Genomic DNA, 288,358 nt, shown 5'->3' with positions numbered 1-288,358 from the left:
GGCGGCAGGCAGGGACGGAGCTTCCCCTGCTCCTACGGCAGCGGCGGCGGGCGGGGACGGAGCTTTCTCGCGCCCGTGGCGCCGGCGGCGGGCAGGGACAGAGTTTCCCCGCTCCTGCCGCGGCGGCGGCGGGCGGGGACAAAGCACCCCGTCGGCTCCCCGAGCCGCGGCAATGGCTGCGCGCGGCTCCCGTCGGCTCCCCGGGCCACAGCAATGGCTTGTGTGGGGCTCCTGTCGGCTCCCTGGGCCGCAGCAATGGCGGCGCGCACTTCCCCCCCCCTCCCTGAGCCGCAGCAATGGCGGCGCAGGCTTCCCCCCCCCTCCCCGGGCCGCAGCAATGGCGGCGCGCGCTTCCCCCCCCCTCCCCGAGCCGCAGCAATGGCGGCGCGGGCTTCCCCCCCCCTCCCTGGGCCGCGGTAGGGGCGGCCCGGGTCCCCCCTCTCCTCCCCGGGCCACGGCAATGGCTGCGCAGGTCCCCCCTCTCCTCCCCGGGCCGCTGCAATGGCGGCGCCGGGCCCCCCCCCGTCTCTCCCCTGGGCTGTGGCAGAGGAGGAAAGAGAGCTCTCCCGCCTCTCTCCCCGCCCCCCGTGCTGCCTACAGGGAGCCAGGCTCCACCCACGGTGCAACAAAGTAGCGATTTGTAACAATCGCAAAATGCCGACTTTGCAGCTGCTCGGCTCAGCACTCTGGCAGGCACTTCTGAGGTTGTATTAGCCGCTCCTGATTATTAGCCGCATTTCCGGTTTAGGAGCAAAATCTTAGTCAAATTGGTGCGGCTTGTATTCGTGAAATTACTGTACTTCATCCCATTGGGAGATGCTCCAGCCGGGGGGAAGAGCCAAACCTTTTTTACCAAGATAAAAAGTGAGATTTTAGGACACTAAGCTAGTCTTCTTTCCATCTGCACTCCAGAGGAAAACCAGACTTCTCCACATCCTCACTGGACCCTTGGAAGGAAATTGCAACCTTCTACAGGACCACTGCTTCAACTGAATCACATCTGTCACTGCAGGGGCACTGTAGCCACCATTTAATGGGACTGCTACCAACACCCTGCCTGACGAGGTGTCAGGTTGTACTCTGACTTTGTCAGGGTTTAGGGTTTGTTCCTTTGTAGTACTGTATTTCTATTTTAATTTTCTTAATAAAGAACTGCTATTCCTAATTCCCGTATCTTTGCCTGAGAGCTGCTTGATTTCAAAATTCTAATAATTTGGAGGGAGGGGGTTTACATTCTCCATTTCAAAGAGAAGTTCCTGCCTTTCTCAGCAGACACCTGTCCTCCAAACTAGGACAGCTGTAAAATGCAGCACGGGCAGCAGAATGAAACAATGTTCTATTCCTATTTTTTGCACTAATCAATCGATCCTGCATTTTGCCATGCAGTGCTTCTGTTTTCTTATTTATTGAATCAGGGCACTGTTTACTGCAAAACACAGTAGGTGAGCTCTTTCAAGCATGCTGATTCTTATCAGATCCACACTTTTTCATTGTTCCAAATAAGTTTCGATGTATGATTTGGCAAGGAAGAACTAAAAACCAGGAGACAAGATGGAGACAACGTTGCATGAAGGTCTGCTGTTGTTAGTGACATACAGACACGTTATCAAAACATACCATATTCCTTTGTTTTTACTTATAATTTATTTCTAATGCCTCTTTCTTTTTCTCCCTTTTTAAAAAATATTGCTTTGGATCCCCTTTTCCTTATACTCTTTCTGAACACCATGTTGTCTTTATTATCTGGAATTGTGGAAGGTTGATTTGGGGGTGGGATTTTGCTTCATTTTGTTTATTTTAATGAGTAGCACTATCTAGGTGATGTATTTTCAGCTACCACAAGGCTCTGATTTGCACAGGTCAGTCACACAGGGCTCTATATTTGTCTTTGTAATTCTTCAGCTATTTCAACTGTCAAATTGTTTATGAATGTGGGTTGGTGTTTGCAGGTGGCAGTATAAGAAGGTAGAAAGCATAATATCCAGAACAGTGGGAGTGTTCTGGAGGTACTGGGAGTAGCTGTAGGGGATTCTGCAGTCTTGTGGCATACTCAGGACTACAGTATTATATATACCATGTACTATATATTATAAGGTGTATTGGGGAAAAATATTTCCAGATCATTTTTTATACTTAGAAAGATTTCCTGAATAAGAAATTTTGTGTAATATATTGCCAGACAGTAATAGAAGACCCTGAAAATCATGGTGAAGTTTATATTCAGAAATAAGTCTTGAAGGATACTTTTGTTACTGCCAGGCAGAAAAACATAGTAGAACTATCCTAACTTTAAAAACATATTATAAAAATATTGATATCTCAGTGCTTTTATATCAGATCTGTAGCAAAGATAATATTTCACAGAATTGAAGCATTAAATAATTACAAGGCATCATAAGTAGATACCGCTTTTGCTACATGCAAAACCAGTTATTTCTCAAGTTGCCCCAGTTTTTTTACTTTACTAAGAAAAGTAACAAATTAAAACTTTTAAATTTAAATAGAAGGGTTTAATGATACGCATGCCAAAGGTTTATTACAAAGTCCTTTGAAATAACAAGAATTCAAGAAGGTCTTGTTATGTTGTGTGGCCAATCCAGTCATATTTCTAGGTGAGCTACATAGAGCACTCAGTAATAAATGTAATTCTTTCCTTGGCCATTTAGAGGTTATTCCACTTTTCCTTTTATCTAGGTATTATAGGCTCAAGTATATTTGCTGCAATAAAGTGCCTTGAAAACAATTAAGGAATGATACTTCCATGCTCTTAAATATATCCAACAGCATATGCATGCCTACATGATATAAATAAAGGTTTTAGGACCCAGTTCTCTTGAGATATATATGCAAAGGATGTCCATGGACCTCAGCAACACACTATCAGATTAATTATAAAAATTACTGTGGCATAACTTTATGATAAGAAAGTAACTCAACTGTCGTGCCATGAGATCTGAACTCAGGACTCCAATCCTGTAATTCTACACAAACATTTTCCTTAAAGCATGTGCCAGGATGGAAAATTAATGTCAGAACAGAAATGTAATAGAAAAGCGCTACATTTGGGGATTAAATAAATAGAGGTAAGGAAAGTCTTACAGGAAGCCCTTCTTTTTTTGTAAAGGCAGTGAGCCTTCTCAATTTCCACTGAAATTGCTGTGGTTGTGCTTAGGACTTTTCAGGACCAAACCTCTAAATGTATTATCACCAGCTTTCCCACAGCAGTAAGCTCTCCTCCAAATCCATAACATGTATCCAAATCACGCATTGCTACATTCTGAGAAGCAGAACTGACTTTCAGCAAATACTTCTATCCTTAGCCCAGCAGATTTCAAAGAAAGTGAATTTGAGTAGCAATAGAGCATTTCTCTCACCTATTAAAGTCAGAAGACTCCTGATGTAATGTAGTAGCATCTACCTACAGAGCAGTAGAGATCTAATAGGACTTGTTAAATTTTCCAACTGGGTTATATGAAGTGTAATTTAGTTGTGGTTTTTTAAGGCACAAACTTTTCTATCTTAGTATACACTCAAAATATAGATGCTTTTCAAGAGATACTTTTCTCTTCTTTAAATATCAGCCAAATGATTGAAGTGAGACAGAAGCTGTAGACAGCTGTGAGAACACCTACCTGGTTATAGATGATGACAGAAAGCAAATATTTCACCACTTTCACTGATTGCTCTTATGCAATAGAGTGTTGCTTATGGTAAGACTGAAATCTTTTATTGCCTTTTACTGACAAGATATAATTGCCATTTCCATGGGCTCATTTTACAAATGCATTCTTGCATATGTAGAAATTTTAATCTAGTATTCATGTTAGCATATTTTGATTGAATTTACTACATAAAGAACAATTTAAGCTATTTTTAGAAAGCAAAACCTGTTTAGGTTTCAGCAGAATGATAAGCCAAGTGTGCTTTAAATTTACTTTGCAATTATGTCTTCTACAAAAATAGAGCAGGTAAACAATAGCCTAATTACTACAGGTAATAAATGAGAAATTAGGAAGACACATGAAGCTGAATATGTCATATTTTTCATTGTGTTACCATAAAATTATGGAGCACAGGTGCTCTTAAAAAAGGTATTTGGGAAATTTTAATGTTCAGTGATCCACAAAGATGAATAGCTGGATTTTGTAGTGGTGTTATGCTGCAGTGCAATTTCAAGTAATGTTGGGGTAGTATCTATAGACAAATTTCAATATTTTTTCTTGTATTACAGAGTACTTGCACGTGTGTAGCTGCAGATCTCAGTTCTGTTATCTGCAGAAAATTACAAATGTCTTTTTAATTAAGAATATTTCTGATAACTAGTCAAAAGTGTGTAGTAGTAGAATACTACCGGAATACCCTCTATGGTAGGCTGTTAATAAATTCCAGACTTTTACAGGTTAGTTCTGTTATCAGCATATGATATCAATCCACACTTTAAATTATTTATTTTCTTTGCTAGTAAGGAGGCACACTTTCAGGTATGTGTTCTCTAAGCACTATTTAGAACAACTTGGATTTTTTAATGTTGGCCATTACTGATTTAAATATAATTTGGACTGTAAATGTTTGACCTCACTAGGCTACAAAACTGTGTGACATGTGGGGTTCTGTTTAGTGAGAATTTTGCTGAACAGTTAACCTAAATAACAGACTCCAGTAATTTCAGGTTTTCATTGTCTCATATATTTCATACCAACATATGCTATGAAACAAGAAGATGGTAATATTTTGTCCACAGTTTAATATTAATTATTTATGACTTCGACAAGGTTAGTACAAGGAACTAACTCTTTTAATTTAAGTAATTTTACCTCTTTCTCTTGTGTAATCTTACAAGAACTTTGATTTGTTTCCTTTTGTTTATTCTTCTGTAAGCATGTGACTTAGATATTCTCTCTTTTTTTTTTCAGCTTAGTAGAAGTAAATTTATCATTCTGACTCTGTTGAAAACTGAGATACAATGAATCTTCACAGAGCTGCTTTTATTGATCCAGAAAAAATGGTTGTATACATTTTTAAAAGGGCTTTCACACCCTCAGCTGCATGAAAATACAAATAAGAAACTGCAGTTGCTCCAAGGAAGCGAGGCAACTGAAAGTGTTGGTTTAAGGTTCTATTAGAAAACTGAAATGATCTCAAATATGTAATGCTTTCAAAATAAGCTGTATTAGAAAAAAACAGCAGAATTCAGTACACAATAACAAACACGTGGAATTTCTTTGTATGTGCAACTAGGCATTTTTAGAACTGCAATTCCTCTCCTGTGGGTCCTTTCTCCTTTACCAGTCCCTTACTATCCTGGAGGTCTTTGGGTGTCTTTTGGGTGTACTGGCTGCCTGAAAAGAATTAATAGACTTCCACTCCATACTGTAAATGCAAATACATTCTGTATATTACTAGTGGAAGGTGACCTATTGCTATTTTTATTTTCTGTTTCTGTGGTACTTTTTTATCTTTGAACACTTTTGTGAGTTTGCTGCATGTCATGCTGGACTACCCTGGAAAGGATGCTTTGCTCTGGTCTCTGACAGAGACTATCATCCTCCAGCTCACTGTAGTTCAGGGATAGTTCATCCTTTCTATGTGTACTAGCTCTCATATAGAAAGGATGTTCAGTTAGAGATAAGATCCTCTGGTTTGAGGTGGTTAGGAACTGGTTTATTTCCCCAAGGAGACTTGAAGTAGAAGACTTATTAAGTAGGAAATACTAAAAATAGTGTTTGAAAATTTCAGTATCTTCCCTAGCTCTTGGTAAACAAAACTTCTAAATTTTTTTTTTCTTTTAGAATATATTTTTTCCCCCCAAGAGATAAAGGACACAAGAAGATTTATAAAGCAAAAATTTAAATGAATAATGTATATAATGTCCAACATAACATACTGCTATGAGGCAGTTGCATTTATGAGGGAAAATTCTGCACTTGTAGATGAAAAGAATGATACATTGACGTCTAGCTATGTCATCTATCATCCCACATGATCTATTTGAGAGCAAAGTCCTTTCACTTTGATGGATGTTCAGCTATTTGAGATCATTGTGGATGTTCATCTTGGAGAAACTCCTTTATAACCTATACAAACGTCTGTAAAATGAAGAAAATTAAATGTGATCTTTTAGTATCCATGCTGAATATATCTTAACAATTTCCACTTCTAATCGAAGTGGGGTTCTAGATTATTTGTAAAACTTAGAGCTTTGCTCAATGCTGAGTGTTGGCATAAAATAAGCAGCTATTTTCCACATTAGAGATAGTTGAATATAGTGCAAATTGGAAAAAAAAAAAGGAAATAACTATAACAAACATGTTTGCTTTAGAAACGCTATGCAGAAGTTTAAAGATCTGGTACATTATAGGATTTACAATCCTTTAAAATAAATTGTCCTATAAAATTATATCTCTGTAGATGTGCAGCAAATAGATAAATAAAGTATGTCACTCCCACTCACTATTGAATAACAATGCAGTAAAGCTAGTTATCTCTACTGTAAAACATGACAAAATATGTCTATACATATCCAGTGACCACCACTTGTAGAAAGATGTAGTTTTATTACTGTTTTTTTGTATTGACTTCTTATTTATTTTTGCATGTGAGTTGCTGTGCAAGATTTTTAAATCAGGATATAAACAAAACAAATACAGATATATATACACATATTTATTAATTGCATATTTGTCTATGAATTCGGTTGTGGCAAGATATAATAGATACTCAATTACTTTACAATGTCTCTAATTTGGAATAAGGTGTTCTTTAAGGTCCCATCCAACCCAAGCCAGTCTAGGATTCTATGAAAATTGTAGGGCTAGGAGGATAACTCAAAAGTCTATTATACACTTCAAAATTACGTGAACTTTTGTAACTGTAAATGATGCTACTCAAAAAAGAATAGTGAAGGAAAAGGTTATAGGTTTAGCACCTTTTCCTGGGCCAAATTAATATATGAGGCATTAACATTGCAGCTGGCCTGTTGTGCGTGTGTATGTGCATTGTACAGACACGGTGTCCAGGAGCAGTCAGAACTGACTTGAATGCTGATATTTTAGCTCTTAATCTATGTACCTTGTTGAGAAAAGCTCAGAGAACTTCATCTACTTACTGTGTACAAAACTGCTCGGTTTTCTATAGTAAGTGATACAAATCATTGAGTAACTTGTGACCTCCTAGACATGACAAAAGCCACTTCCATCTCAAAAGAATAAGACATGTCCCAGGGGAATACAAAACTGAGTGCACTGAGAGGGGGGATGACCGCTGCCTAAACTATTCCCTATTTGTAGCCTCTTGGCAGACCATCTGGTTATTAATCTTGGTGGAGGTTGGTAAAGAGAAGCAGCCCCAGTCCAGGGGGATGTCTCAGACTGGCCTCACTCAACATGCCAAACAGACGTCACAAAGTGCAGACAGGCGCAGCTGACACACTAAACACAGGCTGGTAAGTCTTTGTGTAAGTAGCTTTTGAGTGTTTGTAGTTTGGGTCCATGAAACCCTGAGTAGCCAAAAATGTGCTTCTGGACAAACTCCATGATGTCAGTATTTGAAGTTCATCAAGACATTGTATATCATTAGGGGAAAGCCATCACGGCTATTATAGAACTGGGGTTTTTTTGTCCTTGTATATCATGAAGTTGCACTCTGCCACAAACTGCTTAATTTGTTTGCTTACATTGAAAATGCTGTGCAATCCTTCTGTTAGATCAGTATGAGTGCCCATAATATTTTTTTTTAATGTGGAAATTGATCATCACTGGTAAACTTTAGTGTAGAAAAGATTAATTTGTGACAGTCTAAGTAATGGAAAAAAATTGCATTTCTGTAACCCATATTGGTGTTGGCAGGTTGCCTGACAGGTTCTGTTCCTAGCACTCTGGTATCTCACAGGAAAATCTGCTGACTACAGAGCAAGGGTTGTGCATGTGGGTCATGTGAGAAGAAATAGTCAGTAAGATTGTTTATAATATAGCAAATATTTCAGCTACATATCAAAGCAAAAAAAACTTTTGAAAGATGGTTGACCTAATTTTGCAGTTTTATTTAGTAGTGAAGATGAGGGTATTATAACAGTAGTGCACCATTTCAGAAGAAAAGTTGTTTGGTATTAGAAACAAAAAATACATAAAACATAACTGAAGGAAATGTCAAAGGCATGAAGGAGAACTGGGGTCTTATTTTTTCCACTGCAAACTTTGGAAGAAAACTCAAAGAAATAAGGAGTTTGGTTTGCTTCTCTTCAAGTATTCTGCAAGTTTTGCTGCAAGCAAAGCACTCATCAGTGGAGTCTAGTTTCCTCTGCAAGCACATACCTTCAATGCATTTTAAGCTATTGTTTCAGGGATCCCAAATGCAAAGCTTGGGTTTTAGTTAAACTTGAAAGGTTTCACCAGGAAGATGCTTCTAAATTATTTAAAAGACAAACACAAGATAGAAGATTTCATGTTCCTTGAAAGAATATTTGCATTTCAAATCTTGTATTGAAAAGATTTGAGGACAGTTTAGAAAGCTTTAAGTACATAAATCAGGAAGGAATTCACAATCTTTAGCCAAACAATTTCAGTCTGGAATACTTGTTGTCATTTTTTATTACATAAGATGTCAGTCTAGTAAATAGGCCCCACTCTGATAAGTAATAGCATATTCATTTTTATATGAGAATTTATTTTTGACAATAAAACTTCCTGTTTGCAAAGTCCTCAAACATCAGCAAGTATATAAGCCTCTATTTTAAATTTTTTTTTTTTAATGTGAAATGTCAGTGTTGGTCCTAAAATTTTGTAGAATAAAACTGCCTGAATAGATGCAGTTTGCCCTCCGGTGTTTTGGCTAGAACTCAGATTTAAAGGACTGTGTTGATTTTGCACGGTTGGGTTTTTGATAGCGGCATGGGAGGAAGAGGGGGGAGGAGGGGACGGAAGTCAGGGGGAGCTTCTGTGAGGAGCTGCTGGAAGGTTCCACCAAATCCGACAGAGCCAATCTCTGCTGGCTCTGAAGACGCACATGCTGCCGGCGCAATTTAGAGAGATTGGTAACACCTCCGATGACGACAAATTTAAGAAGATCCAAACAGTGCAGGGGCAGTTTTTCCCATGGGTGGCTCAGCGCTACTGCTAGGAGACATCCCGGGTGCAGCGTGCAGTGATGCACCACGGCCACCACCATCTCGGCACGGCGTGCAGCGAACCTTGCCCATCTGGCAGCACCCAGCCAGCCATGCCACGGGCAGAAGGGCAGCGGTGGCAGCGGCGGCTTCTCCTTCATGGCTGCCTGCATGAGGGAAGAGAGGCGTTCAAGGGTGCCAGCCCTGCAGTGGCCGCCATTGCCCGCGCGGTGGCAGCGGGGCCACACGGCTGACAGTGAAAACACAGCGAGCAGCTCCTCAGCACGGAACCTGGACGAAATCAACCTCTCGGCGCTGCGGGATCCTACAGCAATCTGAATTAGTGGGACTTGTAGGCAATGGTACCTACAAGCACCACTCTTTCTTCTAGTGAGAGGAGGAAGTGAGGACATGTGAGGGAAAACACCTTGGCGGCTCCACGGTCAGTGGAAAACAAGGGGAGGAGGTGCTCCGAGCGTCAGAGCCAAGATTCCTCTGCAAGCCATAGTGAGGACTGTGGTGAAACAAACTGGCCCTTAAGATGTATGAGGTTCACAGGGAATGCAGAGATCCACTTGCAGTCCATGGGAAAAGTGCTCACGGTGGAGCAGAAGGATACCAGAGAAGACTGTGATCCAGTGGGAAACCGGAATAAAGAGAGAGCGCCACTGCTTCCAGAGGTAGAGAGGGCACTTGCTTCCAAGCTAGAGCAGCCTATCCTTAGAAGACTGCACTCCGTGGACGAGCAGCCCATGCTGCAATAGTTTTGGGAAGACTGTTTGCTCGTGGAAAGGGACACCATGACACAGCAGAGAGAAGACTCCTCTCTCCAAGTGAACAGAAGATCTCAAGGGACGAGCTGACCAAAACCCCCAGGCCACCTCCCTGCGCTGTCGTTGGGAAGGAGGGAGGGGCTGGGGAGGGGGGAAGGGTGTTTTAAAGGTTTATTTTACTTTTCGTTATCCTCCTCTGACTCTCTTAATAATAAATTTACTTTATACCTTTAAATGTGAACGTGTTTTGCCCTTAGAGTGTTTTCCTTCCAGTCCTTATCTCAGGTCATGAGCCCTTCATAAATTTTTTTTTTTTCCCTTTCCTCTGACTAGCTCTAGCAGGAGAGGAGTTTGGTAAGTGAATTACAGTAATTTCATGATTACAAGCCGCACCATTTTGACTAAATTTTTGCTCCCACCCCGGAAATTCGGCTTATACTCAGGGGCGGCTAATATGTGAATAATTTTCTGACATTTCCAACCCCGGAAGTGCAGCTGAGGTGCTACCAGTAAAACCCGGGTTTACGCGATTGTTAGAAATTGGTTACTCTGTTGCGCAGTGGGTGGAGCCAGGCTCCCTACTGGCAGTGCGGGAGGCGGAGGGAGGCAGGGGAGCTCCCTCCTTCAGGCAGCGCAGCCTGGGGGAGGCAGGGGCTCTGTGCTGCCATCCCTGTGGCTCGAGAGGGAGGCAGGGGGCTCCCTCCTGATGGCCCTGCGGCTCGGGGGGAGGCAGAGGGCTCCCGTCCCCATCTGCCGCCGCCGCGGGAGCGAGGGGGCTCCTTCCCCTCCTGCCGCCGCCGCCATGGATGCCAGCGGGCTTCCGTCCCTGCCTGCCGCCGCAGGAGCAGGGGGGCTCCTTCCCCTCCTGCCGCCACCACCCTGGGCGTGGGGGGCTCCTTCCCCTCCTACTACTGCTACCGCAGGTGCCGGCGGGCTCCGTGCCACCCTGCCACTGTGGGGCAGCGCTGGGCCAGGGTGAGCTAGCCCAGAGGCGGCAGCCAGCCCCGAGCGGCCCTGCCGAGCGGCAGCGCCAAGCTGGGCCATCCGACCCCGTCGGCAGCCCCAAGCGGGCTGAGCCCTCATAGCCGGAGCCGAACCAGTAAACCCCCCCCCCAATCCCGCGATTCTGTTACTAATTGGGAACTTTGTTGCACGCGGGTCCTCACTGCAAACGACAGAGCAACTTATAATTGGGTGCGACTTGTGTATGAACAAAGAACGAAATGTTGCCGACACCCGGAAATGCGACTTATGGTCAGTGCGACTTGTAATCGTGAAATTACTATACTTTTGTGGGTACCTGGTCTTTGGCTAGTATCAAACCACAACAGGGATCCAGCCAGGGTCTTGCCCTCTGTTCTGCTTTCCTCCTTTAGCCTTTGTGAGAAGTGTGATGGTGTTTTAAACTTGAACTTAAGACATGCAGATCAGTGTCACCTTAGGACAACAGTATGAAAAAAAACTGGGGATCATGGTTGTGTGATAGCTGAAGGGATGCAATGTCCATCAGTTAGAAAACAGGGAATGAAGCAGCCCCATTCACGGCTCCCAGGTTTGGCTGGTGTCTGAGCAGTGAAGCTCTGGTAAGTAGTTTTAAAAATTTTTTTATAGAATCTGATCCTACTGGCTAAGGCAATCATATAGCAATTGCAAAACTTCATAAAATCTTTTGTTTTGGGAGAGAAAAAAGAAGAGTTCTAGATGTAATAATGGACTTCATTCTTTTGAAATTTCCTAGAAATAGGAAATGCTGTAAACATCTGAAAATGTGACACTTGGAAAATACTTTCTTGATGACAACTTACTGAAAATCTCACACTTCCCCTTGTTCTGTAGAAATGAGTACAACATGCTGAGAAATTGTGCATCATTTGCTAAGGTACATTCTTAAGCAAGAATCAAATTCTGAAATAAGCACTATGCACAGGCATTTATTCTCCTCAGTTAGTAAAGCATAAAGCTGTCTGGTTTTGCTGGCATCCCATGGGATTTCACTGTGTCAGGTAGTCAAGAAATCAAGTGAATATATGTTTTATCATTTATTGAACATGTGCTTCATTTATTCAATGGGGAAAAATTTAGATTTGAAAAACTGTAATTTCTTTCAGTCTGAACAGACGAGTCACTCAATACAGATATTAAATGGCATTTATTATTTAACCAAACAATTATTTATATTGATGCTTTAAACTTGTTTATGTCCACATTGCTTCCTCCAGTAGTCTGTTGCTCTGTAAAACTAACAAATCCTCATCAGAGAGCTGTTAACCATAGACTATTTGAACTATTTGAACTATTTTATTTCAACTTTGAATTGAGCTATTTTTCATGGTTCAAGTTAAATTGTAAATAGAGACCTGCTTTTTCGTTTCTCCTGTTCTCCATCATTTCTGAAAACTTTGTATTCACTAGTAATTCAATGCAGTTTAAGTGACATAAGAAAGGTTTCAAAACTGGTGTCTGAAGTTTTAGTTTTCCTTTACAGAAAAGTTATTTTGCTTTGTTACCTGTCACCACCCCTATGAAGACTTTCAATATGTCTTGCAGACAATTTGGTGCTTTCAGGACAGTTTCAGTACAAGATCTTCCTTTTCTTGTCCTTCTGAATCTTAAAAGTTTCAGGAACTGCAGAAATTGATGCTTAAAACAAGCAACAATTCAATGGAAGGAAATTCACTGCTTATAAAGCAATAACAGAGTGCCTTCCCAGTACAGCAGTCTGTTTTGCATGTAAGGAGTGAAAAGCATGAAAACATGTTTTGCCAGCTTGCAGCTTGGGAGATCCCGGCAGAGAAGAGAGGCTGTGGACAGCTGAAGTAAACTAAAGCAGTTCATAAACATGTCAGCTCACTGCCTCAGTCTTTCCCAGAATCCACAAGAGTCACAGGAATAGGAGTTCTGAAAATGCTTTTTTCCCCTCCTTTGGCATTTAGATAGAATATATTGATTATGTATATGGAGGCAATAATTTACAAAGGAGTGTTCTAATGAGAATGTATATTAAGACATTCCCTGTATAAAATGTGCTGAAAAGGCAGTATATAAAGTAGTTAACAGTTGCAGTATATGACCTCTTGGTTTTTCATTGTTATCCTCAATTTTCACATGTGATTTATTTGATATTTTATCACAATTATGTGAATATTTATAAATTATTACTTTATATTTTTATCTTTCAGGTCTGGCAAAATGTCTCATTGGAGAAAGAGAATTTTCACATGGCCTTGAAAAAGGAAGAAAATCAGAGCACCCAGAAGTGTGATTCTCAAGATGTAAGATTAGCTCACCTGAAAAACAAGGCCTAATCTAGGCTGTATGAAAACATGAATGTTTTAGGTGACTCACAATGGGACTTTTCTTATTCAAGATGGTAGCTATATTTTATAAGCAAGCTATGTTCTGTATTGAAGTGCTGAGGAGAAAATGCTCTTTGCTGTCAATCTGTGCATATATATTATCCGAGCTCCTTTTAAAGACTGCTGAATAGAACTGGTAGAGCTGTTGCAGGAAGAGAAGTGGTAGAAAGTGTATAATTTCATGTTTAACCACTTCAAGAATTCGTTTGGTTGAAGTTTTGAAGTTTGGTTGAAGTGTTGCATGCATTATAGTGAGATGCAAAACCCTTGTTTACATATCTTCATATTTATTACTCATTTATTTATTTCTAATAATCAGGCACAGCCTTCACAGACGCTTCATTTAATGAAGCAAAGCCTTTGGAGAGATCTAAGACATGACAATTGAAAGGGTGAGATATCGTTCACTGCCAGTCTAGAAAAGCTGCAAAGCTGTGTTTTTCTTATAACAGCTCTGACAGAAAGCTAAATCTGTCACTTATACTGAGACAGTACACTCAGTCAAACAGCATGGTATGAGCTCTTAACAGCAATCTGAAATGTATATATTGTGGCTGTAGTTATAAAGATACAAACAGAACAGGAGAAAAACCAGAAAAAATTAGTGAGACAAATTTTGTTGAGAGTCTGCTCTGGCTGTTGAGGATTTTCTGATCAATAGTTCAAAAGTAATAGTGTTGCTCTGAGTAATTTGCAGGGAAATACAAATATCGAAAATTCAATATATATAGAATATATTGTTACAATGTGAGATAAAACAAAATCCTGTGGAGGTAACTGGGTAGCTTGCTGTTAGTGATCATGGCAGTGTGAAGAAAATTCTGGAAAGAAAATCTTAGATAATTCAGCATGCAATAAATAATTTTTTAAAATTACACAGTATCCATTTTTTACAAAGATGTTACAAGTTCATTCAGTTATAAGTTACCTCCCTTCTGCCACGTCCTCTACAGAACAAGGAGGAATTGCATATCCTTAAGAGTGCATACTTTGCTGTTGCACATTTCTTAATGTCTAAAGGTAAAGGAAACTTCATTTGTTAATAAAAATTGAAGGAGGAGAAGAAAAACATGTAAAATGATGAAGTTGGAGTGAACTCTGTTTAGATTATGACCAGAGGTTAGTTATTCCTTGGAAAAGTTATGGAAGGTTTGATGAAATGTAGAATGCTTTCAGTAGAGACTGAAGTAATTTAAGTTAAATATTTGTGTAAGGAAGTTTAAACAGCTCTCAAGAAAGTATTTAATTTCTGTATCAAGTACTACAATGAAAGACATCTAAAAGATTCACTTTTCCATAAAATCATGGTTTTACTTATTTAGATTAGCCAGTGGTTGTTTTTTTGTGCTTCTAGCAACTAGTATTTTTAGCTGATTGTCAGTCAGCAACTGTTTAGTCAGTCAGCAGACACACACACTGTCCCTCTGAACGTAGGCTAACTTGGACATAACAATAGTGCAGGGGATGACATTGGAGTAGCAACCTCTTCTTCTTCATCATCATCATCATCATCATCATCATCATCATCATCATCATCATCATTATCATCATCATCTCACATTAACATAGACAGAAAGAGAGACGCAAAGAAGAATTTGAATTATTAGCTTTGAGAACTGAACTAAAAATGTCTCTTTCCACAACTGGCCTTCATATATTGACATCGGAGATACCAGCTTAAGTTCTGAATGAACTGGAAGGAATTTATTTTCCTGAATTATCATATTACTTCAGTAATACAAAGCTGCAATTTACACCTGTGAACACTATCACTTGGAGAAAATTCAACACTTCGGAAGAGTTTTTATTGTATTTTTATCATTACTTAGTTGTGTGTAATTTTTTCTGAAGTTTTTACAGCAACTCAACTCCCAATGAAGGAAGATTAAGAACAAATGACAGGTTGTAATGCAGCATTTTTAAAGAAAAATTAGTGAAGATGTACTTAAAACTCTAGAAATCTAGTTGCTTAGAAATCTAATATTTCAGCAATCCTTTCTCAGAACTTTACAAAGATCCTTTTATTGTGTCTCTGATAAATAAAATGTGATTTATATTTTGTAAGTATTAGGGTAGTGAAAACTAACTAAAGAAGAACATGCAATCTTACAGATCTTAAGGCAAAAAATAAAGCAAAATGGTTCATTGCTGGTTCCAACTGGTATTTTGAAGTCTGTATGGCTAAGCATCTCTGTCTTAAATTTGTGATCTTTCTGCAATTTTATATTCATAGGGTTTATGCCTGTTCACACTATTTAGTAGTAAATTTGGAAATTAGACACTGCTGATATTTATTGGTAACGAAATTTTACATAGGACCAGTAGTAGCCAGAAGTAGGTAGGATATCCTGTCATACATAATCTGAAATTAGTATAAAAAACCCCCAAAAATACTAACTTCAATATTCTTGCAAAAGTTTCCATTATTTAGATTATTTGTACTTTATTAGAGGCATCTTGTCAATAATACATTTTCTTAGCCTTATCCACAGATGTTGTCCTATGTCTGGCTTGTAAAAGTCTCTGCAGAAGTTCTGCAGGGCTTTTTCCCCTGTATCCTTTCCTTTTTCTGTCTTCCCAAAAGCTTTTGGGATTTTGGTTTTTATACCAGAATTTACTTTGTTCCCTTTTCATGTCAAATAATTCTTATGCATGTAACATAGCACTTAAAACTACCTATTTGGTATTGCTAAAACATCAAAGAATTTATAAAATCTGTCTTTTTTTCTCTGTTGTCATACTAGATTTTTTGTTTTGTCCTTGTAGAATCTTCTCTGGTAAGTAGAAGTGATAGTGCTTTTACTTACTGGCCTAATTTCCTGCAGTAAACAAACACTATACATTCATTAACCATTCAATGGCAAAGGGCATTGAGTATTGGAGGCAAAATTGTACATGTTTCTAAGCAACACAGCATTTTGTTTCATTTTCTTAAATCAGTTTCAGTTGCAGAACTTTGATCACATTGCACTCTCCAATTGTTTTCCAATGGGAGTAATGAGAGGATAAAAGTAACCATTGTTATAACAAAATTTCAAACTAATAAAATCATTTAAGTAAATTTGATTCTCTAAATGAGGACTAGGAAGGTCATAAGAAATTGCATCATTTGAGTGTAACCATCCCCTTAGTACACTGTGATCTAAAACAGGAGGAGGATATGAAAAACTGCAGAGGTGTCTTCTGAACGGGTATATGCACACTTCACATAATTCTTGCTTCTGTATCTTTCTTCTAAACAGTGTTTAAAGCAGCTTCCAGTACAGATCTGTAACAAATTCATGAGCAAATATGCTAAAACATGTCTTTGAATGAACTGTAAACATAAGTTGGTTAATGACAACTGAGATGACTAGTTTGTCAGCTGACCTAACCATACCATCCTTTTCTCCTGTATCTGGTTTATTTTCTTCAGAAATAACTCAGTCTTTTCTCCCCCATCACACTCTGCAAACAACTTCCATAGCTGCTTTTTGTGCCCTCTCAAGCCAAAAGGAGTAGTGGTGCAAAGGCACACTGATACTCCAATGTCTGGTCAACTAAATCTGTATGATGCATTTTAGAAGCAGCAGAATTCTTTTCTAATTGCAAAAGCTGTTATAATACCACTTATTTAAGCTTGATTTCCTGTCCACTTGTGATTTGATTATTTGACCTTCAATTGTTATGATTTTTACCATGAAGCCAGTTCCTACTTGCCGAGTTGATGCAGAAGAAAACCCTTCTAGTTACATGTTCAGCTGTTCGCAGATAAAGTTGCATTGTTTAATAGCCAATGGACATGCTGAGTACTGTCTTATTGAAAAATTTTTAAATAAAGATGCACACTTAGTTCATCCACCTGTGTCATTTATACATCCAGCTGTGAAGCTCTCCAACTTTGCAGTGTTATTTACTAGGAGAAATGAATACCGTAACTTCTCAAATTTTGTGTATATTACTGATCAAAATGCAGATTTTATAACCAGAATTTCACACACCAATACTTTGTTAATTGGACTGCATGTTAAATTGATGAAAACAATGCAGAAAATTGTTTTTGCATTTTGATAGTTCCTGCAACATCAAACTGACATTCTGTCCTTTTTAAAGTCTTGCTCCAGCCTTGATTCCTCATGGGCTACCTCTAATCTTCACCTAAAATTCTTTGGGCTACCTCTATTCCTTCACATGCAAAAGAACTGCCATTCTCGTCCCAGAGCTCAAAAGTGAAACAACACTTTTAAGGATTGGTGCTAGACAAAAGCTACCCAGACAGATGAGTGTGGCAGCATGAGTTCTCCCCTGGACTTCCCCTCATGTGATCTTGGAAGAACTGGGGATACATGAGAGCTTGAAGAGTTGCAAGAGGAGCAGACAGAGCAGGGCAAGGCCAGAAAATGTCACTAAAAAGGGGTATTGAATTTCTGATGGGGGAGGGATGAGGAAAAGTAATGGAAGGCAAAGGATGGTTTCAAGGGCAAGGCAAGGCAAGGCAAGTGTTGGTTCTGCAAGACAAGGCAACACAAGTCCTAGAAAGAGAGGGAAAGGTAATGTCAAACCTGAACAACTGAGTAAGGAAGTCAGGTGGGGGATGAGCGAGCAAGTCAATTAAAGACAGTGGAAAAAAGCCAGTGTGTGTATCTGTTTGGAGGGCTGTGTGCTGGGGATGTGCAGGGTAGGTGTATGTGTGTGCCTTGTATGCAGGGTGCCATGCCAGTGGGAGCCACCACACTGCCAAAAAGGCGTGGGAGTGAAAGGAATAAAATGAACGTGTCTTTATAAACAGACTGTGCTATTACTTAACGTATTCCTTAATTTATTGCTTAACCATATCAATCTAACAGAGAAATAACACTTAACATAATTTAACCTAAATTATATCTATAACTTCACCTATCTCCCAAATTTTCTATAGTACACGGCACAAAGGGTATGCATAGAGGCAAAAATAATCTGTGCAAGATAAGGTACTTCAGAAAGAGCTGAGCCCAGGTGATGTTCTCAAGAACGACAACTATCAAGCATATCTCACATCACACTGCAGCCTGGAAAAGAGTATGTGGGGGGGAACATACCACCCCATGAATCTCCTCACACATTCTTCATAATGTCTTCTTAGGTTCACGCAGGTTTTTCAGTGAGTATGTAAGACAACTATTTCTGTGCCTCCCTTACCTATATTCATTCACTTTTCTGTTTCCCTTGAAGTTCTTAACAAGAACTCTGGGAAGGAGACTACTGGGCAAAGGGATGTTGTGTCAATTCTTGCTTTTCTCTTCTGCAGAGTGTGTCTAGAAAGTGTGTCTGACCAAAGATGTGGGAGGTCGTTATTGTTTGTGTGACTGTTGATGACAATGACAGATATGTAAACTAGGAACAAGGTTTGCTCAATAAATGCTCCAACAGAATATGAACAACAACCTACAGATTTTGTTGCACAACATCTGCTCAAAAAAGTTGTATCTTCATATGTATACATATTCAGCATCCGGGAGGAAATAAGCATAAGATCTCGCACTTCTCCTAGAACAGTTAATCGTAACTCATTGTATTTTTCAAAACACAAACCCAACAAGGCCTTAGCAGTGAGGACAAATTTGATTAAGGTAAACCAGAAAAAGAGCTGAGGCTTCATTGCAGTCTGGGGTAAGAACTGGGCCTTCCATGGTCTCAGGATGGAAGAAACAAGGTGTGCTAGAGAAATATTAAGACATACATTTAATGATAAGCTCCATGAAAGTCCGTCTTGTTCCTAAACATGGTTATGACAAGAGAGAATCATCATGTATCATCCATATAGTATTTTAGAGCAGTCACTGGGAATGAACACAACTCCATCCAAGCAAAGTGGTCATGAATCTTGCCTCTTCCATTACAACAATTCCTAAACACTGATGTGTTGGGCAAATAGAAAGTGATATTAAGACTTCTTGCTTGAAGTATAAGCAGTCAGTTCCCTTGTAATAAGTGAGCAAGCCTCACAAAAAAACCCCACAAAAAACAAAACTGAAAACAAGATTCTACTTTGTAATGCAAGTTGGAAAAATAATTTTGACTTATGAAGAATTACATTCTTTTTTTTTTTTTTGAGGAGAAAGTCATATGTACAATAACTAGACTGTACAAATTAATTGGTTTGGTATAATAAAAGTTGAACTGTTTAGAACAGTTACAATTTCTTATCTCTGAAAAACATTGCCAGTGGCAAATAAATGTTGAGTTACACTTCACAGCATGCAAATATTTAAATTTTGCAGGGGCAACCATATTATTTCAAAATATGGTAGATATTTAGAAGCATGATACAACTGAAGAATAACAAAACAATGTACATAAGTGTCTAATGACCAGATTTATCAAATGTAATTATTGTTTATAGAGCAGCTTTATAATAGTAAAGTAGTTTAGACAGAATTTGGAGGAATAAGTATCTTCTGGTGCTTTTGGTTAATTAAGTTTCTGTATTTGTGCCTTTAAGTATGTAAATAAAGTTCTGGAAATGACTTCTGGTTCCATAACACTTACAATATTTTTGTATTCTATTTATATGAGGTGTATTGATATCTATATTTGTAAAATGGATATTTTTTTATTGCTGAGATTTCTTGCCTAAAAAGACAAGTCTTCGACAGTGCAGGGAGGAAGAAATAGAACAATTGAAAATTACTTTACAAATAAAAAAGAATTAAAACAGCAGATACAGTAATTTCACGAATACAAGCCGCACCAATTTGACTAAGATTTTGCTACTAAACCTGAAATGCGGCTAATACTCAGGAGCGGCTAATATGTGAATAATTTTCTGACATTTACAACCTCAGAAGTGCCAGCCAGGGTGCCGAGCCGAGCAGCTGCAAAGTAGGCATTTCACGATTGTTACAAATTGTTACTCTGTTGCACCACGGGTGGAACCTGGTTGCCTGCAGGCAGCACGGGGGGCGGGGAGAGAGGAGGAAGAGCTCTTTCCTTCCCTCCTCTGCCGCAGCCCGGGGGAGAGACGGGGGGGGCCCCGTGCCGCCATTACCGTGGCTCGAAGAAAAGGGGGGGGACCCGGGCCGCCATTGCCGCGGCTCAGGGAGGGGGGGGGACCCGGGTCGCCACTTCTGCAGCTCTGGGAGGCAGTGGGGGACCCAGGCCGCCACTGCCACAGCTCTGGGAGGCGGCGGGGGCCCCGCGCCGCCATTGCCGCGGCCCGGGGAGGAGTGGCGGGACCCGGGCTGCCACTACCGCAGCTCTGGGAGGCGGCGGGGGACCCGGGCCGCCATTGCTGCGGCTCTGGGAGGCAGCGGGGGGCTCTGTCCCTGCCTGCCACCACAGGGCAGTGCCGGGCCGTGGTGACCAAGCCCAGCAGCAGCGGCGGCTGGCCCCCAGTGGCCCCGCCGAGCAGCAGCGCCAGGCTGGGCTACCTGGCCCCGTCGGCAGCCCCGAGCGGGCCGAGCCTGCTCAACCTTAGCTGAGTCAGTAAACCCTGCCCTGCCGCCGTTCTGTTACTATTTGGCAACTTTGTTGCACGTGGGTCCTCGCTGCGAACGACAGAGCGGCTTATACTCAGGTGCGGCTTATTTATGGACAAAGAACGAAATATTTACCAACACCCAGAGATGCGGCTTATACTCAGTGCGGCTTGTATTCGTGAATTTACTGTAAGTTTTTGACATCAGTTTGAGAAGAGAAAAAAGGCATAGAAAGAGAAGCAAATATGCCAGATGAAATGAGATTTCAGCTGCTGCCAGGCTAGATTAGTTATGCAAGATGAAAGTGGATGAGTAGTGTTGGTTCCTGAACTTCTAGTTTGCTTTAGTGTGAAAGATCTATAGCCTTTCAGGTCTTCTACTGACCATTAACAAAAGCATTGTTTTTATATCTCCACAAGGAAATTGAGTTCCACAGACTTGGAACTAAAAATAAATTTAAAATAATTGTTCTTCACAGTACCTAATCATCTTTGCCATTTGAAGGATACTCTGCAAGCAGAGTTGCTTGGCATTTCACAAGGTTTGCATACTTTGTATAGAAAATAGAACTTTTTGGGCCCTATCTATATTGCCAAAGGAACAGTACCCTCACTATTGTCACATGCATAAACATGTAGAATCAAAGACAAAATTAAGAAACAGTCTGTCAGAGACTGAAACAAGCGATCTGGTTTGAAACATCTTGGGAGTTTGGTTCGGGATGGGTGAGGTAGTGCCCTGTCCCGTGCCTCCCAGACCCACAGAGTCTGTCAGTCACAGTTCACTGGAGGCAGTTCCCCAGTGTCATGAACCCACTCCTGAAAGCCTGAGACACCAGATTTCCCTCTTGAAAAGAAGGCCCAGCGTAGGCTTTAAGAAACCTAGCAACGAAGCAAGCACATTTTCCTTTAACCCTAATTTCGTCTTGGAGACTTAAATCACCGGAACCCAAGAATTGATATCTGTGTCTGTTTTTCTGTATCTTTCCTGCGTTTCTCTTTTTTCCCTTTGTTTGTCTTCTAACTCTCTTCTAATGGAACATAACATCAAATGAATTTAAAGGGTTTCTGCATTCAATGGGCTAGAGTCTATGCCATGATAAGTGATGTTATGTTGTATTTACTCTTTTGCCAATATTCCTTAATTTTCTATAGTTTACCAGTAAACTTTTGCGTAGTTTTTAACCTCTTGAGGATATTTGGGTGGAATTTTCTCCTCTGCACCTATCCAGACCAAAACAACCTTGGTTTAAGTTTGAGTGACCTGGGTGTAACACAGTCATGAACTACTGAAGAGGTAACATACTCTTGACTGAGTTACATGTTCAGAGTTACACAGGAAACTTAACAGCAGCATAGTAATGAGAGAAAAAAAAATAAATCACATTGACGTTAATATCACTGGAGAAACATAAACCTTTCAGATAAGGGTTTGTACAGGAAGTGAAATTTCTTACCTCTCTAGGAAAAGTCACAAGAATCCAACAAAAGTTGAGATAAAGTTCTTGGGACAGTGAATATTGAAGAAATGATCCATCCTCTGGGCATTTGTGGTATTCTGTGTATAGAGGATTAAGCTACTTCTTTCTTTGAAATTTTTACTATATTGGACTCATTTATGCAGTAAAATATGTAAAATACATTTTAGATTTTTATAAGCAGGGAAGTGCAATTTAAGCTATGTATTTTTATTTTTATTTCGGGAACTAACTTACAGAAGACAAAGTTAGATTATGATTACTTCAGTTAGCGTAAGTGGCATAAGTAGACTATAAATATCTGTGAGGAACAGGAATAGAAGGTTATTTAAAAAGAATATGCAATATTTTTTGTCTGCTGTTTTTGCCTTTTCCCTTTCATGGTGTAAACCATGCTGGGTTTGCCTTCCAAACAACACACTTGTTTGTTTTTCCTGTTATATAACACTTTAAAAAGTTTTGTGTTGCAACACTTGCATCAAGTTTTTTCTGCCCCTGATGTGCATTAATTGAAGTGAAATGGAAGCAAAACTGTCACGCGTTTCTGGTGTCCTTGGAAAGCTTCCTCTCTTACTGATTTTTACAGTCCTATTTTCCTGTTTCTCTACTTATTAGTATTAGCTTTTACCTCACTTGGATTCCTAGTTGCAATCATATCCCCATCTAGGCATTATCCCACAGAAATTCCCTTAACCTAAATATCTGAAGAAGTATCCCACTGAAAATAGATCTATTTATTTACTTTAAATATGATGGATCCTGTTTGAGGATATGTTTATACTGCAAGCACATGAAACTGCACCTGCGTCCTGCTTGCATTGAGATTACTGAGGATACCGCCAACAGCAGCTCAGTTTAAAACCTGTCATTTATTTAAACCTGACATTTCTCTGTTTTTCTGGTTGAGTTTAGGACTTTTGATTTGTCCTGCTTTTGCAGGACAAGGGAATGTTTAGTGAAAGCTGCATAGATCTCTTGTTTTCTTTGCATTATTTTCTTCTCTTTCTCATTGTGTAAAGAGAAAATAAGAAAGGGACAGCAAATTAATAGCTGGCAAATTGCACATGTAGCTCAAGTGTAGTAATTTTTCTCGTATCACTTGTTGTAGTAACTAATCCATGCTTTATGTCCCCTGTTATTCTTAAGGAATTTGTGAGTGTGCAGTGTGCTTCCAAGCCTCTTAATGCAGCGTGTCCTCCCCTCAAGCATCTCCCTACCCCTGCCTGGCTGCTCTGGAAGCTTCCCAGCATCTCCAAGTGGGTGACTCTGTCAGCACTGTTTAGAGTGCTCATAGGTCTACCGGGACAGGTTAGAAAGAGATGGATCATTTTAATTTCTTGCATTCCATTGAAATTTAGTTGCATTTAAGGAAACAAAAATAATAATAAAGAAGCTTGAAAGATTAAACTGCTTTCCTTAATATTACTCTTACTTAATATTTTCTTAGAAAGACACATTTTTATACTCATGGCTCTAAAATAATAAGCAGAGAAAATTTGAAGCTTTTCTTGCTGATTTTCAAGGAATTACATAGCTTTTGGTTATTTATCCTCCTACACACATCCCATACAATGACTTGAGTGTTCACTATGGAAATGTAACTGTAGCACAAGTAACAGGCACAGATGCCAGGGTGGGTTGGGATGCACTCACTCCCATCGGTATTAGCCCCTCCCAGCTGGGGAACAAAATGTGAATTAGACTCTTAAAGTTAAGAAGTGCACAACTTAGCAGGCGTACAAATGTCTCAGCTTTTGTTTATCCTTGCTATTATTCTGGCAGCTATTTAAAAATGTCATAATGTGGTTGTCACTTCAAGAACAGAAGAACTTTTTTAAGTAGTAGTTTTCTATTTTAGAGATGAGCTGCGATATTTTTCAGATGCTCCAGAGATGGAAGAACAGCTGCATGAAAATAGAGTTTCTCTGTCATTTATTTAATGAGAACAACAACAACAACAACAAAACAACCCAAAAAACTCTGAATGTTCTCCACTGTTACAGTCTGTTTTTGTTTTTTTTCTTAGTTAGTGACAGGAAATTATTTTCAGACTGCAAGTTTGGGCAAGTTGAACTAAAACTTTCTTCTCCTTTTATTCGGTTTTGTTTTATTTAATGTCTACTGAAACTATTGAAATGTCAGCTGTTATAATTGAACTGGACAAGATTTCATCAGATGAGATTGAGAGCAAAAGGGATTCCAAGCCAGATTTTAAGCAAGGCAAATTCACTCAATCATGTGCTGATTATCATGATTTTCAACTTCACTGCTCACGTTCTGCACCAGCTGGTAAGCATGCATTTATTTATATAACTTACTTCCTCAAATCTCTGTCTACTTACTCATGTAACATGTGGCAATTAAACTGTAAGACCCAAAAAGGAAAACGTAGGAATTGTTGCTGTCATGCAAGCATTATAGGAATTAATTTTTAGTTCAGAAAAAGGGTAGAAATCAATAATTGTTTTAAAAGAAACTGTGTCTCCTGAACCCTCTAGCACATGTCGAGGATGGTCCAGGAGACTGTTACCTTGGCATTACAGGGAGATGAGCTTTCCATAGAAGATGATACAGTTTTTGTGTAAGTTAGAGCAGTCAGAGCCACTGCTCTGTTAAGAGAGGTTGCAAAGTGTGTCTATAAGCTGTGTTCTCTAGTGTCTTGACTGGTTTTTTCTGAGTTTTTGTCATATGTAAAGAGGGAAATGCATATTGCTTGTTTTCATATTTGGCAGGTGTTATGTAAAGATAGAACAGGTTCACAAAAATGTCTGATTTTAAAAAAAATCATAGCAATGAAAAATATAGACTGTAGCTGCCATGGATTGTCTAATGTAACCAAGGGAACACATCTGCAGTTAATTAATGGAATCTCAGTTAATTCCTACATGTCTTCTTAAGTACTGTATAGTTCTTCACCTAGAAAACACCTTCTGAGAATGACTGCTCTGATTTCTTTTGAACTACATACATATTATGACTTTCACAACTCCCAAAGAATAATTTGATTTTCAACATATTTTCACTTGTCCAGAGCAAAACACATACTTAGCAAGTGGAGAATATCTGAATGTCACTGACGCTCTATATCCTGTGATTGGCTGAAGCAGGTGAATGTATGAATCAAATTATAACATTTTTAACTTTGCAACAAATATTTGGAACATTTTCTAGTTAAAAATTCAGTTCTTACACATTAACATGGTCAAATGGTTGGGATCTTTGACAAGAAAAGCAGATGGCTTGTTCTTTCTATAATAGAAATTTTCAAATTTCTATTGCTCTAAAGCCTTCAGTAACTTTTGTAAAACAGAATTTTCATAGTCGATACACTTCTGAAATTTTCTCTTGTATGTCAGCAGACTTTGTAAGGACAGGAATTTGGTGTCCGTCTGTTCCCCTGGAATTATTAATTATGTAAACTATTACATAATTTTAAAAATACCTCTTCTACCTCATAGAAGTGTCACTAAAGAACTTGTTCATGTGCTACATGATGTGCTGAGCTATTTTCCTTAAATGACAAACTAAGTTTCTTAACATATCTTGTTGATAAAGAATGAAATCAACTTCCAGCATAAGCAACATACTGTTGTTCAGAATTCTGCACGAATGAGGTAATAAAAAAACCTCACTTCCTTGTTTGATTCTTTGACTCAGAAAAAATTGTATTCTTTTAAAAAGGATTTTGTCTTGCGAGTATTTGTTTCAAACACCATTTAATATTCCTGACACAGCAGAACAGAAACAGCACTAACAAACATCTCTGACAAATGTTTTTTCTGAGTTTGGAGATTTTCTTCGCTTATATTTTTTGCATCATGAGCAGAATCAAATAAATACTGATGCATTGTCTGACTGTTTTGGGGTGTAATGTATGATCACTTAAAGGAAATGCCATACCATTTTTCTGCCTTCTAAAATTTTCCTTATATAAAAAAAAATATAAAATATATATAAAATAAAGAAAATGTATGTATTTTACCAGTCTTTAGGCAAGCCCTTTGTAGTTTCCTATGTTGTGCTGTGTTCGTTTAAGTCTGAATGAAGAAACAAGTAAACAAATGCTATTTGGCTTCCACCTGTCTTTTCCTAAATGGAACTTCTACTTGCTCAGACATGGCTATTGATAAACAGTGCTTAGTTATACTACAATGATGGACCCTATTTCTTTGAGTAGACTATTTACCAACAATGCTGTTTGTCAGGCAGGAAATTTCAAGTTATGGTAATTAACAGAAATTTTTCCCTTAGAATTCTGGTTTGGGTTGGTTTGGTTTATTTGATTTTTATTTATTTGGTTTTTTTCCAAATGTTAATATGAAAATGTCCAGAGAAATCAACAGCTTACATCTGTGTGCTGCCCTGTGGTTTGCTAATGTTGGCTTCTCTGCCCCTGGGAACTCCACTTCCACAGTTGCAACCTTGGGAATCTTATATTTAGTGCCAATGAACTTTAGATTTTGAACTGGTTTTTTTGAAAAGAATTTTTAAAGGACTCATATAAAATTGTTCATATCACCAACAAATGACAGGCAAAAGTATGTAAGCTATGAAAACATATTACAGTAGTTTCACGAATACAAGCCGCACGGATTATAAGCCGCACTTCCGGTGCCTCGACAATGTTGCTGTCTTTGTCAATAGATAAGCCGCACCCCGAATATTAGCCGCACTTTCGTTCGTCGCTAGAATCCGTGCGCAGCTTTCACAAATTGGCCAATTAGTAACAGGATCGCGGCATAGCGGGCTTTACTGGCTCGGGGCGGGGCCAGGAAGGCTCGGCCCGCTCATGGTTGCCGACGGGGCCGGGTAGCCCAGCTCAGCGCCACGGCTCGGCGGGGTTGGCTGGGTGGTGCTGCCGCCGCCGCCGGGCTCGCTGGCCCCCCTCTCCCGTCAGCACCGCCCCGCTGTCACGTTCCCTAGCCCTGCGGGCGGGCTGCCGCCGCCGCCGCCCGGCTCGCTGGCCGCGCCGCGCCGCGTTCCCTAGCCCTGCCGGCGGGCTGCCGCCGCCCGGCTCGCCGGCCGCGCCGCGCCGCGTTCCCTAGCCCTGCCGGCGGTCTGCCGCCGCCGCCGCCCGGCTCGCCGGCCGCGCCGCGTTCGCTAGCCCTGCCGGAAGGGCTGCCGCCGCCGGGCTCGCCGGCCGCCCCCTCCCGTCTGCACCGCCACCGCGTTTCCTCGCCCTGGCCGGCACTGCAGGCCCCCGCACCACCGGGCTCCCCCACGCTGCTGGCCCCGATTCTGCTGGGCTTCCCCCGCTGCCAGGCAGCCCCACCCGCCGACCTTCCTGCTTCTGCCATGCTCCCCTGCACTGCTAGCCCCAGTTCTCCCAGGCTCCCCCGCCCTACTGACCCGGCTCTGCCGCCCCCCTGCCCCGCCCTGCTGGCTCAGGCTCTGCCGCCCGCCCCCCACACCGCTGGCCCCGCCTCTGCCAGGCTTTCCCACCTCTGCCGGGGCCGACCGGGCTCCAGCTTGGCTTGGGGCTGCCGCGGGCTCTCACTTCCGTGTTGGCAGCTTTTAGAATTTTGTTAATGTATTAGCCGCCCCGGAATATTGACCGCACTTCCGGGTTTCCACCAAAATTTTGGTCAAATTGGTGCGGCTTGTATTCGTGAAATTACTGTACTTAAATGCTCTGTGTTTACCTACAGAAATACTGTAACAGGGAACACTTCATAATATTATGTCTTTTGAGAAGTTGATTGTTTAAAATTTATTATGCAGTATTTGTCGTGTAACTCTTTTGGTACATAAAGCAGACAATTCAATATAGAGAGATTTAACTTAAGAAAAACTTTCCATGTAGTACTGATGTGTTGTTACTTTTAAACATAAGACCCAGAAAAAATGAGCACTGACAAATTTAAGTGGTACCCTGAAATACACTCTGATGTTCAAGAAATGTTGCTGGGTAGAAAAATATTAATCAGATTTTTAGTTTGTTTTATTTTCAGTTCTGATGCAATTAGCATTCCTGAGGTCAATTTTTTGGGGGATATGCACATACATCAAAATACATTGTACATACATCAAAATATACTGGAGATTAATATCACTAGAATAAGAACAGTAAAAGAAAATTATTGAAAAGTTGTAAGTATAGAGCAAAGAACTTTTTTCTATGTAGAGCCTTGTTGAAATCTTTAGGGGTTTATAACTTGCAGAAAGATGTTGAAACAATGGTTCAAGAAATGAAATGTTGGGCTGGTTTGGCACTAAAAACCCACGGAAGTGATTTTTTCTGTGAGGGGCAATTGGGCTTACTCTGTGTCTGACAAAACTCAATCAGTGATTGGTTTTTGTTGCATTTTTAGGGTTAGCGAGTGGCGCGAGGAATGCAACAGTAAGTTCCTTCCATGCAATGGAGAAGTAAAAGCCCTTTATATAAAGAAACACGCACAGTTTTTGTAGAGTGGCTCACGAAGCAAGCCCAGAGACGTCCTGATAGGTGTGTGGAAGGCAACACCCCTTGAAAACATACTTCTGTGGAAAATATCATGTCTGTCACATATCCAGCAGGTGTTTAATCATTGTTGTTAGTTGTTGTTAGGCAACTTGAGAGCAAGGCTTCTTTCTTGGTTTCCAGCCGTATCCTACAGCAGGTTTTGAGAACTGACAACCAGTTAAACCACTGAAAGAGATGGACTTGCCCCTGTGAAATTTACATTTTAAAACTCTCTTTCCTGTCTGGCCTCAGTACAGGTAAAAGCCTGGCCTGGCCCCTCCAGCAACTGCTAGGGCAGGAAGGGGAGGCCCTTTGGCTGCTGAGATTTTGGCTGCTTCCCCCTCTCCCCCAGCATGGCAGAAGTGCGGCCACTGCCAACACCCTGGGAGCGCAGCTCTGGTTAAGGGCTGCCCCCCTGCTCCCCTCTGTTTTCAAAGATAAAGAGAGTTTTTGTTTGAACTGTTATAATCCTTAAAGTGTGCCCCGTAAGTTGATATGGTCCTCAATAATGTTTGTGGGAAGACCGTTTGTCAAGGAAGGAATTTTTACACAGTGATCAAATTTCCATTCTCCCGGGCTGCAGATTCACTGTGACATTGAGGTAATGAGAAAAATGTTTCTTGTGGAGGAAATCTCCATAGACTGGAGAGAAATCTCCTCTCCCAAGTAAATCTGTGAAAGACTCTTTTCAGAGATGGTAAATTGACTGATTTGTTTGTGTACATTGTCAGTGTGAAAGAATAGAAGTTTTGGGGGGAAGACATGTGTTCCAAAATTTTATTCTGATTATTATTTTTTTCCTCGTAGTTTCTAGTAATAAAGGGGTGTTTCTGCCCAGTTGAACCAAAACCAGGGCAAATGTATAACCAAGATCAGTTGAATGTCCCAGGAACAGATCAGAGACTGTTGTTGGCTTCTATGGTGCTTGGATTACATGGACTCTGCATGAAAACTTAAATGGAGCAGTGACATTTTAGACATAGCAGATAATGTGGGATTGGTAGGGATTGACATTTGGAGATGTAAAGCAATCTTTTAAAAATTAAGCTTGATTTTTAAGATACTTACTCTGCAAAGAACAAGTTTTAATACAATATATAGCATGAATGCAAGTGTCACAGCCACAGCAGTTTGTCTTCACTAATGGAAAACAGGCTGCTCCTAATGCAAAAATAGAGAACCATTTCTTGTATTGGTGAGAGTAGAATTTCCTCCAAGACCTGTTTTATTTGCTCTTCAGTCTTCTCACAGCCAGCAAAGCTTATTTGAATATTGCAGATGTAAATATTTGTGTAGATTTAGACCTTATTATCTCTGATATTTGCTTTTCTACTTCATCTCTTTAGTCTGGAAGAGACTAAAAACATTTGACCTCCAATCTTTGTTAGCCAAGTCAGAGTACAGCCCTTGACCTGTCCTGAAATTAGAAATGCATGAAATCACATGGATTTGACTCTGTGACTTTGAACAGGATGGTACAAGGCTAGGAAAACACCTATTTATTTTTGCCTTCAGTGTGGTTCTTTCACTGATGAGTTTTTTTGGGGCATCCTCTGTGGTGAATGCAGGTGAAGAGATGTGGGGAAGAAGAGAATACTAGTTCATACAGAGATGGAGACTGGAGACTTATACAGTATGTCCTTGGTCTTCTGTGCTGGCAAGAGTCAGTCTTTCGGCTACTGAGTCTAAAGATGTACCATGAGCTATAACTTGAAGATCTATTGCTTTTTGGCACTTCCCTCTGAACTAAAATTTCATTAGTAAAACACAAAATGAGCCTATATCTAAAGAATAATTCAGCTAGCAGAGAGGCCTAATATACTGAGGCATTCACCTCTGCCCAGGAGCCATGACTTCTATCCTTACATGGCTTGGATAAATGGAAACTAAATTGAATATAAAAATCTCACTTTCCCAGAGGCATAATTTCTCTTCTATGCACTTCCTTAATTTAATGGGCTATTTACGTTCAATGGAGAATGAACTTGTTCAATGAACTCCAAGACAAGACACTAATGACTTATAATAGTGGATTTTATTTCCCAAACTATCTCAGTAGCAATAGAAATATGTCTGTGTAAAGAATATGTTGACCTCACAGATCCAACTTTCCTTGATTTAAAATGTGAGGTCAATACTTGCAAAAACAGATGAGTGCAGACTTGGTAACAACAGTGAAAAAAAGGAAGCAAGAGTGAAGTCTGAGCATTCCTCCTGTAGCACAGTGTGCCTTACACTTGCAAAGCCTGAATACAACAGTGAAATACTTGTTCCTTATCTGTTAGAAGTGGGTCTGTATGCTTGAGTCCTTTTTACTTGAATAGTGAGCATAAATTGATAAGCCGGTCTCCGGTATATTAGAAGATGCAAAATGATTCAATGTAGATGGGGAGGTCACTGAGGAATTTCAGGCTTCTTAAAAGTTAAGTCTTGAGTGATGTGTCTATATGTAATTATAACAATGTATTTTAAAAGAGCAAGTCTGAAGCATGTGAGCATTAGAAGTAGAATGGACTGATGATCATGAACCAAAAACTTTGGTAAATAAACGATGCTCCTCTGGTGATGCAGAATACAGTTGTATTTCATGTTTGAACACTGAATTAACTATAAACTCTGATCACTGTGTCTAGACAATATGGGATCAGGAAACAAATTATGTCATTTAGTACATTGTGTATATAAGTTACTTCTTGCAGTGTTAGAAACCCCAAATATGGGTTGTTTCATTGTTACACCACCAAAAATTCATAGAAACTCTGGTAGACTTTATAAACCCTTGTGATACTTGTGTCAGTATTGTAGTATTATCTACGTTAATCTGCTTTAAAAAACCAAAACAATGAAGAAAAAAGAAAAAAACTTCCTGAAAACACAAGTTTAGTAAAATTTAGAAAGGACATAATGGGAGAGAGAGAATTATATGGAGTTATCTGTGCAGGAAGCTGAATTTTACAAATAGTTCTGAGTGATTGTGGAAGACACAAGTGTCGTTTTCCAAAAGTACACAGTGAGAAAGGATTTGGCTGTCTATTAGTCTCAGTCCTAAAATGTGCTGTATTGCTGGTAAAATAATAAATTGGGAATGGTATATTGAACAGTTATGTATTTATAGATGAAAAAGTATTTGTAAGCATTCAGATCTCTCATTTAGATTTTTGTGCTCCTGCCTTTAGCGGGAAGAGGGAAGGTGTGTTGAAGTCACTTGGATCCAACTACGTCAATCTCTTGTAGCAGTACAATTATATCAAAACTATATTGGCTGCACTGGCTATATAGTTTTTGGAATCAAGTAGCCTCAGGCTTCTGTTTTGAAGATTTGACCATTTCAGATAATTATTTCCAAAATGCATATATTCTTTTGTGTATGAAGTAAAACAGCTAGGACTTCTAAACAGTACCCTAGATTACATTATGTATCATAAATCTTTTAAGGAAGCAATAGTCTTCCTTATTCTGCTGCTATACTTTTGTGCTGTAATGCAATGGGCTTTCTGTAAACTCAGATTGTAGTCAGATGCTAATGTTAATTATTTTAAAGTGTTGTTAAAAAGAAAGGTAGTAAATTGTTTAATGAATTTGATTCAAAGGCACATGATGTATGTTGATCAGTCCTACCTGAGAACTGAAATGCATGCTAATTTCTTTAGTGCCTTCTTGAATATCTTGAAAAAAAATATTTTGGTGCTTACTTTTAGAAAATAAATTCTCTTGTTAGCAAAGTCTTCTTCTGGTAGGTGCATTCACTGTTCTTTGCATTTGTCCCATTCTTTTCCTGATCTAATAATTAATAACAGGCTAGTCATAGTGGGCATGGCACTGGAACTGTGAATAGAGGTCTGAGCTGATTTTTGCTTTCCCTACCTAGACATTGGAAAAGATAAATATCAGAAATTCATGAAATCATTAAAAAACTTGAGTCAACCCACCTTTAATCTTTTTTTCTCATCTTATTTTGGTACACATTTGCTTTTTATATTATAAAGGTTTTGATTTTGACACTCAAAAAATATTCAAGAATAACACCCTTGTAGAAGTATTAGTTTGTTCAATTTTTCCTTCACCCAAAAACCACTGTGCTGAACCTGAATAAGGGAATTAATGAATTATTTAACTGAACCACCATCAAAATCTCATGTTACCATACTCTAGGTTCCTACTGTCTGATTCTATTTTGTCCAAGGATGAGACATACAAGGTCTGCAACCTTTCTCTTCCAGGATCCTGGCTAAGGCAAGGTTTGTTAGTGTAGCTTTAAGGAAAAAAATACTAAGGAATAGAGCTTAGGCAAGGAAAAATGTTGGGGTTTTTTGTTGTGGTTTTTTGTTGTTGTTTTTGTTTTTTTAACTGAATGCCATCTTGACAGAATAAAGACTGGATTTAATAAAACCAGTCTTGCAGAAAGGCAGTTTCTGAAGTATATAAATCAAAGTACAGTTATATTGACCTGTGTGCTTCTTAGAAATATCTGTCTTGAAAAATCCATGAAATCTGGAAGTTTTCTCCCATAAAATAAAAAAATATGGAAATAGAATATGAATTTGCTAGGGTGGTTGGGTTTCTTGCTCTTTGAGACTCTACAGAACACCTAATATGAGTTGCCAGTTGATACTGCTCACTTCAATTGATTAAACTTTGTAGAGAGAAAATTGGTGTAATTCAGGAATAAGTAACTCTGTGTCTGTATGTTTATGCACCCTTTTTATTTTTCTTTATAAAAACCTAAGGAGAACATAAATCTCAATTCATAGGTAGTCAGATTAGGTTGAATTAAGTTTATTCCAAATGTTAACATCTTATTCTTCTTGAGAGTGATTTTGCCTTGTCCTCTGACTAATTTAACTAAATGATGTAACAAATACTCAAGGGGTTTTATATTTTTTCCTCTTTTCTGGAAGAAGGCAGTTTGTACACAGTTTTCACACAGGATATGACTGGCTTGTTCAGTTACCTCAGGAAGGAAATAGCAATGGCCCTTCAAACAAATACAAGTAGTTATTCTTAATTTATTTCTAGACATCTTGTCATCCTCTAAATTCACAGACAATACACTTTTGGATATTCTCTTTCTGTTAATAATATTTGTTACAGTAGAATTAAATGTGATGCCTATTACTTTCATTTTTATAATTTTTTTTTTCTGCTGTTCTAATTCTGATTTCCATATGCTTTCCTTCTGAATTCTTTTGATTTGCTGGGAAAAATAAAGCATAGATAATGGGCATGTCTGGGAAGGAACTGTTATGCTTTTCTACCCTTCATAACTCAAACAAATTCCTATACCGACTTAGGTCAAAATCATTTGTTTGATATTCTGTTTTGGCAACAATCACTATCCACTATTTAAGAGGAAAAAGAAAACAGGAAAGCATGTTGTTGGTCAGGTGTCCAGGTTTCTATCTTCAGAGATGTCCTATCACTTGATTCAGCTTAGCAGTACTGAAGTACTACAAGAGTTATGGTGCTCAGTTTGAGGAAAATCAGCTAATGCAGAATTTAGTCACTTGAGGCAGTCATTCCCATATCACTGCCTTCACCTAGTTCCAGCCTGGGGTAAAGGGTGCAAAATGAGTCTGGGGGGAAAAAAAGACTCTCTACAAGTGATCATTTTATGATTAACACTGAAAATCCTAATAACTAGCACAAGGAATTTGACTCATAATCTTGTTTTCCCATTTTGTCACCAATGCTGATTCCTTTCTTTCTATATATCTCATATTTTTCAAAGTTTAGCAAGGTCTATTACTCTCATTTTTTTTTTTCACAACAAGAAAATATTCTCCTCTTCCTTTTGTTTTAGTCATTATAAAGCCCTTGAAACAATCTTTCTCTCTGCTCGAATTTCTAACTTTGATCCTGGCCTTTGCATAAAAGTAACTTTCCTCATCTGCCTATCAATACTTTTGGTTTCATTTCATTTGGGACTTTTTACTTCACCTTGCTATTTTTTTTAGCATCAGTTTTCTCATTCCTTTCCACTTTTGAAGTGATAATTATTTGTAAGTATAATGTATTTTAAACATGCATCTTTGATTTCTTTCTTAAAAGCAGTTGTTTAACTTTTAGTTGCTTTCACTGCCTTAACATTTATTACACCACTTTTTAAATACTCTGGCTTGTTTCTCATTTGAGACTGCAATTTTAGATGCGGTGCCAAATGGACAAGTTTTCACAAAAACTATAAGGCTTTGTGTTAACTTGGGTTAGAAAACAACTGGACCTTAAGTTTTAACTTCCTTGTTTACTCTTCAACCCTTCCTGTTTGGCCCTTTTCATTCTGTTTCAGGGCTACCAGTAAGCTCTATGTTTGTAACTATTTACATGTAAAAGAGAGTGAACATAATTGTGGAGACATTGTATTCAGTTTGTAATCTTTGGTCAACATTTATAATTTTGCAATTCCTTTTAGATTGTCTTGATATCTTAAGGATTTAGTTCTTGTACTTCTTGCGGTAGGTACTCATCTATTACAAGATGCCTTCTCAATGTATGTTCTTTGACATGATTTTAGTAATTAAAATCAGAGAGGCAGAGTAATTGGCAGTGTTTGAGATGGTATATAAACCTAGGATTGCTTGTAAAATTTCTACTAATCAAAAAATCAGATATGACCATTATTGAGACTGGAGTTTCCAGTATTTTCTTAACATAGAAATCATAGTCTTACAGTTGCATACAGATGAAGTTATAGAGGTGGTCTCTGTTTCTGCTTTGTTTAGAAGTAGGATTTGGAGCAAAAGTTAACTTTTTAATGTTTTCTTCTTTTTTCTTATTGCTGTGGTTTCACCTCTGCAGGCAACTAAACACCATGCAGCCATTCACTCACTCCCCCAACAGTGGGATGGGGGAGAAAATCCAAAGGATAAAAATGAGAAAATTTGAGGGTTGAGATAAAGACAATTTAAAACAGGTAAAGCAAAAGCAGTGCATGCAAGAAAAGCAAAAAAAAGGAATTAATTCCCCACTTCCCATGGGCATGAGGTCAGATTTTTCTTGGAAAGCAGGACTCCATCAAAACAATCATTACTTGGAGTAGACAAAAGGAATCGCTCCAAATGTTCCCCCTTTTTTCTTCCCCCTGTTTTATATACTGAGCAGGACATCATATGATATGGAATATCTCCTGGTCAACTGGGGTGAGCAGCCCTCACTGTGTGCCTTCCCAACTCCTTGTATGCCCCCAGCCTACTCTCTGGTGGGGCAGAGCGAGCAGCAGCAAAGTCATTTGCACTGTGTAAGCACTGCTCAACAATAATGAAAATATCTCCCCACTATCAACCCTGTTTTCAGAGCAAATCCAAAACACAGTCCCACACTAAGCAACACACTTATAAAATTCAGGAAAAATGCAGAATTTTACCCTGGCTGAGCATGGCAGCTCCATGTGGACGTTTTAGGACAAAAGCTGGAGAGTGGTGAAAAAACCTACTGCCTATCGATGGTGAGGAAACCGATCTCCAACACTGAAAACATGATTCAACAGTTTCTATGAAGAAATGAGCCTGAGATGTGCATGACACTGACTGATAGACTCTGGAATCTATCAATCAATCAAAATAAAGTGGCATCGTGTTACATAGATAATGAAATATATTCACATAAATTTTTTTTACTTGCTTCTTTAGATGTTGGTTTTTGATTTGCTTTACCAGAAATTACTATGTTAGTATGGTGGTTCTGAGAACTTCAGTTTTTGTTCTTATCATGCAATCTTTCTGCAGAACATAAAATTAATTGCTAGCCATATCTTCAGTTTTTGTCTTGGGTATTCTCCTATCAATAACCTTTCTCACTCAGTTTATACTTAATTAATATGGTGGGAGATTTGTACCTGGATGTGTGACTGTACAGATTAATAGGTAAAATGGGCTTTGGTTTTTTTGCATCTCAGCCTGTGCTTCCTTGAAGTCTTTGGACAAGTTCAGGCTACGTGATATCCAAGCCAAGTAGACTCTAATAGGGTACCTGGTATCCTCATGCTGAGAGAGACTATAAATTCTTGTATTAATGCAATAATAAAAAAAATTATTAAAGACAATAAAGATAATATTAACATCAACAACCATCAGCAGCAGCAACAACAACAACAAAAACAACACCAATAATACCAACAGCAACAACAGTAATAATAATAATAATAATAATAATAATAATAATAATAATAATAATAATAATAATAATAATAATAAATGGTGATTAGTGATCTCTGCTGTTCAGTGACTTCTCTTGAGTCCTTTGGCTTTCATACATTTATTGAAGTATATTGGACTATTTCTAGTTCGGGGGAGTTCTATCTTTCTTCTTTTTTTTTGTTTTTGTTTTTGTTTTTGTTTTCCCTTGCCTTAAACTGAACCTAGAGAAAGCTTGAGGAATGTGTCTACATGTCTCCATCAAAGAAATCCTGTAACTTTATGAATTTTTTAATGTTTTCTCTTACTAATATTATTCTTGCTACCAGTGTTCATATTCCAGGTTCTGTGTTGTAATTCTCATCTTTCTTAATGAGAATTTGAAATAAATTTTGTGATTTATGGCTCAACACATTGTCTTTAATATGAAGAATGAAAAGAAACCCATCCTTCCAAGGGGTAATGTATTTTCTTGAAAAAAAACATTTTTGGCTAAATTCTAAATTTCTGCTGTGGTTGCATAGAAGCTTTGTGTAGCATTGTCGATAAGAAAACTAAATATATACAAATATAGTCTGTTTTGAATTGAATTTAGTCTACATGACCAGTAGCATTAATCAATTAGGCTGATTTTAGTACTCAACTTAAATTCTCATAAAATGGTGTGTAGGTGCTCTTGGGCTCTTGGGTCTATGGGAGTAGTGCTACAGGGCCAATCTAGGAGGATGCTGGTGATATGGTGCCGTTAGAACTCATGGTTAGCAATCACTGACCTGTGTCAATTTCTGAATCATACAGAGGATTCATTAGGCATAACAGAGACTGTTTTAATAACTGTGTTCCACACCAGTAACATCATATCCATCCTGTGCCTGTACCCACAATTGTTTAATTTGCTGGCAGATACATGACCTGAGAAGCTCAGAATGTTGAAGCTACACAGAAAATATGCTCATTCAATCAAAATTCCATTAATAGACATTCTTGTTTGTTGAGTTCCTATTGTAAGAAAGAGTGGACAAACTATTCTAATGACTGAATTTTGCTAATGGGAATTCACATGTTTTTTTTCTCATATGTTAAACATTATTTTATAAGCATCTCAGTCTGGGGGAGAGGGAAGGGAAAGTAATTTCATGATTATAAGCCGCACTTCCTGGTGTCAGCAACTTTTTGTTCTTTGTCCATATATAAGCAGCACCGGATTATAAGCCGCACGTTACAATACAGAGCGTGATAAAAGGTGTCTATTCTATCACCATCTGTTGAGGGTGGGGGCAGTGATCCTTATCTCTGCGGCAGATATTCTGCTAATGGGCCATCCATTGAAATCAGGCAGGATATTGTTCTTTGTCTTTTCACAACCCATCCTTCCTCCAGAGAGTCATTTTCTGCTAATGGCCCATTGAATCCCACTGTGCCACTGATAAAATTACTGCATCCTATTGGGAGATGCTCCAGCCAGGGGGAAGAGTCCAGCATTTCTTACCAAGATAAAACTAGGGGAACCCCTTTCTCCACTGGACTCCAGAGGAAAACCGGATTTCTCCACATCACCACTGGACCTCCGGAGGGAAACTGCACCTTGTACAGGAGCACTGCTCCAACTGAATCACATCTGTCACTGCAGGAGGATGCACCCACCATTTAATGGGACTGCTACCAACACCCTGCCTCACAGGGTGTCAGGTTGTACTCCGACTTTGTCAGGGTTTGGAGTTTGTTTCTTTGTAGTACTGTATTTCTATTTTAATTTCCCTAGAAAAGAACTGTTATTCCTAATTCCCATATCTTTACCTGAAATCCCCTTGATCTCAAAATTCTAATAATTTGGAGGGAGGGGGTTTACATTCTCCATTTCAAAGAGAAGCTCCTGCCTTTCTCAGCAGACACCTATCCTCCAAACTAAAAGAGCAACTTTTCATTCTTTGTCCATATATAAGCCACACCTGATTATAAGCTGCACTTCCAGGTTCAGACCAAATTTTTGTCAAAATGGTGCGGCTTATAATAATGAAATTACTGTATTTTCATAGCTACTTTAAAAAAGATACATATATTTATCTATGGCATGACAAATTAAGATGATGAGCTAGGATTTCTTCCTGGAGGATTAACTATTTCTTCTTCTTCCCCATCCCTCTTTTTAAAGCAAAGTGTTTATAAACAGTTCAGGAAGATTGATGTCTAAATCCCACTTCTTACTGAGTATTTTTATATTTGTCTTACACTAAAGTCTTGTTTAGGGCTAGTTCCATAATTACATCTGATTAAGGTTAGCCTTTTAATTTTCAGAATTTGGAATCTAGTATTTGTGGTAATACATTCCTGCTACACAGTGGGTCAGATTCCAGAGGGATTGAGTTAGAACTCATATTTAAATAATCTTTTCCAGATTATTAAAGCAGATTTGCTTGTTTTCTCACTATTGACAGTTTCCAGTACACAAACTGAACTTGTGTAACCTTAAGATAGAATCTGTTGAAGGGAAAAAATATAAATACATTGATGTTCACTGGTTATATGTTTTGATTATTTCATTTCTTTGTTGGTTTTTAGAAAACTGAATAATTCTAGTTAATTTAGTTCTTTAGAGATGTAGCTGCATTAGTAAGTCTTTCAGGGAAAACCACAGGGCAGGTATATACTGTGTTATATCCTCTGTTAACTGCTCATATGTTCACTTTTCCTGAGCACTATCCACTGAAAATTGATAATCTTCTCTCCAATCTGAATGTGAACACAAGCAGTTGTCACTGTTCTGCACTACACTGTTTCTCATATTGCTTTATTTTGTAACACCAAAAAGTTTCAAGAAACGCATCCCTGCTTTATTCCTCCATCTTTCGATTTGAACAGCTACTTGTAATAATTTGTCTTTGTAAAGTGGAAGGATCATGTTTCAGGGAAAGATTTATTTTTACCATTTAAATGCTTTGTGAAGGATTTTTTGATTGTTTCTTTTGTTTGGTTTGTGTGGAAGGTTTTGCCTTATTTTGAAGTTACTTATTTATTTTACAGCATAGATATTAGCCCAAGGAGTTCCAGGTATCGGCTCCATAGAAATTATTTACAGTCTTAGCTTATTTCCTTCTTTAAAAATTAAAGTCTGTCTTGATATAAAATAGTCACACACTACTTTCATACAATTTTCTGTAGTGTGGTAAAATTATAGATGTTTGTGCTTATATATTTATGTAGTTGCTTATATCCACTTGAAGTGGGTCTTCAGTTGGTAAATTCTCCAAATCCTTCCAACTCAGAAAAAATCTCTGAATAGATTTCATATGACTAACTTTTTTTCACTCCTTGTTAAACATAACATTCAATGGTCATAGTTCACCAAAAATTTAAACTGGCTGCTAGAAGTTAAAATGTTCATGATGTTGGTGTAATTTTTTTCGTTAGTTCCACCCATCTTCACTCATCTCAGGTGTTGGTATATTTTGATCACATGCCCACAAGGAAGTCTGGACAAAACTTTTACATTTATTTTATCAAACAAACTAAATATATAAACTCAGAATTTTTTGTGGCTTCACAGCAATGTCCCATATATTTTGTTTGAGTTGATATAAATTGTATAAATTAATCCTGACAAAAAAAGTTGTAGGCTTTGCAAAGCAAATCAGAAGAAGAAACGTCATAAGAAATTTTTCTTAGTACTTAGATATAGGAATACCTAAAGTGATGTTAAAGAATGCAGTACAGATGGGAATTATTATTATGGAAATTGTAACCATTTGGATATAGAGCTGGGAATAAACACTGCCAGTTATATCAGGATTAATTGTAGACATTATACTGATTACATTTTTTTTCCATCTCTAGCTTTCACAAGCTAAAGGAGTATGCTCTAGAAGAATAGGAAACAAAAACCTGTGGAAGTAATGTATTATTTTTATCACAGTAATATGAAACACAGATATGAGAAGGTGATATGGCAGCAAAAAAATTTTAATTCTTCACTTTGATAATTGTACACGTATCTGAGGAATAATTCCAAATAGAATCAAATTCGATAGAGTGCAAATCTTTTATCTGTTGCAAATACGACATTAAAAAATTTTTAAAAGGAAAACTGAAGGTTTAGAGGTAACTGAAGAATTAAATGCAAAATATGGTTTCAGAAATGCAGATTGTATCAAGAAGAACTCTTAACTTCTCCAGTTTAAAATAAATTTCTTCACAAACACAATGTGAGCCAGCTTGGAGAGTAACAACATAAAGGAGATGGACAATCCAACTTAATAGAAGAATTTTAAGTGCTAATTTACAGTGAGAAAGAATGAATGTTGCTAAAATGGGATGTAATGTTATGTAATGTCGTATGTATATATTAATAAAATACTTTCCATTGAGCTAAAGCAACATGCAGAAAAGTAATGGAGTCTTTCATTTGGGATTGTCAATGCTGGGAAACAAGAAAAAAAGGAAATATTTACTTGAAACTTGTATATCTGCTCTTGACTGTTCTATTGCACTCAGATACCTATGACTACAGGCTGTCAGTGGCTAGCCACAGTTCCAGTTTTCCACAGGAAAATACATTTTATAATTTTGGCCAGCTCAGTATCACTGGACCTTGATAGTTGGTCTCTGGAGGCCCTTATGACGTACCATGGAAACACTGGCAAAGACAAACAAAGTGGTGCCAAGAAGTAAGATGCTGGAGGGACAGTCGTCCAAGAAGCAAAGCTTCAAGTTTAAATATATTTGATCACATATATTTGATCAAACCACTAATGTAAATTTTTTGTCTTCAATTCAACCAGTAGTTCTTCGAATCACAGAGATTACTTTCTCACTTGGAATTTTTCTGGCTCCATCTTGCTGCCATAGAGCAACATTTTGTACTGCAGAACCTCACCAGCCTTGATTTGCTCTATTACCCAATTTAACAGATAGTAGATAGTAGATAGTAGATAGTAGATAGTAAGCATTGACTAAAACTTCATTTTATTTAACACCCTTGTATGTAATGGTCCTAAATGGTGGCTTCCAGCATTTTGATGGACAAATGAGAACTCAAGAGAGTGACAGTTCTTAATTTTGTGGTGATAAATTCTTACAGTTTTGAAAACATGAATATTCTTCCTGTGGCAACTTGGAATTAAATGTGAAATCAGTTTATCTAGAGGGAAAAAGGAAAAACAAACTCTAACTCAAACTCAAAAAAAACCCCAAACAACAAAAACTCAACATCTTTTCCTCATCTGAGGTTTGTTTCTTTTATCCTTTTTTGAAGATAAACCAGAACAACATAAGAATAATGAAACTTTACCTAGTAATAAATTTCACAGTCTCAGTTTTTGTTTTTCAATATGATTTTTTTTCTTTTTTTTTTTTTGGCTGAAAAAATGAACAAGTTCTAGATTTATCAAGATAAGTGCAGGCTACAGTTCTGGTATTCCTTAACTAAATGGCAATTTAAGTCAGGTAAACTCGACTGTGGTTTATAAGGACATGGCAAAAGACAAAATCTTGTCTGCAATTTTTTGCTGGCTGAAATTTTTCTGGGATTGGGAAGTTTGTTTTCTAAAAGGAGAAAGAACTGCTTTATTAAGTAACTTATTTATTGCAATAACTGGTTTCCTGATTCATGTAAATTGATTATAAAATGTTATTTTTTATCTTTTATGCTGTCTTTTGTCTTTTGAGTGCTGTCTTAGTGACAAAAATTGTATTTTAAGATGCACAGCCATCAAGAGGACTCAGTTCTATTGTTCAGAGCAAGTTTCAATTATAAAACTTGGCTTTAGGTTACACCTAAATGTACAGTTCTGTAACTTTTAATATTCCCCTTGTTACATGAAAGCAGATTCCACTGTTCTTTTCTGTGCAACAGTCTTTCTGTACAAAAACTATAATTCCACAAATATCTTTGCAGCTAAATTGAACTGCATACAAGTATGCTTCTCTTGAAGCAATACAAGATATTTTCAAAATTTTAGAAATATTTGAGACCTTCTGGTGGTGCATGATTGACTTTCTTGATTGAAAATTAAATTGTCTTTAGAAGTATTTTAGGTGTCAGAAAAGCATTTTTCACTATTTCTACTAACATAAACTATTTTTTCCTGTCCAATGAGTGAGGCACAAGGCAGTTAAAGCTTATTCTTTTGCATCTATTCCTTTAAGTTCTGTATCTGCTCAAATAGTGTGAATTATTATGTATTTCTGCTTGTTGCTGTGAGTTTTTGTTTCTGTTTTTTAAAACAGATTTCAACTGTTGAAAGAGGAGTTAAGTGGAAGTCTGTTGCTTTATTTGACAACCTTGAGATTGTTCTTTCGGCTTTCTCTCTTCTCTTGCTTTGTAAACATGAAAGTGGCATAAGAAACTTTGACTGAATGACACCTCAGCTACTGCTCTAATCCTTATTTCAGGACACCTTGAGCAGATGTCACTAGCTATTTTCAGGTTTCTGGAGTCAATGGGGTAGTAGCCTGAGGAACAAATGGTGGAACTAGTTAAAAAAAATATCTTCTTCAAGTCCTTCCTGGCCCAGATGACAGAATAGAATAAATAAGAATTGCTCTTGCTGGGGTGTAGCTTAACTTGGCGTGATAGATGTCATATTTCAAAGACCAGGCATGTCAACAGTTGATAAAATGCTGTCTCTACTTTTCAATTAAACAGGAACTCTTCTGTGTTTAGCTCTTGAAGGGAAGAATCGAATACAATTAACAGCTTATGTAATATGTAAACTCTATGTCAGCCTTTTAAACCTAAGGTTGCAAACTGGAATTTTTTTTTAAAAAATTATATGCTTCTTTCACGTCATGTAGAATGCATAGATAGTTTTATGAAGGCACTGTTTTCTTCTTGTCTGACCTGCTGTGGCTGCAAACCCACAGGAACTTGCCTGTCAAAGCCGCTGTCCCAGTGTTACTTAGTGCTCCTGCAGCACTGTGTCCCAAGGACAAAGTCCTCTCCTGGGTTGGAATGTCTCTTCTGGGAGGTACACTACCTCTTAGTGGTATAAGAACACTTAGGGTGAAAATATGCTTTGCTACAAACAATCCCCAAATATATTCAAACCCTTCAATGGATTTTAGATGAGACTCAACAAACGTGTAATGCAGCAGGGAATGACTGATGATTAAAGCATTAAAGAATGCTTTACCCTGCCATCTGGTGTTGTTGATAGTTTGCTGGCACGATGACTTGTAGACTCCTGTACATGTTGCCTTTTGAGAAGATGTGTAAATATTTGTCTCTGCCATTATCATCAAAAGCTGTAAATATGTTTGAAAAGAAGAGTATGACCAAGATCAGTTATGTGCAGAGAAAAAAAAAGAAAATCAAGACCTACTAAGAAATAACCTGTAGCTATGATCTATACTTACAACTTTGACAGTTTTTTTTGCTGGTGGTACTTGGTGTGTAGTTCTTGCTTACCTCAATCTTTCAAATGAGATCACATGAACTTCAATTTATATTCCACTTTCACAAAGTGCTGTTCTGAGTTAATAAAAATGTCTGTAGTCTCTGGCTAAACCAAACATAGCTGTTTACACCATGGAGTCAGAGATGGGTTTTCATAGTCCACGGTGCAGGTCTTACATTTTTGGTTGTGTGAGCCATTATGATGATTTTATAAATTAATCAAAATTAAACAGGAAGATGTCTGATTCAGATAGAAAACATATTTCCAAATTCCAGTTTATGATCTGTTGCTGCTTCATGTCCAGCCTTTTGTCTCAGAGTACAGGTGCTCCTCAAGGCTTGGAGCTGGCATGGGGTGATACAGCACCCATGGGTCCCACTTCTTCAGTCTTGGACTAGCAAATGGACTTCAGTTCACCTCAAAGCAGCTGAAATATTACTACTGCAGCTCCTTCAAGCCAGAGAAGGGAAAAGCTTTGTTGTGGTTTGACACTGGCCAAACACCAGGCTCCCACGAAAGCTGCTCATTCACCCACCCCTGCTACAGCTGGGCAGAGGAGAGAAAATTTAACAAAAGGTTCATGAGTTGAGATAAGAACCTGAAGAAAATGCTCTAAGGACAAGACAGGCTCAACTTAGAGATACAAAGTGAATTTATTACTAACAAAATCAGAGCAGGATAATGAGAAGTAAAATAAGCCCTTAAAAACAGCCCCTCTCTCCTTACCATTGACAGCACAGGGAGGCAGGGAGTGGGGTTTTGGTCAGTTCATCACCCAAGGTTTTCTTTTGCTTGGCTCAGGGAGAGAAGCTGTTCCCCTGTGAGACTGTGGGGTTTCTCTCAGAAGAAACAGTTCTCCACAAACCTCACCAGTGTGGTTCCAATCTCATGAGCAGCAGTCCTCCCAAAACTGCTGTGATGTGCATTCCTCTCATGGGCAAACAGTCCTCCCAAAGCTGCTGGGGTCTGGGTTATTCTTCCAACGAGTGCAGGCCTCCAAGGATGTCTGCTCCAGCCTGGAAGCAGGGCCCTCTCTCTCCACTGGGTCTCCCACTGGATCACAGCCTCCTCTAGTTCTCTACCTGCTCTGGCATGGGAACATCCCCCACAGGCTGTGGGTGGATCTCTGCATCCCCTTGGATCCCCATGGGCTGTGGGTGGATCTCTGCATCGCCTTGGATCCCCATGGGCTGTGGGTGGATCTCTGCATCCCCTTGGATCCCCAGGGGCTGTGGGTGGATCTCTGCATCCCCCATGGATCCCCATGGGCTGTGGGTGTGTCCTGGTTTGGAGGACAGGTACTGCCAAGAAAAGGCAGGAACTCCTCCCAAAATGGAGAATGTAAACCCCCTTCCTCCTGATTATTATAATTATGGAGTCAGGGACTCTCAGGCCGAGATATGGGGGGGAAGGAATAACAGCTCTTTACTAATGTATTTAACCAAACAAACAGAAACAACAGCAACTATGAAATTAACAACAAACAGAACAACAACTCAGTTTAGTCCTTTTCAGATGCAGACACTCCTTCCCTGTGCTCAGTACCGATGGTGGTAGGGGGCAGAGTCGGTCCCGAGCAGCAACAGAGGGCTGGTATGATGTCGGCAGCGTCCCAGGTGAGAGAAGGGATGGAGGAGGGACTCCCTGCTCACTGTATAGTTTACACTGCTCAGCTGCGTGCTCGGAGGTAGTCTGGAGCAGAGAGGCGCCAGTGGAGTGTCTCACAGCAGAGGACCTGGCTCCCAGAGTTGGGATGGCACGAAGTCGAAGCAAGCGTCCCCCAGACATCTTCCTCTGACCCCACCGACAAGCGAGAGAGTGCCTGACCCCGCCTAAGTCTTTGTCCCTGGAGATCACGAGCTGACAAGCTCTCTTAGCATAATAATGGAGAAAATTCCACAGCGAGAAAAAAAGTAGGGGAACAAACCCCAATCCCCAGCAGGGTGGATCTCTGCATCTCCCGAGGATCCCCATGGGCTGTGCATGGATCTCTGCATCCCCTTTAGATCCCCAAGGACTGCAGGGGCACAGCTGCTTCACCATGATCATCACCATGGCCTGTAGAGTAATCTCAACTCTGGTGCCTGGAACATCTTCTGCAGTGACCTTGGTGTCTTCATGTTGGTTTCCTTCACATGTTCTCATCTCTTCCTCTTCTCTGTCTGGAATTAAAACTGGTCCCAACTTTGGTTTTGATTTCTTCTTAAGTATGTTATCACAGAGATGTTACCATCATCCCTAATTGGCCCAGCCTTGGTGAGTGACATGTCCATCTTCTGAGCCATCAGAGATGGGCTCTGCTGGACATGGTGAAAGCTTCCAGCTGCTTCTCACAGAAGCCATCTCTGTGGACCCCTTGTAGTAAACAACCAGGCTAGCCAAGCAAAACCAAACAACTCATTGCTACAGAATGCCTGGGCAGTGAGGTTTTGAAAAATAACTTCCAAAGAGCCTCAAGTTCCCCCTCTTCCCAGTCCTGCACATACCTGGTCCCACACCTTAAAGTTACAGCAACAATTTTTGGGCATAAAGCCCAAGAATCATGAAAAAGATTATCATCATAGTTCACTCCAGGACACTTCATACATAAGCAATGTATGAAAATGTTACAAGCAATGATAAAAATTAGATATATTTTTTCCTGTTGCCAACTAGTCTAGTGTTCTGCCTGCTTCATGCTAACACTTTAATTTAGCATTCTCAGATGTTTCAGGTGCATTTACTGTAAAAATTACTGTAAAATCCTGAATGCCAGGATTTATCTTACAATCATTTTTTATGTGATGTGGAAAAATTGTTCCTTAAGCAACTGGTTTAGAATGAAGACACAGACAAAACAGATTTCCTCAGACAAGGAGCAGTGATACTTTGCATCCTTCATTCAAGCATAAAGTGCCTGAAGCATCTCAAAGAATATTAAAAACATTAGTATGCATAATAGGGTTTAACTGAATACAGACCTAGGATTTTGTATAGCATCACAGAATAAGATGATGATGATGAGGACAACTCAACTCTTCTAATCGCTCGATTAATTCGGATTTAATAGCAGCAATATTAACAAAGATGTAATATTAATGAAAGCTCTGTGTTCATTCATCTGGCATGATGAGTCTTTGATGATTTTTATAGAGAAGAACAATGCTGCTGTGTCTTGTTAACAATTCTGGGCATGATTTTTCAACATGAAGTGTTTGCTTCTATCATTCAATGCTTTGCAGTATCCTGTCCTTCAGGATTTTTTAGACTGCTGACTCAAACTGCGGTTTCAGATATCTGAATGAAGAAACTGGGAAACCATACGGTTCAAGTCAAAGACAGAATATCTCTAAAACCTTTAATGTGCATAGAAGTACTGTAGAAATAATTGTGAATAGATACAGAAAGCCATTGCAAAGCTACCAGGTAGAAAAGTCAATCTGTTTTCTGTTTTGGAAGTTTTTCCCACTCTTCAAATGAAGGGATGCCTGGAAGGCTGAGATGGAACAGAGCAAAAGAGCAAAAATAGGTGTTTATTGAAAAGATACACCTTGGGCAGTGCAAGACCCTGGCCAGGGCTATACCCAAGTCAAACCAAAGTGGGTCTGGGTCACAACGTTTTACACTTTTATAAGTTTTGGTTCTTCTACATACCGGGATCTATTGTCCAACCACAGACCCAGGCCATGAATTTTCAGTCCCCTGTCTTGCCCCCTTCCCTTAGCTGTTGTTTATGCTTTTTGTGTACTGGTTATCCTTGATTCTCCAACTAGGAAGGGATTGTTTTGTCTAACTACCCAATGTAGAGAATTTACTAATGCCTAATATGAAGTTTCAGAGTTACACACTCAGCAACAGAGAATCTGAAAAATATAGAAGCTAAAACTCAAGCCATCAAAGCATATACTCCAAAAGAAACTTTCTCATTAACTTGAAAAAAACCTTAATATGAAGAAACACAATAATACAAAAAAATGTACAGTAATTTCACGAGTATAAACCGCACCTGATTATAAACCGCACTTCTGGGTGTCAGTAACTTTTCGTTCTTTGTACATATATAAGCCGCACTGGATTATAAACTGCACTTTTATCTGCAGCTAGGATCCGCGTGCAACTTTCACAAAGTTGCCAGTTAGTAACGGGATCGCGGAGTTTACTGGTTTGGCTTGGGGCCGTGAATGCTTGGCTCAGCACTGCCCTGCTGCTGCCGGGACTGGGCGGGCTCCGGCTCGGCTCGGGTCTGCTTCAGGTTCACACTTCCGGGTTGGGAAATTTCTGAACTTCATCCATATATTGGCTGCTCCAGAGTATAAGCTGCACTTCCAGGTTGGGACCAAAATTTTAGTCAAAAGGGTGCGGCTTATACTTGTGAAATTACTGTAATTGATGAAGACTTGGTAGTTCCGTAGCAAAGGATCTGTTCAAAAATTTTGGTCTCATTCCATGCTGTGCCCTGTGGCGGGCTATATGTCATCTAATGACTTTTAAAAATAAAGATGTATTTTAAACAAACAAAATCAAATCACAAATACCAAAAGGAGTGTTATCTTCAAAGTATCCACCATCTCTTGGTTTTTGAAGGACCTTTTATTGTCTTGATATCCATGAATACTCATCTCTGTCTTTGAACACATGCATTATTCTAGCATTATTTTTCCACAGTTTCAGAAAACAGCTTCTAGGTCATCTGAGACTCCCTTGCCACTTGCAATATACTGCTTCCTGAAAATGAGAGAGACATAGGACTATTGCAAGGAGGGTAACAGCCAGGGCTCTTCCTTTAGGTTTTTAAATTCCCACTTTGAATGCATGGCATGTTGGGTTTGGGGGCCTTTCAGAACTAGCAATATTTTGAATTTCAAGATATTCACATCCTAATCTGTCGCCATAAGGTACTGTTTCTAATCACTTAATTAATTATGACTTAACAAATTCAAATTTTCTTGTTCAAGGTGATGCAGGCATACTGTCATGGAAGGCCAGTACTTTCCCCAGGGCAAATGTATGCAAGCTGAATGGAAATGCCTATGTGACAGATAGCTACCCCATTTCCATGATGAATAATCATTATTTCTTAGGCTATTTCTTCATTTAAGTTGGTTCTTCAATATTTTGAAAAAAGAACCATATACCTGTGCTTAAACACTGATGTTTAAATGAATGTTAGTGTCCTCTCTCTGGTCTAGTTAGTTGTAGGTTTTCTCTTTCGGTCCCTGATGGGTTTGCCAGGACCAGAGAGTGCTAACATGTAGCTATCTCTCAGAAAACCAACATTTTTCATCAGCTGAGAAAGACCGGAGGCCTACTTGACGATTTTCCACAAGAGTTTGTTTCATGCAAAGGGAGTCAAGCATGGATTCTCTCAGAACAATGGGCAGACACCTATATTTATAGGTTCAGGAAGGATCCAAACTACAACCAATAGAAGTTTAGACAAAGAACAGAAACTGACCAATTAAACACCCTAATTTCTAACCAATTGTCTTCCGAAGTGTTAGGAGAGTGACCAAATTCTTAAGGAATTTGGTTCAACATTGGTATCTAGGATACCTTATCTATTATAGCAAGTTCCAAGGGCCAGGGGAAGATGGCTTTGGAGAAATTGTATCATCCACAGTTAGTGGCATGAGAATTATACACTACACTAATTTAAGTCATTAAATATTTGAAACAGAAATTAATGACTTGATTTTTTAGTGGTTGTTGCATTCTTTTCCTTATTTGAGTAACTAATATGCTCTTCTGATATAGCTGAATTTTGAGAAGCAGTTGCAGGAAACTTGTGGCACTGGAATAGATTTCTGAGAACTGGTAAACACTGAAGCAAGAAGGTTTCATGAGCCTGTTGAACTGTAGATGGCACATTATGAAAGGAAGGCCTGTGGTCTATTAATAACATCAAGGCATAGGATTTTCTGGGTCCCTTTTCAACTAGTCTACAGTCCTGCTTGGGTGGCTTTGAGTAAGTCAGGTGAGCTTTTTAAAGTTCAGTTTTCTCATTCACAAATGGCTTTAGTACCCATGGTCTCAAGGTGCCATGTGTCTTCCTGCCTTTTAAGTTAAGAGTTTAATTTCTATGTTTGTATGTTTCTGTTCATTATCAGTGGGTTCAAAAATGAAAGGGAATTGAATTACAAAAATGGACAATAAGTTTTAAAAAATGCTACAAAATTTAATTGCAAGTGTCAATAATTTAGACAAGGAACAAAGTCTGATAGTAACTGCCAATGGTGCAGAACTGAATGTCCAAGTCAAGAGAAATTACTGGTCTCTCTACAGAAAATATAGTTTATAACTAGTAATTATACAGTTCTTTTCAACAGCAAAACTGGTGCTGAACTTTCTGTTTTTTGAGGTTTATTGTAATTCTATAAAAATGCATGTTAATTAATCTCATGGGCTACAGCAGAATTCACTTTGTGGTTTTATTGTTGAAATGAAACTATATTGACACTACTTGAAGCTACAGTAATTTCACGAATACAAGCCGCACCAATTTGACCAAAATTTTGGTGGAAACCCGGAAGTGCGGCTAATATTCCGGGGCGGCTAATCTATTAACAAAATTCTAAAAGCTGCCAACACGGAAGTGAGAGCCTGCAGCAGCCCCAAGCCAAGCTGTAGCCCGGCCGGCCCCGGCAGAGGTGGGAAAGCCTGGCAGAGGCGGGGCCAGCAGTGTGGGGGCGGGCGGCAGAGCCTGAGCCAGCAGGGCGGGGCAGGGGGGCGGCAGAGCCTGAGCCAGCATGGCGGGGGAGCCCGGGAGAACTGGGGCTAGCAGTGCAGGGGAGCATGGCAGAAGCAGGAAGGCCGGCGGGTGGGGCTGCCTGGCAGCGGGGGAAGCCCAGCATAATCGGGGCCAGCAGCGTGGGGGAGCCCGGCGATGCGGGGGCCTGCAGTGCCGGCCAGGGCGAGGAAACGCGGCGGCGGTGCAGACGGGAGGGGGCGGCCGGCGAGCCTGGTGGCGGCGGCGGCAGCCCTGCCGGCGGGGCGAGCGAAAGCGGCGCTCGCGAAGCGCCGCTGCCGCTCGCGAAGCGCCGCCGCCGCGAGCGGAAGCGCCGCCGCCGCGAGCGAATCGCCGCCGCCGCGAGCGGAAGCGCCGCCGCCGCGAGCGAATCGCCGCCGCCGCGAGCGAAGCGCCGCCGCCGCTCGCGAATCGCCGCCGCCGCGAGCGAAGCGCCGCCGCCGCTCGCGGAAGCGCCGCCGCCGCGAGCGAAGCGCCGCCGCCGCCGCGAGCGAAGCGCCGCCGCCGCTCGCGGAAGCGCCGCCGCCGCGAGCGAATCGCCGCCGCCGCGAGCGAAGCGCCGCCGCCGCGAGCGAATCGCCGCCGCCGCTCGCGGAAGCGCCGCCGCCGCGAGCGAAGCGCCGCCGCCGCGAGCGAATCGCCGCCGCCGCTCGCGGAAGCGCCGCCGCCGCGAGCGAAAGCGCCGCGGGGCGGGCGCGGCGCTCGCGAGGCGCGGCGCAGGGCGAGCGAAAGCGGCAGCGGGGCGGTGCTGACGGGAGAGGGGGGCCAGCGAGCCCGGCGGCGGCGGCAGCACCAGCCGGCCAGCCCCGCCGAGCCGTGGCGCTGAGCTGGGCCACCCGGCCCCGTCGGCAACCATGAGCGGGCCGAGCCTTCCTGGCCCCGCCCCGAGCCAGTAAAGCCCGCTATGCCGCGATCCTGTTACTAATTGGCCAATTTGTGAAAGCTGCGCACGAACGAAAGTGCGGCTAATATTCGGGGTGCGGCTTATCTATTGACAAAGACAGCAACATTGTCGAGGCACCGGGGGTGCGGCTTATAATCCGTGCGGCTTGTATTCGTGAAACTACTGTACTCAGCAAAAGATACACTGCATTTTCAAAATCCAGCAAACTAAAATAGTTTTGCTTATGCAAATATATTTACCCTTGGTATTTCAGGGGGTTTTTGGTTTGTTTGTTTATTAGTCTGGAGTGTTTTCAATTTGATTTGCTTAGTAGAGAAATTGAATAAAGATAATAATATTCATTCAGGCTATTAAATTGTACCAAAACACATGCTGAGATCCTTGTACATGTGCGCTTTCTAGCTATAAATAAACTTGGAGCTCCCTCTGGTGAGAGTTTAAAATATGATTTTTTCTTTAATTAGGAAGTTTTAAAGTAAAATAAAATATTCCATTAGTCCATGAAGTAAAAATACATGAATGAAATTGAATAATTATTTTAAATAATTTAGGAGGTGGAAACATGTGGGAAAATTTCCTCTGCAGTTTGTTGTTTCTCACCTCACAGAATGCTGAAACTGTTTTCCATTGTGTCTCACTTGGTCTTTTCTGTCTGTTTTCATTGACTATTTATAAATGAGTTCCATAGCTGAGGTTCAGCTTGGGAATCACAAACAATTTGTTTTACTCTTTTGAAACACAGTATCTCAATGATTCAAACCAACATGTTTTCTCATGTGTTTTCCCATTATTTCCTGTTCCCAGTCACTAATATGTGAAATGCCTTTCCTGCTATATTTTAGTGCTTCAATGCCTTATTTCAACATGAATATGAAAAAGTGTTCACAACTGTGAAGATGAAGATTTGTCAGAAAGTCCTTCAATCAAGTTACAGTAATTTCACCATTACAAGCCGCACCTGATTATAAGCCGCAGTTCTGGGTGTTGGCAATGTTTAGGTCTTTGTCCATAAATAAACCACACTGGATTATTAGCCGTACTTTCGATCGCAGTGAGGATCCGCGTGCAACTTTCACAAAGTTGCCAATTAGTAACAGAATTGCGGGATAATGGGGTTTACTGGCTCAGCCCCGCTCGGTATGGCGACCAGGGAGCGGCCCTGGCCCGGATTGCCTCGGCCACCGGGAAGCAGGGGAGCAGTGTCCCCTGCCCAACCACTGCCGCGTTTCCCAGGGCCGCGGAGCACTGCTCCACTGCCCGGGGATGGGCGGGTTTTGGTTCGGCTCAGGGTTGCTGTGGGTTCGAACTTCCAGGTTGGGAAACTTCCAAAATTTGTTCATATAATGTAAGCTGCACTTCTGGTTTGGGAGCAAAATTTTAGTCAAAATGGTACGGTTTATAATCGTGAAATTACTGTAATTTTGGTTTTGTTTTGAGAAATGAGGGAAGAGAAGGTTCAGATCAACCAGATGTAAGTAACCTCTATTTTAGACCCAAATCATATCTCTCCCATCTCTCTTAGAGGTAAGCAATATCTGGTTATGCTTATATGTAGTAATTATTTTGTTCACCCTGTCAACATCCAGAGAGCCCCCCAAAAATCAGATAGTCTCTGTAATCGGAAAGACTTGAACGGTAATTTCACGACCATAAGGCGCACTGGACTATAAGGCGCACGCCCCTGGAGTCGGCAAAATTCACAATTTTGTAGATCAGATAAGGCGCACCGAACTATAAGGCGCACTTTTTTTTTGCAGCGAGGCTCCGCCCCCAGCTCACCCCACGCGGTTGCTGGCCAAGGCCCCGCCTCAACCCGGCAGTCATTGGCCCCCGGGCCCGCCTCCACCCGTCAGGGGCGGTGCCGCAAGCCACCAGGCCCCCCTGGACCCGGCAGCCATGGGCCCCCGGGACTGCCTGGACCCGGGAAGGCGGGTGCCACGGGCCCCCTAGCCCGCCTTCATCCGGCAGCCGTGGGCCCCCGGGACTGCCTGGACCCAGGAGCGGGGGTGCCGCGGGCCCCCTAGCCTGCATTCACACGGCAACCATGAGCCCCCGGGACTGCCTGGACCCAAGAGGGGCGGTGCTGCCCGCCTCCACCTGGCAGGGGTGGTGCTGCGGGCCTCCGGGCCCTCCCCCAACTGGCTGCCGTGGCACTTCCGGCTCCCCCCATGGCTCACAACTCACACTTCCGGTTTGGCAAATTTCACAACTTTGTACATCAGATAAGGCACACTGGACTATAAGGCGCACTTCCGGTTTCGAGGGAAAATTTTAGTCAAAAGGGTGCGCCTTATAGTCATGAAATTACTGTACTTTTCCTATGAGAAATTACCAGTGCTCCAAAGTCCTCATGAGCTAAATATAATATAGATAAGACCTAGGGAAAAGTGGTATTATGCAGTTTGACAGAGTTTAGTACTGTTTCCATAAAGAAATCATGTCCTTGATATTGGGTAGAGGTACAGATGGGCCTGCTCTATCTTGTCCTGAGGTTCCTTGCCTGAAACAATAAAATCTGCTAGGAGAAAGGGTGTCTCCATTTGGACATGATGTCGTTTTTATAAAAGTGTACTGGAACACACAGCAGACTCCTGTTTTTCTTCTTCAGAACAGATGATTTGATGTGTTTATTGACTGCATCTGTCAGAGATGGCTCTTGGATGATAGACATTCTTCAGTTTTTATGCTGCCAAAAATTTGTGGCCCTAGCTTAAGACAAGCTTATTTCTAGCAGTCCTGGTTGTAAGCTTTGATCATGGTAGAATTCATTAAATATGCCTCTCCTACTCAAAAACCTCAGATCAAACTTTGTTAGGAAGCTTAAGAATTTAATTGCTGCTAGTAAATACCATTCAACACTGAAACTGCATAAAGACCTTCTGGAGTTCACTTTCAAAAGTAAGTACTGAAGAAGTTTGGATTAACTGAGTGCCTGTGCCAGATGAACTATTTATAGGAGACGGGAGTTATCAAGAAGAGGTTCTGCTTATTCGTACTTCTTTTTTGTAAGATTTTAAAAAATAAATATAGTGTGTTAATTTCTTCTCCACAGGATGTTCTCTAAGTTTTTTACCCTAGTTAGCTTCATTAAGCTAGTTGTCATTGACTGTGCTATTAATTATGGTGGACATTTCCCAAATGTTGTTAATAAAGAACTCTATGGAGATCTGGTGGAGCCTGGGGAAATAAAAAATTGTGTTAGGGGTAGTTGCCATGTCCTTATCCTACTGATTTCTTTCAAAGGTCGATTTGAGACAACCACGCAATCAAAAAAGGACGCATTTAGAGTACAGCAGAATAACATTTATCTTTAAGTACAATTGAACTTGTACATAAAGGAAAATTAAAATGTGGATCTCTTTCCAATAGATAAAGCAAGGACATCATATTGAGTTGATACTGTTGAAATGATAATAAAGACAAGAAAAACCAAGAGCAGACTGAAGAGCAATTCACTCCCCTCAAGCCATAATCTTAAAATTTGCCATCTAGATGCTTGAAGAGCAGTAGAAATCACTTGGCCTTCAGTCAAGAAAACTCAAAAAGACTAATAATGCCTGTTCAAGTAGTCTTGTTCATTTCCAATGATCATTAGCTTAAGTGAGTCAGTTTTAAGACATACCTTGTTACCTGGAAATTCATTTTGAAATAACTAATTTATTCCTATTTTACTCAAATATTTTTCTTTTAATAAAATAGTGTTCCCAGGTCTTCATTTTCATACCATTACTTTGCATGTGGAGAAGAGATTCAATTATTCTTTTGGGTGTCTGTTTCTAGATTTAAATTGTAGTTGTGAAAATGGACATTATTGATCTCTTCAAAAGTTTCAATGCTTCCAAAAAATATTCAGATGTATGTTTGGAAAGATTTACTGAAAACTAAATGTTAACATAGCCAAATAAAAAAATGAAACACATGACAGTAAGCAACATCTTTTATTTTTCTGATCTTTGACATTGTTTTTGACCATATCACCTTCAGCACATCCTCATCTACATATTTACACATAGAAGACAAGTTTGTATGGCTGAAAAGATTTTCATGGGATTTAGGATGTCTGTGTTTCTTACTGTACTTAGTGCCACAGGCTTTCTGCTATGCCAGGACATCAACAGTCCCATGGCTACTGCCCTCCTCCAGACAGAATTATTGAAATTTGATGGTCTTCATACTAACACTGCAGAAATTATTTCCTACTTATATTATTTACAGACCTACGCAAGGGAAATGTGCCATTTTAAATGAAATAAAATTTTGTCCAATAGAGTTTTAATTTTTACTGTAATAAAGTATGCTAAAGTAGCATAAGGTTGATACCAGATTCTATCACCAATGAGCAAGTAAATGTGCTGTGCACACACAGGTTCATATGTATGTAGTCCTAAAAATTATCCACTGGTGATACCTGGGTCAGTGTTTTTTCCAACTGTTTACACTGATGGTATAAACCATGATATTGATTTGTCTTGGAGTAAATTATTGCAAATTATCTCTGAAAGACTCTTATTTGAAACCCTTTCCAAATAATACTGTATAGGTAGTGTCTTTTGGGGAAGGTTAAAAATAATCTTAAATACTTTCCATGTAAACGTCTGCATTTATAACAGAGACATATCTGCTTCTTCTTTGCCTTTGAACTGACTTTCCTGCGGGATTGATCCATGCAGTCAGTCAGTCTCTACCTCACGGTTAGAAACCTGGGGCTTTTGTTTCTCCTTTTTGAACAGTTTCATGTAATGAAGAATAGGGGGGAAAAGCAGGGAGGGGGGAAACTGTGGAGGATATTTTGCCACAAATTGGATACACCTTTGGAAGTCTTGAAAAGGAAATGATTTTGAGACAGTTGATTTTTGTGAGTTCCTAGTACATACTGAGTTGGTTTCACATTTCCCAAGACTGTCTTCCTCCAACTAATGGGTGAAGATCCAGTGTTGAGGAGTAGTTATAGAAATGCCCATTTCAAAATGTGTAACAATAGGATGGGGAGAAACCCAAAGGGACAATTCAAATGATACATTAATATTTTTAATAAATTAAAATAAATACAATTTTTATCATAGTTTTATCATTTGTATGCACCAGTTCTGTAAATTTCATTACTTTTTAAGGATTTAAAATTGGTGTAGCAGCATACCAGAACATATCAAGAAAAGAAATCTCTGGAATTGCTGCCTTTTAAAAGAATTCTCATTTATTTTTAAATGAGACAATCTGGACCATAGGAAAGCTACTGTATCAGAAGGTATCTACACTATTATAAAAATGAAATATTTAATTTCAGCGACTGGAGAAAAATTGAACTTGATCTTATATTATTTGTAGGAACTGCATAGAAGTTTGATTTAAATGACTGACTTAGCATCAGATAAAACTTGTAAGAGAAAAGAGGCATATATTCCAGGATGATATGTAATCACAGAATTACTTTTTAGGCCTTATTTAATTCTCCCTCTTCCATTACTGTTCATGTTTAAAATGAAATAAAGGGAATAAAAGTTAACTACTGTACAATTGAAATTCAGCTCTAGAGAAGATCAGGTCTAAGAATATGATTCCAGTTCTCTACTACCAGTCTTTTACTAAATTAATTGTGTATAATTACTTTTCTTGTTACTAGGTCTTTCCTTTTTTTCCCCCTCTGGATACTGACATTTAGATTCTTAAGTAGTTGCATATAACCTCAGTGTTAGCATTTACACCAATCAATTTTTCTTTATTATCCTCCTCTGACAAGGAGTTTATGAATCCATAATTTATGAAAACTCCTTTCTACTTTCTTATAGCTCTAGTCTTTCAAAAGAGTTTAAACTTAATATTCTCTTCACAAGGGGAGAGTCTGTTTATAAACAGCTTTGTTTCAAGGGTCATATTACACCATGTTTTCTAATCATTCAAAATAAGAAGCATATAACAGACAACAAAGTTTATAAAAACCTCTTACCTACTTTTCATTTATATGTATACGTATTGCTTCTCAACCTAATTTCCTAAGTATATAGCTTCCTTTTCATGCTTTTTAATATCTATTGTCCTATGGTTTCCACTCATTTTTCTTATCCTTTGTAAACTATAGCCTGTGTATTTGGATCTTACTCAATTCTTCAGCCTTACAAGATGTAAATAGCTGGCATGTCAGTGAGTGTATAATCAACTTTTGCTTGTAACTGCAAATTATATTTATGTAGCTTAATTTTATTTTGCTCTCTAAATGTGTCTTTCTTTTGGTAAATACTTACAGGAAAAAAAGGCATTGGAGAGATGCAGGGGAGGTTTTTACCAAGATATTGCAGGTAACTTCAAAATTGGAAGTTAACTTCCTTTCTGATCTTCCAGCACCACGTGTGGGATCAATCCAACCAATTTCTTCTGTAAGCAGATGTACCCATATTGCCCCCAGTCCTACCAGTGGGCATCTTCTTGTCTATTTGGCTACTGGAGTCTGGTGCTGTCAGAATACCTACACAGTACCTCAGTTGAATGTACAGTAATTTCACGAGTATAAGGCGCACCCTTTTGACTAAAATTTTCCCTCGAACCCGGAAGTGTGCCTTATAGTCTGGTGTGCCTTATCTGATGTACAAAGTTGCGACATTTGCCACCCCGGAAGTGCGAGCCTGCAACAGTCCCCAGCCGAGTAGAGCCTGCCCGGTGGCGGCATCAGGCCAGCGCCGGGCCGGGGCAAGCCCGGCGGCATTGGGGCGGCAGCCGCGTGGGGGGGAGAAAGCGCGGCGGCGCAGCCCGGGCAGGGGTGCAAAGCCACCGGCATTAGGGTGGCCCCTGCGCGGGCCGGGGAAACCTGCCGGAATCGGAGTGGCTGCCACGCAGGGAGGGAAAGTTGCCAGAATCGGGGCAGCGGCGGCACGGGGCGAGCCCACCGGCATCAGGGCAGCAGCAGCGTGGGGTGAACCTGCCGGCATCGAGTCACCCAGAGTGCCAGGGGACTCCTGGAGCGCACCGGCAGTGTGGGGTTCCCGGTGTGCCAGGGCCAGGGGTCACATGACACTCGGAGCACCGGGGAACTCCCGAGCAGTGGGGCCCCGGGGACGCTGCACGGAGAGGCGGCGGACATAGCCCGGCCCCGGGGATGCGCCATGGAGCAGTGGCGGGCATGCCCCTGCCCCAGGGATGCTGCACGGAGCGGTGGTGGACATAGCCCCGCCCCGTCGGGTACAGGAGGGCCCGGGGGCCAATGTCTGCCGGGTTGAAGTGGGACCTCGGCCAGCAACCGTGCAGGGGGAGCTGGGGACGGAGCCTTGCTAGAAAAAAAAGTGCGCCTTATAGTCTGGTGCGCCTTCTATGATCTACAAAGTTGCGAAATTTGCTGACTCCTTGGGGGGTGCGCCTTATAGTCCGGTGCAGCTTATGATCGTGAAATTACTGTAACTCACACCAAGCACAACTCCTCAGGAGAATTTCTTAATGCCTTTGGCATGTACATAGCAATGCTTTTGCTTTAGCAAAGCAGCTGGGTGGGTCATGGTCAATAATTGAAGAATGTAGAAGATGCCATAGTTATCTGTGATAGTGGGAGTACTGTGTCTCATATAGTGTAGAGTAAATCTCCCGAATTCCAGGCGTCTCCTATCTACCAGATGTTTCTTTTTTTTTTTCTTCTTTTTCCCTCCCATAGAAGCTATTCTAGGAGCCACTGCTTTGTATAAATTATTGAATGTTTATCACAGCAACAATTTTCACTCAGTTGAAATAACATGACATTAAATACCTTCACCTGTGGTCACATAAATATTTAATTGGTGTGAAATTGGCTTTGGGACAGCAGAGATTTGAATTATTTCTCATACTCTCCAGAACTATGATACTTGTGGCTGTTTGGTACTGGTAGATGCAGTTCCATTAACAACCAAGGAAAAGGGGAGGAAAACCTAGGACTGAATGCCCAGGTTTGGGTACGGTGCAGACAGATAAATCCAAGACCAGGAAGGCTCAGAAAGGAAACATTTGAAGTTTTCTGAAAAACCTCATGGTATCCCTGTTGCTTTAGTTCCTCACATGGGGCACCATTTGCTGCTTTTTGTGACTGAGCCCCCCGAGAGAGACATAGGCACGCATGATTCTTTTGACCAAAAGCTCTTTATTGTTCTAAACAACTCTTTTTATAACCTCCTAAATGTATCTCTGCAAGCACTTGTGATTGGTTTAAAGTCTGGTTGTCCAGACTCTTTTTGACCAATTTTGGCTTCTTGCAGTCAGGCAGGGACCATTGGACCAACCCCCTGACTTTTCTAGAATTTTCCCCTGGTGGGTTGTGTCCCACCAGTGTGCTTTTCCATATTTGGCCCAGTACAAGCCAGTTTGTGCTACCATATATCCCTAATAACTTCTCTCTCCCTTACTCTGCTGATTGTTAAAACAGGGCCTTGTTAATCCCTAGGTATGGTAGGACTCACAGCTGGTCTGTGGGTCAGAGAGTGCAAATGAATAAGGGTTATTTCTGAAAAGTATTCTATCAAGGATGTTGGCCTGGAGGCTGAGAAGCGAAGAAGGAGAAGGAGATAAGCAGGAAAGAAAACCTGCAGCTGGGAAAAGTATTTTTAGAAGAGTCTTGTGAAAAACAGAGGTGGAGATGGGTATTACACCAAAGAATGTTATGTTGATCTTCATTGTAACCAATGAAGAAAGTGTAAACTTCGCAGAGGGTATAAAAGACAGTCTGTTGTTGTAATAAACAGGATATTAGCCTTCTGAAATGTAGTGTGTCTATTAGTACGTTGCACCTGCCTCTACTGCAACACATAGAGGACAAAACTCATAGATCATGACAGTATGCAGCTTTTAAATTGTTCCTTGCAATTGTAATTTCACGATTATAAGCCGCATTATTTTGAAAAAAATTTTGGTCTGAACCTGGAAGTGCAGTTTATAATCAGGTGCGGCTTATATATGGACAAAGAACGAAAAGTTGCTGTTTTATTTTGGAGGACAGGTGTCTACTGAGAAAGGCAGGAGCTTCTCTTTGAAATGGAGAATGTAAACCCCCTCCCTCCAAATTATTATAATTTTGAAATCAAGGGGATTTCAGGCAAAGATATGGGAATTAGGAATAACAGTTCTTTTCTAGGGAAATTAAAATAGAAATACAGTACTACAAAGAAACAAACTCTAAACCCTGACAAAGTCAGAGTGCAACCTGACACCTCGTCAGGCAGGGTGTTGGTAGCAGTTAAATGGTGGTTGCAGTCCTCTTGCAGTGACAGATGTGATTCAGTTGGAGCAGTGCTCCTGTACAAGGTGCAGTTTCCTTCTGGAGGTCCAGTGGTGATGTGGAGAAATCCGGTTTTCCTCTGGAGTCCAGTGGAGAAAGGGACTCCCTTAGTGTCCCAAAACCTCTGTTTTATCTTGGTAAGAAATGCTGGACTCTTCCCCCTGGCTGGAGCAACTTGCAATGGGATGAAGTAATTTTATCAGTGACACAGTGGGACTCAATGGGCCATTAGCAGAAAATGACTGGCTGGAGGAAGGATGGGTTGTGAAAAGATAAAGAACAATGCCCCGCCTGGTTTCAATGGATGGCCCATTAGCAGAATATCTGCCGCAGAGATAAGGATCACTGCCTCCACCCTCAACAGATGGTGATAGAATAGATACCTTTTATCACGCTCTGTATTGTAACGTGTGGCTTATAATCAGGTGCAGCTTATATATGGACAAAGAATGAAAAGTTGCCGACACCCGGAGATGCGGCTTATACTCAGTGCGGCTTATAATTGTGAAATTATTACAATTAGCTGATTTATCTGAAATAAATATAAAGTTCAGTTAGCAGTTTTAGCATGCTTCCTTTTCCTGATACATCTCTCAAAATCTGCCTCTCAAAGCATCAACTGACAAGTGCCTCCTATTCAGAGTTATTGCACAGAGGTAGCAGTGTGCGTTTTCTTCCCACCATACCTGAGCATTGTTTCACATGTTATTTCTCCAGTACAGACAGAGTGACAGAAATAAAAGACAGAAAAAGGTTCAACCATCCAATACCACATTCCTTGTTTACCTCAGGTTCTCACCTGCTGCTCTGTTCTGCAAATATGAGCTCCTTTTTGCAGCACAAACACTTTCCCAATTGTTTCTTCTTTCCTGCAGAACAATTCATCAGTGTCAAGATGAACTGATGCATGTTACTACCATTTTTCCTGCCACATGCCATCAGGGAAGAGGTCCAGATACATAATACTTGTAGCAATAGGAATAATTGTCTTTTCTTTCCTAACAGGACAGGCATTTTACAGAGACTATGATGGGATTTTTTTAGGGACATGGAGAAGAAAAAAAGAAGGGATGCCAGAGCCATATAACTTTTAAAGGAGCAGTGAAAAACTTTGTGTAATTGTCAGGCTGGATTTGTTCTCTTAGGATTATTTAGTCTTGGCAACATTTTGCTCAGAACATGAATATACTATTTGGCAATACAGCTGGAGAGCAGGACTCAGAGCACTGCTCAACTCATGACTGAACTGGATATACTAAGTTTGGTAGGTCACAAGCCCTGGCAAGCTGAGTAGAACTGTAAATGGAGAAGCAAAAGGTGTGCTTAGTGTGTTTTGTTTAAGATGAATTACTCAAGACCATGCTGTGCAGAGGGTCTCTGCATATCCCTGATTAAGTAATGTTACTTAGAAACACCAATTGTGCGGTTGTGCTATTTTTAGATATACAGTAATTTCACAACCATAAGGCGCACTGGACTATAAGGCGCACCCCCCCAGGAGCCGGCACATTTTGCAACTTTGTAGATCAGGTAAGGCGCATGGGACTATAAGGCGCACTTTTGTTTTGCAGCGAGGAGTCGCGCGGCGCGCAACAAAGTAACGAATTAGTAACAGAATTGCGCCATCACAGGTTTACTGGCATGTGCTCAAATTGGAAACATTTTAACAGATTGACGTAGCCTTTAAATGCAGCCCCAGGTTCCCTCTCCGTGCGCGGGCAGGCCCCAGCACTCCTGCATGCTACTGACGCCGGCTGGCGTGGCTCAGGACTGCCCGCGGTTCGGGGCGGCTGGGGACTGCCACGGCCGCCAGGCAGGAGCCAGGAAAGAACTGGGAGAGAGCCGACAGAGAGCAGGGACACAGCTGGGACAGAGCGGGGAGAGAGTGGAGGCAGGCAGCTGGCAGACAGTGGGGATACAGCCCCGACAGAGCGGGCAGAAAGCAGAGGCAGGCAGCCAGCAGACAGCGGGGACACAGCAGGGACAGAGCGGGCAGAAAGCAGAGGCAGACAGTGGGGACACAGCGGGGATACAGTCGGGACAGAGCGGGCAGAAAGCAGAGGCAGACAACGGGTACACAGCCGGGACAGAGCGGGCAGAAAGCAGAGGCAGACAGCGGGGATACAGCCGGGACAGAGCAGGCAGAAAGCAGAGGCAGACGCCCACAGATGGTGGCAATACAGCCGGGACCAACCGGGAGTTCTAGCTGGGGGGAGGGAGCTGGACAGCCCGTGGGGAGGGACTGTTTGCTGGTGGTTGGGATCTGGTGTGGTCCATGTCGAACTCACTCTCGTTGTTAACAACCACCCTCAGTAACGCCTTCACCCACGAGTAGGCAAGAAGCTTTTCTCTGATTGATTTATTGTTGTCAGAAACGCGGGTCCCGGCTTCCCCCTGGGATTGTTTGGGCTTGGAGATTTAACGAATCTCGCATTTCTGACCACAATAAACCAATCAGAGAAAAGTTTCTTGCCTGCGCGGGGGGTGAAGGTGTTACTGAGGGTGAGTGTTAACGGCGAGCGTGAGCTCAGCATGGCTCCACAGAGGAGACTAGCTTACGACGCACATTTTAAATTAAAAGCAATCAACCACGCAAAATAACATGGAAATAGAGATGCAGCTAGGAAATTTTTTGGGGAGTTTTTTCCCTTCACTCTTCTCCATCCTGGGACGACAGCCCTGGTGGTTCCATCTCGCTTCACTGCTCCAGTGGCTGCACCGCCTGAGGCAACAGCCAGGTCCCTTGGTGTAATGAAATGCCCTTTGTTATGTAATCCTGGTAATTAGGTGCTTACAGACACTGAGTGCAATAGTCGTTAGCATGTCCTCCCGTTGAGTAAACGAAGTGCAGTTCCCAGGAGACTACAGAGACAGAACAATACCAGAGGACATGCTGAGAAGGGCGACCAGACCAGATCCCAGTCGCGGACAAGTAGCCCTGAACTACGGCAATCATGAACCATGGGCAGTCTGGGTCCCTCCTGCGGCTGCAGCTCCCGGATTTGTCCCAGCTGTGTCCTGGCTCTCTGCCGGCTGTGTCTCGCGGCTCCCTCCAGACACATCCCGGCTCTCTCCCTGTGAGGTGGCCATGGGTCCCGCGGGTTCTGGCACTCCTGCATGCCGCTGACGCCGGCTGGTGTGGTTCGGGGCTGCCCGCGGTTCGGGGCGGCTGGGGACTGCCCACGGCCGCCATGCGGGAGCCGGGAGAGAGCCAGGACAGAGCGGGGACACAGTGCCTGCAGAAAGCCAGCAGAGAGCGTGGACACAGCGCCGGCAGAGAACTGGCAGAGAGCGTGGACACTGCGGGACCAGCCAGGAGCTTGCAGCCATGGGGAGGACCACTCGCCCACGGCTGGGATCTGGTGTGGTCCATGTCGAACTCACTCTTGCCGTTAACAACCACCTTCAGTAACGCCTTCACCCATGGGTGGGCAAGAAGCTTTTCTCTGATTGGTTTATTGTGGTCAGAAACGCAGGTCCCGGCTTCCCCCTGGGATTGTTTGGGCATGGAGATTTAGAGAATTCCCGCGTTTCTGACCACGATAAACCAATCAGAGAAAAGTTTCTTGCCTACGCAGCGGTGAAGGCGTTACTGAGGGTGCGCGTGAACGGCGAGCGTGAGTTCAGCATGGCTCCACAGAGGAGACTAGTTTACGACGCAGATTTTAAATTTAAAGTGATCAACCATGCAAAACAACATGGAAATAGAGATGCAGCTAGGGAATTCAACATCAATGAATCCATGGTGTGCAAGTGGCGACAGCAAGAGGATGACTTACGACTTGCAAAGAAGACAAAGAAAAGTTTTCGCGGGCATAAAGCAAGATGGCCGCTACTAGAGGACAGACTGGAGCTATGGATTTCCGAACAAAGAGCAGTTGGCAGAAGTTTCTCTACTGTTGCCGTTCGGATACAAGCAAAAGCAATTGCGAACGAAATGGGTATAGAGGACTTTAAAGCAGGGCCATCTTGGTGCTTTCGTTTCATGAAGAGATGGCAGCTTTCCATCCGTACCAGAACAACGGTTTGTCAGAGGCTGCCAGTGGATTACGAGGAAAAGGTAGCGTCATTCAGGAGTTATTGCAAAAGCAAGATCGCTGAAAACAATATAGAAGCCAAACACATCATCAATATGGACGAAGTCCCCCTCACCTTTGATATGCCGCTCACCCGAACTGTCGAGAAAACTGGAACACCCACGGTACCAGTTTGTACCACAGGGAACGAAAAGACATCGTTTACTGTAGTTCTCGCTGTTTCGTTGGATGGGCAGAAATTATCCCCAATGGTAATTTTTAAAAGAAAAACGTTCCCTAAAGAAAAATTTCCAAATGGAATAGTTGTTGCTGTGAACACAAAAGGGTGGATGCATGAAGACGTGATGAAGACTTGGCTAAAGGAAGTTTATGCTCGTGCACCGCAGAGGTTCTTTAATCTTAAAGTGCCGGGATTGGTAGTTCTCGATTCCATGTGTGCCCATAAAACGGATAGCGTGAAAGTCCTAGTGGAACAGATGAACTTGGAGCTGGTTGTAATACCAGGTGGTTTAACTAAAGAAGTGCAACCACTGGACATAAGCGTTATTCATTCTTTTAAGGTTAAACTGCAAGTTCTGTGGGAAAACTGGATGGTAGAGGCGAGCATTCCTACAAGACCATCGGCAGGCTGAGCAGGGCAAGTTATGCCACTGTGTGCAAGTGGATACTGGATGCCTGGAGTAAAGTAACACCCGATACTATCATCCGAGGGTTCGCGAGGGCTGACATCATTCCAGAATTTAATACCAGCGACGGCATCGAGGGTGCCGAACCTGACGACTCTGAAGATGAAGATACGGGCGATACAGCTTCGAGTTTGCTGGATGCCACCACCACCCAATTGATGGTTTCCAATACGGAGGATGAAGACTTCGAAGGTTTCGAAGGTTTGGCTGAAGATGAATAGAGGCGACTAAAAAGTGACCCTGTTTAAAGACGACCCTGTTTAAAGACGACCCTGTTTAAAGATTAATTTGTTTAAAAATAAAGCTGTTTGAAAGTTTCATAAAAGTGAGTGATTTTTCTCTGTATTTTGTTAGAGCTTTGATTCTTTTAGGCTGCGTTTAAAGGCTATTCCGACATGTTGCAAAGGTCTGCAAAATCAGCACCTTTCCTGTAAACCCGCGTGTTGGGGGTTAGGGGATTTTTTTTACTCTTTCCCTTGGTGTTTTTTTTCACATTGTCCTGGATGGATGACTTCATTACCCTTTTAATTGCTCAAGACAAAAGGAAGCGGTGCGGGATGGATGCTTGTGGGTTGTTTTGTCATTCTGGGGGACTCTTTCGCCGACCTGAAAGCGGAGGAGAGAGGTTTCTTCTCCATGAAGGGATCTGCCCTGCACTGCGACACTGGTGAAGAAGCATCCTGGTTCTGAGATCAACGCTGACACCCGGGGTACAAGCGCTGAGGCAAGTTTTCTTCCCTTCACTCTTTCTAACCTGGGACGACAGCCCTGGTGGTGCTATCTGGCTTTGCTGCTCCAGCAGCTTCAACACCTGAGGGGAACAACAGGGTCTGTGTAATGAAACGTCCTTTGTTATCTAATCCTGCTAATTAGGTGCTTAGAGATGCTGAGTGCAATACTCGTTAGCATGTCTTCTGTTGAGTAAACGAAAAGCAGTTCCCAGGAGACTACAGAGACCAATACCAGAGGACATACTGAGAAGGGCGACCACACCAGATGCCCAGCTGAGAGCGAACAGCCCTGAACCAAGGCAATCCCGAACCATGGGTAGTCCGGGTCCCTCCCCGTGGCTGCTCGTCCTGGCTGTGTTCCGGATCCCCCCCTCAGCTGCAGTTCCCGGTGGGTCTCGGCTTCCGCGTGGTGGCCGCGCCTCCCGCGGGTTCCGCGGGTCCCAGCTGTCTCCCTGCGCGGTGGCCACGTCTCCCGCAGGTCCTGGCTGTCTCCCCGCATGGTGGCTGCACCTCCCGCAGGTCCCGGCTCGGCTGGCAGCTCGCACTTCCAGGGTGGCAAATGTCACAACTTTGTCCATCAGATAAGGCGCACCGGACTATAAGGCACACTTCCGGGTTCGAGGGAAAATTTTAGTCAAAAGAGTGTGCCTTATAGTTGTGAAATTACTGTAGTTGAAAAGATATATATATATATATATATGTGTGAAATCAATAAATTGGCTTCATGCTTGGATCAAACAGGGATCTTGTCTCTTCATTATGCAAGTGGAGTCCTGTTTCTTTGTTGATCACAGTCAATACTATGTATTGTTTTTAATTTTTCTTTTTTTCCTTTCTTCTTTTGCATTGAATTCTTCCATGAACCATCAGCAAATAGGAAATGGTTTTCTAAACTTTCTTTGGTTTAAATTTTACTTCTATCTAATTTCTCATATAATTTGCTTCTACTTTTCTTAACAGTCTGGTCCCATCATTTTGACACCTGCCCTTAAAATATCTTTATGCATTGATGAGATCCCTTTCTGTTCATCGCCTCTCCCGGCTAAATGGGCCCATGGTGGCCTTATGGTGAAATTATAATTTGTGCTACCTCTTTAAAATGTTTCATTTGTAGTGATCCTGCTTCTTCTCTATAAAGACATCATCATTTGTTGTCTTAAGTTGCAGCATGTCTTGTTTCAGTTTGACCAGTAAAGTGAACCTGAAACTTGGGTGTTACCAGTGATCTGCAAAGTATTTTCCTGAAGTAGTCAAAAACCTGATATTACTTCCCTGAAGTTTGAAATAGATAGTAGTAGAATGGTCGATACCTACCTACTTTCCCTATGAGCATGCTGGCTGGGGCAAGTGATACATTTGCTGAGTTATATTCCCTTTCTCTCTACACATTCTGTATTGGGGACCTATCACTGAGTATTTTGCTATAGAGTTTTGGGGAACTGAAGGATCTGGTTCCAGTGACACCGTGTGCAATGTATCCAATATTTCTGGAATATGCTTTACACTTCTAAAGGAGTAAAATGGAGAAGAAATGCTTCAATAATATTTCAAATAAATGTTTTGCCACTGTTCTTAAGCCTCTGAACACTCATTGTAAAACTATCAAGCTCTTCTGTGGTGCTAATAGTACATGCTTTTGAGATAAATAGCAAAACAAGAAGCATGTGGTAGACTGATGTGAACAGGTATTCTCCTTTTGAGAAATTGCAGTCCTCAGATTTGGACACCATCTTAAAAAAGTACTATGTATCTCTTATTTTCAATTCAGAGAGGGAAATGATATCTATTGTTTTGAAGAGAAAGGCTTTTTTATAAATTTTAAAAGCAAGACATTGAGTATGTGAATTTGCTTTGGGTATATTGAGATTGACAAGTATCTTTCTGCTCTTGAGATCTTATTTCATCCATATAGGTCAAAATGATGCTGAAATAAGGTACACTACAGTAAGTCAGTTTATGTTCCTTCTGCAGTAGTAATAGTGAGGAACATTCCTCCCTTACAGAGCAGTACAAGCAGTTGAACACTGAACAAGCCGTCGTAGCACTTTAGAACATGGGAAATCACAAAGCTACATTCAAGCAAGAAGTAGGTGTGGATTGATCTTTTTCTATTTACTTTTTGTGACAGTCATGGAAATAGAACTGAAAACTAATGTCTCTTCATGCACTACCATCTCTGTAATTTTCAATGCATGCAAATAAATCAAAATAACTAAAATTGTTACTTTCTTACACAAGATCATTTAAAATAAGATTTTAATTACAAGAACCCATTCTCAGAGTAATTGACATAACTTACTAAGAGCAATGAAGCATTGTGTAATTACAGTAATTTCACGAATACAAACCGCACCATTTTGACTAAGATTTGGCTCCTAAACCGGAAATGCGGCTAATACTCAGGAGCAGCTAATATGTGAATAATTTTCTGACATTTACAACCTCAGAAGTGCCAGCCAGAGTGCCGAGCCGAGCAGCTGCAAAGCCGGCATTTCGCGATTGTTACAAGTTGCTACTCTGTTGCATCGCGGGTGGAGCCTGGCTGCCTGCAGGCAGCACGGGGGGCGGGGAGAGAGGCGGGAGAACTCTCTCCTTCCCTCCTCTACCGCAGCCCGGGGGAGAGACGGGGGAGCCCCGCGCCGTCATTGCTGCGGCGCGGGGAGTCGGTGGGGGCCCTGCGCCGCCTTTGCCGTGGCTCGGGGAGGAGGCTGGGTGCTCCGTCCCCGTCCGCTGCGGCAGGAGCAGGCAGGCTCCATCCTGGCCCACCACAGCCGCGGTAGGAGCGGGAAAGCTCCGTCCCCACCCGCCGCCGCTGCCGTAGGAGCGAGGGAAGCTCCGTTCCTGCCTGCCACCGCGGGGCAGTGCTAGGTCGGGGTGACCGAGCGGCAGCGCCGAGCGGCAGCCGGCACTGAGCGGCAGCGCCGAGCGGCAGCGCCGAGCAGTGGCTGGCCCCGAGCGGCGGCGAGCGAGCGGCCCCGTCGAGCGGCAGCGCCGGGCTGGGCCACCTGGCCCCGTCGGCAGCCCCGAGCGGGCCGAGCCTGCACAGCCTTAGCTCAGCCAGTAAACCCCACCCTCCCACAGTTCTGTTACTAATTAGCAACTTTGTTGCACGTGGGTCCTCGCTGCGAACGACAGAGCGGCTTATGCTCGGGTGCGGCTTATTTATGGACAAAAACCGAAATGTTTGCCAACACCCAGAGATGCGGCTTATACTCAGTGCGGCTTGTATTTGTGAATTTACTGTAATCAGTAATTAAGACCACATTAATGCAATAATATTTACATTACAATAATGTTGCTTTTTCTAAACAAAAAATAAACTTTGAAAGCTGTGTCTGCATAGATACTATTACTACCTTAATTTACAAACACCATTCTCAGTACAATAAATACAATTCCAATTTGACAGGCTTGACACTTTCTCCCGGTTTTATAGAATCAGGTATTAAATAGCTATTAAATTTATTTATAGGAAAGACTTTAAAATGGATTTGGAAATACAGAATCGTAAGTTGTCCTACCAATTTATAGGTAAATAACCTGTTGTATTTAAATTGACGATATTATATTCTTCCAACTTTTCATTAATTTGAGTGTGCAAGATAATATAAATTAATGTAGCCAGTGGGATGAATTTAGGACTGAAAATTCAGCCTGAATCTAAACATATGATAAAATCCAGTTATTCAGTACTTCTATTTATGGATATAATATTCTGTCATTTGTGTTATATGAAATGAAGATAATCAACTGTCCCTAATGAAGCAAGACAAAAGCCTTATGAACTTTGTCCTAATCTTGAACTCCAATTCTCTTCCATATTTTTTGCTTCTATATTAACCCAATCCCAAGTCAAAAGATAGAAACTATAAAACAATAGAGTTACAAATTCCCCATTAGGTTTGGTAATTGAAATTCTAGAAAGTAGTTTTGGGAAGGAGAAACCATTTTCCCTATTTCTCCATTGAAGCTGGATGGAATTTGAAAGTCACCCTTCTTTGGAGCAGACCCCGGCAGTAAATTGGTTCCTTTAATCCCCATGAACCTTAGGGATCATGTGTTCTGCATTGTTTTCACTTTCTGGGTTGCAAGTGCAACAAAACTATATTTACATTTTGAAACATTTTTTTTCTTCATTTAAACAGAAATACATAAGCTTTTTAAAATTACAGTAAATTCACAATTATAAGCCGCACCTGATTGTAAGCTGCACTTCCATGAGTCGGCAACGCGTCGTTCTTTGTTCATATATAAGCCGCACCGGATTGTAAGCCGCACTTTTGTTCGCAGTGAAGTAACCAATTTGTAACAATCACATGATTGTGGGTTTTACTGGCAGGTGCTCAATTCACAAGGTCCACTACCCCTGCGGCGCTGGCGGGAGCCCCCGTCTTCCCCCATGCTGCGTGGTCGGCAGCACGGAGGCCCCCACCTTTCCCCCAGCCACGCTGCTGGTGGGATGGAGCCCCCACCTTCCCCCGCACTGCCGGTGGGAGCCTACCACCCCCACTGTGCAACACAGTAACCAATTTGTAACAACCGTGCAATCGCAGGTTTTACTGGCAGATACTCAATTCGCGAGCTCGGCTCGGCACCGCAGCTTGCACTTCTGGGTTGGGAAATTTCCGAACTTTGTTCATATATTGGCCGCTCCTGAGTGTAAGCCGCACTTCTAGGTTGGGACCAAAATTTTGGTCAAAATGGTGTGGCTTATAATCGTGAAATTACTGTACTTGAAATTTTCCAAGATGTTGATAAATCATGAAACAAATTAAAAGCAATTTTTGATCACAAATACATAACATAAGAAAATATTACCCCAGTTGTGTATCAGTCTGAAGCATTTTGAAAATCTGCATAAAATACTCAGTTCTGGAACAAAGTACTGGACTTTTTCCGTGCAATAAAAGGCTTTTTTTTTTCTTTTTTTTCTTCTTTTTTTTTTTTTTTTTTTAATATCATACTATTGAACTTGGATGGGATGTTAAGGACCCTTTTAGAAAACAATTTTATAAAACAGCATCTGAAATATTGCTATTGCTTATTTTCTTATGCAATAGAATAGTTCTTTGCAGTTCAGCATATTGGCTTGTCAGGTCAGAAGGTTCGATTCTAATTTTACTGTAAAACATAGTCTTTAGCATTACTGGTAGAAGGCATGAGTCTTTTGGGTGGCTTTACTTGGTGCCCAGCAGCCAAGTGCTGTGGTGGTGGTATACAGAAGTATAGGACAGGATAACCTTACCTCAGTATGTTTCTTCCAAAATGATGGGGAGGTGATTGATTCATAGTAAATACACACGTGGACTTGCAGTTTGTTTGGCATCAATCATAAGATGTCACTGTCAAAGTAAATACATTCCATATTTCCAATGGAAAGCTGGAATGAGAACATTGTACACAGCATGGGATTTTGCAGTCATCAAGAAATCTTGTAATGCAACATGAAATAGGACCAAAGTTGTGTGTGAACATGTTGCTGAAGAGAGAAGTTTCTGTGAAGATGTTAGTTGAAACACCCTTTTACAATTTCATTGATGGAGCTGCAATGAAGAAAAATGAATTATGAAAAATGAAGTAATTTTTAGTAACTCCTTTTGCTTTTGAATATGGTAGGTTGGCCAACAAAGAATGCAGGCATGTTGTGAGCTATATCCAAAGTTACCATATCTGAACTTCAGTGTTTTACACACGTTAGAAAGGGAAAGTTTGACATTGCTATGCAGTGACAATACATCACTCTGCCAGATGCTGCCTAGAGGACAACTTAATGTTTCTGTTGGACAATTTTGATTGTATTATCGTAATCCTAGGACTTTCAGCTGTGGATTTTGACTTTGCTGTTCTGAATCCTGGGAAAAAACGTATAGGAGGAAAAATTGTCTTTCCTGAATGAACTGTAAGAATAAGTTTCACTTCTTGTGGAAGTAATGTGTCAAGCTCACATACTCTTGACATACTTTCTCTGTCTTGATATGTGTGGGACATGTGGAAATAGATTAATGACATACAGATAGGGAGTTTCTTGGTGTTCCTTTTAAAGCTGTTGCTGTTATATGGGAGAAGGTAGAAAAATATAGCTGGGAAAAAGAGCAGATATGTGGCCAAAGAAATCCAAATAAGAAGAACTAAAAGGTTCTGCACACAACTGGCTTGAAAATGATGAAAGACTGTCAAAACTGTACTAAGCAGCAATAGAGGGTTAATCTCTAAATCGGGGAGCTGATAACCCAGGAGACCAAGTCTTCTCAGAGACAAGACAGGAAATTCTTCATAAATCTAGGAAGAAATGCCTAAATGGCAGCTTTTTAAAAAACCTGTAAATTTAGACTATATAGTTAAGGACTACATCAATGTGTTGTTTCTAAAAGCATCTAGCACTGTAACTCTTGAAGCTCCTTGTACTAAGAACATGATACTCAAGAAACAATTGGTACATTTACAGAATAGCTCTATACAGTGAAAAAAAAAGAGATGATAGATAGTTTAATCACTGACAGTGATTTTTATTAGTTTAGCTGATTATTTTCTTCCTTATTTGAAAAATTAGGCTGTTAATCAGAAATATGTTGCAGCATTTTGATAACTGTTTGATAGCTAACTATCAAATAGAGAAGAATAATCTTTCTTGATGTTTGCTTCAGATAAAATGTGAAATAAGAAAACTCAGATGTGTAATAGAAGACAAAAATATCACAATGTAGAAGTTTGCTACCTGAAAAATTTATATAAGTATGCAAATTAGATGCTACTATTAAAAATCTGTTTTCCCTCTTCACCTGTTTATTGACATTAGTATTTTCTTTATAGTCTTTTTGCATTACGATGTAAGGGTTTTTTAGCAATGGACATGTCTCTCGTTTTTTCACTTCTATAGAGGTATGTTCCAAGGACTCCAGTGTATACAAGGCACAAGAATGAGGAACTCCTTAGAATTCTACTTTAGTGTTTGACCCAAATATTTAACAACAAAATTGAGTTTCTTTGCTGAGGAAAATTAAATTTTACTAAAAGTATGGACTGTAAAGTTTTTTTCTTTGTTTCTTTCTTTCTTTCATGTTAGCTTGATAAATTAATCTTAAATTACAAAAGTAATTCCGTTCAGGGAGATGATCAGGATGCAAACATGAACCTATAAAAGTAAACTATAAGCTTAAAAATAAGCATGCAATTCCAGTAAAGCTACAAAATTGAATCCCAAACACTTTATATCAATCAGAAAACACAGCCTGTTCCAATGATATAAGAAAATTTTATCTATACCAAGAGAAAATGTCTCTTAAATTACCATAGGAATGAAATATTAAAATATGGAAATCAGTGAGATTTCAAGACTTTGTGTCTTAGTAACAGAAGGTAAAAACTTTATCATTATGCTGTTCAGTTTTTAAACTAATTTACTATAGATTTTAGCATGCTCCAAAATCTGCTTTCTAGACCTTCTCCATAGCTGCTGACAGCTTCGTGAGAGCTAATCAGTGTGTGTCACTGTCTATGGCAAAATTCTGTTTTCCGTAAGATCTAAAAATTTGGAAACAACTTTATTGCAAATATGGAACTAGAGGAAATTTGCATTGCAGACCTTTAAGTAGTACAGAAGTGCGTTTCTTGAGAGGTGGATACAACAATTCTGTAAACACTGATTTTTCATACTATTTAAATGGATCAAAAAATTGATAGCAAAATAAATAATTTTGGATGTTGCCATAAATATTTAATACTCTTATTCAGACATTTTACACTAAAGAGTCACCTTGTCTCAAAACCTTTCTTGCAAATTGATAAGAAACTGTACTTCACAAGAATTTCAGAAATTACAGTAGTTTCACGAATACAAGCCGCACGGATTATAAGCCGCACCCCCGGTGCCTCGACAATGTTGCTGTCTTTGTCAATAGATAAGCCGCACCCCGAATATTAGCCGCACTTTCGTTCGTCGCGAGAATCCGTGCGCAGCTTTCACAAATTGGCCAATTAGTAACAGGATCGCGGCATAGCGGGCTTTACTGGCTCGGGGCGGGGCCAGGAAGGCTCGGCCCGCTCATGGTTGCCGACGGGGCCGGGTGGCCCAGCTCAGCGCCACGGCTCGGCGGGGCTGGCCGGGTGGTGCTGCCGCCGCCGCCGCCGGGCTCGCTGGCCCCCCTCTCCCGTCAGCACCGCCCCGCTGCCGCGTTCGCTCGCCCGGCTGGCAGGGCTGCCGCCGCCGGGCTCGCCGCCCGCCCCGCTGCCGCTTTCGCTCGCCCCGCTGCCGCTTTCGCTCGCCCTGCGCCGCGCCTCGCGAGCGCCGCGCCCGCCCCGCGGCGCTTTCGCGAGCGGCGGCGGCTCGCGGCGGCGGCTCGCGGCGGCGCTTTCGCGAGCGGCGGCGGCTCGCGGCGGCGGCTCGCGGCGGCGCTTTCGCGAGCGGCGGCGGCTCGCGGCGGCGGCTCGCGGCGGCGGCTCGCGGCGGCGCTTTCGCGAGCGGCGGCTCGCGGCGGCGCTTTCGCGAGCGGCGCTTTCGCTCGCCCCGCCGGCAGGGCTGCCGCCGCCGCCACCAGGCTCGCCGGCCGCCCCCTCCCGTCTGCACCGCCGCCGCGTTTCCTCGCCCTGGCCGGCACTGCAGGCCCCCGCACCGCCGGGCTCCCCCACGCTGCTGGCCCCGATTCTGCTGGGCTTCCCCCGCTGCCAGGCAGCCCCACCCGCCGGCCTTCCTGCTTCTGCCATGCTCCCCTGCACTGCTAGCCCCAGTTCTCCCGGGCTCCCCCGCCATGCTGGCTCAGGCTCTGCCGCCCTCCCTGCCCCGCCCTGCTGGCTCAGGCTCAGCCGCCCGCCCCCACACTGCTGGCCCCGCCTCTGCCAGGCTTTCCCACCTCTGCCGGGGCCGGCCGGGCTCCAGCTTGGCTTGGGGCTGCCGCGGGCTCTCACTTCCGTGTTGGCAGCTTTTAGAATTTTGTTAATAGATTAGCCGCCCCGGAATATTAGCCGCACTTCCGGGTTTCCACCAAAATTTTGGTCAAATTGGTGCGGCTTGTATTCGTGAAATTACTGTAGTATGTTTGAGAAAGTACATTCAATATCATCTGGCTATTTTGTCCTTTGAAAAGCTGCATAAGCATATATTCAACAAAACCCTCCACTTCAGATATGAAAAATTAACTTTATGGTTTATTTTAATTACAATTTGAAATTGTGTGTCTACTTCCTGTTTTGCATCAATCTGGTTTTAACCCTCTTCCATTTTATTTTTATTACATCCTTTATTAGAACCATTGCAGATCCAGCCTCCTGTTCTGAAGCTCTACAATTCCCATCACCACAGTGGATCAGACACAGCTTTGTCAAGGCATATTTTGAAAACCTTCAAGGACAGATATTTCACCTCTTTTCAGGTTACATGTTCTGATGATATATCACCAATGCTGTAAAAACTCGTTATCTCTGCTCAATCCGAACCTCCTATGCCATCATATGTGGCTACTGACACTAACCAGACCATTTAGCACTATAAAGACTTTACTACTGTAATCTTTGCAAGTGATTTCCCAGTAGTTGTAGGCTCCTGGAACTCCTTAGTTAATTTTTCATATTAAATTAGCCTAGTTTATTCAACTTCTCACAGTTTATTGTAGACCCCTGACCTTCCTGAGTAGCATTTTATGGACCTTTTTCAATTTTCTAACACCTCTTCTAAAGTGAGTGGGTGTGAAGTGGGAAAGCTAGACACAAAATTGCAGGTATAGCTACAGTTATGCCAGGTAAAGGGCATTAATAACGCTTTGATATGATGGCTACATTTCTCCTAAGGTTTCTTTATTTATGATGCAAGTGCACAGTTGGTGTTCAAGGTAGTGCTTCCCACAACGTTCAAGTCCTTTCTACTTAAGCTGCTGTTCAGCCTGAATTGATGTATGGGGATTTTTCAGGTACAGGATTTTACACTTGCTGAACCTCACGAATTTCTTTGGAGTAAGTTTCATTTTCTTTGCGGACAATAGTCAACACTGGCTATAGTTAACTTTTGAGGTAGCTATATTTCTTAAGGAAGTAATTGGTATAAGATACAACAGAAGTGAATTAGGTTTTAATTTAGAGTTCTATTTCATTTAACTTTCTGAAAAGCACTTTGGAAGTACAAACATTAATTTAAAGCATGTCTTTCTCATAGACTATTCTAGTGGCAAGCCAATTCAGTCCTCCTGTTCTTATAATTTCAAATTTTTACAGATCTCAAATAATACAGATTTTTCACAAGGTTAGATGTCTTATGATGAAGCAAGACGAAATCTTATTTCCTTATCTCTTCTGACAAAGACTATCTCATGAAAAGGATGTCTATCACTGAGAATTAATCTCACTGTCAAAACTCAAAACCTAAAATTTAAGTAAAACTCAATAAGATCAACCTTAAGTTTTTAAGTCATAATTTTGATTCTGTTGATTGTCCAAGTAGAGGATTTAAATTAGTTCTGTTTGATCCTGACCTCTCCATCTTACATATTTTAGAAAAGACTTATAAAACTTACACCGAGATAAATGTGACACAGCATAACATAATGAAATCTTTCAAAGACAGTATTCACTAGACAGTGTTGTATGAGGGTAGATTTTTATTTCAATTAACTTCAGAGCTAATGTAACCCATGAATATGAATCCTAAGAATGTAGGATACTAAACAATTCTTAATTGTTCTGTTATCTGCACTCTAAAAAGTTATTGAAACTCTCCTTATTTACCAAAGAACAATCTTTCAAGATCCTCATATAATCATATTCTACAATTACCAAGTTCAGCCAGTTGACAGTGTGAAGGATTTAAAAATTACCTTTGTAGAGGTTTTTTTTCTTCTCTTTGTACACCTTAACCCCAGCTGTCTTATCTGTAGTTTCATGCATACATACTGCCTACTGTTAGAAATAGTTTCATAAATATAATATATATATAATTTTCTAATCTCAGAATTTAATCCTTGTACAGGGTTTCTGAGCACTGCCTTACCCTGATTTTGTCTTCCCAACATTTTGTGTGTTATTAGTGTCAGTAAAATCTACTTGAATTCAGGACTTCTTTAAGTCCTTGTGGATGACTGTGGACCAGAAATTAGGATGGGCCTGAGTACCAGGCAGCTGAATGCCTTTTTTTCATGAGTGAGTGTGATAATGTCTTTTATCTGTCATTTCACTTATGAGCCCCTCTTCCCCTCTGCATTTTGTAATTATTATCATTGGAGAGCCAGTAATGGCCCTCTTTTGTTTTGTGCTGGTAAGAGAAGGACCATAATACATACTGCTCTTCTACTTTATAGGCAAGTTGAAAGGTGTCAGCCAAGGTTTCTCAAAGAAATAGATCTGCCCTAGAACCTGATAAGGGTTTAGACCATTACAGTGGAAGAACTACATTTGCTTCTTGCAGTTTGCATATGTTTATTAACTACTAAGTTTATAGTTTTTATTATACTCTCTTTTTTTCCCCGGCTTTCAGGGTAATAGATTTGGTTTTAATCTCTATGAATCCACTCTCATAGCTACATTAAAACTTGAAAGTAAACAACATTCTACCTCTTTTTGCAGCTTGCTTTTAGTTTGCCAGAACTTGTTGATCAGTAAGAGTCAGTTGGTTGACTTATTCTGCCACGCAACGTCTGTAGTACTGTATCTCAGCAGGAAAAAGCTGTTCTCAGCAGCTTTTCTAAAATTGCAGGAGTGCAGAGGAATGCATCTATTATGTTCAATGTGCAGAGAGACACTGGAGACCAAAAAATGAGTAAGATACACAGTACTAGAGCCTGTGCATCTTTTCTTAAACTAACAACAAACCTTCTGCAAATGTGGCAAACCAACCTAAAATGTGGTCAGCTATCCTGAGTAGGCGAGTTTATTTCTTATGGCATCAATTGGATGTGCCAGCTGTGTGTGACGTAGGAGCAATATCTGTTATACTCTAAAGAAAAGGTGCTGGGGATACCGCACCAGTTAGGATGCAATTTTTATTTTGCCTGCCTTTCTACAAGAGCCCATGCATGGATATACTGGTTTATATATGGTTGTTTAATAAGTTTTCATAATGGAAAAACATTCTTACACAAAAATAAAAAGTGTGTATCCATCTTGTTTGCTTAACTACACTGATACAGAGTATAACTTTATAGTACAGACTGGCCTGTGGTAAGGGGTGGCGATTATGTAATTTTTTTTAGCAGATGGTATACGACAAGCCCCAGTCGGCTACGGGGAAGTTCTACCTTTACTGTCAGAGGAAATCTGACAGCACACAAATGGAGCCACAAACTCTGAAAGAATGCTGTAGCAACATGTGCTTAGTTAGGTGATTGAATTAACTTCTGATGGTAAATAATGTTTGCATCCCTAAATGGAGAAGAGGATATAGATACTGCTAGATGCAGGCTAGAATATTTGACTGAATGAATTTAGGAGGACCAAACCCCCCTGATTATTATGGTAGGAAAAAAATAATTAAGCTCAAAACATTCTACAGGAATTGAATTGATGCTATGATAAAACTTATTCGGAATGCAGAGAGAATAATGTGAGCAGGGAGCAACAAAGAAAGAAATGAAAACATTTTAAGTTTGAATCTTGTGTTTTCTGGAATGAGTCACTTGGCATACACTCTAGAGAAAGGAGAAATTATAACACAAATAGCATACAAATGGGCCACATCAGACTTTTATTTCGCTGCCCCTCACCTCAATAGAAGCACTGACATCTTCTAAAAGGGAGACAGGAAGGCAATGGGAGTAACACAGACAAGACGGTAAAAGGCCTGGGGCCAGCGCTCCTCCTCAGTGGGGTCCACGCAGACTGTCCCGCCGATCCCCTTCCCCGGACTGCGGGCGGAGGGACAGACACCGGCTCCGCGCCCGCCCTTCGCCGCCTCGGGCACGGCGTTACCGCCTCTCCCCACCCCGCCCGCCATTCCCTCGGCTTCCACTGCGCGGCAATCCAGGCCGGGCCGGGCCGGGCCGGGCCACGCCGCTGGGTGCCCGCCCCCAGCCGCCGCAGCCGGCGGGCTGGCAGCTCGGAGGCTGCTCTCCGCCAGGATGGTTCACCATTCGGGCTCCATCCAGTGCTTTCGACAGCAGAAAGGTCAGTACGAATGCCGCTATCCCTATGGCGGGCATTGAGAGGCCCCGCCCCTCCGCCCGCTCTGCGGGTGCACACGGAGGGGACACGCCGCGGTGTCCGTGCGGTATCGCCCCGTGGGGGCCAGGTGCGTTTTGTATGGGTGCCTACACTCCTGCCCGTGGGCGTTCGCATGCGGGCTGTAGCCCGTATCCTGCTCTGGAGGCGCGCTGATGCTAAAGGATGCTTTGCTGGGTGTCAAATAATGCGGTGTAGCGGAGCAGAGGAAGCCCGGTGCCGTGCAGTGGGCCGGGCCGGGCCGAGCCGAGCCGAGCCGTACCGCGCACCTTCCCCCGCCCCAGCTGCCAGCTGCCGGGGGCCGAATGGCCCGGGTCCGGCTTCGCCCCACGTCGGCCCCGCCTCGCCTAAGTTTTTCTGCCGGAAAGTCTGCTTCGGTTCTCAGCTGTTGTACAGGTGAATCTAAAGATGCCTGTATGCGTGATGCAGATTGGTCGTTCACCCTTTGCAGTTCACTGCAGTTGTTACTAGCTTTGTTTTGGGTTTTAGTCTTCATATCATGCTGTTATCCAAGTACAAATGTAGAAGAAGAATATTAGCTGTAATTATGAGCAGGGCTCTGATGTTACAAGTGCAGTTTCAATCTGTGTGTTGCGTTGTTTTTTCGTCTGGGATTTTAATTGCCGAACAGAAACTGTTTGCTAGTGAGCAAATATAAAGGTGAATTTCCAGTTGTGATTACAATCACTATAAAACCTGTATTGTGTTCGTGTTAGAAAAAGGATAATTCTTTCAATGAACTTTATTTTTTCTTGCTCATGGAACCAATATTTTCCTGTATTTTTTCTCTCTAATTCCGCTTTGATGGATCAGACGAACCAAGATTTCTGTCACTTTGTTCTCTTTCAGTCTTTGACAAACTTTTTTTTTTTAAAATTCTTATAGTGCAGTATGACATGAATTATGATAGGAAATGGTATTCTTTATACATAAATCATGAGGTAACTTACTGGATTTTGCCTCCTTCAAATTCTTCCCTTTGACTGGTTAGTTGAAAATAAATAATTCAAAGCACTTTTTCCATTCTGATAATCCCATAATTAATTTAATTCTTTGTTATAGAGGTTTTGCATTTAATGCCAGTCTTGTGTGCAGTAATGACTGGTGCTGTCCCAGACTGTAAAAAGTCTAATTTAGTCAGGTTCAAAGGTAATTAAATAGTATTAAATAGTATATTTATTCAACTGTCAAGTCTATGTTTATAAAAGTAGTTGAAACCTTGAAGCCACAGTGTTAGTCCTTACTTTTTCATAAGACTTACATTATGGCTTACATTAGAGCAATGATTAGAAACCTCCAGAATCATCAAGACCCTTGAGAAAAAATGCCGCTGTTCTGTAATAATCTTTAAAAAACCCACCCCAAAACTATGTTGAACTATGTTCAGGTTCTTTGACTTGTGATTTATGAAACTCTGTTTCCACAAGTCATAAAACTTTATAAAAACCAAGTGAATTTTGCCAGTTACTTTTTGAGAAAATTATTGTTCTCATCTCCTTATTCCTGAAGAAATCCTGATTAAGCTACCTTGCCAGTCAGGCTTTGGAAAAGAGAGAATGCTTTTATGGAGCTATGTAACCTGTACAGTATTGACTAACATGACTCAAACTTCTCAAATGCAATGTGCTTTTTACGAAATGTACCTGAGTTCAGTCAGTTTTTCTCAGCCTAAAGCTTTTAAGAATGGAGGTGGACAGCATGAAATCTTGATCAAAATGCTACAGCAAAACTAAGCAAACATGAATTGTAATCAAGGACTCATCATCTTATCATGAGTTACTGAGAAGAAGCTGAGCTTCTGGTACTCTGAAGTTCATAGACGCTGATCTCAGAAGCAAAAAATATTGTGTCTTTTTTTCTTTTAATGTAGTACTTTTTATCAGTCTTTATTTAAATTTAATATTTTGTTTACTGTAGTTTCTAACTTACTGTTTCTGAACTTTTGACTAAATGTATTGTTTGTTTTCCAGCTGTTTACAAAATACTGCCCCAAATTCCCCTTCCTTACAGAATCAGTGGTAATCTTCATGAAATGGCCAAATGCCCATATAACAGCTGTGCCTTGTATGCTTCACTTGCATTAAGACCAAGATTCATTTTTTTTTGGGGGGGGGCATTGAAAGGGCGTTATTTTTATGTGAATTCTTGGTCATATAGGAAAAATATACGTCAGCAAGTCTCATAGTTCCTGCAAACAAATAGAAAATAAAATAAAATAAATTTTAAATAATTTCAGTTTTCTTCAGAAACAGAATCTACCTATTGTCAGGTAACATAATATTTAAATTCGGTAAAGAGGAGTAACTTTTAAAATGGGAAATAGAATGGGGTAGAGAGCATTTCTTTTGTCTTACCTACTCTGAGCACGTTGTTCTAGCTGAAAAGTTGTGGTTTCAGTACCAAAGCTGTTTTTACAAGGTTTGGAAGAATAAGAAGACTAGCTTCTCCAGACTCTTGGGTGTCTAGGAGCCTTCAACAGGAAGGAGAAAATAAAGAAAGAAAAAAAAAAATATCCTGAGGATTTGTTACTGTTTGGAATGTAGGTGTTGCTTTTCTTTAATTTATCTTTCCCTTCTTGACAGAGTGAGGAGGTGTTCAGAGTAGGAGGCTGCTGCCATCATTTTGTCTTGCTCTTTGTTCAAATTGTGTATGCAGAGTGAAACCCTCAGTTTCAAAACCTCAGTAGAGCTCAATATAGTGTTATAAAAAGACACAGAGAGGGTTGAAAAAATGAATCTCATTCTTCTTCACAATACTTGTTCTTCTACTTTTGTCCAAAGATAATGTCTTTCGAGAAGGACAGTGTCCTAGAGGTAATCTGTGCTCTGCACAGCAGTGTGTTAGATCTGTTTAGCCATCTGTATAGTATTTTGTGGCTATTTTTAACCTCTGCTTTGGCAGAAATGGGTTTTTCTGAAATTAATTTCCTCAGTAATATTCTTAGACAAAAAACATATTAGTAAATATATACCTTTATACTTTTTACTTTTTCAAAAGGTCATACAACCTATGGCCTCTGAGGAATTGTCCAAGGAAAGGGAAAGAAATATTTATTATTTACTAGCTTCTTCCCAGCCATCCTTTACAAAAGAATAATCTTCTTCCTTAGAGATTAATATGCAGACAATATATACTGTATATTACTGCATATACTTCTTTAATATAAAGGTTTGTTTAAAACTAATAAGTAATTAATAGTTATTCTTAAAGGAAAAATAAGATAATGTTGGTAAGAGCAAAGATAATCTCTACAGTAATTTGTAGTTTAATAATTCCAGGGAAAGATAGCTAGTTAGGAATCATAGTCTTTTACATGTAGGACATAAAAATATACTGTGGTCTTATGGAAGATTTTGTGTTTTCCATAATAGGTGTGGGGGCAGGTGCTAAGCAATTGCTTGTTTTATTAGGGGACTCTACTGAAAACTTATATTCTTTGGAAGGAAAGGCACCCTAATTTGCAATAGGCTCTTGGTAGGTGGGTTTGAATAAACCTGAGTTTAAGGTGCTGGTCAAGGTAATTACTATGCTTAAAATTTTAAATGTCTAGGACTTTTATCCTGATATACAAACTACAATTTCCTACATACTTTTCTGGGTGCTTTTATTGACTAGTGTTGTTTTTTAAATACCTCTATCAAAGCTTTTTAATGAAGGAGTTCAGTGCTGGGAAAAAGAAAATGTTTGTGCTTTAAAACTGAGTTGCTTTCATCTTGGTGTATGAGATTTGAGAATGTGGACTGCAGATTGAAATCCAGTGGCTAACTTGGAGTGCTTCTCATGTTTCTGTCAAGGAGTTCAATGTTCTTTGTTCAATGACACAGGAAGTAGTTCATCGACTTCACTACACATTAAGTCTTTGAGAGTACTGATTTAGCCTCTTAGGGGATTTATCTTGGAAAAGTTTGAATTGAGACTTCTGAAGAAATCAAGGATCTACATAAAAGATGTATTTCTATATGTATTCCAATTCTCATCTGCCAAATATTTACTTTTATTTTATATATTTATAATTGTAGTGTGATTTAGAGGGATTGAGGATTGGCTTGAGAATCTCTAACAGCTCTGCCTTCACAGGGTAACTTGTTGCTTCATTGACTTTTTTGTTAAATTACTTTGAGAACCGCTTTTGTTGTAGAGTAGAGCTTTCTGTTACTGTTGCTTTACTCTGATTTTAAGATCATAATGGCCTGCATTCTTTATAAAACAACTTGTGAAATTGATTTGCACTTCTTGTGAATTTAAATAAGTATTTGTAAACATCACATTTTATATTGCTCCAGAGTTTTCAGTATTCAGGAACTCGGACTTGTGATTAAGAATCTCATGGAGACTTCCCCCAAGGATGTTTGGTGCTTCTGTGGCATGAGTGAACCTAGTAAACTTAATAATTCAAAAAGACTGCTGAAAATGGAATTCTGTCACACAAAAAATTATGAGAGAATGTTACCCTTTGCCGCTGTTCTCCAGAGTAGAAAGGCCAAGTTTTCATGTCAGTGTGAGTAATGCAATTCTTTTGGCCTCAGCTCTTTGGTTTTCATTCCAAAGAGCACTAACAGATACAGAAAATTTCAAAGCCATACTCATCTTTACTCTGAAAGCTGAGAGCAGTGCAGCTGTTAATACAGTTACTTAAAACAATACTATATTTCCACAGTGTTACTTAAAATGTTTTTTTCAGAGCACTGAAAGGCAAGGTCCAATGTTTAATAAGGCTATATTTGCTCTTACTTACTTGCTTGATACAACTGTTCAACCCAGGATGCACTCCATCTTTTTCAATCAGACACTTTTGAAGGGCCCATAATAGGTCTTTTTATTCCAGGTTATACTGTTGTGGGTTGTAACTTCAAAAAAATAAAGAACTTTTTGAAAATAATCACTAAATATGACATATTAAACCTTATATTATGCAGGTGCATGAGTGCTGTACAAAAAAGTTTTTTTTTTTTTTTTTAACTGAATGAATATTTTAAATGAGAAAGCTAAGGATATCAGAAAATTTTGGGATGTTGCATAACTCTATCTGGCTACACATGATGATGCTGTGATTAGATGTTTGGGCATTAACTTCCTGCATTCTGTTTTAAGTATAGCATCTGTGGACAAACTAGTATCTGTGGACAAACCTTCCACAGTTTTTCAAAATTTCTTGAATAAGGACCTGTGAAAATAACCCTTGCCACCACTCATTTTCTTTAGAACCCTTGTCAGTTGTATTTCATTGACTATCACCACTAAATTGCGAGTTCCTGATCTGCTTTCATATTTTGGTTTATTTATTCTGCTTTTTGTCATTTTTGAGGTCTGCTAAATGAGTATGAGAAATGAAACAGCCCTGTCAGTTTATATTCTGTTGTAGTAGTATTTTGAAGATATCGGTTTTTGTTGAAAAGTTTTGCAGCAAAATCAGCACTAGTCGACATATTTTATGATTAGAGGTATTTTAAAGTTCCAACAACTATGAAAAATTGAAACACTGCCTTAGCTAACAGTACCAAGAACCTTGCATTACAGTTAATGCAGATGGCTAAGTAGTAACTGGGAAAATAATAATAATAATCATAACAATAAAAATAAAAAAACTATCTGTATTTTAAACATAGTGTGATAGCAGAAAGTGGATATGCTAAATTCACAAGTTTATTGATCAACATGAAGATTACTTGTTTTCTGCTTTGGCCGGTCTAAGCTGAAGAGAGTGTATGTATTGTCTTGAGTCAAACATGCAATGACATTTGCAGAAAGCATTATATATGTGGTTACCCAGATTAAAATATTTTATCAAACTTGTTCTGTAGTTAGGTCAGTTCTATATATTCTACAGTCTGTGTTACAGTAGATTATTTATCAGAGACAGGTGTACTCAAAACCAAACTGCAGTGTACAGCAATATACTTTAACAACTGTGAGCTACAATTAAAGCAAATTCATACTTTTTTCTCAGAAAGAGAGTCTGAGTTGTCCTCAATTTGAGTTATCATCTCTCTTGTAAGGGCTTTTAGCCAGTGCAGTTACTTAAGGGAGGAGCTGTTCATTTGTCTGACTGGTGAGGTCACAGTTTGATTCACAGTATGTTAAAGTATTTAAGTGAGGTTTTGGAGAAACTGATACCTTAAGTTTTCCTTTTGGATATGTCTAACATCAGGCAAATAGTGACATCTATTATGTAACTGTTTGATCTGCTTAAAGGTAGGATCTTCTGAGTGGGGAAAAAAGATGCAGTGAAAGCATGCTGAGTTAGATTCCATCTGCAACTTAGGAAAAGGAAGTGTAGTTTGAAGACTATCTGCAGAAATCCCTTTTGAACAACAAATTGTCACTGTTCATTGATTTCACTGTTTTGATTGATTTCCTTAGCAACAACATAGGACAAAGCCACATATGCTTTGTTGCTTCTTGTCTGTTGTTCTTACTGGATTCCTGTGTGGCACCCTAGAACAAGAAGGATGCTCTCACTAAGGAACTCAGAGCTCACTCAAACCTGTGTTGAAAAATTTTAAAGTATATCACAGTTACACAAGCGTTGTAGCTAGTCACATATGCTCCAGATATCTCCTGAGATGATGGCAAGCTCTGAAGTTAGAATATGTTTGAAATATCATATTCTATTCTCTGTCTGATTCAGTATAATTAATCTTGCTCAAAAATTTCCTTACTCGTTACTGTTTGCTTAGTAGTTTCATTAGTATGTCTTTATAATCCAGAAGGTCTAATATGTATAGTCTCTGTATGTATAGTCTCTGTATTCTCTTATCTTTCTGGTTCTTTATACTAAATGGAGTTTGTGCTTTTCATGAATTAATTTTCCTGAAGCATTAGTTTTGGGTTTTTTTTTTTGTTTTTTTTTTTTTTTTTTTTTTTTTTGGGAAGTCTGTTTTTAGCTATGGGCCATTTTGTTGTCTGGTTTAAAGAACAGGTGTCTGCCAAGGAAGGTGGAAACCTCTCTTGGAATGGAAACCCTTCCCTCCAAACCATTGTAACTTTGAAATTACAGGATTTTCAAGAAAAGCTATAGGAAAAGGAATAACAGTCCTTTACTGTATATTTATGTGTAACAAGGCAAACAAACAGAGCCACAAAACCAGTACCAGCCCTCCCTCAGCCACAGGCTCTTTCCCCTTCGGTGCAGTTCCAGGCACAGCTGGCAGGGGCGCTGCTGGCTCCCAGCTGGGTGGGGCAGGTGCGATGATTCCCCCATGCCAGCAGGGGGCGCTGTGGCGCGAGCTCGGCCACCTTTCTGCATCATGACCCCTTCTGTGGGGAGTGGCGAGCGCAGCTGGTGGGAGAGAAATAAAAGGGAATTCCTCAACAGGCCCACAGGCTGCCTCTCCAGGTAGTGAAACAGGCTGTAGTCAGAACCTCGGAGCAGCAGCTAGAACAGCAGAGGCAGGCACACTTGCGGTGGTAAACGGCAGTGTAGCAGAAACTCCACAGCCATAGCAAGATTCTGGAGATGTCCTGGTAGGCTCAGGGTGTTGGGTTAAAGTGTGGCGGCAAACCCAGAACAGTGGCAGAAAACAGTGGGGATGGGCAGCAGCAGCTCGGCTGGGAGATGTTCCCTCAGAAGGGTAGAGGATTTTTCCCTGAGACACCTGAGTGCATGGTGAGGGTCCTTGCCAGTGAGATCGAGTGTTAAAGAAAGGTCCCAGTTTGACAGCCACTCTTCTGAGCAAAGGCTCACCCATGGTGGGAGGAGCAGTAAAGGCAAGTTCTCCCTGTGGAAGCAACAACTTGAATGTTCCCTTCTGGTCCCAAGAGTGAGAGAGAGCAAGGACCAGAGCCCAGACCACTCACTCTCCATCCAAAATCTTCCAGTCTCTCTGCACTTGTCCAGAGAAAGCCCCCCAGCTAGGAGTGCAGCCAGCTGCACCATTCCCCCTTCTCCTCCCAAACACGTCCTTTGCCTCTTATGTATCAGCTGTTCCCATCTCTTAGGCAACAAATGGGAGAAATTTCCCTACAAGAATGAAAAAAAAAAAAAAAGAAAAATACCTAACCTCTAACACAGTCCTTTAGCTTCCATTTTGGTGTGGTTGTTTTAAAACTTATGAAACAGTGAAAATGTTGGGAGAAAGTAGGCACTTCTGTTTCCAGCACTTTTGATTGAGTTGAGAGATTATAGGTAGGAATTTTTAAAACACACACACAAAAAGTTAAAAAATATCCAGATATAGACAGGTGTGTATTGATGAATAGTAGATAAGTAGATGGATAAAACAATAGCAGGTAGTGAAAGCAGTCTGCATATTGGGTGGATTCTCTGTGTAAGCAGCACTCCTTAGTTGGTCATGCTGAAGTGGGACTGTACACTGGGGATTTCCGGTATCACAACAGAACCCTCTTTACCATGACAACCATGTCAGCAGCACCAGCTTCATCACTAAGTATTGATTCCAAAGTCACTTGCTAAAAGAAAGGGGACAAAGTAACTTGGAGTGACAGTTAAAATTTTGAAGAAGGTGGTACTGTGGGTGTGCATATGCATGCATAGAGCCAAACACTTAGGTGAAAGAAATTCAGTACCATCTGAATCCCAAATCTATAGGTCTGAATGTTCTTCAGAGGCTGGTTCTTTCAGTTGACCTATTGTGCTGGTTTTGTATTAATTGAATTTTGGTGAGGAGGGAATGAGCCCAGCCAAGGAAGTGATGTTTTCAGAGAAGCTGTTAACAGCTTCCTTCATGCCTGGCAAAACCAATTGCTGACTGGCTTTGAAAAAAAAGCAAGGATTTTCCAAGTAACATGTTTCTATTATAAGCAGATGGTGTTCATTCAACAAGCATGGCTCTCACTATTGTGAAATGCCTTGATACACAGAGTTCCGTAAAAAAAGGAGAAGGACTTTCAGCAACTTAAATAGTCTAGAGAAATGAATGAATGAATGAATGAATGAATGAATGAATGAATGAATGAATTAATTAATTAATTAACGATAAAAGTTTAAACATGTTCCTGTTAATAATTCACACTGTCAGGGTATTCAGGACTTTGAAGTTCCTGTTTCAGAAATCCAGAATCTAAATAAAACAGAAAAATAGCATGGAAAACCAGCCTGATATAAAAAAGTAGTTCTCATTTCTGCTGTCCTTCCTGAAGTGTGATTGGACTCAAAGGTATTTCATGGTGATTGAACTGGTAATTATATTAAGCATACTTTAGCTTAAATAAAACTTTGCCATAAATGTTTAGTCAGTGTAGTCTGCACAGAAGCCCCATATACCTCACTGATAACAGTAAGATCACAATGAATGCGTTGGAGATTCTGGTTGGATTTACTCTTATGAATTATGCTTTTATTAGCTATGAATAAGAAAGGATGTCTCCTGTATCTCATTAGCAAAGGTAAATAGTGGATGAAGAGGAATTAGCAAGATTACTTTAGTCATGCTCCAAAATAATGAGGAGAACAGGCTATCAAGGTGAGAATAGTACTTCCAAGTTTTTACCCTGATCTTTATCTCCTGGTCTATCAGAGGTTTGTCCATATCTGAGGTGTGAAACAAACACCTTTTAGGATTTTACTTTGAATTAAATATAATGTGTTGGTAGGGAATAATCAAAACTTTCTCTTCTTTTGTGGCATCAGAAAGGAGTGTCTACAACTTTTTATTACTTTATATTGTAGGAAATCTCAAAATAAACCTGAGATTGACTTGTATTCAAGCTGAGGCATAAAAAAAATTGAAATATGCATTCATAAATGCTTGTACTTTAATTGAAGGGTTTTCTTTAGAGAGAAAAATAATTTTTCATGTAATGGTGACAAGGATCTGTTCATCAGTCTGACTGGACTGTTTTCCATCTTGGTTGGCACTTGCAGATTTTTGTTCAATTTTGACACATTGGTTCTGGAATGTTATCTTAGGGGCCTACTAAGTAGTTCATGTATAGTTCATATATAATCTATTAGACATTATTAATTTCATACCTATGGCCATCATATGTATTTTCTGTCTGTCTTTTCTGCCTAAGCAGAAGGAACCCAAATTTCTTGCAGCTTGTAATGGAAAGAAGGCAAAGCAAGGCATCAAGTCATGGATAAAACTGGTTATTCAGCATTTTTTACCTTTAACAAGGGAAAACAGTAAAGAGAGAAGGGCTTTCAAAAGAACTACCCCTTTATTTTTGAAAAGCATTTATACCAGTGCTAAACTCTGTCTGAGGCTTTCCAATTTCCTTTTCAACTTTCCAGTATTTTGTGTAGAAGACTATGCTATTAGGAGCAGCGTGTGACAGGTATGTGTTATTTGGTGCTTCTTGGAGCCCTTTCATGGGCATCTGAAGAGGCAGGGAGGGAATAAGTGGCTAAAAAGAAGGTCAAATTTTTGTAAATTCGAATATGTGGATGTGTTGTATATATGAAGCTGTTTCTTGTACTGCACTCATCTGGTGATCCTTTGCGTGACACTAGAGGCTTAAAATAGCCCATTTCTATGTGGTTATGAGATCTTTAGTTCATTTCCAGCATACTTGTCAAGCTGCTAAATGTCCATTTATATTTTATATATCTGGTATATGTGTCCATAGTTTAGAAAAAGGAAGCAGTTATCAGTGCAAAGATGATAGCCTCAAACCACCACTCTTACAATAATTATGTGAACATTAACATGCAAAAAGAAATGATGACAGCTAAATTCAAATCGGAAGCTTTGTCCAGAACATTTAGTAGATTTCTTCAAGAATATCCTCAAAGTGTATACTTTCATGAAAAATAGATTCAGTTAGACTTTTAGTTTACTTTAGCCTCTTGTATCTTCATTAGGGAAATTTCCTCTTATTTTTTTCTCTCCCGTTTTGAAATGCACTGTTTTCTGGAGGTGAAGGACTGGAGGGGAGAGGGGCAACACCATTTTGTTGCTACTATTGTCATTAGTTTTTTACTGATTGTTTGGTGATTATTTAATAGTTTCCACTAACAATTGTGTATTAGTGTGGTTTTGACTATGTGGTGTCTTTCCTATGCTGTTTTGCTTTTGTCAGGAAAAATAATCCATGATGTCAGAGGTTTATGTCCAAAAAGGAGACAGAGGAGTTCTGTAACTTTATTTGAATAAAGAGAGAGGCCATGGGCATTACCTGTAGGGTCTCTCAAATTGTTAGAGGACGCAGCCTTTTTATCCTAATTTCCTGGTCTCATTTCCCTCTCTCTTCCCTCACTTTAGAGATACAGACTTCCTGAATCACCTAATACAGACCCTGTTCTAATGTGAATGCCCCCCTTCTTTTTCTTTATGTCTCTGTTCTTTTTCTCTTTAAGTCCAGGAATTTAGCATGGCCTCGGGTAAGTCTGTTTCAATTAGTGTAATTCCTGTGGAATTTATATTTCCCCCCCATTGCTTCTTTCACCTGTCGGTATCTGGCTTTATCTACCAGCAGGTCCTCAGTTTGTTTGTAAAGACACCTCCCTCTCATTCCTTTCACTTTTCATTTCATGTCTTCATTTTTTTTTTTGGTCATGACGTATCTTCTGTAGAAATAAGGTTTTCCTCACTGATTCAGTTGAAATATCGTTTTATACTTTGCTAAGTCACTAAAATATACTTCTTCTTAATAATGGAATATGAATATTGGATGACAATACATTTTATGCTGCTCAATAATTGCTGAATTTCATGGTTTGACATTGGCCAAACGCCAGGTATCCATGAAAGTCATTCGCTTACTTTCTTCTGCTACAATTCAGCAGAGGAGAGGGGAAAAAAGATTAATGAAGGGCTCATGAGTTGAGATAAGGACTGGGAGAAAACATTCTAAGGGAAAAATAGATTCAAATTTAAAGGTGTAAAGTAAATTTATTATTAACAGAGTCAGAGGAGGATAATGAGAAGTAAAATAAGCCTTTAAAACACCTTTTTTCCCTCTAGCCCGTCTTTTTTTCCTATCAACAGTGTGGGGAGATGGTGTGGGGGCTCTTGGTCAGTTCATCACTCGAGATCTTCTGTTCACTCAGAGAGAGGAGTCTTTTCTCTGCTATGCCGTGGAATCCCTCCCATGGGCAAACAGTCTTCCCAAAACTGTTGTGGTGAGAACTTGTGGTCAACCCTGGGGTGAAGTCTTTTAAGGCTAGGCCACTTTAGTTTGGAAGCGTGGGTGCTCTCTATCTCTGTCTCTCTCTCTATTCTGGGCTGTCAATAGATTACAGCTTTCTCTGACACCCATCCGCTCCAGTGTGAGCTCTTTTCTCGTGGGCTGATATTCTTGATGAAATCTATGAAATGTTCTGGACAAAGCAGCTGATTTGAATTCAGCTGTCATAATTTCTTTCTGCATGTTAATGCTTACATAATTATTGTTAGTGGATCTCTGAATCACCTGTGGACTTCCTGCATTACAGCACGACCGTTTACTTCACCACTCCTCACTATGGCTTGCAGGGTAATTTTGGCTCCAATGCTCGGAGCACCTCCTCCTCCTCTTTCTTTGCCACTGACCTTGGTGCTGCCATCTTGTTTTTCCCTCACATGTCCTCAATTCCTCATCTTCTCTGACTAGAAGACAAACTTCTGCTCGTAGGTCCACTGCCAACAGGTTCTACTAATTCAAAGGTTCTTGCAGGATCCTACAGCGCCGAGAGGTCCAGGTTCCACATCGGGGAGTCACCCGCCTGTTTTCACTCTTGCCTGTGTGGCCCTGCCACTACCTCAGGGGCACAGGCATGGTTACTGTGGTGCTGATGCTATTTAATGCCTATCTTCATGAAGGGCAATGAAAAGGAAGAGCCACTGCTGTCACTCCTGCTCTTTTGTTGTGGTATGGGTAGCTAGGGGAGGCCAGGCAGGCAAAGCTTGCCACGGACCATGAAATGGTGGTGACCGTGGCAGTTTATCACCGCAGGCCACGCTGGCTGTGGTGCTCCTCCCACCCCAGGGAAAAACTGCACTCACTATGTTTTGATTTTCTTCTTAAATATGTCATCGCAGAGGCATTACCAGCTTCTCTAATTGGGCTGGCAGGATGTCCATCTTCAGAGCCATCAGGGACTGGCTCTGTCGGACATGGTGGAAGCTTCCAACAGTTGCTCACAGAAGCTACCCCTGTGCCCCCTCTCCCCTGCTACCAGAAAATCAGACCGTGCCAAATCAGCATGCTGAGTTACCATTTCTGTGAATTTTTATTTTTTTTTTAAATTCTTGCTAAAACTAATCAGGTAGCAGATCAAGACTTGTATTACTATTACAAACTTTCTGCAAGTAATTCTGGATGTTGCTGGACACATGAGCTTCTAGAGGTGTTGAAAAAAGTAGTTAATTATACCTTACTAATAAGACTTTATTTTTTGAAATTTTTTTCCTAAGAATTGGTATCAGGAATGCTGATAAGATTGTAACTGCATATGATGTTTTGTATTCTAAGAAGTGAGCCAAAGTAACAGAACAGTATAATTTTAGGGTTTTGTTTTGCCTGCAGATTGTCTGAATTTTAAAATTACTTAACTCTGGTGGTCCAGTTCTCTTCAGATTTGTAAAATATGCTTTTATTTTTCATTTTTCAATGAAAATACACAATAAAAAAATACGTAAGAATCTGACCAAAATTTGCCGTTCATTTATAGTAGTGAAAAAGAATCTGAAGTTACTGATAATCTCCCGTTTTCCCCCTGTGTTGTTTTTTCCTTTTTTTTTGTATTAGTCCAATAATCTGGGTGTCTAATAAGTAAATACTCGATCATGCTGCATTACAGAAGCAGATGGAGACTGAAATACTGATGGTTCCTATCCAAGAGCCTGAACTGAAGGGAGGAAAGGTCTGGGGGAAGAGAGGCTTTAGAGACTGGGAAAGGGCAGATCTAATCCTGCTAGTTATATCTATGGTAACAATTTTTCCCAATGCAGGAAAAAATACTACTGTTCAGAATAGTAAATAACACTCATAAAGGCCATATGTGAAGTTATTCTACAAAATACTTTCGTTTTATGATCCTCTTATCTTTTTATTTTTCTACTAGTTTAATGCAAATTTGCTTTGTCAAGTTTTTTATAAAATTGTGTTGGAGGTTAGAATTTGCATCAATTCCAGTTCATGAAAAGGGAGGTCTTGAGGATGGCATTAGGGAGTATGTGACAATTTCATAAGGAACATAGTTGTTTCACTGTCTCATGATTGTATGTTCTAAATGGATGTATGATACAAAGTCACTATGGTGCAAAGCACAAATAGTGCTTTTTTAACGCTGGAAGTCATGCATAAATTCAGTTCGTAATGGTGGGAAACTGATTATTCTACATAAAGTGCAATTTCTCTTTCTTGGTAAGCAGGTGGTTTTTGCATCCAGTTGCCATCTTGCTGTATTTGGAAGCTGTTGTTTCTTTGAGAGTAGCTGGAGTTGGAGTATTGAATGCTTCTGTAACTGCAGAGGTCACACATTCTTTTCTATGGTCAAGTTTTTTGGCATGGGCATTCACATTTTTAATAGAAAAGTGCAGGAAAACAAGCACTTCTCAATAGATTACTTAGGTAAACCTATGGTTGTAGAGAAACAGCTCAGAGTTCCCATTTCTTCAGTTCTATAAAACCTTTATATTTTTAAGCCTTATCTTCAAAATGAATTTGCATATATACTATTAAACTCAAAAATTTGACACTTGAACAGTAAAATGTCCCTTATAAACACTATCAGTATAAAGAGATCATCTGCCTTATCAGCTTGCAGTATTAATCTTACAGATATAGGAAGTTAAGCTTTGTAGTTTGAGAGGTGGAACTTCCAATATAAGCCACCATGAATATGCTGGATGTCTGACTAGCACAAGTAAGTTTCTTTCAGGAGGCTCTTTAAAAGTGGGTATGGCTGTCTCCATTACTTTCCATCTTATATTTCCTTTTTTCTTTTCTCCGCTAGTTTGCAGGATTTTTTAGATTAATATTTGACAATTTTTGACTTCTTATTGTCCATTCTGTTCCCATATTTTGAAACTTCATCATGAATGAATAAAAAAATCTTCTGTCTTCATTCTGCTGTACTTGCTCTATTAGCTTAACTTGTTACTCTTTCTTACTCTGAGGAAAGCTTCCAGAGCTTTTTAAGAAACTAGGTCAGAATATGTCTCTGGAGACATCTAGACTAAAACTACTCCAAACAACCCAACTTTGAAACTAGGTCAGATTGCTCAGGGCCTTATCCAGTCAGGTTTTGAAAATCTGTTCCATAGTCCTGTCCGTTGTTGTGTTTCAGCACTCTCTCTGACATTAATTGTTCCCTTATGACTAGTTGAAAATTTCTACATTGGATCTTCTGACGGTTTTTAGTTGTCTTTTTCTTGGGCATCTATATTTCTCTCCCTTCTCTCTGTAATTCCCTTTTTAAGGTAGTGGAGTTATCTTCAGAGTGGCCTGGATGTGCAGATAAGTACAGTAATTTCATGATTACAAGCCGCACTGACTATAAGCCGCATCTCCAGGTGTTGGCAACATTTTGTTCTTTGTCCATAAATAAGCCACACCTGATTATAAGCCGCTCTGTCGTTCGCAGCGAGGACCCACATGCAACAAAGTTGCCAAGTAGTAACAGAATCACGGGATCTTGGGGTTTACTGGCTCGGCTCTGGCCTGCAGGCTCAGCACGCTCGGGGCTGCCGATGGGGCTGGGTGGCCCAGCTCGGCAGGGCCGCTCAGCGGGACCGCTTGGGGCCGGCCGCCGCTGCCACCGGGCTTACTCGCCCCGACCTGGCGCTGCCCTGCAGTGGCAGGTGGGGATGGAGCCTACCGGCACCCACGGCGGCAGCGGCAGGTGGGGATGGAGCCTGCTGGCACCCACGGCGGCGGCGGCAGGAGGGGAAGGAGCCCCCACGTTCCCGCAGTGGTAGGCGGGGGCGGAGCCTGCCCGCTCCTGCGGCGACGGCTGCAGGCGGGGACGGGAGCCCCCCGCTTCCCCCCGGGCTGCAGGGATGGCAGCACGGAGCCCCCCACCTCTACCCTGAGCCACAGGGATGGCAGCATGGAGCTCCCCGCCTCTGCCCCTGGCTGCAGGGATGGCAGCGCAGAGCCCTCACCTTGCCCCTGCCCCCCGCTGCCGGCACTAAGCCCGCCTGCACCCACCGCGCAACAGAGTAACCAATTTGTAACAATCGTGTAATCCCGGGTTTTACTGGCGGGTACTCAGCTCAGCACCTCGGCTGCACTTCCGGGGTTGGAAATTTCAGAATTTTTCTCATATTAGCTGCTTCTGAGTGTAAGCCGCATTTCCGGGGTGGGAGCAAAATTTTAGTCAAAATGTTGCGGCTTATAATCATGAAATTACTTAGACTGCTTTGGTAGCTGCTTCACCTGCTGCTTTTCCTGTTCCATACCCTTTAACTTCTTAACCATCGTTGTAAACCTCCATTGGAGTGCCTTCAGTATGTTGAGGTGTCCTGTACAGAGATGATACTGAAATCGTCCGGAAAATGAGCTTTCTAACACAATTTGAAGCATTATAAAGCATTCTTTGTCAGCACTGGACATGTTAGGAGGCTGTCTCCTTTAACCTAATGTATGTGACAAGACTTTCCAACACGGTATTATCTATCATAATCATATATATTCATTACAATGTACCTCCTAGCTAATACATAAAGATCACTTTCCTATTGATTTGCATGCATCTGCCTCCTGCTGGAAGTCCTTATATGGCCCTGGAGGCTCCTCTAGAGAGGTCTCTGATGATTATATTCACGGAATACTTTGATATTAGAGGCAGCCTTTACTTGAACCTTGTTCTTTGGGCATGTGCTATTGCTTCTTGTTGCATAACTCGCCAAAAAACCCACTGTAGTTCTCTTGATCTGTTTTTCTACTGATTCCAGCTATATCTGGCATTCTGTGTGCGTACTTTTATCTTTTTTTGATAGTTAGTCTTGAAACTCTGTTCAGCAACTTCAGGGCAACTGAAAATTTATATTCTCTATGTTATTTGCCTGGAGCAACCCAAAGCTGGATCCTCTTTGAGATGTGGCTGCAGGAGAGACAACTAGGAGAGCAGTAATCTCTTCCTTTGACCTCCTTGCTTCACACTTGTCAAAGCAGCTCAAGAAGGAATCAGCCTTTGTTTCTGCAAGGGCTCCACTGCTGACACCACTGTTGAGAAGTGCAGTGCCGAATATTATAGCAAATACCAGTGCCATGAATTTAAATGCCAATAAATTACAGTAATTTCACGAATGCAAGCCGCAGCAATTTGACAAAAATTTTGGCGGAAACCCGGAAGTGCGGCTAATAGTCGGGGGCGGCTAATATGTGAATAATTTTCTGACATTTACAACCCCAGACGTGCCAGCCAGAGTGCCAAGCCAAGCACCTGCCAGTAAAAGCTGGCATTTCGCAATTGTTACAGTGTTACCGTGTTGCCCTGGCTCCCTGCAGGCAGCACCGGGGGGTGGGGAGAGAGGCGGGAGAGCTCTCTTCTTCCCTCCTCTGCCACAGCCCAGGGGAAGAGGGCGGGGGGCGCCGTGATTGCCGTGGCCCGGGGAGGACGCGGGGGGGGCGCCGCCGTTGCCACGGCTCCGGGAGCCGACGGGAGCCCTGTGCAGCCATTGCTGCAACCCGGGGAGGACGGGGGGGGGGCCGCGCTGTCATTGCCGCGGCCCGGGGAGCCAACGAGGGGGGGCGCCGCCGTTGCCGCGGCTCCGGGAGCCGACGGAAGCCCTGCGCGGCCATTGCCGCGGCCCGGGGAGGGGGGGGGAAGTGCGCGCCGCCATTGCCGCGGCCCGGGGAGGATGGGGGAAGTGCGCGCCGCCATTGCCGCGTCTCGGGGAGCCGACGGGAGCCCTGCGCAGCCATTGCTGTGGCCCGGGGAGGCGGGTGGAAGCGCGCGTCGCCATTGCCACGTCTCGGGGAGCCGACGGGAGCCCCGCGCAGCCATTGCTGCGGCCCGGGGAGGAGGCGGGGTGCTTTGTCTGCGCCCGCCGCCGGCGCCACGGGCGCGGGAAAACTCCGTCCCCGCCCGCCGCCGCTGCCGTAGGAGCGGGGGAAGCTCCGTCCCTGCCTGCCACCACCGGGCAGCGCCGACCCGGGGTGACCGAGCCCAGTGGCAGCGGCAGCCGGCCCCGAGCGGCAGCACCGGGCTGGGCCACCTGGCCCCGTCAGCGGCCCCTAGTGGGCCGAGCCTGCACAGCCTTAGCTCAGCCAGTAAACGCCACCCTCCCGCGGTTCTGTTACTAATTGCACGCGGGTCCTCGCTGCGAACGACAGAGCGGCTTATATTCGGGTGCGGCTTATCTATGGACAAAAACCGAAATATTTGCCAACACCCAGAGATGCGGCTTATACTCAGTGCGGCTTGTATTCGTGAATTTACTGTAAATTGTTTTTTGGTTTCACCAGTGAAGTGAGGAAGAAACTGTTCAAAAGAAGCATGCATTTCGTTGTCAGTTGGTGTGAATGATGAATGGTTTGGCTGCTGAAGTGATTAACGATTGTCTTGAGAAGCAAAAACTTGTGAAGTATTTGAATAGGTAACAGTTCATCTATGAAATTTTGATTTCAAGGCTCCAAATACTGAATGCCTGCTAATCTGGAATTCTGACTGTAAATGGAAGATTTTTTAGGCATAGATGCCTCAAAGAAGGACAGATTGCCAAGTGTAGATGAGCTGTGGTATTTTAATTTTCTTTTACCCCAACATACTGAATGAATTGGGCCTAAAAAGCTACCATCAATAAAACAGCTATAATCAAGTACAGTAATTTCATGACTATAAGGCGCACCCTTTTGACTAAAATTTTTGCCCGAACCCGTAAGTGCGCCTTATAGTCCGATGCGTCTTATATATGGGCAAAAGTTGGAAATTTGCCAACCCAGAAGTGCGAGCCGCGGGGGAAGCCGGCAGGGCCGCGGCTGCCGGGTGGAGGTGGGGCCATGGGGCCGGGGCTGCTGCGTGCAGAAGGGCCCGGGGACCTGCGGCGCCCCTCCTGCCGGGTACAGGCAGGCCCCAGCAGGCATGCCCCGGTCCCGTGGAGGCAGGGCTGAGCAGTGGCAGGCCTGCCCCGGCCCCGGGGAGGCAGGGGCCGAGCAGCGGCGGGCATAGCTTGGCCCCGGGGAGGCGGGGCCGAGCAGCGGTGGGCATAGCCCAGTCCCGGGGAGGCGGCATGGAGCGGCGGTGGGCATAGCCCGGCCCCGGGGAGGCAGGGCCAAGCAGCAGCGGGTGTGCCCCGGCCCCAGGGAGGCTTCACGAAGTGGCGGCGGGCATGCCCCGGCCCTGGGGAGGCTGCACGGTGCGGCAACAGGCATAGCCTGGCCCCAGGGAGGCTGCATGGAGCAGCGGCGGGCATAGCCTGGCCCCAGGGAGGCATGCCCGAGCAGTGGCAGGCATAGTCTGGCCCTGCCGGGTACAGGCAGACCGGGGGGCCCATGGCTGCCGGGTTGAGGCGGGGCCTCGGCCAGCAACCGTGCAGGGGGAACTGGGGGCAGATCCTTGCTGCAAAAAAAAGAGTGCACCTTATAGTCCGGTGCACCTTATATTATCTACAAAGTTGCAAATTTTGCCGACTCCCGGGGGGTGCACCTTATAGTCCGGTGTGCCTTATGGTCGTGAAATTACTGTAATGTGCCCTATTAGTAGAAAAACAAAAAGAGAATAAATCTTCACAATCTTCAACCTTCCTAAAGCAACCTTTCAAAGGGCTTTTTTTTTTTTATTTTTTTATTTATTTTTTATTTTTTTTGTTGTCAGGGCTGAAAAAGGCACTAATGGAAGACTTTTCCATCAGTGTGACAATTTGTCACTCAGGAATGAGACTTGTCGTGGTGATTTCAGTGCTTCAGAAAACTCAGTTCTTAGGGCAAGTGCGCCACCTTCCTGGAGTGAAATATGGAAATGTGCAGAGTTTACAGAGAGAGCTTTGGAAAAAGTTGAAGGCAACTGAATGTACTAAAGAGGACTAGTTACACTGAACAAAAGCAGTTGATGAGCCTCAAGAGGTGTGAGTATGTGTCTGTAACCATGATTGTTTACCGTGGTGTGCAAACCAAGATGATGCAGGTGTCTTTAGATGCAAGGCAAAATTGCCTACTAAAGCTTTCCACAAGAAATGTGTTTCATGGGCTTTTTTGCTTTTCCCCCAAATATTTTATTTGCCATGTTTCCTGTTTTTTTTTTAAAGTTTATCTTTTAAATTAATTAACTAAAAACTGTAAGCACTAGTAAACCATTCTATTAGTTTCTATGACTCACACCCAGGATTCAGATCACTTAAGAGTTATTAAATCCAACATTTAAAGGATTTAATTTAATAAATTTAATGGATTTAAAAAAATAAATCCAACATTTAATGTATGAAATGACTTTCCAAATCACATGTGTAACAGCCGTTGTTATGACAGTGATTCAGTGAAGGCAGAGAATATCTTACATCTACTTCGAAATTCTATTTATTGAGCATTCAGAAATAAATCTGCTTATCTTCATTCAGGGATCATTCTGTCCTCTGGTCCTGATTGCAGATCTCCAAGAAAATTCCAGTACTTTAAATGTGAGCTTTCTTGGCACTGCTTGTTCCAATCTTGTTTGACTTAAAAAACTTAAAAGATGGCTAAGTGTAAGTGATTTTTCATCCAGCCATTTTTTTTTCTAGCAAAAAGAGGAGCTTTTAAGAAGTTAAAATTTTAGTGTAGCAGCACACTGAAGTCTTTTTTTTTTGATGTTTTTACGTTAGAAGTTCTTTAACTTGAAAATAGAAGCAAATTATTTTTTCAATTTAAATAAAATAATTTTCAGACAAAAATGGGTGATTTCCATTATTCATGTGTATCAGAAAAAGCAGACTTTAGATCAGTTGAAGGAAATATGTAATTTTATTTCAGTCTAGTTGCAATATACAACATACGTAACATTATTCATAGCCTAGTTCTAAATGGCAATGTTCTAAATTGTCAGAGCTGTAGAATAGAAAGTTGATCTTTTGCAACTGCCTCACTAAAATTTTGTATTAATATTATAGGAAAGCATGGTGCTTCTGATTTGTTTTAAGACGATGTTCTTGTAAGGTTGGTGTTTTCTCTGGTAACATAGGTAATATTTATTTTCATTGTCATCACTGGCTATGCTTCAGTAACTAGTCTGTCAAGAAAGTAATTAAAATGAACAGTTCCTGTGATAGAGTGTTTCTGATGATAATGTGCAAAGGTTTTCTATCAGGAAAATGTAATTCCCTTAGTATCTTGAAACAAGTTTTGAAATCCAGTGTAGAAAGATTATGGAGACAGCTAGAATCATTGCAGCAGCAGATGTTTAATCTCTTGTCTTTTTGCAAATGTCAAGTAAGATTAATTTTTTATTTTATCTGAAGGTGAATTTAAGCAGTTGGTCAGATTTAGTATTATGATGTTAATTCATTATCAAGGTTGAAAATCCATTTGGTGAATTGATTCGTTTGAGAAATTTTGGGGTTTTTTAAAATGGTGTAAGTAGAAATACAGCTCTTACTGGAAGGCAGATTTACAACCACTGTCCAAATTTCATATGATAAGGCAAATTAATTGCTTTTACATAAAAGAAAGAAAAATAGGACAAAGAATAGAGATTCTATCATTTTTTTTCCTTCTAGAATGTATTCTTGTTTCTTTTGCTGTTTTACCTGAAGGAATATGAAAGCAGAATTGTGGGTACAGCTGCAGAGCTTGCAGCTGAAGCCAAGAAAAAATACAGAAGTTTCACAGTAGCAAAGGAATGTTTCTATTGAATTGCATCATAACAAGCACTTTGTAAAAAGTTAATTTGTTCCTTGTTTATGATGGTCAAACTCTAAAACACTTTTTTCAACAGGGAATACGTAGAAGGTGTTCTTCAAACTCCTGTCATTCCTTTGTCTCTCCCTTGTGTAATAGGATATTGTTCCTTTTCTTTTTTCTTTATTTCTTTCTTTTCCCTCTTGTCTTTTAGGCAAAGAAAATTTACCCAAATGTCTTAGGCATGAAAAATAATTGTTCTGTAGAACCAATTGCTGATTCATTTTTAATTGGTTGCTATTTGATTTTGATTTATAGGTATATAGCTCTGCTTATTCTTTAGGATAACCATTTCTCTTGCATTCTTTTCACACTTTTGGAGTATAAGTTAATAAATCTCTCTCTTACAATTCAAGCACTGAAATCATTGTCTATCCTTGTCTCCCTCTTCACTGTTTGGAAGTAGAGTTAAATCTTTGCTATATTTGGAGAGGTTGTATTCTGTTTGTGTTTAGCATGTTGTTAATAACATTTCAAATGCAAGAGGATTTCCTTTCCGCAAGTTTATAGTATAACATATTTTTGTTAGAACAAATTAATATACAAATAAATGATTTGTTGTCTCAGATTTCCTCCTGCTCCTCACAAATTTTATGACTGTTCTTCAAAATATTAGTTTAGGATTTATCAAAACGGAAGGAAACTTTGAGCAGTATTATAATAATAATAATAGTCATAATATGTTTGTGAGAATGAGCTACTTTCTTGTCTGACACTTTAATTCCATACAGTACTACAATTTCATAAAAATTCACAGATACTCATTTTACTGGAATCCTCTTTATAGGTTACTTCTAGAATGTAAATTTCCCCACTCTACTTCATTTGTATACCTCTGGATACCAGAGAAAAAAAACATGCCTTAGCTTAACCTGGTACCATGATTACCCAGTCTGCATACATAATTTTTGCTTCCCCATTAATTTACTTGTATTGAAATAGGACAAAGATGCCTCAGAAACAGAGAAGGGTTTAATTTTCTGAAAGGTGAAGCTTTGCTTTACTCCAATAATGAATCTATACCCTGCCTTAAGCATACTAGATAGCACGACTTGTATACCTTCCTCTATTTTTTTGTTTTGTTTTAGAGAAACATTAAGAATTATCAATGATTATGAAATTTTATAACTGTAATGTTAAATGATTCATTTGATACCATAATGAGATCATTAGAGATGTCCATCTTAAAATTTTCCTGTCAAAAGAGGAGGGTGACAAATTTCTTTATTGAGAATGTGGTCAAACACTTGAGGAGGCTTCCTAGAAAGGTGACCAATGCCTCAGGCCTATCAGTTTTTAAGAGGCATTTGGACAGTGCCTTTCATGACATTCTTTAACTTTTGGCCAGCCCTGAAGTGGTCAGGTAGTGGTCACACAAGATGATCGCTGTAGGCCCCTTCAAACTGAAATTATTCTATTTTTCCATTCCATTATAATCTAACCTATGTTTTTTTTCTTTTCGTGAGACAAAGGAGCTCTTCCCAGCTCACTTCTCTCTGGCAGTGACAATTTTCTAGATGTTGAAACATATAGTATTAACCAAGAAATTTGATACTCTTTCATAATGCCCAAGGCATTGCTCTTTCTTGTAATGCTGAAGCAGAATGTGCCAATCAACCATCATCTTTAAACTGCTTTTAGTTTACTGATGTCCTGGTGATACCAAAATCATCCAAGGAATAAACTTTCTAACACAATTTGAATATTAGAAAGCAGGCATTCTTTATTACAGCACTGGACACATTAAAATAATATCTCCTCTAATTGAATGTGTGTCATGAAACTTTACAACAAGGTATTTACTCTATCATGATCATAATTCATTACAACATGCTTTGTAGCTAATATTAAGCATCACTTCTCCATGAAACTACACAGTAACTGGTGAAAACACAGCTCTGCAGCTGCCTTTCCATTTGCCTTCCTCTTGGGGGTTGGGGCGTTTTTACTCTTTCCCTCGGTGGAAGTGGAGAATTTTTCCCATTATCTTGCTAAGGAAGCTACCTGGGGCATCTCCCTTAGCTTTTAATTTCTCAAGACAAAAGGGATGGTTGCGGGTTGGTTTGTCCTTCTGGAGGGACACTCTCTTGCCGGCCCGAATGCTGGGGGGAGAGGTTTTTTCTCTGTGGTCGGATCTGCCCTGCAGCCCGGCCCTACTACAGCCTCCTGCTTCTGAGAACAGCCAAACAGTGAGTGGAGAGCCTTACTTCACCCTCTTCCCACCTGGGACATGGCCCTGCCATCGCCACCTCCCTGCTCCTGCTGCTGCTACCGCGGCTGCAAGGGGCCCGATCTCCACTGGGACCTTGCAGAGAAGAATGTCCATGACTGGAAAAGGGACTAAGACTGAGTTTTGTTCTGTTTTGTCACTGATTTTTTCATAGCTGGTGTTGTTCTTGTTTTCTTGTAGATGTGTCACTAAAGAACTGTTATTCCTAAACCTATACCATTGCCTGAGAGCCCCTTAATTTCTAAATTATAGTAAACTGGGAGGGAGGGGATTTTCCCTCTCCATTTTAGGAAATGCTCCTGCCTTTTTTCTGGCAGCACGTGTCCTCTAAACTAGGACAGATCTTGGTACCCAACGTGGGGTCTGAAGGTATTGAAAAGAGGGTAAAAAAGGAATAACAGTTCTTCAGTTGCCTGAGGTTGATTTTTTGTGTGCTAGCAACATGTTTAACCTGGTTTGGGCTGCATGTATTCACACATATATCTCTCCCATTTGCAAGCCCTTATCTAATCATGGGGCCCTATAACTAAGGCTACTGTGGCTGTTATCCAGCTTGTTTTATGGGTTGATAAGGTGAGGAATTAATGGATTTTTAGCTTCCTTTGGAAGCCAGGTACATGGATTCAGGGATATCACACACTAATTGCATGTTTTTGGGGTTGCCTTAATAATGGTACCTACTGTGAGGAAATGACACCAGTGGAAATTTTCTCCCAACCCTTCATGCAGATTTTTGGGTCTACCCCACCAGTTTTTGAAGGGTTCTAAATGCTAATATGCTAATGATATCATACAGTGGCTGGTGTTACTGACAGGCTTGTTCTATTTAACATTTAGAGATAAAAGAGGATTGAGCTGGGTAACAACCCTGATACCTACTCCAGAGACTAGGGATGCTGCCCCAGAGCCCGACCCTGCCCCACACCCTACTTCAGAAAGGAACCACCCAGAGTGGTTTGGTTTTCTAGTGAAGGAGATGAGCCAGATGATGAAGGAGTACCTTTCCCCAGCTGGTGAGAAGCCCTGCCATAAAGGGGGATAATCCAGTGATGCTGTAGTGGAACCCATAGATGATACATCTGCCCAGGTTCCAACTGAATTGCAAGGGCACACACAGCCAGCAGCAGTCACCCCTGTGGAAACTAGAAAATCTAAAATGAAAACAAGGCACCTAGACAAGGAGGACCAGAGAGGAGGGCCCTGACAACCAGCAGGGGAGCCAGAGGTTGAAATCATCACTGAGTCCTTGTCATGTGAAAGTCTGTAATCCGCGGAAAGATATTGCACGACGGGGCCGTGAGGCTCTGACAACTTGGTTACTTTGGGTCTGGGACCTTTTGGGTACAGGTGTGCACTTGGATGGTACAGAGGCAAGGAATTTGGGATCCTTGTCCCAGGACTCAGGTGTGGACCAGATATTCGTAAGGGAGCCAGGCCCCCTTCCCCTCTGGGAGCAGCTTTTAATGAATGTAAGAGAGAGGTTTGTCAACTAAGAAAAGAAAGAATGGGGAAGCACCACAACAGAATTCACTGGAAGACCCTTGAGGAAGGAATTCAACAGCTGGGAGTATTGGAGGTACTCTTTGGGAGGGATGGATGGCATGACAATGACCCTGACAAGGTCAGGTGCACAGGGCACATGCTGTGGAATCTGGCAAACCGAGGGCCATCTCAATATACCACCTTCATTGCGATGATTAATGCTGATGAACACCGAGAAACAGTGAGCTCTGTTGCTGACAAGCTTAGGGATTTTCACAGTATGATGAATGGCGCAGTGCAGGCCAGGCTTCTGCCATGGGCAAGGATTACGTATAGGCGGGGATGAGGGAGGAGATGGAGGAGATGAGGAAGATGAATGCAGCACCAGTGTGAGTCTCATACCCCAAGGTTATAGCCCAACGCCCCCCAGCTAGGGAAAGAGGCTACACCCCTCAAACTGACCTATGTTTTTTTCTGCATGACCATGGGGAAGACATGGGAAAATGGGATGGGAAACCCACTTCTGTCCTGGCAGCATGAGTGGGTCAACTCGGGGAGGGAAATGCTAACTGAGGGAGCTACACTAAAGTGAAGGTAGCCTCAACCTCCCACGACCAAGGTGCTGGCATTACGGAAGGGAGGATTATCTGTCAGACCCACTTGAAGGAACCTCCACTATGTATGTTCAGGAAAGGAATAATAGCTAGGGCTAGAGGGGCTCTGCCTCTAGCCAGGGAGAGGCGTGGGATAACAAAGTCTATCAGATGGTGTGGATCCTATGGCCTGGCACATCAGAGCCACAAGAATACAGGGTATTAGTTGATACTGGTTCACAATACACCCTAATACCATCAGAACTTGTGGGGGAAGAGCCTGTTTCCATTGTTGGGGTGACAGGGGCATCACAGGAACTGACTTTACTGGAAGCTGAGGTGAGCCTGACAGGGGAGAGGTGGCAGAAACATCTAATTGTAACTGGCCCACAGACACTGTGCATTTTAGGCATAGACTTCTTCCAGACTGGCTATTACAAAGACCTAAAGGGATTCAGGCGGGCTTTTGGAATAGCTGCTGTAGCGGTAGAGGGCATTAAGCAGTTGAACACCTTGCCTGGACTGTCAGAAAACCCATCTGCAGTTGGACTCCTGAAAGCGGAAGAGCGAGTGCCACCTCAACAGTGCACCGCCGGCAGTACCGGATGAGTTGAGATGCCGTGATCCCCATCCACAAGATGTTCCGTGAACTGGAGAGCCAAGGGGTGGTCAGCAAAACCCACTCACCCTTCAACAGCCCCATCTGGCCTGTGCACAAGTCTGATGGAGAATGGAGATTGATTGTGGACTATCGTGCGTTGAACGAAGTGACTCCACCACTGAGCGCTGCTGTGCCAGACATGCTGGAGCTCCAGTACGAATTGGAGTCCAAGGCAGCAAGGTGGTGTTCCACCATTGACATTGCTAATGCATTTTTCTCCATTCCTCTAGCAGCAGAGTGCAGGCCTCAGTTTGCTTTCACCTGGAGGGGTATGCAGTACACCTGGAATCGTCTGCCCCAGGGGTGGAAACACAGCCCCACTATCTGTCATGGACTGACCCAGGCTGCACTGGAAAAGGGTGACGCTCCAGAACACCTTCAATACATTGATGACATCATTGTGTGGGGTAACACGGCAGTGGAGGTAATTGAGAAAGGAGAGAAGACCATTCACATTCTGCTGAGAGCTGGCTTCGCCATCAAGAAAAGCAAAGTCAAAGGACCTGCCTGAGAGATCCAGTTCCTGGGAGTAAAGTGGCAAGATAGATGGTGCCAGATCCCCACTGAGGTCATCAATAAGATCACCGCGATGTCTCCACCAGCCAGCAAGAAGGAAACACAAGCTTTCTAGGTGCCATAGGCTTTTGGAGAATGCACATTCCTGAGTACAGTCAGATTGTGAGCCCTCTCTACCTGGTCACCCGCAAGAAAAACGATTTCCACTGGGGTGCTGAGCAGCAGCAAGCCTTTGCCCAGATCAAGCAGGAGATCGCTCATGCAGTAGCCCTTGGCCCAGTCAGGACGGGACCAGAGGTGAAGAATGTGCTTTACACCGCAACTGGGAACCATGGCCTGTCCTGGAGCCTTTGGCAGAAGGTGCCTGGGGAGACTCGAGGCCGGCCACTGGGATTCTGGAGCCAAAGTTACAGAGGGTCTGAAAGGCCTTTGAAGGCTGGGTGTAATGTAATGTCCTGACTGGGACAAAAGCTTCTTTGCCTGCAGGTTCTGTGGATGGGAGGACAGGAAAAGCAGAAAGGTCCATAGGTGTGCCCTTGGCGACCTAGCCAGGGCAGTGTCATTATAAATTATTAACAAACCTTTCAGGTATGGAAACAAAAAATAAAACTGAAGACAATTTTGTCATTTTACTTGGAAGACACTTATTTTCCTCCATTTGAAGTGTTCTTCATGGCTCATGAAGTGAAAGGAGGCATCTATAAATATAAATGATTAGAAAATTATTGTTAGGTCTTGTAAATCATTATCATTACTTTGTATGCTGATGCTTAGAAATGGTTGTCAGCTGAACATTGCTGTCTTTAGAATTAATATATCATCAGGATTTTTGTTAAAGTGTGCTTGAAAAGAGACTTTATACATTTTGTCTCTTTTCCTCTCTTTAAGGTTGTGTTTCTTTCAAATAGTTTATCAGCCTTGGCAATTTATTAAGAAGTTCTGTTCCTGTTCCTGCTATTTTCTTTATTTTACTCTAATCTGTTATTTGTGATAGGAAAAAGGATTGCAGAGAAAGAAGCATTAGGACATAATTTTTTTTACTTATGCTAATTTCATGTTAATGACAGTTGTTCACATGTCTAACTATAAACAGTATGTTGTATCCTGTAGAAGAACAACTTTTTTTATGAACCCCAAATGCTAAGTACAGTAATTTCACGAATACAGGCCGCACCAATTTGACCAAAATTTTGGTGGAAACCCGGAAGTGCGGTCAATATTCCGGGGCGGCTAATCTATTAACAAAATTCTAAAAGCTGCCAACACGGAAGTGAGAGCCCGCGGCAGCCCCAAGCCAAGCTGGAGCCCGGCCGGCCCCGGCAGAGGTGGGAAAGCCTGGCAGAGGCGGGGCCAGCAGTGTGGGGGCGGGCGGCTGAGCCTGAGCCAGCAGGGCGGGGCAGGGAGGGCGGCAGAGCCTGAGCCAGCATGGCGGGGGAGCCCGGGAGAACTGGGGCTAGCAGTGCAGGGGAGCATGGCAGAAGCAGGAAGGCCGGCGGGTGGGGCTGCCTGGCAGCGGGGGAAGCCCAGCAGAATCGGGGCCAGCAGCGTGGGGGAGCCCGGCGGTGCGGGGGCCTGCAGTGCCGGCCAGGGCGAGGAAACGCGGCGGCGGTGCAGACGGGAGGGGGCGGCCGGCGAGCCTGGTGGCGGCGGCGGCAGCCCTGCCGGCGGGGCGAGCGAAAGCGGCGCTCGCGAAAGCGCCGCCGCTCGCGGCTCGCCGAAGCGCCGCCGCTCGCCGAAGCGCCGCCGCTCGCGGCTCGCCGAAGCGCCGCCGCTCGCCGAAGCGCCGCCGCTCGCGGCTCGCCGAAGCGCCGCCGCTCGCCGAAGCGCCGCCGCTCGCGGCTCGCCGAAGCGCCGCCGCTCGCCGAAGCGCCGCCGCTCGCGGCTCGCCGAAGCGCCGCGGGGCCGGGCGGGCGCGGCGCTCGCGAGGCGCGGCGCAGGGCGAGCGAAAGCGGCAGCGGGGCGAGCGAAAGCGGCAGCGGGGCGGGCGGCGAGCCCGGTGGCGGCAGCCCTGCCAGCCGGGCGAGCGAACGCGGCAGCGGGGCGGTGCTGACGGGAGAGGGGGGCCAGCGAGCCCGGCGGCGGCGGCGGCAGCACCACCCGGCCAGCCCCGCCGAGCCGTGGCGCTGAGCTGGGCCACCCGGCCCCGTCGGCAACCATGAGCGGGCCGAGCCTTCCTGGCCCCGCCCCGAGCCAGTAAAGCCCGCTATGCCGCGATCCTGTTACTAATTGGCCAATTTGTGAAAGCTGCGCACGGATTCTCGCGACGAACGAAAGTGCGGCTAATATTCGGGGTGCGGCTTATCTATTGACAAAGACAGCAACATTGTCGAGGCACCGGGGGTGCGGCTTATAATCCGTGCGGCTTGTATTCGTGAAACTACTGTAAATTTATAATTTGTAATAAAATTTATAGTAAAATTTATCGTAAATTTATAATTTGTAATTTATATTAACTAAAATGCTAAGTATATATGTATAAAAGTCTTGTGAAAGTATTTCTGAAAAAAATTATTAAAGAGGTGTTCAGCCCGTTTATCTTCAACCAAGATTAAAAAAATTTAATATGTGATGGCAGCAAGAACTATTAGTATTTAGTCTGCCTGGAAACCTACACAGTATAAAGCCAGAGGAACACTATAGAATTTTGTTATAGCAACACATAAAATTTTTCATCCATTTTTGTAATCTTAATAAGTTGTCAGAGAGAGGTAGATTTTAGCTGTCATTTTGATGTAATGATTTGCCTATACGATAGAATGAAGAAAAGAGTGGACCGTGAGAAATGGTTTGGAATTCTGTTAGCAACTGTTCTCATTATCTTCTTCAGCAAACCCCCTATTAGGGATAGCTGTTGGATTGAGAACATGTTGACTGCGATGACTGGAAGTATATAGAAATGAAATAAAGTTCTTTAGTGGACATTGTGGCTGCAGACCACTCTTCAGAAGAAAACTCAAAATTGAACAGATATTAGACTAGCACATCTCGAGGATTGATATATCCTCATTTCTGAAGTCCTGATATGGCTAATCCATGTGCTGTCGTTGATTCACTAATACCCTGTTGTATTTCTTGGTAGATGTTAGTCTGCTATTTAAGCAGTTTTTTCCTGGGTCAGCATCATTCTTGCGCCTTTTGATTTTGGCCACTAGGTCCATACACTCTGCTGGATGGTTAGGATGGGCTTTTTAGTCAAGTTCTACTGTTCTAAATTGTGTTTCAGGACAATTAAAAAAAATAAATAGATATATGAGTCTTGATGCTAAATGAAATTAGTTAATAGCAAATTACAATTTTTGCAATCTCTTTAGTGCCAGCTATTCTTGATATTATATTCACTTCTGTTTTACATCCTTAAAAACTTAAAGTGCTTTCTTTTTCCCTCTTTTATGCATTAACATATGTAGACATGATTTTCAAATCCTTAAATGGAAGTAGTAATTTTAAAAAGATCAATAATAATTTCCAGAAAAACTTTTAGTGGATTTAACTTAGACTCTGATTTTGTGTTGGATATGCTTCCTCTGTATTTAATTCCATAGAATTTATTATAATGTTAATAATTTTATGGATAGTGCTCTAAGAATGAAAGTGAGGCAAGTTTCGCAGTGCTAGAGAAAGTATGTTTTAATTGTTACCATAACTAGAAAAGTCAGAGAAACTTCTTAGTATCTAAGAACAATTTGCAAATCTGAAATGAAAGCTGCAAATCTAAAATGTAAATTAAGAAATTGGTATCAGTTTAATAACATCAGTTAAACATAATCCCGTCTTTTCTTTCAGGTGATCTAATTGGTTTAACTCAATTTTAACTAATCAGGACCATCTTGGTATTTCATAACTCTTATTAAATTGTTTCATCATGCTTGACATGTTCAGTAGGATGCTTCATTTGAAAAAGATAAGAACAATCTGTATGCATTTTGATGGGTGTGTGTGTTCAATGAAGGGCATTATCAGGAAAGATCTTTTGTCACTCCTAATTTGTTGTGAGTGTATGTATGTATTAAGACATGTATCCTGAAGGATGCATTGTTCTGCAACCTCTCATGAACTTGGTGCAAATAAAATCTTTTTCCAGAGATGGTTGGAAGGATGTTCCATGTTTTTATGAAAGAACATGCAGTGTATATCTTAAAAAGTGACAAAATAATGGTTGAAGTGCACTTGCATCTAATTTTGAAGAAGACAGATAAGAACTATGTTCTATATGAGCAATTCTGTAATTTCATGAAGTTATAGAACATTATGCATACAAAGTAAAAATGTCTTCCAGTAATGTTGAAATCTTAAATCAGATGCAAAGATGAACATAGAATAGTTACATATTTCTGTACATTTTGCGTAATTCTATTTGCTGAAAGGATATAATTTTCTCTTTAAACGGCAAGCTTTGAAAGAGCATGGGTAACTTTTTTTCCCAGATATTTAACCTTTAGAGCTTTTAAATATTTTAATAATAATCTCAACTTTACCCCTGTAATTTAGGAAACGATAAAGTTACTGATTTTTAAAATAGCTCTGTACACCTCCACAGCATTGAGCTGCCTACTTGGGCCTTATGTTGAAGTAACTGAGTTGAGTTTGGTACAAAGGTTGCTGAAGGAGGTGAAAAAAAAGAGGTCTTTTTGACAGGCTTTCTATTGTATCTTACTCCTTCCTCCAAGCAGCCTTTGTCACATGCTGACTCTCATCAGTCAGCTCCCATGAAACTGCATTGCAGTTCGAACAAGAAAAAAATGCTCAGTTCTTGAGGATTGAGAACTCTAATGATTTGCAGAGTGTAGCTTTCAAATATGGCTATGAGCAACAAAATCACATCTCTGTTTCAGTATGAGCTAACAAATGTTCAAGAACAAAACCTCCAATTTCACCAGGCAAACTGGCAGCTGGGGTTAAGGAGAATCATCTGTTCTTCTAGGTGTCCTAATTCATCAGTTCTTCTGCGTCTCACATCAACATACCACGTGCCTCTTTGTTAGCCTTTGTCTGTGAGCTCAGATGTAAAGTCATGCAGATGTGTCTCACCAAAATGTATTTAGGAGATAGATGTATATAGCTCTGCTTCTAGATGATGTTACTTTGATTTTGTTACTAGTTGACTTTATGTAACAAATATATAAATTTTAAAGCTTCCATGTTAAAAAACTTGGGAGTTACGCTGAAGTTTCATAGTCAACAGTAGACCTGTTAAATAAACAAATTTAAAAATTGTGGTCTTAGGGTTGTTGTAGGTAATAAACAAATCAAGCCAAATCAAGAAAAATTCAAGAAACAATTTTTATTTTTGGGACCAAAATATGGTCCTTGATAACCACAAACAAAAAGACAGCACTGAGCCCAGGATCGGCTCTGGATGAACTCTATCATTTCTGCAAAATTTATAACTGAGGGAAAGTGGTAAGTTCCTGCTTCCAGCAAGATAAGAGTGGGATCTCTTATAAAAATGTTGAGACCGTATCAGGATGTCTAAGCTGTCTTGGAGTTTGTATTCTCTGTGACATGCACAGAAAATTCACCACAGTGTCTTCTGCAGAGCTCTGTGGCGGATGCTCTGGTCTTCTGGACAAAAATCCAAGTTATATTGCCTAGACATCATAAATGGCTGTCAAAAAGGATAGTGTCAATATGGATTTGTTTTGTTTTGTTTTGTTTTTTTCCCAATAAAGTGCCAGGAGTTTTCTGAATGGTTTAAGAGGACCTCTTTAAAACAAATTTAAAAGATGGCTGAGACTTATCCCAGATACAGAACTCTAGGAAAACAATGTGTATGTGGTATATGAGAAACATGGGGCACATGGAGGTTGTAGTCATTCAAATAAATGCATTTCTTTTAAATTTCTTGTTCCAATCTAGATGGTGTTTCATGAAATGTTGGAGTACTATATCCTGTAACCAGATAGCATCAATAGGAATTATTTGTAATACCTCATTACACATCTGAATAGTTTAATATTTTACCCAATTTACTGCAAAAACAATGTTCCAGAAAAGTAGGAAATGTCAATGATTCAGTTTGGAGCACTGTCTAATACTGTAAACCAGATGTATCTTACTTTACTCAGAAGTGTGCTTAGCATACAAAGTATTCCTTTCCAGACATCAGGCAGCAGTCTGTCACTGCTTTAAATTAAAATACATAAAGAAATGATGTACAATGACAAATACAGTAATTTGTACAGGTACTAAGAAATCTAAACACAAGTGTTTCTCTCCAAGTTATACGAAAATGTGAGAAGAGAATGAGTTACATAACAGCTGCTATAGTTCAGAGTAAAGGAAAAGTCTCCTTGGGGTGTTGTTAACATCTAAAAGAGTAAAAAAAGACATTTTAATTGAAATTGAAATTGAAATTGAAAGACAAAAAAATTGAAGACAATCTGGCAGAATACCAAATCCCATCTTGAATTGTCTTTTTCAACAGCATGGGCTCTGACCTATTTTCCAAATAGGAAAACTTGAAAAATGCATGCATGCATGCATAGTTGATTTTAAAATTGAGTACATGCTTTTCTTTCAGGAAAAAATAGAGACCTCAGAGAATAAATGGGATAAAAGGATCTATCCAGTCTTTACCTTACATCCAGGTATTTCTCCTTGCTCAATATTCCTTTGGGAATATTTGTCCTCCTTCTCTTACCTCAGCAATAATAAGCCAAAAATAATATTATGGAGTACATTGAACCTGGAAACGCATTAGTAAGAAGAAATGTTTACTTGAACAACTCTCAGTTGGCTTCACACATTTTCTTGTAATGTGTCTGCAGTGGATAAGATGCCCTCAGTAGAGGGTCAAGACACAAGGGTAGGAATAGAGGCATTTGAAAGGGATGCAACTGATTTGCAGTATCTTCACTTTGGAAAAGCACACTGAAGATATTTTATCTTGGTGGAAGGTGGATTCAGTTTTGCATTTACCTGTAATCATGCATTCCTAAAATTGCTGATTTAGCTTTTAATGCAATTAAAAAGCAGGAGTAATAACAATCATGGGGAAATGAAGAGAAGAAAAACTCTATCAGTTCTCTCTGTTCTGTTTCATTTTGTTCTCTTAAAATGTGAACCATGTTGCTAAGCGTATGCTCTAGGCACCTTTAAGAGGTATTACCTCTAAATATTTTATAAAGGACATTGAAGATTGCCTTCCTGCTGCACGGTAGCTAGTGTGCTGGTTTTTCAATAATTGATTTTTGGTGAAGAGGGAAAAGACAGCCACAGAAATGATTCTCTGTGAGAAGCTGCTAGCAATTTCCTCCATACCTGGCAGGACCAGTTGCTGTCTGACTCTTAGTATTGTCACATTGCTAAGCCAATTAGAAAAGCTGGAAATACCTCTTTAATAACATATTTAAGAACAAAAAATCCCCAAAATACGGAAGAAGCTGTCTTGCTCCCTGTTCTCTGCAGAGAAGTGGGGGGCTGGCTGGGTTCCCCTTCCTGGCAGGACCAGGGCTCGTGGCCAGTGGGAGCCACTGAACCCCGTCCCAATGTGGCTGCTGAGCTATACCACTGGGGGCCATTCCAGTGCCACCCTGAAGCCAGGGCAGTGCCTCGTGGCTACAGTTGTTTTGGCATGGCTCGCAATGGACTTTATTTATTTAGCTTCTGTTAACCAGCCATGCTGAGGACAGAAAGACAAAAGCAGTAGCAGTAGCTTTTCTTTCTTCGGCATCTCAAATGAAGAAAAGGTGTGATGTGGAGCCAGCAGCTGACGCGGCTTGTGCAGTGCCCAATAGAGAGAAAAGCACAGTGAACGAATTCCCCAATTGTGGAGCCTGGACAAGATCCACCTTTCAGCACTGCAGAGCTCTATAAAGATTGTTTCAATTGATAGAAGTTGAGAACAAACAAACCTATGAACACCGATTCTCTCCCAAGTCAGAGAAAAGGAAAAATGAGGACATATGAGGAGAGCAATATGGAGATACTAAGGTTGGTGCAAAAGAGGGAGGAGGAGAAGGAGGTGCTCCAAGCATCGTAGCTGAGATTCTTCTGCAAGCTGTGGTGAGGACTATAATGCAACAACCTGTTTCCCTGTAATTCATGAAGTACATGGGGGGATGCAGCATTCACCTGCAGCCCATGAGAAAAAGGCACTCATACTGGAGCATGGGAATGCTGAAAAGCTGTAATCTGGTGAAAGCTTCAGCAGAGAGAAAGAGAACCCTTGCTTTCAGAAATAGAGGAAAAAGACCCTTGGTTTTATACTAGAACAGCTCATCCTTAAAAACTGCACCCCATAAATAAATGGCCCATGAAAAGCATGTTCCAGTTCCAGTTGTGGGAAGACTGTAGGCCGTGGGAGGGACTTCCTGTTGCAAGCAGGTTCCAGGTGGATTGTCAGCTGCAAAAATTAAAACCATGTTGTAAAAGTTCACAAAGAAGTGTTTCCCATAGGAAAGACCCCATGGCGCAGCAAAAGAGAGTCCTCTCCTTAAGAGAATGGAAGAAAGATTTTATGAGTGGCAAACGGACTAAAAATCCCATATTTTGTCTCCCTGCACTGTCAGTGGGAAGGAAAGAAAGGTGGGGGTGGGAGGGAAAGGTGTTCTAAAAGTTTATTGTAGTTTTCATTATCCTCTTTGAATTCTGTTAATAAATCTTTTTTTCTTTACACCTTTTAAAGTTTTGGCCAGTGCCAACCCATCACACTTAGATTTCAAAATATCTCACAAAAAAATGACTTATTATGTATCTAAGTTCAAAGTTTTTTTAATTCCAGTCAGAACTGAATTTAACCATACTCTGTTATGATAAATGTAACCAAAATTTCTGAAGGCAAAATTGACTTTTTTGACTATATGTACCTTAAACAACAAAAAAGACATACTGTATGAATGTGAGAGTAGAATTGTATTCCGGTAGTGCTATGAGCTAAACCTGCCTATACACAGACAAGAACAGAATAGGATAATTGAGGGTTTAATCCTTTTTTTACCAGGCATGCAGCTAAATACACAGTGACCTTTGTTTTTCCCCAGTAAATACTTCTCAGTAGATAACAGGCTTTCAATCAGTTTTTCACACAGGAGGACTGTGAAATTTCTCCATTTATCAGAGACTGTCAAGCTAGTGACAGACATGCAAGAAACCTAGTTTCTCTGATTCTGAACTCTTATCTTCACATAGCTGCACATAAGCAATGGGTGATGTAAGTTCATCTTATGTATTTGTTGAAAATAATAAGAGGGTTTCAATATGATTTATTGCTTTTTGTTCTCCTATAATGGATTCAAATTTATTTCCTTTACTCTTAATGTACTTGAAATGTTTTTCTTGCATCATCATGGTGATTCCTGGTGTCAGCTCTACATACATGTTGGTACTTTTTGTTATGGATTCGCTATCTTAGCAGTATTTGGAGGAATTTTGAAATGCATATGACCAAATAAGTACATATTGAAAGTCTGAAGAAAAGGTTTTAAGCCATTAGTGCCACTTTTGTAGATAAGTACTTAAAGATTCTTAAATCCAGGGTTATTTGACTCACATGTTGAGCCATTAAATCCTCATATAAAATGTAGCATGAACATTTTGTTGATTATGGATTATTTTACCACAGAATTTAGCAGTAAACACATTTATTCTTATTGAAAGAATTTCTGTCGTGTCATTAAGTTCTGAGAGGTTGTGGGCTTGTAGCATTTTAAAATCACTAGGAATTAAGCATCAAACAAATAGCTTCTTTCCCTCTAGCCCCTCTTGTGAGAGAGGGACAAAAGCAGAGACTATGTGTTGAGCTTGCGCTTTGCTGCAAACAACCAACAGTGGGAGAAGAAACAAGCAGTAACAGCAACAATATTAATAACTAAAGTATCCAAAAGAGAGGTTGATTTACAGACAGAAGATGCTCACCATTTCAATTCAGTTGTCTGTGTGGCTTTTACAGTGCTATTGTAAAGTTGAGTGCTGCTCTCTTGTCAAGTCAGAGAAAAAAAGCTGAAATATTGATAGAGTTCCATTAAGTCTTCCTTGTAGTGCTATACTGAAGTTCTTTCCAAATAGCAGAAAAATAAATATTAAAAAAGAGGTAATCTCATATAAAAATCTATGGACTATCAAAGTAATAACTTTCTTTTAATCTAATGGATAAGGTATCATCAAATAAAGATTAGAAACTGAAACTTGCACAAAATGTTGATCCTGTTTAGGTGATCCATGGGGAAAAATTAGCCATCTTTGAAAACTGTTATACCAGTCACACTTCTGGGTTGAGACCAAAATTTTAGTCAAAAGGTGTGGCTTATACTCGTGAAATTACTGTAATTAGACTAATAATATATTTTTAAGGGTCCTGTCATATGTGTGTTTTTATTGAGCACTTTAGGTTAATTCCAGCAGTTCCTTTTTCTTTCCTCAGTTCTGCTTCTGGATTGAAGGTTGCTTCTTGAATTTATAATTGTATACGCTTGTCTTTTCACTATACTTAAAACTTCAAAAGGTTGAAATAGAATTATGGTATTTAATAGAAGCAATTTCCAAAGGCGTGATTGATTTATAAAGGTGAGGCTCAATGTTATTTGTGTAGGGGGATGACACTGAAAAATACCATCATGATGACTTACTATAATTTAGTTTGTAACTACTGGCCAGTCTTGAAGTTACACTCATCCAAACGGCTGCTTGTAAAACTTTCAATAGGAGCGATACTGAACCTGATGATCTACAGTTGCATTTGATAATCTTGAATGTCTTTTCCGACATAATGTAAGAGCCAGTTAAAATGGTCTCAAAAATACACTTAAGATTTTGGATTCTAATGCTTTCATGACATGCTGCTGGTGTTGAAGAGAAACAGGGTTCATCCATGTAGGCTGTTTTCAACCATGTTTAGTATGTGCCTCGTGTTTTGTTTTTCTTCTCAAGAAAAGGATTGATTTTTTTTTCCCAGCCATGACAGGACTTTTTAAGAGTGCTAATATAATAATGATACTTGATTTTTTTTTTCTCTGTGGGAATATAAAAGGAAGATAGAGATTATCCACTTTGATTTTACTTTTTATATAAGAAATGGAAAGTGTGGATGACTTACTCAAATGTAGGTCTAATATATGAAACTGAATAACCTTTTTATGTGGGGTGTTACTGAAGTAAGTTATTATTCCTTATTAAGTATCTCTTGGTTATGGTTTTTCAGAATTTAGTAGACTAATTATCCTACATTAAGGTTTTGTTTGTAGAAAGCAACTGCCAGAGTAAGCTTATTGTTTAACAGTAAGTAACTGTTACATCCACTGAGTATTAAAACTACATGCTTTTTGAAACTGAGGTTTCACACTTGACACTGTAAAAATGCTTTCACATCTAAATGTAATGAAAAATGCTGCAAAATTTTCTTCATAATTTATGTGATTAAAAATTCTAATAGTAACGATGCCATTGACAGAAACATTTGAGATTTATCAGGTTCTCAGCCAGCTAATGTGTTTTATGATGACATTTGGTAATAATTAGTGATGTGTAGTGTGTAAAGGCAAAGGCTTTATGCAAGTTTTTTACAATTAGGAAGGTTTTTTTTCAATCAAACTTGTGAACACATGAATGTAGAAGTCCAGAAGAAAAGAGGCTAATGTATATGACTTAAATACCAATAGTCAGATGATCGTGGAGGCAGTCAAGGATTGTTGGTAAGAACAAGCTGTGAAAAGGACAGGATGTAGCTGCTGAAGGGGGCCATACAGAGGTAGACTATCTCTGGGACAAATGTCCTTGTCCTTGAGATAAGCACAACAAAGTCTGGCACAAGAATGAATTTGAGAAGTGGGCATGGTCTGTTGACCTAAAGTCGACTCAGTAGGGGAGGATTAATATCATCAGAGACCCTTGGAAGCCCTCCAAGCTCTTTCCAGAAAAGTGTAGAAGAACAAACTGCACTTGATAACTAATTTGCATAGAAAATAAGAAACTTAGCTCCAAGGCGGGGGGAGAACTTACCTATCAAATGGGACCCTACACAGTGCTCCCAGGACCCTAGACACCCCATCAGTTGAATCAGCACTGGAGCCAGGATTGGTGATCTTTCATTCTTTCTTCCCTTCTTTCTTTTTCCCTCTCTTTAAATTCTCTCTCTCTCTCTCTCTCTCTTCTCTTTCACCCTACTTCGTACTCAAAATCTACCACTATGTGTTTATACTAGGAGATAAGAGACTAATGTAATGATTTCCCTGCCAAGTGTGTAATTCACTAATAGAACTTTTAAGGTTCTTTCTGGACCCTCTGATTTTTGTTGTTCCTTTTCAGCCATGAGCATCTGTGCACTTTTGTATTCCCTTCCCTTTAGGGGTGGGGGTGTCACAATGAGTAGTTGGTAAGACTTACAGTCTTGTCAGTATTGGTTATGGATATTATTATTTAGCATATCTCTAAAGCTGATGCTATCAATTTGACTTATATAGAAGCTACACCATTTTATGCTAAGATTTCTGTTGGATTAAATGGGGAATAGTTACTGGGCTGTTCTTTATGAGGTTATCACTAATCCAGCCTTAATTCCAGCATTGAATTAACAGTTAATATGAACTAGCTGCCAAACTTTCCTCATTTAAAATTAGAGAGCAAATGAAAGAAAAATTATTTTCTTAGCGGTACATAAATTATCATCTGAGTTTGTATTTCACAAAATGAAGCATAGCAAAATTTTTCCTTCTATGTTTTTAATGGCCAAAACCTGAAGGCCTCTGAGAGGTTGCTTCATACAGAGTCTTTCTAGATTGGCATAATATTAAGCGTGCATTAAGTTGTAAATACTAATTTAAAAACCAGAAAGGTTATCATATTCTAGCTCCATCTTTCCTGCCTGGCTTATCAGAAAGCTATGAGATGTAGTACAGCTCTCCTGTTCTGACTTTGAGCCTTGCAGAGATTTGCCCCTTATAACAGGAATCACCACCATCCCCTGGAAAGAAGACTTTCCAAGGAAAATAAAGAAGACAGAATCTAATTAAATCATAAACATTAATCACCTTTTCACCAACATGAGAAATTTCTTCACTTACACTGTAATAATTTCCATGCTCATGCTAGCTACCAGAAGAGTATTATGTAGGGAAAGAATGAATAGATGGAGTTGTAATAGAAAAAGAAGTCTATTGGGATTTTTTTCTGCTAAGTGTATACATGCCTACTATTGCAGATTAAAAGATCCCTGAACAAGTGATGACTCTATAACAAAGTTCAGGTTGGAAAGATACAGTCTAGAAAACTATCCTATGGAAAAAAAGAGGAAGGAATGAAATTAATTTCAGTAAATCAGTTTAGCGACCCAATTAATGATGTCAGCCACATGCTATTCGTGCTGGGTACGCATTTGCATGCAACAACGTGAGAGCTGGGTAAGCATTTGCATGCAGGAGCAAGTGCTGTCAAAACTAGCATATCACAGAACTGGACTCTGACACAGTAGCAAAGTATGAATTAACTTTTCCAAATTTTAAGGTAGCTCATACCACTAGCATAACAGCAAATCTGCTCTGAGATTGCTTTACTGTGACTCACTTTCTCAAAGCAGAAACAGCATGGTATTAAGGAATCTGTTTGAAATGACACAGGGGAATATAGGGTAAGAGAGAGCAAAAGGGAATAATTTTCTTTTTATTTGAGGCATTGCCTCATAGAAGTATTATGTTCTAATTTTTTATTTGTATCACTTTAATTTGGGTTAAAATGGAATGCCAGTATGTGTTATTAGGATTATCATAAATTTCTTTGTAATAGTGATTCATCTTTCTACACACACTGACTCCACTGTAGATGAAAGGAACATTTCTCTTTGACAACAATCATAATTATGTAGTGGGGTCCATAGTTACTTGCAGCCTATCCCTGCCTAAGAAAGCAATCATTAAAGCCATCCCGAACAATTATGAAGCATATGTCTTTATATATTATTCTATATTACCCATTGCTGTGTCTTAACTACTATAGATTTTTGTATAATAAACATGTCAATTTAGGAAGAACTATAAAGGAGACTCCCTAGAAACCTTCGAAGTAGCGCAACAGACGTATGTAGCATTGCTCTGCTCTGAGCACGGCATTGTCAAGGGCACTAACCCAGTGGCCACTGTGTTCTCTGCTGGCACATAGCATCCTTTTTATTAAGTAGCAGAGTTCTTTCTGCACATACAGTAATTTTATGATTATAAGCCGCACCATTTTGACTAAAATTTTGGTCTGAACCCGGAGGTGTGGCTTGTAATCAGGTGCGGCTTATATATGGACAAAGAACGAAAAGTTGCTGTTTTAGTTTGGAGGACAGGTGTCTGCTGAGAAAGGCAGGAGCTTCTCTTTGAAATGGAGAATGTAAACCCCCTCCCTCCAAATTATTATAATTTTGAAATCAAGGGGCTTTCAGGCAAAAATATGGGAATTAGGAATAGCAGTTCTTTGCTAGGGAAATTAAAATAGAAATACAGTACTACAAAGGAACAAACTCCAAACCCTGACAAAGTCAGAGTACAGCCTGACACCTCGTCAGGCAGGGTGTTGGCAGCAGTTCGATTAAATGGTGGCTGCAGTCCTCTTGCAGTGATGGATGTGATTCACCTCCAGAGGTCCAGTGGTGATATGGAGAAATCTGGTTTTCCTCTGGAGTCCAGTCGAGAAAGGGGCTACCTTAGTGTCCCAAAACCTCTGTTTTTATCTTGGTAAGAAATGTTGGGCTCTTCCCCCTGGCTGTTGGAGCAACTTCCAATGGGATGCAGTAATTTTATCAGTCCCACAGTGGGACTCAATGGGCCATTAGCAGAAAATGACTCGCTGGAGGAAGGATGGGTTGTGAAAAGATAAAGAACAATGCTCTGCCTGGTTTCAATGGATGGCTCATTAGCAGAATATCTACTGTTGAGATAAGGATCACTACCCCCACCCTCAACAGATGGTGATTGATAGAATAGATACCTTTTATCACATTCTGTATTGTAACCCAAGACAATTGCTGACACCTGGATGTGTGGCTTATAATCATATGCGGCTTATATATGGACAAAGAACGAAAAGATGCCGACACCCGGAAGTGCGACTTATAATCAGGTGTGGCTTATAATCAGGTGTGGCTTATAATCGTGAAATTACTGTACTTATTTAAAGACCTATGGCACCTTCTGAGGCCACAGAAGCTTACCTGTCTACCTTCACCTAGTACTAAATACTTAATTTGTCTGACCAAGAACAGTTATGCTGTGCTGCAGAACTGGAAAGAATTATCCTCAGTCTAATGAAGTTCTGCATTTCTTGATAAGAGAAACATGCAGAACAAAGCATGTTCTGTGAGCTCGATGGAAGTTTTTGAAGGAAAGACCCTTTTATTAGCTATTATAGTTAAATATGGAGTGTATCCTGCTAATCAAAGGACCTTCTTTGTAGACTCTGATATTGAGAAACACATTTAGTACAGGCAGCTGGGTGTGCAGCTGAAGGACAGCTGCAGTTTGAGCTCTGGCTGTTGGGAGCCCGAGACAAGAGGCCATGAGCTCCTGACCCTTTGCATAACAAAGGACCCAGGGACCTGTGGCTCCTGGCAGGTGACACTCAGGGGACACTCAGAGACAAGGCAGGAGCTCATGGTCCTGGCCTCAGGCTTTTGAGCACTTAGACAGTGAGGGTACAAAACGTTCCTTTTCTCTAGTTGGAGTCACCCAGCTCGATCTGTTATTTGTTGCAACACAGTTAAATTATTTTGAGGAGCCTGACCTCTGAGACTCTGCTATGGGAAACCTGGTGTTGAGCTGGTAGGGAAACCACATTCTGACCGTGTGAGTGTGGGATGTGCAGGCAGTCAAGAGGGGCAGTGACCAGCTCACTGGAGCCCACTGGGAATGGTGCTCAGGTGTTGCTGGTCTGACTGTCACAGTGCCTCTCAAGTGGTCAGACAGAAAACTTTAACACTTGCATTGAGTTTACACAAGAAAGAGACTTGCTGGGTTTGACACCCTCTTTGAGTGGCACAGATTTTAAAGGGGAAGGTTCCTTGGAAGTTCATGGCTCTCCAAGAAGGAGAAATGTTTACTTGAATATTAGAAATAATTACTTATTAATTCTAGCACAGCCAGGGGAAGTAAAATATATCACTAAGAAATTAAGATTTATAAAAACATGCTGTAAAGTAAGTTGTTCTGTCATGCAGAGAAGTAGTATAGTGAAAGAGACTAACTATACCAACGGACTTCGATTTTGCTTAGTGTTTAATTAATTTTTACAAGGATTGTATGTGTCAGTGCTCTGTATTGAATCAGGAGGTATATAATGAGTGTTTCTTCCATGTAAACTTAGGAAAGTTACTTATTTTCTGTGTCTCTCACAAACAACTCTTAAGAGACAAATCATTGTCACAGCTGCTTTTTTCTAACTGACCCTAGAATGTCTGGGGTCTTTTTTGCCACATTTGTTGTTCTACAATGTGTTTTCGCAAAGGTTACCCAATAGGTAAAAGGATTACGAGTATTAATTTACTTCCATAATGGTGAAGGGGAAATTTTTGTAGCTTTGAAAGGAAAATTTAAGTATTTTACAGAATGGTATACTATTAGAATCTGTATTTTAGTTAGTTAGGCTGTTTTTTAACAACCTAATAACCTTTTTAATAACCTAATAAGCTAATAACCTTTTAATAATCTTCTAGCATGGCATTTTTTTAGTTGAGGAGTTGCTTATTAAGTGGATTCATAATTCGGCATCTATCTTTGTCATAGCCTAGTATACTAGAGCTTATGATGTTATTTTTGTTTTGGCTATTTCAGGTATGAACACAAGCAAGAGTGAGACAGTGAAAGAGCACCCATTAAAACCTTCTAGAAGATCTATGCCATGCCTCACCCAGAGCCAAACACATCCTCAGAGCCTGAGCAAGCATTCTTCATTTCTGCAGCCAAATCGTGTGCAGCCACAGCTCCAGCCCCAGCCTTTAAGTGCAGGGTCATCAGCAACTGCAGTGGATGTAGTGTCAGAACGAGGTAGGAGGTTTTTCTCTTTGGGTAGTTGGTTCCAGCACTGATAAACTCTGAGTTATTTAGATATTTACGGTTTCCTGAAGAAATGTTTTTACACAGAACACCTACATATACCTTAATTAACAGGTTCTTGAGTGAATCCTTAGAATGTTTGAAGTGAGTTTTGAACTAATTTTTATTTTTTCAATGATGACATTATTTCCTTCTCACTGGTATTAAAAGAAGAAAGTCTTGCTCATATATGCTGGAGAAAAGTATGAAGGCTTCTGTAGTCTGTCCTAGACAAGAAAGAAAAAATAAATATTAGGCTTTTGGCGAAAAAAGTCTTTATATATGAAAATGTAGGTAGAGAGGCATTCATTCATGACCAGTAGAATCAGGGAAGAGTGGTGTGGAAAGAATGAGAATGAAAGGAGAAAATGCCTCCGAATTTTAGCTTGTGTGAAATAAGGAACTACTTTTATTTTAGTATTTCTAATTCAACAGATACACATGCCTTATAATAGCAGCTAGTCTAGTTGGAGTCCCAATCACTGTGTGTCACCTGTTGCGAACTATTGCCATCCTCTATTGTCAGATGTGTCTGAACCTTTGTAGAATAAATTAACTCATGTGGTAGTAGATTTTGATAAGTCTTTCCTTAATGTTGGTAGACACTGGGGACTAATTAGTGAGTTATTTTATTGGGCTAAACTTCTCTCAGGAATAGACTGAAAGTCTTTATTAAAGTGATCTTGCTCTTTTCTCTATTGATAGAAAGTGCTTCAGAATTTCAGTCCCAAGTTTTTTATTTGTGTTACTGACAGTTTTAGAAAGTGTTTTTTACAGAAAAGACTTTTTTACTTACAAAATACATGTGAATGCTGATACAGATACTGCATTTATTCCAGCTAAAGTGATGGAGACTTTGGAAAACAACTTGCTTAAGCTGTCTAATACAGAATACGGTGATCCGTTTTTGGGTAAGTTGTTGTCTGAACTGAAATAATGAAAAGTTAAGGATTCTTTGATTACACTTACAGTATTTAAGTGTGGAAAGGCCATACTTACCCTGAACTTCCATTCTTTTTGAAAGAGGAGACTAAGTGTGTCTAAAGAAATGTGCCCTGTCATAAATTTCCTGATACTGTTTCACCTTTTAGACTAAAAGTAGGGACTAAAGACAGAGAAGTGTTTTAGAAGTGTTGTACATTCATCTGCAGTTCTACTGGGTTTTTTGTTTGTAGATATTTTCTATATTTGCTTTAGAGATTTACATACAAAAAGTATTACAATTTGGGAAACAAAACAAAAGAAGCAATGCAGAAAATAGCCATATTTGTACTGCTTTACTATTATTTTGATATTTGATATATGTATCAAAGTAAGTAGGAAAGAAGTTATTCTTAGAATAATCCCATCCTTGTAACCGCAACTTGAATCTGTAAATACACACATGGGTAATAATTTGCCAGGTCAAAGATGAAGTAGTTGTCATCTATTTTACCCATACAGACACAAAGATATTGCTACACCTTGCACAACTACTATGAAAGACATTTTTGCTCACAGTTGATGAAGCATCAAATTAGAAATCATATCTTCATGCTGAATGAAAAATAACTGCTTTCAGAAAGCTAGGTCTGCTCACCTCTCACATGTTTTAGCATTGACTTTTCTTGATGCCTAAAATATATGATAGATAAGAGGCTTCTCAAGGTTTCCTGAAGAGGTAACAATTGGAAATAGTGAAATTGATACTTCTTCAAAACCAGATATTCCAAAATCATGGCGTAGACCAAAAATTTGGAATGAAGATTATATAAGAAAATCATGTCTTAGTAAGGTTCCAGTTAAAGCTGCTGCACTTCCCTAGTGTAATTGGTTGGCAAGCATGGATATTAGAAGACTTTACTGTTATAATTTCCTTCTTTTTTTTTTTTTTTCTGATATCCTGCTCCATTTTTCACTGAATTGCTTACACATACACATGCTGATACTGTTCTGTATTTATATATGTCAGCAGTAATTCTTTCTCATAGTAAATTATGCTGTTTTTCATTCACATTATTTAGTTTTAACCTGAAAAGATACGTGGAGGGCTCAGCAACTGAGGAAAAGATAGATTGATTATTTTCAGTTCAAAATTGTATTAAATTTTGGTGTGGATGTTTCTTCTCTTCTGACTACAGCTATACTCTGGAAGAAAAAGAAAAAAATATTCAAATAGTTGCCCTTTATTCACTTGATATGAATTTGCCTGTGTTGAGTCAATCCCAAATTAGATAAGTGAAATCCGTGAAGTTATTCTGTATTTACAGAAATGTAACTGATTAGGTTATTCAGTTACAAGCAAGAAAGAAAACAGTATTTAAAAATTAATCCCAGACGTCAGTTGTAGGAATTGCTTTATTTTTATATCAGCATTTTCTGTTAGATTTGTGAAGAGAAATAAGGGACAGTTAAAAGGTTCATGTAACAAAATGGCCTGCATACCTTCAAAATACAGTTTGTTGGTGCTTTAATATTATATTTATGTGGGTAAGAATTTGTCTCCAAGTCTAAAATTTTCAATTTTATCCTGAATCTGGACGTAGGTGGGGAGGGGAAGTAAAAAATAAACCTGAAAAAGGAATATTTCAGCTTCACCTTTGATCACCATATAGGTTAAAACAACACTTTTGTAGGTACTCCGTCATGTTTAACGGAGTTTGAAAAACAGGAAGATTAATGGGTATCATCATCTTAGTGAACATTTTCAAACTGCTCTCCTGAGAATATGAAAGAAAGCCGAATTAAGTGAATGTGGTGAATTTTTAATTAGGCAGTGTTGTAGAAACATAAGCCAGATGGCTTTCTCCTCTTTCTGAATTGTTTGTAGACAAAATTATCTTGTGTGAAGGAGATTAGCAGGCATCAAATAAAGGACTTCAGTGGAAAGCTTCTCTTTTGTTTCAGTTGGCTATAGATGAGGCCGTAAATCTGTTGGACAAGTTTAGGTGATGATGTTAATAGATTTATGAAATAGAAATATAATATATTACACCTTTGTTAATTACACAGATAAATGGGATCAAGGACATTATGGGTTTGTGTTATTTTTCCTATGTCATTTTTAGGTGTTAAGTAGTGTTTTTAGTTTGAGGAATTGGTAAATTCAATCAAAGTGATAGGTATTGAGCTTCTGTAGCATATAATGTGAATTTTGAGGTTTCGGACATACTGGAATGCCCCTCTTCCTCACTCACTCCCCTCCCACCTCTGGTGGGAGACACAGAGGATGGAGATTACTGTGTTGAAATAAGAACAAGAGTGATACTCGGTAGCAAGTAAAACATTGCTAACTAATTTATTATTTTTTCAATTGTTTTTTTTCCCTAATTTAGATTATGAGGATTTGTGCAAAATAACTCATCTTTCTTAGTAAGACATTAAATCCTTCCTAGATAATTGACAGTTTTGCTGTGACAGATACCATGTATTCTGAATGTATTCTGAATCCAATTACTACGAAGATTGTACATAAAAAAACTCTGTATTTATGTGCCATGCTGCAGTACAGTGAAGTGACAAAAGAAGAGCTGAACCAAAAACTAACAATCCAACAAAGAATCATAATAACTGCGTGATAAAAACTATTTTTCAGTACTCAATTATAGAAGTGCTTTAAGTAAATTTTGTGATGTTATGATAAATTGAAACGGACACATATATATGTGGGTAACCTGTGCAATACATACAATGTTTACATAAAAAGAGGGACTGAAAGATCACAGAAGATATGATTCAAGAAAACCAGGTCCAGTTTCTGCTTCAGCAGGATTGTGATGTTTCCATTATGCTTTCTGGAACAATTTTTTCACAAGTTTGTGGTCAGTGCCTGCATAAATAAGGACTGTCACATCTGTTCTGATTGTGTAGTGAGATGGCTGAAAAGCTGCATTAGAACAGGTTGTCCTATATCCAGAGTTGTCCAGCTCACATATTAGAGCTGGTTCATGCCTGGAGAGCTGGAAGTATGGATGAAGAAGCTATGTAATCTATTCAGTGCTCATTGGAACATAATAAGGATTACAGTAATTTTACGATTATAAGCCGCACTGATTATAAACTGCACTTCCGGGTGCCAGCAACATTTCATTCTTTGTCCATACATAAGACGCACCTGATTATAAGCCGCACATTACAATACAGAGTGTGATAAAAGGTATCTATTCTATCACCATCTGTTGAGGGTGGGGGCAGTGATCCTTATCTCAAAGGCAGATATTCTGCTAATGGGCCATCCACTGAAACCAGGCAGGGCATTGTTCTTTATCTTTTCACAACCCATCCTTCCTCCAGCGAGTCATTTTCTGCTAATGGCCCATTGAGTCCCACTGTGGGACTGATAAAATTACTGCATCCCATTGGAAGTTGCTCCAACAGCCAGGGGGAAGAGCCCAACATTTCTTACCAAGATAAAAACAGAGGTTTTGGGACACTAAGGGAGCCCTTTCTCAACTGGACTCCAGAGGGAAATGGGATTCCTCCACATCACCACTGGACCTCCGGAGGGAAACTGCACCTTGTACAGGAGCACTGCTCCAACTGAGCCACATCTGTCACTGCAGGAGGATGCAGCCACCATTTAATGGGACTGCTGCCAACACCCTGCCTGACGGGGTGCCAGGTTGTACTCTGACTTTGTCAGGGTTTGGAGTTTGTTCCTTTGTAGTACTGTATTTCTATTTTAATTTCCCTAGCAAAGAACTGTTATTCCTAATTCCCATATCTTTGCCTGAAAACCCCTTGATTTCAAAATTATAATAATTTGGAGGGAAGGGGTTTACATTCTCCATTTCAAAGAGAAGCTCCTGCCTTTCTCAGCAGACACCTGTCCTCCAAACTAAAACAGCAACTTTTCGTTCTTTGTCCATATATAAGCTGCACCTGATTATAAGCTGCACTTTGGGTTCGGACCAAAATTTTAGTCAAAATGGTGCTTTAGGCATTTAATCTGCCTTTACGGGTTCTATACATCACCTTAACTCCTCTAAAAAGCAGTAATATTTGACTGGCTCCCTTTTTAAAAATGAAAAATACTCTGTGTAGTGGTTGCCACTGTCTAAAAGTTCATAAGAAATTGTATATTAAGAAAAGTCTGTGTTTGTCTGTTTTGACAGTTTTTCATATCTAAATATAGATACACAGGTAGATGAAAACCTTTCTATATTGTCTGTATAATATAGTATTGCAGGTACATCAAAATAAAATAAGACCTAAATCCATCACAATGTAATTTATCTAGGTGTCTAGTAATGTTCTTCTCCAAGTAACTTGCTTTTTCTAGGATTTAAATTAGGACAAAAGGGGATTATTTACTTGACCAATAATCTGTTTCTTACTAAAGCTTTGCAAAACCTGTCCTTAAATGTGTTAAGGCTCAAATGATTGAGTAAAGAGTCGTCATAGCAAAGTTTGTGAAACAGAAACTATTTTGGAATGTTTGTATTAATTTTCCTTTCCATTACTATGCCACAATTGAAAAACATTTGCTGCCATATTCTACTGTGTATATATAAAATATATAGTTGGATTGCATGTTACAGAGAAATCACATGCTTTTTATCTCCTGTCATAATATTGAAATGCACTCTTACCCCTTCAGAAAAGTGGGATCATAAGCCAAGCAGTTAAGAAGACCCAAAAAGAAAGATTCAAAATGTGGACTTAACTATCCATTTCTAAACGAAATACTTCTGCGTTTTTCTGTAAAAGATTTCCAGAAATGAAATTATCTTCAATGTTTTAGAGGAGAAATGTAAAAATTGTTTGTAAACAATTATTACACTTTTTTCCAATTTTAGCCTAGTTTTCATTTACAGCCTTTTTACAAAGGCTAAAGGTTTTTTACCTTACTGTATTATTAACTGCAGTGTAGATTAACTAAAAGCTAAATACAGCACATCTGCTCAGCTGCCATATTTCAACATATGAACATTGATCATTGGACACTGATGGAGTAGTATTTTAGTGATTAGACCCACACAATTTGAATCAGATCAACTTTTTTTTTAGCTCTGTAAGGAGGAAAATTAATAAAATCCAAGTAAACATGCTCAGTAAAAAAAAAACAAACTGTGAGGGCTTGCAAGGCCACTGGTATATACAAATGGGGCACTCCTAGCTCATGTCTTTCAGCTGTGCCCAGCAAAACACAAATGGGGTAGCATTCATTATCAGCAGCAAAGAAAACAGAATCATACAATGGTTAGGGTTGGGAAGGATCTCAGTCATGATCTAGTTCCAGCTCGCCCACCATGGGAAGGGACTCTTTGCTGTAGACCAGGTTTCTAAGAGCCCCATCCAACCTGGCCTTGAATGCTTCTAGGGATGGGGAGTCCACAACCTCTCTGGGCTTGGGCAGTTGAGTAACAGTTGAGGTCTATTCAGGACTTAACTTTCTGTCAGTTGGTGTAAAAAGCCTGAACTTCTACAGCAGTATTAATTGGATTTTTTTTTTAAATTTTTTTTTTGTCTTCCTCATGATAATTTGAAAGTAAACCTGCAGGAAAAATGATCCCCACAAAATTACCTTGAGAGGGATTTCAGGTCAGGGATGCAATTAAATAGAAGGATACTATAAATGCAATGATAGAGACAAACTGGCTTTAACACACAAATTAAGAGTACAACTTGGCACCCTGTGGGTCAGGGTGGTAGTTGCAGTTCCTGGTGGAACTGATGGTTGCAGTGTTGTCAAAAGCAGTGGTCCTGGTGGAAGTTCTGGTCCAGCTCTGGCTCCCTTGAGCGGTGGTGCTGGTGGTGCCCTGAGCGCCCAGTTGTATACACTCGGATCCAGGCAGGAATGCTCAGAACCTCCCCTGGGGCGGTGAGTTTCACAGTGGAATGATGCAGTCCTATAGGGTATTTTTTTGAATCCTTGATAATCATTGCACTGCCTATTCTGCTGGTGCTGTTCAGTTCATTATGGCTCATTAGCAGACACGACCCCCTCAGAATGGGTGGGACTGTGCTGCTGCTTTTTTGCCGGGAGTTATCAGGGCTGAGACACTAGTTTGAAGAAAACAGAACATTGCTCTGCCTTGCCCAGTTACCTCATTGACGTTTAACACCCAGCTTGTAGCCTGAGGGGTTGGGTAAGCACTGGGCATCTGCTGTGAACGAAACATAATGAAAATTTTGTCGGAAATTACTTACAGGGGAGTAGAATACAAAGTTTGGTTACACCCCACATTGGCACTCTCCTTCTGTAACCCAGGCCACTCCTATGATTTCTTGCCTACCCAGTCTTGCTTCCAAAGTCAAGGAGATGTGATGATTGAGGTTAAATGTGATTGGGATGGTTGGCATTAGAGGTATCCAAGAAGTACAAGAATAGATCACTGACAGCTGATCTCGACAGTAACGACTAAATGGGATGTCATATGCCAGGGAAGACGTGTTGGAAAATAAAAGTGCAGTAGATTTCCCACAGTGCTGAGGGAGAGAGTTGCAGGCAATCAAGCTTTTCTCTTGATGTTTTGTGGAGCTGCAGCCAAATTAAGATCCATGTTTTAATTTAAAGATGAATACTTAGCCTGCAAATCAAATAGAAAGACTGCTAGTCCATATCATTGCATTTGGGGTAAGTTACATTAAAAACATCCTTGAGCGGTACAGCTTGAGACACAAGACTCAGGGATGCTATCTTGTTTGCATTGTGACAATTCCACATGGAAGATGAAATACACAACCAAATAATAGAAATTGTGGAGGAAAGGATGACAGAAAATAGTGTTATAGTCAAACGTGATATAAAAATGTCATGGAAGCTTAGAAATTGCAGTTATTGAAGGAAGTCTCAAGGACTAAAATCACTGTGCATTTAGTATGCATGTTATCTTTAAGGAAATGTAATTTTGGCTTAGTGGGTGGGAAAATACAGGAAAGAGACTTCCATTTTTAGTAAAAGTAGTGGATACCTTATAATAGAAAAAGCACATAGTAATTATAACCAGAAAACCAGCCAAGGCTATTAGTAACAAAGGTTGGATGTTGTCATTGTCTCTTAAATTCTTTTTCTTAACTCAACATATTTTGTTCTTTTTTCTATTAAAAGTAATCAAAAGAAATTTGCAAAAAGTTAAACTTGAGAAATGAAATGAGTATCCCAAAACATATGTTACAATTTTTCTTTGCAGCCCATTCTGGTATAGAAATATTATGCATTCCATTGAACTTCGAGTATAATTATTTATATTAACAATTTTCTTTTAACATATACTGCAAAAGAGGTAAATGGGATAACTAATATAAACTGTATTTAAGGGCTTTTGCTGACATTAGCATCCAAAACCACATGAATGGTAAGAACAATGCACATTTTTGAATATACTTTTGAAATACGAATTTTATGGCATGGGTCTCAGTCTTATATTTTTTCAGACAGGTGTAAGATATGCTTATTCAAGTGGAATGTTTAAGTGCTAAACAGTGTTCCCCTTTTTACAGTAATAGTATCATTACATAGTGGGAGAGTGCTTTATGTACATAAAATAAGTCATTAACTGCTAAAAGATACAATAGGAAGTATCTTTGAATTTTATATAAGATTCTTTATGAATTTCTTTAATTTTAAGTGTTGTTTTGGGTTTTTGTTTTACTAAAACAAATTCTGACTACATTTCAGGCAAGATAGCAGATATCTCTTGGTGAAAGATTTCTTTTTACAGAAGAGAGATGCTGCAATTTAAAGTATGTGTCCTTGAAAGCATAAAAATGTTTAGTAGGTGTAGTGTGTTGGTCACAGAGGGAAAACTTATTTATAACTTCAAATTATTTAAACAAAAAATTGGAAAAATTTCGCACAAGTTTTTTGTTTTGTAGTACTAGATGTACTCATAATGTGTAATCCTCTAAAGCTTCCTTCATAAAAATAGACTTCTTAATGTAAGTATAGTCTTTCTTTCAGCTTAAGGGACTTAGTTTAGGTTGCATAGGCCTGTCTCTTAATTTTACTGACTCCTATTACAAACTCTTGATCTTTAGTAAGACTAAGCTAATCAAACCTAGGTGTAAATCAAATCTGCAAAGTTGCTAAGTACAGTAATTTCACGACTATGAGGCACACCCTTTTGACTAAAATTTTGATTGAAACCCGGAAGTGCGCCTTATAATCTGGTGCGCCTTATATATGGACAAAGTTCGGAAATTTGCCAACCCGGAAGTGCAAGCCGCGAGCCGAGCTGCAAGGCGTGGCGGACACAGGGGCCAAGCCGCGAGCTGCGCCGTGAGCCAAGCCACCAGATGAGCTGCGCCAGCCGGCGCCAGGGATGAGCGGGAGTGCTGGGGCCTGCAGCACGGGGAGGGTGCCTGGGGCTGCGTTTAATGGCTACGCCAATCTGTGAAAAATGTTTGCAAATTAAGCACCTACCAGTAAACCCTGTGATCGCGCGATTCTGTTACTAATTCGTTATTTTGTTGCGCGCGGATCCTCACTGCAAAAGAAAAATGCGCCTTATATATGGACAAAGTTCGGAAATCTGCTGACACCCGAAAGTGCGCCTTATAATCCGGTGTGCCTTATAGTCATGAAATTACTGTACTTTTTCCTAGTTTATATACGTACCACCTGAAACCTTCTTTTAACTTAATTAATTTTTGTTGAGTAGAAAGCTGTATATTAAGTTAAAACATAATTTAAAAGAAATAAAACCCATCAGTTAGGCACATTGACAATGAAAATGAGCTGTTTTGTACATTAAGACATCCCATCACAGATTTACCATGGTTAATATCAATGTTAGAAATTATCAAGGGAACACTTTGTATAATCATTATGTAGTAACTAAATTGAAGAAAAAGTAGTGCTCAGTAAATGTTCTGGGTTTTAATATTCCATTTCAGAAATGCAAAATGTTTAGGGTGCATGAGATAATTGTGGTTTGTTTGGTTTTTTAAATTTCTGAGTACTTAGTGTAGAGAATTTAACTGAACAGCTTAATGAAAAATACTTACATGTTGCAGATGAACTTTTATGAATTTTAAATCCATGAAATTCAAGATTGTGGTTCCCACAGCAACCACGACTTTTTTCTTGGCTTCTATTTAGGGTTTCGAATTACTGAGCTAAATGCTGTTCCTAGTCCACCTGACTTTTCCCATGTTGATGAAAGCTGAGATGTGAACTTGACTCAGGATTTGTGGGTAAATTTCTTGTCTGAATATGTTTCTTTTTCCAATTTGTCCAAGATAACATTGTGTGGCAATGATTATTGTATCTTTTTTATCTTTAACATCTTTTTCAAGACTAGCCATTTTCCAACATTTATTAAAACTTTTCAGTCCAACACTGTACAGGCATTGCCCTTCATTTTACTCCTGTGGGGTATATAGGGAAAGAATCGTCATGATTCTTTGGTGGACAATGTGGGTAAGCTCTGAGGGAGATCCTCAGTTTCCTGCAGCTCTCTTAGCATACTCAACTAACTTTTCGTAAAAACTTTAGCTGAGCAATTAAAACTAAATCCAATGACAAAGCAAGCACTTCCTTCATGAAGGCCTTCTACCTTCTACCACCAGTAGGTACACCTATTAAAATGTGTTCTGAAGCACTTACTGCAATATCTTGATATACAAATTTTCAAATGCTATATCTGCATGTGTGATGGGGAATTGGGCATTTTAATTGCTTGTTTAAAAATTAAACATGAGATTTTACTCTAGTCTCCAGAGTGTGCTGCCTGTTTGGTGAAACATCTTGAGCCTCAGCAACTGTGAGTCAAGCAGTTGAATATTCATGGGTTTTTTTTAGAACTACTGTAAAGGAGGTTATGGACGTTTTTATTTGAATGCTAATAAAAAAACATTTCTATAGACCTTCTAGTTTAAGATAAACATGTTAACATTTCAAGTATAAAGCTTTAACAGGAAAAGAAATATGTTATTAAAAAGTGTGTACATAAAATGAATATTCAACTGTAGCTGTAATAATGCTGTTTATTTCTATCCACTATAATCTAAAATGAGCCCATTGTTTTCTTCTGGTTTTCCTTCAGATGTAGGAAAGGACAAAGAAACATATACACATGATTCAGAACATGGGAATTATGATGCTCGTACAGATCAATCATTGCTTATTCAGAATAAGCTCACCAGGCAGAAAACAGAACCTCGAACTAAATCATCTTTAAAGGTAATGGACACAAAATTCTATTAAATTGTATCAACTGTCAGAACGTGCTTAAAATTTTTTTAAACACAGTTTTTAAAGCACTGCATATTTTGCAGTCTAAGTAAATGAGCATCTCATGGTAAGAAATTTAGGTGGCTCCCAAATTGGAAATGATAGAACTTTTAAAATAATTTTAGCTAATGGTTTTAAATAACTTCTAATTATTGTTTGAATTAATCTCTGTGTTAATTAAGCTGTGTGTTAAGTCTTAAATAATTTTTAGTTAGCATTTAACAAAGTAGTCATGAGCTGTTCTTGTGGGATCACAACTGTCTAAAATTACTGAAATTAGTTTTGTTAAACTAGACTTGATACGCTTCAATGAAGAAAACCTGGGAGAAGAGAGATGTATTGTTGAAATTGGATACAAGGAGTGCAAAATTTATGGATGACAAGGTCATTTTGCAGAAACCAGAAGACACTAAGTATGTGTGCTGGAGGAAAGAGATACTAAAAATATTTAAAATAGGGACTTACTAGGATGTGTAAAGAGAACTAAATAAGCAATAGAGGGTGGAATATTAGTTAATGAAAGTGAATTATGTAATTTAGAACTAATGAACACGAATTTCTTTCTTTGCTAAAAATGTATAAGTAGGTTAAAAAGTTTTGTATCAATTTTTATTTGGAGGCTGGTGTGGGAAGATAGTTTCTAAGGATAGTGCAGAATGCAGTTTTCCTGTACTGATTGCTGAGCAGTGGAGACAACCTTACCTGTCCAATGAGGATGGGTGTTATAAAAGAGTGGATTAGCTGGTTGAGGGTAAGTTGCAGTTGGAGTCGCTGGCTGTGCTGTGAGGAGGTGAAGGACAGGTGGTTGTGCAAGGGACAGACAGGGTTAGGCAGCCAGGTAAGGGACAGCTTGGGGTTAGCCAGTCATGCAGAAGGAAGGAGTCAGTGCTGTGTGGAGCTGCCTATGAGGAAAGGAGTCAGCATTGCCTGAAAGAAGGCGTGAAAAATTTTTAATGAAGGACTGATGATGGTGTCAGTCCAGTCCATCTTGACATAATTGCTACATAATGGTGATGCCAATGTGATTGGGACTTGGGCTGTAGGGTGAGGTACAGTTGGAGTTGGAGCCTGGGGAAGCTGCTGGTCTGGACCTGATTGATTTTGACACCTGGAGGAATGGTTATCCAGGTGAGCCGCTGGTAACAGATTGTTTTATCTATATGAAAAGCTTTGGGAAAAAAAACCCCCGATATTAAGACCTCTGACTATGCCCTTCGTAATGTGTTATGTGTGTTATTGTGGGCTAAGTCACAAGATTTTTGAGACTGATGCAAGTACTGCCTTTAGTGTTAGAGTGTGGAAAGATTGGGGGGATGTGGTGTCCAAAGGGGACAAGGCAGCTGAAAATTTGTGTACCACCTGGAGATTGCTCTGAGACTTCAAAAGAATGGAAAACAGTGCAGGTTGAGAGAACAACAGCAAAATGAGGTTCACCTTGCAAATATGCCTGTCCCTAAAGCAGAGCAGGTTAGAGCTTCTTCTACATCCACAAAAGACTATATTAAGTCTGTGTATCCCTCTCCTGCACAGCAAAATGTTTAATTATGTGCTAAATCAAAATATATTACTCCTACACAGCAGTTAGTTAAAATAACTTTATAAAAGCAACAAAGCCGTAAAAAGAACAAATGAAGTAATTAAAGCAACAAGATACAGGAAAAGCTGGAAATGGTAGCTCTATTGTTCAATGCGTTGTGTCTATTTGATTATTAAACATATATATTGTATTTATGAATTGCAGGTTTTTGTATTCTTGAACTTTAATAGTGTGTATTGTGTGAGTCTGGATAATACATCAAGCTTAATTCACAAATGCGTTTCAGAGCTAAGAGGGAATCCTTAGGTTGATGTTCTGTCCTGATAAAAGCCAAGCTAAACCAAAAATATACAGAAGGTTAACAGTCAATGAGAAAAGAATGAAGAAGACTTAACTGGAATAAATTGGATGTGGTTGTTTATACTAGTGTAAACTTTTACTTTGAGTAATGAGATTGGAATAAATCGGTTATATGTGAGGAGAAACTTAAGTAATGAGAATATTGGCTCTGAGGAAAGATAAATAATAAATTTGAAAGAACTCTACTACTACATGCAGAAAATAAATTTGAAACTATTATCTCTCATGTAAGGACTTGCTGAAAGAAACAATCATAAAGCAAAGCTAGGCAGAGTATTTGGGATATTTGAGAAGTAAGATTTGAAGTACAGTAATTTCACGAATACAAGCCGCACCAATTTGACCAAAATTTTGGTGGAAACCCGGAAGTGCGGCTAATATTCCGGGGCGGCTAATCTATTAACAAAATTCTAAAAGCTGCCAACACGGAAGTGAGAGCCCGCGGCAGCCCCAAGCCAAGCTGGAGCCCGGCCGGCCCCGGCAGAGGTGGGAAAGCCTGGCAGAGGCGGGGCCAGCAGTGTCGGGGGCGGGCGGCAGAGCCTGAGCCAGCAGGGCGGGGGAGCCCGGGAGAACTGGGGCTAGCAGCGCAGGGGAGCATGGCAGAAGCAGGAAGGCCGGCGGGTGGGGCTGCCTGGCAGCGGGGGAAGCCCAGCATAATCGGGGCCAGCAGCGTGGGGGAGCCCGGCGGTGCGGGGGCCTGCAGTGCCGGCCAGGGCGAGGAAACGCGGCGGCGGTGCAGACGGGAGGGGGCGGCCAGCGAGCCTGGTGGCGGCGGCGGCAGCCCTGCCGGCGGGGCGAGCGAAAGCGGCGCTCGCGAAAGCGCCGCCGCGAGCCGCGAACCGCGAGCCGCGAGCCGCGAGCCGCGAGCCGCGAGCCGCGAGCCGCGAGCCGCGAAAGCGCCGCCGCGAGCCGCGAGCCGCGAAAGCGCCGCCGCGAGCCGCGAACCGCGAGCCGCGAAAGCGCCGCGGGGCGGGCGCGGCGCGGGGCGGGCGCGGCGCTCGCGAGGCGCGGCGCGGGGCGAGTGAAAGCGGCAGCGGGGCGGACGGCGAGCCCGGCGGCGGCAGCCCTGCCAGCCGGGCGAGCGAACGCGGCAGCGGGGCGGTGCTGACGGGAGAGGGGGGCCAGCGAGCCCGGCGGCGGCGGCGGCAGCACCACCCGGCCAGCCCCGCCGAGCCGTGGCGCTGAGCTGGGCCACCCGGCCCCGTCGGCAACCATGAGCGGGCCGAGCCTTCCTGGCCCCGCCCCGAACCAGTAAAGCCCGCTATGCCGCGATCCTGTTACTAATTGGCCAATTTGTGAAAGCTGCGCACGGATTCTCGCGACGAACGAAAGTGCGGCTAATATTCGGGGTGCGGCTTATCTATTGACAAAGACAGCAACATTGTCGAGGCACCGGGGGTGCGGCTTATAATCCGTGCGGCTTGTATTCGTGAAACTACTGTAGATATCTTTATTGTGATGTGTTACCGAAACAATCTTTTAACTGTTAATCTGAAGTTAAATATGTGAATATGTCATAATGTCAATTTACATTAATTAAATTAAAAAGGGGGAATTTGGGGGAAGATAGCTTGTAAGGATGGTGCAGAGGGTAATTTTCCTCAATGAATGACAGCTGTACTGATTGCTGAGAAGTAGAGACAGCCTTGCCTGCTGAATGAGGATGGATGTTATAAAAGAGTGGGTCAGCTAGTTGAGAGTATGTTGGGGTTGGAGAAACCAGAGTCTGTTGCAGTGTGGGATGAAGTCTGCTGGCTGTGAGGAGGAAGGAACATGCAGTTGTGCAAGGGATGGGCAAGGTAAGAAGATGCCATGTGAGGGGCAGACAGGGCTAGGTGGCTGGGTAAGGGACAGGTTGGGGTTTAGCCAGTTATGCAGAAGAAAGAAGGAAACTTGCAGAGAGGAGAGAGGGAATCAGCGGTGTGTGGAGCTGCCTGTAAGAAAAGGAGTCAGTACTGTGTGAAGCAGCTAATGAGAAAAGGAGTCAGAGTTGCCTGAAAGAAGTGCACTGAGAGAAGGCATTAAAAGTTTTTAATAAAGGACTGATGGTGTCACTCCAGTCTGTCTCGACATGGTTGCTACGGGGTGGAATTTTGTTGACCACACACATACCTCTTCGCCAAGAATAAAGTAATGCCTCACTTGCTAACACTAAGAAGACAGTGGTAGGAGATTTTATTTATTCTGATTAATTTTGAGGATGTTAGTAACAATATTATAGTTTGAGTGACAAGAATCAATGAATGGACTTCCCTGTATTAAAATCAAGCAAAATTACATAAAATTGAGGATTATTATGGTTTTTATTGACTTAACTAAGAATGGCAGTAGCCTTCTTTCAATAAATTTGCACAGAATTTAGGATATAGGATTCTGAGCATGGAGTGGAATTTATGTTACCTGGGAGGCCTCAGAATTTCTGAGAGTGTAGAAGAAGTATGTTCATGTAGCAAATACAGTAATTTCACGACTATAAGGCACACCTTAAAGCCTAAAATTTTGATCGAAACCTGGAAGTACACCTTATAATCTAGTGCTCCTTATATATGGACAAAGTTTGGAAACTTGCCAAAAACCCACAAGTGCGAGCCAAGCTGCGGGGCCCGGTGCAGGTCAGCAGCGCTCAGTATGGCTCACGCAGCTTGGTGGGGCTCAGCATGACTTGCGCGATTCTGTTACTTATTGGTTATTTTGTTGCGCCTCATAATCCGGTGCGCCTTATAGTTGTGAAATTACTGTATAGTCTTCTTCTTTTCTTTCTAATGTTTCTGATTTTGGCTTGTTGTGCAAGGGTTGCTGTATACTTGAGAGACTCGGGAGAAAACTGCTAAAAAATTTGTTTGCAAGTACTTCTTGGTGCCATTATCTTTCCAAGCAATAAACTGCTTAATACTTCAGCAGTAGTGAACACGTCTTGCTGACATGATGAAAACCAATACTTTTTATTTCAGGAATTGTTTAGTTTTTCATATTATATGCATGATATCTCCATAAATCTGATTCTTGTTGCTACATTTTAAAACTTTGGAAAATCAAATCAATTTTCTTATAGCAACCAGATGCCATCTGCTTTTCTTGTTTCCATGATTTTGATTTATAACTGGTAGTTTTCTATAGTGTAGGTTGGTATCATTTCAGAATCCACAGATTTCATCTTGAATAATTGCGAGTTGCTCAGACCCATGAAGAAACTGTCATCATTATCCATCTCTGCCAACTTTTCATCACCAGCTGCTCTTGAAATCGCATAGAAAATGCGAGTTCATATATGTGATTCTGCCAAGGGGTCTCACGGGGAGAAATTAGGCCAACAAGTGTCTATGAAGCCAAAATGAGTAGTATCTGGTTTGCAAGGGAAATGTAGCAAATGATGAAGTTCCTGAGTGGGAAGTTGATACTTGAAATGTTCTAGTTTCCTTAGGAAAGGGAAGCAGGCTTAAAAAGACGTCATCACTTGAGTGGAAGGCAACATTCTTCCAGAGAAGCGGCAAAATTGGTAGCAGCCAATTCTTACTGCCATTACATGTATAGTAGCAAGATAGGAATATTTGAGGAATTACACTTCCATTTCCTTCCATTCACTACATCACTGTTACTCTCCTTGATCTAAAAGTTTTTTATCTAAGTAGTGCATTTTGCTATCTGGCAAGGTAAAGAAAGGATTTTTTTAGAACAGGGTTCACATTATTATCACTGTAGATTCAAGAACTGTGAACAAATGCAACCTATACAGTAGCTTAGTTTACTGCCTTTCTCTTGTAGTCCAAAACTGCTGTCTAACAACACAGAAGTAAATAAAGCCTAGAAGCAATGATAACAGATAAAATCATTATCCCAGAATGGAAGGATGGGGTAAGGTGCAGCAAATGTTGACTTCATGTTTGTGCCTTTAGTACTTGGCTCCCATCTCCTGTGGGATTTAGTTAAAAAAAAAAGAAGCAAAAAAAGCTCAAAAAATATTTCAGGAATTGCAGGGTAAGTAGCAAGTAATCTTAACCTAAAGAACAAAATTTTTGAAAATAATCATGTTTCATTGGTCATGTTAGTATGCTTCTTAAGACCTCTTTATTGAACCTCCAAGAGCAAATAGAAGAGGTTAAATATTAAAAAACCTTCTGCTGTCTCTAAACATCTTCCATTGCTGCTCCCTCATATGGTGATATTGAGCAGACTGCCTTTAAAAATTTTGCATATCATCTAACCCACTCTTTTCCTGAAGTCAAATATGTTTTTCATAATATAAACAAATGCATTTTTCATGCTTACTCTGAGTAGAATATAAATGGAAAAAATGTCCTCTGTGAAGAAGCTAAAGTAACTGCTAATCCTTTAGTTTATTTCTAAAAAGTTAAACTGCAGTTTAATTAGAAAGGTCAGATATTACTGGAAGTCTTTGTCTCCACAGGAAATAGCTTTGTTCTGCACAGCAGTATAGTCTCAGAGAAATATGGTAGCATGGATAATTGTGGCAGCCTGTCATGTTGTCTTTGTCCAAGATAGTTTGGATGTCTTTGCATATGCAAATATGTCCCCAATTTTCTTTCCTAGGTTATTTGCACAAGAAGAGCGCTAAACCAATACACACTTAAGATCATCCCTCTGTTTTTGACATTAAGTAATTGAAAGGATGACTCTAATAAATCTGTTTGTGGTCTATCCATTTCTACAAACAAAAAAAGATGAAGTTGGTTGTGTGCTTAGAGAATTTCATGTAAAGCATGCCTTAGATTATTCTTAATTAAAGTATGGTTTAAAATGTAAAAAATAGCTCTAGGACTTGTTAAAAACACTTCACACCTAATTCCATATAATTTAAGAAGTTTATAAACTTATTGAGGTCTCAGCTTTGATTTTTGAACATCCTGCAACAAAGCAAGCATTACTTAGGTACCCACTTTTGTTCATGGGAATAAATCCACTGTAGTTGACATCAGATGTATTTATTTCCATAAAATACTGAAGGTATAAGTTGAATCATTAAACTCTGAATGTGGACACTAACCACTTAAATGGTGGTATCCTTTGGTGTAAATATTACTGAAGATGTTAATGCCAAGTTAATGGTAACAGTATTAGGGTGAATTAAAAATCAAAAAAAAATGAGGTGATTTTCATGAATCAACCAGCAATTTTTCAACCTATTAGCATCTTTTCAACAACAATGAGTTATTCTGGAAGAAAATTTTCTTTTATTAGAGGGGATCATTCTACTCAGAGGTAGAACAGGAAAGCTGTTTTGTAGATTTTGTAGTTTCAGGTAGTTGCCATGCTGAAGAGGTTAACAGGTCTGACTTTAGCTCTGTCAAAATCCCAGCCCTAGTTCTTCAAATTGTTTCCATGGTTATTTTTGCTTACACATGATTTAATAGCCCAGAATTATTCTATCATTATCTCTGAAAGGTTTCTTGAAAGCATGAAATACAGAAAACTGCTTTTCCTTGACACACCTCTGGTAACTAGGGTGATTTTGCATTTTAAGTATCTTTCTGCTCTTCTAACCCCTGTGTTCCAAGCTGATTTTCCTTACAAGTGTACAGTGATAGTGTATATGCATATGTACATACATATATACACACATGAATATCTTTATATATATGACAGTCCATATCATCCTTTTTGGGCTCTAAGATACCATACCAACATATAAACATAATTTTATGGTGATTTTTACAAATTTCTAAGTGTCAGCAGTACATCAGTGTTTCCATGAGAAAGCAAATGCATTTCAAAGTCTGCTTAATTATCTTTGCTTCTTCCGTTTTCCTGGTTCTACAACTTTTCCCTGTGTATTTGTGTCTAAAAAATGCTACTGGCAAGGTGGTGCTATTATGGAGTGGTGGAATTAAGACTCCATGCTTGGATTCAATACTTGCATTTCTAGTGGTTGCACCAGTTTTTCTGCTGGTGAATTCTTTGCTTCTCAGTTTCCTTGGGAAAGAAATAGAATAAGTTTCTCTTCACTTGAGTTAAGTTTCTCTTTAGTGTGTCAGTTCATTATTGGTAAGGGTTTAGTCAAATTATTTTTCTCTAGCACATCTAGCATCAGAATTCATGAGCTGTCTTAGGAAGGAAATCTGTTCCAAACATCATCACCATAAAAAAAAATTTGAGAGACAAATTTAGAGAATTTAGAGTGTGATTATAAAAGAAGACTCCTGAAGCCTAACTATGTGTACCCGTATATCTTTTTAGATCCCATGCACCAGTGTGTTGGTATATTTACTTTCCTTTATATAATTTTCCAAATGTAATCCAAATGACACCACCCACACAGAGGAAAGCTAAGCTTCGTTCTCTGTACTGTAGAGACAAAATAAACATATTTTGCTGTGGGAGCTTAGTTCTTGTGTGCTGTGTAAGTTGTCACTTGTTTAAGAGCATGCTCCTGTTGCTGATTATGACTGACAACTGACATTTCCTATGTTTGTATAAATGTGAATTTTTTAATATTCTTTTTGCTAAGTGAACAACACTCCTTGAAGTCAGAAACTGAACTAGATTCTTCAGTGCATGAGCTATACCCCAGTGTAAAAGTTGTTTCTCCCTGTTCTGGATATGTTCAGTCAGAACAACCTGCTCTGGGCTGAGTCCCATGGGCTCTGTGCATCCTGCCAGAGTAGCACTCATGTTGTGCTTTTATTGATGTTTTATTTATAACTACTGAATACGAGGGTAGTAGATGAAGCTAATTTCTAGATATACTCTGAAGCAACTAACAAAGTAAATCTGCAGCAAACTAAGATGTTGGGAAAATACAGTCGTCAGTCTCTGTGTTCATGTGTACGGATATATAAAATGTGTGGAAATCATACTTATTTTGATTGCCGTCTCTGGAAAATTTCAGAAAAGTGTTAAGCAAATAATAAAATGTAACTATTAAAAGTCTTGTTCCCAGATTTTAATTTCACATTTATGTATGAAATGATGGTAATGAAAATTTTCTATGTGAGAACAAATGTGTTATACCATTTCTTTTGCGTCAGACTTGATTTACTAGATGTAGCTACTAAGTTGAAATAAATTCATTTATTAAAATAAAGTCATGTATAATCTAATACTGCAATATTTCCAAGGCTAAATGCATGCTGAACTACAGTAATTTCACTACTATAAGGCGCACTCCTGGGTGTTGGCAAATTTCCAACCATTTTCCATATATATAAGGTGCACTAGATTATAAACTGCACAACAAAGTAATGGATTACTAATGCAATTGTGTGATCGCAAGTTTACTGGCAGGTGCTCAATTTGCAAAGATTTTTGAAGGATCGGCATAGCCTTTAAATGCAGCCTAAAAAGAATCAAAACACTAAGAGAAAAATCACTCATTTATATTAAACCTGCCGGCTCTGCTCTCATGCAGGTGAGGGGAGGGTGTGGCCCAGGGGGGTGAGGGCAGCGGGGAAGTTTTCTGGCAAGCAGTGGAGCCCCCCCGAGCACCACCGTGGTGCTAGGGTGGCCCAGGTGCCCAGGGCTGCGGGATGCTCAGTGCTGCCGCCTCCTGCCCGGGCGACGTTCCCATGGGCCCTGGCACCCTGCAGCTGCTGTTCTGCTGCCCCCTGTGGTAGCAGTGCCAGGGTGCAGGGTGGATGCGACCCCAGAGAAAAAACCTCACTCCTCCATGTTCAGGCCGGTGAGTGACAGTGACCCCCCCCCCCCAACCCCCAGAAGAAAAAAAAAGGAAACCACGACCATCCACCCCAACCGCTCAAACCCCCCCCTCAGTGATTGAGACATCAAGAACACCCACCCATCTCTTTTGTCTTGAGCATTTAAAAGCTAAGGGAGCCGCCCTGCCAGTTTTGTTAGCCTGATAATGGGAAAAATTTCTCCACAGAGGGGAAAAAGTCAAAACCCCCCAACATGTGTGCTCCGCCTGCTCGTGGTCATTTGATTGTGAGCTTCATGTTTGTTGCTGCACAATGTGAAACAGAAATTGTTTTGAGATCCCTTCAATACTCAAACTTTTTCCATATATAAAGTGCATTGGATTATAAGGCACTCTTCCAGGTTTTGATCAAAATTTTAGGCTTTAAGGTGTGCCTTATAGTCCTGAAATTACTGTACTTTTATAATTTCTCCTGAATAAAAATACCCTTGGTCACTGTTAGAGCTGCAGTCATTAACGATATGCATTTAAGCAGATGTCAAGTTGATCAATCAAATAGGTTGAATTAAAGAATCGCAGGTTAGAATCTCAGTTGCCTATAGTTCTCACTGTACAAAATAATGCCAACAAAATTTAAGATCCCTCAAATGGCTATTTAACTCGTCCCCTAGGATAAATAATGCAACAAAAACTGACCCATTTTTGGAAACAACCTTTAGCAGTTGTCAGAAAATAGTGATTGACATTGCAAGTTTGAAAGGACCAAGGGTCTCTTTGTATTGTAAAGCTGAATGTATAGGAGTTTATCTTTTTGCTTTGACTTGAATGCTGTTGAATGTGACCGACTATCAGAATCTGTCTTCAGCCTATGAAGTAGTCAATATTTTGTTATTAATATAGTGAAATATGATAGCATCCTGTTATGATCATAACATATGCATAGTAGCATATTTATATATTTTTACCTAATGTTTTATCTACAGCCATATTTTATGTTAATAGTCACATCTGACTAGCTAATTGTCAAGTTTAGTAAGAGTCTGTTGTAAGAGGAGGAGAGTGCATGTTTGGGGAAAGAACAGTGATTGTTTTAAACATAGTGATTTTTCATTTATATGATATACCTTAGGGGTACAGTAAATTTAAGGGGATATTAGAGTCAAAAAAGTTCATCAGTTTTATTAAAGTGATAATAAGTTTCTCCACAGCTTAAGGAACTATATGTATTTCATGGCAGAATTACAGCAATGAAGCATCAACAATAAAGCAAATCTGTCCTGAATTTGAAACAAAGAAGAACAAGCAGTTCTCCCAGAAATGAACAGTGGACATGCTTATCAGAGGTCTTCTGAGTTTTAAAAGACTTCTATGGGTTTGGGGGCTTCTGGGCAATGTTATAGAAAGTTACTGAATACATAGAAATCTCAGCTGACGTTGGCTGAACAGTGGGCAGCCGGTGGAGAGATATATGCCATTTCTTAGTTAGTGCTGTCTCCTAGGCAGTACCTTTAATCTATGAACAAGTTAGAACCTTTCACAGTGGTTTGAATGTACTTGATATTTAGCTGTTGTATGGTTTAAGCTGCAAATATTTGAACAAGTGAATGGGGATTTTCTTAAAATTCATTAAAATGTAAGTATCTTTAGAGATTTCGTTAGCCTTGAAGCCTTGCTGTTACATTAGTTTTGAGGAGAGTTGTCAGTGATAGAACGAAGGAGAAATAAATGGTTACAACGCATATGTTGAACCTATGTGTGGTTCTCATTAACCTTTAAATTTGCCTAGGTAGTGTATATTATGCACTATCTTAAACTTTTTACCAGTATAAGGTGGAAAACAAAGAAACATACTACTAAATTAGGATAGAGCGAATACAATGTAACTTACTCTTACATGAATCTAAAATTGGCTCCTGTTTTGAGATTGGTTTCAACTCACTCTTTAGAAATAAGTTTCTGTGTATGACATGAGAAAATGATAAAAGTTAAATGTACAGATCAGAGCAGTAGTGAGACATAAATGAAGTTGAAATAGTTACAATTACTGTGAATTGTGCTACTTAAATTAATTGGGGAGGGAAAGATCCAGTAAACCAGATATTCCCACTAAGGCCATTGCTAATTAATTAGAATCTGAAAAATAGTTGGCTAAATCCAAGGAACTTGTTTTTATACATTTCAGTGGAAATATAAACTCTTTATTTTATAGCTTTGCTAAATATTTGCGTTGTACTTCCACCTTTTTTTTTTTTTTTTGCTTCAGCCAAAACTCCTTTTTCTAGGATAAATTGATCAATATGTTTTTCCTTGTGTAAACTTCAGTTGAATGATAGCGGCAGTATTTTGAATTTTACACTTTCAGACTTCAAAACAGCATATCATGTGATTTGTTACCCTAACCACAAACTATGAAGCAACCAAAACTGTTGACACACAATAAGAACAAGAGGCTGCAGCAGATCTATAGTATCAAAGCCTCAGGTAATAGTTTGTTGTGATGCAAACCAGTATACTATGATTCTGCATAATGAACAAGTTTGAGTGAAGTGGTACCTCAGCCTCACAGTTGAAGTTCTTCTATTTAAAGACTTTGAAAGAACAAGGTTAAATTGAGTTGAGTTTACTGTCTGAGCTATACTGCAATACTCTAAAAGGAGTTTTTCAAAACAAATGAGTTTTCATGTATGTGTAAATTTAAGCTTAACAGATGGATATTGTTTCAGAAAATCTGGAGTAAGGTGGTGGAGAGCATAAGAGAATGTTGATTAGTCCTTTTATACACATTTTTCAGGTGAAACAGGAAATCTTAAACAGAATGGAAGAGAGTAAGGTCGTTGCACAAAATATTTATTTTGATGCTTTTCTCCTTTTCTCTGTTGAAAAAGGTGAAAGAATGAATTAATGTACAGGAACCTTCATTGTTGAAGACCAGATTCATTGCTCATGTCTTGAACCTGAAAAAGTTTATGTTTTAAAAACTTGCATATTCAAACTTGCACTTTTGATCCTTCAGTCTACTACCTCACCTTCAAATGTCTGCATCTTATAGATTTAGATGATTAAATTGATGGCATTTTAAAAATAATGTAAAATAATATTTTTACTATCATTCCCATTCAGAATTCTTAGAACGGGTTACAGATGCTATATTCAGTGCACTAATGGTCTTGGTTGACACTCTTGACTACCTTAATTTGGATTTCAGATACTATTTTTCTGAATATAAAGGAAAAATATTGGGGTGCTGAAGTGTGTTTTAAGTGATCCAGGGCACAAGTCTTGTATGGACTGGCTGAGTAAGCTGGAGTTATTAGTTTGGAGAAGCTCAGGTGGGGTGTTACTGCGCTCTATGACTACCTGAAAGGAGGTTTTAGCCACATGTGAGTCAGCCTCTTGCAAGTAGCAAGTGACAGGACAAGATGAAACATCCTCAGGTTAAACCAGGATGTGTGTAGGTTGGCTGTTAGGGAAAATTTCTTCACTGTAAGGGTGGTCAAGCATTGGAACAAGCTGTGCAGGGAAGTGGTGGAATCCCTGGAAGTATTTAAAAAAGGTGTTATGTGACCCTTGGGCAGATGGTGCAGTGGTGGGTTTGGCAATGCTGGGTTAATGGTTAGGCTCAATGATCTTAAAGGTATATGATTCTAAATTGAAGCTTAATGTACTTAAATAGTGTTCCCAGGTGTAGGATGATGCACTCCTTTGTAACAGTTAGATGGTCTGAGACAGACTGTTGTATTTTATTTTGGGAGTTAAAAAAGCAGAGAAGGAGGAAAAATCTTCTTAGAATGTTTTAGGTTTTGCAGACTGCGGTGTTCTCAGAAGCTAAATGTGTAGAAAGCTGTCAGTGAGAGATGTGTGCAGAAGAAAAATGTTTCACGTAGAAACTAGTGAGCTGGTAACCAGTATTTATATTGCTGATATCGTGCACTGATACATTGCTCTATTTTCAAATATAGAGTGTCTCTATTTGGTAACTCTGAGTATTATGAATTTCGTTCTTTTTTAAGACAAGCATCCTATTGTTCGGAAGATACAGCATTCATAAACATTTGGTCCCATTTATGATGAGTGTAATGTATACTACTTGAAACTAACATTCTTCTGGATGGTTTGTGTTTTAAATGAGTGTTGCATTCTCCAGAAGATGATGACAGTTCCTCAGTTTACCTTTTCAGTTTTCAAAGTTTTCAGGACCTGAGGGTGCTGGTCAGCAGCTGGCTGAACATGAGCCATCAGTGTCCCCAGTTGGCCAAGGGCATCCTGGCCTGTATCAGAAATACAGCAGGGCTGTGATTGTCCCTCAGTACTCTGCATGGGTGAGGGTACACACTGAGTATTGTATCCAGTTCTGGGCCCCTCCTTTCAAGACATATGTTGAGGTGCTGGATTGTGTCCAGAGAAGGGCAGTGGAGCTGGTGAGGGGTCTAGAGAAATTAAATCTTATGAGGAGTGGCTGGCATACTAGAGTTGTTTAGTCAGAGGAGAAGCCTCAGAGGAGTCCTTACTTCTCTCTAAAGCTACCTGAAATGAGATTGTAATGAGATAGGGATCAACCTCTTCTACCTGTTGACCGGACAAGAGGAAATGGCCTCAAATCGTACCAGGGAACACTCAGATTGGACATCAGGAAGATTTTTTTCACTGGAAGGATGGTTAAGCATTGGAACAGACTACCTTGGGAAGTGGTACCATCACCATCTGTGGAAGTGTTCAAGATACGATTGGATGTGACACTTAGTGCTATGATTTAGTTGTCAAGGTGGTGTTTGGTTGGTCTCAATGATCTTGGAGGTCCATCCTAACCTAATGGTTCTATGATTCTATAGTCTGTCATCAGTTGGTTTGGTCTCTTCCAAATCATGCAAAGCACAGAATGCAAAAATAGCTTGCATTAGCAACAGCAGCATGTAAAACAGGGTTTTCATATCAAGGTCAGGTAATTCCTTATGTTTGCAAGCATGGTGGGAAGGAACTAGTCAAGACTTAAACATTGCTAACATTGCATTGAAAAAGCACTTGAACTATGCTATCCATGCAGACATTCCTCTAAATAGCATTTATTTTAAATTTTTTTAGATTTATTTCTGTCCTGGAGAAATAAATCGCCAACAAACACAAGTATGTTTGTTCTGTAAAATTTGCAGGGGTACAAAGCTGAGAAAATTTCTTTAATTATCTTGCTTTTATTTTTTCTTTTCAATTCCTACTTGAAAGTAGGGATTAATAAAAGTCCATGTCAATACAAATCACACAAGAATTTTAAGATTTTTGCACAACTGAAATAACTCAAATATGGGTTCTATGGTTGAAGCTATGAAGCTAATAAAGTATGAAGGTAATATGGGTGAATCTATTTTATTTTGTTCTAATTAATTTGAAATCCTGAGCAACTGATGCTTATCACTTTTTTGTTATTCTGAATTTGTTGCGTATTCATCCTTCATGTATGTGGATATTTCCATTGTTTAGGAAGTGCTGTGTTCATGATGTAATTCTTCATCTTTATAGAGGCCATATTTATAGTATTTTTCTTTTATGTTTGCTAGAGTGATTCCATGGCATCATCAGGACTCTTTTTCAAAGATGGCAAAAAGCGCATTGACTACATCTTGGTCTACAAGAAATCAAGTCCACAGGTAGAAAAAAGAAGCACATTTGAGAAGAATTTGAGAGCAGAAGGGCTGATGTTAGAACGGGAGGTGAGTCCTCTTGCTCATGTGGTATAAAAAAAACCCTTTATAATACGATCATACCTTACTGAACTGATAAAAGATTCCAGGCAAAATTACAAGCCTTTCCAGTCAGGCTGTTCCTATCATCTGCTTAACTGTATTAAACTAATAAGAATAATTTGATAGTGTATGTTTAAAATTATGTGGGGATCCATGCTTGTACACAGAAGTGTAGTGCAGTACAAAGGGAAAAGTTCCAGCTTCTTATGTTTGCAGAACAAAAGAGGCTTCAGTAACCCATGTTGTTGCTTTAATGTATAACCTCTGTCTTTCAGCAGAATGCCTGATGATGTCTCACTGTTTTTCAAGGGGTTTAAGATTGTCACTATTCTGGTTAATCCATGGTAGTAATAGTAGTATTAATATAAAAATGAAAGAAAATGGAACCAGGGAAAACAACCTTGGATTTTTTGCAGTCTTATGAATTACCTACATAACAGGTGTATATTTAGTCTAGTCTGATGTAAGCTCCTATTGTTCATGTATCTTTCATCTTGATTTTTCATCTCAGTAAAATTGTAATACATGGTCTGTGTTTAATCAATGAGCTTGCAAGATATAGCTCACAATATAGTGTTTTGAATATTTATAGGTAACATGACTAAAATTTGGTTTTAAGGCTTTTAAGAATTGTTACAGTATAGTAGTAAAAATATCTGGTTTTGTTCCAATTTAAAGAAATAGTAAAATCTTAGATTTTGTCAGTTCAGAATTATTGATTTTCAGAAACAAATGGTTTTGTAAGATCTGAAATGTTTTTGTTTTCCACTAGTATTTTATTTTATCCACATCTGTTGAGAAAGTAAAATATTTGAGGTAGTAGTATGGAACTCTGATATGACTTTATGAAACTGGTAGGTAAAATTGTAAAGATTAAGTGTTACTAATATTTTAATTACATTTTCTTTTACTTACCAAACCTTGCAAACTCAAGCTTTTGGAGGCTTTAATCAGACTTAACTCAAATATCAAAGTATCTAGTTATAAAATCTCATGCAGATATATCTAAGAGAAGGGTGGAAAACTGAAGAGTTCATATGGGAAGGTGGATATAGAAATCTGTAAGGCTGAAACTTTTGTTTTATGTACAAATAAGTGATGAAAAACATTTGTATAGAGTACACATTGTGATTTTAACAAAAAATTATCTCAATTCATACACATTTAAAAGATCCCAGCAGATATTTCAATTACTGAAACATTCCCTTGAGTTACCATTTTAGCAGAGTGCAACCTGGAGCCTACTCTCATCTCTAGCAGCTGTCCATGCTTCTCCTTTAATGGGAGACACACAGAATGGTCTTCAATCTGCTTATTTAAAGTGATTTTTTTGAGCTTTAGAATTATTTCCATGTAAAATCTATTCCATATAAAAAGGTGCTGCATTAAGTCTTTACTTATGTTCATGATCAAAGATCTTTCCTTTTGTCCCACTAGTCTACACTTACTACTGTTTGTAAGGGAGAAAGTTTACTGATTTTCCTTTGTCTGGAAGAGCACTTATTTTCAGAGTTGCATGTCCGATTCAGGCCTAAAATCAGAATTTGACTCTGAAGAATACTTCCAGAAGGTTGGCTGCTATGGGTTTAAATTATTAATATGTGTTTGCTTGTTATTGCTCTTTACAGCCAGCTGTTACCAACAGTGATATCATGTTCATTAAAATTCACTGTCCATGGGAGACATTATGCAAATATGCAGAGAGAATGAACATCAGGATGCCTTTCAGGTATTGTGGAAACTATTTTAAGAAACCTGAAATTTAGTGCTTAATGTTGAAAGTTCATCACTTACTTAAGTCTAAAATGCAGTCTTTAATGCTCTGTAGCCAGGCATGCTCATATTTATTTTAGTGATGTGATTAGGAGAGAGGAAAAACAAATAACTCCTGTTCTTTCCTCATTTTTACACAGTGTTACTTGTTTTCAAACTTGCCTTCTAAATCAAGTTGAGCATATGTCTTTTGAGAAAACAGTAGGGTTGGCAGAGTTCCAGATAGTCTCCATCTGAGCTCAGGTATCCTCCATGATTTTAGGGTTTTTCTGAAGTCTTACTGAAAGGCAAGTGAAATGACAGAAAAATCTAGTGTCTTCCATGTCTCCATTATAACACAATTGTTACAATTTGAGTAAAATGAGGTCCAGTAGCTTTCTTTAGGCAGAATAATGGACTGAACAGAGTTCCTTGTCTGAATACAAAACAAGTTCTATTGTATGTTTTTGCAGTAAATATTTGTTATTAATTTGTGGGACAGGCTAATATTTCCTGCAACAGAACATAAGTCTTTAAAAGGAGAAAATGTACCTTTTCAAAATGATTAATAATATTCTTAGGGAGAGAGAAGAGCATATAGTGTGCTGTAAACCTTCCCATAAGTTAGTTGGTAACTAGATGTTAAAGTTGTGTGGCTCATGGAAAATGTTCTTGTAGTACTCCTTTCTCACGAAAACTGCCAAGTGCTCAATCTTTTATGCTATGGCACTGTGGCTCTCTTGCATTGTTCTTAAGACAGAAACTGTGATTATGAAGCATCCATTGCATAAATCTTGCTCCACATACCCAATTCTGTAATGATTAGTCTCATCATCCCATTGAAACTTCAGGCCTTTCCATAAAAAAATATTCTGTTAGAGTCATCTTCCATATGTTTAAGAATATTATTATAGTGCTATTTGAGCTCTTATCTAGTTCAAAAAATACTTGTCAGTATATTAAATATAGAAGTGTTTATGGGTATACACACATGAATAATCTAAATTCCAATTAAAAATTATTTTTTCTTACTTGTGATACATTAATTTACAAAATTGTATTTTAGGAATGGTTTGAATTCTTTATAGTTTTGGTTTCTTCATAGATCCATAGTACTCTCAGAACAAAAAAGGCTGAGTTGCAATCTTGCTTTATTTAGAAGGCATTCTAGATCATGTTTGTTTATTATATTATTAAATGACACATTAATATATTCTCGTTAGTGTTTCCCCAACGTGTCTTTATTCCTGGACTGCCGCTTTAGCTTATTTTTATCCAATTCATTTCAGTAAATCAAAAGTAGGTAGAATACCAAATTTTACAATTTCACCTTTTTGGTAGTTTTGCTGTACAATAAAATACATATATTTGGGAAGAAATTTTTCCACCTCTTACCTCCATAATAGAAGTATGAGAAACAGTAAATTGGGCAACATTTCTATTATCTTTAAAAGTATTTTAATAGGAATTTAAGTGAAATTGCAGTCTAAAACTTGTGTGAATATTTCAGTATATTTCTTTAATTTCTATGTCTTTTAAAACAAAAGACTCAACACAATTCTGTTATAAACTGGATGTAGCAGAATTGAAGAATGGTCTGCCCTGCTCTGCAGTAGCCTTTACAAAGTGTCCCCTACAGGAAATGAGCAGTTTTTCATGACACCTTCTCTATTTATAGAAGGCTGTGCTTTAGAAACTTGCTGAGACAGAGTTCAAGTCTTCATCTCTGTTCATATTTGCCTAGATGGCTTTTTCATGGATGCAGAAATATAAATCTGCACTCCTGTAGCAACATCCTGTGACCACACAATTAAATTACATAGGTTGAAAACACTTGTGTTTGAAGGGTTGACCTTGCTTTTTATAAATGGAACATTTCCTACCTGGATGGTATATTGTGGTCCTGAGGTAGCCATTCAATGGGCAAAGGCACCTGAAATGATACAATTATCCCTTAGTGATTACTCAGTGAAACTAGAGTATCTTCCTCCCACAAAGTTTTAGGTCATCCTTAGATTTAGGTAGGCCTAAGAGAAGAGAGTTAGACTCGTGTCCAACTTGATCTTTGTGAGTCCCTTCTTACTTGAGATATTCTGTAATTGTAAAAATAAAATGATTTCTCTTAGTCTTTATTTGTTTTATCAGTAGTTTCTGACTGGTTCTAGTATATAGTTAAAGACGTCAGACAACCTTCCCTGCAGTATTTTAATGCAGTATACCCATTTGCTCTTGCACAATCTTGCAAAATTTTGGCTTTTAGTTATGGTCACTAAAACATACCATATGTCAATATCATACATGAATAGCAAATAATTAAATTCATACTTTTTAGTTTCGTTTTGCTTAATCCAGGACTCTAAACAAAATCAACAAAATTATCACCACATGGATTGCTTCTTCTCTCTGTTTCTGAAGAGTAGAAGTACTTCTGAGATTCACCTGCAACTCCAGAACTGTTTGTACCAAAATGTGTTGGCAGATATATAATATGTATCAGATATGTAATATAGATGGAATCTATGTCTCAATTGCAGAAGGAAATTTTTCTAAAATTTTGATAGTGTGCAGTAGTCATTATTTTCTTGTGTACAAGGCTGATTTTGCAATGCTGCTTTATTTGGAAGCATATATATATGGTTTCAAACAGGGTTTGTCTAAACATCAAAGTTAGATCATGACTGAATTACAATTTTTTAACTTCTGTACGTGTGTTTGTTAAGTGTATGATCTGTCCTAGAAATGCAATTACTATATATGCAGTATATATACATATCTATACCATATATCCACTTTCTAGAACTGAGACAAAGCTTTAATTTTGTCTACAAGTATCTTGTGGCACATAATTATTATTGTTTGTAATTAATGAATTATTTGTATCTGCAACTTAGCTGAACTGTCTCGGTAAAACAGCTAAGGTTAGCTAAAGGGAATTAAAAAAGGGTTCTGTTAAAAAAAGTCTGAAAGCCTTTAAATAACCCTTCATTGCTTCATTTACAGTTCTACCTAGAAGTACCAAGTGTCAGGCTGCCAACAATCTACAGATTGGTAGATACACAATTTTCCAATGACCATGTATTTTCCAGGCAAGGTGTCTTTCACCCTCTTTTTAATTTCACAGTATCTTTTAAATTTTATTAATTTTAGTGGATCTTCCATGGAGGCAATGTGCTTGAATAAATCTCAGCTACTGCCCAGGTGTGCGGTTGAAGATCTTGCTAATTCCTGAGGAATCTGCGCTGCAATGATCGGGGCTTTTGTGGGGTTGAAGTATGATGTAAAATTATAGAAGGAAGCCAGAAAAAAAGCCCAAACATCTGAAACTAGATGTGGAAAATATAACCATGCAGTAAATATGTCTCTATTTAGTTTCAAAATAGCTATCCTCAGAAGACTTTACTGGGAATTTCTGGTCTTGTTTTTCTAAGTGTCTATAACTAGTGAAGGGTGGAGAGAAAAGAACTGTTAAGTGACTTACTGATTAGCTATCATTATTGTCAGCAGCTGCAAATCTAAAATGGTAATTTTAGAAAAAAAGTAAAACTTGAAAAATGTGAAGCTATGCTATTGTAATGACTTATTCTATTTCAGTTGCCTTTTAAAAGTATTTTTCACCTTTTTGTCTATGAAAATGCATGTTTTAAAATGTCTAGCATTCTTTTATGACATGTCCTTTTCAACTGTCTCCTACTTAATTAATCTCAGCTGATTTTTGTTGTTCTTTCAGGAAAAAGTGTTATTACACTGACTGGAGGAGCAAAACCATGGGCAGGTTGGTGGGTGATGTATAGCTTCTAATTTTGTCAGATAGTCACCCTGCTAAAGAGAACCCATTCGCAGTTGTGAATTTATCTGTGTAACTTGGAAAATTGATCATTTTCCTGAAAACTCAAAATATGTTAGCTCAAAGTGTTAAAATATTCATCTGTAACAAGGTACTTTAAAGCTTTGCCAGTTCTCATTTTAGAAATGTAAAAATGTTTATGCCAGGGAAATAAAAAAAACATCAGCAGCAAAGATTTAATTCTGGATCGATGTCTGCCATTACATTCTGGCAGTCAGCTACTTCCTTAGATATGCAAACGTACTTCCTCTCCTGGATGTCCTTGTGATCAGGAGCAAATCAATGTCACATGCTGAAGGCTGCTTTGAATTTTTATTTGCTGGCTGAGAGAATACCTTGCAAAACTCACGTGTAGGTAGCTGCTGCTGCTGTTGGTGTTTTTGTCAGCCCGAAGGGTACAAGAGGACATAGGGGCAGGTGAAAGGAGCCCGGGAGTGCTAGGGAGTGAGAATGGGGGAAGTTGAGCTGTAGTTACTCCTCATCGCTTTAGTCAGACATAATTATGTCTTGTAAATCCTAATCCCCAGCCGAAAAGACACATGTAAATATTTCACATGAGGGAAATCTCCTGAAAGAGATTTCCTATCACAATTTTCTTAAGATGAGATTACTTTTGATTTAGCTTCTCTTATTGTTACTTTAGATGGTGAAGAGCTCTCATTTCTCTGGAACAATTTAGGGAGTCTCATGATAATAGTTTCAAAGGTGATCAGCTAACAATAGAATGTTGAATGGTAAAGTGAGAAATTGAAACACATAAGCTGATATGTAGAAATGAACCAATTCATAATACAGATTCACAACTATGAGTCGTCCTTTTCCCAGTTCACATGCTTGCCCCATTTTATCATGCATTATGAAAAATCTAAGTGAGATGTTTTTAATAAAAGGCAAAAACAACAAGCTTTATTTCAGAATTGTCTTATTTCATCTGTAATCCATCTGGTGAGTCCTGGATATTACATAAATTTTGTTTTCTGTATTTAGAAGGATAGATGTCTGAAAGCTGCAACTTAAGTTGCACAGTACCTGTGAATTGAGTATTAAGTAATTTTCATTCCAGATCAGTTTTCTGTTTTGAGATAAATACGTCTACGTGTGATTTACTTTGTGAGAAGTTGGGTATATAATTTCTGACACTTTCTATAATTCAGTGCACAAAGGAATTGTGTGATACAAACGAAATAAAGAAAGAAGCTATATTTAAGATTGAAAACTACTCTAAAATTGCTGACGTACATATCACATGCATGCTTCTACAGCTGACACTGTTACCTTGCATCTTACAGCTTTTCAAACTTAACTGCTTCTCTGCAATTTATTTAATCTCTTGTTAAAATTTCTATGTTGAGTTTATATGAGCTACAATGAACAATATGAAAATTACTGTATATCAAAATATTAAATTTATAAAGTTTATATAATTAAAGAATACAAAGTAACATTAGATATATTAGTCCTGCTGTGACATGTACAGTTTTAACTTTATTGACACTGTTATATGATATATATATATATGCGTCCATGAATGTTCTTTACAAGGTTTGCAAAAGATTATTAGGTGGATGAGTGAAAGGACAAGAAAAATGCAATACTTAATTTCTTTTATGTGGTGTGTCTCCATTTACATACCTTTAAAAAGCCCTTACCATTGTATTTAATTCTATGAAGCTTGATTTCTATCCATAGTATCACACTATAGAAATAAATTTATCATACTCATTCATGAGCAATATTTGGAAAACCTTCTTCTCAAAGGAAAGAAATATACATGTAAATAGGGTACCAAAAATTGTCTGAACTCTCAGACTGAAGACTGAATAATCTAGTAAAACTGTCTTGTAATTGTCACATTGGACCTGCTGATTTCATGCTAGTAAAGGACGGAATCAAGGACAAGAAAGTGGAAAGATAGTTGTCTTAGTATGCAACTTTACTCTGCCCACCTAAATGTTAAAATCATTTAATACTTCTAAGGATAGAGAACCTAAATAACTTTGTTTAACACCTGACCTGCAGTAAGTTTGCTTTGCAAAAGGACTTTTAGAATATTTTGGATTTCAGTCTACACACTGAAGTGAAATTGTTGATATCATTCCATTAAATAAGCGAATTATAATTTTCTTTTTTTTAGTGATGATTGTGTCTATATGTTGTATCTGTCAACCTTAACCTGTTTCCCATTACAGTACATAGAAACGCACTGTGCCCATGTAATTTGGTGGCATATAGTTGTCACTTCTGGCCAGTCAAGAGACAAGCAAAACACCAAGCAAACTACAGGGTGATGTCTGCTGTCAAAATTACCTAACATGACTGGTGAACTTGCTTAATTTTGCTCTCTCATTCCATGAGTTTGATGAGATAATGCTAAGACAATCTATATACTGTGTTTCTTTCCATTGCAGTCTGAAATCTGCAAGTATTTTTGGCTGAACTTGTTCTGCAAAAAAAGATTAATCGACCAAATAAATCAGAACAGTACAACAGAGAATGGAAGTTGAACAAAGCTGAAATTACAAGTATATTCATAAAATATTAAATTGTATAGCTAAGAATGAAATGCACATGCATTTCAGAGTACTACCACTTGTTCCAAGGTGCATAATGTTCCAGTTGCAGGAGTGATTTCAATAAAAGCATGCCAGTATCCCATAACTTTGCAGCACCATTCCACTGGGATGTTTTTTATCTCATTGCCTGAACTACTGACTTCCCTAGACCAGCTCTCTCTGATTTTACTTTTACTAAATAAACTACAATGAATAGTTTAAGTCAGGAATCTGTTTAAAGTGCAGGTTTTAACCTAGAAAACTGCTCTGAGTAAAAATGCTAATGCTTAGTCCTATGATTAAGGCAAAAATTTGTATTTAAAGGCAAACTCCATGACAATTTCGTTTCTTCTTCAACAGCAAAATCGCATAAGAAAATGTCTCTCTTGTTGGATCATTTTTATACATTTCTCAGTTGCAATATTCTATACTATCTAGCAGTAAAGATACTACATTTTGTCTCAGAAGATAAACTGCAAATGTAATGTAGACACAAGCATTAATTTATTCCAATGCTTCTTTTCATGTTTACAGAAGCAGCCATTAATGTTAAGCAAGAGCTATTTTCTTCAACATAATATTTATCCACTATTTTTTAGATTTTGGTATGGGAGAAATGATCAAGTCTTTTCCTATAACTAATTTTAAAGTACTTTCATAATAAAAAATTTGAAATTAGATGCATTGTTTTCATCTTCTTCCTGATGCATCTGCATACTTTCTCATTAAAGAAGAATTCTGAATTTTGACTATAAAGTCAGCAAGTGTACAATAGGAAAAAAAAAATCGAGAGTAAAGGGGAAACTGCACTTATATAAACTGTACTACAAGAACTTCCATTGAAACGAATAAAGATAATCAACTCACTAAGGTATTAATAAGGAGACACTTAAGGAATAAGGCACTTAAGGAATCCATGTGCCTGTGAACTGTTTCCATTTCATGAACATATTATGTTCTTGGGCTTATGATGGTTGCTATTGAGCACAAGTGGTGCCCCTCACATGCAGTATCATTTACAGCATGTGCACCAATATCTTGCAATATATAGCAAGAATAAAATTTTGAGAATTTTAAATGTAACTGTAAAATCCTTATCCCCCATTTAGATGAAATTTATATCTGTGAAATAGGGGTAGAATGTTTTTGCTGATGTTTATAATAAGAAGTATATTTTCACAAGGGTCACTTCATTGCCTGAGAGCAATTTACCATGTCATCACTTGTTACTCTTTACTATGAACATTATGAAATAATGTTCATTCACGTTATTAAATATTACTGACATTATGAAATACAACTTTTTATTTTGGGCATTATGAAATGTGTAGCTGTGTTTCTGCTTAGCACAGGCAATGAAGTATTCACCTCAGAGAAAAAAAATTGTTACTTAACTTTACACTTCTTGTGGATATAAAATATATATGCTTTATATATCACTCACACATATTCATTTAGTAGAACCCAAATTCCACTGGAAGAAGTACTCTTTAGGAAATGTTTTTCTCAAATTTAGATTTTTTCTGAATCTCTGATGTACTTATTATGTTATGACATAGCATGTTTAATTTGAGATCTACTCCTTTAACGGTGTTACAATGCAATGGCAGTTGAATGTGAAAAACTATAGTTGAGCAAGGAGTGCAAAACTGAAGTGAGCATTTGCTTGAAAATTAACTACACTTGCCTAGATTTCCCCATGTATAGATGATGTCCTGAGACATCATTAAGTAAAGGTGCTAGTAGAGAAAAAAAAAATTATGTTGCCAGTATATTATTTAATTGAGGATACAACACTGATGTTCTGTTTGTGTTTTGTAGTATCAAATTTTAGGAATCAGGATTAAAGCCATATCTAGGGTTTTGGGGTTTTTTTGCCTGAATACTGCATAACCATTTCGGTATAGCATATCCTTTATTTTATTTGATATTTAGGTATACTGTTTCATCAGGCAATATCAGCTCTTGGATTTTTAGAAAAATTTTGCAGGGGAAAACTTTGTTGCAAACAGAAAATCATAATCTGATCCTTAGCACTGTCAAATTTACAGTAATTTCACGATTATAAGCCGCACCATTTTGACTAAAATTTTGATCCCAACCCAGAAATGCGGCTTACATTCAGGAGCAGCTAATATGTGAAAAAAGTTCCGAAATTTCCCAACCCGGAAGTGCAAACTGAGGTGCCAAGCCGAGCACCTGCCAGTAAAACCCGGGATTGCGTGATTGTTACAAATTGGTTACTCTGTTGCTCGGCAGGTGGAGGCAGGCTCTGTGCCGGCAGCGGGGGGTGGTGGAAGGCGAGGGGCTCCCTCCTGCCGGCCCCGCGGCCCAGAGGGGGGAGGTGGGGGGGCTCCATCCCTACCTGCCGCCGCGGGTGCGGGGGGGGCTCCTTCCCCGCCTGCCACCGCGGGGCAGCGCCAGGCCGGGGCAAGCAAACCCGGCAGCGCTGAGCTGGGCCACCTGGCCCCATTGGCAGCCCCGAGCCGAGCCAGTAAACCCCGCAATCCCATTACTAATTGGCAACTTTGTTGCACGCGGGTCCTTGCTGCAAATGACAGCGCGGCTTATAATCAGGTGCGGCTTATATGTGGCCAAAGACCAAAACATTGCTGACACCCCGGAAATGCGGCTTATAATCAGGTGTGGCTTGTAATCGTGAAATTACTGTACTTAAAAATTTTATGCATTTTAGTGTCCAGGTGGCCAGGCAAGAGAGCAGGGAGGAGTTTCGCTTGCTTTGTTCACTGCTGCTAGATAGGTTCCTGACTAAAGCATAAGCATCCACAGTTCTGCCACATGAGCTACCTTGGAAAATTCATTTCTCCAGACTCAATACTGTAGTCCTATTTTAAGCCATAATCCTACCAATTTAAGGATGAGTTTTATTCAAGTAAAGTGTTCAAGATAGATTGCAAATAAATATTGTTAATTTTACTTTTTAATTCTTTATTTTCTTTTATTTACTTAATGTGGGAGTTTCCTGCTTTAATTTCATCGCATTTCTAGCATGATATCACTAAATATACAATGCAGGAGATAGAAATAGCAAGCAATTGAGAGCGTTAAATCTGACTTCTTATTGTTTCAGTTTGCAGAGGAATATTAGAGAGCTGAAAAGTTGGTTGCCGAGAAATCCAATGAAACTTGATAAGGAGGCACTGCCTGATCTGGAAGAAACAGATTGCTACACAGCGCCCTTTAGCCGTGCACGCATCCACCAGTAAGTGCTGAGATTGGAAAAGCAGTGCCAGAGACCACAAGGATTTTCTATTTTCTCACTTCTTAAGCAAGTGCCATAGAGGTAGCTGCTAACAGATGGTCACTGGCAATACCAAATATCATAGTGGATATTATTCTCTTGAAGTGAAAATCTGTTCTCTTACTTGCTATTCAATGGTCACTCAGTAACACAATCTGAAACTATCTGAAAAATGAATGTTGCCATTTCAATTTATAAGTTTTTTGGGTTTTATTTCCCTTACACTACAAAATTAAATATTTGTTCAAGTTTTCTGTGCTTATTACTTATTTTACTTAGGCAAAACCTGATGCAGCTGTTGAAATTTCGAACATTGGAAGCGAGCTGAAACCAGTGATGATTTTTTTTCTCTCTTACCAGATCTGCATTTAAAAAGAGCTTTTGCCTCTGAAAATACAAATACATTTACAACAAAACCATATGTATTCAAATCAGGAGGTTTTTGACAATGCTATTCGTTAAACTGTGACATGAATTTTTTCAGTACCCATAAAGTTAGATTTTAAAATTCTGTTTCTTAAAGTTATTTTGTGGTAACTGTTTTAGGAGAGAAAATTTAGTTTAACCTAGAAGTATGAGTTAGGATAAGCAGGATTTTTGTGCTCAGTAAAGAAGTGAAATGGTAGTGAACTGACTTTATCCCAGAAGACCAGAGTAATTGCATTATAGTCTCAATTTTTATTTATTTTTTTTCCCAGTAACTTACCATACTGCACTGGGTCACTCCACTTTTGGCTTTTGGTGTTTTCTTTTCAATCAGCTCAGCTGATGTAATTAATTAATTTTAACAGTGTCACTTTTGGCATAGTTGTGCAGGAAGAAGGTCCTGCATATCAGATATCTGGTATCCAGAATGGAGCCATCTGGTCAAGGATGCTTTACTTGACTCCATCCTAGGATCCTCTAAGAAAAAATGGTTGTGAAGCTGCTACCCAAGTCTCCAGTGCACGGATTTTGTTTTTTTGAACAGTGGTTTTGGTGGTTCTACTACACAGACAGCTGTCAGCTCATAAGTAATTAAAATTTAAGGTCACTACTGTTACTGAAGATCTTTGTTTAGTTAATTATATCCTGAACAGAGATTAACTAGATAATAGGATATTTTTGGTTTTAATTTTAGTTTTGTTTTCCCAAAAATAATCTATGGTAAGGATAACGTTATTGGATCTGCTGTAAGGGTGTAAAATCCTGCATCTAAGGAATGTAAAGATCCAATAAATCATTTTAAAAAGAAAATAATTGAACAGCTATGTTTCGATATGTGTGCATTGTTTTGAATATTAAGACATTCATTATTTTAATAGTTTTACGATAAACAACAAAGACAGCTTCTTCAGCAATTCCACAAGAAGTAGAATTGTGCATCATGTGCTACAGAGAACTAAGTATGAAGATGGAAAATCCAAAATGGGTGAGAATGCTGTATTTTTTACCTAACCCAAAGTGATAAAAGTTTTCATATTTAATTGCCTGAAAAAATATAATTTGAATAAACTCGATTAATTTCTTCCTGTTCTTGAAATCTTTTCATTCACACAGTACAAAGTTGAAACAATGTTCCCTCATTTTCTACCTAAATATCTCAGTGAAAATTTGCAATATTTTTTACTTAATTACTCATTCATTAAAATAAAATGGAGAGATTATTGTAACTTTACATTATTGAGAGCCACAATAAGGGTTACATATACCTCAGAAAGCTGAAAGTGTTTTCAAGGACTGATCCTAGTATTTCAGCTATTAAACTATCAGTTTCAGTCCAGCAGAATCAATGTGTGCAACACTTGATTTATTTGAGGTCTCTGTGTAGCTCAGAGACAGTTGATCTGAAGACTGAAGTGGGGTTATATCAACACTCATAATACAGTGTTAGTTTTTAGAAGGTCTAACTACCCATTTTCATTTTCAGTGACCAGGGGATGTGTGCATGACTTTCTATTTTTTCTGCAGGAATTAAATTAAGGATTAAGTATGCAGAGGCTTGGATGATACCAATTACAGAAAGTTGTTACTTGAGTTTCTGAACAAAAGCAGTAGTAAGAAAAACAGGGTGAATAAGTGTTCATATCTAACACCTTTGCAGCTGATGATGGCAAATTTCATTATGAGATTAGTTTAGTATAATTTATGTGTTTGAATAGACAAATCTGTATTTCACCATACATACCTGGTTTTTGGGGAAACTTTTGGCTACAAATCTGCTCTTAAAGGCTAGTGAATCTTTTTATTGTACCTATCAATGGTTATTTATTTTTTCATTTTTTTTATAATGCACTGTGCTAGTACAACAAATCTGTTTTTAGGAAGACTCTAGGAACTGATCCAAAATGCAGTAGTCAGTCTGGCACAGAGCACTTCTCTGATATGAAGTTGTCAACTGATTTATATTTAAAAACACTGGATTAGCTTTTAACCCTGCAGGGGTTTCACTGGCTCAAGGATTGTCTGTCCATACCACTGTCTGTGTACAATAGATCGTCTGGTCACCCATAAAATCTGTATTATGTGCTCTGAGGAATACAGTGTGAATGTAACTGTCTTCTCACCCTCAATCTGGTACAAGCACTCAACCCTTAGAGAAAGAATGCAGACTTTGGTGCTTTGGCAAGTTGCTGTCTAGTTTGACAGAGCCAGAGATCTTGAAGGATCAGCAATACCTGCTGAAGTAGTTGCTTGGATTATTGATTGTCATCTTTAGCAACATTCCTATCATTTAACACTAAGTTACATTCTCCAAGTACAACTTGAAAATTCACACTACTTGAAAAATGTGTATACAAATTGATATCAGAAATAATGCCTTTTTTTTTTAGGTATTAATAGACTACTAAATAATGGAACATATGAAGCAGCATTTCCACCACATGAGGTAATCTGGTTAATTTGATTTTTTAGTTTTGTATTTAGATTAAAGCTTGCACTAGTGGTTTGGGATCTTAATTTTGTCCTGCAAACTTTTAATTTCATATTGTAATTTGTTGATGCTTCTTTTATTTATAGCTTTTACTTTAATATTACTTTAATATTGGCTTTTAAAATTTTCTGTATTTGGTAATTGTAGCTCAACTCTGGGTGTTTCAGCTGAATATCGTGACTTGGTTTTGTGTTTCAAAGACTTTACAAATGGCTGAGAGTAATTTTTAAATTATTAAATACTTTAATTTTTAATGATAAAATACTAGGAATACAGAGAAGGAGTGTTTTCTATAAATAATATAACATCATGGCTAATGCTTCAGCTGTGCATTACTGACTTCAGGGAAAAGCTGTCTATACTTCCAGAAAAGCCTGTGAGGCTTTCTCTGGCATCAAAACTGTGATGTCATATACATTTTATATGTTCCTTTGTTATGGCATAAGCTACTGTTTCCACATCTCAGTTAAAATTAGTGAAATTGTATTTTTAAGCCACTCTTATTTTAATTGCTACTTGACTCATGCTAAAGACTAGTGGTGGAGCACTTGAATTATTTTTGATCTTTTTTTTTTTTCTTTCACACATGAAAAAGTAAGAGTGAAAATTCAAGCCTGGTGGGAATGCTGAGACTTGAACTCTTTTATGGGTAACAGTGCAAAAAGAAGCAGGAAAAATAAATAAAACATGTAATACTGGGTAATGCTTTGCGTCATTTATCCAGCCTTCTGTGAGACTAAGTTGATGTTCTCCTCCTAGATGTTCCTAGATGCTGCAAAGGTCACACTTAGTGTTGACATCTTTGGTATGCTGCTTTGCTGACTGTAAGGAAAAAGGACTAGTCTTGGACTCTTTGCTATGTTTAGCTTTGATTTTTAACTCATTCTTAAGTCAGAGAATCATGAGATTGCAACAAGTAAATGATGTTCTTTGAATTTTGGGGAATGCTCAAGATCTCAAATACATGATAAAAATCTAAATGGCTTAGTTACCTAGATCTACCAGGGGCAAGAATCTGTCTGTTCACTAACTGAAGTACAGCACTGGAGAGCTCTGCTCTCCTCACAGGAAATTGCTTGGCCCATTTGCAATGAATTGATGAAATATTTTCTTTACCGTGGCTGAGTGATGGAAGTTTTTTGGGAAAAAGTTCAGCTAAGGGATATCACCTACTTCCGAATTGAAGCCAGATTACAAATGCAAGAGATTCTGCTCAAGATTGTTCTAGCAACTCTTTATGTTACCTTTTGACTGCCAAGCATGAGGCTAAATCTTTTTGTCTGTTAGGTGGTCTGTAAATGTCAGACAAGGCCTTGAGGGACTCCTTTTGGATCAGACTCTGTTTTGCTTTTAATGCCTCGAGTCCTGTGTAGCTTCAAAATAATGCCAATTCTGTTTCCTTCATCTTAGAAAGTATACCACAGAAAGAATATATTTTTCTATACCTTCAACAGTAGTGAAAGCATGGAGAGAGAAGACAAAGGACTCTGCATGATTCAATGTGAATCAAGCAAAAGCCAATTATTATGCTTCTAAACATTGTTTATATTTACAGTAATTTCACGACCATAAGGCGCACCGGACTATAAGGCGCACCCGCCGGGAATTGGCAAAATTCGCAACTTTGTAGATCAGATAAGGCGCACCGGACTATAGGGCGCACTTTTTTTTTGCCGCGAGGCTCCACCCCCAGCTCCCTCCGCGCGGTTGCTGGCCGAGGCCCCGCCTCAACCCGGCAGTCATTGGTCCCCGGGCCTGCCTGTACCTGGCAGGGGCGGTGCCGCGGGGCCCCAGGCCCGCCTGCATCCGGCAGGGCCGGGGCATGGCCGCCACCCCTCCGTGCTGCCTCTCCGGGGCCGGGCTATGGCCGCCGCCCCTCTGTGCTGCCTCTCCGGGGCCGGGCTATGGCCGCCGCCCCTCCGTGCTGCCTCTCCGGGGCCGGGCTATGGCCACCGCCCCTCCGTGCTGCCTGCATGGGGCCGGTGGGTGCCTGTGGAGGGGCGGCTCCGCCTGCACGGGGCCCGGGGGGTGCCTGTGGAGGGGCGGCTCCGCCTGCACGGGGCCGGGGGGTGCCTCTGGACGGGCGGCTTTGCCTGCACGGGGTCGGGGGGTGCTTCTAGAGGGGCCGCCCCGCCTCCACGGGGCCGGGGTGTGCCTCTGGAGGGACGGCTCCGCCTGCACAGGGCTGGGGCGTGCCTGTGTAGAGACGGCTCCGCCTGCACGGGGCTGGGGCGTGCCTCTGGAGGGGCGGCTCTGCCTCCACAGGGCTGGGGCGTGCCCGCCCCTGCTCCGCCCCACCTCCACCTGGCAGCCATGGCCCTGCCGGCTCCCCCCGTGGCTCGCAGCTCGCACTTCCGGGTAGGCAATTTTTTTGAACTTTGTCCATCAGATAAGGCGCACCGGACTATAAGGCGCACTTCCGGGTTCCAGGGAAAATTTTAGTCAAAAGGGTGCGCCTTATAGTCGTGAAATTACTGTACTTCTTTTCTTGGATTACAGAGTCACACATTATTTAATGGTAGCTCCACTTCGAGCACGCATCTCTTGGTTGGTAGCTCTATGTTGTCCACAAGGCAAGCACGTGTCTTTTTCTTAATCTAATTGGTTGATACTGTAAGTGTCATTTTACTTGGGTTGACACCCCTATGTTTGTCAGCAACTTTCCACTTCTTTCTCTTGCAACATCAGCTTTTTTATCCACAGAGATGACCTCATTCAGAAGGTTATCCATTTTCCTGTAAATATGATCCTACAAAAGAAAGTCACAGAAAATGTCTAGGAGAAGATAAATTACATACTTGAAATATCTAAAATTTTATAGAAGAAATAAAAATATTCCACAGGTGTTTCTTGAAAAATTTAAATAGGTGAAAGCATACAAGTAGGCATCTATTAGAAACAATGTTGAGGTCATATAAAGAGCTGAGTACTTCTTTGAAGTCTTATATTAACATGTTTCCGTCATTAATTTTTTGAGAAACTGGCCATTTCAGAAGTGTGTGTAACCCTGTCTCTTATGTCAGGCTTACGTTAACTCCTGATGACATGTTCCAGATACACTCAGAATAAGAGATCTATTTATTAAATATAAAGAACATTTATGTTAAAAATTATAATAAAAAATATCTAAGAAACTTACACATTTTCCATAGTGCCTGGTAATTTACTTTCATTTCTTTGTGTTTTTTTTCAGGGAAGCCACAAAAGCAGACATCCCATCAAAACACATGGAGCGCAGAATCACAGACACCTCTTGTATGAACGTTGGGCACGATGGGGAATGTGGTACAAATACCAACCTCTTGATTTAATCAGGTATTAGTACTCTGAAGATTTTCTCTGATACAAAAAGCCTGGTAACACTGTGCTAACTATATTCATAAATTCCTTATGCTTTCCTATAAGATTTAGCCATTCCCTATTATTGGATGAGGCTGGAGTTCTCTGAGTTGTTTTTTTGGGTGGTCATTTGTAGGTTAATTTCAAATGAGTAATGTGAAGTACATGTAGTTCCAACTGCTAAGGAATTTGCAGTGTGAAACTTAAAATACAAACCCATAATGCGGTCTGCTGATCAGAGACACTTACCCCTTGTCAGAGTACCACAGAGAGCACACTCTTATCCACATGGACAGTCAGAGTTATCCAATGCAGAGGACTTAAAATGCAACCCAATTTTAACCTTTCTCTGTGGGTTTAAATACACTCTTATTTACAGCAATTTCAAGATTACAAGCTGCACCAGATTATAAGCCGCATTTCCGGGGTGTTGGCAACATTTAGCTCCTCGTCCATGTATAAGCCACCCCGGATTATTAGCCGCACTTTCGTTCGCAGCGAGGATGCGTGTGCAACTTTCACAAAGCTGCCAATTAGTAACAGAATTGCAGAATCGCAGGGTTTACTGGCTCAACTCAGGGCCGGGCAAGCTCGGCCCACTCAGAGCTGCCGACAGGGCCGGGTGGCCCAGCTCAGCGCTGCCGCTTGGCGGGGCCGCTCGGGGCCGGCCGGGTGGCTTGCTCGCCCCTGCCCGCCGCCTCCACTGCTGCCGCCGTGTTTGCTCACTCCGACCCAGCTCTGCCGGGCTCCCCCGCGTCGCCAGCACCAGTTCTGCCAGGCTCCCCCGCGCCACCGAGCTTCCCCACTCTGCTGGCCCTGGTTCTGCTGGGCTTCCCCCATGCTGCTGGCCTCGGTTCTGCCGGGCTTCCCCCACATTGCTGGCCCCGGTTCTGCCAGGCTCCCCTGGTTCTGCCGGGCTCCCCTGCACTGCCAGGCTTCCCCGCACTGCTGGCCCCGGCTCTGCCGGCCCCCCACCCTGTGTCGCTGGCCCCGCCCCTGCACTGCCAGGCTTCCCCGCCTCTACCAGGACCGTCCGGGCTCCAGCTCGGCTTGGGGTTTCCGGGTTGACAGCTTTTAGAACATTGTTCATATATAATCCGCTCAAAATGGTGCAATTTATAATCGTGAAATTACTGTATATGTCTTAGACTTAGTGTCATAGGTTACCAAATGTAAAATAGAGAAATGTATATAATTTAAGTTAAATAATGGTGATATTTGGGTTTCATAGTTTCGTCCTCTGACTTTGGATACCAGCAATTAATTTTCCTTGCCGTAAGTTTTTATTCCTGATCTGAGTCATAACCAATTATTGGTGGCGCTAAGCATGTGCCATGGCAGAATTTTATGCTGTATCATCCTTGACTGACTTTCTGATCACCACTACTTCATCTGTTCCAGCAAAGGATACCCAAGTTTTGAAGAATTAAAGTTCAGTCTTCAGCTTGTGTTTTCAAACAATTGTTTTCACTAAGAGGAGTTTGAAACACATTATCTATGTGTGATTATCTATCATATATGTTTTTTTAAATTGAATACTTAGGTCATACTTACTTTATCCCTTTCAAATTCTTTGTTTCTGTGTACATCTATCTATCTATCCTGCATTTAATAATGTTGCTACTAGTCCATCTACTTAGTCATTGCAAGGACATGAAAATTACAGAGACACTATAGATATGTCCTTATTCTCATAAATCTGCAATTAGTGTCACTAAAATACTATGCTAGCCTAAAAAAAAAACTGTTTGGTAAAGTGACAATTTTCCCATAAACTTGTTATAGTAATTCCTTGTTAGGATTACTCTGCTACTGTGACAGTAGAGATAGAGGTCACCATAAAATTTAATTTTAAACAATTATATGTCTTTTCGTGTAGGCGTTACTTTGGTGAAAAAATTGGACTGTATTTTGCCTGGCTGGGATGGTATACTGGAATGCTTATTCCTGCTGCTCTGGTTGGGCTCTTTGTTTTCCTCTATGGATTATTTACAATGGATTCCAGCCAAGTAAGGTAAAATTCTATGTAATAATATGTAATAGCCTTTTGGAAGTTAGGAACAGTCTGGCACAACTTAGGTTGCTATACTTTTAAATGCTTTGCAGATATGGTAATAATGTAAAAATAACAAAAATTGAATATTGAGTATTTGAGTCAATATTTGCACTTTGTATATTTGTTTTGCATCAAGCCAGATGTGTAGCGCTGGCAGTGGCCATTCTTATCACTGCATCTGCAGTCATTACCATTCAGGAAAAACAGACCAGTCTGTAAGGACCAATTCTCATGTTGCAGAAGTTGTTGCAATAGTTGTTGATCTAATTAAGGCTGATGAGTTGGTGAGTGAAAAAAAACCAAAAAACATATTCCTATATTACCTCCATCTTGCAGTAATTTCCGGAGTGTAGTACAGTTACTAAACTTAAAGTTTTGCCTATGTCTTTTTTTTCCTTCTCCATTAATATTGGCACGCTTGGAGTCTAACAAAATTCTTATCTGTGTCAATGTAACTTGCAGCCAGGAGACTCAGCTTGAGGGAGATTACAACCATGTGAAATGAACCAAGTTTTCAAGTTTCCCACTTTCATGATTTTACTCTGAGAAGGGTCTATGTCAATTTAGATGTGATGAGAGTGCTCAAGTGCTGACTGTACTTCTAGGAGCTCTCTGAACTCACCATATTGCGAAGTATTCCATTAGATGCTATCAGACAGTATCAGTATCAGTGCTCTTACAATTGCAGCTGTTGCTACAACCAGTTTGGGTACTTAGGCTGGATGTATATTTGAAGTCAGATTTCATAGAAAATCTTGTTTCTCTGGCTTTGAGCAAAACTATATTCAAGTTTTATCTAAGGAGTTTTTTTTAACTTCTATTTCACAGTGAGTTATTACATTCTACAGTGCTGTAATGAACACTTTTTTTTAAGCTTGCTTTGTACAGCAAACTCCTGAGAAACTGTACCAATTCAAACCTCAATAAATACAGTTAAATGCAATAAACTTAACAACCAGGAAACAATGCTGTCTTTAAGCATTGTATTGTTCTCTGTATTAGAATTGTTTTTCACCATAAATGTCTTCAAAATGTAGTGGATCTAAAGCTGAGGATCAGCCTGTTCTTAGAGCACATGTCGAACTGTCAGTCTTTGATGTGTCACTTGTACAATGGCACAGTTCCAACAAAGGGGGAGCAAGGGACCATAATCTACAATTTTCAAGGTATAACTTAGTATTTCTTCCTTGTGGAAGAGAAAGGTGTGTCATTGGCAACTCCACGAGAAAAAGAATAAAATTTCTAATAATTTAATTCTTTCAAACTGTAAGCTATTATGTGCTTTTATATCATAGAATATCCTGGATTGGAAGGGATTCACAAGGATCATTGAAGTTCAACTCCTGGGCCTGCATAGGACAGCCCCAAGAATCCCACCATGCACTTGAGGTTGCTGTCCAAATACTTTTTGAACTCTGTCAATCTTGGTACTGTGACCACTTTCCTCGGGAATCTGTTCCGATTCCCAGCTGCCCCGTGACTGAAAAACCTTTTTGTAACATATAACCTAAGCCTTCTCTAACACAGCTTCATACATTCCCTCTGGTCCTGTCACTGGTCACCATAAGGAAGAGGAAGCTGTTAGATTGCTGTGAGATATTCTCTCAGTCTCCTATTCTCCAGGCTGAACAAGACAAGTGATTTTAGCTGCTCCTCATATATCTTCCCCTCTAGGCCCTTCACCATTTTTGTGTCCCTCTTTTGGAGACTCCCTAAGAGCTTTGTATCTTCCTTATATTGTGGCTCCCAACACTACACACCATATTCAAGGTGAGGCTGCACCGGACAATTACCTTCTGTGTCATATGCTTCTCCCAGGAAGACTTGCAGATACAACTCCTGTTTAATAGAAAAATGTGGTTATTTTCCTTGCTGAAGGTTGAAGGCTGCTGTAAATCACATGAGCACAGAAGTAGATAGCTTTTGAGGGTTTCTGTCCTCAGGTTTTTTCCTTGGCTGCTGCTTAGCAGCTGCAGACAAAACATAAACAAAACATGTTTGTGTTGTTGTCCCTGTGGGGGCTGGTTGTATTGTGTCTCATCCTGAGGCACCTCAGTGTCATGCAACCCATGCTACACAGAGTGCCAGCATGCCCCAGGTCTCCAGGCTCTATTTCAGAAACAAGAGACTGAAAGGCAGACCCCTAAATCTGAAAGTTAGGTATAAGCCCTATATGCCTACAAGGGAAGGTGAATATATATTTATTTATATATGTATATATATGTGTATATATATATATAATTAATATATATTTATTCAAATATTTATTACAGCTATCATTAGCCAGTGTTCATTTCAAAATACTGTCAGAGGATGGGTTATTGCAGAAGTCCTAACTATGTGCTCTGTGTCAGCTCCACATTTGTGATCTGGATGTGTTAATTCTATGAAGAAGGTGCTACCTGCCTTTGATTGTGCGAATCTGTGCAGTTCCTCTGGTTAGTCATGATACAATGCTGTTGTGTCAGTGCATTGCTATGACTGGTTAGTAAGAACAGCTGTGAAATGTTTAACTCAAGCTGATTATGCCTGGCCTGATAAAATGTATGTAGTTGTTTCCTGTATCACTTTGTGTACTTAGGCAATTCTAAAGGCCACTGATAAGAGATGCTACTCCTTGCCAAATTTTTTTACTTAACCTGGAAGGTATTAGTAAGAATTAGACAGAAACTTTATACTTAGAGCAGACAGGAGTCATCCATTAGCAGGTAGATGGACTGCACACTTATTCTTCCGGTAGGCTGGGACTGATATTCTTTTAAAGAAAATTCTAGATAAGCATTTAAGAGTTTTAAAATCTGTCATTTGATTTTAATTGCTGCAACTACCACCACAAATGCAGTGTTCAGCAGCGATCTGGAATAAACAGAACTGGATATATTAGTTTTTAAACATCTAGACACAGGAAATCCAGTGGAAGTAAGAAATTTAAACACCATGTTAGGAAATTATGGCAATGCCAGAACTGGCATGTTGCCCCAAATTCAATATTATTTGGTGAATACTGTTTCATGTGAAACAGGTTTATTACACCTGTTATGAGGAATCCATGGCTGTTAGGAAGTGTTGATTTAAGTATGATGAAGTCCATCCAAAAGCCCTATTTTTTATCTGTCCTGTGCACTACAGAATTTGAATGTAACAAATGATCAAGTCAGTTTTGCAGAAGGATACTTTGCTCAGTGATGTGCCTTCACTTGTCAGGTGCAGGAAGCTGTCATTAGCCCACCTCTAATGCCTGCGGGCAGGAAATGATCTATTTTTTTTTCCAGATATCCAGCACAGTTTTAGAAGAGAAGTAATAAGTACAGTAATTTTACGAATATTAGCCACACGGAGTATAAGCCGCACTTCCGGTGCATCAACAACGTTGATGTCTTTGTCAATAAAAAAACCGCACCCGAATATTAGCCGTGCTTTCGTTCGTAGCGAGGATCCGTGTGCAACTTTCACAAATTTGCCAATTAGTAACAGAATCGCGGCATAGTGAGGTTTACTGGCTCGGGGTGGGGCCAGGCAGACTCGACCCGCTCATGGTTGCTGACGGGACCGGGTGGCCCAGCTCGGCGCTACGGCTCAGCGGGGCCGGCCGGGTGGTGCTACCGTTGCCGCCGCCAGGCTCACTCGCCCCCCACTTCCGTCTGCACCGCCGCCGCCGCCGTGTTTGCTTGCCCTGGCCGGCACTGCCGGACCCCGCGCGGCTGGGCTCCCCCACACTGCTGGCCCCAGTTCTGTTGGGCTCCCCCATGCTGCTGGCCCTGGTTCTGCTGGGCTCCCCTGCACTGCTAGCCCCGGTTCTGCTGGGCTCCCCCTCACTGCTAGCCCCGGTTCTGCTGGGCTCCCCTGCACTGCTGACCCCGGTTCTACTGGGCTTCCCCGCGCTGCTGGGCAGCCCCGCCCCGCCGGGCTTCCTGCTTCTGCCATGCTCCCCTGCGCAGCTGGGCTCCCCTGCACTACTAGCCCTGGTTCTGCTGGGCTCCCCCTCACTGCTAGCCCCGGTTCTGCTGGGCTCCCCTGCACTGCTAGCCCTGGTTCTGCTGGGCTTCCCCGCGCCACCGGGCAGCCCTGCACCGCCGGGCTTCCCACTTCTGCCATGCTCCCCTGCGCAGCTGGGCTCCCCCGCACTGCTAGCCACGGTTCTGCTGGGCTCCCCTGCACTGCTAGCCCCGGTTCTGCTGGGCTTCCCCGCGCTGCCAGGCTTCCCCATGCTGCTGGCTCTGGCTCTGTGGCCTGCCCCCTGCTCCGCTGGCCTCACCTCTGCCAGGCTTTCCCACCTCTGCCGGGGCTGGCCGGGCTCCAGCTTGGCTTGGGGCTGCCACGGGTTCTCACTTCCGTGTTGGCAGCTTTTAGAATATAGTTAATATATTAACCGCCCCTAACTGCAATTCCGGGTTTCCATCAAAATTTTGGTGAAAATGGTGTGGCTTGTATTCGTGAAATTACTGTAAATACAGGAGTATGTACTTCCATAGAACTAAACATTGCTTACCATGCCAGCCATAGGTTTTATGCAGCAATAATTTGAGGGTGATGCCGAATTATGTCACATCTAAGAATTAGTTTGTCTTGTTTATGACTTGTCCAAGTGCCTGCCCTCTGCTCCATGCTCAGGGTATGCTAACAGTTGGCTCTTTCTATGCGCTTATTAAAATATTATATAAATATATACTACATGTGAGGAGGTCAACACAGGGCCATGAGTGTCTGCCCTCTGTGTAAAAGAAGTATTCTCTCTGTAGTTTATCTCTGGTTGCCATGGGCAAGTTGGAAATGGAAAAGAAGGAAGGGTACCACCAAAAGGAAACAAATATCCCCTTTTCACTTTTGCCTCTTTTCATAGTTTCACTTTTCTTTACTCAGTTACAGTTTCAGGGAAGCAATAAACTTTCAGGTCTGATTGAATAATTTGATTATTTAAAAGTATTGTACAGAGGAACATGAAATGAGATGGGAAGACTAAAACATTAAACACTATGGTATCAGGGAGTAGATACTATGGTAAGAAAATATGCACATCTGTTCCATGTGTAGAAGCAGAACTTACTTCATTCTACACATTGCTCTTTCCTGACACAAAATAATTGCATAAGCTGGGCAGTGTTACTGAAATACACATTGAAATGGAAAATCTTCTTTGTCTCACATGGGTTTGGAATCAAGCTTAGTAATATTGTGGTTGCCATAAGGCAACACTGAGGTCCCCCAGGGTATTGAGTTTATAGTGTTGGCAGCTCATTGCAGAATTCCATTGTGAAAAGAAGGTAACCAAGAGAAAAATTCAGAGAATTTCTATTGAAGAAACTCCATAGTAGCTCCCAGGGCATTTGGATTATATTAATAGAATTTGGACATGCAGGAACAAAAATTAAGAATGTGAATTGTATTTGTTTCATACACTTTTGAACAGATTTTGATCCATGTGCCCTCCTTGAGGTAAACTGGAGGAAACATGAAATTATAGTCAAGCAGAAGGGTTGAAATAGTCCTATAGCAATCCCTTTATTTGGGTTCTTTGAACAAATTAGGTACAATATCGATTACCTATCTTTATTCTCAAGTAAGATGGCAAGTCGGTTAGTCTCTATAAAAGTAAATCTGATGGTTTGACTTTGAATGTATTTATAGATACCATTAATTATCACTGTTGCAAATTGTTCCTTTATTGTCAGTCAAACCGAAATGCCAAGCATGAACACAGCATAGCATGAGCTGTCTTTGCATCATGTGCTTTAGACAGATTTCAGATATATAGGTGAAGACAGTACAAAGCAGCTTATTTTGCCTTTCTACTGAAGATTTGAGTTGCAGTAGCAATTAACATAGCGCCTGTCACAAACACTTGTGTAACAAATGTTACTGCTTTTGCAAAGTAGTGTGAAAGCATGTGATCTATCACTGTCAGTATAATTTTGTGAAACTTCATGTGTTATTGAAAATAAAGCAACACTTTAACTCAGGATATGTAATAGAGAAAAGGTATTTATCATCTTGAATTTTAATTCAAAGTACAGTACATTTTGGCCTTCTAATTAATAGCAGTTTGCATTATTGCCAAGCCATTATAACACGGTTAAAATGAGATTTTTTGCACTTAATAATTTGAGTGAAAATGTAAGCAAGTAAATTCTCTGATGTGACACACTAAAATTTCTTGTTACTCTGCAACTCGGAAATGACTGGGTCTGCTCATTCTGGCTTAACAGTTACTCGGGACAATTTCTTTGTCAGGTTCACGTTTTGTTTAGAGTTTCAGTGAATTGGTGATTCTGGTGTTGCATGAAATATGACTAATGATTAATACTTACATTTAATTCTTTTACTTATGTTTACTGTTATGCTAGAAAGTATTTAATAGATGCACTCATTTGGAAATAAGCATGATCTTCCAAACAGTATTAGAAGTGTAAATACAGCTTTTATGAGAAGGAGAGATGAAAGTGCCATGTTTATTAAAACAAATTAGTTGGGATTTCCTGGCACTTGTTTTGTTCTGCTACTTCCCTAGTGTGTCAGGATCATTTCAGACATGTTATCATTGCTGAGGGATAGGGAGAGGTGCTCGCTGAGGTTCTTCCGGAGGCTTACTCACTGCAATTAAGATTTGCTTTAAAATTTATTTTTATGCTTCTGCTAGTTCTGTTTTGCCTTTGTTGAGACACTTAGCTATGTACTGTGCTTTGATTGTGAATGGTCCTAGTGAAAACAGTGACTTCATCTTAAATCTTAGGATTCTTAAACACCAGAATGTGACTTGAAGACATTGACCCCCAAAATAGGATATTAAAGTGGATATTTAAAATAGGGAATTAAAGATACATTTTTATTAGTCCTGTACGTAAATTCTTCTGTAGAAAATAAAAATGCGAAGACTTGAAATATTACTGCCAGAAATCCCTGTTAGTGGGTTTTTACGTGTGACTCCTCTAAGTGTGTATACTATTGGAACATAGTTGTGGAACAAACATTCAGATGGTATAAACAGTGTCATTTGATTGAAATGAATGTAGATACATCCAGTGTTGTCTATCCTTTGAATGTTTGGTAGCTTCTACATAATTTGGAAAAATAGGCTGTAAATACATTTGAAGGGCAGTGAGGGATTTTATGTTTTCCTGTTTGTGATATTTGGGAGAGAACTTGCTATTGTGAGGAGTGTAACATGATGACCAAAAATATTGTATACTACTCTGTGGCCAATAGTGTTCAGGTTCTTGATTTGGGATTAGGCTTTCCACCAAATATTCACTTTTAATTTATTTGTCCAGTTTTGTGGTGCACACACTGTTAACAAACAGAGAACATAAATGGCATGACCTCAGAATATCTTGGGAATGCTAGAAGTGTTTTTATAACCTTTATTTTCCTGTCATACTAAAGCAAAGAGATCTGCGAGGCAAATGAAACCATTATGTGCCCTATGTGTGAACGCAATTGCACACTACAAAAACTCAACGAAAGCTGCATATATGCCAAGGTAATTATTGTATTATTGCTATCAAGATAATTTTGATTGTATAATGGCTGCCCTTGTTTCAACCAAGTTTCCTGAAAAACATGTTACAGTAGTTTCATGAATACAAGCCGCACGGAGTATAAGCCGCACTTCCGGTGCCTCGACAATGTTGCTGTCTTTGTCAATAGATAAGCCGCACCCCGAATATTAGCCGCACTTTCGTTCGTAGCGAGAATCCGTGCGCAGCTTTCACAAATTGGCCAATTAGTAACAGGATCACGGCATAGCGGGGTTTACTGGCTCGGGGTGGGGCCAGGAAGGCTCGGCCCACTCATGGTTGCCGACGGGGCCGGCCGGGTTGTGCTGCAGCTGCCGCCGGGCTCACTGGCCCCCCTCTCCCGTCAGCACCGCCTCGCTGCCGCATTTGCTCACCCTGCCAGCGGGCCAGTGGGCCAGCCGCCGCAGCCAGGCACGCCGGCTGCCCCGCTACCACGTTTGCTCGCCCGGCCGGAGGGCTGCCGCCGCCGCCGGGCTCGCTGGCCCCCCTCTCCCGTCAGCACCACCCCGCTGCTGCGTTTGCTCGTCCTGCCGGCGGGCCAGCTGCCGCCGCCGCTGCCAGGCACGCCGGCCGCCCCGCTGCTGCGTTTACTCGCCCTGCCGGCGGGCCAGCCACCGCCGCCGCTGCCAGGCACGCCGGCCGCCCCGCTGCTGCGTTTACTCGCCCTGCCGGCGGGCCAGCCGCCGCCGCCGCTGCCAGGCACGCCGGCCGCCCCGCACCATGTTTGCTCGCCCGGCTGGCAGGGCTGCCGCCGCTGCCAGGCTCTGCCGGCGGGGCGACCGCCGCCAGGCTCGCCAGCCACCCCCTCCCGTCTGCACTGCCGCCATGTTTGCTCGCCCTGGCCGGCACTGCAGGCCCCCGCACCGCCAGGCTCCCCCACGCTGCTGGCCCCGATTCTGCTGGGCTTCCCCCGCTGCCAGGCAGCCCCACCCACCGGGCTTCCTGCTTCTACCATGCTCCCCTGCACTGCTAGGCCCAGTTCTCCCAGGCTCCCCCGCCCTGCTGGCCCGGGCTCTGCCGCACCCCCTGCCCCGCCCTGCTGGCTCAGGCTCAGCCGCCCGCCCCCCACACTGCTGGCCCTGCCTCTGCCAGGCTTTCCCGCCTCAGCCGGGGCCAGCCGGGCTCCAGCTTGGCTTGGGGCTGCCGCGGGCTCTCACTTCTGTGTTGGCAGCTTTTAGAATATTGTTCATGTATTAACCGCCCTCGAATATTAGCCGCACTTCCGGGTTTCCACCAAACTTTTGGTCAAATTGGTGCGGCTTGTATTCGTGAAATTACTGTATTTCTCTACAGATATTGTTTTCAGCCTTTTTGATTCATCTAATAAGGGAATACGCTGAAATTATTTGAGATTTTTCTAAAATTGCTTTCTGTGAACATTTCCTTCTTAATAAATCCCTATTATTTTCATTAACTTATTAAATCTCCTGTGAGGACATCATAATAAAACCTTTTCTAATGTTTTTTCCTGCTTTCCTCTATAACTGTCTTATTATTCTGTTTCCCTTGCTTACTTTGTATTTGAATTTTTACTGCTGCTTTGCTCCGTCAAGCTAATGCAAAGATTTTATACAATTAAATATTTTGCTACAAGAAGGTATTCTTCAAACTTAAATAATCACAAGGATCTTTGTATACATGCAGTGTTTGCAAGTGAGCAATATATTTTGATGTGTGGTATGTTCATAGTGCACCCCTGGCTTTTATCTTTGTATTCTTTATCCCATAGAATAAATCTTTCTCAGAAGCCTATAAACCATATTATAAAACATGACTGTCTCTTTGCCATGGCATTACAACAAAACTGCAGCACTGTCAAAGAGAAAATTGATTTTGTATTAGATGTCAAATTTTTTTATCAATAGGACCAATGCTAAGTAAAACTCAACATTTCAAACCTATCTGTGAAAATGTTTAAAAAATGTATTTATGTTTACCATTTACAAATTTAATTTTCTCTTTTATAATGCAAAAACGAAGAGGTTGTTTTGTAGCAACAGCAATAAATACCACTAGATATGGTGTACTTAAAGAAAAGGTGTTTTTTGTTTTTGAATACTGCTATAACTATGTAACAGAAAATAACTCCATAAGGGAATTTTATAACTTTTTTTACTGTTTTATTTTTTTAAAAATGTGTACTTAAGGTAAAAGCTTTCTCAATTGAAATAGCATTATTCAAGCTATACAACCCATCCCAGAAATGCCTCTTTTTAGAAGGTGGTAAGTGCTTCTTCAGCAGTCTGCTGCAGTTTTAACAGGAAGTTAATATATTTGAAATTGTGGTATCCCTTTTTACTGTAGATCCTGTTATTTTAACATCCTCAGTTAATAAGAAGCAGGTTTTGTGTCTTATTTATACTTAGACTGGCATCATGTGCTTAAATCATGCAAATTTCACATTTAATGTCTGTTGTGTTTTGGCACTGGCTAAATGCCAGGTACCCATGAAAGTTGTTTGTTTACCCTCTCCTGCTACAGTTGGGCAGAGGGGAAAAAAATTTACCAAAGGGCTCATTAGTTAAGGAGTGGGAGAAAAATAGGTTCAAATTTAATGATATAAAGTAAATTTATTATTAACAGAGTCAGAAGAGGATAATGAGAAGTAAAATAAGCCTTTAAAACACCTTCTGCCCTCCACAACCTCTCCCTCTTTCCTACCAACAGCACAGGGAGATGGCGTGGGGTTCTTGGTCAGTTCATCACTCAGATCTTCTGTTCACTGAGGGAGACGAGTAATTTTTTTTCTCTGCTATGCCGTGGGACCCCTCCCATGGACGAACAGTCTTTCCAAATCTGTTGAGGTATGGGTCACTCATCCACGAGGTGCAGTCTTCTAAGGATAGGCTGCTCTAGTTTGGAAGCAAGGACCCTCTCTCTATTCCATCTCCCATTGGATCACAGCCTTCTCTGGCACCTATCTGCTCCAACATGAGTGCTTTTCCCACAGGCTGCGAGTGGATCTCTGCATCCCCTGTGGACTTCGTGCATTACAGGGGACAGTTTGTTTCACCATAGTCCTCACCATGGCCTGCAGAGGAATCTTGGTGGAATCTTGGTTCCAGGACTTGAAGCACCTTGTCCCCCTCCCCTTCCTTCTACTGACCTTGGTGTCACCATGTTGTTTTTCCTTCACACATCCTCACTTCCTCCTCTGACTACAATAATAACTGTGGCCCTCGGGTACCATTGTCAATAAGTTCCACTAAATCAAAAATCCTTACAAGATCCTGCAGCACTGAAAAGTTCATCTCGTTTGGGTTCCACATTGGGGAATCTCTCATCATGCTTCCTCCGCTGGCTAGGTGGCCGTGCCGCCATTTCGCAGGCATTGGTGGCCGTGCTGGTGCTATTTAACACCTCTCTTCTTGCAGGGTGCCGTTGGAGTTAGTGAGTTGGGCATCTCTCTAAATTTTTCTGAGACAAATTAGAGTGCAGGGATTAAATTAAACCCTTTAGCTGGATTGAAGTGTGTTAAGTCGCTCACACATAAAGGTGTAAGTTTAAGTTTTAAGATAAATAAGTAAATCAGTAAGATTTAGAATGAATTTAAGTGCTTTTACTGAGTGAAAAGTCTCAGATGCCAGAGCAGCAATGCGAGTTCTAGTGAAGGTTGAAAAACATAGTCTTAGATATTAGTATTTTCAGTGGAGGCTCCAAGAACATAGTTTTAGACATAATAGAGCTACAGTAAGAATATTGCTTACATTTTTCAGATAGAACAAGATAGACCATATGTGTAGTTTAGATGTAACTTGGCGTGTTAAGAAACTAGAATTCTGATAAGTTAAGGACTGGTAGTCTGAGTTTGTGTCTTAGCTTGTTGAGAAAATTCTATATAAGAATATGCACTGGTGTCCTAGTTTGGAGGACAGGTGTCTACTAAGAAAGGCAGGAACCTCTCTTTGAAATGGAGAATGTAAACCCCCTCCCTCCAAATTATTATAATTTTGAAATCAAATGTCTCTCAGGCAAAGATATGGGAATTAGGAATAACAGCTCTTTACTAGGGAAATTAAAATAGAAATACAGAACTACAAAGAAACAGACCCCAAGCCCTGACAAAGTCAGAGTACAACCTGACACCCTGTCAGGCAGGTGTTGATAGCAGTTCGATTAAATGGTGGCTGTAGCCCTTTTGTAGTGAGAGATGTGATTAAGTTGAAGCAGTGCTCCTGTAGAAGGTGCAGTTTCCTTCTGGAGGTCCAGTGATGATGTGGAGAAATCCAGCTTCCCTCTGGAGTCCAGTGGAGAAGGGGGCTACCTTGGTGTCCCCCACACCTCTGTTTTATTTTGGTAAGAAATGTTGGGCCCTTTCCCCTGGCTGGAGCAACTTCCAATGGGATGAAGTAATTTTATCAGTGACACAGTGGGACTCAATGGGCCATTAGCAGAAGATACCTCCCCAGAGGAAGGGTGAGTTGTGAAAAGATAAAGAACAATGCCTCGCCTGGTTTCAATGGATGGGCCATTAGCAGAACATCTCCCATGGAGATAAGGATCACTGCCCCTACCCTCAATAGATGGTGATAGAATAGACCTTTTATCACACCCTGTATTGTAACCCAAGACATTATCCACCCCTTATTCTATTACCATCTGCATAATGACACCTTACACACTGTTCTCTCTTAAGATTAAGTTTCCCTGCGGTACACAGTGGGTTTCTCTATCTTTCTGCATTACCCACCAAGTGTAACCAGATCCTTGAGCAAAAACAATCCCACGGATGCGTTTGTCCTTGCCCGTGGTGGGAGTAGTCCAAACAGTCTTTCCTAAAATACCTTTCATGCGTACCAAAGGGGCTTTATCTCCATCCACTGTGTGCAAGGGTTCAGACTGGGCAGGACCAGCTCGATTTATGGACCCTCGGGTGTTGACCATCCAGGTGGCCTTTGCTAAATTCGTTTCCCCACCAAGTACTTTCATTGTGGTGTTAAGCAGCCTTTTGCACCGTTCAACTTTCCCGGCAGCTGGTGGATGTTAAGGGATATGATATATCCATTCAATGCCGTGTTCTCTGGCCCAGGTGTTGATAAGGCCGTTTTTGAAATGAGCCCCATTGTCTGACTCAATTCTCTCAGGGGTACCATGCCTCCAAAGGACCTGTTTCTCAAGGCCCAGGATGGTGTTTCGGGCAGTGGCGTGGGGCACAGGGTAGGTCTCCAACCATCCGGTGGTCGCTTCCAGCATGGTCAGCACATAGTGCTTGCCTTGGTGGGTTTGAGGCAGTGTGATGTAGTCAATCTGCCAGGCCTCCCCATATTTAGACCAACGCCCACCATACCAGAGAGGCTTGACCCGCTTGGCTTGCTTGATGGCAGTGCATATCTCACAGTCATGGATAACTTGAGAGATACTGTCCATGGTTAGAGCCACCCTTTGGTCTCGTGCCCACTTATACGTGGCATCTCTGCCCTGGTGACCTGAGGCATCATGAGCCCATCAAACCAGGAAAAACTCTCCCTTGTGTTGCCAATCCAAGTCTATTTTTGACACCTCTATCTCTGAGGCCTGATCTACCTGGGTGTTGTGTCAGTGTTTCTCATTAGCCTGACTCTTGGGGACATGGGCATCCACATGACGAACTTTCACAGGTAGCTTCTCTACCCGGGTGGCAATGTCTTTCCACTCATCAGCAACCCAGATTGGTTTTCCCCTACGTTGCCAGTTTGCTTTTTTCCACCTTTCCAGCCAACCCCACAGAGCATTGGCTACCATCCACAAGTCAGTATGAAGGTAGGGCTTTGGCCACTTCTCTCTTTCAGCAATGTCCAGGGCCAGCTGAACAGTTTTGAGTTCAGCAAGTTGACTTGATCCACCTTCTCCTTCGGTAGCTTGTGCAACCTGTTGTGTGGGGCTCCATACGGCTTCTTTCCACTTCCGGTTCATCCCCACGATGCGGCAGGAGTCGTCGGTGAAAAGAGCGTAGCGTATTTCATCTGCTGGCAGTTGGTTATACGGTGGGGCTTCCTCAGCCCAGCTCACTTGTTCCTGCTCCTCTTCTTCAGTGAGACCAAAATTTTCACCTTCTGGCCAGTTCGTAATTATCTCCAAAATCCCAGGGCAACTGGGGTTTCCAATACGGGCGCATTGTGTGATGAGGGCAATCCACTTGCTCCATGTGGTGTCGATGGCGTGGTGGGTAGAGGGAACCTTTCCTTTGAAAATCCACCCCAGCACTGGTAGTTGGGGTGCCAGGAGGAGTTGTGCTTCCGTGCCGATCACTTCTGAAGCAGCTTGGACTCCTTCATAGGCAGCCAAGATCTCCTTCTCTGTGGGAGTGTAATTGTCTTCAGACCCTCTGTAGCTTTGGCTCCAGAATCCCAGAGGTCAACCTTGAGTCTCCCCAGCCACCTTCTGCCAAAGGCTCCAGGACAAGCCATGGTTCCCGGCTGCAGAATAAAGCACATTCTTCACCTCTGGTCCTGTCCTGACTGGGCCAAGGGCTACCGCATGAGTGATCTCCTGCTTGATCTGGGCAAAGGCTTGCTGCTGCTCAGCACCCCAGTGGAAATCGTTTTTCTTGCGGGTGACCAGGTAGAGAGGGCTCACAATCTGACTGTACTCGGGAATGTGCATTCTCCAAAAGCCTATGGTACCTGGGAAAACTTGTGTTTCCTTCTTGCTGGTTGGTGGAGACATCGTGGTGATCTTATTGATGACCTCAGTGGGGATCTGGCGCCATCCATCTTGCCACTTCACTCCCAGGAACTGGATCTCTCAGGCAGGTCCTTTGACTTTGCTTTTCTTGATGGCGAAGCCAGCTCCCAACAGAATCTGAATGATCTTCTCTCCTTTCTGAAATACCTCCACTGCCGTGTTCCCCCACACAATTATGTCATTGATTTATTGAAGGTGTTCTGGAGCGTCACCCTTTTCCAGTGCAGCCTGGATCAGTCCATGGCAGATAGTGGGGCTGTGTTTCCACCCCTGGGGCAGATGATTCCAGGTGTACTGCACTCCCCTCCAGGTGAAAGCAAACCGAGGCCTGCACTCTGCTGCCAGAGGAATGGAGAAAAAGGTGTTGGCAATGTCAATGGTGGAACACCACCTTGCTACCTTGGACTCCAATTCGTACTGGAGTTCCAGCATGTCCGACACGGCAGCACTCAGTGGTGGAGTCACTTCGTTCAACGCACGATAGTCCACAGTCAATCTCCATTCTCCATCAGACTTGTGCACAGGCCAGATGGGGCTGTTGAAGGGTGAGTGGGTTTTGCTGACCACCCCTTGGCTCTCCAGCTCACGGAACATCTTGTGGATGGGGATCATGGCATCTCAATTCATCTGGTACTGCCGGTGGTGCACTGTTGAGGTGGCAATTGGCACTTGTTGCTCTTCCACCTTCAGGAGTCCCACTGCAGATGGATTTTCTGACAGTCCAGGCAAAGTGTTCAACTGCTTAATGCCCTCTACTGCTACAGCAGCTATTCCAAAAGCCCATCTGTATCCCTTTGGGTCTTTGTAATAGCCACTCCGGAGGAAGTCTATGCCTAAAATGCGCGGTACCTCTGGGCTAGTCACAACTGGATGTTTCTGCCACCCCTTCCCAGTCAAGCTCACCTCAGCCTCCAGCAAAGTCAATTCCTGTGATCCTCCCATCACCTCAACAATGGAAACAGGTTCTTTCCCCACATGTCCTGATGGTATCAGAGTACACTGTGAACCAGTATCAACTAACACCCTGTGTTTTTGTGGTTCTGATGTGCCAGGCCATCGGATCCACACCATCCAATAGACCCTGTTATCCCATGCCTCTCCCTGGCTAGAGGCAGGGCCCCTCTAGCACTGGTTATTATTTCCTTCCTGGGCATACATAGTAGAGGTTCCTTCAAGTGGGTCTGACAGATTATCCTTTCTTCTGTAATACCCTGCAGCTTGATTATGGGAGGTTGAGGCTACCTTCACTTTAGTAGACCTCCCTTGGTTAGTGTTTCCTTCCCCGAGTTGACGCACCCATGCTGCCAGGACAGAAGTGGGTTTCCCATCCCATTTTCCCATGTCCTCCCCATGGTCACGCAAAAAGAACCACAGGTCAGCTCGTGGGGTGTACCCTCTCTCCCTAGCTGAGGGGCGTTGGGCTCTGACTTTAGGGCCTGTGTCTCGCACTGGTGCTGCATTGGCCTTCCTTACCTCTTCCCTTATCTCCCTTATCTCCTCCTTAAACTCTTGAGTTCCTTAAGCACAGCAGAGACATGAGCCTACATTGGCCCATTGATCATGCTCTCAAAATTTCTGAGCTTGTTAGCAAGAGCTCACTATTTCTTGGCTGTTGTCGGCATTAATCGTTGCAATGAAGGTGATGTATTGAGATGGCCCCAGGTTTGCCAGATTCCACAGCATCTGCCCTGTGCACCTGACCTTGTCAGGGTCATTGTCATGATGTCCACCCCTCCCAAAGAGTACCTCCAATACTGCCACTTCCCTCAGCTGTTGTATCCCTTCCTCAAGGGTCTTCCAGCGCATTCTATGGTGATGCTCCTGCATTCTTTCCCTGTGGATGAACCTCTCTCTCACACTCATTAAAAGCCGCTCCCAGAGGGAAAGGGGGCCTGTCTCTCTTATGAATACCTCATCTACACCTGAGTCCTGGGTCAAAGGTCCCAAATTCCTTGCCTCTGTACCATCCAAGTGCACACCTGCACCCATGAGGTCCAGACCCGAAGTGACCAAGTTGTAAAAGCCTCCCAGCCCCGTCGTACAATGTCTTTTCACAGATTATGGAGACTTTCATATGACAGGGACTCAGTGACAATCTCAAACTCTGGTTCCCCTGCTGGTTGTGAGGGCCCGGCTTTATTATCCTTATTGTCTAGGTGCTTTGGTTTTTTGTCTTAGACTTTCTAGTTTCCACAGGGGCGACTGCTGCTGGCTGTGTGTACCACTGTAGTTTAGTTGGAACCTGGACAGGTGTAACATTAGTAGGTTCCACTGCAGCATCATTGGATTCTCCCTTTTTAGGGCAGGGAGAGGGTCTCTCACAAGCTGGGGAAAGGTACTCCTTTAACATCTGGCCTATCTCTTTCGCTAGAACCCCCATCCACTCCGGGTAGTTCCTTTCTGAGGTGGGGCAGGGTCAGGCTCTGGGACAGCATCCCTAGTTTCTGGGGCAGAGTCAATGTCTGCAGCACCTGTCACGGTCCGCACAACCTGAGCGGGGGTCGTGATGGTTCGTTTGACCGCGAGGTGCAAAGGACAACAGCAAGAGACTAAGGTTTTGTTCAGCAACAAGCAGTAAAGCAGTTTATTGAGGGCCAACAATTCAGTTTTGGGGTAACAGTGAGGAGGAGAGGGAAAAGGGATGATGGAGTAGAGAGAGAGAGAGGAAAACAGGGAGACAGAGAGAGAGACAGAGAGACAGAGAAAGAGAAGAAGAGAGGAGGGGGAAATAGCTACCAACAGATGGGACGTCCTCAGATCATCTGGCGATGTTTTCCGTCCGTTGGGGAGAGGAAAGTCTCCAAAGGTCTCTTCTGAGGGTGATAATTTTATAGTCCATTTCGAGGCGAGGGGCCGCTGACCAAAAGGTGGGGAGAGTTATGGACTATTGTGAGTGAGGCCTGTTGATTCAGCTGCAGAAAGTACGGTTCAGCCTGCACCTGCTAGGGCACAGCGCACTGTAACGATACAGCACACAACCAGACTCAGTCCATTAGAACATCCGCCTTGGCAAGGCCCAGCGGTTCCTGCCCGGAGTGAGTGGTGGGGGTCTCAGGGTCTCAGTCTCTGACAATGATTGTGAGGCAGATCAGGCAATCTTCAGACCGACCCTTACAGCACCATCCCTATTTCCTGGAGTAGGTATCAGGGTTGTTATCCAGCTCAATCGCCCCTTATCTCTAAATGTTAAATAGGATAAGCCTATCAGTAACACCAGCCACTGTATAATATCATTAGCATTTAGAGGAGAACTGAACCCTTCAAAAAGTGGTAGGGTAGACCCAAAAATCTGGGTGAAGGGTTGGGAGAAAATTTCCCCTCGTGTCATTCCCTCACGGTAAGTACCATTATTAGAGTAACCCCAGAAATATACAGTGAGTGTGTGATAGCTCTGAATCCATGTACCCGCCTTCCAAAGAAAGTTAAAAATCCATGAATTCCTCACCTTGTTAACCCATAAAGCAAACTGGATAACAGCCACAGTAGCCTTAGTTACAGGGCCCATGTTAAGATAAGGGTCTGCAAATGGGAGAAATACAGCCAAAACCATGTGCCACCCAAACCAGGATAAACTAGACAACATATTGCCACCTGATGAGGTTTCTGTATCAGCACACAAAAATTAGGTGACTCAAGAACTGTAATTCCGTTTATCTCTCGATGCCCTTGAGCCCCACGCTGGGTTCTAAAATCTGGCCTAGTTTGGAAGACAAGTGTCTGCTAAGAAAGGCAGAAGCCTCACTTTGAAAATGGAGAATGTAAACCCCCTCCCTCCAAATTATTATAACTTTGAAATCAAACGGCTCCCAGGCAAAGATACGGGAATTAGGAATAACAGTTCTTTACTAGAGAAATTAAAATAGAAATACAGTACTACAAAGAAATAGACCCCAAGCCCTGGCAAAGTCAGAGTACAACCTGACACCCCGTCAGGCAGGGTGTTGGCAGTAGTTCGATTAAATGGTGGCTGTAGTCCTTTTGTAGTGACAGATGTGATTCAGTTGAAGCAGTGGTCCTGTAGAAGGTGCAGTTTCCTTCCAGAGGTCCAGTGGTGATGTGGAGAAAATCCAGCTTCTCTCTGGAGTCCAGTGGAGAAGGGGCTAGCCTGGTGTCCCCCACACCTCTGTTTTATCTTGGTAAGAAATGCTGGACCCTCCCCCCTGGCTGGAGCAACTTCCAATGGGATGAAGTAATTTTATCAGTGACACAGTGGGACTCAATGGGCCGTTAGCAGAAGATACCTCCCCAGAGGAAGGGTGAGTTGTGAAAAGATAAAGAACAATGCCTCGCCTGGTTTCAATGGATGGGCCATTAGCAGAACATCTCCCACGGAGATAAGGATCACTGCTCCTACCCTCAACAGATGGTGATAGAATAGACCTTCTATCACACCCTGTATTGTAACCCAAGACAGCTGGGGAGAGCTGGTGCTTTTTGCCATCGCTTTTTGCCATTTGCTTTTGCTTTGCTTTGCTCACCACCATCATCAGTACCCAAGAAGAAGATAGGAGCTGCCGCAGCAACATCAGCTTCCCAGGACCTTGACAGGAGCAGGCTCTGCTTCTGTCTGGGACTCTATACCAAAACTTAGCGTAGACTTTAACATCTGTGACTCTGTACCTTTCAAGACTGGTGTGCCTTTGTAGTAAACAGCTTTATGGCAACAATTGGCTGCTTGTTCATTTAAGAAAACAACCTGACAAAGTTAGTGCCTAAAGCATCAGAGATTTAACCCCACAAGACCCCCGGAAGAGGAAACTGCCACCGCTGGCCCTGCCCTTCTGCCTGCAGTGCAGCTGGCTAGGGGTGGCAAGGCTCGCTGCAGGGCACCGAGATGATGCCAACCACAGTGCCTGGCCACCCCGGGAAAAAAACCTGTGCATATACTGTTTTGATTTTCTTCTTAAGTATGTCATCACAGAGGCATTACCAGCCTCGCTAATTGGGCCAGCAACATGTCCATCTTCAGAGCCATAAGAGACTGGCTCTGGCAAACATGGCTTCTCCCAGAAGTCTCCCCTGTGCCCCCCTCCCCCACTACCAGAAAATCAGGTTGTGCCAAATCAACAGAATGACATACTGGGAATAATGCAGTGGAAAAAATGTGGCAGTCCGTCCATACTTCATTTGTCTTCAAACTAATCCTTTTGGAAAAAAAATTGGGTGATGACCAGAGAAGACAAGGACTAACCACTAACATTCCATCATCCCAGGCACTCTTTTCTTGTGTCTACAATTATGGAAATTCATGTAAACTCTCAGCTTTTCCTGCCAATGCTTTTGTTCTGAAAAACTGATCAACCTGGCATTAGAACACAGAAAACAAACAAAAATTGTCTGCTTTCAGGACTTGTCTGTTCCTTATCTCCCCCAACTGGGGGAGAGAGAGAATTCCCTTTGGGAAGGAATAGGATTACCATCTGACCACTCAAATGGCAAAGAAAAATAAAAAACAAAAATATCTTCATGAAGCTTTTTCTAAAGGTTACAATGTAATGCCTTCACTCACTGCAATGTCTCTTAAGAAAATTTCATTGCAGCTTCACTCATTACCTCTTGCTACAGACTGCCTGGTTTCTGGCAGTGCCAAATCAGGACCCAAGTATTTATTTTCTACTCTTCGCAAGATTAATTTCACTGAGTTAAGTTTGATTGGTTGTTTGTGTTTTCTTGGAAAAATGCACTCTTTCCTGAACAGAATATCCAAGATCCTCACACAGGTATACATTCAAAACCAATAATATGAGTCAGATTTATTGTGCTGCTTTTGTTCACCTCTCACATTTTCAGTTTCGTTACTGGTTATGTTTGTGTTTTCCTTTATGGAAGCAAAGGGGAAAAAAAAGTAAAATACATATTTGATTGACAGTTGATCCCACTGTATGATCCTGGCAGGGAACATATTGGATTTATTAATCTCCAACTAGTCAATTCCATTTATGAACCTTAAAAAAATAAGAAAATAAAACCATAATTGACATACAGATGAAATGTATGTTTCAATTAAATTCTCACAATATCATAGTAATTTTACTCCACAAGAAATAAAATAGAGGAAAGAAACAGTTTTTATTAGCATTTTCTGCATTCATGAGTTAGTTTTCTTGATTTCTGAGGTAGAAGTAGTAATGCCAGTTTTTTCTAGAAGAGTGAAAATCTGTTTGCAGAATGAGTTTTCCTTGCATACATGCAGTTCTCCCAGGAGCAGATTAGGTAACCTGCGTGAGGCAGGCTGTCAGCCCAGAATCCTGGCATACCTGTAAAGAACATTCCTGTTGGCTGATGTAATTTCAGGCGTAAGCAAAGGTGACAGTACAGCAAAACACAGTCTGATTACCTGCACCCTTCAGTTGGCATAAAGACAGGCTTATTTTCATGATAAAAGCTTAAAAATTAGTTCTTAAGTCAGCAAGAGAGTCAACATCAATGGGAGAAAAGTTTTTTCAATGATATTCCATCTCAAGACATTCTCTTCTTATTTCAGATAGTGGGAAACCACCCTGAATTTTCTGTATGGTTTAGAACAATACATATCAGAGTCACTTTTTCATTCCTTCTCTTTCTCTTCAGGCTATCTTTTAACATATGCTTGTTGGTGATAACTTGATTTGCCCTAGGGATCTATGCTTTTTAGTTTTTTTGAATAGGAATTTAAAGCCTCTGCACTGCTTAATAATTGCCAGCAACATCTTAAACGATCTTTTTTTTTTCTCAGAAGAAATGTAGTCCCATTATCCCTGGATAAATTACATTGCTATAATTTGGCAACCTCAAATCTACTGAAAGGACATTGATCTTTTCAGCTTCCTAAATACTATTTCATATTATGTGTAGAACATTAGAAATTTCGGATTTTTGTAATATAAATTGTGGTGTTTTCATAAGTGAGACCATAAATTCACCCACTCAGATGATTAAAAGGCATGCAAAACCTACTTTTCAATCAATACTTGTTTTCAGTAAACATGAACAAAGAAATAGAACTAAGTATAAATAAATGAGTAATTTCAATTTCAATACTTATTTTCAATCACTAAGCCTTAGACTTTGAAGTTGAATTGCTGTTCTGACCAAAAAATCTTAGAGTAAGATAAGGGATAACTAACTAAGAGAATAGCATTCATGAAAGAAATTACCTTCACAGTTTAGAATTATGGAGACTTCTGCAGATATTTAGAAACAATTTAATGTTTGTTAGAGTTGAGGTACATTAACCTATTAAGAAGGAGAACGTCACCAATTTGAGAGGCTGAGGTGTCTGGATAAAAAGGAATACATGCTGTTTTAACCTGTGGAGTAATTGCAAAATACCTAGATAGAAGAACAAAACGGAATCAAGAGACAGTAAATATGTAGAGGGAGAAAAGTGAAGAGGTTATTTCACTCATAAAAACCTTAAAATATAAATGGTTGAGATTAAGTTTGATCTACCATATGACAAGAATTCTGGATGAAATTTTAGCCTGTCTGGACATGGGCAAAACAGCTCAGTGTCTGTGAAACAAAATGACTGGTGATGCATGAAGTGATAGTCTGGAACAGCAGATTTCAAATTATCCTGGAAGTCAGAGTATGACATTGACAAACCTTGGTAGAAGAAACATGGTAGTAGGACTATTTATGAGAATGCTTAGCTTTAATTTCTACCACCAGTTATGTACTCTGGGATTATTTTGGGCAAATATGAGGTGACAGTATTATTTTTTCCTGATGTATTTATTTTTTTTATTCAGGTTACACATTTGTTTGATAATGGAGGGACTGTCTTCTTTGCAATTTTCATGGCAATTTGGGGTAAGTGCATTTTTACTTGTTGAGGTGAGTTTTTTTGGTGGGGATTTTTGTTTTGGTTTGGTTTTTGGTTTTGGGGATTTTTTAAGTTCACTTGACCCTTTTATAAGATTACTTGACAAAGGGAGATTATAACTCTTGATAAAAGTTAAGGAAAGATTAGGATTTTGTCATACAAACTAATTTCTTTCGTTTTCATTAACTTAAATTTCTATGGCAGTAATGGGTAACACCTTTTATAGATAATGTACAGTGATTTCACGAATACAAGCCGCACTGAGTATAAGCCGCATCTCTGGGTGTTGGCAAATATTTCGGTTTTTGTCCATAAATAAGCCGCACCTGAATATAAGCCGCTCTGTCGTTCGCAGCGAGGACCTGCATGCAACAAAGTTGCCAAATAGTAACGGAACCGCAGCGGGGCGGGGTTTACTGGCTCAACTAAGGCTGTGCAGGCTCGGCCCGCTAGGGGCTGCTGACGGGGCCAGGTGACCCAGCTTGGTGGGGCCACTCGGCGGGGCCTCTCGGGGCTGGCCGCTGCCTCTGGGGTCGCTCGCCCCGGCCCACTCCCGCCGCGGTGGCGGCGGGCGAGCATGGAGCTCACCTCGCTCTCGCCGCGGTGGCGGCGGGTGAACGCGGGGCGCGGCCCGCTCTTGCCGCGGTGGTGGCGGGTGGGCACGGAGCGCTCCCTGCTCCCACCGCGGTGGTGGAGAGTGGGGGCGGAGCCCCCCGCCTCCTCCCTGAGCCGTGGGGATGTCAGCACAACCTCTCCCCAGCCTGAAGCAGGGAACTCCCTTGCCTCCCTCCCTCCCTCCACGCTGCCGGCGCTGTGCTGGCCCCACCCGCCGCGCAACACAGTATCCAATTTGTAACAATCGCAAAATCCTGGTTTTTACTGGCAGGCACTCAGCTCAGCACCCTGGCTGACACTTCTGGGGTTGTAAATGTCAGAAAATTATTCACATATTAGCTGCTCCTGAATATTGGCCGCATTTCCGGTTTGAGAGCAAAATCAAAGTCAAAATGGTGCGCCTTGTATTCGTGAAATTACTGTAATTATTTTCTATAGGGTCCTAAACTTATTTAAGCCTGAATTTTATATTATTCAGGCCAAAGTTCTTTTAGAGGAAAACATGTAAGTTAAGTTACTGGTCTTACTATAAAAATCATCACATCTTGTAGAGAATTCTTATGGAATAAATGAGAATGGTTTTATGGGAACTTATTAGAGGAAAGTATAGGAAAGGTTTGATGTTAAGTATTTACTGCAGTTAAGGTATTTACATTCAAATTCTGAGTCTGAATCTCTCCTTATGTTTACAATGACATTGCACACGTCATGTTGTGGGGCTCAAAGTCAAGCAGGGACATATCCACAGAGAACACTGTTGAGCAGGAGTTAACCAAGAACAGTCGTGCCTCTTGTAGAAGGTCAGTGTAATAGTGCCATAAAAGACAGATTTAATGGTTCCAGCATGAAATTCTTGGTAGAATTAGCATTCACTGCAGCTAATAGGATTTTGCTGCTGGGAAGTAGGGAAGAAGAATAGAACCAGAGATAATTGATTCTACCAATGTGCATGTTTGTGTAAACACTGAGAAAATTATACTAGTTCACATACATAGAGCTGTCTACATTCAAGACAGAGTTTTACAGTTTTGAATGAAATGGTGTACAATGCCTTTATTTATGTAATGTGTATGAATAAGTATTAATGATTCTAACTTAAAGTGAAGTAATTTTAGAGCTGACCTGGTAAAAGCAAGTAACAATATATTAACAGCAGCAAAACATCAAATAGTTACATGGACTACAGAAGCACATCCTTATACATACAAAAATTACGAATGCATTGTTAAAAATTAACATGGTATAACTAAAGCACACACTTTGATTACTTGCCTCATTGATATTTCTTCATTTACTGCTAATCTTGCTCTTACTACCTTCTGGTTATTAATTAGTACTTTCAAAAATTCCTAACATACAATGCATTTAATTATATAGTTACCAGTGCAGACAGCACAGGTAGCTTCTTAGCATCTCTTCATCTCTATCTTCAAGTTCTCCTTCAAGAGAGCTCTTTACATTTTCATCTGAGGCCAGCACTCAGGAGTAAGGAGGAATTTGCTTGTATGACACTGCTTTACCACAGGAAAGATGGCATTGTATGGGCTAAGGAAGGTGAAAGCTGAGCGTTACGTTTTTCTTCATTTCAAGCGTCAGATGATATTGTCAGTTCTTAGAGTACAAAGTGTACTTTCAGTCCTGTGTTAAAAGCTTGAAAGCTAATTAATGCAAAAAATTACTGTGCCTACTAATATTTTCTTTTCCTGAAGACCTGATTCGGAATAGCAGGATAGAAAAGTGTCATGACAGTTATATGTTCTCTTGTTTTTCCATGCATACTTAATTTGATCATTAAATGCACAATGAGTAATTCCTTTGGAAGTGTTTATAAGTAATCATCTTTGGTCAAAAAACTTTCTGAACTTTAATAAGTTGATGTGCTTTGTGTTTTAAATCTAATTTCTACATACCTGCTTTGATGTTCCATTCCAGTGTAAATAGGCAGTACCTGTCACTAGGTTCTCCCACTGTGGGAAGTGGTAAATAATGAATTAAAGAGTAAATAACTTGAAAAATACATGTTTTTACATATTTTGGGTAAGCTTTAGTTTTATTCTGCTCTAGGTCACCTGTAAGTTCATGTCTCATAAAACCTCCAGTTCAATTAAAAAATGGTTTTATTTCAGCATTATAATTTTATTAAACCAGTTGGACTGTAGTTAGATCCTTACCTTCATTGGCATCTTTTGGATTAGGTGATGCAGTAGAAGGGTTGCTGGAATTTTGATTTAGCTTTGTTGTCTGGTGAATGGGTTGAAATTTGGAGTAGGACTGTCCTGCTTCACCCTGGGTGATGTCAGAATGACACTGATAGGGAACAACATGGTGGATTTGAAGAGTTATCACTGGGAAGCACTAAAGCCCCAAGAGTAGTGTAGATGACTGTGAAATGACTTGGTGTCTCTGTGGAGGTAGATGTGGCTGCAGCACTTCTGGTCACTTCAGAAAAGTCACCTGTTGTAAATGTTGCTAAAGACATTGGGCTTCTGTGGATGTTTGTGGTTGACTTATTTATTCCACTTTTGAAGAGAAGGTGGTGCCATCAGAGGACCTCAGGGATATGCTTTTTGCCCCACTGATAATTTCTGTTCTTTTAATTACATTCTCTTTGGCATTGGCAGCTGCTGTGCAGCATGACTTACAGTAGAAGGACCTACTGTGGAAGCCATCTGCAAAACAAATCTCTGTGAAGTTAGTTGCACTGGAGACTAATGGTTTTTTGCAATTGAATGATTTCCTTTGCTTATTTCTTTTACTTCTCCAGCCTCAGTATTACTTCTGTTCTATTGCAGTCTTACAGGCAGGAAAATGGGGATCATTCCACGGGAGGGTTGCATGGTGTTGAGTTCAAAGTTTGTTTTATACAGAACCTGAAAGAAATTCTTTTTTGTTTATGATTTTATTCAACAAAACCAAGTTACTCAGTGAAGAAACAAATAAACTGGTGTAAGAAGTTAGTGTTATACAATAGAAATTTCACTGATTCACCACATGTTGATGCCGGAAACTTTATGTCCCTAAGTGTTAATGACATGACAATCACATAAAATAATATTGATGATCAGCAAAATTGATCTCATCTTGATCAATATCAGTTGCAATATTGATCTCAGTGTGCTTATAGAGATGTTGTAGGATAGCTTGCATGACTGAAATGTTGTCACAGAGGGCTGCACACTGTTTAGGAGAGACAGACCAGGAAGGGCATGGTGTCAGAGTTGCCCTGTGTGAGGCAAGACTTGGAATGTATTCAGCTCTGATGTGGGGTGCATGAGGAGTAAGTGGAGAGCTCATGGGTCAGGATAAAGGAGGTTACCCATAAGGATGATACTGTTATGGGTGTTTGCTACAGGCGAGCTGATCAGGAGAAAAAAGTGGATGAGGTCTTCTGCAGACAGCGTGAAGCAGCCTCCAAGTTACAGCACTAGCTCTTGTGAGGGGCTTTAACTACCTTGACATCTGCTGGAGAAGAAACACAGTGAAGCACAAACAGTCCAGGATGTTCCTGGAAAGCATTGATTACAGCTTTCTGAAATGGGTAGTAGAGGATTCTCCAAGGAGTGGCATGTTGCTTGACCTCATACTAACAAACAGGGAAGTCTTGTTGAAAATGTGAAGGTTGGGAACAGGCTTGGCTGTAGGGATCGTGTGGTTGTGGTGCTCAGTACCAGATAAAGAGGAAGCAAGGCAGCAAGTAAAATTGAAACCATGATATTCAGGTGAGCTGCCATTAGCCCCTGTAGGGATCTCTTGGAAAAATGCCGTGGAAATAGGCTCTGCAGTGAAGAGGGGTCTAAAAGAACTGGTTGATATGCAAGGACTGTTTTCTCCAGGCTCAAGAATGATGCATCCCAATGAGAAAGGAATCAGGCAAAATGGTCAAGAGACCTGTGTGAATGAATAAAGAATTCCTGTCAAGCATAAGCAGGAAATACACAGGAGATTGAAGCAGAGTCAGGTCACTTGGAATGCATATAGAGAGGTTAATAGAATAAATAGAAATGAAACAAGGAAAACAAGACCAATCTGGAATTAAATCTGGACAAGGATGTCAAGGACAACAAGAAAGACTTATTCAAAGGCTTATCCATAACAAAAAGAAAACTAAGGATCATGTGGCCCATTACTAAATGAAGGGGGACCCTTGTAGCTAAGACACAGAAGAGGCAGAGCTACTGAGCTTTCTTTGCGTTGGTCTTCACTGACATGATCAACCCTCAGGAATCTCTGTCCCAGGTGCCCAGGGTAAAAAGTGGTCAGTTTCCTTGTTCAAGGACAATTGGGTTAGAGAACACTTAGAGAAACTTGACATCCACAAGTACAGGGCGTTGACAGGATGCATCCACAAGTGCTGAGAGAGTTGGCAGACACCATAGCTAGGCTATTCACAAATGTCTTTGAAAGGTCTTGGTGATCAGGAGAGATGCCTAAAGACTGAAAGAAAGCAAATGTTATCCCAATCTTTGAGCAAGTGAAAGAAGGAGGACCCAGGAAACTACTTAGCAGTCAGCCTCACCTCAATCCCAGAGAACTGTGATCAGTGGCACAGGGTCTAGTTGGAGGCCTGCCACTGGTGGGGTCCTCCAAGGTTCAATACTGGCCCAGTGTTGTTTAACTGACTCATCAATGACTTGGACAAAGGGGCAGATACCCCCTCAGCAAGTTTACTGGTGGCACAAAGATGGGAGAAATGGCCAGTACTCCAGAGTGCTATGGATCCCTTCAGAGGCACCTTGACAGGTTGGAGAGATGGACGGAGAAGAACTGTCTCAAATTCAACAAAAGGAAATGCAGGGTCCTGCACTAGGGGAGGAATAACTCCAGGTACCAGGGGTTATTCATACCAGTACAGACTGAGGACTGACCTGCTGGAGAGCAGCTTTGTGGAAAATGAACTGGGGGTCCTGGTGGATGACGAATTGTCCATGAGCCAGCAGTGTGCCCTGTGAACAGGAAGGCCAATGGTATCCTGTGGTGCTTTGGGAAGAACATTACCAGCAAGTCGAGGTTGGTGGTCCTGACCCTCTACTCAGCCCTGGTGAGGCACATCTGGAGTGCTATGTCCTGTTCTGGTCTCCTCATTTCAGGAAGGATGAGGAGCTCCCGGAGTGGTTCCAGTGGTGGGCCATGGAGATGATTAAGGGGGTGCAGAATCTCTCTTAACAGGAAAGACTGAGGGAGCTGGCCTGTTCATCCTTGAGGAGAGGTAACTGAGAGGGGATCTCACCAATATATCTAAGTATCTGAAGGGAGGGTGTTAAAAGGATGGAGCTAGTATCTGCTCAGTGCCAAACAATAGGACAGAAACTAATGCACAGTAATTTTCACCTGAATATGAGTAAGGACTTCTCTCCTGCTTGCACTGAAAAGAGGTTGCTTAGAGAGCTGGAGTCTCCCTTATTGGAGACATTCAACAACTGCCTGAATGCAAACCTGTGCCATATGCTCTTGGATGACCATCCTTAAGCAGGGAGGTTAGACCAGATGGTCCAACTCCCTTCCAGTGTTACCCATTCCATGATTCTAGAACAAAAGCTTATTTGCGTAAAAAAATGGTTCTGTAAGCAGACCTCATACTCAGAAGGGAATAATTCAAAACCACTTTGCTATGGAGTGAGGTAATGAAACATATCTGGATGGTATTCTCAAGGCACTGTTTTCTGGGCAGACAGCAATTCTAAGAGCATGCTAAGGAGTTATGCTCCCTTGTGAAGAACTAGGATTTTTACAATTAACCTGGAAAGTTGATGCTTAATGTTTTGTGACCTTGAGCAGTGAGTATTATATGAATGCTGCCAGGAGCAAATTGAAAACTGAATCAGTCCAGAGGTTATGAATCAGGCTGAATTTTTGTGTAAACTTTTTGCAATATGAAACTAGAAACTATGTACTAGGCATTAATTTTTCAAATGTTATCTTCAGAAGAATGAGAAAAACTGACCTTGAATTCACATGATTGTAGCAGGTCTGCTGTTCAGTGTATGTTGTTCAGTGAGGTTTTAGTGAGGGGTATTTTTCGATGTATGAAACAGATTGGGATCATCCAGTTTTTAACACCCACACATGAGCTCTCATATGGCAGCACAGTAAATTCTATAATAAGTTATTTTCAGCATCTTTAATTAATTGGATGTCCATGTATGTGGATACTGCAACACCTGAAGGAAAGAGATTTATACCTGGAAAAAGTACATTTATTTCATGACCATAAGGGGCACCGAATTATAAGGCGCACTTCCGGGTGTCGGCAAATTTTCGAACTTTGTCAATATATAAGGCACACTGGAATATAAGGCACACTTTTTTTTTGCAGCGAGGATCCGCGCGCAACAAAGTAACAGATTAGTAACGGAATCGTGCGATCGCAGGGTTTACTGACAGGTGCTCAATTTGCAAACATTTTTCACAGATTGGCATAGCCTTTAAATGCAGCCCCAGGCGCCCTCCCCACGCCTTAGAACTCCTGTCCGCCCCCAGGGCCGACTGACGTGGCTCTCACAGCTGACACGGCTCTCAGCGGAGCACGTGGCACGCGGCTTGGCGCAGTGAGTGGCTCCGCGTGGCTCCTCGTGGCTCTCGTCTCACAGCTTGCACTTCTGGTTTGTCAGTAAATTTCCAAACTTTGTCCATATATAAGGCGCACCGGATTATAAGGCGCACTTCCGCGTTTGCATCAAAATTTTAGTCAAAAACGTGCACCTTATAGTCATGAAATTACTGTAACTATTTCTTTTGTCTTCAAACCTCTCCTACTTTCTTATGTTTTTCCCTGTGGGTGGTTTTTAAGAAGATCTCTGTTTTGTTTTTTATTTTGAGATGGGGGGTTTTTTTGGGTGTTGGGAGCTGGTTTTATTAATTTGTTAGTTTGGGGTTTTTTTTATTTAGTTACGTGTTTTCCCCAGCTTAGCTTCTTTGTATGTAACACTGTTAAGAGCAATGCAAAGAGCACATACACTGATGGTAGACAGGAGTCAGTTATAGGTAATGCTCTATCAATGCCTAATTAAATATCACATCAAGGTGTCTCATTTTGACTTTATTCTTATTTATTTTGTGCTTTGAAGGTGGCACCATAACTTGAAACACATGTGTGCTTAGACAGTGTCATTTAATCTGGTTTTTAATGTACAGTAATTTCACACGTATAAGGCACACCCTTTTGACTAAAATTTTGGTCCGAACCCAGAAGTGCATCTTATACCCTGGAGTACCTTATATATGGACAAAGTTCAGAAATTTGCCAACCCGGAAGTGCGAGCCTGCAGCAGCCCCAGACTGGGGCCAGTGGCTGGGGAGAAGCCAGGGTGGGGCCAGCGATGGGGGAGCCGGACCGCTGGGGCCGGCCCGCAGGGAAGCGGGGCCGGGGCCAGTGGCCGCAGGGAGTGGGGCCAAGCCTGCCTGGCCCTGAGCCGAGCCAGTAAACCCCGCAATCATGCGATTCCTTACTAATTCGTTACTTTGTTGCGTGCAGATCCTCACTGCAAAAAAAAAAGTGCACCTTATATATGGACAAAGTTTGGAAATTTGCTGACACCCGGAAGTGCACCTTATACACCGGTGAGCCTTACACTTGTGAAATTACTGTATATTCTATTCCTCCACATTGCTTATTTCCCAAGATCAGTTCTATGTTGAAGGACATATTCTTGGAAAACATTTGTAACTTTCTTAACAAAAAGGAAAGAGAGAAATTCTGCTTGTCAGTTAAACTCAGGATAACCACTTTGATCCCAAACAAGCAAGCCAAACAAAACTGTGTTGAAGTTAAATGATCAGCTTCAATTGTGTTTACAGTATGAACAATAGCCTTCCAAATGCTGTGCTACCTGAATATTAAATTTTGATTTATTAGTAGAAATAACTGAATAAAATCCCACAAAAGCTTGAGGAAAAAACCCCAAAGTTTTCAAAACATATGCTTTCATTTTAATAGTATTAATGTTTCAATTCAGTGATGTGTTCTTTACATTATTGTATTAATAGTCATATTAGGAAACTAGGTGTCTTTGACCAAATTTCTTATTATACCTTCACTGTAACAAAACTACGTAGAAAAATTATACTCCATTCACATTGACTGTAATTTTAATTTCCAGAGCAGTGTACAAAGAAGTCAGTATCCTTGCCAAACAAATTATTTGTCATTTTTTGTGGTAGTCTTAACTTGTGTCATTTTTGTGGAGAACCATTGAGAACAAATCTCCTTGCTTTTTGAAAGTTGTTGTAATTCTCAGGCTGTGTTGAACTGCTTCCTTTTGTGTTCAATACTTAACTCTTGTTTTTCTAGTGTTACATCAATGTTCATACATTGATTTAGGGAAATACTGAAGTTCTTCAAGGACAGTAATTGCCTTTAGAGCTTAATATTCAAGCAGTGTTATTGCAGTAAAACAGCAGTGCTATAGATTAGCCAAACTTTGTAAAAGAACCCAAAACTTATATTAACTGGTCGAGTAAGTGTTTAAGGAAGCTATGAACAGATTATTAATGGAAAAATTCAAACCAGATAGTGCTATTTTTTTCACTGATATTCATGTTCCTCAGTACCAACTCAGTGAAAATCGGTGCAATAGGTATAGCCTGAAGCGAGTGGAACTGGCATTGACATGGGCTTAGTCTGCAGTTCAAATATCTGCATTAGCTCTACCTTTTTTTTTCCCTTTGTCAAGAAAGAGGAGGTTTTTACATGCAATGGTCGCCATCATGTTTCTTCAGTGGGTTTTACAATCTGCTTTTTTTTTCTGTGCTGCTGTAGTCACATTGCAACTGAGACCTGTGTCAGCCGAGTAGAAAAAAAAAAGCCAGTTCCAGAAAGGGGAAAGTTGAAATTTCTCCTTCAGTATATGGCTTTATGAAGAGAGGTGGAGGTGGCTTTATGAAGAGTGGCCCTTATTTAAGGTCACCAGGATGTGAATGGAATTTCCCATAAAAATGGCCCTCCATTGTGAACCTGAGTATGTAAAAATAGATTTTTGGCATGGTAAAATAATTGCAACCTTAACCACAACCCAGCACCCAGTGATGCGCATAATGTCTGCAAAACCTTTGTAATGGTCAAGAAAATAATAGTTTCAACTTTTTATGGATAGATAATACAGTCTTTAGAACTACAAACTCAAATGACATTCTTTTGCATGTAATTTAATTGAGCTTTTCACTTTTTCTCTACCTTAGAAAATAATTTGATTTATGGCATAAATTATGATGTGATTAAAAAATTATTAATGGCACTTTTTTGATCTAACATGTTCATATTTGCAGAATTTTCAAACTTAACAAAAGCCTAATTTTTTACCTTTACATCAATGAACTAAAAATAGACAGAACATATAAAGTAAGAGATAGAATTCTAAAATTCACAAAGAAATAATTGCAAATGATGGTCCCAGAAACATACTGGAAATCTGATCATGTGGCTCTTTGCTCTAAAATCCAGATTGCTCTCCAAAAATTAAATTCCTATAAATTTAATGAGTAATAAGCATTACATATTTATGCCTAAATGTATTTTAACTTTTGTTCTGAGAAGAAATAGTGTTTAAGTTTTTAGTAAATTAAAGAGAGAAATATAAATATGAATTTTAGTCTACAATAAATTTATTTTTTACCCTCTGTTTACTATCTAGCTACCTGACAAATATAAGTGCACTGGCCTACCTTCTGAAGTGTGTGTTTTCTGTCAGTTTTTGGTAGCACTAAACTCAACAGAAACAATAACAATGTGGATTCTAACAGAAGTTTTCTATAAAATGTCATGTACAGAATACTTCTCTCCACCACCAGCATCACTCCTCACCAGCATTTAAAATGGCTCTGAACGTAATCTGAGAGAAATTCTATACTTGCTTGATAGGGAAATAAAAGTATGAGTTGGAGGGAAATGCTGTCATTGTTTATGATTGCTACTTCTCTGCTTTAATATTTGAATCACAAAATGGGTTTTATTTTCAATTTTCTCAGAAATACACTCTAAGTAGAATTTGACTACAACAGTACTGATTGCTTTCCCAAACACAATACAAAATAGCATATTTATCAGATCCACTAATAAGCATTAAAAAACCCCTCAGACTTACCTTTAAGCTCTACAAAGCTTGAAAGAACCTGCTGAAATACTGCTGTGGCCCAGAGCACATTTGTCTGGTGGGAAGAGGTGAATGCAGATACAGTAACGGTGGCAGGTGAGGAGGAGGAGGATGCCATGCTCGTGGAGCAGTCCTTCACTGCACGTCTGGGATCCAACCTGACTAACTCTCTGCTGCCATGACCCAGCTCTGTCCTTACAGAAACTGCAGTGTTTGTAGTAAAGTGGGCAGTGCTTACCACTTAATCATTTCAAAGTCTTTGAACTAGTGTTTCAGAAGGGTGACTGCTTTCTGTAAACTGTAGAAACTGTTAGTCTGTGTACAACACAACTATTAATTTTTTAAAAAGTAGCTTCTTCTTATTGCAGTTTCCTCCAGTACACTTGTTGAGATGAGAACTGGTAAAGGCCTGTAGTCTACAAAATAAAGCAGCAACATGAAAGTTCCATTAAGAAAATCATGCTGCTAGAAATGGATCTGATCCTATCTCCAAATATGTTCACAGTTGCAGTAATACAAGAAAACAATGTCAGTCCAAATTTTCTGAGTTTATAGGATGTCATTAATTTTTACTTTTGAAAATATAACCAGCTAGGGATCTGAATGTGACAATTCTTACTCCTCTCTTCAGATTTTATGTTCAAAAAATACTGAATTAAATTAGGAATGAAAAAATCAGGCGTATCATACAGAACTTCATATGCTCATCCAGTCAACTCTTGACTTTTTTCATTCTTTTATCTTTCATGTATATTTATTCTAGGCTGGTATGTGGTGAAGAGAGATTCAGAAACATTTCAGTATTGTGTGACTATTTGAGTGGAATGCCATGATGTTGTCATCTGTTTCCACTTTAAATTTTTAAGGAATCAAGTGCAAATACCTTTAAATAACTTACCCTTGAGGTAAGCATTGAGGACGTGGTATCTACAGGCAGTATTTTTATAGAAGCAACTGGTGGTGTTTCTTGAAAGTACTGTATGGACAAGTGGAAGTTTTTCTGTGAGATGGATCAAGTTCTTCCAGTTCTAATATCCCTTAGGTCTGTGACAGGAGGGAGGACAGAGTTGGATGATGTGGGTTTGGTTTTCTGATTTTTTTTTTTGTTTCTTTGGAATCTACGATTCTCTTCAGTGTGTATTGGCTAGCTTCCAATTCACATTTGTTGCTGTGTCTGGATGGACATCTATCTAATAGATTGTCTGTGAGATCTGAAGGCAAGCATCACTAATTTATGTCCAGATCTTATACAACAATAACCAAATGAGAAGTCATGTACTGGAGTCAACAGTAAACTCACCAGCATGCACAACTGTTGCTGATAAGCCTTTCTGAGAGTTTTTAAAAATAAAGGTTGTTTGAATAGCTGTATAATATTTGAAAATATCAAGATCTTAAATATACAGTCTGAAATTTGGTTCAAGTATATCCGTTGCAGTGGTATTAAAGTCATACCCCTCTGGTGCTGTCCTGGACCTCAGCCTTAGGAAGGTGTGCTTGCTCTCTTTTGTTTGGTAGCAGTTTAACTCATCTTTTTTGAAAAGTAAAAGCTTTTTACCTCAGTGACTTTACACCTAGTGGAAAATGTTTGTGACTCAGTTCTTAGCTATGACTTGTAAACCTGCAGCATGGTGCCCGAAGGCTGGTGCTGAGTGCTGGCCTACTATTCCTGGAAGGCAAAACCTCCAGCAGTGAGATCAGGTGTGATCAGATTTGGAGCTGTGGCCCTATTGAAGCAAGGTGGTTCAGCATTCTGCAGGAGTTTAAGAGGAAACTAAGCTATCCTTCAGCTACAGCTGGTATTTTTTAAGTGGCAGCTTGAACTCTAGAGAGCACAACCACCCTGTGCAGAGCTACAGGCTTGGGGAAAAGTGGCTAGAAAGCTGCCCAGTGGAAAGGGACCTAGGGATGCCAGTTGATAGCAGACTGAACGTGGGCCAGCAGTCTGTCAAAGTGATCAAGAGGGGCTATTGCATTCCTGGCTTGTGTCAGAAATAGTGTGGCCAGGATGAGGGCAATGACTATAGCCTGTACTCAGCACTGGTGAGTCTGCACCTCAAATCACGTGTTCAGTTTTGGGGTACTCCCTACAAGAGAGACATTGAGGTGCTCAAATGTGTCCAGAGAACACAGTGGAGCTGAGGAAGGGTGTGTAGCACCAGTATGATGAAGAACAGCTGAGGAAGCTGGAGGTGTTTATTCTGGAGACAAAAAGGCTCAGAGGGCACCTTATTGCTCTCTATAACTACCTAACAGGAGGAGGTTGTAGTGAGGTGGATGTCAATCTCTTCTCCTGAGCAGCAAATGACAGGATGACACGAAATGGCCTCAAATTGTGCCTGGGTAGGTTTAGATTTGATATAAGGAAAAATTTGTTCACTAGAAGTATTGTCTGGGCTGCTCAGGGAAGTGGTGGAGTCACCAGTCCTGGGCATCTTTAAAATATATTTAAATGTGGCACTTACAGACTTGGTTTAATGGTGGATTTAGCAGTGCTGGATTAACAGATGGACTTGATGTCAAGAGGTCTTTTCCAAGGTAAATAATTCTATAGTTCTATGACTTTTGACCTTCATCTGTGTGAGTACTGCCAACGTAACATAACTTAAATAAGAAACTTTTAGATGTGTACAATGGGCAGAATTGCAGACTATATTGCAGAGCATTGAATAAATTGCTAAATGAGTGATCTTTACTACAATTCTGGACAAAAGAAAAGGAAGTACAACATGTATATTGAGATATAAAAGCAGGGGAGGCACCAGATAATTTTTTCTGTGGGAAACTGGAAACTTGTTTCCCTCTAAACTAAGTTACTCTGAACCCTTGAAGAGCAGAGAAAATCTCTGCCAGGTCAAAGCAATGGTAGAAATTAATGATCTAGAGCAATAATTTTCTAGAGCAATAACTGATAAAAATCTAGGCTTATAATTTTCAGAGCGTGGAGATCAGGATAAGAAATTATTCCATAAGAAGTTCCTATTAACCAAAACTTGAGGGGCTGGATTCCATGGAGAGCATTTGGAGATGGGTAGTATAGTGTTTTTTGTTTGCCAATCTGAGTCACGGCACCAGTTAATGGGGTGGATTGAGTGCTGGCCAAATACCAGTGCCCCTACTAAAATTTTTCAATTTTTGCTTGAGATAAGGATTAGAAGAAAAGCAAAGGATTTTCAAAACTTTAAAGTGTATAAAGAAAGCTTTATTAACAGAACTGAAAGAAGAATAACAAGAATCAGAATAAACTTTTAGAACACTTCTCTTTCCCTCACTACTTCTTTTCTTTCCCACTGACAACTTAAAGAGACAAAACCTGGTATTTTCAGTCAGTTTACCACTTTAACATAAATCTTTTCCTCAGTTCACTTAGGGAGAGAAGTTTCCTCTGTCATGCTATGGAGACTTTTTCACAAGAAGCAGTTTTTTTGTGGTTTTAATTTTCATGAATAGCAACCACTCAGAAATCTGCAATCATGAAGTCCCTCCCACGGTTTGATAGTCTTCCTCCAGCTATCACCATGGGTTATCTCAGCTTATTGGGGTACAATTTTAAGGATCAGCTGTTCTAGTACAAAAACAAAAGTTCTTTTCATCTGTCTCTGGGACCATCTTTGTCTCTGGTAACAGAGGTCTTCTTCTATCCCTGGGGTAAGATTTTTGTATTTGTCTCATCTCTCCCTCTGTTCAAGCTTCTCATTAGATCATTGTTACTTCAGCATCTGCTTTTGAACTTTACATCTCCCCAAATGCATTTCATGAATTACAGGGAAAAGAGTCTGATGTATCAATTGTAACTTCATAGCCTTACAAGAGAATTTCAGCCCAAGGTTAAGGCATCTCTTCATTCTCCTCCCATTTGGGATTTGACTATTTTTTCACCTGGTGTGTCTGTGTTGGGTTTTTTATGTGTCTTCACCCTTTCCATTTCTCTTATTCAAGAGAGGATTGATCTGTGAGAGTTTCACCTGTGTGCTGAAAGACTTGATGTGTCGCCTGGGCCCTACTGATGGTTCTGTGATCTCTGCTGGGTGTCAGCCGGTGGGATCACAGTGTAGCTTGGGGGGCTGCTCCAGGATCTCTTGACTGCTCCAGGGGCTGGGCCAAAATTGCAGCCTGGTTGTTTTCTGGCCCGTGCTGCATTTAATTCTAGCTGCAGGACTTCTTTTCTGAGCAGACCGCAGAGCTCCTCTGGGTTTAGCTGCGTGATTTCCCACAGCAGGATGGCTCCATGGCTCAGGCTGGATCAGGCGCGGCTCGGTTTCACCTGTTGGCTGTGGTTGGAACTTGGCGGAATCTCAGCTGAACCATGTTGTGCCATGGGCCAACCAGCCGGGCCTTGTGCAGGCTCCCATTTACCTGTCCAAAAGCCAGAAGCAAGAGTTTTCTCGGGCTTTGTTAATTTCTAAATGTGATTTCACAGAGGTGTTTTCAACTTTCTTAAATGGTTTAACATTCAAATAATATTTAAAACTAGCCAACTGTTTGTTTTTGTCAGGTCTGAGGGAAGCTGCCATGGTCCTTACAGGGAATCACTTCCCTAGTCGATGGACTTTCTCTTTAACTAAAATCCAAGCTATGTTAAGTCACTACAGGTGGTATTAGTAGTGTTGTCACCAAAGCTATGGGAAAAACAAAAGCCCTTCAACATTTTAATGTTAGAGAATCAAGGCATTACTTTATTATCTGGCCAGAATATACCACAGAAATAATCTCATCCACACATAGCCTGGGTGTGGAGAGAGAATCATTCAATGACACATAGTTTTTACTAGATTTTTCAGATCTTTTGTACAGTCAAAACTCTTAGAAACAGATTGGGTCAGTGTTCACTGATCCCAAGTTGCGTAGTTCTTAGTATTTGGTCTCCTATTGGATCTGCATTTCTTCACTTCTGATGTTAATTAGATCTTCATTCCTTTATTTTCTTGTTAGTCTTTTCAGGTTAGGGTTAGGGGAGGAGATGTCTCCAACTGTACCAGAGGCAGTCTGGGGTAGATGTTTGTTCATGGCCGCTGATGTTCTGTTGATGTTCCATTGATGACCTATACCTCTTTGGGGCTGCTCCCACTCTGTTGAAATGCTGGGCACATCAGGCCTCACCTAGAGAAACAATGTCCTGGAAAGAAGCTTCAGTTCCCTTCCCCTGGGGCAAAGATGATCACACTTGGCTTAAGTTACATAGAAATTTTTAAACTGGTATATTTTCCAACAGTGTGATGCAGTAAAATAAAGTCAGGCTTTAGGAAGGATCCAGACTCTCTAGAGAATTGCACATACGCTTGAATTTCAAAATTCCGATGGTTTTTTCGATGTTATTTAGACTAGAACTTCACACCACAGTAGAAGTGTTGTGAATTGCTTTTCTTCCAAAATGCAAGGCTTTTTATATACCTTAGCTTTTTTTCTCAGTAGCCCTGCAGCACAGCAAAATTACCATGAATTCTGTTCTACTGTGGGAAAGAGGACACTGCAGCTTTTTTAAGACCTCAGGTGGGTCTGGAAAAAGTACAGTAATTTCACGACTATAAGGCACACCCTTATGACTAAAATTTTTCCCTAAACCCGGAAGTGCGCCTTATAGTCCGGTGCGCCTTATCTGATCTACAAAGTTGCGACATTTGCCACCCCGGAAGTGCGAGCCCGCCGGTATCGGGGCCTCCCCCGTGCGGGGCGGGCCCGCCGGCATCGGGGTGTCCCCGCCGGCATCGGGGCCTCCCCCGCGCAGAGCAGACCCGCCGGCATCGGGACCTCCCCCGCGCAGGGCAGACCCGCCGGCATCGGGGCCTCCCCCGCGCAGGGCAGACCCGCCGGCATCGGGGCCTCCCCCGCGCGGGGCGGGCCCGCTGGCATCGGGGCGTCCCTGCCGGCATCGGGGCCTCCCCCGCGCGGGGCCGACCTGCAGGAATCGGATCGGCTACCGCGCGGGAAGGGGCGAAAGCCGCCGGAATCACAGCGGCCGCCGCGCGGGGGGGGCGAAAGCTGCCGGAATCACAGCGGCTGCCATGCGGGGTGGGGCGAAAGCCTCCGGAATCGGATCGACTGCCGCGCGGGAAGGGCGAAAGCCGCCGGAATCACAGCGACTGCCATGCGGGAAGGGCGAAAGGCACCGGAATCACAGCGGCCGCCGTGCGGGGGGGGCGAAAGCCGCCGGAATCACAGCGGCTGCCATGCAGAGAGGGGGAAAGCCGCCAGAATCGGATCGACTGCCGCGCGGGGGGAGCGAAAGCCGCAGGAATCGGATCGGCTGCCACGCGGGAAGGGGCGAAAGCCACCAGAATCACAGCGGCTGCCATGCGGGAAGGGCGAAAGCCACCGGAATCACAGCGGCTGCCATGCGGGAAGGGCGAAAGCCACCGGAATCACAGCGGCCGCTGCGCGGGGGGGGGCGAAAGCCGCCGGAATCGGAGCGGCTGCCGCGCAGGGAGGGGGCAAGCAGCTGGAATCGGGACCGCGGCGGCACGGGGCAAGCCTGCCGGCATTGGGTCACCCGGAGCGCCAGGGAACTCCCAGAACAGCGGGGCCCTGGGGATGCTGCATGGAGCGGCGGTGGGCATAGCCCGACCCTGCCGGGTACAGGCAGGCCCGGGAGCCAATGGCTGCCGGATTGAGGCGGGACCTCGGCCAGCAAGCGCGCGGGAGGAGCTGGGGACGGAGCCTCGCTGCAAAAAAAAAACCGGTGCGCCTTATAGACCGGTGCGTCTTATCTGATCTACAAAGTTGCAAAATGTGCCGGCTCCCGGGGGGTGCGCCTTATAGTCCGGTGCGCCTTATGGTCGTGAAATTACTGTACTTCAGTTGACAAGTATACAGTAATTTCACGATTATAAGCCGCACCATTTTGACTAAAATTTTGGTCTGAACCTGAAGTGCGGCTTATAATCAGGTGCGGCTTATATATGAACAAAGAACAAAAAGTTGCTGTTTTAGTTTGGAGGACAGATGTCTGCTGAGAAAGGCAGGAACTTCTCTTTGAAATGGAGAATGTAAACCCCCTCTCTCCAAATTATTATAATTTGGAAATCAAGGGGCTTTCAGGCAAAGATATGGGAATTAGGAATAACAGTTCATTTCTAGGGAAATCAAAATAGAAATACAGTACTACAAAGAAACAAACTCCAAACCCTGACAAAGTCAGAATACAACCTGGCACCCGGTCAGACAGGGTGTTGGTAGCAGTCCCATTAAATGGTGGGTGCATCCTCCTGCAGTGACAGATGTGATTCAGTTGGAGCAGTGCTCCTGTACAAGGTGCAGTTTCCCTCTGGAGGTCCAGTGGTGATGTGGAGAAATCCGGTTTTCCACTGGAGTCCAGTGGAGAAAGGGGCTACCTTAGTGTCCCAAAACCTCTGTTTTATCTTGGTAAGAAATGTTGGGCTCTTCCCCCCGGCTGTTGGAGCAACTTCCAATGGGATGCAGTAATTTTATCAGTGACACAGTGGGACTCAATGGGCCATTAGCAGAAAATGACTCGCTGGAGGAAGGATGGGTTGTGAAAAGATAAAGAGCAATGCCCTGCCTGGTTTCAATGGATGGCCCATTAGCAGAGTATCTGCCATTGAGATAAGGATCACTGTCCCCACCCTCAAGAGTTGGTGATAGAACAGATACCTTTTATCACACTCTGTATTGCAACATGCGGCTTATAATCAGGTGCGGCTTATATATGGAAAAAAAAACAAAAAGTTGCTGAAACCCAGAAGTGCGGCTTATACTCAGTGCGGCTTATAATGGTGAAATTACTGTACTTCACGATTTGGCCTCACCTGCTTCATCTAAATGGAAGATTTTGTTTATCAAAGCATTGTGAAATGCTTCATGCACATATGTAATATAAAAGATGCAATTTATTGTTATTCATATAGAACCAGAATCTATTATTGGTTGTGGTAATACTACCAATGTCAGCGAGAAAAGGTTATTTCGCCTCAGATTACTCAAGTACAAACTGTACTACTGCTGAAATGGAGAGCTGGGTGCTGTTCTTGTTAAGACCATCTGAAATTTACATCTGCAGATCCATGCTCAAAGAATAAAAGAACATACTACCTAGGAATAATACTCAGGGACAAGTTCCTTTCATTCAACAAACCATTATTTATGGGTAGTGGAGTGGTGAACTTCTGCTAACTTCTAGTTGCTGTGCTTTAATATATTATATAGATAAGTCATGTATATTTATGGAGCTATAGGTATAATATATATAACTAATTAGGATAACTAATTATGTATCAAGTATGTATAGAAACACAGAAAATATTAAACATAGTACAGAAATATGGATAAAGATAGGAATATGAGACCATCTTGTTTATCTTGAATTAGAAATCCTTCTTCTGAGCAGTTGGCTTTCTAGAAGGAAGCAAATTTTCTTACTTTCTATTTGAATTCATTGTTTTCCAAGGAACAATTGAACAATTCTATGTTTTGTCAGGAATCACACCCTAAACAAGGTGTCCTACCCTCAGTGGCAGACTACAGTGTTTTGGAAATTTGGAGTTATTCATTAGTTGTTATTATGTTACCAAAACCCCCAAGTACATGGAATACCTGATTATGTCTCACACCTATATTAGAAATAATTGTCTAAAGAATTATTCTAGTAGCAAAACCATTACAGTATAAAACTGGTATAGCTGAGAAAGAAGTGAGGTTGTCTTATTTGAACTGAATAAAATGAGATAACTCTTAGCTCTTTATTAATAGATATACAGTAATTTCATGACTATAAGGCGCACCCTTATGACTAAAATTTTTCCCTAAACCCGGAAGTGCGCCTTATAGTCCGGTGCACCTCATCTGATCTACAAAGTTGCAAAATTTTCCACCCCGGAAGTGAGAGCCGCGGGGGGGGCGGCGCTGCAGGAGCGCCGAGTAGCCATGGTGGGGCAGCCGCGGGCAGTCCCAGGCACAGGGAGCAGCGCGGGCTGGAAGGCAGGGGGCGGCCCCCGGCGGCCCCAGGCACAGGGAGCAGCGTGGACTGGAAGGCGGGGGGCGGCCCCGGGCTGCCCTAGGCACAGGGAGCAGTGCGGGCTGGAAGGCAGGGGGCGGCCCCCGGCGGCCCCAGGCACCGGGAGCAGCGCGGGCTGGAAGGCAGGGGGCGGCCCCCGGCGGCCCCAGGCACTGGGAGCAGCGCGGGCTGGAAGGCGGGGGGCGGCCCCGGGCTGCCCTAGGCACAGGGAGCAGTGCGGGCTGGAAGGCAGGGGGTGGCCCCCGGCGGCCCCAGGCACCGGGAGCAGCGCGGGCTGGAAGGCAGGGGGCGGCCCCCGGCGGCCCCAGGCACTGGGAGCAGTGCGGGCTGGAAGGCGGGGGGCGGCCCCGGGCCGCCCTAGGCACAGGGAGCAGTGCGGGCTGGAAGGCAGGGGGCGACCCTGGGTGCCCCAGGTACCGGGAGCAGCACGGGCAGGGAGGTGTTACTACTTTGTAACTTTGTTGTGCGCAGCGGCCTGAGCCAACGGGACCACAGTGCTGGGAGCAGCGGCGCCACAGCTGATAGGGGCAGGCGCAGCCAGCGGGGCTGCGGTGCTGGAGGCAGCGGGGCCACAGCCCGATAGGGGCCGACGGGGCCGCAGTGCGCCGAGCCGAGCGAGGGATGGGAGGCAGGGTAGTTGGCGCCGGCAAGCCGAGCGAGGGATGGGCGGCAGGGCAGTGGCGGCGCGGGGCAAGCCCGCCGACGTGGGGGCACCCGGAGCACCAGGGAACTCCGGAGCAGCGGGGCCCTGGGGACGCCACACGGAGCGGCAGCAGGCGTTCCCCGGCCCTGGGGACACTGCACGGAGCGGCGGAGGGCTTTCTCCGGCCCCAGGGACGCCACACGGAGCGGCGGCGGGCATTTTCCAGCCCCGGGGACGCCGCACGGAGTGGTGGCGGGCATTTTCCAGTCCCGGGGACGCCGCATGGAGCGGCGGCGGGCATTTTCCGGCCCCGGGGACGCCACACGGAGCGGCGGCAGGCGTTCCCTGGCCCCGGGGATGCCGCACGGAATGGCGGATACAGGCAGGCCCGGGGGCCAATGGCTGCCGGGTTGGGGCGGGGCCTTGGCCAGCAACCGCGCGGGGGGAGCTGGGGGCGGAGCCTCGCTAAAAAAAAAAAAAAAAAAAAATAGTGCGCCTTATAGTCCGGTGCGCCTTATCTGATCTGCAAAGTTGCAAAATTTACCAACTCCCGGGGGGTGCGCCTTATAGTCCGGTGCGCCTTATGGTCGTGAAATTACTGTAATTGTGTATGTGTATTCTTGATTCGTTAAGAGAAGATTTTTTTTGCTTTGAATAAAAATTAAAAGCAAAATTATGAATTTAAAGGGACGACAATGTCTCAAATTGACAGGTACCTATCTATACAGATACTGCAGACAACAAAAATATGATTCCTAGACAAGCATAGTCAAATAGTTTTTTTAATTTAACAAGGATTATCCTGAAACTACTTAGAGTTTTCAGATTCTATGGGGAAAACTGTCAGAAAGTGGCTAATTATAAACATTACATTGCTGATTTTCTTAAGATCCGCATGGCCCTTTTTTCCCCCGTGATTAAAGTACAGTTGTTTTCCACAGCAACAGTCTTTCTGGAGTTTTGGAAAAGACGGAGAGCTGTATTAACTTATGATTGGGACCTCATAGACTGGGAAGATGAAGAGGTAAGACGAAACAGAAGTAAACATGTAAAGCCTTGCTGTCATCATGGGTAAAGTCTCAGTATCAATCCATATTGTATGTCAGTCATCTGAATTTGTCATTCAAATCATATTTGTATTTATAGTATTAGTTGCAATGTACAAAGTTATGCTTGAGATTGTACAATGATACTTTGCCTTTTGCAACTAACATTATAATTGCAAATATAATTCTACATTTATTAGAAGTGTCATTGGAAAACCTGAGTGGAAATACTTCCCATACAGAGGACAGGAGCTACTTCTGATGTCAGCACAGATGCTTTTCATTTCCATCGTTTCTTGATCTCCTGATCTGCAAAAAAATTCCTGATCTGCGAAAAAATACGACCAAGACAAGCAGCAAGACAGAAACTAGATTTTGTATTCTTTGGAGTGGCATAGCTTATCCTTGAATATTCTGTTATCAGCATCATCAATAATAAAATTTTGTTATTCCAAAAATCACTAATAATAATTTACCTATATTGGGGATTTAATTGCCGTTTAAGTCAATAGGTGTCACCCTTCTTACGTCTTTCCATGGATGTGTAGATAGAAGCTGGTGGCTTTTAATAAATGCTCTCATAACACAAAAAGCAGCATTTTAACTGATGCTAATTTATAATTTTTTATCAGTTTTTGCAGGCAGTCTAGTGACTAATTCAGCAGTATCACCTATGATTCTTTTGTTGCACCCTCACATAGTGGGGAAGGCTCTTACGGTTTCTGTTCTTTGCTCGTCTTTGGCACTGCTTCCAAGGATTTTCAGAAGAGCAAATTATTTAGGTATTTGAGTTGAAACATTATAAAAAGTCATTCATACATTATACTGATATAATGTTCTACTTTATAGCATATGTATGTCTGATTCTTGAGAGAAATAAGTAATACAACAAATAGAATCCACCTTGTCATTCCAGGAAGAACTGCGTCCCCAGTTTGAAGCTAAATATTCCCAAGTAGAAAGAGTAAATCCCATCACAGGAAAACCTGAACCTTTCCAGCCTTTCCCTGATAAGCTCAGTCGACTGATGGTGTCTGTCTCAGGAATATTCTTCATGGTGATGTTTAATAATATTAGAATTATTGTTTTGTAATTAATTTTATTCTGATGTAAATAGTCACTCAGCATGAGTGCATTCATTAAGATTAGTGAATTTACATAATATAGGCAGAACTGATTGACTATCTTACTGCTTTTTCAGGGATGTCTTTGTTTCACGAGATGGAATATAGTTATATTGTATAAGAACAGTAAAGAAATGTTTTAACACTTCTAGTTTTTTGTTCTCTCAAATTCTGCTCTCCAAAACAAATATCAATCTTGAGAGCACTTGTTTTATTATTTCAGTGGATATTATTTCAAATGTGATTTATTTTGTTCTAATACCTCTGCTCATAAATACATACCTGTAGATTTCACTGGTCCTTACTGCAGTGTTTGCAGTTGTGGTATATCGACTGGTAGCCATGGAGCAGTTTGCTTCTTTCAAGTGGTATTTCATCAAGAAGTATTGGCAGTTTGCAACATCTGGCACTGGAGTCTGTATCAATTTTATGATCATCATGTCACTCAACGTTGTAAGTCTTCTGTTCTTTTAAAGGAGCAATTAATTTAAAAGAGAAATTTTTAGAAGCTTACTGAGTTAACCATGTATTAGACATGTGCATGCTTATTCATGTAACAGTTTCTGAAGCTAGTATTGCGGTGGATTTTTCTCCTCTGATACAATGTTTGTTAACATTTTTCTAATTCCTCCTTAATTTGTCACTGCATCTTTGCTTATGTTACCGAGTTAAAGGGATACAGATTGCTACTTTTTACATTTGTATTTTTTTAATACTACCTTTTACAATAGATCCCTAATTGGAACTACATTATTTTCTTGACTGGGAATTTGGTTTTTAAGTTGTTTTTGATTAATGACTTAGGATTCTTCCCTTTCTTACTAGAATGCAGCTGTGATATCAGTGTTTCACAGTCCTAGAATTGCTGTGATAATTGATTTTGGTGGTTTTTTGTGTCATGTAGCACAGGTTTAATCATTTGCCCTTATAGCATTATATGGAGAGAAACTCTGTTCTTTCAGCTGCATTATTATTTATCATCTTTCTGTTTCCATGCAACCACAGATAAAAGGGAATAATAACACAGCAAACATACGCTTTTAATTCTCTTATGGAATTGCACTTACTACAATAAGAAATAATTCTTCCAATCAGAGTCCTGTAGTTATTTCTGTTATTATATATGATCACTCCACACCATAAAACATATATTCAAGTGAACAAGCAATGCTACCAAAAATAACTTGCTATTTATAGTATACTCAAGAAAGTATATTTCAGAGTTGGCAACTGCCTGGGGCTAAGTGTCAGTTAAAATATAGACTAGAGGTAGTCCATATATAGAGAGATATAGAGAGATATGTTTTCACTACAAGACTGATATCCTCAACCATATGAATATCCATATTCATGCAAAGGAAAACTGTACTGTGTCAAGGCTTTTTGCCTACTTGTAGATTACATAAATCTGTTCCTGAAATTAAAAGATAAACATATAACTGTTGATTAAGAAAACCATTGATATCTGAATATTTCTCTTTATCTATTTGTTTTTTGTTTTATCTTTATTGTATATTTAATGTACATTTATACATGCTTATGTACATTTACATGGATAAAGAGAATGGGACTGGAAGAGTTCAACAAAGTCTTTATAAGAAACTATACACATTACACAGTTTCAGCATTTCTCTCCTTTATCTGTCCACATACATTGTTGCTGTAGAGCAAGAGAATACCATGCTTTTGATGCTTGTTTTCATTCTGAATTTGTCATCACAACAGCCTGGATGTCCTATGCTTACACCATTTCATTTCTGTTTTAGGTGTATGAAAAGGTTGCCTATCTCCTGACAGACTTAGGTATGTAGACCTTCACTAATGGCATGGTTCTTACTGGCTGTGGCATATACCTTTATAGTATACTTCTTTCTTTATCTTTAAAGAAGTGTTTTGAAAATTTAATCTATGAAGTACATTTCTGGCATTTTCCTAAGCAAGTGAGAGATATCACGGAAAGAAAATAAATTATTATTTCACTGAGGAAATAAAATAAAACTAAAGAATTTATTCTTATAATTCTGCTTTTAATGTTTCATAGTATACATTGAAAAACAGAAATCTTGTTTTGGAGCAAAAATCAAAACATATTCTTTCTTAGCACTCTAAAGGGTTTTTTCCATTTCTCCCCAAAGGCTTGGTTTATTTTTGATTAATTTTTACATTGATCTTTCAGATCAGAGGTAAAGATGGATTAAGATAAAATTAGGTTGTCCCAATTAAAAATGTGAAGTCATGAATTTTAAAGTATCTCTAATTCTGTAACATTAAAATTTTATACTGAAGCCTCTAGTCATGATTCAATCACAGACATAAAGCTTTCTAACTTACAGAAAACAAGAAAGCAAAGACAGAATTTAAGATCTCTGGCTGTGTCAGTGTGTTACTGTTTAGTGTTTCATTTTGCATGCTTGCTTTTTGCCCATGTCAGAAAATGCAAGTGATATTGGCTTGCTTAAATGCCAGCTGGCTGCTTAAATTCCACAGCTTCCTCTTTTGGTTAAAGTATTAAACGAGGTGTTAAAAAATTTGTAGTGCTTCAGTTAACAGGCAGTGGAACAGACTAGAAAATTTCAGAATTTATAATCAACGTATTAAACTCAAATTATTAAAATATTTTAAAGTATTTTTTCATATCAAACATATTTCTATTCCCTTTAAAATACTTTGTATTGTTACAGGTCATAGAATGTACAGTAATTTCACGATTGCAGGCCGCACGGACTATAACCCGCATCTCCAGGTGTTGGCAAACATTTCGTTTTTTGTCCGTACACAAGCCGCACCCAATTATAAGCCGCTCTGTCGTTCGCAGTGAGGACCCGCGTGCAACAAAGTTGCCAAATAGTAACAGAATCGCGGCATGGCGGGGTTTACTGGCTCAGCTCGGACCGTGAGGGCTCGGGGCTGCCGACAGGGCCAGGTGGCCCAGCTCAGCGCTGCCACTCGACGGGGCTGCTTGGGGCCGGCCGCCGCTGGGCTCGCTCGCCCCGGCCCGGCGCTGCGCCACGGTGGCAGGGGCGCACGGAGCCTGCTGGCACTCGCGGTGGTGGTGGGAGAGAGGGATGGAGCCCACTGGCACCCACGGCGGCGGCAGGCAGGGATGGGAGTCCCCAGCCTCCCCCCGAGCCATGGGACCCGCAGGAGGGAGCCCCCCTGCCTCTCCCCGGGCTGCAGGGCCAGCAGGAGGGAGCTCCCCATCCTTCCCCCACCCCCCGTGCTGCCAGCACTGAGCCGGCTCCACCCGCGGCGCAACAGAGTAACCAATGTGTAACAATCGCGCAGTCCCGGGTTTTACTGGCAGGTTGCTTGACACAGCACCTCGGTTTGAACTTCCGGGGTTGGAAATTTCAGAAAATTATTCACATATTAGCTGCTCCTGAGTGTAAACCGCATTTTCGGTGTGGGAGCAAAATTTTAGTCAAAACGGTGCGGCTTGTAATTGTGAAATTACTGTAATTGTTTAAGTGTATAAGCAGTTTTTTCACAACATACATGAAGGAATTTTTTTCAAGAAAGATTCATTGAATTAAACATGATGGAGGATTAGGGGTTTTTGATAGGTAGCTCATTCTTCTTGCTAGGGTGTTTTACATGAGAAAAGGACACCCTTATGGGAATGACTGTCTATATGTAAATCTAGTATCCTGTATATTTCTATCCAAATTTAGTCATCATCAGACCAGAGTAGTTAAGTAGTACAAATTTTAACTGACAAATCCAGGCAGTTTAGGTTTATATATGCTTTACAACTCATGTGCTACAAAACTTTTACCAATGTACTATATTCTAAGTTTGATGTGTCCATCGAAGACAGCTTTTGTAAAAATTAATTTGTAAACATTAATTTGTAAACATTGTCATCAAGCTCTAATTCAGACATAAATAATGTTCTACAAACCTTAAAGAAAGATATCCAAGGCAATGCAGACCCACACAGAACACTTGTAGTACTACTGCACAGTTCTAAATTTCGTTCCAAAAGAAACCAAAAAGAACCTCCTCATTGAATGATAAACTGGCACTCCACAAGCATTATGAAAGGGAAGTCTTTAGGATGAAGTAGTGGTTTTACAGAAGTATTTAGACGGTGAGAAACTTGTATGAGAAATCAACTGGCTTTTAGTTGACTCTTGCACCTCTGCTCCTCTTGGCAACCCCCATCTATTGCTCTTCTGATTCCAAGTGCTTTCAGGTTTTTTGAGGGGTTAGGTTGGCTTGGTTTGTTGGCTTGGATTTTGTTTGTTTGTTTTGGAGTTTTGTTGTTGTTGTTGTTGTTTGGTTGGGTTTTGTGGGGATTTTTTTGTGTAGAGTTTTTTTCTTTGAATCAAGATACCTTTAATCTTAAGATAAAAAATACACACTGATTTCCAGATTTTTTTACAGAAGTGGAACAGGTATCCTCCCATAGTATTATGATTTATTCTGAATCAAGGGACTTCTATCTTCTGTTTCCGCATAGAAACGACATAGTCTGAGATGGGGCCATGAAAATAAACCAATTGCAACATGATGAAGCACCATGACTTAAAACCATCACTTTTTTTGTTAGTGTTGATCATTTGTGAGCATACTTACGCATAATTCAATTTCGCTTTTGTTTCTATAATGTATACTGTATCTTTCTGAAGAGCACCCTAGAACAGAATCTGAGTGGGAAAACAGCTTTGCCTTGAAAATGTTCCTCTTCCAGTTTGTCAACTTGAACAGCTCCATCTTCTACATTGCCTTTTTTCTTGGCAGGTAAGCTATCTTTGCCAATTGCACTTTAAAGAAAACTTGCACAGAACTCAAAGTCTTCACTAATTTTATAGGTTTGAAGAAAATACAGTAACAGTTTGAACTGCAATGTTTAGACACGAGTTGTTTCTGAGCATAATTAAAACCCTAAATATTTCTAAATGTATGAAAGGGTTGGACCCTTTAAATGTTTACTCATGAAACTAGAGAGTAAAACTACTTTTTTATGGGCGTATACATGACTTACCTACTAAATAAGAACTCAGAACTTCTGAAAATGCAACCACTTCGTAGATGTGAGTCTCTTACTTAGCACTGTGTTAATGGGCTTTTCTTGTTTATTCCCATTGAGTTTCATTTCCAAGAATACATTTCTGTAAATAGTAAATATTGTCTGGCATTTCTACAAAAGTAGGAAGCCGAAATTCTGGCTCCAGTTTTTGTGTGTATCTGTAGGTTAGAGCATGAAATACAGCACAGATCTAACCTTACTTCATCTTCAGTTCAGTTTTGTTATTGTCATGCTTACATTCCCACAGAACCTACAGAATATTTCAGGGTATCTTCTATAAAGTTTTATAGTGTAATTTCAGTTCAAGATTATTTGGAAAAAACTAACAAAAACAAACAAAGAAACAAAAAAGCCTGGTAGACACTGTTGGTGATAATGTTTGTTGCATTCTGTGGTGTATTTGGCATGCAGTATCAAAATTTATTTGTGTCTTTCTCTCTCCTGTATCTAATAGGACCAGGCATGGGTTTCTTTCTCTCTTATTACTTCCATTGAGGTTGTCAAGAACTGAGATTTGTTTAAAAATCAAGTGTGCGCTTTACATGGGCAAGCAGATCCCTGTGCTGCAGTTTATTCCTATTAACTGTAATGGCTTGCTATCTTCTTGGATTAGAGTTTGAACATCTAAAATCTAAAATCTCTGAAGCTAGGATTTTTATTCAGGACATAATAAAAGTTTATGATCACTTGCAAAATGGTCTTTGTTTGCATTCTGTAACTTCCATATTCTACGGACACCAGATTTAAACCTGTATGATTTATTCTGTTGATATTTCCTGAATTCCGTGGATGTTATGAAACAATTACTGATACTGGAATGTCCACTGAGACACAGAAATCTTATTTTCCAGATTTGCAGGACGCCCAGGAAAGTACAACAAGCTTTTTAACAGATGGAGGCTGGAAGAGGTAAACAATCTTGTTCTGTGTTCCTGTGATATTTTCATGAGTAAAAAGGAAATAGCTGAAGCCCAGTTTAAAGTTTTTATTATTCCAAGCGCAGCAAATACTAAACTATTTATAACAAAGGATAGGATACAGGAGATGGGTTTTTCCAGTGCTGTCCAGTGTGCTGACTGACTGCCCAAGACGCACAAGTTCTGCCTCTCTCTTAGGGAAAAGCCATCGTTAATAATCCCTTTTGTCACAAGCACTGAGAGTCCTACAAGACTGGAATCTACTGGTAATTAGAATTTTTGGATAGAAGATATAAATATAAAGCCATCAGCTTTTTAATCAACTTAATCAATTTCTGTTAGCACAGAAAAAAATCATGGATCTGTTGGAATGGGTAACAGAGGAAGGCCACAAAATGAGTTAGAGGGCTGGAGCATCTCTCCTATGAAGACAGGCTGAGTTGGAGATACTCAGCTTAGAGAAGCTTAGAGGGCTCCAATGAGACATTATTACAGTAATTTCACGACTATAAGGCGCACCCTTTTGACTAAAATTTTCCCCCAAACCCGGAAGTGCGCCTTATAGTCCAGTACGCCTTATCTGATGTACAAAGTTCAGAAATTTGCGAACCCGGAAGTAAGAGCTGCGAGCTGAGCCGGGACCCGTGGGAGCTGCAACCGTGTTGGGGGAGTCGGGAACCGCGGGAGCCGCAGCTGCCGGGCGGGGGAAACCGGGAACCAGCACGGCCATTGACCGGGGAGAAGCGGGGGGAAGTGGCGCAGCTGCGGGGAAGCGCCAAGAAACGCCACGGGAAAGCGCCGAAAAGTGGTGAAAAAGCGCCCTGGGAAAGTGCCGAGAAGCGGCAAAAAAGCGCCACGGGAAAGTGCCGAGAAGCGGCGAAAAAGTGCCACGAAAAAGCACCGTGGGAAAGCCCTGTAAAGTGGCGAAAAAGCACCCTGGGAAAGTGCGGAAAAGCGGCAAAAAAGTGCCGCGGAAAAGCAGCGATAAAGCGCTGCTGAAAAGCAGCAAAAAAGTGCCCCGGGAAAGCACCGAAAAGCACTGAAAAAGCACCATGGGAAAGCACGGAAAAGCGGCGAAAAAGCACTGTGGGAAAGCGCTGAGAAGCGGCGCCACCGCTGGCAGGGGGGAAGCCGGGACACAGTGTGGCCGCGCAGTGGGAGCCAGGAGCTGTGAACCGTGCCAGCCGGTGCTGGGGGCGGGTGGGAGTGCCGGGGCCCGCTGCACGGGGAGGGCACCTGGGGCTGCGTTTTAAGGCTACACTGATCTTTGAAAAATGTTTGCAAATCGATCACCTGCCAGTAATTTGTTACTTTGTTGCGGCTCCTTGCTGCAAAAAAATAGTGCACCTTATAGTCCAGTGCACCTTATATGATCAACAAAGTCGCAAAATTTGCCAAGTCCCAGGGGGTGTGCCTTATAATCCGGTGCGCCTTATGGTCATGAAATTACTGTACTGCCTTTCAGCACTTAAAGGTGCTTATAAGAAAGAAGGGGACAAACTTTTAGTAGGGCCTGTTGAGACAGGGCAAGGGTTAATGATTTTTAACTGAGTGGCTAGATTCAGACTAGGTGTAAGGAAGAGATGTTGTTTTAGTTGTAGTAGTAGTGGTACTACACTGGGACATGTTACCTAGAGAGGTGATGGATATCTTATCCCTGGAAACGTTCAAAGTCAGGTTGGATGGGACTCATCCTGTTGAAAATGACCATACTTATTGCAGGAGTTTGGACTAGATCATCTTAAGGCATCGTTTCCAACCCAAACTAATCTATAATTCTATAGAATTCTAAAAGAAGAAAAATAATACTTTCAAAATTTAACTTGTATGTTAGAATTGCAGCTCATCAGTATGCTGAAGTTTCCTCTTTTCTCTGAAAAACAGATTTCTTCTATTGAAACTTGGTAGCCACAAAGTACAATATCGTAACTTTGCAGTTCATTAATTGAAAAAAAATGGTTCTGTAATTACTTAACATTTAAATATGGCAGTACATATATATTTATAATGTTAACATACCAGTACCAGAAATTTTACTAGTAAATTTCTCTTTAAATTATTGCAAATGAAAATATTTTTTTGCAAATGAGTAAGTACTTATTGGTCTAAGTGAAGTGGTCTATATAATTTATCATATATCTAGCACACATACCTTCAAATTAGGCAATATGATCTAATATCTAACAATATGTCTAAAGGTTGTTCAACTGAAGTCTATTAATATTTATTTTGTTAAAATTTCTTTTAATATTTCTGCTGATGGACATTAGTGTTTTTCACTACATAATATTTTTTATTTATACTCTAAACAGATAAAAATAAAGAAATTCTCTGATTTTTGCTGTTGATCTCTTCCACTTCATTTCAGTGTCATCCTAGTGGCTGTTTGATAGATCTGTGCTTACAAATGGGAGTTATTATGGTTTTAAAACAAATGTGGAACAACTTCATGGAACTAGGCTATCCGTAAGTTCAGATGTTAAAGTTCATTTTAAAAATAGTAAATACATGTTAGCTTAATTCAAGCATAGGGAGAAATGCTTATGTGTTTAGAGAATGTTTTCACTCGTTGCACCTCACATATTGTCACTTTATTCCCAATGAAAGCATTAACTTCTGCTCTAAGATAAAACTTCTCAGGGTATGTTAAGCATCTAAATTATTTATTATGATTTCATTTTCCATAATACAGAGCTGTTAAGCCTCTGAAATGACTAATGAGCTAAGAATCTCACACTTCTCTTGAATCTGTAAGAATATGTTTCCAGTAAAATGTTGATTGTCAAATATTGATCTAATTGAAGTCTCAACCTTGAAAATATGTTAGACAGGATTTTGCTCACAACATGCAATTGCAATTGTTCTGCAAATGAGGGACTGTATACTGTATGTTGTGGAAGGAGGATTTTTGAAATTGAGAAACCTACTTGAGCTGCCAGGCTTCCTGTCTTCTCAGCAAAGTAGGATGTTAACTTTGTCTAAAATTTATTTTAGAACATGTTTATATTCTGTTACAGAAAGAAATCTCTTGTTTTGACATGTTTCCAACATAGGCAACATTTGTCATTCAGTAACAAGAGAGATCAAGAGCCAAACACTAAATTAACTTGAGAAAAAGGAGCAGCCTTTTTATAAAAATACTTACAAGAAAGTTATTTCCCATCATTTTTCTCCCATAATCTCTAGAGAGAAATGGTAGTCTTTAGTTGGTCCATGTGTCAGTACTGGATAATATTCTTTATTTACATTGCAGTTTAATTCATGCGCCTACTATCTCCTTAATATTTATAACCACTGTGTGAAAAGATCTCTGCACAGCTTTGTGAAGAATAGTCTTAAATACTTCCACCTTCAGCATTCAGCAGCACCTTTTTAAATGCTTTTTCTTGCTTTAAGAAAAAAAATATTCTGTAGGGCATCTAGGTTTTTAGGTTTGTTCAAAAATAATATGTGTTCTACTATACAGTTTATTTTAGTATGGCGTTCTTACTGAGTTCCACTGACTTGGTTTGCCTTTTGCAGGATTGAAGATAAAGCATTATTTACTTTTTAGTGCTCTTACTATGTGTGTTTCTTTTTTCTTGTTCTTTTTTAATTTAGTCATTCATGTAAATCCTACCCAAAAGAAGTCTATGAAATCATGTTCCGTATTCTGAAAAGCTTATTTGTACAATGCTGAACATGCTATGCTAAAGACATAATTAAAATTAAAATGCAGACTTTTGAGATCTTTTATAAGTTCTTTGCATTGTATCTAAGATTATACTGTAAAATTTTCCATAAAATACCTAAGTAATCATCCAGGTGCTGTTCAAAATAGGTCCACTTATTTCAAAACAGTACCAGAACATATTTTAAATCTCTGAGCAGATAAGCATTTAATACTCTCTTTATTTAATAAAGTTTATTACAGAATTGGTGGTCACGACGCAAAATGAAGAGAAGAGGGCAATCAGTGGAGAATAAAATTTCTCTACCTCAGTGGGAAAAAGATTGGAATCTGCAACCTATGAATCTCCATGGCTTAATGGATGAATATTTAGAGATGGGTGAGCAAATCTGGGAGGTGTTGGTTTTCTTTAGAAAGCAGGACTATGTTGCATTAAAAGATTTTTTGAGTTTCCAATTTCTAACCATAAAAATACCTGTCTAGTTTTACAGTTTGGCTTTACAACCATCTTTGTTGCTGCCTTCCCACTGGCACCTCTCCTGGCACTGCTTAACAATATCATAGAAATCAGATTAGATGCATACAAGTTTGTCACTCAGTGGCGAAGACCTATGCCTGCAAGAGCAACAGATATAGGTGAGAAAACCTGACAACGGTCAGGTATCATCTCTTTGTATTTTCCTCTTGAGAACAGCTTGCTTAACTCGTGAAGTATTTAATGTGTCAAGATGGTAATGTAACTAACAGATTTCAGTGACTACTTTCCTTTTAGGCAACTAAAGATAGTTAGTTGCTTTGCTAAGAGGATTCCTCAAGTTTGTTGTCTATTTACGATAAGGAATCATAATAGTTTGAATATTGAAAATAGGCTAAAAGTATTTCAGGCTTCTGATTTATGGAACTCTACGTCTAAAATCAGTTGAATTTAGAAATTAAATAAAAGGACTGAATTAAATTTTAATTTAAAATTGAATTAAATAAGAAATCGCTTTCCAGAATCTCTTCCTTGACCTTTATAACAAAGAATTTTGGTTATGCCTTTGTTGCTTAGCTGTGTCTTCTCAGCAGGGTGTGTCCTATTGTAAGATTTCATTTGGGTGGTGCAGATGGTGCCCGGAATGTGGGGTATGGCTTAATCTTGACTCATTTTTCTGTCTCATAACTCATTCTCAATAAGAAAGGAAAACTGTATGACTAATAATGACTTTATTATCACTAATATGATTTTATATCACTTAATATGACTATAAAAACTGACTACTTTGTTGACATTTCTCTTTTTTCTAGGTATTTGGTATGGAATTCTGGAAGGAATTGGAGTTCTGGCTGTCATCACCAATGCCTTTGTTATTGCTATTACTTCTGATTACATTCCACGTTTTGTCTATGCATACAAATATGGTCCTTGTACAGATCAAGGGTACAGACAAGAAAAGTAATTAGGATATTCTTTATATACATGTGTTTTTCAGTGGAAGCACAATTTATCACTGTGTTTCTGTGATAACATATATCAGATACATTTCTTTTACATCTCTGCAAACCTTCACAGATGTGAAGTGCCATTCCAAAGACTTTGCAAAGTAGCTAGTTATACAAGTGGAAAATCATGTTTTCCCTTCTGAATGCAAACAAAAAAAAATTGTACATTGCATCAGTTTTCTAATCTTTTCTAGATAAGCTTTTCTTTTTCTCTGCAGTAGGTTTTTACTGTCTTCTCCTAGTGCGTTCTTAAACACGTGTATATATGCTCCCAAAAATAGAGATTTAGTCTTCTGAGCTGACACAGGAAAAAAGAGTTTAAGGGCAAAAATAATGAGGTGGGAAAGGATGAAAAGAGATGGTTCAAAAAAAAAAGTTATTGCTTGATGCACACTACCCATTTAAGACAGAACTATGTACAGTAATTTCATGATTATAAGCCGCACCATTTTGACTAAAATTTTGGTCCAAACCCAAAGTGCAGCTTATCATCAGGTGCGGCTTATATATGGATGAAGAACAAAAAGTTGCTGTTTTAGTTTAGAGGACAGGTGTCTGCTGAGAAAGGCAGGAGCTTCTCTTTGAAATGGAGAATGTAAACCCCCTCCCTCCAAATTATTATAATTTTGAAATCAAGGGGATTTCAGGCAAAGATATGGGAATTAGGAATAACAGTTCTTTTCTAGGGAAATTAAAATAGAAATACAGTACTACAAAGAAACAAACTCTAAACCCTGACAAAGTCGGAGTACAGCCTGACACCCTGTCAGACAGGGTATTGGTAGCAGTCCCATTAAATGGTGGTTGCAGTCCTCCTGCAGTGACAGATGTGGTTCAGTTGGAGCAGTGCTCCTGCAGAAGGTGCAGTTTCCCTCCGGAGGTCCAGTGGTGATGTGGAGAAATCCGGTTTTCCTCTGGAGTCCAGTGGAGAAAGGGGCTACCATAGTGTCCCAAAACCTCTGTTTTTATCTTGGTAAGAAATGTTGGACTCTTCCCCCTGGCTGGAGCAACTTCCAATAGGATGAAGTAATTTTATCAGTGACACAGTGGGACTCAATGGGCCATTAGCAGAAAATGACTCGCTGGAGGAAGGATGGGTTGTGAAAAGATAAAGAACAATGCCCCGCCTGGTTTCAATGGATGGCCCATTAACAGAGTATCTGCCGTTGAGATAAGGATCACTGCCCCCACCCTCAACAGATGATGATAGAATAGATACCTTTTATCACACTCTGTATTGTAACGTGCAGCTTATAGTCAGGTGCAGCTTATATATGGACAAAGAACAAAAAGTTGCCGGCACCCGGAAGTGCAGCTTATACTCAGTGCGGCTTATAATCGTGAAATTACTGTAATTCTATTTCTATTTTTTGCTAGTAGTGATTTGAGGTATTACAGCAAACCTGAAGATCCAGATTATAAAAGGATTCTTTATGCATCTCTTCTTAAATCTTCTTTGACTTTCAAATGTGCTTTATGTTAATTCGCAAGACAAATTTCAAAGAGGATAGGTTCTCTTATATGTCTGTGATTTTCAAGCAACAGCAAAAATTCACTCCTGCAGTCATACATCAATATAGTTATATGATTTCTGTAATTAACAGTAATAAATTTTTTCCTTTAATAGAACTGTTTGGTATATATGCACTGTTCATTTTACTGTTGGTGAAACCTCAGAAAACCTGCTGTGTTTTTGTATATGCTGCATTATTGGGGGCCAATTCTGCAAGTATCTGATTCTGTGTTAAATTGTTCTACTTTCTGCCTTTCTATCCATCTTTCAAACATCAGTAATTAAAAACACTGTAGCAACAGTTTTTGGTTTATATCTCCCAGCAGAAAAATAACCAAAACCATAAGAAGTGCTGAAAATAGACTTTTAAACAGTGCTATACCTGAAACAGATGTTAGTCTTTTTTTAACAATGAACTTTGATTGTATGCATGAAATTTTAGAATTTATTTGTCCTGATAAGCAAATAAATTATTATGCTCACAATATCTGATAGCATGTTTATGTACAAGATGTTTATTGTATAACCACTTTGAAGAAAGTGCTACCTATATGGCTTTTTCTTTCAGATGCCTAAAAGGATATGTCAACAGCAGTTTATCAGTATTTGATTTGAGTGAACTTGGGATGGGATACTCAGGATACTGCCGGTATGTTTTAATGCTTTCACTTATTGTAATACAGGCATAGACATTAATGCAGACAGTAAATTGCTGGTGGCGCTTAAATGCAGTGCTTAAATTGCTGGCTTTTCTTTTTTGCCCATAAAAGCCTTGCAGTTCATGTTCGTTCAACACAGAAGCCTCAGGTGCAAAGAGTGTGTGGTAGGATACACTACTAACATTGGAAATCTGTGTTTGAAGATTTTGCAGGACTCTTGCAAGCAATTATCTTTCATGTCTCTATGAATTATTTAATTTAAAAGTTTTACCAGCTACCAAGAAAGGTAAAAATCCTCATTTCAATGTTGTTAAGCATTCTGAAGTCAATTAATTAAAATACATAATTGAAATTTTTGTTACCTCTCTAACTGAGGCTAAGACTACAAAGTGAGTTATGCAAGATGAATACAAGAAATACAGCTTAAAAATGAAATATGACATGAGTGCACTCCTGTTTTCAGACTTAGTTTTGCAGTAGTGTTAGTTTAAATTAGAATCAAATTTCATTTATGCAAGCTTTATCTGGAGAATCTCAAATGTTTGTAAGCAAAGACAAGAAACAATTTAGAATCAATACATGTAACACTCCAGCTTTGTAACAATAAAATAAACTGTTTGTTCTGGACTTTTGGAAGCAAAAACTACTTTCTCATAAACAGCTTTATTTAATAGCCTATATTTTGGGCAGTTGCTCTCCCTTTCTGTTTAATTCCTCTTGAAGTCTACTTTCACTTTAATTTCTCTCCTTTTAGCCAGATCTGCGATGAAGAAGAGACCACTTGACCATGTCTAGGTTTTTGAGCGCAGGGTAACTTACTGGGTTTCTCTTTGCTTTGCAGATATAGAGACTACAGAGCCCCACCGTGGAGTTCAACTCCGTATGAATTCACTTTGCAATTTTGGCATGTCCTGGCAGCACGGCTGGCCTTCATAATAGTGTTTGAGGTTAGTTATTGGAGGGAACAATTCCTTTCTACCTCCTGAAAGTCTGAGTTAATTCTTTACTGTAGTCTTATGAGTAAATTGTCATGTTAATCAATTGTTTGTTCAAGAGAGAGGGAGAAAAAAAATTGTTTCCCCAAACTGTTGTCTATCAGCTGCTTCAAACAGAATTGACTGAGCATGCACTTAGTTTAGAGTTCCTCTAAAATCATATTTCCTTAACAGTCATCTTGTCCATCGTGTTGGTTCCCTGCCCAATCTTCCCTGTTTTACTGAAAAAGAAGAAATGCAAGTTTTGTAGTATATTAGGCACAGTTATTACAAGATGGAATCTGTGTCAGGAAAATTATACATGATTCTAGCCTAATATATAGAAGTAGAAACATATATACTAAGTTCAAAGAACGTATTGCTTGCTACCCAGGAATCTGATTGCCTATTTCTGTTATAAGCCCTGAACAAAGACTACTTGAATCTCAGTTCCAGTTTTGCCATAGACTTTTAGGCTCTAAAATGTAGTCCTACAAAGGAATATTTATTGATATGTTAAGCAATTATTTTTGTTTTTCTTTTCAGCACCTTGTTTTTGGAATAAAGTCTTTCATTGCCTACCTAATTCCAGACATACCCAAAGATTTGTGTGACAGAATGAGAAGAGAGAAGTACTTAGTCCAGGAAATGATGTATGAGGCTGAACTGGAACATTTGCAAAGAGAAAGGAAAAAGAATGGAAAACAGTATCACCATGAATGGCCGTAGTCGCTACCATGCTACAACAAAACCATCTTTTGAAATTGGAAAGTGAAGTTACAAAATGAAGTCAGTCTGTCAATGTGAGATTTGGTGGTGGTGTATATATGTTCTTGCTAGGCAGTACAGTTACGTACTTTGGTGGGCACTGAAAAATTGATGTTTCCAATTATGATAATGAAAAGCCTTACCTGTAACTGGTTTGTGATGAGCTCCAATGAAAATTGGCATTCAGAAATGTGCAGACAGATTAAAAATCTGAACACTGTTTTTAAAAAAGGCAATGGATTTTCATGCTGTTTATGAAGATACTATAAGCATGACAAAACCAGAAAATTACCTGTGAACCTATAGAGTAAGGGCATGACTAAAACCAATTTTATATGATATTGACTACTTCTACAGCTTCTGATTGCTCAGCTGCATTTGTTAACGCCTCTAAAGAAAAGAGAAGTTGTTGCCTTTGTGGCCATGACTTGATCTTTCAGCCTTACTGTTTTGTCAGGTTTAGTCTCTTGTTGAGATTGTGGATGTGGTCCTACCCTAAAAAAGGGGTCTGTGGCTGCTAAATATATACTATGCAGTTAAAGATTTGCACATCAGTGTCATTAATTTATCCATCTAATTGAAAATCAAAGAAGTCCAAATTCAGAAAGAAAACAGTAACACTAGGAGAATGTAATTTTCTGTTTGAAAATTACACAGCTGTTGAGTTGTCTTTCCACTTTTGTGTATGGAAAGGCCATCTTCACACACTTCCAGGATGAAAGAACTATCATTTTCATGCTAACTGTGTTACTGTTCTCTTGATCTGTCTGGGCAATGATTCCATGACTTCACAGAATGCTAACTTGAAAAACTCCCATGCAGCGCAAATTACTTTCTCTACAAAATACAATTGTATCTTTATAGTATGCAAGGTTCTGCAGATATATATGAGACATACAGTATAATATTGTGGTTTGCTTATTCAGGGAAGGAGAAGAAGAACAATTTGTAACAATGTTCTTCTTATTGTAATAGTAAATGTTGCATTAACGTACACTTCTTTTATTGGCCTAAATGCATCATAACACTGGAGCTGGATACAGGCAAATATGTATACAGATTGTATATAAGTGCATACCCACAAGCTGGTTATTCTTAGATTTAGTAGTAGTAGTAGTAGTAGTAGTAGTAGTATGCCTTCTTACACATTGGGCGGGATTTTTTTGATAAAATCACTATAAATAGTAGATGTTCATTGAAGTATCAAATTTCAGTTTTTATGTGCAAAACAGCATACTGCAATGTTGCTTGTGGTTAATAGTCACATTTTTGTGATGAAATTGTCTATTACTAATATTTTATAATACAGGAAAAGTACTTAATATTTAAACAAGTTTGAAGGGATACCATGCAGGGAAGGGAGTAAATAAACAGAGTTACAGTTGTTCTGTTTCTCCTGTGCAATTTTGAATAATGCTTCTCTGTATTGGATGAAAAAAATCTAAAAAACAGAGTCAGCAAAGCACAGTAACTACACAGTTACAAATTTTGACATTATTTTTAGGGATGAAGCTGCAGCAAAATCACTGCTGATTTGATATGATATGAAAATACCTGAATTTTTACTATTTACACTATCCGGTTGAATTAAAAAGTGTGATTCCAGTATTTACTTACATTAATTAGGACAATAATTGTGTTTTATTTCATTGGAATTAATTTCAAGAGTCAAGAACCCGTCAAAGTGGAATAATAGGATATGCTGTATCTGGAGAGCCTAACATCAGACTTTTAGGTTCTTCACTTGTTTCACCACATTCATGAGATTTCTTGGTTAATTTCAGCTCTCTTACCAGACAAGGCATTTGTGGGATTATCTATAGTACTGCATTAAAGAAGGAAAGAAATTTGAAGATTTGGTCCAATCATATACATTACCCATTCATTCTGTGATAAAGGGCTGATGGAACTCAGCTTACCATGTTTTGGAAAGGCTGTTTTGTTCCTTCAAATTCTGGTTGTGCATTAAGTTGTTCAGGAGTCATTATGAGAAAAAAAAAATTACTGCACTCTCCTCAGTGCTATTAGAATCACAAGGTTTGATTTAATTTATTGTCTCTCTGTCTCATTCTATGGATTGTCAAGCACCGTTTGACAACATTAACCCTGTGTGATAGTTTTTGTTCCTGTGCCACCTAGTGATAATATTTCAATGCTTCAGGAGGTCACAGATGAGCTCTTTTTAATATTTTCTCTAAAAATAAAATGTCTTTGCTGGCTGAAATTATAAAGATACAGAGTAAAATCAGGCAAAAATCAGAGTTACTATTTTATACTTCTTTCTGCTATTGATATTGGCATGTGTCACTACATACCTAGGCAAATTCCAGTCAGACTTGAAAAGCCACATTAAAAACATCTTTTTGTATTTGGGATTTACATATATATATATAATGAATTTTTTTCAGCACTGAAAGAAGTAGAAGTATATGAAGTGTATGAAAGACAAGTATGTAGATCCAACATGGTGCATTTTATGCACTGAGAAAGCACAAGAAGTTTGAAGAAACACTGTGTGTGTGTGTGCCCTTTACTTTTGGAGGTCATCAACAATGTGTAAAGGTCTTGCCACTGTCTAGCCATTTGCTTAAGCTGAGAAACCTTTTTGCTGGACTTCGCTTAGTATGCTGTTTACATTGACTGCACGTTATTTTCCTAAAGAATAAGGCGAATACTGTCCTCAGGAATAATGTATTTTTTGAATGGTGAATGATCTTTTAATATTCTAAATATTGTCTTTTCAAACAAATGACTAGTATGACTAGACTGTGCATGCAGGCTGCATTTGTGAAGTTTGACAAAGCTTTAGAACCTCAATTTGCGCAAAAATGCTTTAGATCGTTGCAGATCTAATCTATGAAAACTTTGCTCTATGCATGCACCCTTAGAGAGACTGCATGAGCAACTAGATTTTTTACATTAAAAATATTTGTTCAAAATGTGTTACTTATTTTTAACCAAATTATGCATCTAGATTCAGACAAAAGAAGTTTTCATTTCAGAAATGGCACAAAGTCCAGATACATTATATGCACCTCATTTCTTACTTTTTATTCTGAATTTGTGCCTAATGTGTGCAATCTGAACTTCGGTGAATAAAAAAAGGAAAATAAGTATTCTGTTGTATTTGCCATCCTAATGAGAAGTTCCCCAAATTTTGTCTCTACAAAGAGGGAGGCATTAAGAGTATTCACAACTAAGTGCTAAGGCTTGACTGAATGTTGAGTTTGGGCTCACACAGCATGCTGATTGAGCATCCTTTGATGGATATTTGGAACCAAGGCAAACCTCATGATGAGTTCAGTAAAGCGTTTGAAACTGTCACCCATGGCATTCTCCTGGAGAAGGTGGCAGCAGGTGCACTCTTAGCTGACTGGATGGCTATGCCTAGATGCTGGCAGTGAATGCTGTTTATCCAGTTGGCAGCTGGTCAGTAGTGTGGTTCCCCAAGGCTCAATATTGGGGCCAGTTCTGTTTAATGTCTTTATCAATGATCTGAACAAGGGGATCAAGGGCATCCTCAATGAGTTTACAGACAATACTAAGTTGGGTGGGATTGTTCATCTGTGGGAGGGCAGGAAGGCTCTGCAGAGGGATATGGATCAATGGGCCAGTGCTGCAGGCTGGGGGCAGAATGGAAAGCTGCCCTGCAGAAAAGGACCATGGGGTGCTAGTCAACAACAGCTGAACATTAGCCAGCATCTGCCCAGGTGGACAAAAAAGCCTATGGCATCCTGTCCTGTGTGTTACCAGCAGGACTAGGGAAGTGATTGTCCATCTGTACTTATGAGGCCATACACTGAGACCTGTGTCCAGTTCTGGGCCTCTCAGTTCCAGGCAGGCATTGAGGTACTGGAGCATGTCTAGAGAAGGGCAATGAAGCTGAAGAGGCGTCTAGAGAGATTAAGTCACAGGAGGAGTGGCTGTAGGAGCTGTGATTATCTTGTTAGATGAGGCTCAGAGGAGTCTTATCCACTCTCCACAACTACCTGAAAAGATTGTAGCAAGGTGGGAGTCAACCTCTTCTACCAGTAACTAGTGACAAGACAGAGGAACATAATCTTAGGCTACACACAGTAAGGTTCAGGTTGGACATGAGGAAGAATTTTTTCATTGAAAGCATTGGAATGGGCTGCCCTGAGAAGTGGCATCATCCTTGGAAGTGTTCAAGAAATGACTGGACATGGCATTTAGTGTTGTGATTTATTTGTATGGTGATTTTTGGTCAAAGATTGGACCTGATCATTTTGGAGGTGTTTTCCCACATTAATGATTCATTTCTTTCCTAGCCCTTTTCATTAAAGGATTTATAGAGAAAATGGTGACAGGGCTAAAATTTCAACAGTGATGGTAGATGATGAGTGATCTTTTGTTTTTTGTTAGATGTTTCTTTGGAAGTACATAGTATGAAATACACATCAGCTGTAGCTGTGCCCTCCTTTTTCAACAACTTGTCATAAATTGTGTTCTGAGGCATAGTTAGGCTCAATTGTGTCCTGTGGGAAGTTCAAAAGAAAAATGTCTAGACAGAATAGTAAAAACAGGTTAGTAGATAAATACCTTAATGGAAAAATTAATAAATTTCCTGAAGTTTCCTTCATAAAAAAAAATTCTACAGAAGGATAAATACCTTGGGAAACATAACTTCAGGGTGAGTGTTAATATGGGGAAAGGCAAGTGTTTTGGTGATGTTTTATTCTTAATGTGCCATTAAGATGATCAGTCTAATCATATGCATAATGTACGTCTGCTCTTTCCTTGCTGCAGCTTCCTCCACTGCAAACTCCAACTGGGGGTGTTGCCAGAGAGAATTTCTGGAGCCATGGAATCCATTGGAGTTACCTGCCATGTCCTACATGGCATTGTGGGACTTGGCAAACTTCTGTATTATGTCACATTTGGAGGCAAATTAGCATAGTTAGCCTGTAAATGTCACCAATTTTCATTAAAAATATTATAAAGTAGATTTTTATATATATACTGGCCTTATAAAACAAATTTTTTACTAACAGCTACTTATGAATGCAATAAAGTTGATGGAAAATAAAAAAAAAATCAGATTTTCTATTTAGTTTCTATTAAGAAATGCACAGAGGTAAAAATTGTATCAGTATTCACTTAAAATGCAGTAGTACTTCCCAGAAGCATTATGTTTTTTGGAATCCTCAGAAAGTGCTGAGGTTGCTTGTTTGGGGACAAAGTTTGAAACAAATATAAGGGCAACACTTCATAATAATTATTTGATGTTAAGACTGATTCTAGAATTCAAACAGAAATTTGCTTCTAGGCAGACCTGTTATTTTCTTCCAATACATACTTTGTCTGACAAAATGCATACGGTGACACTTTTTGGAAGTGTTTCAGTGAATTCTAATCTATATTCCTGTAGTGGAAAATCTAGTAGCTTAGAAATTCCCGAAGTCTTCGTATTCATCCTGATGCTCACAAAACCCATATTCTTCTGAAGTAAAATTCAGCAACCAGCATGTGGAGGGTGAGAATGAGCAGAAGGCAGCAAAGGGCTTACGTTTGCTCCAGCAAGTTTTACTCCAGAATTGCAACAGGCTCTGAAAAATAAGGATTTGAGGATGAAGCATGGAGATAGGCCTCCTGATCTTTTCTTTTTCTCCTTTGACTCATTCTTTACCTATCCTCAGTGTTTTATTACACACTGCCTTCTGGGTGACAGTCCGATTTCCAGGGTAATTCTGTAACAGCAGATTTTTACAGTCTGTTTCTGGATATCCCTTACTGAGATGCCAAAGCTGAAAGTGAACGAATATTAGTCTGTCTGGTGCTTTTTACAAATCTGTATGCATTGATTGGATGAAGCAGTATGAGACAGTATGGGGTACCTCTGTCTGTGCCATTTCTGTCCTTTCAGTCACATCCCCAGGCACCACAGTTTTTTGTCCTTATGTCCCTTCCTTCACACATGTCCGAAATACCCTACACAGTTGTATAATTTTTGAATTTCTATAATGGATTCATTTTGACAATTTTTATCTGATATTGCTATTGCAAACATATTTCCTAGAAATTTGGATTGTCATAACCTTGGCATAACCATAATAGCACAATGTTACCACATCAGCACAAAGTTCTAATGGCACAACAAGGAACAGTAGGGAAATCACTTCACTATTCCATGATATATAGGAACTTTTAAAATCCAGGACTGGGATTTAGTCTTGAAATGTTAATGGTGTATTCCTTCTTCACTGCGCTCAAAATGACCTTATGTTAGTTTTGTTGACTCAGTCTATCTTCTTGATTCAACTCTGCATTGCTAGATGTTCTCTGTAGTTTGCATTCTTATTGACATGAGCTACTTGTTAGGATGCAACAGGATGAGAAATTAGGATTAAACCCAATGGAATCTAAAACTAGTGAGATTTTAACCACTGAGAAAATGATGATTTTTCTGTTAATAATGAAAAAAAAAAATCAGATCACATTTTCTTTTCATGTTCCGTTTAAATTACTTGGAGTTTCGTATTGAAAAATCTTCCAAACTGTTGGCTGTAATTTTTACCTAGGGTAGTATCACTGAAATTTCAGTTATTTGAAATAATCTCATGTAAAATCTGACTGAATAAGATATTCAGTCATTTTTTTACTCTAATAGTCCTGGGTAATTTGCAATATTGTGATCATAAGAGATTTCTTAAAATGTGTATATATTTGAAATTTCTGTAACATTTAAATACAACTTGATTTCTAAGTAAGGAGTAAGACTAAAATTTCAGCTATTTTTTCTACTCATAAATCTACACTTTGTAAGTAATATTTAAAACAAGTTTACAGTATAAGAGAGCGTTTTGGAGAAATTTACATTTCTGTGCAAAAGCTATTTGCTCCAGCATGTCAGCTTTCACTTTCTTTTGTGTTTAGGGATTGCTTTTACAAGCAGCTGTGTAACCCAGAAGTAAAAGAATTTACTGACAAAAAAGTTGTAAATCTGTTTAACTATCGTAAGACATTTTTGGCATAAATTTGTCTTTGGGATGGTGTTTACTTTATCAAGGTTTACATATACAAATGCAACTACTTGCTGTATCATGCGTATTTGATTATTACATTTTTTTTTCAGTAATAAACTTGGATATCTTTGAAAAAGGCTTTGAGCTTTATTATTCCAAATATTCAGAGATAATTAAGAGCAATTGTAAACTTGAAGAGTGGGTGGCAATTGTATACTTGAAAAGTGAGTGCTCATGAGCATTCAAGCCCTAGTCTTGTAAGAAAGTAATTTCAGGGTCATACTTGACTCAGGTGTTTTTAACAATTAACTATTCAATTATTTTGGCCTCAAGGCATGGCTAGACTGAGTTTTCAAATTTTCAGTCATTTATGTTGTACTGCTTTCACTAGTGTCTAACAATTTCTTAAATTTAAGCTCTTCTAGTTTCATAATCTCAGTTTTCAACCAAAGTTGACATGCTAGATCTGCCTCTGGTCAATGGCTGAGGATGTAGAGGAAATGAGAAGATAACTAAACAACACTGGCATGAATATTTTAACAGAGTGGGAATTTCTCTGAGATCCAGTTTTGCTAGGACTTATTCTTAAATCTTACTGGAACACTGAATAAAGAACTACTGATTTTAGCCATCACAGGTTGTCATGGATGATCCACATGTTGGAATTAGTATAACCCTCTGGCTGGCTCCATTACAAATACAGAAAACACTTGAGCTTTAGTTGTAACAAAACTGTCTGGAAATAGTTGAAGAAAAATCCATCAGTATATTTCTTTGATAGCATTTGGAGAGAATGCAATTCTAGTCAACTTAACTCATTTTCTCCTGACATTAAATGGATAAATTAAGATTCTCCTTTGTGGCAAATGACTTGAAAAGATGTTAAGTCTGTAGTGCATCCAATGCTACCAAACTTGTGAAATGCATGCAGAGCATTATGATGCTGCTTTAAGTTCCTTCAGAAATATTTGGAGGAGACTTGGTTGTCTTCAGAGTTACAGATTTCTGAATCAGATAGAAAACAGAGAGTTTTATCATCCTCCATCTGACTGTATAGCTTTATATTGGTGTTTCGAACCACTTTCACTCGGGATTTACTTTACATCCTTATACATAGTAGTTAGACTTTCTCAATACAAGCTGATCAGTAAGGTATGTGGTCATGAGATATAAATGATACAGTAGTATTTACTGAGTTTCCATCTTTGCCTTGCTAACAATCCCAAGTATGGAAGCAGGGAGGGAAGGCATGCCACATGAGACAGCAAGCAGCTAGCCAGACTCAGCTACAAGTTTTAATGAGATTATAAAAGCAGTGTAAACGGGATTAACACAAATATTGACTTTATTCTCAGTTTCTTGACAAACTGTTTCACGCAAGCAAGGGAGTATCATTTACAGACTGCGATTTCTGTTCTCGGATTAAAATCCCAGGACCACCTTCCAGGGGTAGGGCATGAACACAGAGGAAGTTACTTCAAGGACCAGACTGACATACATCTACGCCATAAAGGTAATTGCTGATGAAGCAAAAGCAATGTTGTAACTCTTCAAAGACATACAAGCTAAATGTATCATGAGTCATCTTTGATATTTTCATTCAGTCTGTTTCATTCATTGTGAATTTGGTTTAAAATCAAATATATTTATTAAAAAACTAGAATATCCAGAATTTTGTCAAGATGAGAAGTGATCTGTTGACTTTTATTTAAAAACAGCAATTTTTAGAAGAAATGTGTTTCACTTAAAGAGAGCACTGAGTGGGCTCTGTTTCCAAGATATTGTATCAAACAGAATATTTTTCCTAATTATGTGTCCTTTTTTTTCAAAATTCAGCATGAATTATCAATTAGGAGGCATGATCATCATTAAATATTGGTTTATTTTCTGTATTGCATGAAAGTGGATCCTTTTGAGATGAAAACTAACACAGATAAAGAACTATCCTGAATTCAAAGTAAAATTTGTTACTCTGTCCTATAGCTTTTACTATGAGAAGTTGTAAAGCTTGAATTCCCCAGAGGAAGCAAACACTGTTATCTTGGTGACTGAAAGACCAGTCTGGTGTATACAAGGTTCCTCGGGGAGACTTTTTGTGATACCTGTGTGTAGGCTCAACCTGACCTCTCTCCATCAGAGGGCAGCTCACAGACTCAGCTTAGTGATATATCTTACAAATTTCTCCAAAGTCTTAGTTCATTTTGAGTTCGCCTTTGCACATTCCCTTCAACCATGAGTTGCTGAATAGAGTGATGCAGTTGTATTGCAGTTGTGTCTGAGTGGGAGCTTCCACAGCAAAATTCCTTAAACATTTCTTCTGAAATAGCAATGCTTCCAAAACCCAATTTGGATTGTCTGATCATTTCCCAGGTCTGCCAAGAAATTCGTAAATAAAAATCTGGCTTTTATTGTTACAGAGAGCAATTGCTCCCTCTTAGTCACGTGCAAGCTCGTAAGCACAGTAAAAGAAGTTATTAATTTCTGAAGCTGAAGAACTAAAGTTTGATTAAACATCCCTTGTCCCTCAGCTTCTAGAGGTAGGATTCTCTGCTTATATTTGTATATGAATTTTCCTCAGAATTGTAACCACGGATCTGGTGAATATTTTCTTTGTTGGTATTATTCTTGGAGGTGTAATCTGTTCTGGTTTTATTTGCAGCACCTTTAGGCAGTTTTTTGTCCAAATCCATCTGAAAAAATAAAGAAAATACCCTTGTAGGTTAAAGCATGTATTCACTGCCTTTTTCCTTTGATTAAAGGAAGATTGTTAAAACAATTTAAAAAGTGCAAGAAGAAAGGTGTTCACTCTGTATACCTTTTTAATGAGCTACAAAACCTTGAGACACCTGTTGCTGTGGAGGAGGTGGAGGTGGAAAGGAGCAACTCAGGTGCTGGTGAGTTCAGCACTGTCTGATTGTTACTCTCTGGTGCTGCTCCAGAGGGCAGAAGCCTTAGAGGCTCTGATGATGGGGATGGCAGCAGCAAGAGAACTTCATGAGCATATGAGTTCTAAAGTCTTTTTCTCTGAGCTTACTGGAAGGCGATAGCCTGCTTAACTGTCTAGTGTGTAAAGCCCAGCTTTGTCCCTACTCCACTACTGGAGCAAGGAGGGCAGGGAGAGGGAGGTCAGACCCTGTTTCATGAGCTCCTGGCTTTCCTGAGGGCTGTTTGTTTTTGGAGAGCCTGAGTGGCTATATTTGATGGAAATGGGAAAAATAGGGAACTTATTACTGGTTTGACTGATCTCATTTCCAGTCTTAGGGGTGCTTATGCAGCATCCCTTTCGTAAGTTCAAACCAGATGTTGAAAGCTGGTTGGTTCTGTGCTCAGCACTTGCCATCATGTAGGCATATGCACGTGTTCCCACTCCTCCTGAGCCACAGCAGGGCCGAGCTGATGGGTTCAGGCACTCACCTCCAGGTTGTCGTGCTGCACACCACACCAGAGGAATATTTTGAGTTTTTTGGACCAAAAGCAAAATGGGTTGCAGACTGGCTTAATTAACACTGGTGGGATGTCTTCTCCTTTACTAGGCCCTGCAAAAAGAAAATAATAATAAGTGAGTTTATGGATAGCTGGGTATGAGCCTTGGGAGCCTCAGATCATGAGGTAGGGGAGTACGATCAGAGCCCCTCTTCCGAGTCTGTGTCTTAAGTCACCTACTGGACTTTTTAAAAGGTTTTTTAACAGCTGAGTCAGCTTATGCAAAAGCATGTTTATATATATATGGATATATATATATATGCCTATGTATGTTTAGAACACCAACCTGTTATATAGCTTATCAACAACCCTGTGATGGCACAGCCCATGCAGCCGATGGCACTGAAGTATAGGTAGGACAGGGAGTACCAGGTGTCTGCCAGCAAAGGCCTGTGAAGAGTTGACAAAAGCAGCTAGTGATAAGAAACAGCTGCATTTAAGTTGTTGGCTGAGTGTGCCAGCAAAATGCTTCAGTTGGTGTGCCATCTGGCATCAACTGCACCCCCAGCCTGCTCTGTGGTTACTTGCCTGCACTCCAGCTGCAGGCTGGGGTGGCACACTTGGCAAAACTTAGGCTTAAGTGGTTACAATAGGAGAAGTACCTCTCTGGAGCCACCATGGGAGCTGGTGTTACCAGTGCCTCGGTGCTGTTAGCCAGGGTGCAGTTGAGGGTAGACAGTTGCAGAGGGATGGACTTTGTTGGTAGTGCAGGGTAAATGAAAGAGCCGGTACCAGTCCAAAAACCCAAGCTGATCCCAGCTAAGAGGCCTCCGAGAGCACCCTTGGAAAGTATAGAAAAGTAGTGTTCAAGATGATGTGTGCAAAGTGCTTTTCTGTGAACATGAATTAGGCAGGAGTAGGTAATGATGGGTTATGGTGTCAATAAATTCTGTTCTCTCTCAACTAAGGTATAAAATATGGTGTTTTAGTGCCCTCTATTTATAAAAGTTGAAGCAGAAGTGTGATTAAAGCTGTGGTACAGATTTTAGTTTTACTTCTGCTAACCTTGATGGGAATCCTGATGGGGCAATATGGAATGAGCTCATGTTGTGTCTTGAGTGAAAGAATGAAGACAAAGATTTTGAAATCACTCTGTGCAAGTATTGAATAATTTTTTCTTCTTAATGAAACTCAGAAACAAAAAAAAAAATTAAGGAAACTCTCACATATCTAATCACCAATTATTCCACAGTTGCATAGACTTAGATTCAGCAAGATAAATTTAGGCAGGGAAAAGGCATATATAAATAGAGCTTAGATCCTCAGGCACTAAATCTGAAAAACAGCTCAAAGACCCAAATAATTTTCAAAATGGAGTTTTAACCAAAAAACACCAAGAGATTTTCTTTTAGATCAGGATTTTTGTTTCCTTACCTTCCAGTTAGCACAGGGAAACACAATTCCCAGAGTAAATAATCCCAGCATTGGCCCCCCACACATCCCATGGATGGAGAGGGAAGCCTGTGGTGCAGAGAAGAAAGACAAGCTCAGGGCAGCAACTGAGGGGAAGCATGCCAAATTCTGGTTTTGGTCTGTAATTTTCAGTGGGAAAATGGTGAGGGGGAAGGGATAAGTAGTGATTTCAGGGCCCAGTTAAAGAGAGAATCACTCTCAGTATTGTTTCCTAGCTGTGAGTCAATAGTGAAGGAGTTAGGGTATTTTTTTTTCCCTACTTATTCCTCTCAGCAAAATGTCCACAGAAATGGTTTAGGTAATCTAGCAGCCAACAGAGCTGGCAGCATTATTTTCTCAGTTCATTTTCTGTTCATTCCTATACTATTCATTGCATTTTGGAAGCAAGAAATACCTGCACAACTCCTCCCAGCAGCGATGCTGCTGCAGCCATCGAAGTGCATAGGACGCCATATAATACACCTGGGAAAGATAAGGCAACAAGGTTCTCAGTGCTGGTTAATAGCACTGGTGTTAAGAGATGGTTTCTAGCTCAATAGTGTCTGAGATGACCAGGCAGCATGGAGGAATTTGCACTTCTTATTGGGTGTTTAGAGTAGACCATTACACACGCAGCAGTGTCTTGTGTGTAGTCTCATTGCGGTTTTGGTTGATTGATATTTCTTACAAAGTAGAACAAAAGCAATGAAATTAATTTAGAAGTCATGCCTCATGTAGAAATATTTCTGTTGCCCTTAAATATCACTTTTAAATTAATCTAATAAATGAGTTGAGAAATGATAAAACATCATGACTTTCTTCCCTTGGCACCAGTTTTAACTTCATGGTAGGTGAAATTCTATACGCAGAGTAAAACCAACCAAATCTTCTATGCTAGCACACCTTGGTTTTGGACATAAAAATTATCTTTCTAGGTCCAGAGTGAGAAAAATAAGTAGTAAGCAAAAAAACAAGAGAAGATTAGAAACAGTTACAGAAATAAAAAAATATATGTGTTTGGTACTTTCATGATATTTATGAACTTTAATGGAATTCTTATGGTATTATTATGGTATTCAAAAAAAGGTTATGATCTTACTGCAATAATTGTAACAAATATCCTAAATATTAAAGTAGTGTTGGATGCTTGATATGTTAATGACATTTTGTGGACTTTTTTACTTTTTTGTTTTCATACTTTTTCTCTGAAAAGCATAATAACCTGCTTATGCAATAATCTACAGTAAATTCACGAATACAAGCCGCACTGAGTATAAGCCGCATCTCTGGGTGTTGGCAAATATTTCGGTTTTTGTCCATAGATAGGCCGCACACGAATATAAGCCTCTCTGTCGTTCGCAGCGAGGACCCGCATGCAATTAGTAACAGAACCGCGGGAGGGCGGGATTTACTGGCTGAGCTAAGGCTGTGCAGGCTCGGCCCGCTAGGGGCCGCTGACGGGGCCGGGTGGCCCAGCCCGGTGCTGCCGCTCAGGGCCAGCCGCCGCTGCCACTGGGCTCGGTCACCCCGGGTCGGCGCTGCCCTGCGGTGGCAGGCAGGGAGGGAGCTTCCCCCGCTCCTACGACAGCGGCGGCGGGTGGGGACGGAGCTTTCCCGCGCCCGTGGCGCCGGCGGCGGGCGCAGACAAAGCACCCCGCCTCCTCCCCGAGCCGCGGCAATGGTGGCGCACACTTCCCCCCCCCTCCCCGGGCTGCGGCAATGGCGGCGCCCCCCCCCCCGTCGGCTCCCCGGGCCGCGGCAATGGCGGCGCGGCCCCCCCGAGCCGCGGCAATGGCGGCGCGGCCCCCCCCGCGTCCTCCCCGAGCCGCGGCAATGGCGGCGCTTCCCCCCCATCGGCTCCCCGGGCCACGGCAATGGCAGCACGGCCCCCCCGCGTCCTCCCCGGGCCGCGGCAATGGCGGCGCGGCCCCCCCGCGTCCTCCCCGAGCCGCGGCAATGGCGGCGCCCCCCCCCCCGTCGGCTCCCGGGGCCGCGGCAATGGCGGCGCCCCCCCCCCCCCCTCCTCCCCTGGGCTGCAGCAGAGGAGGGAAGAAGAGAGCTCTCCCGCCTCTCTCCCCGCCTCCCGTGCTGCCTGCAGGGAGCCAGGGCAACACGGTAACACTGTAACAATTGCGAAATACCGGCTTTTACTGGCCGGTGCTTGGCTTGGCACTCTGGCTGGCACGTCTGGGGTTGTAAATGTCAGAAAATTATTAATATATTAGCCGCACCCGACTATTAGCCGCACTTCCGGGTTTCCACCAAAATTTTTGTCAAATTGCTGCGGCTTGTATTCGTGAAATTACTGTAAGTTTGAATAGAAATTGCTTACTGTATTATTTTAAATAAATACTACTATAGAGTAATGTGGTAATAACTACATTAATATTCTTTCTGTGTTATGAAAAGTGTTTTCTTATATTTTCAGTAGACCAAACTTTTCCAGTAATTTTTGAGTGGTGGTTGTTAATGCTACTCTGTTTTTTTTTCTCTGCCATATGATGCTGATACTTAATGCTACTGAAACATCAGTCTGATTTTCACCTTGAGGGTTTGTAAAGTATTACATTCCTGTGGAGGTTTCCAAAGTACAAGTGTTTCTGGGGGAGTCTCTCTATGCAGTGCCCTTTGCTGCTAAAGAAATGGGTCTCATCTAGAGTACCCACATAAACCTTTGCTGATCCACGTGCTCATCTTCTCAGAGAGATTTGGGAAACCTTTCTTGATCAAGTCTTCAAAGGTAACAGTTGCTAAAGCATTGATGCTGGCAGCTACGGTGCTGTAGAAAGGGAGAAGAATGGTAACTAAATAGGAAGAAATATAATCTGAAATCAAATTGTATTTATAGAGAAATGCTTCCTCTTTCTCAGCACTAATGCTCTCCAAGAACTATAGAAGTGTGATTTGTAGTATTTTTCATGCTACTTTAAATGGGGAGGTTTCTGCTACTTCTGCAATTGCTGGGGGCTCTGCTTTGTTCTGGCACAGAACGAGATAGAAACACATCTTAACTGACCCTTGAATTCACAAGTGTGCAAAGACCTTAAATATAGACATTCCAGAATTAAAACTTTACTCCCTTACAAATTGAAGGATGTGAAAGTCACCACTAGTCCCACCCTGATCCTCTATGAATGGCCCAACTCTTTTAGCTAGGTGAGTGAGACTACCTTTGGTGAATACAGCTCACATAGACTGGCTGAAAACATTTATACCCCTGACTATGATATTGTGGCAGTTATCTTAAGTAAAGACAATTTCACCATGAGCAACAACCAAGAGAATTTTGGGAAGTTAAACTCAGTTTTTCTGTACTTTGTCTGTATTGATAACATAAATCTAAAATGTATTTGGGATAAAAAGATACTGGAGATGTTGAGTTAGACTTTATGATAAACATAATCTTAGAATAATTTAGGTTGGAAAAGATATCTAAGATCACTAAGTCCAACTGTTTACCCAGCATGGTCAAGTCTACCCCTAAACCAAGTCCTTAAGTGCCACATCCACATGTCTTTTAATTATCTCCAGGTATGTAAAACATAATTCAATAAAGAACTACAACTCCTAGAATGATCTAAGAAGAACAACTTGGCTTTTCTTAGAGTTTCATGTTTTGACCTCATTCTGGATCCTCAAGAAATTACCATAAACATCTAAAAAGCCAATTCAGATTCACAAACCTCAGTGTTCCACTGAATGCACAGGCAACAAACAGTCCTGGGACTCCTGGCATTGAAGAAAAAATGTCCATAACAAAGTATGGCATGAGCTGGGATAGAAGAAGCACAAGAGCAACACAAGAAATTAATTAAGAGTTTCCTAGGTAATGGAAGAGAAGTATGTTATGCTGATGAGCATGCTGCTAAATTCTGATGTTTTCCCAAATTACATGGTTTCCGATTTTGAGCAAAGGGTATGTCTTTTGGCAAAAATGCTCAATTGAATTTGTACTGCAGGAGTGCCAGAACAGATATTATTGTAGCCCTGGTCTGGCACCCACCTTAGTCCCTGAGTGCTGAAAGGACATAGAGCATTGACAGAATTAAACTGTCCTGATATGTGCTATATCTGAGTCCAAAGCAGCTCCTAATTATTGTAATGGACATCTGTACCTGATCAGGAGCTGAAATGAAAGCAGCAGTCCAAGGGTCACAACTCTTGTAATGAGAGTACATCACCAATCCACAAAACACTGCACACACTAGGACTGTCCAAAGTCCCAGTAAATTCAGGTAAAGTGCCCTAAAGCAAAAGAGAGAAACTGTTTAATGGAAGATAAATAAAAAAGTTGTTACAAGATATTTATTCTGAACTTTTTGGGGAGATTACTTAACCCAAACTGATTATATATTAAATTGCATAATTCAAAGCAACATTAAAAAATAAAGAAAAAGGAAAAGTACACCATCCTTATGCTGTAGGACAAAGATAAAGTTTCCAAGCAACTCCATAGAATTGGAAGAGGCAAGTAACCTCCATGCAAAATGGGCTGCACTCAGTTCTGGATCTGTAATTCCTGTCCCTTGTAAGAACAGATTTTTGCCTGTTGGGAGATGTTGTTGTTGTCCCCCCTTTAGAGCACATAGAATATTACTTCCAATGTTACTATGTAAAGTAACAGTCTTGGTTGTTTTTTACAAGTTGGTGACAGTATCTTCTAGGAAGATTTGTGTGGCTGTGGTTCAGGAATCCTGCAGGTTCTGATACCTGCTAGATTTTATAGAACTCACATCATGTTTAGACCTCGTCTTCTGCAAGATCTATTGCTAAGACCAGTTCAGAGTGTGCCACTGGGAAACAAAGGTTAACCCAACTTGTTACTAGTGATGTTCTCATTAGTGTGACTTCTAAATATTTTTCAGACACTGAATTTTCTACAGGCTAAATTCATATAAACAGTCATGACCTTCAGAAAAATTAATATGTTTACAGACAGCAGAAAAGATAACTGTTGGGAAAAGGAAAAAATTATCACCTTTATTCTTTAGCCACATATGCAAGCAATTGGCCCAAGGTGTGTGAAAAAAATGTGATTGTTTAGTAGAATATGTCTAGCTATGCATATACTACTGCTGAAGTTGAGATAGGTAGCAAGCTGGAGACCTGTATATCTATGTTGTGAAGATTCACTTTGTCCTTCATTGATTCTGATTATTCTAATGCTGCAGAATTTTAAGAAATTTTTAAGATTTAATTTTATTTAGGTAATGCCTTGTCTGTAGCACCCCGCTAAATCAGTCATAACTTTTAATCCAGTATAATATAAACACAATTCCAATAGATACATTTTTACAGTGAGGTTGTAGGGAGCACAACTTCTGTGTTGGCATCTTTGCCGTACTCTTCTTCTAAGGATTAGTTTATCAGCCTGATCATAAATTGATAAGCTGCAAAAGATAGATTTTTCTTTTTCCTCTTCATATACGTAAGTCATTTTGAGCCAGAGGTAGTAAGACTGTCAGAGTAAAATTAATTTACTACTACCTAATGGGATCCCGGTATTTATTTAGTATAACTGACAAACTTAGTGCAGTTCTTGATCGATTGCAGGACAGGGTTAATAGCAGGTAGCTTACAGTTTAGCATGCTTTTCTGATTTGCAGGAAATGCATCTCTGTATTGTGGACTGATTGACTCCATAGATTCCTAGCCATGTAAATGTTCCCCCAATAACTATTGTCCAGAAGGTATGTCGTCTCAAAGGATCAACATCAAAGCTAGAAGAAAAAAAGAAAGAAACAATTTATTTTTTTATTCAAACTTTTTTTTTCAAGCAAGAGGTAGGTGATTTTTTCAGAACTATCCATCATGTCCTTCCATCTGCATAAAAAATTCTGCATTGGTAATACTGTTTTCCAAAACTGACAGCATCTGATGTGTTCAGGTTTGGAAGTTTTTTTACTTTTATATTGGAACACATTGTTTTCAAGTCAGGATAAACAAATATCATTTAGACCTAGTCAAAGGATCCCTTAACTGAGATTAATCAAATTTATAAGGGTGCTTATGCTCAAACATCAGACCCTATAAGCCATCCTGCCTGGGACCCTGTCTTCTGTAAGGAGCAAGGTTGCTTACCAAACTCTTAAAAAAAATCCTAAATTTAAAAAAACATCATTATGATGTAACTTCTTTTACAAGAAATTTCTTCAGCTGCCGTGTTATCTTTTGTACAGCAAAATTCTATTAATCAGCAAATCTAACTCATACAAGTCTTTCTGTCTCGGATGTGTCATCTTTGCAGTTCTCCGTATCTTGGCCGGGACAGAGATAACATTCGACCTTACTGCTGGATTCTGTCACTGACTGGCCTTGATTAACCAATAAATGCCCCAAACAGCCAAAGAAAGATCAGATTTCTATCCCAATGCACTGGTGCAAGTAACATAGCATCAGTTTTATTAATAGAAAATGAAAGATACATACAATTAGCCACTGAGTTTAGCCCAGTTGACTAGAACGTGATGCTAATTGAATCAAGGTTTCATGTTTTATCCCTGTATGGGCTGTTTACTTAAGAGCTGGACTTGTTGATACTTGTGGATCCCTTCCAATTCATAATATTCTTGTATGGAATTGGAAGGAATAATTGGACTCTGTTTGTAGCAACACAAGGAAAAATGGCAATTCTCCCTTTCAGTTCAACAGATCTTTGATTTCTTGAAAGAGTTAAACTTTTCTAAAGGCCAAATGCATTGGCAACAACTGAAGAGATGAGGAATGGACTTCTTGGAGTCACCAAGGTTGTTTAATAACAAGTCTGTGTATTTTTGGCTTACTGAGGGAATGGTTTCTAAACATTACATATACATAAAAGGATGGTTTGCGGCATTTGTTTCTTACTCAAATATGTTTAGCCGAGATCCTTCATGGGCATCTTCCCAGACTTTGGTCGATCCACCATTCAGACTAGTTCCTTGAATCAAAACTGTCATGAAGCCAGTCACCATAACAATCATTTGAAATGCATCTGTCCAGACGACAGCTTTCAATCCTCCCTAAAACAAAGAGAAACTGTATACCCCCGATGTCCTGTTGCTGAAGTACTGAAAAATGTAGAAAGACTCCCTATTTTGGCAACTCATGTATGTACAGCACCTAGCAAATCAGGGCTCTGAATTCTCCCACAAAGTGTGTATTTTTGCAAGATGGAAAATTTCACAGCCTAAATAGTTTGTCCATTGGTACAGAAGAATATCTGACTTTCAGTTAAATGTTTTTTTTTTCTGCCTCCTTTATATACATTTGAAGAACATATCATGATGTGGAACTAAAGCTTAGGGAGTTTAGGCCTGTTCATGCATCTCATAGGACTCCATACATTCTCAGAGCCCAGTGGTCTACAACTAGCCTAAAACAGAAAAATCACTGTGGAAAGTTTACCATAGCTATTTTCATATTTGATCGAGTTAGTACTAGAGCGCATGATAAGAGTTTTCAACAAAAGTGGAGTGATATATTGAAAAAAATCATTAGTGGCAATGAGAATGACATTTAGTTTGTGTTTTTGTGTTCTGAGCTCCAGGGCTCTGCTGCCAATATGTCTATTTTGGAATTTGGAGTCTCATGTTGCTTCCACTCAAAAGTAAAACTCTCTGACCTGTTGATTATCCTTCCTAGGTTTTAGTGCTGTGTTCTTGAGCACAATTTTCATTACAGAGTTCTTCAGCCTATAATTTATAAAAGATAAGAATCACCTTCTCAAAAGATGAGAGGGGAAGCTTATTGCCCCCTTGTCTGGACTCTGTCTCAAGACATGTTTAAACATGGAGACATAGAGTAGAGATTAGAGAGGATATTTTCCCCTCCAAATAGATTTCCTTATAACACAGAGTGTAGAAGAAATTTCTCTCTATACTCTCCACAGGAACCATCCTTCTCTGATAATCTGTCATGTTTAAAGGATGGTCGAATTAACCATCTATGTTCCAATTGTTCAGTTGTGCCTGTTACATACCAGAGTGCAATAGAAAGTGCAGACAATTCCTGTTGCAGCTACAGAACCCCAGAGATCAAATCCAGTGACTGTAAAACCAATCAAAACAAAATTGTTAGTGTAATGGATGTAAGTCATCTGGAAGGTAGCAGAAAAGCTATAATCCTTTAGCTTTAGAAGGATAAGAGTAACTATTAATTTTAATCCTTTTTGTCTATTAGGAGCTTTGCTGGATTGTTCACATTTTGTAGAACACTGTTTTGCATTGTTGTTTTCTTTCAAATTGAAATTAGCTATTCAAGCAAAAGTAATTCTTAAGAATACTTGCATAAAACAAAAATGTCATTCTGAGGGAACAGTTTTATAAGAAACACTTCACTTCTGTTCTTAGTCCAGAACTTTGTCTTGAGAAATCAAGTTCTTCAGAGATTCCCAAAAATCCTGAGACAAAAAACCCCAATCCCTAAGTAAATTCCATTATCCGCATCTAAAAATGATTTAATGCTAACCTGTGCTTCATTAAAACAATTTTCTGTGTTCATTTTGTTTCATAAAGTTTCATGGAATTCAGCTGCATGACAGAGGAAGAAAATTTGGTGCTGTGTGAGAGGTGGGATCAAACATACTGAGTACCACTCAGATAATGAACAATGAAAAGAGCCTCACAATCTTTTCCCAATCAGTTTTGATAAAATCAGGGTTTGGGCCATGATGATTCCTTGTGACCTATGACAGTAAAATTACAAATCCCTTCTATGGTGATGAATGCTCTATGCCTGGTTTGCAAATATTAATTGAAGAACTCTGGGGACAGACAGCAGAACAGCATTCGTCTCTGGCAACAGGGAAAAGAGTAATGCCTGTGGAAACATGAATACAAGAGACAGGGATGGGGGGAATCAAAGTACATAGTATGGTCTTGGATCATCAGCTTGTACTGTGAACTTTGTCAGGGTGTTGGGAAATTGTTTGCTTCAAAATCTTCAGGTGGTTCTGTGTGGGAAGGAGAACAGAAGAGCAGCCGCAAGGCTCCTGCTAATGTTTGGGTGTGAGAGGAACCTGGGGAGTCAGAAATATAGAGTTACAAGGTGAAGGCAAAAAGGTTCTTATAGAACCCTTGAGGAGGGTTGGGTTTTTGTCCTTATCTGTTTTTGTTACTTCATTTACTCAAACAATCCTTCTGGTATTTGGAGTAGCAGTGTAGTACATCATAAGAACTCACCTTGGTTGAGTGCCAATGACGGAGCATAGACCACTATTCCTGTGTAAAGGATCTGAAGGAGAAAATTTATGCATTTGAATGCTCAGTGATATAACTTGTTTTTAGAGTAGGGGTCTGACAAAATATCAGGTCTAGGGGTTTCCTTATATCAGCTTGTATTGTATATATCTTTCAACTCTTAAAAATTAAAATCTTTTGTTTAATTCCTTTCTGAGGGAAGGACTATTATCTGTCTTTGTATTAGTTATTTCTCTACTGCTAAAACAATTAGATGAGAAAATAACCTCATGAAATATAGAAAAGGGTATCTCCAGAAAACACAAATAGTTATACATAAATAAAGTTTTGTTGATCTTAGAAATTAAATTTTCATTTTTCCATTCAATCCCTTTCAAATAACTGATTCAATACCCTTTACACGTAAGATCTGAGAGAACTGATGGAGAATCAAAGCTTCAAAGTCAATAAGCATAAAAATCTATTGCCAAATGTTTGGGAATTATTAAAATGGAATTAATGCAGCAGGAAATGTCTCCTAATCTCTCATCAAATCTCATCTTTCCATTAAATATACAACTAATGTAACCTTTCAAGATGGTCACTGCTGTGGATACCTTGTGCAGCAGTTTTCAAATAGGATAATTCACCTCAGTGTCATAAATGGGTAACTAAACACACCCAGTAAAGCTTGACCAGCTTCTCAAGAAAGACAGAATCCACTTGTTTAGGAAGAGAGAGGCTTCAAGTGAACATAATGAGACCAAGAATGTGCTGTGAGAGTACAGCACAATGTCCAAGTGTTAAAGTCAGCTAAAACGGCATTCTTAATACTTAACAGGAAAAGTTAGGGAAGTTAGACAGTTAAAAATATAATCATACTTTCTTTTTCAGCATTCATAGTTCAAGTGAAAAAAATTAAGAAAAAAAAAGAGTGCTCATTAAAACATCTCATTATAAAAAATGTGCTGTGTGAGACTAGTCTGTGAAAATCAATGTTGCGTGAAATTAGCATTAAAAAAAAAGAGTTAATGTTATCTTACCGTCTGCAGGATGTAAATCAATGTTGCAGCAAGACGGACAATCTTGTTAAATCTTAACTCCAAATACTAGGAAAAAGTGTAATCTCAGTAAAGTGCACATGTAGCATCTGTGACACAGATGTTACCCTTCTGTTTGCCATAAGTAGCACCTTACTGTGAAAGTGAACACTGGCAGCTGGCACTGCTGTTATGAGTAGTGAATGAGAAAAGCAGGACTGTCATTACACATAATGATAATCACATTTAAGAAATCTTCTCCTCTGCATCACGTACTTGAAGTTCTATATTGGGTTGCAGTAATCAATACCTGCTTTGTACCAGGAATAACTGAAAGATCTCAAGAACTACAAAAAAATTTAGACTTCAAATGAAAATATATTCTGACTATACAATGAGTAAACTTGAGCTCATCTCTAGCAGAAATGGTATCAACTCCAGTAGTGACAAAAGTGGAGTGTCTTCTTGGGGCATAGTCCCATGTGCTCTCCAGCAGGCGCTAGGCATGGGCTGTACAAGTTTTCTCTCTTCTACAAGTCTCTAGGCTGTGCACTTCGTACTGCCAAAGCATCTTTTTTCTTCATTTTTCTTATGCTGGTCTTGTGCTTCTTGCATAATAAACCCCACAGTCTGCCATATGAATATGTAGCTAGTTTATGTAACTTGACCTATTTCTAAAAATAATTCATGAAGCAAACAGTCATCCTTCCAGCATGCTTGAAGGGTCTCTCTGTCTACAATGACACTTTTACTGGTTCAGATGACAAAAGAAATTAATTCTCTGATATTGGATCAAAACCTGCTAGAAAATGAAACTACTTGCAGCAATGGTCAATTTTACTCTTCACTGACCTGAAAATACTTCAAATACCGGCAGATTTGTTTGACCAAAGCCCTTCCTTGGTTTTGGGCTCAGTGAGCATGAGCAGCCTTTCTGTTAACAGAAAGTTCCTTGTGAACTAACCCAGTTTCATCATCCAATTCTTTCTTAAACTTAATTCTTGAAACTACTCACAGAGAGGAGCAACCAAACTTGCAGGATTTGACTGAAGTGAGTAAGGGGCCATCCCAAATGGTCAGTGGCTGCCCTGAGGATGTGCAGATTATAAGGGCTGCTACTGAACTGTATTATGAAGAAAAAATTTGTTCCAGGGAAAATGTGAGGCAAAAACTCTATAAAATTCAGAAGTCAATAATTTCATTTCCTGAAGAATGCTTGAAATCATTCTGTAGCCCTGACTTTTTTTCTTGTTTCTTTTTTATTTTCTGAACAGGCCTGCCACCTTCTTTCTCTTCCTCCCACCTCAGCTATTTAGATATAGTAACTTGGCCAAAATTAGCATATCTAGACTAAGTTTGAATTGGATAGTATTAAATGCTGTTCTTAAAGTCTGTCTCGCTAAACTAGAGCAGAATACTCAAAGGACCAGAAACATTTGGATACACTTAAATGTTTACCAACTGTAACTTAATTTGGTGCTGTGTGTAAACCCATATCCTATCTGCGCTATTTGTGCATAAAAGGAGCTCTGACCCTTTTGATTTCAACTTATGCAATATAATAACTAGTTTGAATAATGCAAATAATTTCTAAAAATAATTAGCATATCAATATATTTGTTCTGCAAAACACTGCAGAAAGCTTTCTGTCAAATATTTTTCTCTAAAAAACATATGCATGATACTTAGTTATGCTAGAATAGTGCCTTTATTTTATGATTTTTACTTACCTCATAAGTGCTTGTGATGCCAGATCTATAAAAAACAGGTAGATAAATTTCAGAAGTAAAAATTATGACAAGTGTATACGAAAGAAAGAAGAGCACAAAGGATGCCCCATAGCGATAAACTTCGGAGGGCGTCCCCAGGACAGTTACTGCTGACATGAAGCTTGATGTAAGAGAAAAAGCTATGGGTCCACATGTCATCTGCTTACCACCCACCAAAAATTCCTTTGAAGTTTTCTTTCTCCTCTCTTTAACTGCAAAAAAGACTCCAATGCTGGCAGAGATTAAAAATAGTGCTGCAAAAACAACATAGTCCCAAATCACAAATTTTTTTACTTCTGGAGCTGCAAAGTTTGGCATTGCACCAATTGTGTAATTCTCTGATGGAAGATTCTGGTTTACTATGTCTGGTGCTCTGACCAGATTAACTCTGTTGACAGCAGAGCTAAAGCTTATCTGTAGTTCAGCAATGGCAAAAAATAAACAGAAAGACTTTTCAACCAGAAGACTTTTTCTAATCCAGTTCAGTTCTAAGGAGTTAAAGAAAAGGTGGCTAAGGGTGAGTTAAGGAGGAATGCACTTAGACCCTAACTGTGGGTGCTTCCGCCAGGTAAGCTGAAATAAAGGATTTAGCAGTGAAATCTGTAGTACAATCCCTTTTTATTTGTGATGTGTAAATCTAAGGTTAAACATTAGCCTGGCACATCGACTTGATTCAACTCTTTTCCAACAACTCAGCATTTTCAAATAATGAGAGCAATAGAGAAAAAATAAAAGAGAGAGAAAGGAATGAAAGCTCAGTGTACAAATCTGTCATCTCACTAGTGAGTTTATTTTCAGAGAAGCAATTTCTTCATATAGCTAAAAACTGATCTTGAATGCCAGCAATAGGCTTTACAGTTGTCCTTTCACATGCTAAACATGCTCCTTGGTAGAATCTCTGAAATGCAAGGCGGTCATAAGAAACTGAAGGGCTAAAACTAATTATGGTGCTTTCCCCCACCACCTGTAGTCCAGCCTTGGTGTGTTTGGAAACCCAGTGGACCTCCAGATGAATGGAAGTGTGATTTGTGCTGCACTGTCTGAGGATGAATTTCAGTCAGAAACTGAGTTTTAACTGATTTCTACTAAAGACAATATAGCTTCTATGGATTTGTGTGAGAAATTACTTATTTTATTTATCCATATATGACTTAGTTGGATTTACAGGACTAGAGAATCATAGTAAACCAGATTAACAGCAACATTTATCTTAACTATGTCTTTGGCATAATTTTGTAAATTCAATTATTAGGTTTTCCTTCCCTTTTTTTGTTTTAAATACTTGAATATTCATTGTATCTTCATTAATGCTGTAACAATACATTTTCCAAAGGAACAGGAAATTACTTGTCGTCCTGAAGGATTAACTTGTACAGAGAGGTAGTGTGTGTAGTCATACCCCTAAAGGAAGGGTGGAGTGTATATTGTGAAGAAAATAAATTTAAAAAGAAATTACGTAACCTGTGAGAGCTTTTAATAGCGTTTTAATTTTTCTTCAGCTTTGTCTTGGTTAACATCTTGGATCCCTACATCTCTTTCTTAAGACAGTAAATAGAGGTAGTCTTGCTTTGTCAGTAGCAACTTAGTGTGTGTCCAGACCTGAAGTCTTGCCTGTTCCCATTCATTTCTTCGGAGAAGGATCTCTTTTGTCTGTGTGTGCAGTAGAGATTGTGCAATTCTATAGTTGATGTTGGTGAGACTGAGTGTGAGTTGAAAGTCCCCTTTAATTGCTAAATATGAACTGGAAAAGACAAGCAAAAAACCCAAAACAATATGCCAGGATATAGATATAGCAGTTGGTATAGTTCACCATTGTGTCCTATAACCTGTGGGTGGTGAGATGGAGGAACCAGGTGAGAAAGCCATGAGCCACTTTCCATTACGTGGATCAGACAAAGTGAGTCAGAACAGGTAACAGTCAGAGATGTATCAGAACTGTATCCAAGCATACAACCATCACTAGTTAATATTTCTCTTTTGTACAGACCAAATACCTACAGGGTCTTACTAATGAATGTCTATGGCAATGGCAATAGCTATGCTGTTACAACAGGGAGTTACTGGGGGGTCAACCATCAACCAGTCTGGCAGGAGGCTAATTTAATGGTGTTTGTATGCAGCTTGTTGGGCTGACCAGAAAAACCATGGATATCATATATCATCAAGCGAATTCACAAAAAGATGCAAAACCCTTACACTTGAGGGTATTTCTTCTTAAATTTGAGTTGCTGAACTGCATTATGTAAATAAGACATCATAATGTTGAGAGGGTGGAGAACTGTTTATGAAGCCTGGGAAAAAAATGAAAATATAAAGAAATGAAAAAATAATCATCTGAGTCAGAAGGTTTCCTAGTCATGTTACCAAAGAAACTCTGAGTTTTATTACAAGGAAATCCTTGTAATATCCATTCCAGGAAAATAAGTGTAGTGTAAAAAATTCCTATTGGTATAAATATAAGCCTGCAGCAATTTTTAAAAAAATTATAAATGTTTTTTCTAGCAGAAAAGTGGATTTTTTTTGATGATAGTATTTTACATAAAGTAGGAAAAAACTAATAGAATAGCAAATTGAAAATCAAGCTAGAAATTTAAATTTGTGTATTTATCATGCCATAGTCTTCTGACACATTTTCAGGATCGTGTCATGGGATTGTTCAGAATAACCACTTTGGCTAAACCTTACACAGGAAAAACAATATAACTTAGAAATACAATTTCTGGAGAAAAAAAAGATTTTCAAATAGTATGGAAACACTTCTTATTGTGTCATGATGTTATTCTGTATGTGGGAATAATTGGTATTTTTATTTAGTTGAACTAATTAGATTTTTTAGAAATTTATTTATGCAAACTCTTGTGAAACTAATTTTTAGCCAGGATAATCCAAGGAAGAGCCTTCACTTTTTGAAGATTCAATACCACTTCCAATATCTGACCTGACAAGAAATTCCAAGTTGAGTGTTTCACTTTTCCACTTCAAGCTGTATGAATCTAAGGTTCTATTTCAGGCCTCACTTCAACATCTGAAAAATGTACTTGAGGGTAGCAAAGTTAAGGGTGTGACTAATGAGCTGCAGCCTGACTTCCTGCAGTCAGGCAGGAAAACTTGCAAGGAATGCTCTTTTCCATGAACTACTGTACCTTCTGGCCCCTGATTGTGGGGAGCGTAAGAATTGCTTTTAAGGGAGAGAGGAGACATAACTTAAGTGAATGACTATATATCATTGTATCTTTCAGTTTGAAATTAGGAAAAAGACAAACCTTAATTTAACATTCCATTAGCTTGAGAGTTTAGCATCTCTTCTAGTACTTGCTTGCTGTTTTATCCTAATCTGCAGAAAAGTGATGCTGTATGTGCCACACCTTGCATATTTACAAGTTCCCTAGGAGGCAGCTGCTCTCGCCACCACAGCTATGTTTTACATGCTTGTTTTCCATTTTTCTTCTTTTTTTCCTTGCAATGAGAAATTTCAATTTGGAGTAAATGCCTGTTTGAGATAATGGAAATCATCCCTTTCTGAGGCCAGACTAGAATCATGTAGTCTGATGATCAGTGATCAGACCGTGAACGTTTTTCCTGGCTTCAGCTGAGTTAATCTGCTCGATACCCTTTGTCATGTGTAACAGATCCAGGACCTGACCCTTGATCTGAGATTGACTGATCACTGAGAAGAAGAAAATAAATTTTGAATTCTGAGAGTACTTAAAATTTTTGCATCTTCTGCACTTATTTTGCTGCTGAAGTCCAGTATTTGAGTCTGAGATATGTCCAATGTTGTAAGTGTCATAATAACAATAATATTATGTAACATAATATGAATTCACATGCAAATTTTGATATCCATTTGTTGATATCCATTTGTTAGTGCTACTCTAAATGCTTAGATCTATACATGGAAAATACACTTGATTTAACTTGCCAAATTAAGATCTCCTCACAGGTTGTATACTTCGCATAGTATCCATAACAACAGCCTCTAAATATTATTATAAAATAAAATTATGTGTGTTTCTCTAAGGAAAGAATTTCTAACACCTCTTCTCTATTTGGTATATTGCTTTCCACTAGAAATCATTTAAAGTGCAACTGTCAGGTAAATAAATACCTGTGCAGTACTGAAGGATATTTTTTTTCTTCTAAAAACGCAGATGACAGAATAAATTCTGTGAATAATTTATTTTCCTAAATGATAAACAACTCCTTTGCTGTATCCTAATACATGACTGAATTATTTTCTTATTCCTTTTCATTATTTTACATTATGAAACTGTGAAAAATTCATAGAAATAGGCACTGGAGGATTTAAGTCACATTTGGTTGGATAGGTGAAAAAGAAGTGATAACCAGTTTATCGAGGAAAAGTAAATTTTTAGAGCAAAAAACATGCACTGAAACCTGTGTCTTACAGAAATCCTGTTAAACTTAGGGGTTATTATCTTTCTTTGACAGTGAACTTTGGTTTTTCTTAAGAGGTTCTTCTTTAATGATTACTCTTTCCTCAGAAAGTCATGCCCATTTATCTATAACAAGATCATTATAGTCCAGTAGTATGAGAACTGGAGACACTGCTTAGAGTTTCAAAACAAACCATTCTCTAGGGACTTGGAGTCCTCCCCATGGGATTGTTTTTCCTGGATATGCTAGGTCACATCAGGGCACACAGTGGCCCCTGTGGCCAGTGGTCAAGACCCATCCAGTCCTACTTTCCTCTGTTTTCATTGTAGGATGCAAAGTTTGTGGAGTTGCTTGCAAACACAATTGTTCATTTTGTGAGCACTTTTCAGGAGAAAAATGGATTTTCTTCTACAAAGACAGCTAGAAATTTGCATGGCAAGAAACAGTCTAAACCACTGGATTTTGAATAGTCATATTATCAAGAAAAACATTCAGCTTAAAATCATATGTCAGTTATCATTTACCCCTCCATTGCTGCAGTGGATGAAGGTCCCTCTGTGACTGCAGCTTCCCAAGGCCCCAAGCCATCCTCACTTCTTCGCAGCCACCCAACACGTGAGGCTGGCATCAGTCCTTCAGTTCCCTTGAATTTTATTGTACAGGGAAAAGTAGGATATAGAAAAGTAGTTTACTGCTCATCTGCTCAGGGAGTATCTTCCTCTGAAAACTATAATCATGCACCAGTGGACAGACCTCAGTGCAGAGCAAGTATGAGACACATCACATGCTGACACGGTAACTGGGGAGTGCTCCAAAACAGGATGGGGCATTTCCCAAGTCTCACCTTTCAAGAAGTAATTGCCACAGTGTCTATGAAAATAGAGATAACCAAATGAGTAATTTTCCAGAAATGCCACAGATATGATGTAGAAAGATGTTTCTATCCAAATATCACTCAAAATAAATAACTGGCTATTGCAGTCAGATCAAAAGCTGGAGATCCCAAGCAATAGTGCCCATAACAGATCAGAGTGGGGTGAAGGTGTGAAACAACTGGTGCAGATCTGCTCGTGAAACAGAACAAACTGGAAAGGCTGCTGCTCTCCTGGTGTGGAGACCAAGGATACAAGGTTGTCCTTTGGTCATCTCTTTTTCTTTGCTGACTTTGCTCATGGAAAACTGTGTGAGGGACAGCGAGTACGCATGAGGTTGAGCATGACAGAGAGAAGGGAAGGAGACTGAGGGAAGGCAGAGCTAGGCTGCGCTGGGGGAATTCATGTTGCAGTGGCTAATTGAGATCGTTACAGGGAAGAGTAGAATACTACTCTTGACTAATAACTAATGAATAAACATAACTAAATTCTGAGAAAACTTGACCTATTTTCTTTTTGGCTTACAGCTTTGCAAAATGAAGCTGTTAAGTTGGGTTTTCTTTTTATTTGCTGAACAAACCAAGAGGTTGTAAAACTTGTGGACTGACAGAAGGACCAGCTGTGCATTACACCGTACCTCAGCAAAAGATACCAGTCAAGGACTGAACAAAATAGCACCATTGCAATTCTACTTTGTCTTAAAATTAAGAAAAGGTACAGCAAAAGTAAGGCACTCTATACATACATCAAAAAGCACTTTGTGGAGAAAGTAGTAGCAGCTGGGAAGGAAAGAGGGAATTGAGATCTCGCTGCAGGTGGTTTAAGAATAAAGAAACAGAACATGCTTTAGGAGAATGAAAAATTGTTGTGTCCGTCACTATTTCTGTGCTGTCAAGAGCTTCAGAAACCAAAATCATTTGATTTGGTCTTCCATTGTTAATAAGTTACAGACATACCACCTTAAGCCTGCAAAATAAGCATTTGTAAACAGGCAGCAATTCTAGGGATAGACAGTTAATATGTACTTCACAGGATTGCTGTTAAGAGTCCCTAGAGAAGGTCTATGCTGTTTGTGAGTAGCTTTAATCATCATCCCTACTTACAATAAAGCTGAGAATCACAAACCTTCACTCGCTGGTGTGTTACCCTACTAAACATAAAGGAGAACTTCGGCACTCCCCGAGGAATGGAGATGTTTAACACTAAAGAGGGGTGACAGCTTCCCCCAGATAAAATGGTTCATGCACTCCAATGAACGTGTGATATAAAAAGTATGTTTTCCCACATCACAGAAAATACAAATTCTTTTCTTTCCCCCTAGCTAAAAATAAACTAAGTTTTAAAAACATAGAGAGCTATTCATAAAATAATCCATCAAAATAAGTAAATAAATAGCACTTTGTTTGCAACTGCACAATGAATTTTGTTTGAAAAAATCAGGTGGAAGAGCTGACCTGCTTTGATCTTGCCTCTGATGAGGTGGCATGAGGTGAGGAGGGAAGGAACTGGGCCATTGCTTTTCCATAGGTCTTTGCCCTGACTGGCCTTCCCATTTGTGATACATATGAGAGCCTAAAGTTTAATGCTTTGCTAAAATTGCAATTTACTAGTTTAAATTCAGGTATATGAGCTTTTGGTTGGAATTTTATTTGGGTTGCAGAGATGGCCTACAGAGACACCTCAAAAACTTAGATAAGCAATTACCAACTGTATTAAGTTTAACAAGGAAAAGTGTCAGATTCTACACCAGGAGGATGGAACAGCCCTGCTTGTGTATACAGACTGGGGAAGGAGAAGTTGAAGAGCAGCTCTGTGGAAAGGGACCTGTGGATCCTGGTCTATGGCAAGTTTGACATAGGTCAGCAGTGCCCTGGCAGCCAGGAGGGCCAACTGTATTTTGGTAGGCATCAGACACAGCATCACCAGCTGGGCAAGAGAGGGGACTGTCCCGCTCTGCTCTGAGCTGGGGTGGCTTCACCTCTAGTCCTGAGGCAGTTTTGGGTGCCACAATATAAACAAGACATTAGGCCATTAGAGAACATCCAAAGGAGACCACAAGGAAGGTGAAGGGCCTTGAGGGGGAGCCATGTGAGGAGCAGCTGAGGGCACTGGGTCTGTTCAGCCTGAAGAAGAGGAAAATGAGATTATACCTCTATGTGGTCTTCAGCATCCTCACCAGGGGAAGAGCTGGGGCAGGTACTGATCTGTTTGCCCTGGTGACCAGGGGCAGGACTTGAGGAGATGGCATGAAGCTGAGTCAGGGGAGGTTTAGGTTGGATATCAGGAAAAGGTTTTTTTAACCAAAGGGTGTTGGAAAACTGGAACAGGCTTCCCAGGACAAGTGGCCACAACACGAAGCCTCATAGAATTCAAGGAGTGTTTCGACAATACTCTCAGGTACATGATGGAATTCTTGGGTACCCTGTGCAGGTACTTGATGATCCTGATGAGTCCTTTCCAGTTCAGGATATTCTGTGATTCTATGATTCTGTTTTTATCCTGAAGGGGCACAAGAAGTGGTAAAAAGTAGAGGTGGTGAAAACTTCAAAAGGGTGCCAAAAATATTATTACATAAAATGAGCGTTAGGAATTAGAGAAAATATATTTGGAAAACAGCCTTTGCCCCTAGACAGTGGCTCCTGGAGTAGTTCGTGTGCAATACCATGTCTTCCTAAGAGCTGAGCATGTGCTCTGCATCTCATGTGAAGCTGGACACATGATATGGTGCTACAGTAATTGCTTTGAAATTAGGTAAAAGGATATCATAGTATGAATGGCTATAAAAAAGTCTCTGGAATTTGCTTATGTGAAATATTACTCCCACATCTGTTGATTCTGTTTGATGAATTGGTCAGTTTATTTCATGCTCGTGGATAGCAGGACACTTTTGTTTTACTTGCTTAGGGAAAGCAGGGGTGTAACTCAGGCATAACTGCAGGAAATTTGTGCCCTGTTAGTCTAGGGACAGATAGAGGAAGCAAATTTCTTTTCAGACACAGACTCAGGAAAGCATCTCTGCACAGGTCCATGGGGACTCTAGCTCTCAGTAGTACCTTCTGATTTTGACAGGATATGCTAAAGTAATACCTCAGGATCAATCCCAGCTACCAGGAACCATAAAACAAAACCTCAGCTGGAGACATACATCAGCAGCTCTTTTTATTTCCTCTAGGAGTATATAAATAATTGCTCTCTGCTCCAAAGTGAATGCCTTCCTGATGCCCAGGAAAAACATTTGGAGGGCACTGTGACTGTGCTTGCAGCCTGTTCTTGCAGCCTGTTGTCTCTCACCCAACCTATAGGAACAAGAGGTCAGCAGGATTTTGGCTTGGGAGATCCAAATTCCACCAGCAAGGGCTTTGACTGAGATCGCTTAGTATGTGAAAAATTATAATTTAAATTGAAGGTATTTATAGCAAAATTTGGAGTATCTTTGTGCTATTAACATTATTTTCTGCTGCCTGCTGAAGCTTTTCTCTCACAAGTGACAGAAAAAGCAGATAAATCTTGATGGTGGCTAGGTGACAGGTTCAATCATAGAAGTATTTGTTTCATAGTTTATTTTAAATAAGTTTCTTAAATGCTGGCAGATATCCCAGATTTCTTCACTGAAATGGTTGTAAGACATTGGAATAGGCTGCCCAGGAATGTGATGGAATCACCACCATTGGCATATTCAAAAATCGTAGGGAATGAGGACATGGTTTAGGGGTGAGCTAGGCAGTGCTGGGTTAATGGTAGGGTTTGATGATCTCAGAGGTTTTTTCCAACTTTAATGATTCTGTAAGTCTATGAAATACCATGTTTTGTGTGATTGTGTCTGCATCTTATACAAAATGTGATTGCTTCATGGCTGCCTCTTTGTTCTTTCATTTTGTGTGTTTTTGTCTGCACATGTATGTATAAAAATAGAAATCACAGAATATTCTGAGTTGGAAGGGACCCACAAAGATCATCAAGTCTATCTCTTAAGTGAATGGCCTGTACAGGGATTGAACCCACAGCCTTGGTGTTATTAGTATCCTATGTATGTTTGTGAAATATGGGGATCATGGAGATTTCAGGTATATATTTCCATTACTCATGTTGTTCCATTTGGGATTTTGCTTTTTTCCTTGTATATCAAATTATTCTGGGGTGGTTCTCAGTTTAAGGTTCAGGGAATTGAATATTATTTTAATACACTCTGAGTCATTCACCCATATGGAATATCAACTTGAAATACACATGTTGAACTGTTTTGGAAAGCTGACCCCTGAAATTATGCATGTAACAGAAGAATATTATGATAGTAAAATGCTGTCTAGGAATGGTAGCAATTAGCACATCAGAATTAAGGGCATTGAAAATGAAAATCTATTCAGCAATAAATTCTAAACCAAGATTTTTGCTGTATGTGAAGGCCTATGGTGGAAAACTGCACTTCTGATGTAGTATACAGTAATTTCACAAATGCAAACCGCACCATTTTGACCAAAATTTTGCTCCCATACCGGAAATGCGACTAATACTCAGGAACGGCTAATACGTGAATAATTTTCTGACATTTTCAACCCCGGGAGTGCAAACCAAGTCAGTGCAAACTGCAAAGTCGAGCTCCTGCCAGTAAAACCCTGCATTTACGCGGTTGTTACAAATTGGTTATTCTGTTGCGCGGCGGGTGGAGCTGCTCTGTGCAGGCAGCACAGGGGGTGGGGAAGGCGGGGCAGCTCTCTCCTGCTGGCCCCGCGGCTAGGGGGAGGCAGGGGCTCTCTCCTGCTTGGCCCCGCGGCTCGGGGGAAGGCGGGGTAGCTCTCTCCTGCTTAGCCCTGCAGCTTGGGGGAAGCAGGAGCTCTCTCCTGCTTGGTCCCGCAACTCGGGGGCTCCTGTCCCCGCGTGCCGCCGCTGCAGGAGCAGGCAGGCTACATCCCCGCCTCCCATCGCCGCTGCAGGTGCCAGCGGGCTCCGTGCACCCCCTGCCACCGCGGGGCAGCGCCAGGCTGGGGTGACCGAGCCCAGCGGCAGCGGTGGCAGGCCCTGAGTGGCCCTGCTGAGTGGTAGTGCCGAGCTGGGCCACCCAGCCCTGTCGGCAGCCCCGAGCCCGCATGGCCCGAGCCGAGCCAGTAAACCCCGCCCTGCTGAGGTTCTGTTACTATTTGGCAACTTTGTTGCACGTGGGTCCTCGCTGTGAACGACAGAGCGGCTTATACTCAGGTGCGCCTTTTTATGGACAAAGAACGAAAAGTTTGCCAACACCCACTGATGCGGCTTATACTCAGTGCGGCTTGTATTCATGAATTTACTGTATATTGTTGAGGAGATATGAGGGTTTTGTCCTCACGTGACACATGAAGCTCTTTAAACACATCTCTCTAAGATGAAAATCTCCCCCTTATTTTATTTTATTTTATTTTATTTTATTTTATTTTATTTTATTTTATTTTATTTTATTTTATTTTATGCAAGCCGGCCATCTCTCCATTTCATTTTTATTCAGTGCAGCCCTGATGAAATTAAAACTTAGAAGTGAAACAAATCTTGCCTGTCCCCTGTGGGCTTGGAAATAGATCAATTATTTTGCTTCTATTTTAAGTTCCTTTTAAATCTGTGACAGGGCAACTGAAAAATTCAGGGTAAATTGCTTGCTGTTGATAGTCAACATCACAGAGAAAGAATTTTTGACATGAAGATGAAAGGAATTGTTTTTCAGCATTCTGGCTTGTGCAACTGATCTTCTTGCTTCTCCTTCTTGTACATAATACACCCAGTGCAGAGTAGTAGCTTGCTGAATTTTTGGATGATCTTTTTACTACTGTATGGGGTTTCCCCTGTTTGAAGACAGACTTCAGACAGCCACTAATTAAGTGGTGCAAAAACACCATATCATTAGAGTTCTACTTATGTCCTGCTCCTCCTGTTTGTCTCCACTCTTTTCTTTGCCTTCATAAAAGTTGTAAATTCTCTGGGAAAAAAGGAGTAGGGCTATTTCTCGCTTCAGGAATGAAGTAGACAGGCTTAATTCCTGACTATAACTGTACAGGTATATTCAAGTAAAATCTTAGAATTATAGAATTGTTTGTATTGGAAGGAGCCTTAAAGACCACCTGCCATGGGCAGAGTCATCTTCCTTTACATGAGGATTCTCAAGGTCCCATCCAGCCTGGCCTTGAACACTTGCAGGGATAGGGCATCTACAGGTTCTCTGGGCAAAAGTATTTCCATGTGAGAGTGTGCATATGTAATTTTTGTGAATATAAATAACCTCTGTGAAGCCATTTTTAAGGCAAAAAAGAAGGTTGATCAAGACAAGAGTAGATATCTGACAGGTACAATAAAAACAAGGTAGGGTATGGTGAAAAATAGAAGGTTGATCAGTTGCTTAAATAATTTAGACATTACTGGGTCTTGATCTATGTGGTTTCATTTTTAATTTTGTAAGGTTACTAAGTTTTACAGCAATTTCACAAAAAAAGAATGGATATGACCTACACTTTTGAAACTATTTTCTATATCTTTCACTGGGCTTATTTTACATCAATGCTGCTGCTCTAAAACTGGTATTACAGATGGTGTTGTCAGAGTCATCATAAATAAAGGGAAGTTTGTATATGTGTGTGTAAGATGCCCTGCCATACAGGTTGCAAAAGGGGGAGTGAGGGAGTGGAGGACAGAAGGAGAAATTAGAGGAACTTTGCTATACTTTGCTGCAGGCAATGCCTGCTGTTAATGTAGTTGTAAAGCACATTGTTGCATGTGAAATCTTCAGTGAAAGTTTTTGAAAAAAAAATGTTCGTGTGTGGTTATATGTGTCTTTTTCAGGTATAGGAACATAAATCCATTTTTCTATTCTCTTGTCTAATAGCTCCTTGGACAGATGAAATAACCCAGCAGGAAATAAGACACCATGCTGAAAAAGTGTCTGCCTTCTACAGTTCTCCATCTGGAAAATAAATCAGGTAGGAAGAAAAACAGCAAATCAGGAACTGTGGGGACTTAAAAAATGAAGTTAAAGTTAACTTAGAGGACACTACAGAATGAGAATGATTATTTTTTTTTTTTTTTAGTTCACATTACCTCACTCCTCATCTGGAAAACAAAAAACCAAAAGAAACGGAAAAAGTATTGACACAGAGCTGTATGGTCTTAATGTGGGGATCATATAACATGTTTTTTTAGTTACATGGAACCTTAGAATGTGTGTGTTGATGTAGAAACAAGTAAGTTCCTTAGGTTTAGAAGCTGATGACTTTTTCAGTACTCCAGCTACTTGTGTTACTATATTTGATCTGCCTGAGTCCCGTGGATGGGAGCTGGAAATAGAATCTCTTCCTGCACACTAGGGCTTTAGTTCTCCTTCTGTAGTAGATATGCAAATCCCAATTAGTTTGATGGAGATTCATTGATGTCTTTTGGTGGGGGGGAATTTGGATTTCTGCTTGTTACAAGGCACTTACAGAAGGGTGGAAGATCAGACTTCATAGGCAAGGATGACTAAAGAGATTACTTGATTATTTAATTTTCCTAGTGTACAAATTTAAACTTCTTTTTAGTAGTAAACTTCAATTCTTTTTTGTTCAAAAGGTTGAACAGCCCCTCTTTGTGGTTGTCACATTAATAAAGCCTGGGAGAAGCTTCTATTATCTTTAAGAGGACAAGATGAAACAAAGTGCTCTGTTCTCCCAAGAGGGATTGCAAATGTCATCTGAATCCTTACAGCACAGATGTATTTAATCAAAATTAGTATTTCAGATGAGAAGCTGTCATGGTTTTACTGGTCAAACACCAGGCACCCACAAAAGCAGCTCGCTCACCCTCCTCTGCCACAGTTGGGCAGAGGAGACAAAATTTAAGGACCTGAAGAAAGCACTCCAAGGGCAAAACAGGCTCAACTTAGAGATGCAAAGTGAATTTATTACTAATAAAATCAGGACAGGATAATGAGAAGTAAAACAAGCCTTAAAAACATATTTTTCCCCAACCCCTCTCTCCTTACCATTGACAGCACAGGGAGGCAGAGAGTGGAGTTTTGGTCAGTTCATCATCCAAGGTTTTCTTTTGCTTGGCTCAGGGAGAGAAGCTGTTCCCCTGTGAGACTGTGGGGTGTCTCCCAGGAGAAACAGTTCTCCACAAACCTCACCAGTGTGAATCCAATCTCATGAACATCAGTCCTCCCAATGCTGTGATGTGCATTCCTCTCATGGGCAAACAGTCCTCCCAAAACTGCTGTGGTCTGGGTCATTCTTCCAAGGGGTCCTCCAAGTCCTCCAAGGACAGGCTGCTCCAGCCTGGAAGCAGGGCCCCCTCTCTCCACTGGGTCTCCCACTGGATCACAGCCTCCTCTAGGTCTCTACCTGCTCTGGCATGGGCACCTCACCCATGGGCTGTGCATGGATCTCTGCATCCCCCATGGATCCCCATGGGCTACAGGGGTACAGCTGCTTCACCATGGTCTCATCACAGCCTGCAGAGGAATCTCAGCTCTGGTATCTGGATCACCTCCTACCCCTCCTTCTCCAAGACCTTGGTGTTTCCATGTTGATTCCCTCACACATTCTCACCTCCTCCTCTTCTCTGGCTGGAATTATAATTCTACCCCTACCTTTATTTTGGTTTCCTCTTAAGTATGTTATCAAAGAGGTGTTACCATCATCCTTAATTGGCTCAGCCTTGACCAGCAGCATGCCCATCTTCAGAGCCATCAGAAACTGCTTCTGCTGGTGGAAGCTTCCAGCTGCTTCTCATAGAAGCCACCTCTGTGTTCCCCCTGCTATCAAAAATTGAGGCCAAGGAAAACCAACACAAATGCTTTCCTGTCTTAAAAGCAATACAACATTTATAAAGAAGGTTCCTAACATATTTATAGAACTGGAGCTGTCAAAACTGATCAGTCAGGAGATAATTTTATCCAGTAGATGTGTCTTACAGTATCTTTCTGGTCCAAGTTTTACTAAATTTAAAGCAAAACCTGAAATTCCCTTTCCCCCCCCTCAACAGTAATAGCAAGGGAGCCTATGAGACACAATAGGAGTTTATGCTATTAATTGCCTCCATGCCCCTGAGCTCATTTCAAAGGAGGTGTTACTGGTTTTTCCCTGGAAAACACTAGAGTGTCCAAAGCCACATGCATCTCAGAAGCATGAAGCATTGCCCCAGCTCACTTGGGACAACAGCATCTCAAATGAACAATATTCACTTCTTAAGCTGGTTTGAAGTGTCCTTAAGAGCAATGTGCTAAATTCACAGGATTTAAATAAGTAAATATAGTTGAACAGTGGTAGCTTAATTAAAAGTTGAGACATCTTGTTCACTGCAGAAAAATAAGTACATCACTGTAGAAATGCTTCTGTTTAGCAGCATCTCCTATATTTTTCTGGAGAAAAACTAAAAAAAAAACCCACTAAACTTAAAAGAAATGGTGAGGGACGAATCTAGGACCAGCAGCAAGATTACAAAGCATGTTCATAATGAGTTTTGAAAGGAGGTAGAGAAGGAAAAATTTAGATTTAATAAAAACCAACAAACCTTCCCAACTCATATGAGGTTTCAGGACATTTAAATGTGGTATCAAACAGCGTTCAAATATTTTAATAATTGCTGCAGAATGGAGACTCAGTTTGAAACACTCTGAACCATTAATTTAACATCTGTATCTTATAAAAAGCATGGAAATAATGTTTAGAGCAAATCAAACGAGCACATAGGTTGTACTAATATTGTAGTAGAGGATAAACATTTCTAAGTTCAGTGTTGTTTTCTTTTAATTGGTACACTCACCTTAATATAGAATCGTAGTAATTAATATTGTATTTCAAAACAAGTCAAATAAGATTTCATTATGAGAGCCTTTCTGTAGAGTATATTGCAGATTGGGGACAGACACAGAGCAACATTACAGCTGTCTCTTGTTCTAGTCTAGCTGGTAATATTCGCTTTCTCTTGGAAATTCACCCTCTTGTCAATAATGGTAAAATTAATATAGATGCTTTCAGAATAGAAAGCATCTTGTAATGAGAGTATGTTGTGATCTTTCTTTGCTTACAAATTTTAAAATCAACAAGTTCTGCATATACATTCCACTAGCTTGCTTTTAATAAAAGGATAACCCTTGTCACCAATATCTGTTTGTAGCTAGTTTAGCACTGTGGTTTGTGCTATCGTAACTAACTACATGAACTGAATGGGAACACCTACTTCAGCATCTCAATGTCCCCTCCCCACACACCAAGAAAATGTGAGAAGAAAATGAGCACTCTTGTCCCACCAGTTTACCCAAATCCTTTTCAAAACCACTTCAAAGGAATTACAAAATTATCTAAAGACACATAACGAGGATGGAGGAGCTGAGTTCTCCATTCAGTGGGAAGAACTACTGAATAACTGTATCATAGAAATTGGGATTGTTTGGGTTGGAAGGGACCTTAAAGACCATCTAGTTCCAACCTCCCTGCCGTGGTCAGGGTCAGCTTCCACTAGACCTGGTAACTCAGAGGCCAAATATATATGTTTATAAATGTTAAGGAATAGTGAGTTATATGTCAGAAACAAAACCAGAAAGGGGCCCAAAGTTACTTCATCTTTTATAAGAAAGGGTTTGAAACAAATATTTGGTTTTGATACTACAAATATTTTCTCACTAAAGTTAAACACTTGACTTTTAAATGGAAAATTAACATGGCATTTTAATCGTAAAGCAGGTGATCCTGGTTTGCAATTCCGTAGAGAGAAAAAGTGAAGTTCACTACCAAACATGTCCATCTGTATATCTACCTACAGACACAGATAGTTATGCATACATGTAATATTATGCCTTACACACTGAATTTTAGCCAGGTACCAGATAATACTACAAGAAATTACATTCAGTGACTAAAATTTACTTGGCAAAAAAGCAAGCATTAGCCAGCAGTGAGGAGGTATAATGTGACCCCTTCCCTTCCCTTCCCTTCCCTTCCCTTCCCTTCCCTTCCCTTCCCTTCCCTTCCCTTCCCTTCCCTTCCCTTCCCTTCCCTTCCCTTCCCTTCCCTTCCCTTCCCTTCCCTTCCCTTCCCTTCCCTTCCCTTCCCTTCCCTTCCCTTCCCTTCCCTTCCCTTCCCGGAACTTCCCTTCCCTTCCCTTCCCTTCCCTTCCCTTCCCTTCCCTTCCCTTCCCTTCCCTTCCCTTCCCTTCCCTTCCCTTCCCTTCCCTTCCCTTCCCTTCCCTTCCCTTCCCTTCCCTTCCCTTCCCTTCCCTTCCCTTCCCTTCCCTTCCCTTCCCTTCCCTTCCCTTCCCTTCCCTTCCCTTCCCTTCCCTTCCCTTCCCTTCCCTTCCCGGAACTTCCCTTCCCTTCCCTTCCCGGAACTTCCCTTCCCTTCCCTTCCCTTCCCTTCCCTTCCCTTCCCTTCCCTTCCCTTCCCGGAACTTCCCTTCCCTTCCCTTCCCTTCCCTTCCCTTCCCTTCCCTTCCCTTCCCTTCCCTTCCCTTCCCTTCCCTTCCCTTCCCTTCCCTTCCCTTCCCTTCCCTTCCCTTCCCTTCCCTTCCCTTCCCTTCCCTTCCCTTCCCTTCCCTTCCCTTCCCTTCCCGGAACTACCCTTCCCGGAACTACCCTTCCCGGAATTTCCCTCCCCTCCCCCAGAACTAAAATACAAAAACATTTATCCTGAATTTCATCAGATGGAGCTCTTTTCAGGTGGGGTTGCTTGAACAGCATGTCAGACAGGAGGATGTCCGTCTCTAAGCAGGACATACTCTGGCTAGTGCCACAGCACTTAACCTGAACCCTTCCTGCTCCTCTCGGAATAGAAAGGACACGTGCAGAAGAACAGGAGGAGAGGGAGCAACATAGTGCCTGATCATGGAGGAGAAATCTGCAATGATCCTCTTTACTAGCTTTGTCCCTGGGCCACAGGATCTTTCTTCAGGAACTACCTTCATGTCCTCCCATCCAGAGTGCTCTGTGGCTTTCTCACCCCTGGAATTTTTTTTTGTTTAGTCAGGATTCAGGCCTGCTAATAAGAAAACCACAGAATATTCTGACTTGGAGGACACCTACAAGGATCATCAAGTCCAACTCTTAAGTGAATGGCCCACAGACAGATCAAACCCGCAATCTTAGCATTATTAGTATCATGCTCTAACCAGCTAAGGTAATGCCAGTGGCACTAGGGAACATTTCTCATCGATTTCTCTTTTTATCCTACTGATAATTTGGCTTCAAACTTCTCTATGTAATTAATCTCTAAAATGTATTGTATGTAAACATACATGCTCACATACATTTTGCATATTGCTGGCAAAATTAGAAATGCTTTGATCTATATAATCAGTTTATTTTGTAATTTCTTGAATAGCCTTATTTTCAACTATCAAAGGGATTCCATTAAGCTGCTCTTTTCTCAGCTCGTATGATGCAACATATGTATCCTGTCACCACTAGGGCTGCTGGGACTACAGTTCAGAGCAGCCAAGCAACAGCTGGAGAGGGCAAATGGAAGCATGTGATTTTTCTTATGTTTACCTTGGCATTTTCGAACAGCTGTTCCAGACTTGAGAATTTATTTACACGAAAAAGAGGAAATAAGTAATTTATGTTAAAATAAAACAAAGAATGAATGAAGAATAATTTACTATCATTTAAAAGCAGCTCCAGCTTACTAACAACTAAATCCATATGTTTTTGCATGCTAGGATCTGATTATATGACCTAGAAATAACATTTCACTTGCTGAATATACCAATCCCAAAAAAGTTAATCTGGAGTTTTTTTAAAAAAATGAGTAATTATTTCTACTGTTTCTTACTTCAGAAATTTTAAAGAGATGTGTTGAAGCTTCAAGATAGTATAAAAATAATTTCAAGCGTTTTAAAAATATTTAAATATTAAAAAAGCATTCTTTGAATTGCCATCTCTATGGATATATCATCTATATATTCAGATGATTTTGAAACATAAACAGCTCCAGTTTTCAGGGCTTAAGAACACAAGTCGAGTATCATAGTACTTGTAGTAAAAACATATTGGTGGCTGCACTGGTTTGTTTCTAAGTTTAAACTGCCTAATGTGATTGGTTATGACATGTTTGTGAGGAATGGAGGTTTTGTCCCTTACCTATTCCGGTGATACTTCAAAGCAGTTGCATTGTAGCTCTATAGTACTGTGTTCTCACCTGGGAGCACACTTCAGCCTGATTGATGGGGTGTCCCTTGCCAAAGGGGCATATGGAAGAGCTTGTGGATGACACCCTGTACCTATACACAGCCTTGTGCTTGTTTGGGGGCTCTGGTACCAGCATTACAAGAAGGAGTGAGACATGTTTGCTTATACATAAAGAATTAATTATATTTCAAGTGTATAATACTAATTTCTTCCTGGCTTATCTTTAATATAGGCATGTCTTCTGTTCTAAACATAGATATAATACTAGGGTGCTACCATGAAACCTCTTCCTGAGAAGACAAATTATAGTGTGGAATGCTATTAGAATATTTAGGCTGAAATTATATGACAAATACCTCAAGTAATAAAAACAGAGTACAATAAGCTTGATAAAAATCAAAGCTTTCCATTATGTCCCAAATCATCTTCATTGCGTTGTGTCTTTATTGCAGGAGATGTCTACTCATTTCTTGTCACTTTCATGAAATACCAACACACTAGTTGCTGAACCTAAATAGTTCTAAATATTATAATGAATGAAACAAAATTTGCTTTAAAATAATCCTAATTCAACAAAACGCTAGGTTATTCTTCTGCTAACTGTAGGAAATGGCAAAATGAAACTGCACATACAGTAATTTCACGACTATAAGGCGCACCCTTTTGACTAAAATTTTCCCCTGAACCCGGAAGTGCACCTTATAGTCCGGTGCACCTTATATGATCTACAAAGTTGCAACTTTTGCGACCCCAGAAGTGTGAGCCACAAGGTGGGGCGGTACCGCGGGAGCACCAGGTCGCGAGGGGGGGGCGGGAGCGCGTGGCCGTGGCCGGCAGGAGCCGCGCAGGGAGGGAGGGAGGGAGTCAGTGCTGGTGCCGGTATGGGGGGAACAAGGAACCACCAGCCGCGGGGGGAGTGAAGCGCCGTCGGGTGAGGGAAAGTGGCGGCGCAGCCCCTGTGGCCGCGGGGAAGAAGCAAGAAGTGGCGGCGCAGCCGAACCAAGCGAGGGACGGGTGCCAGGGCAGCCGTGCCGCCTAGTCGATCAGAGACGGGCACCGGGGCAGCCACGCCGCCATGCCAAGCGGGGACAGGTGCCGGGGCGGCTGCACCGCCGAGCCAAGTGGGGAAGGGCGTAAGGGCGGCCACACGGCTGTGCCGAGCTGGGACAGGTGCCGGGGCAGCTGCGCCGCCTTGCCAAGCGGGGACGGGCACCGGGGCGGCTGCAACGCCGTGCTGAGTGGGGACAGGCGCCGGGGCGGCCGCATTGCCATGCCTGGAGAGGACGGGCGCCAGGGAGGCTGTGCCGCCGAGCCGAGCGGGGACGAGCGCTAGGGTGGCTGTGATGCCTTGCTGAGCGGGGACAGGCACCGGGACGTCTGCACCACCGAGTCGTGTGGGGACGGGCGCCGGGGCGGCCGTGCAACTGTGCCGAGCGGGGACAGGCGCCGGGACAGCTGCACCACCGAGCCGAGTGGGGAAGGGCGCCAGGGCGGCTGCGCAGCTGTGCCGAGCGGGGACAGGCACCGGGACAGCTGCGCTGCTTTGCCGAGCGGGGACAGGCGACCGGGCGGCTGCAGCGCCGTGCCGAGCGGGGACAGGCGCTGGGACGGCTGCACTGCCGTGCCCGGAGAGGACAGACGCCATGGCGCCCACGCCACCGTGCCCCAAGAGGACGGGCGCCGGGGCGGCTGCACCGCTGAGCCGAGCAGGGAAGGGCGAAAGGGCAGCTGCGCCGCCTTGCCGAGCGGGGACGGGCGCCGGGGTGGTTGCACTGCCGTGCCGAGCGGGGACAGGCACCGGGACGGTCGCACCGCCATGCCCAGAGACGACAGACGCCATGGCGCCCACGCCATCGTGCCCCGAGAGGACGGGCGCCAGGGAGGCTGTGCCGCCGAGCCGAGCGGGGACGGGCGCCGGGGTGGCCGCTCCGTTGGTGCTGAGCGGGGAAGGGCGCCGGGGCGGCCGTGCTGCCTTGTCGAGTGGGGATGGGCGCCGGGGTGGCTCCACGTAGCCTCGAGGGGGAACAGCACGGCAGGAGCGCCAAGCCGAGCGAAGGAACGGCACGGCAGGAGCACCGAGCCGAGCGAGGGAACGGCACAGTGGCTCCGCAGAGCCACGAGGGGAAACAGCATCGTGGTAGCATGGAGCCGTGAGGGGGAGGTGGCCCTGCAGCTGCGCCAAGCCACGCCTGCCGGCACCAGGGGCAGGCGGGAGTGCCAGGGCCCACTGCACGAGGAGGGCACCTGGGGCTGCCTTTGAAAGCCTACACTCTGTGAAAAATGTTTCTAAATTTTGCTCCTTCCAGTAAACTCCATGATTGCGGGTTTCCGTTACTAATTTGTTACTTTGTTGCACATGGATCGGATCTTTGCGGCAAAAAAAAAGTGCACCTTATAGTCCGGTGCGCCTTATCTGATCTACAAAGTTGCAAATTTTGGTGACTCCCGGGGGGTGCGCCTTATAGTCCGGTGCGCCTTATGGTTGTGAAATTACTGTACTTTTCATATTCAGATGAAGATTTCTGTCAGGCTGATTCATTTAAAATGGGTAGAAAACCATGATCTTGCATTTAGCATCCCTGGAGATATTTGAGAGATGAAGTGTGTAAATATGGGTCTTATGGACATGTTTTAGTAGTGGACTTGACAACACTTGATTAATGGGTTAATGATTAGACTTTATGATACTGGAGGTCTTTTTAAACTTGAACACTTCTGTAATGCTATGATACTGAGTTACTTTCTTCTTGGCTTGTGCAAATTCCCAGGGGCACCCAGGAGCTGCAAAATCTCTACCAGCCTTTCCAAAAAGCATCCATTGAGTTTTTGATACCCAAATAATTGAGATTACAACTTTTGAACTGCTTGAGAGGGATAACCTAGCCCATATGCTATGCTGTTTCTGATATTCAAGCCCATTCTGCTACATGACTCCATAGTCAGTCATAAGTTGTAAAGCTAGTTTGGGTTTGTCCCTGTGCTAGTAATTTGTTGTACTGATTTTTCTTGTTCTTCCCCTCAAAAAAAGAATATGCCTTCTGTAGAAGAAAGTAAAAATTAGCAATTGGTATTTACAGTAATTTCACGAATACAAGCCGCAGCGTTTTGACCAAAATTTTGGTGGAAACCCGGAAGTGCGGCTAATACTCGGGAGCGGCTAATTTATGAACAAAAAATGTGATATCTGCCCTTACCTAGTACCATGCCGGTCCGGTCCCAAGCCGAAACAGTTTGAAATCCATGGTTTCCCATTGTTCTGACAATGAACCAATCAGAGAACAGCTTATTGCCTGCCTGTGGATGAGGGCTTTACTGAGGGGCAGCGGGGGGGAATATTTTAGCCGGGTGAGTTCCCACGGCATGTTCTCTTCTCGGCGTGTTCTCCCCTTGGCGAGTTCTTTCCTCGGCATGGTTGTGGAGAAGAGAGTAGCGCACGATGCGGAGTTTAAAGTGAAAGCGATTAACTATGCAAAAGAACATGGGAATAGACCTGCAGCTAGAGCATTCAGCATTAATGAATGCATGGTACGCAGATGGAGACACATTCAATATGCCGTTGACGAGGACCGTGGAGCACACCGGAACACCGACGGTACCAATAAGAACCACAGAAAACAAAAAGACATCAATTACGTTCGTCCTTGGCGTTTCGTCAGCTGGGCAGAAATTACGCCCCATGGTAATTTTTAAAAGAAAAACCCTCCCTAAAGACAGATTTCCAAATGGAATAAAGGTTACCGTTAGTTCAAAAGGCTGGATGGATGAAGACGCAACACAGATTTGGCTAACGGAAGTTTATGGTGGCACACTGCATAGGTTCTTTAATCAGTTGCCGGGACTGCTAATTTTGGATTCCGTGGGTGCCCACACGCCGGAAACCGTGAAAGAAATCGTGAAAATGAAGAAGTCGGAGTTTGCTGTAATACTGGGTGGTTTGACAAAAGAACTGCAGCCTCTGGACATAGGTATTATTCGTTCCCTCAAGGCTAAAGTGCGATTTCTGTGGGAAGAGTGGATGATGGAAGGCGAGCATTCCTACACCAACACCGGGAGGCTGCGCAGAGCAAGTTATGCTACAGTCTGCCAGCGGATACTGGATGCCTGGGGTAAAGTAACTACCACAACTATCATCCAAGGGTTCGCCAAAGCTGACATCATTCCTGGACTGACCAGCAATGCCATGGAGAGTACCCAAAGTGATAACTCTGACGGTGAAGGTACAGGCGATACCAGCTCACGTTCACTGGATCCCACAATTGCCCAACTGCTGGTTTCTGATACGGAGGACGAAGACTTCGAAGGTTTCATGGAAGATGAAGCCGCTGATGAAGTGGCTGATGAATGAAAAATGAAACTGTTTAAAAGTTTAATAAAAGTGTGTGATATTTTGCTGTATTTTTTAAGTGTTTTCAGTCTTGTGCAGCTGCGCGGTTGACCGTCCTTGTGCGGCTGCGCGGCTAGCTGGGCTCACGTGGTGGGGGGGCGGGGCACTGAGCTGGGGAGGCGAGCTCACAGGAGGGGTGGGCGCTGAGCTCAGGAGGCGAGCTCACAGGAGGGGCAGGCGCTGAGCTCGGGAGGCGAGCTCACAGGAGGGGCGGGCCCTGAGCTCACAGGATGGGCGGGGCCCTGGGCTTGCGCAGATGAGCGGGGGGAGATGTGGCTCCACTCGGTGCTCGGCTGCCAACCTGCGCGGCTGAGAAACTGTTTAAAGGCAACGCGGATCAGTTAAGAATGCTCGCAAAATGACCACACTATTGTTTGTGTCTTTTTCGGCTTGTAAATAAAACTTGCAGGGAACGGTGCCGCAGCTATTGTCTGTGTCTTTTTTCACTTGGAAACAATGTTTCCAAGGTCGGCAGTAAGCCAGTAAACCCCTGCAATCCATGATTGTGTTACTAAATGACGACTTTGTGCACCGTTCGCCGCGAACGAAAGTGCGGCTAATATTCGGGGTGCGGCTTATTTATCGACAAAGACATCAACATTGTCGATGCACCGGAAGTGCGGTTTATACTCCATGTGGTTTGTATTTGTGAAATTACTGTACTTCCTTGACACTTTTCCAGTAAATGCTCATATCACAAATGATTGTCCACCTGCTGTTCAATGCCAAGTCCCATCGAGTACTTCTTGGCATTTTTATAAACTCTGAAGGACCAAAATAATCATTGTCATAAGTAAATAAAGTTTGAAAAATACATTATAAATCTATATGAAATCATCTTTTTTTTTTCCTTCAGAAGGAGATAATAGCCCCTGAAAATGGAAATATATATTTGCCAGAGTTTCCAATCTTGAAAAAAATTACAGGTTCCTGTTAAAAAAACTTTATACTTATACATAATCCCTAAATTTTTCTGCATGTTGAGCTTCAGGCAAACTGCAAATTACTGAGTCTTGAAAGGGCTCCCCCAAAACAAGTGATTCCTACCATAGCATTATCTGACAAAACAAACAGTGGTTAGCTTGGCCAGGTCAATGTTTGCCATATGTTCATTGCATTGACACTTGCTAAAGTATGCCTTGTAATTGAGATTTTTCCTCAGCTTACCGCTTTTCCTGCTCTTTTCAGATTGCTTCCAACATTCAAAAGACACTGCTACAGAAAAGTCAGCAGGACCATTATTTACACAGGAGTTTGGTATGTTAGAAAGAATATATAAGAGTAGGTTTTTTAACAGGAACAGAGTTGTAGATAACATTAACACATTTTAGCTGTTAGGGAAAAAATGGAGGAAAAAAAATCTTTCATTTACTTCTGGTGTAGTTGTGATCCATTTTTCTATTATTGCTTTCCCACGTTTGGAAGAGTTGAGAATCTGAAAGAGTTTGGAAAGTGGTGTGAGCTCATCATATGAAAAATATTTTTTTATAATTTTCAGTGTGACCTGGCTAGAGATCTGGTATGTTTTCTCTCTGGCTTATTCATCCTCCCTGCAGTGTCTTCCTCTTCCTCTTAAGAAGAAAGTGAAGACACAATAGCACACAGTAATGTGCATGCTATTGTTAAAAATTCTGTAATTCAAATGTGACTTCAGAGACTCAGTCTAGTGCTTTATTATACCTACATAAGGGAAGACACTCTGCAGCCTTCATCTGTAAATACTTAAAGGGTACAGTTGCCTGTCTCAAACACTGTCAAAGCCACAGAAGGAGCTTGCCGTAAGGAAAGCCACCATAGCAGGAACTTGAGATAAGCACAGAAAGGAGAAATTTGTGCAGGAAGGCGCTGATTCCAGGCCTGTGGGAGGTGAGATCTTGTTAGCACATCCTGGTTAACGCATCCAGACTAAAATTCCCACTGTGGTAAACTGAGAAAGGAAGCAACTGCTCATACACATATCACCAGCCAACCAACAGCACCCCAAGTGGCGGGACAAATGGCATCTGTGGCCACCAGTGACCACCAAAGCACCCCCAGACTCATTTTTGTGGGGTTCCATCAGAGGACTGTGCATGCTGCACAGTGTTGAAACTACCCTCCAGGGGAGGTGCTTGGACGTTCCCACCTAAACCTGAACACATATTAACACATTGAACTTGATACTTTAACATTTTAGCTTCTATATTTTTCAAATCCTATACTGCATTAGTGCATAACTCTAAACTCTATATAAAGTGTATATAAACTCTATATAAACTGTCTTCACATTTTGGTTAGACAAAACAATCCCTCTGGTCCTGTAATCCATGGATATCCTACAGCCTCAGGCTCAGAAAAGCATAAACAAAAGTGAACTGGGGCGGGGGGTAGAAACTGGGGGAATATGACTTCGTTACCTGAAGCTGTAATTGGAGGATTAACTCCTGATGTGTGAATGGACCAAATTAATATCTGTAAAAAACTTGTGACCATTGTCTGTCTTGGGTGTAGTCTCTGGGAGGTTTTTGACTGCCCAAGGTGTATCTATTTAAATACTCACCTTATTGTCTTAACTCTGTCTAGTCTCTGTTCTAGGTAGCCACTCCAAGGCATCAAACTCATTGTTTCACAGGCTTCACCTACCACGACAGATCAAGACAGCTTCCATCACTTCAACCAACAAACATCTAAATTGCAGCAATCAAGTCTTGTACCTGGATCCATGGGTGGTGATATCTTTCTTCTCCAATATTTTCCACTATCTCCCTTTACCCTTTCTTTCCCTTTTTTTTTCTTTTCCCTATACATTTTCCTAAGTGATATTTTAATACTTTTATATTGTCGTATTACTTTCAATAATACCCCAAATGGCTATATACTCCTTTCCATTGCAATCAAATTGTTGTAAAATATATGTTGTGTATACACACATACTCATTTTCCAGTCATTCAGTGTCACTTCCTCCTAATCTGCCCTGAAGAGTGTTTTAGCCAGAACCTCAGTCACCCCACTTTCAGAGGCAGGTAACACCTGCCCATGGAACGTGATCTTCTCTGCAACAAAGGGAGAGAGGGAAGGAGGAGGCTTTGGTGAAGATTTAGCTATTGAGGTAAGGACAGTGCAGGCATACTTAAATTACTATTTTATTCTTAAAAGCAGAGGTTGTTCTTTTGTAGGTTGTTCTTTTATAAAAATAAAGGTAAATACCACTCACTACCAAGATCTGTTCTTCCTTCCCCTCTTCCCCTGCCCCAAAAAAAGATAATTTGATAAACAATACTCTTTTCAAAGATATGGTGTATTTTACCCTCCATCTTTTTGTAAGGAGAAAAAAAAAAGACAGTTTTATAACTACAAAGAAATTAGAATTTATCCTCAATCTTCTTCACAATGTGGCATCAGAAAAAACACAATTACTGATAAGCTGAAAAAAGAATAAATTAAAGCTAAATAACTCTGCAAAGAATGATAAATAAAATAAATGGCCATCACCCCATATGAAATACTCAGATTAATATTTTGAAAAGTGCATCTACTTGGTATTAGTTGCTGAGCTACAAAGTGCTGATTAATCTATGTACCATCTTGAATCTATGTTGAAGAAATCGAAAACTTAATAAGGAGAGAGATTCAGTATGAATACACTATAGGAGAAGTTGAGATCAAACTAAATACTCTGGGTTTTCCCCCTAAGTCATTCCTCAGGGAGGTTAAGTGAATGACCGCTTTGTACAAACCTGTAACATTTTTTCTGTGCAATTCTGGCATAAACTGGTTTCTCACCTGCAAATTTATGTCCAGTTTGGTAACTGTGCAATATATTGCTCTCACCTTGAAATCACAGTGAAATTCCTGGGATGACAATATTCTACTGCCTAACTTTTCTACCACTAAAGTTGTCCATTTGGACAAATCACTTGTCTTGAAATTTTCATGCGAGGTAGGCCTTACAGTGTCACAAAAATTCAAAGTCTTCTTTGCTTTCTCAAATCCATAACATTTCTCCTCCTTTCACTTTCATACTTTCAGTCTGCAACTTCAGCTTATTCCCTTTCAAATTATAGCATTGCTTTTCTTTCTAAGGTTAGATCATGCCTAAAAGAAAGAATTCCTGATCTTATTAAGAAAAACAAGAACTAAAACAAAGAAATAAACAAATAAAAGAGCAACAAAACCATTAATGAAGACTTCGCCTGCCCTTTCCTGCTTCTTCAGAGCTGTATTTTATACAGTGACTGAACATTCTTATACCTGTTAAGTGATTGCTTTATTGCATCGAATTGCATCCTCAGAGGTCTCTATTTGAAGCTATTTCAAGGATATTATTCTGACCATGTTAGTTACCTAAATTCCTTCTATCCTCCCTCAACCAGTGTGATGACCAACAAGAAGGCAGAATGTTCCAAAAATTAATTTTGACTATTTTAAATACCAACAAACAGGAAAATTGAAAGCATGAGAGAACAAAACCAATAAGCAACAAGTGTTGTAGATACATTTTCTCTGGGAATGCCTATGAAAGGCTGGATTTTCCTGACATATGTTAATATATACATTCCCATGTGATCAGCAGGTCCTATCTCATGTGTAGACCCATCAGAAAGTTGGCCAAGGGGAATTTTGTTCTTCTAATTAGACTTTTGTGATAAGAACTACTTTTGTAAGTATACAAATGAGCTGAAGGCTGTGACAAAAAAGATGTTCCCTACAGAATCATAGGAGAAGGAGGGTGAAGATTGGCAATCTCTATATCCACACAGAAGGGAAGCATCTTTCCCCTCTGTCAGGAGTTTAACTTTGAGCTGTTTAATTATTTATTTGTGTATATTTGATAGCAGGTGGTCTTGGAAATAGCTAAAGGGTTACTTAAATGTATAGTCGGTATATTTGTACTCTCCTTTTTTGCTGAGAAAATAACAGTACTTTACCTTGAATGCTTAAATTTTATCATCTTTACAATTTTATTTTTTAAATAACCTGTTTCCTGAGCTTAACATTTCAATTAGAACTCTATTAAAATTAATCAATGCAAATATTTTTCATATGCCTATATTTCCAAATATAAAGTTGGAATAAATTTTTAATTCCTCTTTAATTATTTCAAGGCTGTTACTGTATTTTCATGACCATAAGGCATACCGGATTATAAGGCGCAGTATCAGTTAGCGGTAAATTTTCAAACTATTTTCATATATAAGGCACACAGGATTATAGGGCACACTTTTTTTTTCAACATTGATCCGCACGCAACTTTCGCAAAGAAACAAATTACTAATGGAATTGTGCGATTGCGGGGTTTACTGGCAGGTGCTCAATTTGCAAACATTTTTCATAGATCAGAGTAGCCTTTAAACACAGCCTAAAAAGAATCAAAACACTAAAAATAATACAAAGAAAAATCACTCACTGTCATTAAACTTTAAACAGCTTTATTTTATGTTTGGCTCTATTAATCTTCCATGAAACCTTCGAACTCTTCATCCTCCATAATGGAAATCATCAGTTGGGCGGTGGCGGCATCCAGCAAACCTGAACCCATATTGCCTGTATCTTCACCGTCAGAGTCATCAGTTTTGGTACTCTTGATGCCGCTGCTGGTCAGTCCAGGAATTATGTCAGCCTTTGTGAACTCTCGGCTGACAGTTCTGGCGGATACTTTATGCCAGGCATCCACTATCCACTGGTACACAGTGGCATAACTGGCCTGGCGTAGCCTTCCAGTCTTTGTGAAGAAGTACTCTGCTTCCACCATCCAGTTTTCCCATTTGATTCGCATTTTCGCCTTGAAGGAATGAATGACACTTATGTCCAGTAGTTGCACCTCTTTGGTCAAACCACCCCGTATTACGGCAAGCTCCGAGTTCGTCTTTTTCACCAGGGCTTTCACACTTTCTGTTTTGTGGGCATGCATGGAGTTGTACACCAACAATGCCGGGTGATGCATGAAAAAATCCATCCAGTCTCTAAACGTGAACTTCTGATAGTCAATTCACTTTAACAATTATTCCAGCTGGAAATATTTCTTTAGGCAATGTTTTTCTTTTAAAAATTACCATTCAGGGTAATTTCTGCCCATTTGACAAAATACTGAGAACTACTGTAAACGATGCCTTTGTTGTTTCCTGTGCTGCGAATTGATACTGTTGATGTTCCGGTTATCTTGACAGTTTGGTTCAGGGGCGTATCAAAGGTGAGGGAGACTTCGTCCATGTTGATGATGTGGTCGGTCTGTATATTTTTTTCAGAGACCTTGATTTTGCAGTAACTCCGGAAGGTGGTCAACTTTTCCTTGTAATCCACCGGCAACTGCTGAGACACCGTCACCCTTGTACGGATAGAGAGCTGCCGTCATTTCAGAAAAGAGAAGTACCAAGAAGGCTCTGCTTTAAATTCATTGATATCCATTTCATTTGCCATCACTTTGGCTTTTATCCGAATGGCGACAGTTGAGAAGCTTCTGCCAGCTGCTCTTTGTTCCGAAATCCAAGTCTGTCTTCTAGTTGCGACCACCTTGCTTTATTGCCACGAAAACTTTTCTTCATCTTCTTCTCAAGATGTAGGTCATCTTCTTGCTTTCTCCAGTTGAGCACCATGGACTCATTAATGTTGAATTCTCTAGTTACAGATCTATTTCCATGTTCTTTTGCATGGTTGATTGCTTTCAACTTAAAATCTGCCTTGTAAGCAGGTGTCCTTTGTGGAGCCATTTTGAAGTCACTTTGGACTTACAGGACTTCTGATCTCACAGCGTACTAATACCACGTAAAGTAGGGGTCAAGGTCGACAAGCGCGTAGAATGAAGGAAATGTGTCCGTCTCCCTGTTAACACCTCACCCCCCCCAATAACGCCTTCGTCCTCGGGTAGGCAAGAGCTTTTCTCTGACTGGTTTTATCATGGTCAAAAATGCTCAAATCATCAAAATTACCACGCCCAAAAAATCCCCTAGTCTAAACAATGTAGGTGAATCAGCTTCAACCCATTTTTGCTTGGGAAAGGTGAGGCTCAGCATCAGTTAATGGCAAATTTTCAAGGTATTTTCATAGATAAGGCACACTGGATTATAAGGCGCACTTCCGGGTTTTGATAAAATTTTAGGATTTTTAAGTGCACCTTATAGTCATGAAAATACAATAATTTAAAAAGTAACAGTAATTCAAGAAGTAATTATCATTTCCCTTTTGAAAATACCTGGATGGAAAACTTAGTTCTTTAACTTTAATGAGTGTGTGTATAAAATTCAAGAATCATTTTTAATTAATGTAAAAAAAAATTACACTTAACTGCATAAAGCAATGTAAAAGAGGAGCATTGAGTATTTTCACCTATTTCTTTCACTAATCACATAAAAATAATCAGGCTTTTACTTAATACTTGCAAATATATATATCCAAGAGAAATTATCAAAATTAGGGCGAAAAAGAAGCAGTATATTTGCTACAATGCTTTTCAATTCATTAGACATTATCTTCAAGTTTGAATATTTTACAGTGTTTATAAAAGAAACTACTTCAGAGAAGATGGGTTTTGGATTTGAAGCAGCTGGTTTTGTTAGAAAAGTTAAAATGAAAACCACTGGAAGGTAAATTGACATTAGTGAGATATAGTTCATGATTCTGATTACAGATTTCCTGTAAATATAAGAGGGGGAAAAAAACCCCATAATTTTCTATGAGTCAAGGTACTACTAGCCAATTTTAGCATATAAACTTGCAAAACCCAAGTAATTTGATAAAAACCTGAAGAGAAATTGAAGTAATAATATCCTGCTTTTCAAAGATGTCACAAGCACACTAGGGGATTACTGTCAGAAGTGGTTTATTTTTTTCTTTCTTCCTTTTGGATGCTTTTGACTTTTTCTGTGGTGTAAACAAAAAAGGAAAATATTCCTGGAATGTTTGGATGTCAGGACATCTAATTTAATAAAAACCAGTATTAAACACAAGCATAGTAAAATTTTTCAAAGATTAAAGAAACAAGCAGTGCCTTAGTAAAGCAATTTATGTGAATTTCATTTTGAAACATTGCTATTATAGCTACAGGGCTCAGGAATTTTTTGGAACAGAAAATATCCAACACATTGGCACTTTTTGAAAATGGCCCCATGCCCACATTAATCTCCTACTCAATAGTATTTTATTTCAGTGGAAAATTATGAAATAAAATAAATTGTACTAGATTTAAATCTGACCACCAGTCTTGAATGATTGGTAGAGAAGTTTTACTCTTACTGGTGAACAGGGGCAGTTAGATGAGCAGTTAGATCGTTTGTGCATGCTCAGAGCTATGTCAAAGGCATTATTCATGCTAACACATGGAGTTAGGCAGTTCTGTCTGAAAGGAAGTCAGAGGAAGGAGACAATTACAGTAATTTCATGATTATAAGCTGCACCATTTTGACTAAAGTTTTGGTCCGTACCCAGAAGTGCGACTTGTACTCCGGAGTGGCCAATATATGAATGATATTCAGAAATTTTCCAACCCAGAAGTGCGAGCCCGCATCAGCCCCAAGCCAAGATGGAGCCTGCACAGCCCCAGCGGCGATCCAAGCCCTTGATATTTCTCTGTATTTTTTCGGTGTTTTCAGTCTTGTGTGGCTGCCCAGATCCCTGCCTGCCTGCCCAGCTCCCCACCCGCCCAGCTCCCCAGCTGCCTGCCCAGCTACCCGGCCACCCACGTGGCTGCCAGGCTCCCCACCTGCCTGCGCGGCTGCCCAGCTCCCTGTCCGCCTGTGTCTCTGCCCACCTGCGGGGTTGCCCAGTTCCCCATCTGCCTGACTGCCCACCTGCCCATGCGACTGTGCAGCTACCCAGTTGAGTGTCTATTTAAAGGTAACACGGATCCATTGGAAATGCTTGTAAAATGACCACCCTATTGTTCATATCTTTTTCTGCTTGTTAACAAAACTTGCAGGGTACGCTGCCACAGCTATTGTCTGTATCTTTTTTCACTTGGAAATAATGTTTCCAAGGTTGACATCTGCCAGTAAACCCCGCGATCCTGCAATTCTGTTACTAATTGGCAACTTTGCGAAAGTTCGCTGTGAACGAAAGTGCGGCTTATAATCAGGTGTGGCTTATATATTGACGAAGATCTAAACGTTGCTGACACCTGGACGTGCGGCTTATAATCAGGTTCAGCTTATAATCGTGAAATTACTGTACTTTATTTTACCTTTCCATCTCTGTAGGTTAAGTTTGTAGCAATGTAATGACATCTTTTGAAAAATGGTTTGGATAAATATCATTACATGCAATGACAATTCTTTATGCACATGAGTAATCAATAGTGTTGTTTTCCCATCATTCAATTGCAGAAGAGAACTCTTCCAAGGGGTTCTTCCAGACCAATCTTGTGACTTTACATGTTTGAAAAATATTAAGATACTTAAGATGCATCTCTCCTCTCTTGGCAGAGACTTGTGCATGCATTCTTTGTATTTAATACTTTTGGAATTTTTTTGGGGGTGTTGTTGTTGTTGTTGTGTTTGGTTTTACTTTGTTTTGCTTTGTTTATTTGGGTTTTCTTTTTTGGTACAGTAGCAACTGTTTTAATCTCCTAACTGAGAAGATTTTACATGGCTTTTGCACCCTAAGCAGCTAACTTTTGGGTATGCCAGAGAAGGGCTTAGCATGTGGAAGATAGAGACAGGAAAGGGTGGGTTTGGTGTTCAATGGATAGTACTGAAATGAACAAATACCCATTGTAAGGCCTCAATCTAATTGCTCAATGAGACTTTTGAAAGGGATTACAGTAGTTCTTGTAACTCTGGGTAGGACGCTTGGGAGAAATACCAACCAGATATTCTCAAGGGTTCAAAACAACTTTACTGGCAAACTTTATAAATATGGAAAGTTTTGGTAAGAGATTTAATACAACATCCAATCAACACAAAACACTTCTCAGAGTATTAACTTGGTCCATTTGATTTATCAAATATTAAAATTATCTGATGTTATATTACTCAAAGTGTTCCAAGAAGAGGGAATTAGAAGAAAGAGGGAAAGACATAAAAGATACAGAAGAGCACATATATATAGTGGTATTCAGATAGAAACTGATGAAGGTAGGGTGAAGACAAATGTTTTGCCTTCTTTACTGTAACAGCCCTTGCAGCCGGCTCTACAAATGTGAATGCACTAAGTTATAGTATTTCGTTTGAGTGCATACATAAAGATATTTCCATATAAATTCAGTATAAAACAAAATCTAAAAGAATACCCTTGCTTTAGATCTAGTCAGGAGAGAAAAAAGGGCTTTTCTTAGGGAGTGAATCATCTCAATGCAGTATGTAAAAGATAACAGAAGCAGAAGAAGGAGTATCTAAACACAAAATATTATACTATGCAAGACTGATTACCCATAACCAGGTTAAACAAGCTTAACTCACATGTCTTAGTAAGGCACTTTAATAAAAATTTGTGATCAACTTGACTGCATAACAGCTGTCTTATTTTTCCTCTTTTATGCTTTTATTTCTCTCATTGTTGCACGTTTTTTAAATATACTACATGCTTCAGGTTTTTGGAAGAACGTTTTTCATATTAGGATCTGATAAAACCTTAAAATTTGCTCTCATATTCATTAAGGACATATTTTGCTAAAGTATTTGAATGAAGGAAAAGACGTACCCAGTGGAAGGGCTACCTGAACAGGAACCTATGGCTAATATCCACATAGTACTTTATTATATTTTATTTATGATTAGGAGTTATGATGTGGAATTCAGAGCACTTGAGGGCCTTCTCAAGTTACACCACACCTCCCTGATATCTTGAATTTGCATAGCATTCACTGCAGTGTGAAGGTTTAATCATTTGTCCCACAGGTATGCTGCCATATGCTTACATCTCATTAGTGGTTCACACAGAGTTTTGAAATCTGGAAAATTAATCTTTTACTTAAATGTATGCTTTAGCAGACTGTTGTGGCAATGAAAATAATACATTGTGCTTGCAGGGAATGTGGAATAAGGTTTCAAATCATGGTTTAATGTTAGGGACTTGGCTACCTGAGTACTGTCTGAGCTTATTTTACTTTTCCATTAAAAAGTTGATGTTTTTTTCTTTCAAACAACTCAACATGTTAAAAGGGTTTACTGATTTTTCAAAGAGGTAAGTTTGTATATTTACACAGGGGGCTTGGAGGATCATAGCAACAGGAACATGTGTGAAATACAGTCCTGGGCATTTTTTCAGTATAGCTGGTCTAACTGTTGTTAGTAAGTACCATATAAGAAAACCCTGAAAGGATTGTTCAAAATATTCTGCCATATCATTTCTTGCAAGGATGTTTTCTTGCTAATGCTTTGGAAGACAAATTGCTCACACCAAAGGATATTTGAGACATTTCCTGAGGGAGTGAAATAACAGCAAAGAAAAGTAAATGCCAGGAAAAATGAATTCTTCTTGAAATCCCATACATTAGAGTGCTGTATTCCAGTATTTAAACCTGAATTTTCACAGCCCACTAGAGCTAACTAACTAGGCAGATGAATAGTTGGTTTGTCTTTGGCTGGTGTGCAGCTCAAACAACCAGCCTGCCCTGCTGGTTAATGCCAAGTGAAACAGGTTTTGCCTTTAGCTATGCTTTGCTATACTTGCACTCACCAGCATGCTGGGATGGTGGGATGCAGTTTGCACTGTAGCAATTATCCCTACCAGCATGGATTACTTGGTTCTGATGACAGTAAGCAACATCATTTTATTGAAGTGTTAGTTGTTTCCTAACTTCTACTTAAAAATGTTCATAAAGTCCCTACTGAGAACATGATTGTCCTATGGGTTGGTCTTACAAACATTTTCAGAAGGATTTAAACAACATATAAAGAATGCAAAATATTATGTATAAACTCTACACATTATTATCATTTTGAGTAAGTTAGGGAGGGAAATGCAGAAAGTGTCCTTTGTGGCTGCCTGTGAGGACACTGTATCCAGAGATCAACAGTGAGGGGGCTGACATGGCAGGAGGTACCTCCTGTCATAAAGTGCAAGTGTGTACATTGAGCACTTTTCCACATTTTTCCACACCTGTATTGGAATATCCTCACCTAAGGGAAATTGTTCCATGTACATCTACTTCGGGTTTATGCTGATTCAGCCAGAGAAGTTTAGTTAATAAATTTTACAACATGTAGGGGAAATGTAATACTTATCATATCTGAAGCAAAATAACTTTTAAGAGTGAGTTACCTTAGTGTTTTCTTATTAAAAATGACCTAGCAGTTATGTTAAAAACATCCATCTTGATGTAAATATTTTAATTAATTGTATTTATTAGGAGTTGAAATTTACTTCAACCATTTACTTTTACTTTCAACCTTTTACTTTAACAGCACTGCTCATAAATATGGTCAAAATTCTACAGATTAGATTTTTATTTCCCCCTCCCTGCTCCCACAAGGGTGGATTTCCCTTCTTCCCTTTATGAGGAGTTTAGAATCAGATATTTTTCCTTTCCACTTAC

The 288,358-nt window shown here is 40.6% G+C and overlaps 2 protein-coding genes and 1 long non-coding RNA gene across 5 annotated transcripts in view; 2 read left to right on the top strand and 1 right to left on the bottom strand.

Annotated features, from left to right (window-relative positions):
- The window catches only part of LOC116997185, a 15,491-nt gene extending 2,385 nt beyond the window's left edge, over nucleotides 1-13,106 (top strand). Inside the window, exon 2 of the long non-coding RNA XR_004418118.2 lies at nucleotides 13,053-13,106. This is a non-coding gene — a long non-coding RNA (uncharacterized LOC116997185). The remainder of the gene's footprint in view (nucleotides 1-13,052) is intronic.
- Nucleotides 13,107-79,381: 66,275 nt separating this feature from the next.
- Nucleotides 79,382-236,458, top strand: ANO3 (anoctamin 3). 3 transcript variants are annotated; one of them, XM_033062351.2, is made up of 27 exons: nucleotides 79,382-79,492; nucleotides 123,467-123,679; nucleotides 124,567-124,638; nucleotides 134,698-134,834; nucleotides 149,941-150,093; nucleotides 151,755-151,855; nucleotides 155,606-155,650; nucleotides 161,366-161,497; nucleotides 162,841-162,947; nucleotides 164,350-164,405; nucleotides 167,644-167,765; nucleotides 169,669-169,803; nucleotides 177,223-177,319; nucleotides 191,753-191,813; nucleotides 213,079-213,161; nucleotides 214,100-214,240; nucleotides 214,596-214,760; nucleotides 216,074-216,110; nucleotides 218,939-219,050; nucleotides 220,191-220,248; nucleotides 222,625-222,722; nucleotides 224,160-224,305; nucleotides 224,410-224,562; nucleotides 225,214-225,361; nucleotides 227,490-227,570; nucleotides 228,422-228,527; nucleotides 229,101-236,458. In XM_033062351.2, exons 1-27 carry the CDS (start codon nucleotides 79,447-79,449, stop codon nucleotides 229,281-229,283), a joined length of 2,988 nt encoding a protein of 995 aa, XP_032918242.1. In that variant the 5' UTR covers nucleotides 79,382-79,446; the 3' UTR covers nucleotides 229,284-236,458. The 3 variants fall into 3 exon arrangements, with proteins under 3 accessions (XP_032918242.1, XP_032918241.1, XP_032918243.1); XM_033062350.2 differs by lacking the exon at nucleotides 79,382-79,492 and adding an exon at nucleotides 79,797-79,942; XM_033062352.2 differs by lacking the exons at nucleotides 79,382-79,492; nucleotides 123,467-123,679 and adding an exon at nucleotides 133,752-133,846.
- Nucleotides 236,459-238,117: 1,659 nt separating this feature from the next.
- SLC5A12 (solute carrier family 5 member 12) lies at nucleotides 238,118-253,465 on the bottom strand. The gene is made up of 15 exons (XM_033063072.1): nucleotides 253,109-253,465; nucleotides 251,382-251,447; nucleotides 250,342-250,393; nucleotides 249,141-249,208; nucleotides 248,027-248,181; nucleotides 246,760-246,900; nucleotides 245,296-245,425; nucleotides 244,864-244,952; nucleotides 243,847-243,959; nucleotides 241,596-241,663; nucleotides 241,163-241,249; nucleotides 240,391-240,569; nucleotides 240,075-240,178; nucleotides 239,720-239,841; nucleotides 238,118-238,995 (listed from the first exon to the last, which is right to left on the bottom strand). The coding sequence occupies exons 1-15, from the start codon at nucleotides 253,463-253,465 to the stop codon at nucleotides 238,837-238,839; spliced, it is 1,890 nt and encodes a 629-aa protein (XP_032918963.1). The 3' UTR covers nucleotides 238,118-238,836.
- Between the last annotated feature and the right edge of the window lie 34,893 nt (nucleotides 253,466-288,358).

The sequence above is a fragment of the Catharus ustulatus genome, chromosome 6 (genome assembly GCF_009819885.2).
Source record: "Catharus ustulatus isolate bCatUst1 chromosome 6, bCatUst1.pri.v2, whole genome shotgun sequence".
NCBI lineage: Eukaryota > Metazoa > Chordata > Aves > Passeriformes > Turdidae > Catharus > Catharus ustulatus.
This window is presented reverse-complemented; position numbering and strand designations above follow the sequence as displayed.

Bases quoted from the DNA above. Each gene is read 5' to 3' on its own strand.
- ANO3 (XM_033062350.2), top strand. From the start codon at position 79,852: ATGGCCCGGGTCCGGCTTCGCCCCACGTCGGCCCCGCCTCGCCTAAGT. The intron at 219,051-220,190 runs GTAAGCTATCTT...CTTATTTTCCAG, and splicing joins ATTGCCTTTTTTCTTGGCAG to ATTTGCAGGACGCCCAGGAA. The intron at 220,249-222,624 runs GTAAACAATCTT...ACTTCATTTCAG, and splicing joins ACAGATGGAGGCTGGAAGAG to TGTCATCCTAGTGGCTGTTT.
- SLC5A12 (XM_033063072.1), bottom strand. From the start codon at position 253,465: ATGCCAAACTTTGCAGCTCCAGAAGTAAAAAAATTTGTGATTTGGGAC. The intron at 241,250-241,595 runs GTATTTCTTGCT...TCTGCACCACAG, and splicing joins TGCTGGGAGGAGTTGTGCAG to GCTTCCCTCTCCATCCATGG. The intron at 239,842-240,074 runs GTTGGTGTTCTA...TTCTTTTTGCAG, and splicing joins GTTGATAAGCTATATAACAG to GGCCTAGTAAAGGAGAAGAC.